This window comes from Lagopus leucura, unplaced genomic scaffold (genome assembly GCF_019238085.1).
Source record: "Lagopus leucura isolate 7727_CA_CO unplaced genomic scaffold, USGS_WTPT01 Super-Scaffold_73, whole genome shotgun sequence".
In the NCBI taxonomy this organism is placed as follows: Eukaryota; Metazoa; Chordata; class Aves; order Galliformes; family Phasianidae; genus Lagopus; species Lagopus leucura.
The window spans coordinates 61,599,538-61,887,895 of NW_024962252.1; the positions used below are offsets into that span (position 1 = coordinate 61,599,538).

Here is a 288,358-nt window from a genome sequence, read left to right on the forward strand (position 1 = left end):
CAGCAGACGCAGCCATGCCCAGCAGTTGGGAGGAGTGTTTTGACAGCAGAATCTGCCACTATCTGTTGCTGAAATTGCTGGCAAATTGATGAAGGGAGCATTAAGGGCTTGGATAGAATACATGGGTGGCCAAGTTTGCCATCTTTGATTATACCATACCCTCTGCCAAGCATATCCTTGCAGCAGAGCTATCCAAAAGACTGGAAAGACATCATTTCACTTGGGAAATGTTAGGAATGTCTGGGCCTTGGTTCATTACTAGGTTTTGCCATCAGTGTGGGAAACCTACAGCAATAGCCGCTGCAGCTCTGAAGCCCCACGGCACTTTGGTGAGGGGAATGCTCATCTGTTGAAGTTGCTTGTTTCACTACTAGCCATGCAAAAGGACTTCTTTGATACATGTTCCTAGGTTAGACTGTAAAAAAAACCCAAAACCACAGCGCTCACTTTTCAAGGACAAAAATGGCTCCATGAGATATTCTAACCTCAGTGTAGGTCTGCTGGATTATTATCATTTATAATTAGTTTTCTAGATGCTGTGACATGCACTGATTTTTCATTTGTAAGAGTACTGGAGAGTTGCAAGAACTAGGAGGGTTTGCCAAGACATCTGTATCAAGGTTTCCAGTGTAGACAAGGAATACGTCTTCTACCTGGGAGGTTGTTGTGTTTCAGCCAAAAATGTTTTGTCTGCCAGGGCTATGGCAGCCTTAGGAGTTCTGTTTCAGCATAGGCTTTAACTGTTCTTTTTTAATAATAACATAAATTTTGTATATTAATGTATTTTCCAATGTGAGATGGTGACTAATTAATGGGGAAAAAGCACTTAGAATTCACCCCTGCCAGTATTTTTCCTGTTTAATTGTTTGTCTCACTTTGTACTCATCTGAACACCTTGCAGCCTGGAGAAGTTTGGTGCTTCCTGTGTCCCAACACCAGAACATCAGTTACACTGAGCGTTTTGTACCAGTGAGCGTATTAACTGAGGTCTACATCATGCTGAGCCAGCCGAATTTAAATGCTATGATTAACAAGCTGATGTCTAAATGCTGCCACTTACCAAACAGCCCACTAGCCTAGAGAAAAGCTTGCTGGGCTGCAAACGGAGAGCAGAGTCAGAGCTGCTTAAATTCCTGCACTTGCGTCATGAGCTTACGCCACATACCGCACCCAGACGAGAGCTTCAGAAGAGCTGTACTCTTGGAAGAACAGTTTGTTTTGTTGCCCAAGATGGAAATTAAACTAATGTTAGCTACCTTTTTTCTTTTAGTTGAATTAGCAGCCCACCTCCTTGCAGTGCTAAAGGGACTTTTCTCCCTCTGCTGCTCCCTAACGGCAGTGGTGATGTCCCACCAACACGGTTCTGTTGTTTCTGGTTTGAGCATGGACCTGGCGAGGTATCTTTACAGGTTTCTAATGGCACATGTGTGCAATTTGGCACTTTTTAAATCAGACTATGCAGAAAAGCAGTGTTCACTTTTTAAGGGCAGAGCAAATTCTCCAAGGCGTTTTAATGTCAAGGCGGGTCAGCCAGACTAATATTAGCTCTAATTACCACTCTGACTCTTCTTATCTTCCTTACCTGCAGCCCCTTTCTTGCCTGAGACAGCATGCATAACAAAGTGTTTCCTATCTCACCACATCATCTCGTTGAGCAGCATAAGGAGGCATGCTCAGCAGCAGCCTCAATACATGGGTTTGGAGTGAGGAGTCTGACCTGGGTATTGTTCAATGAATCTGTGATTCAACATTCATTAATACTAGCTCTGTATCCACCAGACCATCTGGCAGTATAAGGTTGATACAGCTCAGAAGCAAGCCCTCGAGAACATTTCTATCCTGTTGTTAACTATGTGCTTCAGGGAGTCTGTGCCAGCTTGCACCACAACTGTGTCTTGGCTGTCCTGGTGCAGCAGTTGCCCTCTCTTTTTGGTTGCTTTTGTGTAGCTGAGTAACACTGTCCCAGCTGCACTGCAGGGACCTTCAGAGGTGGCACCTCCAGGGATCAGCCTTACAGTTTTAAGGCCAGCTCACGTGTTTCCATGGATCTCCTGCAAATATTATTTGGGAAAAGTTCAGCACTGTGTCTACCAAGGTATTTCCAAATCATGCCAATTGGCAGGATGAATCTACACCTTTCTGTGTCTCTACACCTTGTAGGGCTGATTCACACAGATCCTGCTGATTAACCCAAATTTCCTGATGCTTTGGCTGTTGAGGAATGGAGTCAGCCAAAGTATTAAGGAAAGAGTCAACCACCTCTCACTGCTACTGACTGCTGCTTTGCTTTACTGTGAAAATTGGACAGCCAGCAAAACAGCTTCAGAGCTGCTTTATGCTATGCAGAAGTTTCTCCATATACGTTGCCTGCAGGGAATGGGCATAAATGGGCAGTGTGCCAGGCCTTGCTCATGTGAGCATCTCCAAGATTGGGCCACTGAGGAAAGCCAGATGACTAACCCTTGCCTTTCTCTCTCTGTGACAGCCAAGTGCACAGACAAAACTCTTGGCTTAGCTGAGGCTGGTAGCTATGCTTGAGACCATCAGGATTTAGTTAAGATGTGTGGAAGATGACTTTTCTCTCTGCAGGTGCAGACGGAGCAGTTGAGCCATGTTGTCAGTACTGTGCATGCATGAGTTCAGGCACAGCCATGACTGGAAACTGAGGCAGCAGATGAGGATAAGTCTGATCTCAGTTTCAATCTGGTGAGCATTCAAACAGAAGAGAGTCAAACGTGCTTACAGAGCAGTCATGGCAATATCCAGAGACCATGACCTTGGGGTGTAGCTCAGAACAGACTGTGGGAGATCCTGTCAAAGGCCTACAGACAATAAGCACTTCAGATCTTCTGGGAAAATGTTGTCTGCCATTAGCACAACTGAATCAGCAGACTGACAAATGCACTAATGTTCCATGGCTCTCAGATTTTTGACGTGGTGACCAAATTTTCATTTCTGGACTCAAGGAGCCGTGGCCCACAGGAATCCAAAGTAACTGATTTTGGCCTTTTGCACCTAGGTAAACTTCTGTTTAACAAGAAGTGATTAAATAAACAGAAAAATAAACAAACAAACAAAAAAAAAACCAAAGCAAAATATAGTAATAAAACTGTTTACTGTGAAATAGATGATCAATCTAAATGCTAAGAGTAGAGGATTTAATATTAATAGGGGAACTTAGGAAAGGCTGGAAGATAAAAATCAGCTACAGCTGATTAGTAGGAAGAGACGAGTGCCTTCTCACCATCTTTTTTATTTTGGGTATGGTTCAGAAATAACTCATCAGCTCATGTATTTAAATGTCAGGAAAAGGCTTCACATCATTCCTCCCACCTCATAACCAGAAAGACGGACAAGGAGGGGAGGTGCTGGTAGGATTTGCAGGTTTGGCCCTGAGCTGCCCCTGTACAGTGTCACTATTGTGCTGATTACTGAAGGCTGAATCACCGATAAGTGAATGGTCCCTGCCAAGAATTGCAAACATTGAGCCTCTGCGAGCACAAAAGTATGCAACAAAAGTTCACTTCCAACTCTTTGGGTAATAGCATGCTTTGAAAGGGGGAAGGGGGCTTAAGAAGTGATTTTTCTTCCATGGATTTTCCACAGAGGGCTATTAAATGCAAACACACCTCATCTTTCTCACAGAAACCCTAAGCCAGAAATTGCTGGAAGCTGGAAAATTGTTCCAGGGAAATACCACTACATGCAGGCCCTCCTCTTGTATTCTCCCTGGGCACCTGCCCCTGATTCCTGTCCAAGGCAATGCATTGGGCTGTAGACACTGGTTTGATCCAATGTGTGGCTTCTCTTGCCTTCTTGAAGAAAGAAAATCTAATTAATTTCAATTTGAGGCCTTCTTCATGACCTTTATCCTATTAAAGGGCTGGGGTCTCATTTATCAACTCTGAAACAAGGGAAACACTTTGCACTTCTGCCTTGCAGGTAGCCCAAAGTGTGGCTGAAATCAGGAACGTTTGTGCTTGGCGCTGTTACTGAATTTCAATTTGACGTTCAACCATGTATTACTGAATATTCTTTCCTGACTTGATTATTCTAAAAAAAAAATAGGGGAGCTGTACTGTAATTGCTATTCACTTTTTGTTGATCACCACCCTTCTGTTTCATTCCTCTCCTTAATCCATGAGTACAAAAGGTGGAGGCAGGCTGTTGCCATGAGGCTGCAACTCTCCCAGCTTCAGAAAGCATCAGGAAATCAGTAGGCACACCTGCCATAAACTTAACGGGAATGAACGCAGTTTAAAATAAAATGGAAGGACTAGATGTGCGCCCTTATAAAAATAAAAGGAAAATAGACTATCTGGTATTGAATAGGCATCCTCCTGAAAAAGAAATGTTTAGAAGTCTATTTTTGTTCCATGTGGACGTCTGAATCAATGTAGCCAGCTAACTTTCAAGCTAATAAAAGAGGTAGGAAGGAATTCAAAAAACAAACCAAAATAGAAAGGGAGGAGAGGGTCAGTTTGCTAGCATCCAGCTAGGCTAGCCTGCATTGCTAGTTACCTGAGAAAATCCAACTGGAGTAAAAGGTAGTACTTGCATTTTTTGAGTGCTGGGGATTGGCACTCTTATTCTACATACATCAAATGGGCTTTTGTTGGATATATAGATATGTAAATACACCTCTCCTTACAGTTTTCTCAGAAGTAGCTTCACTATGTATCCTCATCATCACTCAACACATAGATAGATAATACTTTCCTTGCCTTCCTTAGGATGTGTAAATGGGAAAGATGTTAGCACACCAAGTCTTCGTGATCATCTCCATTCACTCTGACAGTTGTTAAAGCTATCTTATCCAAAATAACAACAAAACAGCACCCCATGGATCAAATCATAAGCAAGATTCAGTATACCAGGAACTCATTTGGGTTTTAACATCTGGAAAAGAGACATTCTAGAGCCAACTGCCTCTCTGTAAAATGCTGAAGGATGGTTGGTTCTACCTGGCATTCTTTCATGGTCACACCTTGGGATGGAGTGTGCCTGTTGGGAGTTTTACTGGAAACAACTTTATTTTTGGACAAGGTGTAAGAGAGAAAATTGGCCGAAAAATTAACTACCAAGCAACCTCTGCTGCTCTAGAACTTTGCAGTCATTTATCCCAGAGCAAGCAATAAAGCAGCTGCTGGAAGCAAACAACAAAACAAATCAATTAAATTAGTTATAGTCGCTTTCTTTTGCAGAATGTTTCTTCCGCTTTTCTTCCATATCCAGCTGTCTGAGAATTAATTCAGAAATCCCCAAATTTGTTCTAGAAAAGATTCCCATATCTGCATAAGAAATACTTTTCAGAAGAAATATTTTTTTCAGTGACCACCTCAAACTGCACCACAATGTCCCCTGCAGTGTCGTTCATCTTTCCATACAAAGCTTGGTTCTGAAGTCACTTTTATGTGTGTTCATATGTGTGTATGTATATGTACATGTACATATTCCCAAAAGATTTTCTATTTTAGAACTTCTGGTCCGCCTTAAGCATTTCACCACAGCACATTTCGCAGCATGGCCATGCCTTCTGGTCCTGCCAAGCATGTGCTTCTCCAGGGAGGGCAGGGGATGTGATTGCTAAGAAATGCTGAATGTCCCCGGGGTCTGGCTTCCATCCATAATTCATGCAGTTTGCTGCAAGCAGAGATGTGACTAACACTTCCCATCTTGGCTCCACCCCAGAGAATAATGACTTTCAGTTTTCATTTTGTCCTGACCTGTGTTTCAGACACTGGGAGAGCTCAAGAGGCTTTCATTTAACTTGTTCCCAGCTCATCTGATGGTTTTGGAAAACAGACTCTTCACTTTTTTTTTTTCCCCCTGAGGTGACTAGGCCAAATTCAGGATACAACCCAAAATTCGGATAATGTCAAATTCTTTCTTAGTGCATAGAGTCATAGAATCCTTAGGGTTGGATGGGACCTTTAAAGGTTGTCTAGTTCAACTGCCCTGCAATGAATACCACAGCAAGATCAGTTTGACCACGGCCTTGAAATTCTCCAGGGACATTCGCCACACCTCTGGGCAACCTGTTCCAGTGCCTCACCACCCTCACTGTAAAAGGCTTTTTCCTTATATCTAACCAAAAAAGGATTTTCTGTGATAATTTAAGAATTTTCTAAGTCAATACATTGAGAAAGAGTAGATGACCCTTCTATATCCAGTTCATCAACTGTATATACACATGTACATACATGTGCACCATATATATACATATAAAGCTAAGACTACATATAAAACTAAAACTAAGTAGGACAGTGTACAAGAAACCACATAAAATCCCAACTTTCACATCAGAAACATGAAGTTAATGCACCACATTTGCACATAAATCCATATCAGAGTGCAATTAAAAATTACGTTTGTTTCCCATTTCTTATAAAAGACTTTTGACTTTTGTTTGTGAAAGGGCTTTAAAAAGTACTACTTCACTGTACAGACCTGAATATTTGCCTATTTGTTAGTCATAAAGCAGTATCGACTAAAAAACAAACAAACAAACAAACAAACAACACAAAAATTAAGTATCTTCTGAAGACTTAAAGATGGACAAAATTCTGCAGTCAAGCAAAATTGTCTGTGCAAAATTCTCCTTTGTTCCCCAAATAAGCGAGGTGTCAGTTAAAATCCAGTTCACACAAGGTCATAATGATCTCTCCTTCCACAAATTACACTGCAACTTTAAAGGAAGAAAAATAATCCAAGCCCTCCTCTTGGCTGTGCTGGCAGTAATAACGCAGCACTGTGGAGGATGGTCATTCAGAAGACAGATAATCAAAATCAGTAAGCGGGTTTTCACTGGCTCAGTGAGACAGACAGAATTCATAGCACAGAGAGTCGAATGGAGGATTATGTGGAGACCCAAGGAAAATCACCAGCTTGCTGGTCTGAACTTGATCCTTGCAGCTTGGATAATTTAGCGTTATAAAAAAGTAGGTTGCTTCATTTTCTCATCTGGACTTTGCACCCATTGCAAGCTTTGTTGAGCTTTCCATCATCACAAACTTCAGATTCAAAAATCAGTGCCTGTATTTCACTTTGAGATCTCGTATCCCACTGGCCCCCATTTGCTTTATCCCTTTGTATGAGCAGTCTCTGCAGCAAACTGCTGGTAAAAATATTAATAAACTGACTGTGGAAAGCATGCAATAAGCAAATAGGTGCAGGTGAGAAAATCCTGATAATTGCTTAGCATTGTAAATACCCAACGTATTTCAATTTAATGTTATAAGTACAGAAGTCTCAATATTCCTGACAATTGCTTATCCACTGCTTCCTTTTTTCTTTTCTTCTTTTATTATTCTTATAGGTTAAAAAGTTTTTCTTCTATCAGACCCACAGTGAGTGGATGAGATCCATAAAATATGCATACCATTCACAAAAGTTCCAGACTTTCCTCTTATTGAAAAATGTAGTAGAGATGAGTAATAGAAGGATTCCTCCCTTTGTGGAGGTGGAGAGCAGCTCGTAACATTCCAGGCTTTTTTTTCAGTACCACTCCTGTATTTTAAGACATCACATTTATTCTTGCTTGCTTTTCTCTTTTGATTGAAGCCAACAGACACAGGCAAGAATTCAAACCTGCATAAATCTCTTTCTGCAAGGTTTTGTAGGTCCTCAGCTTCTCACTGAGACATGGGAGCTTGACCTGAATAAGAATTTGGTCTTCTAAGTAGTCAGTGTCAACATAGCTGCTTTGCAAGTGTTCATTGCATTTTATTTACTAGACTCTCTTTATTATTTGTTTGTTTTTTAATACTATAAAATCCGTTAGTTATATAGCATTGGCACACAAGAAATCCTGAAACGATCTTACCATTTGGAAGTTCTTAATGTTACAGTACCGGCCGCATTACTTTAGCACTCATCTCTTCACCATTTCTTTCCATTTTTTCTGAACCATCAGCTGCCCCCTTTCCCTGAAGTCTCTGCATCCCTGGCAAGCAGATTTTCATGCCTATTAGCCAAGCTGCAGCTAAATATGAATCTCCTTCATGTGCTTTGAGTACTGGGGTGAGTGATGCTCTGATGTTTGACCCACAGTGCATCCCTTCCAGCTGCACCCCCACCAGGCTGCAGCTTCCACAGACTGTGCATCTGCAGGTTTCAAGCAATTGCTCCAGCCCAAATCTCACCCATTAGGCAGATTCCTTAAAGACACATTAAATATAAGCCAGGAAGCACTGATGAAGCAAGGAAATTAAGAAGAAAGCAGAGTGAAATGCATGGCCTGTCAGTGTGGCCGCTCTTGGCTCTTGCCCTTCCTTAGCTCAACTCAGGCGAAGCCTCTTCATTTTATTTGTGCAACAATGAAAAGTGCGCCTGTGCCAAGGGTCAGCACAAGGCCTGTAGATCATTTCAGACCTTGGACTGGCCTTCTGAGCAGGGGTGAATTTTGCTGATCCAATATCTTTATTATCTTGAAGCAATTTCCCACCTCTTGTGTTCGGTACCATGTGGAAAAATACCTCTGCATAAAAAATAATAATAATAATAAAGCCACAAAATATCTCCCTGTTTACTTGAAAGGTCCAGACAGAATGGAATTTTCCTTTTCCCTAAAATTACCCACATGATCTATGTAGCATTGTAATTGTGATCTATGTCTCTTAAGGATATACTCCTGCTCCCACCAGCCTCTGTGCCTAACAGTCCCTTGACTGCAATGAAAGAAAAGCCCTCGAGCCAGAGGGAGCAAGACCTCCATGGAAAGAAAAGCATTTAGAAGAAAATTCTAGCTTCGTATTTGTGGTAATAAAAGAGAACAGCTCAGGTAAAAATGAATCAAGGAAACATGAAAGTTTGAGGTCTCCAGGCAGAGTTCATGGTGAGGAATTAAGTTGTTTCTTTAACGTTCTCTTGCTTAAATGTTAGACTAAGAAATCAAGATTTGATTCAGTAATAAATTAGCTGGCTTGCATGAAATCTGATGCATTTAAAATCTAGAATTATAAACGTCATTCACTGATGCTGAATGGAGGAATTGCAGAGTCTATCAAACACCTTCAAGTAGGTCATCTTTTACGGATTAGTCTAAGTTGTTATCTGTTGACATTTCACATGTGACATCATAAGCTTCTTAAAATGAATGAAATTCCATTTCTTTCTTTTTCTGTTCTTTTTTTTTTTTTTTTTTTTGGTTTGGTTTGGTTTTTGGCTAAGGGCAAATGATAGCTAAAATCTTGCAAGGCAGAAAGATTTACTAAACTGGCCACTGATATGAGCCGTCTCCTGTTTTGGGTTCCTACTTCTACAGAGCCTGTTGGTCACAAGTTCTTCTTGTTTTTTGTTTTGTTTTGTTTTCTGAGAATTGGATATTTTCTCTCAAAACATGAGACATGTTAAGATTGAGCAGAATACTCTTAAAACCCTTATCTGTCATCTTCCAATTGATTATATATTGATCTATTATTTGTCAGAAGTTGTCCAGTTAGGAACACAGATGTGAGCTTGATCCTGCAACTTTCAATATCAGTCCTACTACTGATTTCACATGTGATCTTGAGCAAGCCACCTGTGCTTGATGCTACAGGTGCTCATATAGCTGGCCTCATCCTCTGGACACCATTGTCCCCATTGAAATGATCCCTGAAGTGTTCTGTGCTTTGGTGCTACTGCCTGCACACTGGATTCTCCTAAGGCAGAGGAGCACTGTCAGTGCAGCGGTCGTGAGTATGGTATCATCTACATGCAGAGTAGACCAGTGAGACCTGCTCAGGTCACTATAGCAAACAGATATTTGCCTTCCAGTTTGTAGTTCATTATCAGCCAACATGACTCTCTGAGCAGATTGTTGTAATGGGGCAGCATAGAGGGGCTGCAGCTTCTCCTTCCTTTCTTCTTCACCCTACACGACAAATGCAGGCTCTGGTGTTCAGGACAGCAAGAGACACATGCCTACACTTCAACCTGATATGGCTCTCTGCTACTAGTCAGGGGAAAACAGGATTAAAAAAATCACTGGATTATCATGAATGAGACTAATAACTCAACTGAGCATAGTAAATTAAACAGAGAGATGTTATACAATAATATTTACTGTGATGAAGCAGCAGCATTTTATTGTGTTCTGAATACTTAAGAGCCAATGCACTGGCCATCTTCAGCTGCATTCAAGCAGTTTAGGAAAACACCCTCATGAAACAGTTTTCTTTTAAACCTTAACTGGAGAAAAAAGAGCTAGTATGAGTAAGAGTATGCCAAGTCTACTATTTATAAATTTATTTATACATCCTTTGTATATTTGTGTATTCATTGAGACCTTAATTTCTCAAGAAATTTATCTCTGTATATTATTTACTTGTCTGTAGTGGCTTCCCCTTTTGGACCAGTAAACTAAACATGTAATTGTTTAGAAACTCTGTGAACTTGCCAAAATATGAACTCATGCGCATGGAAGGGGCAGGAGTTCAGATTTCAATCTGGCCACTGAGGGCGGCACGTGCTGTCCTAAGCCGCTCTAGTCAAGTTGTTCATCTAAGTTGCTCTCCAGAGGCTGTTTTATTGGGAGAGAAAAGGGATCTGACTGCCAAGAGGGGGAATACTGTCTGTTGAGATGTATCAAGGCTTTAATAGGGAAAACAGACTATTCTTTTTTTTTATTTTTCCTCCCCCTATTTTGAGGGCCTCTAGAAGAGAATATAATCTGAGAAGTGGTAAGTCCCTGTGGGGCCAAACTTTCCCCCTCTGGGTCATGCTCTGCTGGTCTTTCGACCCACTGTGCTGGACCACCAGCACTCCTTTTTATTTTCTGTCTTTGATATGGTAAACTATTTCCTAATTCCTAGGCCTTTTCCTTGTCTTCTGTCCTCCTGCTGTCCGCCATGCCAGGCAGCCCAGTGCAGCCCTTTTCCACCTCCATTCTTCATGCAGTCCCTTTAGCAGCACGTGATTTGTTAAACCAGAGCCTCTGGTTTTCCTCCATCTCTAGCGGCAACGTGGTACATCCTACAGTGCATGCAGCTAATGCTTTGCCTCAATCCACTCCTTTCTTACTGAGGTCTGCCAGCACCAAGAAGCTTGGGGCCACGACTTCAGCCTGCCCATGTTTCACAGGGGATAAGATATTTCAGTCTCCCCACATCTCTGGGCTCTTTCTGTTTTAATGCAAAGGGAAGAGAAAAGAAAGTGCCCAACACAAAATATTGTTTGACTTCAAAAGAAAAAAAAAACAACAAAACAGCGTATTTAAATGACAGGCCAGATACATTGAGATATTTACCATAATACGTATTACTTGTAATACAATTGTATACATTTTTAAAGTGTATTTAGTTCAGATTAAGTTAGAAAAAGTGCAGTTATAGCTCCTTACCTGGTTTGCCAAAGGAAATCTTCAGTATGGTGCACAATACCTGGGTTTTCACTCTTTAGGGTGCCCAGAGAATAAAAGGAACAGTTTTCCAGGGAGGAGAAAGAGGAGAAGCAGAGGGAGGAACTGAAGTCCTTGTCCTAGACTTGCACTACCCCTCCCAACTTTGTGTGGCACAACCTGAAAAGAGGCATCCACCGGGCAGCTGTAACCAGAATCTCAGTCTGTTTAACTGACACCAGAAGTGGAGACCACTTTTTCTCCCAGGATTTCTCTCTTAGTGTGATGAATCTGGTAGGTCTTGGCTCTGCCTTCTAACATAGGCCTGATGTCCCTTCAAATGAACTTACACCTGTGGCACAGTGGCAAATAAAATGTAGCTTCATTTTCCTACCAGGTAAGCCTTGCACCATCCCAGCTGTAGCTCATGGCTACCAGCAGCTATGTGGTGTCAGGATTTCTGTTTCGATCAAGTTTCTGGCTGCAAAATGCTGAAGTATGATGCTGACTTGGAGTTAGTCAGAGCAGGCAGTGAAGCAGAAACTGTGACATTTTTGAGCTGGGACCTGGAGAAGCTATATTTTTTGGCTTTTTTTGACGTTTCAAGGGCAGGCCATAATACAGAGCATTACAGCATCTTAGAGCCTGACAGTGCAGCTTCTTTGCCATAGACAATCCGGCACTCAGACAGTATTTCTCAGCATTCCCAAAGTCAGCAAATAAAATAAAAGCTGTTCTGTGAGCATGTGGAAGATGCAAGGGAGAAATGCAATGTGAACAGCACAGAAGAAAAGCTAAAGCTTTCCTCCACTCACCACATAATTTGGATGAGCAGGAGCAGTTACTGCAAGGAAACCACACTATGAGGAGACCACTGCAGCTCCCTTCTGAAGGACACAGCAAGTTGTTCATCAGGTTGTTTTCTTCTTGTTTCTTGGATAATTACCAAAGGAAGCTGCACCCTATCTCCAACACTGCACAAACCTCTGTCACAGCTCAGTGCATGGTGTGGGTAAAGGCTGGTAGGCTGGCAAGCTTCATACAACAAAAGGGCTGGCTGGGGGAGGACAGTATGTCACAGGATGCTAGGGTGTCATTGCCATGTTCTTTGAAATGCCTTTTTGACACATTTTGGGAGGTAGCACAGCAGACACATATGGCACCTAGCACACTTCTGGTAGTGTGGCAGGAATCCAGAGGAGTTACTACAGAGGAGAACTACAGCTGAAGTGGGAGAGGTTCCCATTGCTTGTCTCAGAGACATGCATTAATGCGCTCAGGTCAAACCCTCTGGGTAAAATTTATGACTAAAAAGAATCTCTGCAGGTGATTTTGTAATTCTTATATTAGTGATGTGCTATGTTTCATCTTGAACAACAGGTATTTCTTCTCAGACTAATTATGTCCTTCCCATGTGTCATAAGTCAGTCTTAGATTCAAACCCAGGAGTCCTGGCGAATGCATGGCAGCACTTTTAGGGAAGCAGTAGGGGAATGATTCAATAGCACTTTCTTGGCTGGTGTCAGTTCCATTGATTTCATATGAAATATCTGAACATATTCTACTCACAAGAGTAGCAAAAAAGGTAGTTGCTATTCCCTGCAGATGTACTGGGATGGTGGTGGAGGGCAGTCTAAATTGGAACCACAACCCAACTGTTTATCGAGCTACCAGTCTGTTACAAAGCACTCCAGCCTCTCCCCTGACAATATCTTCTGAAAGGAGACAGCTTTATGGGCACCTCTATCTTCCTCCTTAAGGTGTGGCATGAATTCAAAGAGCATCTGAAATCTGATACAGGACTTCTACTGGGACTCTGACAACCAGCCTGCTTTTACACCTCTTTGATGTACAGAAATGCCCTGTTGGCACACTTCCTCTCCTTCTGCATCCCTGGCTTACAAACATATACAGGTCTGTGGTCTTCCAAGGAGCATCGTACCAAGATGTCAGTGCATGTGTTATCTGCCTGCTATTAGTATTAATTCCCATCTTCCAATTCTGCATTGCTGTTGATTGATTGTGTGCTGGCTGGCTGACTCTAACAGATAGCTTGTTCACTGTCTTTAATTGATTGCATCATGATTTGCCCAGTATCCTAAGCTACTAGCAGGTTGCTGTTAATTGCCATTTGCTCATTTCACATCACTATTTATTGCCATCTTTCAGGTTTTAACAACTTCAAGTCTTGTACTCCTGTGTATCTTAGAAGGAGTCTACTGCTCTTCAGTCTAAGCCCTCAAAAACAGTCGGTGTTTTGAAATTATCACAGTACAGACAATCCTTTACAGGAGCACAGATAGCAAGGTGTGAAAAAAATGATGATCTGGAATCAAAGGCAGGGAAGCTCTTTGAGATGTGTCGATAAGAAGTGTGATATAGAAGCTGCATTAAAACGATTGGCAGATTTCTATCTAAGCTGTTCCTCCTCCTGGATGTATTCCTCTTTCAGTGTGAGTATTTCCTCATCCACACAGTCCCTGTGACTGTGATGGAGCATTCCAAGGCCACGTTTTGACCAGAGGTACGCAGGTATGGTTGACTTCCTGTTCACATTCCCTTCTCTGAAGCCAGCAAGGTCCAGGCGGTAGTCCCTGCCTTGTGTAGCATGGCAGCTGGGCAGACCCCACACACAGTGTCAGTGAGACAGGTTCAAACACATTTTGCTCCTCCTTTAGGTCTGAGATGAAAACAGAGCAGATCGAGATCTACTTCCACTGATCCAAATGTTGATGCTGATGTGGGTGGCTCATGGCCCTGCAGAGTCAACCCAGCTGGCAGGCTGGCACATTGCTGGTGAATCTGGCGGTCATCTCGCTGTGAGCAGCAGGCAAAGAGTAATGAGGGAACCAAAAGTCCGTCTTTAAAGCTGAGCTCAGAAGACACTAAGACTCAAATTTTGGTTTTGGACTCTTCATTCTGACACAGCTTGATCAAAACACAAGTCTTCACTCTTATTATTTGACATTAGGGAGGAGACACAAAGTTCTGCAGCAAGGACAGGTGCAATAGAAAGGTGCTTTAAAGTAAGTTTCCTTTATCTCCATTTTTATATTCCTTTAACTGAAGATCTTCCCTTCCCTTCCCTTCCCTTCCCTTCCCTTCCCTTCCCTTCCCTTCCCTTCCCTTCCCTTCCCTTTCATTTGCAAGCAAACAGTCAGAAATCAAGTTTTGATCAAAAGAGAAGACCTATCCACTTATAAACAAATAATAGTTTGTGGATGCTGATATTTGACAGTTGTCTTTCAGTAGGTGCTCAGATAAAGTAAGTGCCATGCCAGCTACCCGCTATAAAACAGTTGCACATAGGAAGATGTGACACAGTTGGTTTTGATGGTTTCCCCTGTGGTTTTCACTTCCCTTTCTGGTTTCTGGTGAAAGTGATGCAACTGTGATTTCTCTCATTTCCCCCTCTTCAGAATTTGTGAAAGTATCCTGTCTGTGCTTCTTTTTATATCAGCATCTTCATTTTCCTGTCAATTCTGAAGCAAATCCAGTTGCTTGAAAGGATTAAGGCTAAAATAAAACATTCCTCTCAATCGGCATTTTACACATAAAATCACAGAGTTACAGAGCAGTTGAGGATAGAAGGGAACTCTGGGAACCTTCTGTTTCACCCCTCCTGCCCAAAGCAGCTAACATATGGGGGCAAAAAGTAGCAGTGTGCTCTGCCTGTCACTTCAGTGAAATGCATGCAGCGATCTCTGTAAAATGCTAACACATTTCCAGTAGATCTAATGAACAGTCCTTGCTTAGATATTTTGGAATGCAGATGGCATTTGGAATTCATAAAACAAGCCAGAAGCCCTCTCCTTGTGTTCATCCCAGAGATTAGCAATAAAGATATAAAATCAAATGAATGATCATATACTCACTCAAAATTACAAGGTATTGATATAATAGCATGCCAGTGCTAAAATACTGAGCAATTTTTGTAAGCAGAGTGCAGTGAGTTACTTGTGTGCTCTCAAGCCTTTGGCTACATGAAGAATTCCCTCTTTTCATAGTTTCCTGAACAGCTTATTTATTATACACACAGGAGATGCACACACACTGTCAACTTTTTGACAGGAGTAAGCACAGTGACGTTTTCTAGAGAATGTGCAAAGCTGCATCCAGTGTTTCTCTGTTGGGATACGTGGCAGAAGCACACTGACATCGAGCACTGCCTTATTCAGCATGTGCTCTGTTTGCATCCTAGTTTGAGTCACTCACCTTTTCCATGCTCTCTGTAGGCAACCAAGTCCATAAGCTTAGCATGCAGGGGAACAGGCATTGCAGCAGCCCAGTTTTAGGCACCTGAACTCTCTGTTGGATGCTGGACAGCTAAAAGCAAATCCTTACTAATTTTGGTTTTCTCAAGGCATCCCATTGTGAGTGGCAGCAGCAGAGGGACAGTTTCATGAGCAACTTGGGCATTGGCATGAGAACAGGACAGCAGAGGCAGTGAGGAAGAGACTCGACGAGGCACATCATGCTAAGCAGCACAGCTAAACCCATCCATCTCTGCCTGTCCCCAGTGATTTCAGTGCCACATCATAGAACACATGGATGGGCAGCTGAGATCTTAGCTTCAGCCACTCGTGATGTTGGCACATCCTGACTCTCTGCAGCTTAGCTTCAGTTTCAGTCTGTTTCCAAGTGTTTTGTGCTAAACAAAACCAATCTTCAGCTTAATGTAGAACATTTTATGGGAGCATACTAAGTTAGAGCTTTTTGTTGCACTTGATCAGCTTTAAAACACTAACTAAACTCAACCAGCACAGTTCAGTAGGTGGTTAAGGCAGAAGAAATTGGACAGTGATCAGGAAGAAGCATTAGGGAAATGTGGTCAGGTGTTTAGGTTGACCAGTTGATAGTCTCATAGGGCTTGAGTGTTGCAAGATGTGAAATTCAGTATCTACTTCAATAATTAATTCAAAAGCTTAAAAGATAAAAATAAAATACTTTTAATATCCAACTATTACTTATTTAGAATTAAACACAACTGTTATACCAAAGTCAGATGAGTCTCAGAATTATGTGGGAATTTAGTCAAATTACTTCAAAAATAATCTGTCCCTCTGCATTTTCAAAGAATCTAAGAGGAGAGATGTCCTTTGCTTAGAAAGCACAACTGAGGAATTTAACTAAAGTCTGTCAAATTGTTATTGAAAATGCTAACCTTCTTTGTTCTGTCATAAAACTGTCATCATCAATCTCACTGATTCAGGGATGATTATTAAGGTTTTCTTCTTAGAAGTATGTTCTTAAACAGGTGAGCACTTAATCAGACAGCTTGCTATTGAAAATATTGGCAAACTCGACAATCTGTTACCTTTCCCTGCCTCTATCCTCAGCAATGTTTATTGATTTGATAAGTTTCAAAACTATATTTACCTTTACAATTTAGGATTGTAGATTATAACTTGGTTCTTGTCAGACTTATAAACACACAATATAGTCTGGAAAACAATCTTATAGAACAATGTTTGAACAGTAAAGCCTTGTCCAGATTGACTCTACATATGCATATGTGTTCATATGCATGCATTTGAGTGCGGGCTTTCATGCCTCAAATTAAGGAACATAAAAAGAATGAGTTGTTTCACAGCATTAAAGAATAGAAAAGAAAAAAAAAAAAAAAAGAACAATAAATTTCTGAAGATAGCTGGAGTCTGAAAACACTGCAGCTCTTTTGGGCTTCTGGGTCCTAACACAAAGTGAGACGTAGGATTGCAGCCAATAAACCAGATGGAGATCTGCTGGACATCACATCTCTTGAACAGACTTTTTTTCAGTTCAAGATGACTAGTCACATGCTGCTGGGGTGTGCTTTTTAGTGCCGTGACTTTTCTCTGCCCAAGGTGGATGTTCACAGAGATTTTGGAACACCAGTTTTCCATGTCTTTTTTTAGGGCTGGTTATTTTTATCTTCCAGAGCATCTCTTCAAAATCTTTGGACAAATCTTTCCATCTGAAAGTTAGGCAAGTTATCATAAACTTTCAGCCTTACTCCCTAACCAGCATCAGCTTCTAAGAATCCTATTTTGAAAAATACTTCAATATAGTTTGTGTTTTGCTTCTCACAGTGCCTCCCCACTCCAAATTTATACAAAATCCATAGAAAGAAACCCATTTTTGAGGAAACTGGCATGGTCTTATCCAGATGAATGGACTTGAGATAACATTGTGTCACCAATTTAGAGAAAGTTCAGCATAAAAATAGAAGTCACTACTTTAAAAGAAACCATTATAAATGTTAGTTACTAAGCATTTACTGATCAGCACTATTTTGCATGGTTATTCTAGAAGACAAATTTCATTATGGTGAGTTTTTTTTCTCAGAAACAGCTGATTCATAGTATTTTCCTAGCACACAAATGGACTCCAAGTCAAGTTGTTTGTCAACTGGAAATATCATCTTGCAAGGGAAAAGCTGTTTTAAAATCAATCAGGAGTGAAATTCATATAAAGCAATAAATGGTATATCAAGTTTGCATTTCTTAAATTGCTCTTCCCTTGCAGGAAATCTGGGTTTTACAGATCCCTATTGTTGATGACCAGGAATTGCTGCCATATGTAGTGAATGCTGCCAAGAACTACAGTCCAGAGATGGTTTCAAAGCTGTAATACCAGTGTTTTGAAGGAAGCATTCCCTTGTAATCACTTAGAAAATTGCTTCATTATTTTTCTACATGTTTTACCCTGCATTTCTTTTCTGCATAAATTCTCATCCTTCCGTTTCTTTTAATTTTCTGTTCATTACATTCACATTTATTCTTTCTCTGATCTTTTCCGGTTCCAGTAGCCCTTCATACTCTGCTCTACACAGGAAGGCTTGGGGAGCATATATTTGATACTGAGATTTCTGGTACCCCAGGACCTGTGACCACAGTCACAACGGAGAGAAGTTTGGGCTGATGGGCCGCTGCTGTAGCTGGTCATCACAGCTCTGTGTGCGGCCACAGCTGGCTGCATTCCCATAACCGTATGGCTTGTTGCCATAACAGTACAGAGGGAACACGAGTATTGTACAAGGACCCACCTTGATTTATAGTTGCAGTGGCACTGTGACTGGCATTCATAAGGAATGAGCACACTTACGGTCATTCAGTTGCATCCACTTACATTAATCTCACGACAAATGCTGGAGAGTGAAATGTGTACTCATGCATTTTAGTTATATAGCTACATGCATCTGAGCTATAGCTAGATGTCAAAATTCTTACGTATTCATGTTTTCACACTGGCTTTGCACTGTGGCTACAAAAGAGCCTTTAAAAACTTACCAGAACTCCAGCTGGTGTAAATCAACATAGCTCCACTGAAATATTTTGCCTTGACATTGGTGTGAATATATTTCAGACCTGAATGACATAAGCTACACTTACCTCTGAATGCAAAAACATCATAAAAAAAACTAATGTATTTCTGTACCAAAACAAGCTTAGGTGAAAGCAAAACAATGGGTCTATCTTCCATGGGACTGCCAATTTTTTTTGTTTAAGAGACATGAGTGACATCTGACATTTGCCATGGAAATCAAACATACAATTATTAAAATTGACACTCTCTTGCTAAAGATTTTTTTCCAGTTCTCATCCATACAACTTAGGTTTTGCTTATCTGATTGCTAGAATCAGGGTATTATGTACTGGTAGAGTAATAATTTTTATTGAATTTAGTAAAATAATAGGCTGATTTTTTCCAGTCTAGAGGATAGGTCAATTTGTATTGAATCTGCATGGTTTCTCTTTAAAGCCCTTTGAAGAAAACACATGCTTTTTGTAGGGAACCATAAAGTAGATTTAAGCTGATACTGCCACTATGTAGAAGGCAAATTGCCAGCACTGCTGACATCCGTGAGTACATAATCTGAGTAACCCTTAAAATTCCCTCAGAGTTCTGCAATCTATTCCTTCTGCATTCCTTGGCTGCTAACTCCTCTTCCAGACATCCTTCAGCACTTATCTATCAGGCACAGCCTGAACTTTCAGGATCTCATCTTTGCCTGGTGCCTAAATAGGAACTTTTTCCTTTAGCTTGAACACAACTTGTGCCAGGCTGTTACTGAGTAAGTCACAACAGAGAGGTGGAGTCCTGTCTGTAGGTGGTTGATCCAAGAATGGTGCAAATGGAGACGCTGCCGTTCAGATCCAAGCTCTTCCTTGTCAACCTCCTGCTCTAACAGATCTGTCTATAATGAGACTCTTCACCTAGAGTACTATGCCTCAGAAACAGATTGTAAATGTGGAGACCCTCATGCACAGTGCTTTTAAGGAGAATCTGGCAGCAGACAAGCAGGTGGCATGCAGAGGCTGGTGCTGCTGCTGGGTACAGAAGATGTACTTGCACCTTCCCTCCCTTTCACTTGTTCTAAAGTTCCTCAGACACGGTGAGCCATTTGGAGCAGCTCTTGCCTGAGTCTGTGGACAGATCTAGGGTACGTGACGGCTTCAGCCCAGGGTGGCAACCACAGGTTCTGCACAGTGACAGCTCAAAATAGCAGCGTTTACAAATACCTCTTACTAGTCAGAATCAAAAGCTGCATGACAGGTACCTACCAGAGATGCAGTGGTGAGTAGGTAAGGAGGAGAATGAGGAACCAGCAGCCTGCTTTCTCTTCCTGCTTCATTGATTCACTCCATTTCTGCATCCTCCTGCGTCTGTACAATGGGAGTTCCTATGCTCACTCGCAGTTATGATTAATTTTCATGCCCTAATTTTCATAAGCAACTATTAGGTTTGTTCATGATTTTGAAAAGCTTTGGAAAGGAGAAAGACTGAAATCATGGTCTGACTTCTTCCTTGGCTCAGGAGAGACTCAACAGTCAGTGGATACTGAGTCTTCCCATCTGGCAGGCTTACACCTCACTCTTTGAGGTACAGTAGTTTCAAAAAATGAGGCAAACCCACAGGTTTGGCATGTCAGAGAAGAGGAGCATTCCCACAAGGGAACTTGTCTGCCCAAGTAGGATATTCAAATTTTGTCAGACAGGATCTCTCTGCAAGATAGAGCAGTTTCCTTCTGTCCTGTCTTAGGAACAGTGCAGGCATTCATTTAGTTTAGGAAAATCGCTTCATTAAATACTTAAGCATAGGAATAAGCCAGGTGCCAAAGCTTGGTGGATTAAAACACCCCTGTGAAAACATCAAGTGATTGAGGAGGGACCACAGCACGGCTCTTAGGACAAAGAGTTGTGTTTTCTCCTTTTTCTGACTTCATATGCATGTTTCCTGGGTTGACTAAGAACAAGTTCATCAGAACCCCAAGCTGAAATGCCCCTCTATAAGGGCCCTCTCTTTCTTTTTCAACAGAGAAACCACAGTGAGTGCAGATTGTCTGTGCTAAAGGCAACCTTGGCAAACATCTCCTTATCAGCTAGAGAAATCCTTGAACAACCAAATTACAGCCTGACTTCACATAATAACATCAGGAAAGATATGTAAGCATATGTGTAACTTAGCACGAACTGTTTTACTTTCTTACTTAAGCAGGAGCTTAACAATAATTTAAGTGCTTTCCAGAATGAGAAGAAAAAAAGAGAGAAGGAAAAAAAAAAAAAAAAAGGGCAAGGAAAGAAGAAGAAAAGAGAAAGAAACAGAAGGAGGAGAAAGGAAGACCAGAAAAATGGAAAAGAAAGAATGGGAAGAGAGATTTCTAAAACTGACAACCTTTCTTTTTTGTTCTGCTCTTGTTCCTTCTCTGCATCTATCACATGTTCAATGCTGCTTTTGTTTTATCAGTATTCAGAAAGTATACCAAATCCCTTTGCAAAAAGTCTTGAAGCACAGATGTGCTCCAGTTTTGCTCTTGTCATAGTCAATAACAAATCCATTTACATCAGGGACTAAGGATCTTGGCTTTGCTTAGGAAACACCAAATCAGCAGTGAGAAGGTCATTTTAACACGTTAGCCTGGGCTCTTTGTTTCTTAATTCATTTTAGGTCTGGTATAATTTTGTTTTTTCTAGCACTGGTGTGAAACTTGGAATAACCCTTTTCAGTCTTCTGTGCTGTTAACCCAGAAGGTTGTTGAACAGGTAGCACAGCCAAGCTGGGCAGCTGCAGTCTCCCTAAGATGCTATTTAAGGAAAATAATTATATTAAAAAGGAATAAGAGTTTCTTAAGACCTTTTTTTTTCTCTCTGCTTTGTCTAATGGAGCTCTCTGAGCTCATTTGCCTATGACAGTATTAAATTATTATTTTCTTTAAAGCTGTCTCAATGTATTATTCTTGCTGAAAGGATGAGGGCTACAACACTGGTGTTTCTGCTTTCCAGGGACAAATGCAAATAAGTAGGAGTTTGAAAGATCTTGTAAATATTTTTGAATGCATCTTTTAATATCACTGGATGGTTTTTTACCTTTCATAAAGTGTACGTAATGTAATTTGTTTGGAGTCAGAAATCACAGATCTGACCAGTGAGCAAAGATACGTACTGCAGGAATTATTAACACTGACAGTATTCTCTGCCCTTCAGTAGCACTTGCATTGTTTTTAACAAGAACATATAATCCTTAACAAATGAAGAGTTATCATGTATGTCTACAGTCTCAAGAGTCATTGCAAGCAATTTATGATCCACTGAAAAACACCACCACTGCATTCCTTAAGGATGTATTAGCACCTTCCCCAAAGCAATCCATCAGATTATTAGGACTGAGCTTTATATCATCCTTAATGTGACATCACTTCTTGGCCTAAGAACATGACATAGAAAAAAAAGTAGTATTAAGTAGACGTATTTATTTATGTATAGAGAGATTTGTGTTCAGAAGCTCCATTTGCTTCCAGACTTCAAAAAGCCCTATTGTAAGGAACTGAATTAGCTGTACTACTGCAGATAGAATTAAAATAGTTCCTCCTTAAACTATTTTACCTTTGTTATCAAGATGTTTGTCTAGAAAGACAGCTACTGTGTGCATGAGAGAACGTTCCCTTAGTTATTTACTTTTTAATAAGTCCAATAATGCAGTGTACTCTGAGTTGAAACAACACAGTACAGCCAAGCATTTTTACTGGATGCTAGAATCTCCTTTAGAAAACTTAGGATACATTTGCAAGTGCAGTAAAGGGCCTTGGTATTTCCTTCTATGCCAGAAAAACCATGTTACACAGAAAGAAGGAGTTATCTGTTTAGCTAACTAAAACAAGGAAGATAAAGTGGCATCGTCATAAAACAGCAGGTAAGCTACGAATGTATTAGAAAGGAGAAAATATTAAATTCCAAAGGGCTAGTGAATGGAACAGTAAAAGCGTGACAAGAGCTAGTGTGTGGAAGGTGAATTTAAACACATGCAACACGACACACATTTAGCAGCAAGGATGATGAACTGTCAGGATAACCCCTGCAAGGCCCTTTATCCTCGGTCTCATCACCTGCAGTTCAAGCCTTTTTGAAAGATGAGATTTCACCTAGTGCAGATCCCTGAATTAATTCAAAGAACAGCTGAATACTATGGTTTCTGTTAGACCAGCCAGTAGAGATCTCCTGTACATTTTGCCTCACAGTCTATTAGTGTATAGATGAGTCTCTCCATTACTCCTTCCATACCAGGGCCTTTGGATCACCGCTCATATCTGGAGTAGGGCATTTTCTGTACTGTCTCCTTAGCAGGTGATATTTCTTTTGACTATTGCCAATTGAAAGCTATAATAGGAAGGAACTGTAATCTCACCATGCCATTGTATCCTGTGATGGTAACTGATAGTCAGATTAGTGTCAGTAACTGCAAAGAAATCCAGAGCAGGGTGAACATTTCAAAGCACTCTACTCAAGCAGAGATGCCTGGGCCTTGGGAAGCCCACCGTAGGTTTAAGGTGCTGCTGGTGGTGTAACTGGAGGCCTAGAATGCTTACTTCTTGACTCTGTAATGTGCATTGTAACACTTGCTCACTCAAAGCGTCTGCAAACAAACAGCATAAAGTGCATACAGGTGGGCCCAGGATGGCTGATCTCCATCATGTCTTAGAAGCAGGGCTTAGAAAGTAGAATGCAAGAGCCATGAACGTACTGTAAAGAGTCCAATGGAGGGCCACCAAGATTATAAAAGGACTGGAGTACCTATCCTATGAGAAGATGGAGCTGAGAGTTTTCAGTCTGAAGAAGAGGAGGCTCTGAGGGGATTGCATCAATGTGTATAAATATGAGGCAAGGGGTGAAAAGAGGATAGAGCCAGGCTCTTTATAGTGGTGCCCTTTGCCAGGACAAGAGCCAATGGGCACAAACTGGAACACAGGAGGCTCTGTCTAAATATCAGGAAGCACTTCTGCGCTGGTGCAGGCTGCCCACAGAGGCTGTGGAGTCTCCTTCCTTGGATCTTCAGAAGCTGCCCCTGGACATGGTCCTGCACACCCTGCTCTGGGTGTCCTGCCTTGAGCAGAGCTGGACCCAATGGCCCCAGAAGCCCCTTCCAATCTCTGCCACTCTGTGCACCTATAATTATGTGAGGCAGAGAGTACCTGCAGTCTCACAGCATCACTCAGTGTGGAAGCAGCACCTACCAACTCCAGGAATGTGTCACACAGAGTAGTTAATATCCACCCACTGTGATCCCTTCAGATAGGGTGATTTTTTTTTGCACAGCTTTCCTATTGAATTCTCATATTCAGAGAAGTACTGCTGGGAGACAAAGGACACATTTTCATGCCTTGTGGTCTACATTTGTAAGTGAGGACTTAAAGGTGCCTTTGATGACTGGGAGTTTACAGCACTTTGGAAAACAGGTCACTAATCTAGGTGCCTATTTCTGTGCATATGTTTCTAACTTTAGTCAGAAAAAGGGAAAGTGGTGATACTCCTGTTTTGAAATGTAGAAGTAATGTGATTCAGGAGATCCTTTGCCCAGAGAGCTGCCCTCCATAATCTTCATCTTAATGACTTCTAATTCTTCCCTTCTCATTTGCTTGACCTGCAAATGTGCTGGATCCAGTGCTGGATCTGGAAAATCTTCTGTATTTATATGCCTTGGAAACAGTACTTTGCTCAAGACAAATCTGCTTCTGGTTTGTTTGTTTTTTTGTTTGGCAACCACTAAGTACTCTTCTACAATGTGAGCACAACAGTTTGTAAGCAGAAATTTTACATTTAGAAGAACTGCATACAGGAGTGTTTGTCTAAGAGGTGCTGACCCTGAAGGTGCTTGTAAGGTAGAACACACCATGTTTGAGATTTGCTTAACTAGATCCCACAGTCTTGTTGGGTAACAGTAAGGAAGAGCACATATTTCTTAAATTACCTGTGAGGCTGTATATTGTGCATGACAGGTTAATTAACAGGTTCTAGCTGCCATTGTGTCAGCCTTCCTGTACTGCCACGAGATGGTCTGATTTTTCTATTCACTGTTGTACTAAATTGCTCTCCTGGGAGAAAATGATCCAGCCAAGGATACAAAATGCTGATGATTATTGTACCAGGTAGTCACATTTGCTTTCCAGTAGGTTTTAATATTTATCATGTGGTGATGGCTCGAGTGTTTGAAGAATGCTAAATGCTGCACACGCACACGATGAGAAGACAGCCCCTGCCTCAAAGCAACACACATATTGCAACGTGATAAGGAGGAAAGACAATAATGACCAGACAGAAAGTGGAAAGGTATGAAAAACAAGGCTTCTGGTTAGAGCAACAGGCAGAGGCTGCAGAATGCAAGGTACCTTACCATAGGGCTAGTAGGTCACAAGCTTTATGACCAGTGAGTTTAGAAGGATCCAAAGGAATTACCTCTGTGATTTTGGCTTGGTCCCCTCCCACAGTCAAGGAGTGGCACGGGATGAAAGGTGAGGGTGTTAGAGGAAAAATGCACAGCTTCCTTTTAAAGGTTGGTCTCACAGAGAAGAGTCAGGGCTCAGTTATTTCAGAGTGTAATTACCCAGTACTCCTGTGCTGGCAGATGCAGTGCTAAGAGCAGACACCCAAGCTAGGAGGTGAGACAGCAGAGAATTTGATACGTGCGAATTTAGCCAACTAAAAAGGAAGTGCTTTCAGATGTAGCCTAAGAATCTCTATGTCATGTTCTGGAATGTAAAATAAGCTTTCTAATGTGCTTCCCCCCTACCCCCCAGCTACTCCCTTCTACACCCTGTTGGGCTGGGCTGAGCTGTGACCTCTCGGAAGTGAAGAGCAAGTGCTTCATTGAGCTTATTGCAGTGGGTTTAATGGAAATGGAGGGACTCCCTGTATAAATGTGATATATAACATCTTATACAAAATGCCATCATCGGCTAAAGCAAGGTATGGGCTTTGAAGTGAAGCCCATGACACAATCAGAACATGGAAGATTTGAAGAAGCTGGGGAATGGTGGCTGTGTTCTCAAGGACGGATTGACTTCAGCTCTTCACAGCCATCTGGAAAAGAGAAGGCTCCAGGGGGACCTTGCAGCGGCCTCCAATACCTGAAGGCGGCCTACAGGAAAGCTGGGAAGGGACCTTTTTTATACGAACAGGTAGCAACAGGATGAGGGAAAATGGCTTTAAACTGGAAGAAGGTAGGTTTAGACTAGATAATAGGAAGATATTCTTTACTGTGAGGGTGGTGAGACACTGGAACAGGTTGCCCAGAGAGACTGGATGCCCCCTCCCTGGAGGCATTCAAAGCCAGCTGGATGGCACTTTGAATAACCTGGTCTCCCTATAGCAGGGAGGTTGGAACTAGATGATCTTAAAGGTCCCTTCCAACCCACATCAGTCTCTGATTCTGCAATCTAAAAGGTAGCATAAGGACATGAATAATAAGCTGATTAACCCTGTCACAAGGCAGCAATCTGAATCCTTCTGGAAATATTTGCTACTCTCCACTACCCTTAGAGGCAGTCTACACTAACACGCATTTTTTGATTTTTAAACAATTCAGGTTAGATAAAAGAAATCTCACTGCAGGTTTCTACAGAAGGCCTTCTGGATGCTTTCTATTGTTTTTTACTCTTACGTACAAGCCTGTACCTATTCCATGCTTGTTCTGGCCAAAGACCTCGAGAATGAGAAAGCATTACTAAGGAAAACTTGCTGAGAGAAGATTGCTGTGTTTTTGTTTGTTTGTTTGTTTTTTGTTTGCTTTGTTTTGTTGTTGTTTTTTTTTTGCTGAGCGGGCATTTTCTTTTCACAGGCTTACACCAAAGTTTTCACTTATAAGCTTCCTGAAGTATTTTCTTTTGAGGCTGCAGTTCTCTACTTACAGGACTTATGCATGTTCTGCAACCAAGAAGAACAGCAATTTGCTGGAGCCAATGATTATCCATTACATTCTTAGCTCAGTGGCAAGGTATATTTAAGTGAAAACCCACTCAGTACTTTTAGATTAGTTCCAAAAGAGTTAAATAAATATAAAAAGCCAGTGATTCCATACATGCTAACAAATTGTTTCCAAATTAACCTTTCTGATTGAAAAAAAAAAAAGCTTATATTTGGCCAAATTACTTCTGCTCCTGAAATGTATGGGTGCATTATAAACATTGCGTGAGTGTAAAAACATTAAAATTTTAATGTTCTATGCAATGTATGCTTTGAATGGTGCTGTTTTTTAAGTCAAGTAATTACAGGGTGGAGAGAATGCATGGCCAGTGGTGGTGGGTTAATTACAAGACCAAACACCCACTATATCTTGCTGAAAGAGCCTTGCAACGATAATACATTGTTGTAACTAATAGCCTAGTTTGGGCTATTGATTGGAGAGCTATCCTCAATTTAAAAGAAATGTGCAACTTGTACCTCAGCCATTTACCATTTATATAAATAATGCTGTATATCACAGGGAGGGGAGCTTAGTTTCCAGAAATAGGGTTTATTTACGTGCTCCACATTTACATGGTCCACTTGACAACTTTACATAGACTTTTCTATTTCTTTCCCCTGTTATGGTCAGACAGTTTCCAGTCCTTTTTCAGGACACAGCAGTTCGGTTGAAAATACTTCAAAATAGAGATCTCTTATTAAAACAAACAAAACAAGAAAACCCCACAAAACCAACAACAACAATAAAACCTAGTAAAAAAACTTCTGTTGTACCTACATCTTCTCCAAATGTTAACAGATTGCATTTAAAATTGTATGAGACAAGGTCAGGAGAGATCATCTCCTAATCTAATGTGTACACCAGCCACTAAATTTGTCCTAATCACTTCTGTGTTGAGAACATCACTCTGTGGGTAAAAAGCATTTTCCAGGAAAGTTTTCAGTATCAATCTGAAGGTACCAGGAGGATTCCAGTACTGGATGACACTGATAGCAAACATCTCACTGGGGCCTGATCCTCTGTGTGTGAGAGACTCGCATGTGCTTCTCATTTCCAAGACTGGTTCAGCTGAATACAGACAGACATCTTGCTGAAATCAGTGTGAATATTCACATGCTCCAAGGCAGTCTAACTCCTGTCCATCTTGTTGAACATGGATCAAAGAGTGTGCTTCAATACAGACAGACCTGAACCTAGTCTGTGCTCTGAACCTACATGCTCAGGTAGGCCTGAATATGAGTGCTATGAAGTCTTAAGTGTAGAAATGTTCACCACCAAATTACTTGAAAAGGTCTTGTTTATAATAAAAATTAAGTATCTTCCTTTCCAAGGAATTGTTTCAGCAGTCTTTTGCTATTCATCCACATATAAAACAAAGGATAAATTTACCAAGATAAGTGATTGGCTGCCATTTATACTGTCTAGTGCTTTCCTTTCCCTGAAAATAGAGCAAGGATAGTTGAACTGAAAACCCAAAGACTTCCAATTATATAACTTGCCCTGTTTTCCCCTCCACTCCCCTCCCCTTACTTAATTTGTTTTAAAGAGGCCAAGGTTATGAAAATCTTACACTCATACAGTAAGAAAAATGGGATCTAAATGCAAAGATTTTTCATGCAGCATGAATTTGCCCACGTAGACTTTAAGTACTATGTTTGTTTACCAATTAAGCTATGAAACAGATACTTTGATGTATACAGTGTGTGCAATTCACACAGGTGAGATAATGGTGCAACAAAAAATTCTTCCCTCCCTGACTCATGTGTGTTTATAGCGACCATAGCTGCAATCTTTATTCAGGCTCATTTATTTACCTCTGTGGGTGTGCCATCCATGTAAGGACTACAGTTTGATGACCCAGGTTTGCAGTGTTCCTGCTGCTCTCCTGTAAGCTTTTGCATTACGCTATGCAAAATTACAGCTCTGATACTTCTTCTCTAGAAACACATGCACGCTCAGGAAGCTACGGTAGGGGTTACTTTAACAATTTCCATCTTATCTGTGAATTTATAACTTCCAAGAGCGTGCTGATTTATATGGTGTGGCACTGTATTTCGGACACACGCTGCCTCAGAAAATTAATGCTGCATTCTGGCAACCATACGGGCAGTTGGCTGGCAGCCATCAGAGCACGACCCTACTTCCACGCAAACCTTCCCTACACAAGAGAACCTTGAGCACCCACTGCACAGATTGCAATGGCCCAGGAAGAGAAATACAGAGATTCTGTACACTCCTGTTACTTACAACCACCAGCTCCCCCAGGGATAGATACACATCTATATGATTAACGAGTAAAGTTGCACAGCAGTGATCCCCTTGCAGCAGGTAGCCACACAGGCACCAAGCTTCCTGGTGTCTCAGAGAATGGAGAGGATTGCAGAAGCCTACCCACATTCCTGCGTTTCTTATGTATTCTCTTTTCTAGTTGTTGCTCTCACTTCTGAGAACATAGTTTGCAAGTTCTATGGTAAAGGGCATTTATCTTATTTGTTCTGTGAAATACCTATTATTCTCTGAGGGCTGAACTAATAATCACAGTAATGGCTTACGGTAGCTCAGGTGTCTTAAGTGCCTTAGAAGAGAATGGAACATTTACACTCTTCAGTAAGGAAAGAAGTAAAAAACATTTTTCCTTACCACTCACAAATAGAGCAGTTTTTGTCCTCTGTTTTCTTGTTTCTCCCACACTATTATTTCTTACTGAATATATGATTATCAGTAGAGCTAAATCTAACTCAGTGGGACTACCTAAAGGGAAACTGAGCTGGACTGGAAACTCCTCAAAGAGGATTTTGATTTTGTCATCTCACTATGCAGAAATCTCAGAAAGAATAGACAAGACAAATTTCACCTAATGGTTTCAAGTAACTTTATGCAATGCTTTGAAGATGCCTTAAAGGTAGCTCAAACATACAAACTGTTTACATTTTATTTGTATAATGCTTTCCATTCATAGATCTAATTTTTTTTTTTCACAACTGTTCACAAGCATCACGTCTCTTGCATGGCTTTACAGCAGCTGTTCTACTTCCTTTTCCAATACTCCTGTGAAAAGAATAGAGATTGAAAGTGAAGCAGCACACATTCTCACAGTAAACTAGCTGGCACATGGTAATGTTATGCAGTTCTCTGCACACTAATTTTTTCCAAGAAGGCCAGGGCTTACACTCTGTTGCCAGCAGTTCACTCTCCATACACATAGCATCCTGCTGGTTCTCTCACACAGCTCATTTCATGGCTACGTTATGATTTTTCTTAAACCCTGATGTTGCATTAAAGCTGCTGCAGTTCCACTGTGGATGGCAACAACCTGTCTGGCAGGATAAGTGGGCCTGATTTCTTTTAACACTGTTTCCACACTGTCCAGCACAGAAAAGCATTTATCAGCAGAGGGGCTGCTCCTATCATTTGATCATTAAGTAGCATTTCCAGTGCTCCTGCCCCTACTGAAATATTTTGTAGTGCTGTGCAATATCTGGGAACTGACAATGAAATGCCATGAGTGTGCTCAGTGTGCTCAGTCTGAGGGATTTGTGTGGATCCAGACCAGAGTCTCGCTATGGTCCAGAAATGCTGACTAGCTGCAGTTAAAATAGAAATAAATAATTCACAGCTGATTATACACATCACATGGGTACAGCACAGTGATAAGTTTATTTCTGGTGCTTCTCAGCATTTGAAAACCCAGGCACGCCAGTGCTGCTAATTGTACTACTCCAAGCAGCCAGTTTTCCCAGTGCAACCACCTCTTTTCCTTGGGAAAAACAATTCTACCTGTGTAGCGAGTAATAGCAAAATGGCTATCTATGCACAGCCTATACCTAAAAGTCTCCTTCCTAATCCTGAAGTAATGCACCCAATGTCGTTTATCTTGTGCCACCAATACCAGGACACAGCCAAGCATCCACTTCCATGCACTGCTCTGCAAACATCCTTTGCCAAGAGAGTACGCAGCTCTCCACCTGGGCTGCTGACTGTCGCATCACAAATTTTATTCTGCTCCTTCATCTTTGTGGGCATTGCCAGAACACCCAAAGTTATCTGGATATGCAGAAAAGCCACTCAGTGCAATTTCTTTCCTTTGGTATAAAGGATCGTGGCTTTTTGTTCCTGCAGAAAGAAATAAAGGCTACATTTAGGATTATGACATTACAAGGACTTGAAAGTGCCCTCCCCACCACCTCCAATTCTCCCAGGGCTCTCAAAAGGCCTTTGAATGTCTCCCAGGGTTTGGGACCCAAGGAACAGCATCCCCTGCGTACTCGGTGCTCTGACATGGCGCAGTTATGGATATAGGGCAGAAATATAACTGACCTTCACTGTAAAACCAGAGCTGCCGGCGCTTGCACAGGAGCTGTACTGCTGGGTAAAAACAATAATGTAATTGCTTAGTGGAGACAAGGCCTCTGAGGAATCCCTTCTGCAAATAACCCAATCTATCGCAACTCCAGCAAAACCCACTCTGCTGAATTCTCTCGGCAAAGAGGAACTTGAAATACTGCGCTGGGAGCACCGAAAAGGAACAGCGGTTCCCCCTTTTTTAACCACCTGAAGAAACCAAACCAAACAAAGGCACGCGCTCAGGAAGCCCAGCCCAGAGCTGGCAGTTCAAGGACCACTCCTCACGCCCAGGGGACACCCGGCGCACACCAACCACAGCTGACTACGGATTGGGGCGCATCACTTACGTCGGCAGGGCAGAAAACAAAGCCGAGCCCCTACAGCCACGCTGCCCATCAAGCGATGCCCCTGACACCTCTTGCGAGAAACCGCAAGGAAATTCTCTTCCTACAAAACACTAAACCGCGTCTGATGCTTTATCTCACGCTGCGGAGATTTATGTCCGCACATTCTTTCCAGACAGCTTCTTCCCCGCAGCGCCCCGAAGGCCCCGCACGGCCGTGCCGGGCGGCACCGCGCTCAGGGCACAGCTCCGCGCTCCGCTCCGAGCCGCCCTGGCGAGCCAAGGCCGGCGCTGAGCGGGCGGGAGGGCGGCTTCGCCAAAGCGCTGGAAAACAGGAAAATATACCGCGCCCCGGCGGATCTTTGTTCCCGCGGGCGAGCTCTCAGGAGCCCCTCGCTGCCGCCCTGCGCAGCTCCGAGGGGCCGCGGCCACCGCCACCGCACCTGGCCGCGCCCCCGCTCCCACCCCGCGCCCCGGGGAAGGCAGGGGAAAGGAAGAGAAGGGAGGGGGCGCGCCGCCATCCGCCGGGCGCGGGGAGGTGACGGCCACAGGAGCGCGCGTGCACCGCGGGAGGGCGGGCGGGAGTGCGGCCGGGCGGGGGCGCGCACGGGACGGTGTGCGAGGCGGCGAGCGAGGGGAGGGCGATAGTGGGGCGGAGAAAGGCGGCGGCGGTGGCTTCGCTGGGCTCGGGGCAGGCGAAGGGGACGGGCGCCGCCGAGCCAGGAGACACCGCGGCGGCTGCCGGCGCGGGGCATCCTTCCTCCTCCCCGCCCCCCGCCCTTCCCTCTTTTTCTTTCTCTCCTCCGTCGCCGTCCGCCGGGACCGAGCGCGAGCGGAGCGGCGATCCCGGGGCGTTTCCGCGGCTCCCGTGCCGGCCGCCACCGAGAGGAGCGCCGGCCCCTCCCCGGCGGGCTGCCTCCCCCCCCCCGCTCCGCGCCCGGGGCTCGGCGGAGAGGGCCCGGCCGCGGCCCCGGCTCGGCTCCCGGCGGCGGCGGCGGCGGGCTCGGCGAGGATGTCGGGCGGCGGCAGCCGGGAGGAGGAGCGGCGTAAACTCGCCGACATCATCAACCACTGGAACGCGAACCGGCTGGACCTGTTCGAGATCAGCGCCCCCACCGAGGTGAGCGACCCCGGCGCGGCCGCACGGCCCGGGCCGCCCGGAGGTGAGGCACCGCGCCCAGCGCAGGCCGCGGCCCCCGCTCCGCCACCGCGCGGCCGCCGGGCAGGGAGCCGGTGCGCGGCCCGTGCCCGGGGTTAGGTTGTGGCGGTGGGAGCACGGGGGAGAGAGAGAACGAGAGAGAATGAAGGAGGGAGGCCCGGCGGTGGGCTTCGCTTTGTGTGAGCGCCTGGCAGCGCCCGGCTTTGTGCGGCACAAAGCAACCTGCCGGCCGCGGGCGGGAGACGGGGCTGCGCCGCCGGGGCGTGACGGGCGGCGCTCGGCCGGGAGTGCGCAGCAGGAGCAGGTTCCTGGTGCCTTGTTCACATGTTGTACCGGAAAAACACAGCGGGCAGTTTCTTCCTAACGAAATGGGTGTTGCTCGCGGCTGAGAGGCTGCGTTTACTTTTCAAAAAAAAAAGAGGCCACACCCTGCCCCTGCCCCTGGTCGCGCTGCCCGGGGCCGTGCCTCGTTCTGGAGCCCCCCCTCCCCACGTCGTGGGCCCGGGGAGAACGGGAGGAAATTCATTCTTGCTCTTGGCCTGGCCCTGCTCCTGGCTGATCATTAACTGAGGGCTCGGAGAGCTGCGCTGTCCTGGCCGTGCAGCCGGGCACTGGCTGCTGGTGTAGCCGCGAGAAGTTCCGAGTGCCATTCTCAGGTTTTCCCATTGTGCTTTGGGTATTTTCGGTGCTGCTTGTTGTAGGCTGCCGAGCAGAGGGCTCTGCTATTCTGTGCACCTTGCGGTATCTATCATAATGCTAGCTCCTTGCGTTGCATAGGTCTCGCCCATATTCCTGCTGGCTGACAGTCACTTGCTTCATAACTGGGCTGATGCTGGCATAAAGTCTCTGTCGATCGTGTTTGAGAACTCAGCACCCTGGGACTGCAGGGTGACTGCTGTCTCATAAGTGCATCTGTTCATTCCCTGTGTGTTCTAACTCCAGCCCTTTTTCTGTGTGTCTGGGGGACGTTGGACTCCTGCTGTGTTGCAATAACTGGTTTAACAACTCCTATGTTTTTTGGGTCCGCCTTACGTGTTTGTCATACTGAGCTGGGCTTTGCACAAAGCTTCCTTACAGCTGCTATAGAAGGAAACATCGATTTCACTTGCATTAGCTCCATGCTTCTGCCATTCTATAGTCTTTGAACCAGTGTAGGAACATGCTCAGCACTGTCAGCAATGAGATTTATTCCAGTTGAACTGCTGATGGTTAAAATGAAGCGTATGGATATCTCTGAACATCTAAGCTTCTTAAAGTACTGGTTCTAATGATGTTTGGTAAGACTGCAGCTGTGTCTGCAGCAAACTGACGATAGGTGAAGTGCATTTTCCTTCCATCTGGAAGGAAAATTGCAAACACAAAAGCTCACGTTCTTCCTAGGTCAGTGAGTATGGCCTCAAGCTGTTGGAGTTCAAGAAGTGTTTGGGCAATGCTTTCAGACTCAGGGTTTGGATTTGGGTGGTGCTGTGTGGAGCCAGAGCTTGGTCTCTGATCCTTGGGAGTTTCTTCCAGCTTGGGATATTCTATGGTTACCCTGAGCTGATCCAAATGTGCATTATTTTCAACTCCAGTGGTGATGTGATTGTTGTGCGTGCTATTTGTCAGCACAGACGGGGCCTTTGCCAGACTATTTTAGCCCCAGCAATCCCAAGTGGTTTCCACGCTGTTCCTAGGTCAGAGGGAACATAGGAACCTTGCACTCACAGTACAGGCTGCAGCGGGTGCAGCATTTGTACAGGTGCAGTAAGGTGGATGTATGGCTTTTTGTACAGGTGGGATTGCTGTAAGCAATTGAGATGTGGCAGTTGGCTGGCTGCATTAGTGTTGCAGCAAGCACGTGCCAGCACTGTGCGCTGTCACCCAGAGCTCCCATTGTGTGTATGTTTGGGGTTTTGAGAGCTGCTACCTTGCAGTGATTCTCCAGGCTTTGCTTCCATGTAAACAGTCTCTTAAGTGACTCATCTTCTGTGTGTCCTATGTAGCAAGAATAGGCATTTCCAGAGGAATGAAACCCTTGCTTAATAGTAGGGTTTAATTTATGCCTTAGAAGAAGGGGGAGAGAAAGAAAAAAGAGAGAAATTAGTGGAAAATGACAGAAGCTTTGGCACTGTCAGTACCTAAACCCTACTGATACACCTCAGCATTAGCTTGGAAGGACCCACTCCCTGGTGTGCAGTTGCTCCTGATCCACCAGGTCCTTTACCCCTCAGTGCAAAGTGTCCCATGTGCTTTGGCCTTGGACGTACAGAGCGGGATTTTGAAGCAACTTTAAATGTGTGGTTATTTTCCAGGGAAGTGCCTCATGAAATGAATCGGTTTGAGTTCCTGTTAATATTTCAGTGTCCTCAGGGATTAGGTATCCACTTCTCTGTGTGCCTCTCTTAAGTGCTAGGCACAAGTTGTTTCTAAAAGCACATTGCTGGTGAGATGGAGAGAAGCAACAGCCTTGGGTAGGGCACAGCACTGAGTCCTGTTCCTAATTTTCTCCTGTTATGTGATATGAGTGGCTACATCATTCAGTACTGCTTTTCCTCAGCAAGACAGGGAGCGGTTCAGCTTCTGTGCCGACAGTGAAGTATTTCTCTCTGTGTATTCTATGTGAGGAAGACTGGGAACTTCTTTGCAGTAAGGATTTCCCATCTTTACCTGCTGATGCTGTCACTGAAGTCACATGTGGGGAGCAAGGTTTAACATTGTGGTTTTTTGTTTTTTTTTTAAACCTATTTTGACGCTTGGTGTCTTGTGAAACCAGATAATAGTTTGCATTCTGTTTGCTCTGAACAAATTGGTTAAGAGCACTTCTGTGACTTCAGGGGCTTATAATGAACAAAATAAAAGTTCTGTTTTTCAAGTTTTAGCAGCAAATGCAAGCTAACCTCCAGTGCCATCAAGAGCAGTGCTGACTGCAGATCCTTCCTTGAGAGCTCTGCAGCACTGAGGCGAATCTGAATTTGATTCATGTAAGCATCACTGTCTTTGTCTTAAGTGATGATACAGCTATGCATTTTAGGAAGTCCAAGAAAGATAGAGCAGGTTTTTTGGGAAACGTGGGCTGAATCATAGTTTGTTTTGCGGATAAATCAACAATCAAATTGAAAATGAAACATAATGTTTATGCTTTTTTTTTAAATGTTTTTCTGTTCCACTTTCCTTTTCCCTGTTTCCCTGGTATTACCAGGGTTTTGAATGTTTCTCCTATCTGGCTGGCTTCTCCTCCACCCCTTTTTTCCTCTTAGTTTTTTTCTTTAGCTATGAATGGAAACCCAGTAAGAAGCCTACAGACCTACAGTAGGAAACAAACTGAGCTTTTGACCTTGTTTTGAGTCTTAGGTCTTGTTTTGAGAGTTCTCAAATACGAGAAACTTTGCTAATAACTTGATAACAAGTGTGTTGTATTGAAGTTTGCAGATTAAAAACAAACAGAAAAGCAGAAGTGCGTAAGTGCAAATCATCTCTTTTCTTTTTAGGTTTTTTCCCCCTTTATTATATGAAATAACTGTCAATGGAAACTTTGGAAAAGAGCAAGAAAAGCAAAAGCATTATGGACTGATGCATTTATCACTGTCAGATAAAATAAATATCAGTCCTCCTGAAAGCATTTAATGTGTGGTTTAAGGCACCATAGGTGAACTAGGCGTTATAATTATTGTTGATCTTGATGGCAAGGTACGGTTTCATCTTTAATGTATGCTTTGATAACTGTATGTGGGAGGAATGGAAGAGCTTTGTTGTTCTGAGCAGGATTTATGGATTAGGAAAGAGAGTAGCATTTAAATTTTACTTTTTTTTTGGGAAAAGCCCCACCTGTTCTAAAAAGTGGCTTTTTTGGTAACTGCCCAAGGCCTTGGAGGTGGATATCAGAAGTATTGTTCTGTTGTACTTTTGCTTTATGATGGAGATAGCTTTTCTGATCTAGTGAGCGAAAGTAGAAGCTTGCTTTAAAAAAAAAATAAATAAAAGCTCAGAGAAGTAAAATGCTTTGTACTGAGAGTGTGTGTAACTTCTGACTGGCCATGGCTTGAAATAAAACAAGCCCCTGAATGGGGATTTTTATTTTTTTGGTCTGAAAGCACCTTGTGTAAGCTTAGCAGTGAGGTGCAGGACTAACTGCAGCCTTTCTGCACAAGCGTGTTTCTGAACTGGTTGGTGTGTTTGTGTGTTGTCATTTTTTGATACAAACTTCCCTCATATTCTGATACTGTTTGTGTATTTGGTCAAGTCAGTATATTTTACATTGTTGGGTGTTTTGTTTTGTTTTTGTTTTGGTTTGTTTTGTTTTTCAGACTTTAAATGCAAATAACCTATTTAGGGGAGATGTTGCACAGTGGGTTTTAAAGTTGATTCAATTTTTGCGTTTATTCTTTGGTTTCAGATCTGATTCTGCTTCACAAAGTGTTGTAAATAATTATTGTGGCCATGCCTGGTATAAGCCAGGAGTTTGTGATTCTTTTCAGAGAAACTGTACAAGTTTAAATCCAATGAAAGCAATAAGAATTAGGAATCTTTTAAGTTTTAAAACCCCTGCAGATTCCTATCTGCATGGTTGCTCACCCATTTGCTTTGAAAAATTGCCTCTGTGACTCTGAAAAGACTCATCATTTGAGACTGGGACTACATATGGCTGCCTATTGCATTATGGACAGTCTTGTCCGTAACAGTGGAAGTCTGAAGCTAGGCAGCTGTCTAAATGGTAGGAGTTGCTTGTGCTTTCTTCAGGCACTACATTCATTGTGACAATATGGTAATTCCTAAGCAGTCTGGAAAGGTATATTGGAAACCTTGAGGACTGTTGCCTACACTTTTCAGTGGGTAGCTATCACTAAACAGGCATAGTTAAAGAGGAGGTTGCTAACCTATAATCAGTGCTTCAGAGTTTTAATTTCTAATTGCAACTTACTGAGTGTTGACTTCTGCATCAGAATGTCTGGAGGAAAGAAATCATGAGCAGAGGTCTTCTCATTTGCATTAAAAGGACTGCTTGGAGATCAGTTCTGCTTTAACTGAGTAGAAGTGAGTAGTCTGCCTTCACAAATGAATTGCTGCTATCTGGAGAGTGATAACAGGTTTGAATTAAAATCTTGATCACAATCTACAGGCAACATAATAGCACAAAGATATTCCTCTTCTAGGAGGAAGTTTTGTGCTATGCCTTCTGTATTCCTTAAGTTGTTCCTTGACTGGTGGCTAAATAGGTTCATACAACTGAGACATACTGGCTTTGAAAATTCCCTCCCAGTGTGTGAATCTGTTGCCTGACAAAAGTGCCATTGACAGGTATTATTTTTCAGTTGAAAAAAGCCTAGACCTCTGGAAATGTTACAGATTTACTTGGTTAGCCCAAATGTGCCCATATTTGAGATATATCAGAAATGTTAAAATAAATGGAATACACTTGAATGATGTTCATGGATAAACTTGCTTTGTAATTGATCTTATGGACAAAGTGTTGCCTTTGTCCATAAGAAATGTTCATCTAAATGGGATAAGGAGAACTGAAATTTAGCTGAAAGATGTTATTAGCTAAAATGAGCTGGTGTTTGATAAGGTTGTAGATCATGAGAAGGCACTCTGAATTTATCTTTGTGTCAATATTTGAAAAGCTGCTTTGTTACAAATACAGGGAAATAGATTGTGGCTATCCGTAATTGAGAGCATTACATTAAAGAATAACTTCTGGCTTTGGCCAGCGCTTCTGGTGAAAGTGGAATTCAAAATCACCATGTGAAGTGATACACTGATAAACTTCTGTTATGATAAGTGAAGTCAAATGTAGCAGATGTTACAGATAAGTAACCAAAGTGCTTGATCTCTCAGACTGTAGAACTTCATGCTAACGGAAGCCTATTCTGAGGTATGTTTGAGTAAAGTACTGCTTACATAATCTTGGATTTTTGGTGTATTTTGGCTAGGAAAAAGTATTTTTGTGTAAAATGCCTTTTGAGTGATGCTTATCTTAGTGCCTAGAGATTTATGAGATTATTACTTAGGCCTGTTTATTTCTGCTGTTAATATTGTTGCACTGATTTTGGAAATGTTTTCCTCTTGCTAAACAATTCTTAAATCAGTTACTAGCATCCTGATATCCTAACATTTTAGTAGGATGCTTTTCTGACTGGCTGTAAAATACCAACACGAGAATTATTTCAGTAACTGATAAATAGAATCATAGAATGGCCTGGGTTGAAAAGGACCTCAAAGATCATTGAGTTTCAACCCCCCTGCTGTGAACAGTGTCACCAACCAGCAGATCAGGCTGCCCAGAGCCACATCCAGACTGGCCTTGAATTCCTTCAGGCATGGGGCATCCACAGCCTCCTTGGGCAACCTGTTCCAGTGCCTCACCATCCTCATTCTGATAATGTATTTTTTTAAGTAGTTGAGATGGAGACAGGTGAGCAACACATCTTGTGCTTATGTGTAGCTCAGAGTTAAGAAAAGCAAAATAACTGACCAGATGTTCCATGCTCATTTTCTTTTCTTCTTCATTGTAAACTTTCCTGAGTTGCATCAAGATGCTCCTTTTATTATTTGCCAAGCAAACCAGCGTTAGTAATTTTTAGTATTTTCTTGCAGTTCAGTGGCCTCTGTAAAGGAGGTGTTCTTATGCAAGTTGTTCCTCATTATTTTGTTGTTGGTGGTGGTGGTGGTGGTGGTTTTTTCTTTTTTTTTTAGGCTGCAGAGATTTTTGTCCCTTAATCTTTAATTGTGGATAAAAAACAGTACTTTTTTTTTTTTTTTTTTTTTTTTTTTTTTTTTTTTTGTGACTGTGTCTGTCCAGAAATTCAGAAATCCAAGATGAAAACAGAATGCAAATGAGATTCAAAAGTATTAATGAAAAATAGTTCCAATTCAGCAGAAGCACTCGAGCCGTCTTTGTGGAACGTAGTGTGCCTGGTGAACTTCTGTATAATGAACAAATTTATGGGTACATAACATGAGTTTTTGCAGTGGGAGGGTTATTTTTCCATGTGATTGGTTGCCCTCAGTCACCAAGTTGCAACTGCCTTTTGTTGTTGTCTAGTTTGGTTCTCTAGGCGAGCTAAAAGATCTGCTTTGACATGAAGTCCACGCTTGTTTCTGTACGCACCTGGATTATGTGCTTGTTTCAGTACGCAGCTGGATTGCTGACACCTCATGGTGCTCGGTGATTTCTGTTCTTTGTTAGGGGTATATAACTTAGTAAAACCATTCCATGTAGTACTTAGGGATTGTGGTCGTCTGTGTCTGTTGCAGGTTTTGGCCTCAAGGTTCTCAAATTTGAAATGCTTGATCAGTATTGTCATGTGATTATATCTTTAACTTCTACAGAGCTGCTTTCTTTCATTTTGTGCTCGCCTGTAAGCTACGCCATCAGCTCAGCTCCTCTTCAGATCATCTTCTAGCCTAGATATTCTTTCCAGGGAACTGTACCTCTGAGATTACCTCCATCCCAGTCCCCTTATGAAGGTGCCACTCTGTCTAAATCTGCTTTCTTCTTTTCTCTCCACACTGTCAAGGACAGAATTCCTCACTGTTGTGGTCTGTCTGGAACAGTGTTAGTATATAGATTAATGATTGCTTCTCAAAATGCATTCACAGTTGGTTCTGAGAGGCTTGGAAAAGAGTCCTAAGACCATGGATGCCATCTAGAAGACCAGTGTACCATGTTAGTTGTAAATGCAAGTGTGACATTAGGAAATGTAATACTGCAGTATGTTTTTCTTACTGGGTTTTGAATCTCTACATATAAATGGAAAGAATCTAGTGATAGAATATATGATTGTGCTTATGAAGGTTGCATGTAGTCGCAGAATCATAGAATGGTTTGGGTTGGAAGGGACCTCAAGGATCACCAAGCTCCAACCCCCCTGCTGCAGGCAGAGCCGCCAACCTCCCCATTTAATACTAGACCAGGCTGCCCAGGGCCCCATCCAACCTGGCCTTGAACACCTCCAGGGACGGAGCACCCACAACCTCTCTGGGCAGCCTGTTCCAGCACCTCACCACTCTCTCTGTAAAGAACTTCCTCCTGACATCCAATTTAAACCTTCCCTCCTTCTGCTTTAAGGCATTCCCCGTTGTCCTATCACTGTTGACCCCTTTAAAAAGTTGATTCCTCTCTCTTTTTTTTGTTTTTTTTGTTTGTTTGTTTAAATTGTTTTTCTTAAGAGTAATCATCAATAGATTTCTGGTTTTACTCATGTACTTCAAAGGTAGAAGATACAGTAGACTTCAAAAATAGTGAAGAGTTACTATAGTAATTCTTTTCAAGGATGTTAGAAAACAGCTTGTTTTGGAATGTATTTGGAAATTGAGTGCATGTTTGAATGCGTGATTCTTATTCACATACTGGGTAAATATTTTGTAATAGATTTTGTTGAATACAGCTTTGGTTGCTATACAGTGCTGGCAGACTCAGTCAAAAATGATGATATATGTTAATGGCTTCAAGGTTGGATTGTTTGTTTTAATTGTTCATTGTTTTTATTGCCAATGTGGTACATTGCAGTCTTTTGTAACTAGAACTGAGGAATATGGAAGGTCTTGCAACACCTTACTACTTAGTACAAAATGTACAGGTTTGTGGTAAACTCTCCTAGGACTTGCCCTCAGTCTGTTATGTTTCAGGGCACAGCTGAATTTCTGGGCTGCTCTGTACCAAAAGCACCTCTATGTATATTTCTCTGTAACGGGGGAATCTCTAAGTGAAGGAATGAGTTGTCTGTTGGACAAATAAATACTGTTGCCAAAGTATGTTGCCCGTAGCAGTAACTAGAAACTACAGTTTCAGTGCCTATATTTTTCAAGCCTCCTCTGAGCTGTTTAGCAATAGATTTCTCTTTGTCTGATTGTCAGTCCACCTTACAGGCAGAGACACAACTTAATTGGAGTGTCATGCTTTTCCATATATAATCACTGTACCGCTCACAAAGCCCAGAGGAAGATCATATCTCCCTTCCCAATGCATATTAGTGGCTGCTGCATGGCTTATGGTCGGGCAGGAGGCTTCAGACAACAAAGAAACCCTCTCCTTCCCCAGTGCCTGCAGCAACAAAAGGTCTCCTTTTCCCTCTGCCCTCCTAGTAGCTCTTCTTTGAACAGTACAGTGGTTAGAAATAAATAGGAGCCTTTGACCATCTTGTTGTGATTCTCAGTTTTAGAAAAAGCTGTTATTCTAGGATCTTAGGATCTTCACTTGGAAAGCATCAACAGAGTGCTGACTGTGACGCAGCATCCTCGTGGACAGGAAGATGTTTGTGGAAAGATGCCTAATCCTACCAGATTTTCTTCTGTAAAGCTTTGTATTGATAAAATATTCTTTATAAAAACAATTTATTTTATGTTGAGAAACATATCTGGAGAAATCTGGCTTTTATCTACCTTTCGTATATATATATTGGTAGTATTTACCGCATTCGGATTATATTCATAGAATGCTGGGGCTTGTATTAGAAAACCTGAATTGTTTCTATTTAAAGTGATAGTCTTTCTGAACATGAATACGATTTGTTTCCAATGTGAACAGATGGACATGTTAAGATTTCTTTACACACTGGAACAGGTTGCCCCAGGAGGCTGTGGATGCCCCATCCCTGGAGGCATTCAAGGCCAGGCTGGATGTGGCTCTGGGCAGCCTGGTCTGCTGGTTGGCAATCCTTCACATAGTAGGGGGGTTGAACCTAGACCACTGTGGTCCTTTTCAACCCAGGCCATTCTATGGTTCTATGATTTAACACTTGCTGTATGTTTTCTGGCAATTGAAAGACTGAGATAAATTTTTCACATCTGGAAAAAGAAAGGAATTTAGAATTTTTGATGGAAAGACAATGCTAATAAAGGCATTGCTCAAATTTGCTAATTAAGTTGGGTGGATTGCCTATTGTATCTAGTATTTGCTGTCCAGTGAGGTATCTCAAATGCATTTACTTAAGGTTGTTGCATTTTTTTTTTTTTGGTGTAAATTTTGCTTTGTTGATTGATTTATTTAAAAAAAAAACACCTGTTTTCTTTTTTTTTTTTTTTTTTTTTAGTATTTTTTTTTTTTTTTTGCATTTTTTAAAATGTTCTAACAGAGCTATTCTCTATTTTGTAAAAGTTACGGGAATTCTTTGGATCGAGTTTCAAGAAATGCTGAAATTTAATCTAATATTAAAGTGTGTTTTTGTTGTTATCATAGTGCAACAAGGGCTATTTCAATAAATTCAGTGGCAGTGCCTGTCACAAACTGTTTTGAAGCAGGTAGGAACTGATGTGTAGGCAGTCTGTAGTTTTTATTAAAGTTAGAGCGTACAGTGGGATCTGTGGTGACTTTAGTGTTCACATTTTGTAGCACTCAAAATTCTGGTAGAACTTGTGACTACTTCTTGATTACTTTTGTTTGCATGTTTTGCATTCTCACCTGCATTAAGGTTAAGTGTCAGCTCAGAAAATCAGTGCAGCAAATGTATGAGGTTAGCCAAACTTGAAAACTTTGGCTGCCTCCTCAAAGAAAGGCTCCTTTATCGTGAGTGATGAATGTCAGGTGGAAGCACAAAAGTTGGACAGCATTGCACCAACATGGTTGAGTGCTGAAGCAAAGTATTGTTCAAGCACTCTGATGATGGAGGCTGAGATAATAACTTACTAAAACTCAGCACTTAGCTGAGCTCTTGGGTTCCAGTGTTTGTTTCCAGCTGTTTGAACATCCTTGCGTTCAGGGCTACTTGTAAATATCTGCTCATGTTGCTATGAATGCACTGATCATCTCTCAATGCCCACTCCTTTCAGAACCCCTCTCTTCCGTGCCACCCTCCTCAAAAATCCCACACCTAACCCAGCTACCGCAGTCTTCTGCTTAGTGTGAAAAATACCAATTCTGGCAGCCCTCCTTGCAGTGTAGAAGCCTTGCCAAGAATGTGACCTAGGATTGTGCAGCTCTGGCATGGGTGAGCTGCACCTCCAGCACCTGCTGACTGCACTTTGGAGTCTGGAATGGCTCGGCTGATGCAACCAGGCCTCACACAGCCACAGCGTTGGTCCCAATGCTGCTGGTGACACTGTGACAACACATTTTCTTCTAATGGAGGGGAAGAAGGAGTGTTTTTTTCTTGCTTGTACTTTGATTCAAAAACCATAGACATGCTCTCATTATGTTTTGGAGAGCTCCTCCTCCTAATATACTTAGAAACCGACGTGTGTTCTCTGTCCTGAGTTCCTGCTGGGCTGTGACAGGATGAGTTTTTGGGATTAACCTCAGGTTACTGACACGTCTATCTTCTGCAGCTGTTAGAAAAGATGAGTAGTTTCTTATGTACACACACATCCTGTCCACAGCCCCTTCTTCACCCACCTCGTACTTTCTGAGGCACAGAAAGAAGGAAGCTGGTAGCACTGACCACCTTCTTACTGTTTCTGCTATCCAATTGCCATCGTGCGGGTTGTTTTCTGCAGCTTGAAATTGTCCATCCTTCCAGGTTGTGTTGGTGATGATGGTGGAAGGCACAGGAGTTGTTTTGCTGTTGCTGTCCAGCAGTGGCTTTGAACTGATTTTTACTGCTTTTATAACAATCAGAGTTACTGTATAGTAGCAGTTGATGTTTGCTATGGCTTTTGGAAACTTGGCAAGACCTTTTGCTTCCTCATCTTCCACCTCTGAAGTCCAGCTGGTTTAAATGATGGTATTCTAATTTGTGCTTAATTTGTTTCAAAAGTTTCTTTTTGTATTTACCTATGTGAGATCTGATTGAAATAAAGCATTTGGCATCCCGCTGAAATTTAACCCTTTTGTTGGGAAAAGATGCCTATTTGATGTATACAAGCAGAAGCTTTTTTTTTTTCTTTTTTTTTTCTATTACTGAGCTTCCCTATTCATGCAGCACAAAGTAGCACGCTGTGGTCTTCCTTTTTTTACGTGTTGACTAATGACTTAAAATATTGCTGGTTGTTTTGCCCAGAATGCTTTTGAAAGATGCTGGTATGTGAGATTGTTTAGATCATCCTTGACTTCTGTCTGTGTGTAGCTGTGGACTCCAAATCAGCTGTGTGTTCATTTAAGTCATCCAGTATTCTCACTTCATTTTAATGGCTACAGGACAGTGGGGTGGGAGAACAGCAATGCGTATACATGACATAACATGTTGAAAATTGTGTAGTAAATTTGGCACAGAAATAGAAGCCAGATTTTATGCATGTATGCAGTTGCTATTCAGTAGGTCGTGCTACTTTTAGATTTCACCTTATAAGATATGGCCAAAAAAGTTAGCATCATCATTTGCCCTGCCATATTCCAGTTTGGTGTTATGTTGACTTGAACAGTATAGCTGAGAATGATCATCTTCTCTGTTTGATACCTGCGTACAATGTAAAATAGGTTAAGTACCTTATAGAAAGCATGAATCATCTCTATCTTTGTTTTTATTTCTTTGTTTCTGAAGTACTTAAATATCAAATTTCCACAAAGCTGTCTTATTTTGTTAAATAGGTGGCTGTTAATTTTTGAACTTGACAGGTAATTTATTTTCTTCAGATATGTAACTTTCTAGTATTCAAATTGGTAGAAAGCCTATGAACTGTTCATTATGCCTATCATGTTCTTAAAGGGATAACCAAATTCAGAAGAAATGCAAAATCCCTGAATGTTTTGTGATTGAAAAGCAGACCAATAAGGCAGAAAAAACCTGGCCATCACACACTTTGCTGAGCTAGATACTCAAAGTACCTAATGTAAAGAAAACATGCTTCTCTCTGTGCAAGATAGTTAAATGAAACATAACAGCTTACATGTTCTTAGTTAAAACAATGTTATATGAATTTTTTATTTAATTTTTGCTTCTGTGTACAGTATTAGTGCAAAATACAATATTCATATGACTCAGCCTGAAGAAGTTTACAGTCTACAGAAGCATGGAAAGAAAAGAGTAACTGTCACACTGTGAGTGATTATTTATTGCTAATTAAATAAGACAAAAAGAGCTTGGAGATGCCTCCTGTTTTAAATACCTTTCCTATTCTGTGTGCTGCAATCTTTGCTTCTTGGCAGATTCTTTTTTACAGGTCAGCTTTTCATATTCTCATGACACACTCCGTCACTAATGAGAGGATAGACCTGTCTTTTGCACAGCTTTACAGCTGTATCAATTCTGATTTGCTGCTAGGATTCTTTGGGTAAATCATCAGTTAAATCCCAAATTGTTTCATGGTGAGTCAGAAGATACTTGAAATCTTACAAGGTAGTATCGCCTACATTAACTGTGTTTTATTATCTGAGTAAGCTGAAGCAAGTTACTGAATGCTTTTGTAATCTGAGCCTGTTTAAACTCGAAGTACTCCTGTACGCAGTTAATCATCTGCATTAATGTTTGTATTGTAACTTGTCCTTGGTTCATGTGCCACTGAAACGACAGCCCTTTGATAAGAATAAAATTAAGGTTATTTAATAGAACTGCACTTTAGAGCAAGAAAATGCTTGAAAGTAATCGACCATTTGTTCTGTACTTTTCAGTGCAGGAGGAAGTTTCGTAGGTGGAGTTAACTTCTTGTAAGAGTACAGGTCACCTAACTGACTGCAAAAATACCAGCTGGGCAGGATTGCACTGCTGAGAACAGGAGGTCATGCATCGCGACATTGGCAAAAACTTTTTTCTGGTGACTCTTGTTTAACATGGCTGCAGAGTCTGGTTTTGGCTAACCCTGTGATAAAAACAATAATTTTTCATCTTTGAGAAGAAATCTTTAAAATAGAACTTTTTTTTCTAGAACTAGAACTTTTTTTTTACTAGAACTGGTAGTGCTTTTTTAATGTGGCTCCTTTGGGTAATGAAATGTGCCCTATGAAGAGAGAAATGCAAAGTGTGAATTTCCAGTAGAAAGTTATTTTCCTAACTGGGAAAGTGCTTTGTGCTTAGTTGCACAATTTGGGTGGTTGGTTTTTTTTGTTTTTTTTTTTTGTTTTTTTTTAATGTAGATGATTTTTTCTGTGTATTTGGGACAGGGTATAGAGAACTTAAATAATGCACATTACAAATCAAAACTGAATACAATTTGTTGGAAGATATAAATTTCATTTTCAAATTTCTTTCTAACATTGAAGTGTATTCTAGAGCATTTGAATTGTTTAATTAATCTTTTACATATACTTGAGTTTTTACCTTGCTTTAATAGAGAGAAATGATTTGATCTGGACCTTTATTGTCAAAACCTGCTTTTTTGAGGTCATTTTATTCTTGAAGCAACCATGAAAATGTGCCTTGCTTTGTAATGTAAGCCTTACAGATGATGTAGGATGGGCCCTCCGTGATATGGGTAGAAGCTGTGTATCCAAGCTCAATATTTCTTGATCACAGCTTAAATAAATAGATGTTGGAATTACTATTTCTGACTCTGATGTTGTAAATTAATCTGACTTTTCACTTTGGCCCAATCCAAATGATAGAGCTTGCAAAATTGACAACTGTGCCCTCAGAGGGAAATTGAGCTTCCTCTTTTGCTGTTCAAGAGAGTATTGGGGGGGGGGAACATCTGGACCATAACTTTTGGCAACTGAAACACGTGTTGACTCTTCAATATGAATTTGGAAGGTATGAATCAAAAAGACAAACAAAACAGCTGCTCTCTTTTCTTGACATCAATAACAATCCAAGCTAGTCTTCCTAGTTTTTCACTGCTCTGTTAGCGTAATTGCTTCACATCAAGAAAAACTTTAATTTTAACATTAAAAAACACTTGCAAAGAAACTGACACATTTCTTTATTTCTCTGGTTAGCCACCTGCCTTCTGAGTTTCCATACTTGTGACAATCAAGGCTGCATTTTTGTATTACTTGTGTGCTTTAGCTATCTTTGAAACATATAGTGATTAGACAGTGACAACTACTGAAAGACGAGAAGGTGATTGCAATGTGAAAAGTAGTGTCAGTGATGTGATTTACCCTTGTCCTCTGTACGTGAGGTGTCTTGTTGATTGCTCTGTTATCCACATCACCGTTTGGAAACAATTCATTACTGGCAGGTGGAGAAATACTGTACAGGTTTTACAATGAATTACTGGTCTACTGCTAAGTGTAAAGATGAGTAGTTACTAGAGAACTTTCTATCATGAAGTTGTTTACAGTGACTGCAGAAATCTTCATTTTTAGTGTAGCTGTTTTCTAGAAGTAGTGCTGTGACAGATTCACATGGTGCAGAACCTAGACCTGCATCTTTTGAACACTGTCTACATTGCCATGCAGTTGTGATTTTACAGTGGCCTGTAGAAAATAAGTGCGTGACACTTTTGATTATTACACATAACTTATTAGCTACTTACTGGTGTGCCAGCTAACTTCACTTTGAGAAAGAGAGATGAATATAATTTAAGGAGAAATTTAAAACTGAGTTGGGTACATACTATTTTGAGATCAGTATGGTCAACCACAATTGTACTGTGTATTTTTCTCCATAGGGTAAGGCTATTATCTTCTTCCTAATTATTTTTGCCTTTCTTCAATGTTTTCTTTTTTAAGAATGTGCACTAGGAAGGCTACTCCTCTAGCCCACGTGAACCTGGGCTTTTTTGTTTCATTTTGCTTTTTTGTTTGTGAGAATCTTGACATAAATATCATTCTTTTAGCATCTGAAGTTCAGATACATTTTGGGCCTTTTTCCCTCCTCCCATCCCCAGTGTGTACTCGTGTGGATGACTGAGAAGTCTGCAACTGGACTGTTAGCATAAGCAGATTTGTTTCTTCTCATTGTGTCTTTTGTGTTGCTCTACTCCACTTTTTTTGTTCCCACTTTCTTAGTTTTTCTTGTGAAGATCTGTTACTTTCTGTGATTCGGCCCCAGAAGTTGTATGACTGTGTTTAGCATGTGTTTTGGGTGTTTTTTTTTTTAATTCTTTTTCTTTTTTTTTTTATAAATTCTTCCTGTACCACTGATAGTCCGCTTATGCTATAGTAACTAGAGGAAAGAAGCAGACTGTAGTAATGGTGGTAAATCACTTTCTCAGATGCACTAGGACATCTGTCTGGAATTCTCTGGTAAACAACCATCAGAGTAACATATACAACATAAGGAAATCTCACTACTTTGAGGATATGGAGCAAAATACCTTTTCCTTTTTTGTTCGTTTTTGAGCACTTCTCCTCCTGAGCCTTTGCATTAAGTTTCTGGGTGTGTCTTGCTTTTTCTAATTTTTCATTGTTTTTTGGTTGTATAATCTTTCTTGAAGGATGAACCAGCCTGGCGTGTTAAGAAAATCATCTTGACATCCCCTGACAAGTTGCTTACAGTATAAAGTATGGCTTTATATTTTTAAAGGAAAAATGAATTAGGGGCTAGTTTTAGTATGTTGGACTGCTGAATAGAGTAAGCAAGCTTATCTTAGTCTTACCATGCAATAATTCTCATGATTATCTTGGAGAAATGTTTTCGGGCTTGTGTTTCCCTTTATCTGTATTAAAATGACTTCATTACACAATTCATTACCTATAAATGTGTTTTACACAATAAAACTTTTCAGATTTTAGTAAACAGTCAACCAGTGAAACAGGTTGCGCAGGGAGGTTGCATAGCTTTTGTCAGGAGGTTTTTGAGAGCAGACTGAATAAAGCTGCAAACAACTTGATCTGACCTCAGAGGTGACCTTTCTTTCAGCAGGAGGTTGAACTGGAAACCTCCTGAGGTCCTTTTTTCCATTGGAATTATCCTGTGATCTTAGATACATGTCTGCCCATTCCAATTCACTTCCAACTGGGACGGACTGCATTGCGTTAGTTGGATAAATGACTTGAGATGTGCGTTAGAATCACTTATGTAGGTTTTAGTGTCTCTATCTGTTGGACTCTTACCAGAAGAGAAATTGAAAAACATTATGCTGCTACTTAAACTACTGTATTTAGCTTTTTTCATCTCTTTTCATTTTATAGCCCTTCCTGGGACTTATGTGTTGGCATGTCTTAGTATCAGCACTATCCAATTGGTCTTGTCATATATTATTTTGTGTTTTTAGCTCAGCTTGCAAAACAAATGATACCTGCCTGACTGGTGTAATGATCAATGTTTTCTGTAAAATAGTAGCTTTGGAAGATCAATTAACCTGTCCTCAGTGGATGTTTAAATAAAATCATAAAATACTTTGGGTTGGAAGATAACTTGGAACTATAGATTGGACCTATATAGGCTTCCTAGGGCTTTATCCAGTAAGGACTTCAAAGTCCCTGAAGATCATGCTCTGTATGACTTCTCTGGGTAACCTTCTCCACTACTTGACAGACTTCATCGTGAAAAAAGTACCTTATATTCAGTCTAGAATCTTCTTCTTTCATCTTAGTGCCCGTTATCTTTTGTGCTTCCACCATGCACTACTATGAAGATCCTTGTTGCATCTTTAAGATGGCTTCCCTGTAGCTATTAGGATCTCTTTTGTGCGTTTCCCTAAAGCCATTGCTTTACCAGGTGAAACAAACCCTGTTCTGCCCATCCCTGCTCATAAGATAGTTTTCCAACCTTCTGACCATCCTGTGGCCCACTGAACTTGCTCCAGTTTCTGTCTTTCCTGTATCGTGTGTCACAAAACTGGATTGATGAAGATAATCATTTTACTTGATCTACAGCCTGTACTTCTACTAACACAGCTTAGAATGCTGTTATCCACCTTTGTTGGAGGGCACTTCTGACTCATGTTCAGCTTGATGTCCTCCAGGATCACCAGGTCCTTCTTAGCAGAGCTGTTCTCCAGCCAGTCATTCCTGAGCCTATATTCTTGAGTGGCAGGATTTTTCATTTGTCCTTGTTGAATTTCATGGAATTGAAAAACAAACATTCAAAAGCCAAAAACCAAACAAATAAAACAAAATGTATTAAAAACATCCTTCCAGAACATCTTTTTGTGAAACATTTGGGTATGCTGGGGGCAGAGATTGAACAAGATTCTGATATTGCAGAAAATACATGATTACAAGTTGTCTGGATTCCACTCTGTCCTGTTTCCATTTCTTACTCCTGTGCCTTTCCTCCTGCTCACGATTGGAAGCCTGCATCATCATTATTTGATGGAATAAATGCTTGCAGTGAATGAGTTACAGCCAGCTGTGGGGAACCTGCTTTAGCAGAAGGCTGGACTTGATGTAGGTCCCTTCCAACCCCTACAATTCTGTGATCCTAAGAATTAGGTTAGATTTTTAATTTTTGTTGTTGCTAATATATCCTTACTGTAATGTTTATTTCTGAATACTTTTGGATTTATAGTACTGTCTTCTGTGCAGTACCGTGTTAACAGTTTTTCGTATCAAATCTCCTATTTTGTTGTATTTTGAATTATGCTGTATCTGTGTTACAGATCTCTGCATGATGTCTAGAAGAATCTTCACAAAATGGTGCATATTGCTTGAGGCAAGCCATAGTTTCTGAACGTATCTTGCTTTTGTGATCTTTAAAAACAGAAAGCTCTATCTATGAAACGTTAATTTTAGCTACAGACAGATCTTTTTTCATGGCATCAGAACTTCAAAACATCTGGTATAGTTGGTTAGACAGAGAAATTAGGTTAATTGCATGGAAATAGAGCCACGCTGATAGTGTAATATTTTCTCATTGAAACCAGTACTTTAGCATTTTTTCTAAGTAGACTGTAATCTCAACTGGGTAGGAATGTTTAATATTGCTAATTTTTGCTTCAATGGAGTATTTTTACCATTAAAATTTAAAATGCTACTTTAGAACTTTGATAGTGTGAATCTGTTAGTTCTGTAAATGTTCCAGAGGCCAGAATTAACGTACAAGGAACATAACATGGAATAAGCCAAGCATGCAAAATCCTCAGAACTCAATATTAAATTTTGTATTATGATACTGAATTTAAATGAAGTTTAAAATTACCTTTTCCTGCATGTCATATTGGAACCTAAGTTAATACAAACTTGTTAATACTAAGTTAATACAATCTGCATTTCTACCTGTAAACATGGTTAGAAGGTGTTGTAGGTTGTTTTTCTTTTTTGGGGGCACTTTAACAACTAAATCAATCACATACTGATCCTTCAAATCTTCATTAAGACTAAAAGTAGAGCCAGATTCTTACCTTACATTGTGTCATAACGAAGTAATGATTTAAGATGCTTAATGTGTTAAAGAATTATCAGCGTTTGTAAGGAGGAGAGGCACTACCTTGCTGCTGTTGAGAAATTAAAACTTTTCATAAAGAATAGTCTTGCACAGAACACTTAGGGTAGTTAGAGGTTCCCCTCCCAGGTATGTTGGAATTAAGATCAACAATTCTAAAACAGTAACTGAAAAAATTGTGAACTTGGATGTATATGTTTCAGCTATACTATTCAAATAGTTAAAGGTGATTTATGATCATGTTTCTTTTTGCAAAATGTCACTAAAATCAACCTTTTTGTACCATATTATATCATTTTCTTATTTATGCTATTATGCTATTATGAAGAGAACTGCACAGGAAGTGAGGAGCTTCCTATGTAATCAAGTGGTCAACTGTTGTTAACTCTATCAGGAATGGAGTTGGCTATTGCTCACAATCACCAAACTTTCATTATTGTCCTGAGCGTAGAGCAGAGACTCTAAAGCAATAGGAGTCAGAGAGGAATCAGTGGCCATGATTGAATTACTGCAATTCTAGGAAGAGCAGTTTTTGACTTGTCTATCTTCAAGTTGCTTTCAAGTGGTTCTTCCTTTTAATGACTGACTTGGTGGCACAACTAAGGATTACTTTCAGCAACTTTAATTGATATATTTTTTTTAATTTATGTTTTTAAAATATGTTCAATCTATTGTATCTCTGCACTGTCTTTCTCATTTTCATTTTCTATCAATTCTCATTCTGTCAGTGCACTGTCAATTCTCGTTTTCTTCTCATAATTTTGATTACTTTCCTCTTCTGGCCTGTTTGGTTGTAAAGATGCTGTTGTCACATTTGCCAGCAGTCAGAGACTCAGGACTGTAAAGTGAGTTTTTGTATGGACAGTATCTGATGCAGCGTTTTGTAGAAGGGCACTTGGTGTCGCGTAATTCCTCCACCATTTGTGATATTTCTACATGGACTGAGTCCATGTCAGTATCCTCTTCTTACATCCAGGACATGAAAAATATTTCCGAAGCTAGTATTAGCAGTAGAGATTGTAACTCTAATGAATTCTGCACTTGGTGGTTTCTAAGATTCTGGGTGTAAGTTATTTCCAGTAGAATATACCAACTTGGTATTTGATAAATTTAGTTGAACTTGGAAATAATAGAAAGCTATCTTTATCTTATACAACTTACTCTTAGACATTAGATGCTATGTCTTTCACTATTACAATAAAAACGTTTCTATTCTGAAACTGTAAACTGTACTGAAAAGTTAAATGATTTACTAATTGAAATATGGTCAAATTATACTTCAGTAGCCTTTGTCAGGCCTCTTATATTGGGTTTCAAAAGCAGTGTTGTGTTTGCTGAGGTTTGGACTATTTAAATAGATGTTTCAGTGAGAGGGATGAAATGTCTTTAATTCCCATATATATTCAAGTTATTACCATTAGATACTGCTAGCTAACTTTTGATACGCTTCCCAATCTGCCAGGATCTGATTCTGCAGAGATGTTCCTTGCTTCTGTAAATTACTATTATTGACTTTATTTTGAATATCAGTTGCTGCACAGGGGAAAAATACAAGCATGTGATTTCATATTCATTTCTCCAGCTACTGATATGGCTTTCTAGCAATCAAAGATTTCTTCGCTCATTTCTAGTTCAGTTGGGGGTTTTGTAATCCCGCCTTTGTGCTGGCCTTGCATCCTCGATGGCTTCGTGGGGGGGGGTTCTTAAGGAAGCTGAGGGACAGATGTTGGTTGTTTCAGAGCTAGTCCAGAGAGAAACACCCATCAGAGTTCACAGAAGTGCTTGTGTTGGAAAAGATGGCAGTGACAAACATGGAGCTGGAGTCAGGTAGGTGGGGAAGGGGAAGCAAAATTAGAAACAAAAGAAATATTTTTGTTGAATAGGTATGTAGGTTGCTCCAAAAGCAATCTCTCCTATTTATTTCCATGGAAAATACAGCAGATACAAAGAGCACAATAGCACTACTTAATACAGGCAATTCACAGCTACAAAACACTATTTTTCAGCATACTCACTACCATTAGCTATGCATTTTCACCAATGATGAACATGAGCCTGCATGCCACACTCAAAAATCTACACAGTGAAGGTGACTCACTGTAACCACTACCGAAATGCACCACCCACCACCTCACTGTCGTAATATCTACTGTTTGGTCTCCATGAATGTTCAGCAAGCATCGGTGAATGTCATTGGGGGCCATTTTTTCCACCTGGAGGATATGAGTGACACAGCTTTGCTTCAAATGCATTCCCGTGTCAGACTTCATTCTGCCAGACTGCCCCTCTGCTGCCATCTGTCACATGGCAGCAATATGTAATGGAATGTTAGTGGAAAGGTTCAACCCCTACTGCCCTACCACCACTGTGTGCCTCTGATTCTGTTAGCCATCATAATAAAATAGGAGGCATTACTTTTGGAACAGTCCTGACATGTAAGTGTGAAGTACATTGAAGTGTTTAGGACTATTTTGAACTAACTAGCTTTTGTGTTGGAATAGAGTAATTTATTTTTAGCACGAGAAGTCAAAGGGAAACAAAAGAGTGAATGCAGTGAAGTCTGAAGATATTGTGGGTGGCATTACTGCAGAGAAAGCCCTTGTTTAACTTGTCAGCAAGTGGCATTGTGTTCAAATGCAACTAACTGAAACTGAATGTCATTCACCAAGCACTGTATTTGGTAAATTTGTTGCCAAAGATTATATAACAGGATTAAGTAGGATCTGCCGGGGGAAAGCTATCAGCAGCTAAACTTTATCAAACTGTTAGAGCTATTGTAAAGATTTTTGAGGTCGTCTGTGTCCTTGGGTAGTCTTCTCATTCTCCATTAAGATAACCAATGACAGTGATGAGCTATTTTATAGGTTTTAAGAAATGGCATGATTCCTGTAATTAAAAAAGAAAAGAGAAGAAAACTGAATTCAAAGTGATAATACCTGCAGGGTTTTTTGAGCAACAGGATTAAAAAGAAAAGCGAACTTGTCTGGACTCTTTCTCTCATGTTTGGGAGTTTCAATATGGACCAAGTATTTCATTTAGATGTTCAGAAAGTTTGCTGTTAATGCTTCTAGTCATGTCTAAAACTGAGGTGTTTTCGTTTTCACTCATGTCTGTTTTTATCTGTGATAAATGAATATCTCTTCTTTTGGATGTGTGGCAAAAGTGACTAAGAAAAACTGTCTTGGCTCTTGAGTTTGTGCTCAGACTGAAGGTGCTTACAAGCACTGGGGCTGTGCATCATGGAGTGAGATCAGTAAATGGTGTCATAGTCACTTTAATTCAACAGTGCTGATTTTGGGTTTTGTTTTCTTGTGCACGTGGGTTGTTTGGTTGGGTTGTTTTATTTGTGGGCTTGTGTTTTTTTTGTTTTTTTGTTTTTTTCAGAACTAATGTTGTCAATGATTTTCTTTTCAAAGAAACAGAGGAAGTGAGGAAGTTAAGTATTTTGGTTAGAAAGGAACAACAGTATTTGTTCAAGGAGATTCCTCCATCTATTTCTATCCAGAGCATTAGTTAGGACAAAGATTGTGTTGTAGGTTACATTTTGAAATGGTATTATTCCTTCTGTCCTGCTTGACTGAACTAATATACTTGGAAAATAACTTTTTGAAATCCAGTCAAGTTTTGGATTTGAACCAATCCTATCTGGAATGTATGAACTTAATGATTGCAGACCAAATTCCAAGACGGTACAACAATAATTGTACAACTGGAACAAATTTAAATGTTGCACATTAATGTCTCTTGAGGTAGTTGAACTGGTAATAAGGTTAATGAAGCTGGCAACAGTCCTGTGCAGTTCTGTGCTATCACATTGCTTTTTGGCAAGATCTTGACCTGCTATAAAACCTTCAGCAATGTCAATTTGGCAGTGAGCTCTTAACAGTGCTGTAAACAAGAGAATACAGATTGGGAGTTCTTTCTGCTTAGAACCCGTTTTTCCTCAAGTTTATGTACTCAGTAATCCCTTGTAGGTATTGTGTATTGTCTTGTGTTTTGTTTGGTTGTTTGATTCTTCACGTTCGTAGGTGCACTGAGATCCCTCAGAAAAAAAATAAATAAATACGTAAATACTTTCATCTTTTTTACATTGCTTTCAAAGTGGGCCTGCCTAATCTTGGTAAGCTGGGAAATGTGGGTCTTGTTAAGAATACGTTCTGTATTAGAGGTTTGATACCTTTTTGAGTTGCACTATGTCTTAGTTTTGTCTGTTTGCCTTCTGTTGTTTTTTTTTTTTTTCTAGTAGATTCCTCAGGGCCTTTTTTTTTTTTTTTTTTTTTTTTTTCTCTTTTTGTCTACTCTGGGAGAATCAGGTGCTTGTTTCCTATTAGGCTTGTTAGCATTCCTACCATAAACTCCTGACTAATTAGCCTGGTTGCCAGAGCACTTGCATGCAGAGTATCGGATAGCATCTGCGTTTTTCTAGTTCAGTCAGTGTAGCTGTATGTCTTAACCCTCTGCAGTACAGGTCCTAGCACATCTGATGGGAATGAGGAACTAATGAGACATGACCAAGTCTATCAGAGCAGGGAAGAAGTTGTGGCAATCTGTCTTCACTGGCTCTGTCAGCTGAATATGACACTGCCCTTGGTTGTATTATGCAAATGGGACCCAATTTTTATGTTTTCTCTTGATGCTCTGTTGCATCATACAGAAGTTTGATGCTAATATAGTAAAAATGCACTGTTGATTAAAAGAAATTGAGGTGCCCATCTAAATGACTGTTAGTGCATTTTTTATAACGCAGTACATGTTTTTCTCATATTTCCAGTAGCAAGTAAAAATGAATATTACCTGTCTGAGTGGTAAGTTAGAGACAAGATTTCATTTCCACGATGAAGAGAGACTGCAGTGTCTGTACTTCTGGACACTGGAGAATCCAGATAGGAATGAAACGTTGGGAATAATTGTATTGATGCTGTCTCTAATAGAACAACACAATCAGGTTTAGGGAGGATGGCCACAAGAAATGGCTGCACGATTGTGGTTGCTGGTGGAAATGCATATTTCAGGGATGCAGATTTCTGTTTTAGCTAACAGAAGTGCTGATCTGCCTGTAGCTATTGCTGTTTGGGTTGCTGTAACTGCAAGACTCAAAACTTTACCTCAAAATTCTGTTTTCAGTTTCTGCTAGTTTCACTTAGTAACTTAAAAGCTAGCTTTACTGACATCTTGTTATGGTTTTAAGGTTGCTGTTAATGATGTTTGTCTACCAAAATTTATGTAGGAAACAATTGTATTTTTTAAAACTATATAGAAAATATGGCATAACTACCATCTAAGAGCTCCTTCAGTATTTCAATTCCAGAAGTGCTGTTAGTAGTAGACTTCTAAAATTTAGTTTATGTCTTTTTGAAAGTTGTTTATTTTCTTGAGTTTCATGCATTCAGAGAATGGGCCTGTATGAGAGAGCTGTGCCATTTCAGTAGCAGGCCACAAGTTCCACTCAGCTCATGAGGGATGTCAGTCTTTTCTGATACAGTTCTGCCATATCAGTGTCAGCATGCATAGGAGAAGTATTTATGTGCTGGTGCCACTGTATGTATATAAGCTAAGCCTACTTTCTCTTTAAAAACCTCCATTCAAATCTTTACTTCTTATTTACAAGTTGAAAAGATTCCTTTTGAAAGCCAGTTTGCCTCTAGCTTTAGAAATAGCACTTTGAGTTGAATTGCAACCCCACACAGTAACACCTTATTGCTGTGTTCTTAGCCTCTTTACTGCTGTATAAACGTGCATGAGGAAGCAGGAGGACAATGGAGGGTTGCCTGACTGCTGGCAAGGTGAGCAGATGACTAAGGTGATGCTGCACCTTTGAGCAGGTGTGAAATGCAGAGCAGATCGGGCTGGATGGATCATCTATTGGCTGCTAGCTTCTCCCCCTCTCTTTGTTCTGGCGCTTATCTGACCTGCACACAGGCCTTAGGGCACACAGAGCCAGCAGAGCCCAAAACAAAGAAGTCCCTATTGGTTTACGGGACTGTAAAGGCTCTGTGCAGGGTCAGGAGTGTGCTGATGCTAGTGGAAAAGTAGAAAAGAATTTCTAGCTTGGCTGAGGTTGCTGCTCTGTGGTTCACAGAAGCAAAAGGAATAGTCTTTAACAAAATAAATAGGTGAGGCCATTGCTTTATTTTATTTTTTTAACATAAGCTGAAAGGTGCTACAGTGGATAGTTTGCACTACTTGTTTTTCTTCTCGTAAGTGTTGTAGAGTTACTGACAAGTGTTCTGTTTTTAGGTCTGCAACAATGACATGTTGCAGGCAGGGAGTGGAAAGGTAAGGGATGTATCCTCAAGACCTATTGCTGTTTGTTGTGGTTTTGTTGTGTTGGTTTTTTTTTTTTTTTGTTTGTTTTGCTCCTGCTCTTAAATGTGTCATGATTAATTCAGCATAGACTTTGTCCAGGTTTTGACTTCGTAGCTCTTTTCAAATATGATGAGACTGCATGAATCTGTGATTTTTGGCAGAGATTGTTTCAGAGTATTTTGATATATCAAACATGTATGTCAGTTACTTTTTTTTTTCTGTCACACTACCTTCTTCCAACAAGGGTGCTTTGGTTTGTTGTTTTTCTTTTTGAAAATTTTATTTATTTTGTGTTTTCAAAGTATCTGTTCACAGAGACTGCCAGATCTTCATTATTATGTTATCAGGAGAGTCACAGAACAGCTCTTGTGTGAGCATTAGTATAGTTTATAACAGTATATATGACTTAATCTGGGAGTGTGATTTAATCTCCTTTAGCTTTATTTGTTATGTTCTTGTGTTTAAGTGGTCTAATGTAATGAATTATTGAAGTTTGAATAATTACATAACCATTAGCACTCCCTGTTAAAAATATTTTGGTATTTTTCAATAAATAGACTCAAATTTTATTTTGTTGGAAGAGGGATCTGCGTTTCCTTCTGCTTAATTGTGAAAACGTAAATGATGCTGTACACGTAACAAAAAATATCCTGCAGGTGGCAGACAGTTGCTGTGTGTTGCATGTGCCAGTAAGATGTTTGTAATTGTTTTCTGTGGGTTTGAAAATTAGAGAGCAGAGCCTGTAGTTCTTTTGGGAGCACCCTTGGTGTATTTTTGTTTTATTTCTCATGGTAACTGCTTCTGGAGCTGTAAGCCTTGCTTGAAGTCACTTCGTGATGCTTACACAACAAAGCGCTTTCAGGGTGAAGTGTGGTTGGTTGCTGCGTGGGGTCTGGTGGCCTTGGCAAGATACAATTCTGGCATTAACTCTTTGCTTTGAAGGAGGTAGGAGTTACCCTGTTTACTTAGTGTTGATGAGTCAACTAAAAAGTTGGATTTTGAAATGTGAGATTACATTTCAAAAAATTAAAAAAAAAAAAAAAGATTACAAAGTGCTTTTCTTTTAAGTCCAGTAGTCATTGGATTGATTGTTCTTGTTGTGAAGGCAGTTTGAGAACGAGGGAGGAATGTGCACAAGATATATTAGAATATTTGCTTCAGCTACAATGTAAGGTTCACTTGGACATTCCAGCTGCATTTACGGTTAGCAAATTCTCTTTCATAATGTATTTTATTTATATTTATAGAAGTGAGTTTTAGTATTTGTTTACGATTTTCTTTCTGTAGCATTTGTGATACACGGCAGTGGGTTTTGCATTAACTTAATTGCATTACGTTTATACTACAAAAATGTTTGTAGTATTCATGTTTTTTTGATTTTGACTTCTCATTTTATTTTGTAGTGAGGCTGATTCCTCAGGTGTAGTTTTCTTCAGGAAAATAAATTGATGATTTCTCCTAGTTATCCACCCTGTGCTGTGTGTTACTGATAATTCTCTGATAGAAGACTCTTGTTGGCCCTGCTTCTGTGAACAGAGCTGTGGCAGAACGAGTCAATCTGCAGTTGAATTTATCATTGACCCGCATGTCAAAAGTTTGGAAGAAGAAATAAAGCTGATGAAATTGTTGTTGTTTCAATAGGAGCTGTCTATTTATCTTCATTCTTTCTTCTCTTGAAACCCTCTGCCGTCACTTGTGAAACTGCACTTGTTGAGGCGCTTGAAAAGCTGTAGGTCAGCAAAAGCTTTGCTTTCTCCAGAAAATGGAAAATGTTTTGAGATATTTAATAGGAATTATGGCAGATTCTGCTGGTGTTGCTAGATGATTTTTTTAAAATCCTTTTTAATAGTTTATCATAGGGTTTGTGTGTGTTCCTGTTTGACATAACTAGGAATGCATGCTGCAAAGCTTCATGTAATTTTAATGCTTACTTTAATGCTTTTTGGTGATGTAACGTGTTTGTTTTTTTTTTTTATTTTGTTTTTAATCTTGTAGGAATTCCTTAAGATATTTGTTAGTATTCCATAGATAATGTTGCATGTTATGGATGCAGAAGCAATTCCGTTTTTTACTCTGTAGATTGACCAGGGGTCAGGTACTAAGGAACTGCACAAATGTTTCAGACTATCATACAGCATGTGACCTATTGGATCTGTATTGTGACCTGAATGCATTTAAAAGCAACATGTATTTGCTTTAATTCTAGCTGTTGCCCTCTGCATTGGTTTTATTGTGATTTATATTCTTTTTGGAAAAACTCTTGAGCAACAAGTATGTGTATCTGAATAATAATTGCAGCTTAGTTAGAAGTTAGTCCTCTGCAGATTTTTGCCTGCAAAATGTGAATGGAGCACAAAGATGTGATGTTCTCAATGCCAGCTTTTGATATTTTCTAGAACCTGTCACAGTGAATGCAAGATAAAGAGTAGTATTAATACAGCTTAAAAAAAACCCCACAACCTTACTCGAAGATATACTTTGGAGATGTTAGAGATAAGGATTTCTGACCTGAAGTTTAGATATTCTCTACTACTCAAGAGATTAAATAGTTTATCAAGTGCTACCCATGTAATATACTCACTTATGCTAAAATATTGAAGTACGTATTGATTTGTGGTTGATACTGGTGGGATGGGAGTGTAAAAGCCTGCCAGTGTTCTTCGCCTGTGGGAATAGCGTCCTGACCTTTCTTTGTTGCTTCGTCCCGCGTAGCTGAATAATAATCTCTCAGTACCTCCTCTGACACTATAGAGGAGGGGTTTCCTTTCTCATGCAGGAGCAGTGCTGCGGATTACTGTGGCTGGCTATTTACTGCTTTGTTTGCAGAAGCCTCTGTTTAATTCTTCAGGAAGTCCAGGATTCCCTGCTACAAATCCCATTGTATCAGATTGAAGACTTTTCTGGAACTTCACTTGCTTTTAAGCAAGCACACTCTTTTCCACTATTTTTTTTCATATGCCTTCTTGTTGTGTTCTCCTTGTGTAAAAAGACAGGAACAGTTGGGAAAAAGAAAAAAAGAATTGGTTTTTACAGAAATTTTTGAGAAACGGAAGTATTTATATTTCAGTCTTCCATTGCTTAATACTTTCAGTGTTCTTTAACCAGTTCTCGGTAATCACAGACCAAACCTCTTATTTATTTGCACTTCTATGTCATTTAACATTGAATGAATGACCATCTTCAGTATTCCTTAATACTGCTAAAAGCAGAAATGCCTATGTGATAGTAAGTAACTGGGAGCTAGATGTAAAGAGTAAAAGAGCATTTCAAGAAACAGAAGTTATTTTGCTGAAGCTTCCTGGAAGACTTAAGTGATAATGTTTGATTTAAAAACTTATATGCCTTGCTTTCAGTTTCAAATGTTACTTAAGTGGTTTGTTAGGTTGGTTTCCTGCATTTGTAGTGCTCTTTTTCAACTGGTGATGATCTGAGGTCAATGAGACTGTCAGAGGAGACCCATAGAATTGGGAATGCCAATGTTCTCAAATAACATTTTGTCAAAGATTTTTGCAAGATTTTGGGGAATTTCAAAGCCTTGTTGTTGAAATTGTTTCAAGTTTGCCACTCTGGGGCTTTTGTATGTGTAGCTGCTTTATCTGAAGACAGACTTTTGCCGTACTTGGCCTCTTGAAGCTGTTCTTGCATAAAGTCAATGACAATCTTAACAAAGTAGTGGAAGCACTGTTAAGATGTATTGGTGGGCATTTTCATTGGCTGTTGTAGTACAGATCCACCATTTTATTTATTGCCATTTGCTGCACATTGTAGCTACATATCATCTGTTTTGTGACTAATTAAGGTGTGGTACCACCTTGCTTTTTGTTGTTGTTGTTGTTTGTTTGATTGCTTAAAAGCACACACACACAAAAAAACAAATAACAATTAAAAAAAATACCAGTTAACTATCCTAGCCATCTGTTATTGTCTTTCTAGATGATATACTTACGGAAATTACTGCAAGTTCTGCTAGTGATGGAAAAAAGCGTAAGAAGGCTCTGTATTTAAGGGAAGTGTTCTTTATGATTTGAAAGGCTTAAAAGAAGCTGACTTGTCAGCTATATGCTTCAAAGATATTCATTTTGCAGTCTAGATAATGAGAATCTAACTCTTGTAAAAATTGACTCTGTTGGCATGGTAGAAGACTGTACATTCCTATGTAAGGAGAAGTGGACTTGAACAGCACACACATAAAATATTTAAAACATGTTTAGATGAGAAACAGAGATCGCATATGATGCGTGTAAATTCCTAAGAGAAACTTAAGAGCTTTTATAGCCTCATAATTGCTCACTTTTGAAATCCAGAGAACGATTTGATTTCTTTCTTTTTGGTAATTGGAAATTGGCAGTTCCTCATCTTCAGAGAAAGATTAATTTGAGATATGTAAACATTCTGGGGAGATTGTCTACTTACAAGTTTATGTTAGTAATGCTTGGATATCTATGCATCTATTTACTTTTTCACAAGAGATTTTTATTTATTAGCCTCTCTCCTTGACACAAGTCCACATTATAAATCACAGTGAACCTAGCTTGCAGTCTTGCCAAAGAAATGCAGGACTGAGTGCGTTTAGAGGCTCAAGGCAGATTTTAGAGTGAAGAGTAGAAATTTAAGACTTTGTTTTCTTCTTGAGGCTGGGGGCACTTTGTGAGTCTGTGTGGATGTTTGTTACATGTTACTCAGAGCACCTGGCCAGTACGCTAAATGTGCCTTAAGCTAGAAATAAGTACATAAAGGATGTGTAAATATAATAATGAAGACTGTTTTGTAGTCTCCTGCCTCCCTAATTTTTCAAAATGTGAAACCAGTGGCTTCTGTACTACTGAACATTTGTATTTAAATTCTCTAATACTCCAATAATGAAAGTTTGCAACTTACTGCAAATGAAACGTTAAACTAAGTGGAGCTTTATACTGGGAAAATATATTCATATTATGAAGTTTTGTGATGCAGTTGTGCAGTTTATATTTTAAAGGAAAACTTTGGAGAAGTGTGTTGAGATGCATGGGCTGCAGGGGGACAGCACAACAAGCTGAGGTGGAAGAACATGGGGAAAATGGGCAGCCAGTGTCAGTGCATTTGGTTGTTTTCATGCCCTGATTGTCAAAGCAAGAAACTAAAACTCTGGTGACAGTTTTTCATTTGCTTCTTTTCTGAAATGAATAATGCTAACGTTGTATCTCAGTGGTCACGGTGCAGTTTTGTCACTTCTCTGTTCTGCTAATGCCCAGAAGTAGGAGCAAGTTTTAGAAACAAAATTTTAAAACATAATAATAGAGAAACCCATGAGATTGAAGAGATCCTTGAACTGTTCTCTAGATCCCTTCTGAATGTAAATTTGTTGCATTCCTTTGCATTGAATCTCTGCTAGTTACTGCTGTGTTATTGCAGAGAATGAATACAGTCTATGGCATTAAAATGTGACTCATGCAGTGGACATTTTCAGAAAAATAATCTTCTTTCCTTTGCAAGGAAGGGGAAGTCAATGTACTTGTTGAGCATTAGGCAAAACCAGTTACTAGAAAGCTGAAGTAGTATACACAAGAAAGATTGTAAGGCTATAAAATCTGGCAAAGACAGTATGGAAGTGTAAGATAGGAAAAAAATAATTTACTGAATAATATATCAGAAGTCTTTAATAATAACTTTATTTGAACACATTACCATGAACTTAGCATAAGCCATACGGCTATGCCATGATCATTTTTATGAAAGAAAACTTATCAAGGAAAGGTAACAGCAGAGAAACTTTGCTTCTTATGGACTATTGAAAATCTTGGAAAGGCTGTCACAATGAAGACCTTCTTATGGATAGCTTATCAGAGGAGCTCTTCTTGCACTCTTGTTAAAAGTGCAAATAGACAACATAAAAGCAAGTTGCTAGAATCAGAGAATATTCATCACATAACTATAAAAAAAAATGAGAGATGAAGTAACTTTACTGCTATTTAATGATCCTTCTTGCTAGCCACCCCTAGGCGCTTGGGTATAAATGCAGTGTGAAGCCATAATTAAAAGGATGATTACTAAGAGTTTCATCTGTGCTGATTAGAATCTGTAGTAACAAAAATGTCATGGATGCATTATAATTTTAATAGCTCCATAAGCTATGTGAAAAGGTGTTTCTCAAACTGTTTAGAGCTCACTGAGGGAATTATCAAGAATATTGAACAGTGTGAAGAATTTATTCACAGATATTCAAGAAAGAAATGTTGTAGTGGGCTGCTCAGGGGAGTGATGAAGTCCCCACCCCCAGAGGTATTTAAAAGATGTTGTACTAACGGGCATGATTTAGTGATAGGATGTTGCATGTCAGGTTGGACTTGATCTTAAAGATCTTACCCAGTGTAGGTGACTCTATATGTAAAGAAGATCCAATTGGCTCTGGTATGTAGGATTTCCAGAAATCTTGTGCATGAGATCATCAAGGAGATTAAAAAAAAAAAAAAAAAAAAAAAAAGGCAGGATGTTTTTCAGAAGTGAGTGGCAGCAGCACTTCCATTACGAAAACGAAAACGTGTGTGGTAGGAAAGTCAAGACCCAACTTTATCTAATTGCAGAAGGCCCTCTACGTTCAAAGCGGGAAGAAGAAAGTGGTGGAGGCCATACGTTAGGGAGGCATACAGAATTTGTAACTTCTTGCAGGAAGGAACAATTGTCTGGGATTACAATAGACAGTTGTGTGAGAAAGCCAGTTTAGGATCAATTGATAGAATGAATCTATCAATTGTTGGGATAACACGGAACAAAAGAAAATGGGTAATTGTCTAGGTCTGTGGTGCATTTGCATTCAATTGCCATGTGCGGATCTTCCTTCTATAAGATGGAGCTTTGGAAGGTTCAGAAATGGGTTCAGTGGTTCAGATTGTCAAAAGTACAGAATTAATTCCTTGGGAAGTTTAAGACAGGATGGATTGGCCTGAAGAAAATGTGCAGGGAGAAAAGTCCTGTGAAATCATGAGTGAAGTCATGAGTGACCTGGAGGAGAAGAGGATAAGAAATGGTTCTTCATCATCTTTACCAAAGCAAAAATGTCGCATCAGTTGCGGGTCGTTTTTTCAAAGCAAACAAACAAAAAAATAAATAAATAAATGCTTTTTCACAGCATAGGAAAGTAGCTGCAGAAGTTCTTGTTGTGGGACACTGTGGGTGGTAAACATTTAGGGACTCGTAATACAGTGAAAGAAATCAGTTGAAGAAAAAAAAAGGCTGGTTCTAAAGCAATACTTCAGTGTACTTGCATGTTTTTCTCCTGAGTTTTGTTGTGGTTGTTAATACCGCAGTGTCATGTCTTCACAAACTCAGGATACAATACAAATAAAAAGCCCGTTTGTTTCTTTGTTTGGTTTTAATTAAGTGTATTTACATTATTCTTTAGGACTGTACAGTGCCAGTGAGAAGTGAAGTGTGGGCCTTGTCTGATTTCAAATCATTTGGATGGTTGGTGCAGAGTGGAGAGCACAATGATAAAAACACTGTTTACAGTTGTGAAATGTGTCTTTTCTGTGTATCTAGGTTTATCCTACTGTGCAGGTTATAATACTTTTTTCCTGGAGTGATAGAAAAGCTTCAGTAAATGTTTCTGGGTTTTGCTGTAAAAGATAATGTTGTGATATCTTTTCTGTGAGCGGTTGCAGCACTGGAAAGAACTGTGCTTAGCATGGAACCTGCCACTGCACCCAGCACCAGAGGATATTTCTACTAGAAAGCCTCTGGAAAGTGAAGGCACGAACAGTGTTTATTAAACAGCAAACTTTGCAACATCAGAGTGGTTAGGGAGCTATAGTGAAAGTAACCTATCTGAAAATATCAAATAAAACCCATTTTGGTTGATTTAGCTTCCTCATTAGGCTGTTTCTATGAATGCCAACCTAAGGCAGAGGAGCATGAGGTAAAGTAAAGTAGAGAGAAAAGATGATGCTCAGGACTGCCGTGATAGAAAGTTGTTCTCTTTGAGACACATTGCACTCAATTATATTTAACTTCTGTTATTACATACGTATGATGTGAGGGCAAGGTTTGGGCAACAAAATAGCTTGGGACTGATCTCAAGATATGTTTTTGTGTGAGGGGAGAAGTGTGCATTTTTTTTTTTATTTTTTTTTTTTTCAGGTAAACCTGAAAGTAACTTGAAATTTGAAATCTCGAAGATCAAAGTTTCAAATATTTGCAGTAATGTGGGGTACTTGATTTCTTTAAATGGAAAATCCTGTTTTTTTCCATGTCCTTGTCAGTAATCCCTGGTGTCCTCAGACTTTGGAAAACCAATGCAATATTTGAACGTCTTAGGATTTCATAAAATGTTTCTAACAAACTGAGCTATGAACTGCTAGCCATTAACCAAACTTGTGGGTTTTTAAAAAATTTTTTTATATTTTTTGCAGGATTTGGAATTTCATGGTGTGATGAGATTTTACTTTCAAGACAAAGCAGCTGGAAACTTTGCAACAAAATGTATCCGTGTCTCAAGTACTGCCACAACTCAAGATGTGATAGAGACTCTTGCAGAGAAGTTCCGGCCAGACATGCGCATGTTGTCATCCCCGAAATACTCGCTCTATGAGGTGCATGTCAGTGGAGGTTAGTACTTATTTGTCCTCTTTCCTGCATCCGTGCTACTTTTCTGCCCACCTTTAGCCAAAATACCTCTAAGTTTTGCTGTCTGTTTCTGAGCTGTATAACAGAGTTTGATTTCTTTTGTTGCTTTATGTATGTCACTACTAATTGTTACACTAGGAAGTGGTATTTCAGAATGTAAGCGTGTCTATTAGGCCTGCAGTTCATGTAAGTTTTAATTATGATTATTAAGTGCCGTACTTGACATCCTCTCACTTGTTAACATTTGTGAGAGTGTTGCTATTTTTAGGACCGGTCGATTAAGGCTGGATTTATAGTGGGAGGATGGAGGTGTTAAATTGGAGCACTTGAGAGTGCATCTCAGTTCTCTGATGTTGTGGGTCTTGTAGGTAGCCCTATGTTGTATATACCTTTACTGTTAAACTGGAGGAAGTTCAATATACTGTTGTCTGAAGCTGCTGTGTTTCCTAAGCAGAACCTTTAGTGTTGTCTGGGAAGAGCTTAGATTTCTAAGCAGTCTTTTGTTGTTGCTAGTATTTGTCTTCCCCAGTAATGCCTCTCTTCAATAAAACGCTATAGGTTGGAAGCAGTGTAGGGTGCAGAGGGTCACTACCAAACTATGGGAAACTAGTGTCTTTAATTCTTCTTTTGAATGACTGAAACTAATATAATGTGAGATAAAGAAGGGACGTTTACTGGAGTGTATATCACTTTCCATGGTATATGAGTGATGACTCGATGCGAGTCATAAGGGATTAAAAAAAAGAGTTCATGTGTCATCACTGATTAAAGTGATGAATACTATATGGTTTCTCTGCTTCAAGTTGTTTGTGTTTGTTTTAAATCCCTTAGCACTGTATCTGTAGCCAAAATAAAATAGTTTCCTTTGCAGGGAAAGTTCCTGGTGTTTAAAGTGTGGCTCGTAAGAGAAGCACTTCACTCAATATGAGTTTTTCACATTAAGTAAAATGCAAATGCAAAGACATCAGTGCTATGTGTATATACTACCTCCTGCTTCTAAATGGAGGTAAAATAACAGAAGCTGCTTAATTTTCTTAAACACTCTCAGATTTTTTTCATGTAAAATGGATTCAGCACACTAAATGAAGTCTGTTGTAGTATATGTAATGAAGTTTGTGTAGTGTATGTACATAATGGATTTTTGTTTTATAGTCTGATTTAATTTTTTACAGTCTTTAAAGAGCAGTAGTTACTGGGCCAAGGTCACACTGGTTAAATTTTAAATGAGGAAGATAAGTATTTCAGAGCTTCATTAAATTATGAAGTTTCAAGGACTTTAGCTGCAGAAACAAGTTCTGATTGTTAATCTTATATTCTTGAGCTTTAGTTCTGATAAAGAAAATGCACAAATGTGTTATGGACTTTTGTCTTACATAGATAAACTTGGGTTGGGTATTGGAAAGGAGCCATTTATCTCTGCATCCTTACACCACTAGGCTCTATACCTTTAGAAAGGCATCAACTGATTACTGGAGCAAGCTGCCTAGACAGATTGTGAAGTCATCTTCTCTGGTGATATTCAGAATCCACCTGGATTCTTTCCTGTACAGCCCACTCTAAGGAACCTGCTTTAGCTGGGGCATTGGACTGGACTGTCTCCAGAATTTCCTTCCCACTCCTACCATTTTGTGGTTGTGTTATTGTGTGCTGTTCAGTGAAAGTGCAGCTTTGTTTCTAGATCTCTTTGCTCTTGAGATGCCACGTAATTGTTAACGCTTTTCATTTTTTTGAAGAAGAAAGAAGATTAGATGTGGATGAGAAGCCTCTTGTTGTACAATTAAACTGGAACAAAGATGATCGAGAGGGAAGATTTGTTCTCAAGAATGAAAATGATACAGTTCCTCCAAAGGTGAGGCTTTAAGCAGTATGCTAGTGGCAACAGCAGTCTTGCAATTTATGGGACTTGCTCCTATAGCAAAACTTTTTTTGAAATCTGTTTTTCTAATTCCTGAAAAAAACTGCTGGATGATGATCTTGGATATCTGCAGCAAGTCTGCTTAAATCCTTTAAGTGCATCTTCACCACCCTCATCATGCAGCATTATTATAATCTTTCTAATTAATTGTGAAACTTGGATCCCTGTAGCCGTCTGGTATTGTAGCATGCAATACCCAGAAAAGTTTGTTCTAATAAGATGAAGTGAAAATATCTTCCATCAGTATATGATGCTAAATGCCTAAGAGATAATCCCAAGAGGGATCTTTGCAAAGCCTTTAAAGGAGGATGCCAGAGAGGGTTATTTAACTAAAAAATTGTTACCTGCTTCAGTAACATTGGGTTTCTTAAAGAAACTGGTGGAAGACTGTTTCTTTGTGAGAAATTAGTTTCCATCTCACAGCAAGGGAAGGATGGGAAGTTTTAGTGTACTTGATGTTCTTTTCTTTTTCCTTCTCATTTCTTTTGTATTAGTTATGAAACATTTAATTAGTAACATGAACTTAAATCAGGCTTTGGCTCCTGAAGTCAGCTAATTGTATACATTATATATTATATCTAACTTTTTTTTCTTATTCTAAGTTTATAGTTATGGTAAATGTGCTGTTTAGAATGGGCTGTAATCAGACAAACTTGTCTTGGGCTGAGCACTAAATTCTATTTACTATTGGATTTAGAGCTTTCTAATTTCAAAGATGCTTTAGGTATAAGTTCATGAGCTTTTTGGTGTTTATGCTACTTTTGACTACAGGATACACCCCTATTGGACACAAGGAAAGAAAATTAATGATGCCTTGTTCTACTTTTGCCAGTCATGCTGTTCATTTTTCATTGAATTAACAGAGAAGAAGGATTGAAGATTGACTTTTTTGCTTCCTGGTAGAAGCAAAAGACTCTGCATCAGTTTTCTCTCATCTTTCATGACTTTTTCCACAGAAGGCAAATGACCAGAGTATTATAGGTATCTTGAGTATACAAGGAGCAGGAATTGGAGAAGAGAGCAATGGAAGGGCATTTCGAAAAAATGCATTTTAGGAGAATTGTCCTCGCTCATGTTTGTCATTTTACAGTTTGTTCTTATTTGATGTTCTAACACAGTGGTATTGGAAAACAAAGGTATAACATTGTCTGGTGAAATAGATTTTACTGGTAGGTGGAAGTTTCGGTTATCTTTGAGGCCAAGTAGACAGTAGGTAGTATTCAAGTAAAATTCTGTTGCTTGGGTATGCTTCCTTTGTACAAGGTATTTAATCAGTTCATACTTGCTTTGGAATGTGAGATTATTTTGGCCTTTTATGTTATCCCTGTGGGTATTAGTCCCAGAATACTTGCCTGGGGTATTTTTTTTCATATTAGTAATACTATATCTTAATCAGACTTACTTGGGAAATTAAAATCAATAATAACACTTAATTAGACTAAAAATGATGGAAGTTGTTTTAAACTGATTTATTTCAGAAGGCTCAGAGTAATGGCCCTGAAAAACAAGAAAAAGAAGGAGTAATACAGAATTTCAAACGAACTCTCTCAAAAAAAGAAAAGAAAGAAAAGAAGAGGCGTGAAAAAGAGGCACTGCGGCAAGCATCAGATAAAGATGATCGACTTCTTCATGGGGATGATATGTAAGTGTTGTAAACATTACATATGTCAGTTCATACAACCTGCATAATTCTTTAAAGGATTTATTATCTCTACCAAATAAATCCATTTTATTCATTTAGCAGTGGTTGACATAGGTATTTTACTATCATAAACAAAATAAACAATGGCAATTTTTGTGGCTTGTATGTTCATTTTTGGCATTAAAGCTTACTTTTTTATAGGAACCTTAATGCTTGTGCAAAAATTGACACATACTTGTTGACTTGGACTTTTTTTGTTTTTGAGCATTTACTCTAGTTTGCTTCTGTTCCCTTCTCTGTTCTGTCTTTTGATAGGAAAGTAGTTCTTGTAGGTACTGCATTTGACTTATCACCTGGCTACAGGCCAGTTTGTTTTGGCTTTTTTTGTTTGTTTTTGAGGTCAGGATTGTTTTTCTTTTGTGTAGTACTGCTCTGTATGGACATCTTTGCACCGTTCTTCACATGTCAGTATTGGGCTTTCCAATTCTGTACAGTTACTTAGCTTAATCTTATTTTTAAAAAATTAATGTACTATTATATTTAAGTACATGAGCAGAAGTAAAATCATGAGCTACAAGCATGTACTAATTCTTCTTCAACATGACTTGCGAGATTTGTAACTCACAATTAAGTTAAGGGTGTTACGTAAAGTTCCTTTTCTCCATCTTTTTTTTTTTTTGGTAAGAGGTAGAAGACCCCTTTTCTTTCTTGAAAGGTAGCATTCATCAGTACTTACATTGGTTGCTGATTATCTCATGTTCTTAAACAATCCTAGTCCTAGAAGAAGTGCTGTTAGAATACAAACCATCTAATAACTCAAATAATCTCTTATACGTATGGATTCCACTTGCCTTTTATGAAGTGATGGGGTTATCTATATACATAGATTGCTCTGAAAGTAACGCTTCCTACTTGCTTCCAGAGAAACTAGAATAGATACAAAGAGAACAGTAGCACTATTTGATAGTGTTTTGTAGCTGAGAATGTGTTCCATTTTCTAATGTGACCCACATTCTCTTCATACATCCTTCCATGTCAGACACCTTTTTGTCGGACTGCCCTTCTGCTGCCATCTGTTGCACGGCAACAAAATGTAGCAGAATATTGGTGAGAAGGTTCAACCTCTACTATGATACCAGCAACCATCCACCTCTGATGTCATGGGGCAACATAATGAAATAGGAGACATTATTTCAGAGCAACCCTCATGTATATATTTTCAGGTACTAATGACAATTTTTCTCTCTTCATTTCAATTAATTTGGCAGTGAGAATTCTCGCCTTGCAGCTGAGGTTTACAAAGATATGCCTGAGACCAGCTTCACCCGCACAATATCTAATCCTGAGGTGGTTATGAAACGACGGCGGCAACAAAAACTAGAGAAGAGAATGCAGGAATTTCGCAGTTCTGATGGCAGACCAGACTCAGGTGTGTAGACTACTTTTAGTTAAATTTGTGTTAATCTGTTAATTGAGTGAATATTTTTAAGGCCAGCAGCTCCTGTGAGTTTGACTTTAATTAACCTTAAAGTACAAATAGATACTGGAGATAGTAATAGTTAAGTATGGTGTAATGGAACAGATGATTCATAGAGGTAAAACTCCATAGGAGTGTACTCTATGACTAGTGTGAGTTAGGGGCAAGTTGTTGGGAGAGAGTATGCTTATTGATCTTACTAACAGTACTGAACAAGGACAGAATTAGATTTATGAATGTTGCAAATCAGAGAAGCATTCTGAAATGAATATGATTCATTTTGCTATGAACAATTTCAGTAATCAGCAGTGCAATCAGTGGCACAAATACAAGATGACAACGAATATTTGTTCGGATCTGCCCAAAGAGTTCTCTGTTAGATCTTTTGGATCACAGTGATCAAATATTTCCTGTTGTTAATGTGAATATAAAGAAAACAGTAGTTGTATAGATACCATCATTACATGCAAGACAAATGGAGCAATTTTAGTAGTATTCTATCCACAGAAGAGTAGTGAAGAGTGAGTAGAGGTATAGAAAACACTACTTACAAGAGGAGTCTGAAATCGGCTTTTCAAAGAGAGGAGAGAGTCTCAGAGATCAGTGCAATCTGGCTGTTAAAGTGGGAGAGGATAGTTTGTCATCCAGTTGTTTTCACTATTTCATTTTGATGTCGCTAAGAGTGGTAACGATGGTGAAGTGTAGGGTGAAAAGCTTTCTTGGAGAATACAACATCACTGGAGGCTTTTACCTGTGGTCAAAATGCATTTTGAGATTTTGTGTAACCTGCCTTGTATTAGTGTGTTGTCCGAATGATTTCTGAAGAAGTTCTTTCTTAGATTCTGTTAGAAATACAGTAAATTACCATCTTTTATTTTTGTTCTTATTTTTCTATTCTGTGGTAGCAGTGTTAATTGAATTTTGTTTCCAAGGTGGGACGCTGAGAATTTATGCGGACAGTTTAAAACCAAATATCCCATACAAGACAATCCTGTTGTCAACTACAGATACTGCAGACTTTGCAGTTATTGAAGCACTGGAGAAATATGGCTTGGAGAAGGAAAATCCCAAGGATTATTGTATTGCTCGTGTAAGTAAAGTTACTATGTCATAATTCTTCTCATGTTTCATATTTTACAGTTGTCTTTATGAGTGGCTTAAAATTGAATGGAAAGACCTTGGTAGTTCAACAGCTATCAAAAAAAAAAAAAAGTTTAACAGCACTAAGAGTTCTTTTTTAAAGATTGTTTTTCAGATAAAATCTCATTTTAAAATATTGCTTGATACACAGGTAAACATTAATAATGAAAGTAACATGTTTTTGTATTTGATACTGTTGCCTGATACCACAAAATGTACTTATATTTCACAGTTGTATAAAATAATAGTTGATCCTGCAAAGACCGAAATTCACGCTGTTTGTGCATAAGCTATCTTGGAATAATAGAATGGCTTGGGACCTCAAGGATTGTTAAGTTCCAACCTCCCTGCCACAGGCAAGGCTGCCAGCCACTGGATCAAGCACTAAACTAAATTGCTCAGGGCCCCCTGCAAACTGGCCTTAAACACCTCCAGGGACGGGGCATCGGCAGTCTCTCTGGACAACCTGTTCCTGCACCTCACCTCTCTCAATAAAAAACTTCTCCCTGACATCTAATCTAAATCTTCCCTGCTTTAGTTTAAAACCATTCCACTTGTGTCCTATCACTATCTACCCCTGTAAAAAATTAATTCCCCTCATATTTATAAACTTTCTATGAGGTCTTCCTACATCCTTCTGTTCATCCTTCAGGCTGAACAAGCCCTATTCCCTTGAATAAGGAAGTCTGCTTAGAGTCAGAACTGCTTAGTCCAAACTCCATTATTAAAGGTTCTTTATGCCTTTCATTGTTGGCTTACCCTCATTATATATCAGAAAAGATGAAACGTTTAACTAAAATTTGCACTTACTTTCAGAATGTAATTATTTTAGGAGTTCTAAATGGATTTTATAGAATCACTCTTTCTGATAGGTACAGCTGTATAAAAAGGGCTCATGGACCAGTACAGATTAAAAATTATAAACTTCTGTCCACATTAACTTCTGAAAGAGAATGGCGTGATATGAAAATGTTCATTAACCTGTAACTGTGATCTCAACTATTAGAGTTAATTTACATTAAGATTTTAAATACTCATTTTATTATTGTAAGGGTTTTTTTTTTTTAAAGTAATAGTTACAGCACTTTTTTTAATGACACATCACATTTTAAAAGCGATTCTCAGTTTTGTCTCTGAAGTATTTTCTATGTGTAGTCCTATGTATGCTTATTATCTTAATACTGTCTATCTATTAATAAAATTAATGATTCTCAGTCATCAGTGCTGTAAAATAGGCTTCTGAATTGACATTCTAGTTTTTCTGGTGTTTTGAGAGGATTGTAGCTTGCAGCAGAAACATTTTAACTTTCTTCAGAATTTGAAAAATGTTTTGCATTGAACTGTTTTGTTCAGAACCAGAGGGTGTTATGATGTATTAAGAAATATTTATGCTTCAGAGAATTTATTGAGGTGATTACATGCTTCTATACCAGGGAAATATTTGCAAGTTACTGCTGTAATAATGACATTCCCCTCTTATACCTCCCCTTGTTCTTCAGTCTTGTGTGTGGTTGTTTAATGTAGAAAATAGTCCATGCAATGTTGCACTGATGCTGAGAAACATTAACCAAGTCTTTGCTCTGAAGTAAGTTGCTTTAACTTAATTTTCAGGAAAGCACATTTGTAGAATACTTCTGCCTTTTGAGGGATGCCTCTTCTTTATACTGTAAATTTCTATAATTAAGTAACTTCTCTGTTCACATTTTAAATATGAGTGGTATTCGTTGACTAACAGCCAATCTTTTTAAATGCCTTTCAAGTGCAGAAAGCCTTACTGTTTTGCTCATCAGAAGTCATTGGCTAAAACCTGTTCGGCCTTTCTGAGTGCCTCTGTTGATTAAGGTTTTTCAAATACGATTCTTGCTTTTTACTGAAGTTGAGTATTTTTAGATTAACTTAACTTAAAAATCTATCTTTTTTTTCCTCCCACATACTCTATGAATTTGCTTTCCTTGCTGGAAATATAAAAACATCCTACATTCAGCCTGATAATTCTTTCAACATTGCTTCTGTTTTTTGGAAACCTACAATACATCAGTAAATAGGTTTCATGGCAGCTTAGCATAACTTCACTGACGAACCAGTGGCAGGGCTTCTTCCCTTACTTAGTATTTCAAATACTTCATTGTATTTTGGGGAAAACAGATCTTTCTTGTACATGGTACTTTTTTTTTAACTTTATAAGTTTAAAGCAGTGTGCAGTAGAACTGGATAACTTCATTTTCCTATTGGGAAATGTTGGGATTGTAAATGCTTTGTTTGGGCGGCAGGTGACAAGTCTTACAAGAAGATTGAAGCAGTTCACATTTATTTAACTATTAAAATAGATGTTAAATTACATCACAAGACCTTTGTAAGGCTGCATAATTACTAGTAATCAAGTGCAATCACTTGTGAAGTTTCAGTTGAAACATGAAAATTGTAAGGTTTGTTTCTGTTAGTGCCTACCATTGACAACTTCTGTTGTAAACAGTTATTTCCTGTTAGTTGCTTTCTTTCATATTCCACTTTGTTGTATTTCATGCTGTATCTCTATGCCCAATTCTGAAGTTTTTCCATGTAATCAAGTAAATGCAAGTCTGTTCTGGTATATATTGTTTGTTTCAGTACACTTGGTTTGTGTTTCCCTGCATAATATGAGGTTCACCGCACATGTCTCAAGATGTCAAATTAATTAGACAGTCTTCCATGCTACCTGTGTATATTCACTTAGGGCATAAGGCATGAGGCATGCAGCAAACCAGTTAACTCCTGGAATCTTGATTAGACCTTTGTTTTAGCATGCTGCGATTCATAATTACTTGAGGATAAGATGTAAACTTCTTGTAATGTCAAACAAAAACATGCAGTTTATGGTAAATAGGACTTTCGTTTGTTTTTGTTTTTTTCTTTTTACAGAAACAGACATGAAATACTTGAGGTTTTTTGTTTTGTTTCTAACAAGCTCCGTTGTGTTTTTGGTTTTGTTTTTTTGAGGGACACAGGCAGAACCTCTGTTCCTAACTTGCAAGGAGAATTTTAAATGAATTAAAATTCACAGTAGATATAAGGGGTTTGTTTGCTTAATTATTTATTCACTCAAAGCAGAAATGGTCGAGGAACTTACAGAAGAGCTGTCCCAGTACTGTTTGGTTGGTTTGTTTTATTTGATACTTTTGATAAGGCTAGATTTAATAACTTTTTCTGTAGCTAAATTTGACCCTTACTTATCACAGGGATTTAAGTGTTCAAGTTTTACCTTCTGTTATTGGTTGATCACAGAAAGTGCCTTGCAAGGATAAGTTTTAAGATGCTGTATTTAGAATTTTTAGCCTGAATTTTCTGTGTGGTTCATTGCTTTTTTGAATCAATAAATGTAGGTTGGAGTGAATTTCTGATATGCATGCCTATGAATGCCATTATAAGGAAACAGAGTATATTCTTCCTGATCTACTATGTTGTTTTTTGTTGTTGTTGTTTCAGTTTGTGGTTTGTTAGTTGCTAAGACATGATCTCAGCTAGTTTTTACCCATCTCGAGTTCCTACTATATTACAGAAAGCAGGGGAATGTGCAAACCTGATTCATTAAAGGGTGTTTAACAGCACCTTCTGTTTTTCAGGATGAAAGCAAAGGCAAAAAAACCAAAATCATAGTGTAAACCTATTCTGTGTGTTTCCATTATTCTAAAATGTGGGAAACTCAGCCTTGTGGGAGATGGAGGCAGTATTCAAATAAAGCATGGGTGAGATGGTTTCTAAAATTACTTTGTGATTAGGAGCTTCCTGTCCTGTTAAGGTCAGTTGTAGTGTTGTGTGTCTTTGCTGTAGGTTAGGTCACACACCTTTTTTTAGGCAAGGAATGTCTGAGTTTATCAGCTCACGCTTCTCATGAGATGGAAGTAATAGTAACTGACTGGAAAGACGAGGAGATTGCTGCCTTTGTGACCATTTCTCTTCAACTTCTCTGTTTTACTATTGCTGCTGTTAGTTAAGCCAGGAATGCCAGAGTATATGTTAATACAAGTTCCAAGGCAGAATAAACATCAGGGTCATGTTGTAGCCCTTGTGTTTTTATCTCTCACCTTTCCTCTAATTTCAGAGCATTTGGATTTTCTTTGGTTTCCTCTCCAATCTGTATTGTTCAGCCCTTGAGTAAGCAAAATTTTGGTGTGTGGTTTCTATTTAATGCTTGATCTGGAGGGGTTTGTGCTTTTAAAATAGTTGTTGTACAAAGCTTGAAATAGAGTCTTTCTTGAATAGCTAATTCAAATTATCCTGTAAGTATAATCAGTTTTGAAATCTGGGATGTGAAGTAGAAGAGAGTGGTTTGGCAAGATAAGATTTGAGTTTAGATGTATTTCTGTTTCCTTTTGGTTTATAAATTATAATATTTTCCTGAATTCATAGTATCTTGTCTATTTGAAAATCTAATTAAAGATAATGTAATTAGATCTATGTTTAGTCAGGTTTTACATAGAAAAGCTTTTAGGGAAAAACCAATGACTCAATTAAATACTTGTGATCTTAAACATACTTATTTCCTGCTTGGAAGAAGATGAAAGGAAGTTTGAGGTGTGTCTGTGGGAACTTTGTTAACACTGCAGTGGGTGTGGAGAGGAGGTGACAAATAAGAGTTAGAAGCCTATGGAGGGCTGCAGCATGGTTTTGTGCACCAGTCAGTATGTACCTTAATTTTGGAAGGCGTTGCCTAGGTCATAGTTCAGAGATAGAAACAATGTGGAGTAGTTCATTTGAAATAAACTTCCTATGGATTTAAATAACGTTAGGATCACAAATGAGGTAGTAAAAGCTTTGTGACTTTTAAAATGTTATTATTTATTATTTAAATTCAGACATGAGTGATTTATATTTGATTTAGAGGCTAGTCACGCTGTAATCCTGGCTGTTGCTGTTTTTATGCTTTACTGCTTTGGGAAGCAGTAATGTGAACGTGTATGAAAATGTCTCCTTTCGAGTCAAAACAAATTAATCAAGGTTTTCCCCTTTCTCAGCCTCATAAGAGTATAGCTATAAAAAGTGTGAGTGCTTTGAGGTTGGTTCCCAAAGTATGCTTATTTTAGGTTCCTCCTCAAAGCTAGACAGCATGAAGCCTCAGCCAGATGCTCTAGTTTTGCACTTACTCTCCTGGTATAGACAAGGTGGAGGTTAAGTGTGACAGGGATGCAAAAGGTATTACAGTGTTTGCTTTGCCAACTTGTCTTGCTGTTTCTAAAGATACTTACATATTGCTTTAACAGAATGGCTTTAGCAAAATGAAAGGCTGATTCCAGTGTGTAAGATGGTGAAAGAAACTGCAGTTCTTTTTTTTCAACTATCCTTTCACTGATGTTTCACTTTCACTTTCTTGATTGTTGGAAATTGAAATAATTTTGTTTGCTGGAGGTTGACCTTATCTAGTTTAAGTGTAACTAGCTTTCCCTTGTTTTTAAATTTGTCTGGTATTCTGGGAAGTGTGGTTAACCACAAGTTAGAAGAAACCTTGGAAAGCAGAATGCATTTCAAGTTCTTAATTCACTTGTTTTATCTGTTGTTTTATATATATATATAGAGAGAGAGAGAGAGAGAGAGAGAGGTGTCCAATAACACCTCTGAAAACTTGCATTTGTTCTTTTCTAGGTCATTCTGCCTCCTGGTGCTCAGCACTCTGATGATAAAGGTGCTAAAGAAACTATTCTGGATGATGATGAGTGTCCACTTCAGATATTCAGGGAATGGCCTAGTGATAAAGGTATGTTGGAAAAGCTTTAGGAGGTTTTTTGTGCATTGAGTATTGTAAGCTATGTTTGTGAATGCCTGTAAAGCAGGAAATTGGAACATCTGTTTTTGAAGTGTTTTGTTTTCAGGCACTTTTAAAACTAGGTGCCTTTAGCTATTTACCAGTTCATTCAGTATTGATTATAATACTGCATCCTTAGGCGGTAGAAGTATTATACATTTCATCCTGAAGTTTTCAAATTATCCACCATGGAGAGGTATTAATCTTTGGAACAGTCTTAACTTACAAATAACTACATAAATGTCAGGAACACAGTAACCTGAAAGTAATCCTATAGAAAACTTATAAAGTGATATATATTAGAAGTGTGCTTTTTCACTGATAGTGAGACTCAATGGGTGTATAATGCTGTGTTTTAGGAATACTAGTCTTTCAGTTGAAAAGACGGCCTCCTGATTATGTCCCAAAGAAATCCAAGAAAATAGCTGATGGAAAGCCATTAAAGGGGAAGGAGAGAGTTGACGGGTCTGGCTACGGCTCTTGCCTTCCTCCTGAGAAACTACCATACCTGGTAGAACTAAGTCCAGGTAAGAATTCTGCTTATCTAGTAATTTAGATTATATTTAGATGATATTTAGCCATATAAATTTTTTTTCTACAAATAAGACTTCCATTGAAAACACAAGTCTGATGTTGAGAGTATAAGCGAGCATCACTTCAGTTGTCTTCTCCTGTCAGATTCTGAATATAAAATATCTAGAGGTAGCTGCTTCATGTTGCTATTATATTGGGATAAAAGAATACAATAAGAGAGAAATGTTTGACTAAAACTTCATTAGCTTGGTTTCAAATGCATATCCCCATTCCTTCAGTTGTCACCTTCCTTTGGATTTGGGGGTTTAAAACTTGGTAATTAGTAGAACAGTTTAATACAATGCCCTTTGATTTTAAAATGAGTAGGACTCTTTACCTCATGATGTACTGTATTCACTGGTTCTTCTTGAGGACTAAGTACACTGAGGCCTTTCAAACTAAGTGTAGATATTCTTGGTAGATTAAAAATATACATATGTATACCATTTTCAAAACACTTAATATCTATCTAAATCCTACTTCTTATTGCAAAATATAGCTGTTTGGAGGAAGGAGGAAAAGAAAAAACAGGAAAGCTTTTCTTAACTCTATCTTCAGAAGTATATTGCAGCATACCTTAGAAGTTGTATTTGACAGTGCCATATATTAAATTTTGATTTAAAAAATCATGTTCTTGTCCTAAAACTCATTCAGTAAATGTTTTTCAGGCTGTGTGTAAACTTCAGATCACTAGCAAGGCTGTGCTTTAGTTTAGACTTCATTGCAACTCTTTTGGCTTCTTTGTCATTGACAATTTTATGACATAGGAATATCTGAGGGAGCTTGTTTGTTTATAACACACCAAATTTTAAAACACATGCAATTTCTTATTCTCATTTCTGTCATTTTCATGTTTAAAGATCAGGATGTAGAATTTAAATATTTACGTGGTGTAGCTATCTGCCACTCCTTTTATTAACACCTCTAACTAGGATGTGTTCTGATATCTAAACCAGGTGATGTACAGATTGAGGTCTGGTTGCTTACCTTTCAAGTAGCAAGGTTGAAATCCTTTCTTTAAAAAGAGATACTCTAACGCTTTGTATGTGTTCTGATTATAGTCAAACAGTGTTGGTTCTTTTGTTTGTTTTATAGAAAGGTGAATTTAACAGTATGCAGTTAAATATGTTGAATATATTTTGTCTTGCGTTCTATGGGCTGAAGTTAGATTAACCTATGTTTTGGAGGTGTTTTTTTTGTTTGTTTTTTTTTTTTTTTTTTACACCTTTTGTGTTTTTTTTTTTTTTTTTTTAAATGGTACTTCTACTGTTATTGTTCTCTGAACTGTTACTCGTCATTGAGCATAGTTGCTTTTGTATTAAAATGCTGCCTTGGCAGTGGAGTGAAACATCTGTTTACTGAGAAAGGAAAAGCAATCTGAAATGACACAGGTGGCAAGGCTACCCACTGAGCCTTTGCACAGTGCCTGTGGGACTGACCTATTGTTCAGTTTTTCTTCTAACAGCTTGTTGTTGCTTTCCTAAACAATAATAGGAGTTGTTTTATTCAGTAGCTTTGTAGAACTGATGTCTTTATATACTATGCAGTTTCTAAAGTTGAATGAGTTAAATGCACTTCATCCTTATAAAGTGGTAAGCGTTGTCTGGCTACAGTTTTCATCCTTTCCTGTCTTTTCTTTTCCTGCCCTCTTCCGCATGTTCTGCATGGTATCTGTCTGCTGCTGCTGCCTTCACCTGGGTCCTCTGCATGTGTTTCTAACCCCAGGGAGAAGGAATCACTTTGCCTACTACAACTATCACGCTTATGAAGGTAACGCTATATTTAATACTGTTCTCTCATTAGTCACTAAAAACATCGTTCGCTGTGAAACTTTTGTTTCTTTTGGACATATGAAAGGCTGTCTTGATTCTTACTTTTTTTTTTTTTCCCCAAGGGACCATTTCTGTGAAGTAGCTATCTTGCTTGTCAGCTACAATTTAATTGTTCTTGGTGAATAGATATCAAATAGGTCATGAATGTGCTGCTATCTGAAGAGCTCAACCTTCTAGCTAAGATTAACAAGTTTTGTAGGATGATCTACAAACAGTATTGTGGTAGGAAGAAATCATTCTTTGATTCATCTGCTTGCAGAATTCACAGTTAATTGTGTTTGGTAAATGTCAAGAAACTTAACTGTGCTACTCAATGTTTGATGCATTGAAGATGTCATCGCAAATGATTTTTGTTATAGGAAATAGCATTTGGCCGCTAGAAAATGATCTCAATTTCTGCTTTGTAGTCTTCCATAACATCCCTTTGTATTTCTAATTGCAGTCTTACATTGTTGTCTAACAGTAACAGCGTACATCAAAGAGATTTGGGCATACTTAACAGAAGTCTGAAGTTTTATCCTTAGTATTTGATAATCTAATCTACCAATCGTTATGGCATTTGATTCTACTTTGATTCTCTCTCCGTTTAAGTGTAATGTGTGGATGTGTTCTTGTCTATTTGGCTAAAACAGGACATAAAACCACTTGCTTCTTACATTAGGAGTCAAGGTACTGAAATTTCTAGCAAAGTGTGATTTCCTTTAATATCATTTTTTAACATCCATTTCCTCATTTTATTTTGTAGACTCCTACAAAACTAGTATATAGGTTGTGAAAAAGAGTTCTTAGTATTCTAGAGCCTCTCTCTGCAGAACAATGTATTTCACAATGTATATATATGATATACTTGTGTATATTACAGAAGTAACTCGATGAAGCTATGATGGAAATGTACTTCCATCAGAGCATTGGTTCCATTCTTACAGAACAATCTGGTAGACTTCAGTTCCACATCCGGTGCAATTACACTAATTCGTTATGTTTGCTACTGGAAGCATATCTTATTTTTCCATTTCTGCACAGCTGCTTATGTTGCTGATTGGTTTCTATGACTTTCATAGGCTGAAGATCAGATTCAGCACCATGAGATAGATGCAGTTCAGTAGCTTGTGACTGTAAATGTGGTAGTCAGCAGTTGTCTCCGTATTCTCAGTCTTGCAAGTGAACCAGTAAGCTGAGATGAGTCTGATAGTAACAGAAATAGGCTGAAGTGAGATATGACAGTATTGCAAATAGGTGTTACTCTCTAGGTGATCATATAATCATGAAATAGTTTTAGTTGGAAAGGGCATTAGGATCATTAGTGATTATGACTGCTGATGAGTTCAAAGTTATCTTCAGTTGTTCAATCAATCCTTAAAGTTTGAGGAAAAATGACAAAAATATATCTTCGTGATAGTCTGTAAGATTTATCCTGCTAGTCTAAAATAAAAATCATAAAGGGTTAAAAATAAAAATAAAAACCAGACATCTGAAACCTTTCTTCCTGCCTCATTACATAAAAGCAACCATGAATTGTAGAGTTGAGAGTAATGGGAGAGTAATGGGAGATATAACAATTAAGAAAGATGATTTACTAAAAGTTGGTGAAGATTAAAAGCCTTGGCCAAAGCAATTTCCCCAGCCAAACTTCTTTCCAAGAACAGAACTGCAGTATCATGGTAACACTTTTCCACGTTAGTTTGAAGAAGCTTATTTGTCTGCCACATTCCTCACTGAATCTTTCTTTACCACAGATGTCTGCTATTGGCTCTTTCTGTTAGCAGTGCATATCTTGTCTGAAATTCAGTAGGAGACTTTATCTTTTGACTTTGATATTTCAAATCAGTCAATCCCATTTTTTTTTCTTTTTCAATTGTCTTAAGTGCTAACTTAGATTTCTATAGTAACCCAAGAAGGAAATCTCCTACTATCTAAACTATAGTAGGAGATTTCCTTCTTGGGTTACTATAGAAATGCAAGCTTAAACTGCATTTTAAGTAAATAGGCACAATGCCTGCGGAGGCGTTTTTGTTCAACTTGGGACTCATTTAAATATTTCCTATTTTCTGATTTACATTGTTTTGTTTAGTCAGATTTCAAGTAGATACTTTTTATTTCACTGAATAATTTCAACTGCTGGATTAGCAAAATCAAATTGAAACCATCTCCAAAGTTGTGTAAGATTCACCCTCTAGTTGTGAATTACTACAGTATAAAGCAATATCTATGAAGGGAGGCCTTTTCTGTCTTTCTATTGCATAAAAGTGTGTATTTATGTTAAGAATTCCTGAGTTAATTTACTACAAGTGATTGTTCAGTTCTGCTCACTGCACATTTTTATGGTGCTATTTGAAGTGCAGTATTGAATATTAACTGCATAAAGCAAACCATGAAAACTGTATTAGAGAGTGATAGCACCACAGTTTGAACAGATTTTGTATAAACAATTTCACTAGTGAGTATAAGTGAAGAGTAGTTCATGATGCATCTTATTGTACAGTGTACTTTGAAGTATTTTTTAATAACCCTTTTCTGTAAGTCACTGATTTGTGCATTGTCTTTGGAATTGAGATCTCCTTTCCAATTGAGGATTAACTTCTGAAATAAAAGTTTTCAACCTGTGATAGGCAATATACACAGATGTGTATATTTCTATGCATGTGTACTTCCATATGGGGGAGAAAACAACTTCTGAAACACACTTCAAATGCCAACTGCACTAAATGGATTTGAAGCCTAGTAGTGTTACTGGGTAAAACTTTGTTAGGCAGATAAGTTTAACGTATGGTTAACTCAGTGCTTCATTTCTCATCCTCAGTTCTTCAGCTTGTGTCTGGGAGGCAGATGTTACTATTCAATTTTTTAAACTTAAAACCAAAATAATAAAAAACAACCAACTAAGACCACTAAATGTTTCCTGCACCTAGTTAGCTCTGCTTGTGTTGTTTAGTCATGGATGTCATAAGTAGGATACTGGCCATCCAGGCCACGTGTTTCCTTATGCATACATATAACACGAACAGGTTTTGGATAGGATTCATACGTTTTCTTTATACCTTTTGTTTCTTTTCTAGTATTGTTTATTAATGCCCATCTTCCCGAGAACTTTGACCAAAGAACTTGACAGTATTAAAAGGAAATAATTATTCTGTTAGATACAAAACCTTGTACTATTATTTTTACTGCACAACTTCTGTATCTTAAGACATATGATTTAAATCATGTGCATCTCCTTTTCAAATGAGCAGAAGTGTTGAAGTTTGAACCTTAGAGGCTAACAACAGCCTTCTTGGACTTTGGTCATTTGGGCTTTGCCACAGATAGGGCAGAAATGCAGCCTGCTATATTGTGTTCTGAGGAATGCATTCCGCTCAACATTTAGATGAGCATCTAGCTGTCAAAAATCAGGAAATACAGGACTTTGCGTGACTGCATACAGCAATTTTCCTTCCTTCTACATGCCTCCCCTGCCCCAGAGCAAAATGGTCTTTTTTTTTTAGAGACATTTCTTCATTTATAGAACTTGCGATAATTCTCTTCAAAGTTTATTCTAAGCTGAGTCTTCTGGATGACAGTTCTTTAAAACTGGAATGTGGGTAGAGGGAGAAAATGTGAGTTTTGGATTATGTAATAAATAAATGAAAGAGACTCTAGGTTTTGATATGTGGGTTTTGGGGAGACACAGTAACAAGACTTGGGGCTAAGCAGCCAAATGAATTCAGTTGTGTATTATAAGACTGCATTTGATGATGTTGAAGGTGCAGATGTATAATCTCTGAGTAGCATTGTTAAGTAATTTTAAAATGCTCACCGTTTGAATTGCTGAAGATAGTGTTAGTATTACCATGTTTAGTGTACAGTCTTACTGGATGCATGTTTGTAGATTTAAATATTGGGTATAAAAAGAGTTTTATCCCTGTACCTTTTTTTAAAAAAAAAAAAGTTTAGAGGGCTGACCGCTCTCAGTGTTCAATATTATTTTCTTGATAGATGATGACATGCTACTATTTTATGGCAGTGATTCTAAATTTGTTCAGTAATGGGAGGCTACTGTTGTGTCAGCATGTAATTTTGATATTTAGAATGCTACTCTGTGAACTGCCTGTTGTCTTTATGTCCCACTAACATCACAACACCCAGAAGTATATTGCTAGGAGCACCTATTACACTTTCACCTGTATCCATACAATTTAAAGCCACATTGATGACTCATTCCCCTCCTGTTCACTTCAGGTGTTCTGTTTTTGTTTGGTATTTTCATCCTGTTGCTTTACTTTCTTTGTATCTTCTGCTTTTATCAATGTTCTTAACTGTTACGTTTTAACTGTTGTTGACTGTTACTGGTTTAAATGTTTTTCGTTGAAGGATGATTCAGTTGCTTCATCGAATAAGTGAAATCTTACGGTTAAATTGCATATGTTCTTTTTGTAATAAACAATGCTAAAAATCAGATTTATGGAGGTTCTGTTTATATTGATTTTCATTTAGAATTTGAAAATGGCTGGCATCCTTCAGAAAGCAGTATTGCTGTGTGGGCCATAGCTTTAATAATACTCTCTGATATTTTGGAGGGATTACTGTAAACCATTCTTTATGTCCACGGTTAAGTAAGTCTTTCCTGCAGCCTTCTTTTTGCATCCTCCGCTTGGAGGAAACCAGTATGACTGAAGTCAGAAGTAACAGTATTGGTTTAGTATCTGAAGTATTTTCTGAGAAGTGGGAAGGATTTACTTATATGCCAAAATCCATCTGTGTTAGCCTGTGAAGACAACAACTAAATCCTATGCAGCATCTTGTGTATCCCGCTATGTTTTGATTTATTTGGTGAATGTATACTTGGGGAGAATGTGAGGAGGAAGACGAACTTTATCTTTGACCACATTTTCTTTTGAGGTGAAAATATGGATCAATAGGACAAGGCTCAGGAGTGCTACAGACTAGTATATCAAGACTAAAGCTGTCGTAGACTTAAAAACAAATGAAAAGTTTAAGATTTTCATTTCACATTACCCTATTTTAATATTTTGTGAATAGGAAACAATTCAGCATGTCACTTCTTGGTAGTAGATGTTGCTGATAGTCTGTGCTCTTACTGAAAACTGTAAATATTCTTACTACAGTAATATACAGATTTTTTTCCAGTTATTTTCAAAGTACTTTTAAGCCATATTTGTATACATGAAATCTTAAGAGGTTAACAAAAATTGTATTACTTCAACTATCAAGGAAATATACAAGGCTTTTGAAAGTATGTTCAGAACAGTAATTTCTGATTACTTTGCTCTTTGTACTTGCAGATAACAGCACTTTGTTGCCAGTGCCCTGTTTACTTTTCCTGTTTTTAGGCTCTGATGAACAACTTAAAATTACACAACAAATCTTGAATGAATATCACTCATGTGAATAACACATTTTTGTTGTTCTTTTTCTTTTTTTTTTATTCATGAATACTGTTACTCTTAAGTTTCTGGAAGACAATTATTGTGCATTTGAGCTTAAATAACTTGCAAATTAATATTTGTCATTTGTTCCACAGATGGTTCTGACTCCAGAGATAAACCAAAGCTTTATCGTCTACAATTAAGTGTCACTGAAGTTGGAACTGAAAAATTTGATGACAATTCCATTCAGGTATGGAGAAAAAGCAGACACAGATGTCCGACTGAGAGTTGGAGCACCTCTCCTATGAGGAAAAGCTGAGGGTGTTGGGTTTGTTTAGCAAGCACAGTTATGTTACTAGTCTACAAATAGGCTGCGCTGTAGCTCCATCCTACTATTTTAATTCTGGAAGCTGTATATGTAATTTATTTCATGTTAATGGTTTCTGTTTGTAGTTATTTGGTCCAGGAATTCAGCCTCATCATTGTGATCTCACTAATATGGATGGAGTTGTTACTGTAACCCCAAGAAACATTGATGCGGAAACATACGTAGAAGGTCAGCGTATTTCAGAAACCACTATGCTGCAAAGTGGAATGAAGGTTCAGTTTGGGTCATCTCACGTGTTTAAGTTTGTGGATCCCACTCAGGACCATATTATCCCTAAAAGACCTATTGATGCAAGCCTTATGGTCAAAGGTCCAAGGCACAAAGCTGGGTGAGTAAGTACAGTAATGAGCCCTGGAAAAACAAAGGATGAGAGTGTTATAAATGGCAGTTGATTAGAGCATGAGTTTAAATGAGTTCCAAGTAACTGCTTTTAAATATTAACCATGTAACTGCTATTTCAATACTTGAGCTCCACCTTGTGATTTTTTTTAGGATTAGCAGGCATCTGTCTCAATATGAAAATGATTGAGGAGGCAAATGTTTCAAAATGCCAACCATTTTTACAGTGTGATTACTTGTCTCCCAGTTTCTGTGTTGCAAGGACTAACAGTACAGAAGGGCATCTTACTGTTTCTCTACATTCATCTTTTTAATAAGTGCATAATGAAAATATTGGTTATGATTTTAGTGACTTGTGTTCACTTCATTGGCTATAGTAATGGTTAGTAGAAACAATCTTAATATCAAACTGTATAGCATGAAATAAATATGTCATATTCTTCATCCTGTCAAGATCAAAATGAAACTACTATGATAGTGTGCAGCCATTTAGAAATAAAAATAATAATAATAAAAACAAAACAAACAAAAAAAAAAAAAAAAAAACCGTTGGAGGTGTTTTTCCTGTTCTTTATAAGGAGTGAAACATAAGCCATTCATCCATTCTGAAGTCCAAGAAAATTACAGTGAGTTTTTGGAAGTTAATGCATGGAATGAAATGCATGGAACATTACGTGGAATGTACCAAGCATTCTGGAATTTGGAAATAAAATCAATTTCCTTAAAAAGAGAGTGCCAGGATGTCCAGTGATTTGCTTCCTCCTGGCTATGGGAAGGCAGTCCTTTGCCTAAGATGTTCTAAAATTTTCCTGATTGTAAATGAAAGAAGTCTATATATATCTTCAGTCATGCCATTTGTTAGAACAGGTTGGACTGCAAGGTACCCTCAGGCACACCCAAATCTTAGCTCCTTCTGTGGGCAGGGTTGCTCTCCAATTAGATCTGGCTGCACAGGGCCCCATCCAATCTGGCCTTGAACACTTTGAGGGATGGTGTATGGACAACTTCTCTGGGCAGCCTCACCTTCCTCTGAATAAAGAATTTCCTCCTAATATTTAATTTAAATCTCTTCTTGTTTAAAACCGTTCCCGTTTGTGCTGTCACTGTCTGCTTGTGTAAAAAGCCAGTCTTCCTCTTTTTTAAATGCTTCCAGTAAGTACTGAAAGCTTGTGAAATAAAGCTCAGTTCAGGGCAGGATATAGGAGACGACTCCAGACAGACTTCCAGGCATTTAACAGTAATGTGATACTTCTGCTAAAATCTTAAATTTCCTCTGCATCTAGCCTGCAGATCAATAAACAAAGCACTGTATTACTCCAGTCTACTTTGTGTGGACTGTGAAATCTCTGCCTAAGGGATATTGCAGCTTGAAGAATCAAATATTTTTACAATCTTTGTTCTTTAGCATAAGCAGGTAATGAAATGTACTACTGTGGTTTTATGAATGGCGTACAGTATTAGTTTTTAATAGATATGATGCTGAGCATCCAGGTAAAAACATGCAGCAAATCTACTGCAGTGAATATATAACACACAGAAAATATTTCAGTGGCTTTTCTTTTTCTCACTTAATCAGGAAGAAATGTAACTAAAAATCTGTTTTGTCAGATAAAATGATCTGTGTAAGTTCTTGTAATGTTCTTACATAAAGAATTGATACAGTGTTTTTAAAAGTGATGTTAACAAGTATCACAATATACCTCTTTGAATTCTAATTTATCAATTTTAGCTACTCTATCTCTTGCTATTTCCTTACTCATATAATTTCTAAGAAGTGCTTCAAATGTTGTCTTTTAGAGCCGTTCAGGAAACTACCTTTGATCTGGAGGGAGATGTTCACAGCGGAACGGCATTACCAGCAAGCAAGGTATCATATTATAAATCAATAATAAATAATGAAACTTCATGTTAGGTCAAAATTATATTATCAGTAGTATTTGAGAAAGTGCTGCCTGTCATTCTCCCTCAGCCATTTACTCTTTTGATTGGATTAATTATCATGCACACTTATTTATTTATTTCTTCTCCACAGTACCATTTTGTTTTTCAAATAGGGATTTGGCATGCATTCTGTGCCAAGAATAGTAACTTTTTTTTCTTTTAGAAAGGGAAACTGCTCAAGCCTGGAATAATCTGATTAACCAGAGGACATGTGGGTAGAGATAAATCCATGTTAGAAATGTTTTATTAACATCTCATATATGTAACCTGTGACTGTAGCATTTGTTACAGGGCAAATAAGTGTTCTGTATGAAACGTGAAAGTGTTCAATGTTACATTTAACTGGGCTTTTAAAATTTAATGGATATGACTGTTGATTTCAATAGAGCTCTTATACACACTGATCAAAGAAACAGTCTCTGCAGTCATAGTTATAAACATTTTATGAGGTGATCATCTCTTTTTTCTTTCTTTTTACATTGTCTTTCTGTTAATACATGCTGTGCCAAAGTTGCGTTTTCCAGGAGTAAACAAACCGAGTAAAATGACACAATAGTTTATGTCTGCTCCAGTTGCATTGACACAGATGAAAGGAAAGATTATTTCAGCAGTATGGAATATAGCAGTCCTCACAGAAAGGACTTTTTTTTGTTTGTTTTATTACTGCCATTATCAGATTGAAATACTTGTAAAGAAACTTAGTGGTATGACAGTGCAGGTATTAATAATACTCTGATAGCTTTTACATATACTTGTTTGTCACAGATTTTTTTTTTCTGTCACAGCTTTCCAATTCAGTTTTTCTCCTTTGTAGCTTTGTAGCTTTGACTGTGGTGGTACTTTCTTGCATCTCAGATGCTTTTGGGGAAAGAAGGGGGGAAAAAAAAACAAACAAACAAACAAAAAAAAAAAAACAATGTGAAATACTAAAATATCTCAAAATTGCTCAGAATTGGGGTTTCTGACATGCACAATATTAAATAACAGGTCTCATATTCTTTTTAAGTTCACAGGAGAAATACCTTAGCGAACCTATAGAGCCTGGGGAGATTGAATGGTTTTGAACTGTCAGGCAGATTTTCAAACTGTACCTCTTTTTAATTGCTGGAGTATCGCTGGTTTTCCAACAGTTGCTCTTATGACTGTTTTTATTTGGAATTGGAGCAGTGATCAATGTCGTTGTAGTTCTTTGAGACTTAGTTATGAAAAGTCTTTTACAGTTCGACATGGCAGTACTGAAGAAAATAATATTCAAACTCTTGTTTAAATCCTCACGGTTTTGATCAGTTTTTTCTTGATTCCAATTATGTAGTTGTGGGAATTTCTTAGAAAATGCAGAAGCATTTTGTTGATACTTGTTTTTAATTGTTTATATTGAAAGATAATTGCTAAAACTTTCACTGCTTAAAGCAGTGTTTTTATTCCTCTTCCTGATAGGATTTGACATGTAATTGGAAAGCATAAATTAAAATCTTTCTCAGCACTGAATAAAATCAGCTTATATGTAAAACTCACATGATTTGAGTTGTCCCTTCTTATCCTGGAAAATTATATGCTGTCTGCCAGATCAGATTTTTCTGTAAGGAAAGGACAATCTATGTCATGGATCAGTAGTGTAAATACCTGGAGCTATAGTCAAAACAGAGATAGGGGAACATAACTAGTTTTAAATCTGTAAATACGTTTAATTTTGTTGATGAGAACTATCTTTGTATTGATAGCTGTGAAACTTTTAATTAAAGATATTCAAAGTTTATTTATATTGTGACAATACATTAACAAAACGCTGCTTCTAGCTGGCCATCAGGATCTTTTGATTTGCAGGTGTGCTTATCTGTGTTTTTGACAAAAATACCTTACTGAGTTACTGTACTGTGTGCTGCATTCTGCTTCTCTGTTTTGCCATCACTTCTCAAAGCCTTGTAGTGGCACTTTGTTTCAATAGTGCCAAGCATGAATACTGACTAATCCTATGTCCACATGCTAAACACCTGTCCCACTGTTCTGAATTAGAGCACCAGCAGGCTTGATGGTGACAGAACATCATCAGCATCCAGCACAGCCGAGCGAGGAATGGTGAAGCCCATGATAAGAATAGAGCAGCAGCAAGATTATCGCAGACAGGAAAGCAGGTAGGAAATGTATAATGTGTTACTTCTCATAATGGGTAATACTGCATCAGCAGTGTTAAAGAGTAATATTACCTCATACCATGCTTATTAGAGGAAGCAGACCCTAAGTAATATTCTGTACTCTTCTGAGGCATACCCTAACTAGACTTTCAGGCCATTTTAGCTCAGTGAAATTCATTTCCATACAGTCTGTAGAGTGTTCTATAAAAGAAGTAGGTACCTCAAGGGTACCTCAAATGTATCTGGTAGCAAAGTAGCGAAGCAAGTTGGTTTACATTGTGTCACAGAGTTGTTGTAACTTAAATTTCTTATTGCAAAACTTGGTGTTTCTCTTGTATGTGTTTAGGAAACACAGAAAATGATAGCTTAATTGAAGGAAAACCTTAATGGAGGTAAAGTAAATAGATTATTGTATCTATTTCTAGTAGAAAGCTGCCCATGGTGTTATATGTGGTTAAAATGATTATTACATGCCAAAATTCTTAAGCTTCTATGTTCTTTCCTAAAAATATGCCTAACTTCAGAAAATAGCCCAAATTTTTTTTTTTTTTTTTTTTTTTGTGTGTGTGTGAGGAATGAATCATATGCTTAACCTTCCTAGACACCAGAAAGACAGATTTTGTTTGTTTGTTTATCCTCAACGAATTCTTTAACAGATATTGGTTAGAAAGAAAACTTCAGTCATCTTAACTGAAGAAATAGTTCTGGGGCTGTCAGAAGGACTTCTGTGTCTTTGTTGCATAGCAACAGCTGTATGCAGTTAGAGGTTCAATTTTTACTTGTTACCTTGCCAGAAGAAAGAGGACAAATAAGTTGACTAAGTTCATGTCCGTGTTGGATGGTATTAAAGGTAGCAAAGTACATTATTTTTGTAATAGGGCTGGTTCTCCAGGTGAAGCCTCATTCACTTTCTTTCATGTGTCAGTGAATAATCTGTTATTTGAATCCTGTCAACAGCAGATAGCAAACTGATCCTATCAGTTGGCCATACAGTGCAAAACAGGACATTCATCAATAATGCAAACTCCACAGTTCAGTTCTGTATAGTGATCTGTTGTGGGCAGAAATAGCTGCAATGATTCTAGAGGATAGGTAAAGAAAAGGAATGCTTTGGGGAAAGACGTTGTATCAGCATCAGTACCATTGTTGGGGAAATCTATTACAGTGGATTTAATATCACCCATGTGGATTGTTATATCAGTTTTTGTCTTCCTTCTGTAGATCTCAGGATACCCATGGACCAGAACTGATCCTACCTGCCAGTATTGAATTCAGGGAAAGCTGTGAGTAAACTGTGATACTATAAACACCTAGTTGTTGACGCTTTTTTTTTTTTTTTTTTTTTTTGTAGTGTAATATTTCAGACAGTTTGAAAACTCAGATGTCATTTGAATAAACTTAAATACATTAAAAACTATTGAACAAATGATGGTTTATTCACTAATGAAATTGATTTATTCGGGGAGGGTGAGGAGGTATTGATATTGAGGTGAGTTTGATACAACCGTAATTTCTAGTTGCGTTTGCTATCTTTATATATTCACATTTCTTTGGGGTGTGGTGAGGGGAAATTCTACCTCCTAAACTGTACATTGAGTTAATTCATTAATATGGAGTGCTCCATGTCATGGATACTCAATTACATCATGGTCAAAATCCATGTTATATAAAATGTGGTGAAAGATCAAATTTTCATTTAGTACTGACACTTGTGTTGTCTTAATCTGCTCCCATTTCTGAGGTTTCAGATTTGGTAAAAAAAAAAACAACGCTGTATCAGAGACTGTCCAGACTTCACATATTTGAAACTAAGTAGACTTGTAAACAAAAAAGGAGAAATTTTAAGTGGAACCTTGAGTTTTCCTGCTTCCTTGAAGATATACATTTTCAACAAAGTAGAAAATAGTATTAAAATGTTTCCCAATGATCAGGCTTTCTAGCTTTGTGTCTATTATTGTGCTTAAGTAACTGCAGCATATAGTAGATGCTTAATTTAGAATTTCTATATTTTGTTCTCCTCTCCTTATTTTTTTCCTCAGAAACAAGAATACGCTCCAATACGAGTTATGATATTATTTAATTTTATCCCTGTCATTTGCCTTTATTAGCATGTTGTTCTTTTCCTCCTTCTCCACAGCTGAAGATGCCTTCTTATCTGCCATTATAAATTATACAAATAGCTCGACAGTTCATTTCAAACTGTCACCCACGTATGTTTTGTATATGACATGTCGGTATGTATTGTCAAGCCAGTACAGACCTGACATCACTCCCACTGAGCGTACTCACAAAGTTATTGCAATAGTCAACAAGATGGTGAATATGATGGAAGGAGTCATACAGGTGAGTTTCTTTGCAAAAATGTGTCAAGGGATTTAAATATGTTGCAGATTATTTGCTAACCTTAGTCTTTTTCTTAGGGTTTAACTGATCAGTGCAGTCAGACTGTACTGATTTCCCATGTGAACACTTGTTTTGTGTCAATGACTAATATGAGTTGTAAGAAACTCCTGGGCAGTGCGGGAGGCTAGGGAGGGACTGTTACTCTGAAGATATGTTCTGTGGCAAGAAGTTGTTCTTCTGTTCTTTAGAAGATAAAAACTCTCGCTGTGAGCTCTTTTGAAATAAGTTGGATATACTTAGTGAAGAGTCGCGGGGTGTTTGCAGTGGTTGACATGTGAAATTAATGTATTAAAAAGAAGTGTAACTATTGAATTTTGATCTTGCTTTTACAACTTCTGTAACCACAAAAATGGTAATAAAGCTGGACTTCCTGAACCAATTGCCCTATAAAGAGAAATATAAGTTCTCAAATGTTCCAGTATCTTATTCATGGTATGTTGTTATTGCTATTCTGTAGAAGAGTTTTATAAGGTCCAGAGGAAGTTCTGTTTTGTGTAGGAATACAGGATAAGATCCACTGGCTTGTAAAGAAATTAGATGATAACCTGCATCATTGACATGTTGATAAAGTGTAGTAGTCATTTCCCAAAACAGCAATGTTATTTTCAGGTATCCTTTCTAATTAATTATTTGGATGTCTTTTTCTGCAGGCTTTCCTCATAGGAAAAATTGAAATACATTTTTGTATTACTAAAACACATGTATTTGTGACAAAAAAACAAAAACAAAAACAAAACTGCCATAGTCACTAATAGAAAACAAGAACTCTACTGTGCTAGCCCCTGTACAAGCATGACAAATGCATTAATCCTGCTGTAAGGAATTCACGAGGCAAATGTTAGACAAGAAGTTGATTTAAGGGAGAAGAGGAAAGTAAACATCAAAATAGTGGCCTGAAGGTCATAACAAAGCAGAACTGTTCAGCTTTTGTTCAGATTTTGGAAAGATTTAGTGGAGTTCTCAGGAGGGAGGATGTTGTAATTAGATAGTTTTGTAAACAGTTACAACTGGCACTCACATTTCACAAGTAAGGGTGGGAGAAAATGCCAGTGCTAAAGACAATTTATAGTAAGGAAAAAAAATAGCCTTTCATATACATTTTGAAGTTGATAAGAGGTTGAAAGGTGGTTGGAATATGAAATGAAGAACTAGTTGACTGCTTTGAGTTTTGATGCAATCATAAAATGATATTGTATAAAATTGAGATGGAATCAAGAGTTAATATTAGAATAACTCTCTGCTGTAGAAATTATCTAGTTATGGAAGAGTGAATGTGTTATGTCAGAGGGTAGATTGTGGCTGTAGTTGAGAACATGAAATGCAAAGAGCTTGAACATAAGCAGTTTACTTGGAAGGATGGAAGGAAAACACTGAGGAGGTAGACTTCAAATATAATCTGGAAGTTACAGGACTGAATCAAAGAAAATGACTCAGTTTATGCAACTGGTATAAACTAGTAGCAGTGGCTCAAAAGATAAAGAGTGAAAGGGATATGGGGGTAGTGGGAAAATAAAGATGAAGTTCTTTGTTTTCTTTGTCTTCAACTAAAAATGGACAACTGCATAGCTGCTAGAAGATACTAGAGAGGCAAGCATCGGTTTTCAAAAAAGAAAATAAAGCTAGAAAATGGAATAACTGTGAAAACAGTAATTTACAGTATTGAAAATGACTTCCCAAATCAAGTTGAGCCTTGTTGTTGCAAATGTTTTCTGTGTAATCCTGCTGATAGCATCCTGGAATTATTAAATGCAAGTGCCTGTCTGGTCTATCCATTCTGAAAAGCCATTTCTTCAGCCTTTCATCTCTGTAGCTGTAGTGTAATCTCCAACATGAAGTTTAGGGAAGACATCAATAAGGAAGGTGGCAGTGGAATTTGTGTTTTGTGAAAGTGGCTCTCTAGTTTAGAGAAATAAACTAAAGAGAGTTCTAGTTTGAAATGGAAGAAAATAGGATAAGTTCCTTCCAAATCCCACACTGAAGAAGCTGGTGACAGAGTGGAGGTGGGAAATGGGAAAGGACAAATGCACTGAAAGAGCAGAACATGAGTTCCTTAGCCTTCGTATTCACTGGAGACAATAAAATAAAATAAAAAGTTTAATTGATTCTGATGCTTAAGCTGGGTGATCTTGAAGGTCTTTTCTGACATAGATGATTTTATCCTGTGACTGTAAAATTGGCTAGGAAGAAGTTAGCATTTTGGACCTACCTTGTAGGATTATAAACAACACTAGCTAAGTTCTGTCATATTACTTCATCCAGGCTGTGGAATAAGTGTTTACATTGACTGGTTGTCACAGTTTAATAACTGTGTGATAACTTTCTATACCACAAATGTTTTTTTAATTTATCTTTGCTGTAAAGCATGCCTACACTGAAAGAGATCTGAGGGTGTAAAATATGGAGAAGACAGATATGGGGCAAGGGTACAGAGGCACCCAAAACAAAGCAGAAATAAAGGAAGAGTGCATAAAACCTTGTACTGTACTAGAAATATAAAAGTTTTGATGTTTAATGTTGTCTACCTTAGATCATAAGGAGACTTGGCAGCTTTCTGAAATAACTCAAGAAATCATCTGCAAACAAACTGATTTTGTGGCTTTCTGTAGTCTTGCATTAGCATATGTAAATAATATAGAAGACTTCACATGGCATAGGGTTAAAATTGGAAAGAGCTATGAAAAGACTCAGTGTTTCCAATAAAAATCATGGAATAGAAAATTCAAAGAAGCAGTCCAATGCTGTGTATTCTGATTTTCAGATCGTTCTGTAGCATTTCTGATCCTCTGCAAATTTTAACATCTTTTTTCAGAAGGAGCATATGCTTTCATTTGTTCTGAACCAGCCCATCGTCAGTCAGCTGAGAGCTCCTTGGTTTTATTGGAAAGAGGGAAGAAATAGAAAGGCAGTGGCTTTGTATTTATTTATTTACCTTAACTCATACTAAACTTGAAACAGTAACAGCAAATGACACCTCAGATATTTTACATCTAAGTTTGCTGTGATGCAGGTGGAGGAAGAGTGATAAAAGAAAGACAAAAGAATGAAGAGCTTAGTTTTAAATAATCAGATGGACATATCTGTTGTGGGTGTGTGGAGGGTTTTTTAAAAATTGTTTTGTTTACTCAGCTGAATGTAGCTTTCATACAAGTATTTAAGCAGCTTAGTGTGGTATTTAATTTGATTCTTTCTTTTGTTATTTAAAACACTGTTTTTGTTCCTTAATTGACAAGCCATGTTTTAATCTGTGTTTAGATGTTTTATGTTAAATGTGTTTTGTGTTTTTGCTTTTTATTTGTTCGTAGGTTTTTTTGTATTTTCTGTTGTGTTTGTTTTTTTTTTTTCTAGCGGGGATGTTCTGTCCCCATTTGTGTGTGTACGTTGTCTTCATTGTGGCAGTGTGGGCAAGTAGCTCCCTGGCTCACTTACTTTTATAGCTAGTTACCCTGCTGCCTGTGGTGCTCTGAGTGTGGAATAGCCAACCAACTAGTCTGGGATGTCAACTAGTACAGGGCATTCCTTAAGTTAATTATGATGTACAGGCACTGCAGCTCTTAGCTGTTGTGCTGCTAGTCCCACTGAAGTAATTTCTTTTTTCAAAAGGGGCTCAGTTGCATCATAGCTATTGATTAATGTGTCTGTGTGTAACTGTGAGCATAAGTGTTGTACCTTCATATTTAGTGTTTGATTTCTAAAGCTACCATGATTGTTCACAAGTTTCTTTCTTCTATTCTGTTTGATTTCCTTCGTCCGTTTTTCTCCAGGAGGTAGACCAGGTTGATCAGGTAGGATATATTGCTGGGAACTGATCCTAGCTATGTTGGCTTAGCTCAGTTTCTCATGCTGCTTCCATATCAAAATACAATACTCAAACAGCTGGACTTGAACGGTTCATAACACTCATTCAGCAACTGGAACATGCAGTACTAAAATCCTTTTTTGACTTTGCAACTTTTACGGCATTCCATAATTTCTGCTTAATGCACTTCAATGTGGATATGAAATGACAAAAGTTCTTTTTTCTTCCCTTTATTTTCCTTTTTTGTTGTTTGTGGTTCCTATTCTTTGGATTTCATCTGAGGTTGCCTGGCCTGGCATTTGTGGTCGGGAGATGGTGAGATAGATCAGTACTTGATACTGTACCATCTGGTATCAAAACCAGTGAGTGCAGCATCAGGGTGGCAGGGGGCAATAGGGAATACGTGCTTCAAAGCACACAGATTACCAGATACTGCACTGACTTAAGCTCTTCAGCACAATGTATGTAACTAGATGCTTATTTCATGGCTTCATTGATACTGCTATTGGCAACTTAACAGTTCTGTGTGTTCAGAGAACATGTTAAAATTAAACTTAACACTTACAACAATTGCAGTTCTGTATATAAACATTTTGCAAATATCTGGTATCTGAGGTATGTTTGGTGAAATGGGAAAAGGTACTGGTCTATCTTTTGGAGCCTTCTTAAATTGCTATGTTTCAGAAAAAAGCTATTTCTCTGTATTATTTCTTGCTTCTTTCTCCTTACAGAAACAGAAGAATATTGCTGGGGCACTTGCCTTTTGGATGGCAAATGCGTCTGAATTACTGAATTTTGTAAAGCAAGACCGTGATCTTAGCCGAATCACTGTGGATGCTCAAGATGTTTTGGCACACTTGGTTCAAATGGCATTCAAGTAAGGCTGTTGTACTTCTGTTTCACTTAACAGTCTGTGTGTTAACATGACAGCTTTATTCCTTTGTTTTTTAGAAGGACACCACATTTTCCTCAAATTTTAGTTGTAGCAATAGCATATTTTCTGTGCTGTTAAAATATCTGAGAACTTAGAGACCAGGCTTCAGTGTACAGTTATATTATCTTGTCGATCACTGGACTGTGCAAGGAGTTCCATCTGCATTACTTTCATGTGTTTCTTCATTAAAAGAATAAAAATCTGTTCGGATTTCCCGTTTTGGAAGGGGAATTTTGGTGGGTTTTGATTCTCATAACTGGCCCAAATAAGATGTTGAGAGGACAATCAATTTTAGTGCTAGGTTTCTGCAGATTCATATAGTACATGCTTTGTTTTTTTGTTAACATAACTTTAATCTCAGGGCATTTAGAGAACTGCTTAGTAATTTGTAGCTTTCTTTTTTTTGTTTTTGTGCTAGTTAAAGAAATGTTGTTTAAATTTTTTTCATTTTTGCATAATTTAAGGTTTTTAGAGTGGTACAGGGAAAGATTAGTTATGCTGATTATAGCTAACCTATCTAGACCAAAATATGGGCCTGTAATATAATGAACCTTACGCTCTTCAGAGCTTCTAATTATATTAAAAATCTACTCCCTTCATAATTTTCATAAATACCAATTTGGACAATGTTTTTCATAAAAACAGCATAGAGAGAGGTGTAGGCTTGGGATAAAATCAGCCTAGGCTAGTCAGCTTAAGTAATTACAGTGCTGAAATTAATGTTTAGAGAATTGTAGAATCACAGAGTTTGACAAGGACCTGTGGAGGTGATCTGGTTCAACTCCCTGCTCAAGCAGAGCCAACTGGAGCTCTGGACAAAATCCAGAAGGCTTAGTGTACCATGGATGGCTTATACACATCCTTTTGCTCTTATAGGACGTCTGTTTTAGATGCAGTCTTTTAATGAAAGTGATGCAATTGCTGCAAGCTCCAGATTGTTGAGCAGTCTGTTTCATTCGTGATGTTTTATGCTGTTCCTTAGTACCTTTTGGAAGAATAAGTAGAAGTTGTCAGTGTGTTTTACAATGGATTATGTATTGTTAGTAATATTGCAATCTGAATATGTATGTTTTCTTGGAAAAACAGAATTCTTATTAATTAGTACCTTGTTTAATTCCTATTGTTTATCATTATTGTTACTCTTAGAAATATATCTAAATACTTCAGATATTTTGACTGGTCTTTCTATGCCCTTTTATCATTGCTTGGATCATTATTGTCACATAAAACCGATCTCAGAAATCTTGTAATTTTCCTGAGCTCTCTTGAGAAGCATTCATAATAAAAATGTAGAAGATTTTAATTTTTTTTCTTTTTTTGTTTTCCCCTCCCTTCCAGGTACCTAGTTCACTGTCTGCAGTCAGAGCTTAATAACTACATGCCAGCATTTCTTGATGATCCAGAGGAAAATAATCCACAGAGGCCTAAAATAGGTTAGACCACTTAATCTCTTATGTATTCTAAACCATACAATTAATGAGTAATAAATAGAATGCTTCTTACGATGATAAGATATATACATGTTGCCCTAACCCTTGAGAGTTACTTGAATCAATTTGTTATGGATGTGGATGATAAGAAAGGACAGTAGTGGCATATGAGTGGTCTGTACTGGTTTTTAAAATCACAGAGTAATTTAGGTTATAGGGAAACTTCTGGATGTCATTTAATCCTCATTTAATCCAACCTCTCTTGCTCAAGACAGATTCAAATGGATCATGTTTTTCATAGTATTGTGCAGTTTAGTTTTTTTAATCTACACTCAAGGATAGAGATTTCACAGCATTTCTGAGCAATCTCTTCTGACATTTGTCCTCCTTCGTAGTGAAAATACTTTTCCCTCATGTAGTTGGCATTTCTAGAGTTCCAATTTTTGTTTGTCATATGTCGTTCTGTGTTATCACTGTGCATCTTTAACAGGTACCTGTTTCTGAACCCTCCCATTAGACAAATGAAGACAGCAGTAAGCTCTGTTCTTTACCTGCTCTTTCCTCAGAACGAACCAAATCTAATTCTTTCTTCCTCATATATGCCTATTCCTCCAGCCCTGTAATTATCTTGGTGTCTCTGCTGAGTTTGCTCCATTAAATCAGTATAGAGAGTCTTAAACTGGATGCTCTCCTCCAGTGCAGATGCTGAATGGATAGAAAAGATCACTTCCCTCTCTTCTGATGGCTGTGCTGCTAACTTAACAGATTAGTATGTAACTGGTCACCTTTTAGGTGGTTTCATGCAGTTCTGATTTCTATACAGGCACACCCAGCCTATATTATTGCACAGTTGTACTTTTGCAGAAACACAACTTAGAGTTGCCCTTGAATTCCATGAAGTTCCTGTCAGCCCATTACTCCAGGCTGTTGAGGTTCTTCTGAAAAATAACCTTCATTAATGACTTGGGGATTCTAATACACTGAAGTCATTAAAAAGTATCAGTCCCAGCATCAGTCCATGAGGGAAGTTACTTAATATTTGGTTACAAATTGTACTTTATATCCACAAATCCACCATGTCATCTGCTGCTTATCTGGTCTTATCTCAATGATTTAACTATTAGGATGATGTGGAAGAATCTGGCAAATGGTTGGCTGAGGTACAAGAGAGCATACACTGCTGTTACCTTTCTAGTACTCTTACTGTAGAAGGCAGTGAGGCTGGTTACACACAAATTGCCTTTGGTAAATCGGTGCTACCTCTTCCCAAACCTTACATGTTTTCAAAGTGGCTTGTGGAAAAATTTACCCTATAACCTTCCCAGGGAGGGTTAAGCTGACTGGCCTTGTAGATCACCAATCTTATTCTTGCCCTTCTTGAAAATGGCAAGTCAGTGCCTCTTGTGATCAGAATCCTCCACTGTTGTAACAGTACTTTGAAAATTATAGTTTTGTGATAATATCAGCCAGATTCCCTAACCATTTAAGATGTGACTTGTAGATTACTGTTAAGTCCAGCAGGTAAAGATGTCCCTTGTTTGGTCATCTTCTACTGTTATGTCCACTGCCTCTGCTGCAAATCACAGGGACCTTACTAGTGAGAACTAAACAGCAACAACAAAATAAATTGCGTGCTCAGCATTTTTTGTTGTTTTAGAATAAAAAAAAGAAATCCTCTGTACTAGATACTTGGCTCCACTTAGCAGTAAACTCATGTTTTTGTTAACTTTCCATAGCTAGTGGACTAAACAGCAGCATCCTTTGCTGTTAGTTTCAATATTGGCAGGTATTTGGCTTTTTAAATGCCATACTTGCAGTGCCTCTATACTGCTGTCAAGCAGCCCATCCCCATTTCCACCTTTCTATACCTTTCAGTTGGGAATTCCTTGTTTTCTGCAGTGTTTGTTTGACTTCTCCACACCAGAATTGGCTGTTCTTGTGCTTTGTATCTAAAATGTCAGCCAGCTATCTTGGGCACTTTTGCCCTCTAGGGCAGACTCTCATACCCGAACAAGCCAGGCTGAATAAATGAGTCAAAGTATGCTTCCTGAGGTCCAGGACTGTAATTCTACCAGTTATATTGCTTCTCTCTAGATGTACATCTTAGGGACACTGCTTCAAAGTCAAAGCTGCCTTCACCTTTCACATTTCCAGCCTCTTTCCACTTTGTGAGTAAGAGGTCCAGCAGAGCACTATGTAGCTAGTGTATTGTTCACTTGCCTTACTTATTTTTGTTCCAGAAGTATATAATCTATATAATAGATGTATTCCAACTTTGAGTTGAATGTTGCTCTATCTTGTAAAACGTTTAAGATATATTTGAAGCAATAAATTTATTTCTGAAAGCGTTTATGACTTAAATTCACACAGATTCTACTTAGCATTCACTGACCTGAACAGAGTATCCATATGTGTTAGTATTTACAGCCTGGGTAGCATTTACCTCGCAGTATGTGAATGTGATTTGCTTTGTTCTGTCTCTGTAGATGATGTGCTGCACACATTGACTGGAGCTATGTCCTTGTTGCGACGATGTAGAGTGAATGCTGCACTGACTATACAGCTCTTCTCCCAGTTGTTTCATTTTATCAACATGTGGCTTTTTAACAGACTAGTTACGGCCCCAGATTCAGGGTTATGTTCCCATTATTGGGGAGCTATTGTTCGCCAGCAGTTGGGTCATATTGAGGCCTGGGCAGAAAAACAGGGTTTAGAATTGGCTGCTGATTGCCACTTAAGCAGAATAGTGCAGGTAAGTGTATTTTTTTTTTATTAATACTTCCTACTTAATTCTATTTTTGGAGAGCATGTTTATATTCCTGGTGAAGAGCACGTGGGCGAATGTAGTTTGTAGGAATTTATTCTCTATATCTGTAAAGATATAAACATGTTTTCAGTACCATTGGTATTAAAATGTTAAAGTGAACTTTATATAATTCTTATTTAAATGAAAGTCATTATTTTAGCCAACATGCTGTTCAATTTCTGTATATAACACTGAGCTTATGACCATGCTAAAAAGAGATAAGAATAGTACCAGAATAATAACCTAATTTGTGATAGGTTTAGTGTTCATATGTCTCACAGATGCAGGTGCTTTGTTTTTGTTATTGATTTATTGTTTGGTACGGGTATATTTATACTGCTTTTGTAGCATATCTGTCTTCTCACTTTGTTTTCTCACTTTAGTAAAGAAATTTCACAAGCAAGACTTAAGGTTTCATTCTAATTTAAATTTGGCTTTATTTTTCCTCTCAGGCAACCACATTGCTCACCATGGACAAGTACTCACATGCTGATGTTCCAAATATTAACAGCACTTGCTTTAAGTTGAATTCTCTACAGCTACAAGCTTTGTTGCAGAATTACCACTGTGCTCCAGATGAACCACTTATACCAACAGTAAGTCTTGTCTGTCAGTTGCTGTGCTGTTTGACATAGCTCAGGAACATAGACTTAAAATGAAAACTGCAGCTAAAAATAAGTATCTTATTGTAAATTGATTTGCAGTAGTTACCTGAAGAACCAGAGTAGTTTTCTCTTCATACAATAAGCAGTATTGGTGGTAGCAGCTCCTTGTTGACACCAACATTGTATGTACTTCACTTAAATCTAAGTAGGATATTACCAAAGCTTCTCATACACCAAATTGGAAGGTAAGGTAACATGGTACATCTTGAGCAAATTCAGAAAGGTATCACTGTACTTTACAGAAGGTAAGGTAGTAGAGAAGAGGTGCATTGAAGCTCTAAGCTGAATTCTTTCTCTATGTAGATTATTTTTCCATAACTATGAATACATCTATTTATTAAATCAAAGGTACTAAAATGTACTCTAAAGGTCTTAAGTTTACTTACAACCTGAGTGCAGTTGATTTTTTTTTTTTTTTTTTTTTTTTTGAAAATATTGGTTATCAGTCAAGAAAATCTTTAGCTGAAGAGTATATCATGTATTTCCAGTTTACAGATAGGTAGAATTCCACATTTTACTATTATTTTTCTGTAGGGACCTCCAAAAAATTATAGTGCTAAATATTACAGATTTTCTTTGTGTCAGAAGGAGGATTTACAGTATGGCTAGTTTTTCCTGTTGTGATCAAGTGCTATGTGGGACTCCTTGCTATGAAAGAGACATGTACATTCGAACTCTAACTTGCTTCTGTCAAATCTGAAAAGTTTCAAGACTTTGAATTTTTCAGAGGAATACAAATGTATTTACATTTACATAGTTTTCAGTTTGATGTAATTATTTTAGAAGTTAGTACCTTTTATGCTTCTTAAAGAGCACTTCCTAAAGACCTACTGGATTTATTTGACTTACTCCTTGAAGCTTGCTGAAACTGAACTTTTGAATGAGAACGCTTGCATGAGTTTGTCTTGAGTGTGTGCTACATTGTGCCCAAGTCATAAAATTGTTATACTGGACTTACAGGTTCAGAGTGGCACTTCAGTGTAACAGGGTTGAGGTTAGGACCAAATTGTTCAGATGGTCTTGGGAGCCAAACAAGCTGAAGAAAGAAACTGAAAGTCACACCCGACTCTTTGATAAAGCTATTAGTTTGGTAATTTATGTGTATTACCTGTAGCAGATTTCAGATAAATGAATTGTAGTAGTTACATCTTGGTGCTAGGAAAATCACACGTCTGTGGGAGTTCTGTTCCAGAAGGAATGCTGCTAGTTAGAGGTTAAGATGCTTTTAGGTACTGATTCTTCCAGCTCAGTCAGCTATGGGTAATTTCTTGGTTCCTAAGGCAGATTGTGCAACTTTGAAGACACTGAATGTTGAGAATAATGAGTAAGATCTTTTCTACAGTTTCCCATAATATTTTTTTTTTTTCACAAACTCGTAGCACAAATTTAACGAGTGAAAACTTTCACATTAGAACTTTTCTTTACCAGCATATGATGGTTCAAGTAGCAGAAAAAAAAAATGGAGGAGCTGCTTAGAGAGAGAGATGAAAAGGCTTCTAGCTCTCGTGCACTCTTCTGGATGAATAGAAGAATATAGAAACACAGCATGTTGCTTGGACTTCTGCTTCTTGGGAACTTGTTAGGAGTTTGATTTTTGTTAACCTGTGAATTAATTGTATCTATGCGTGTAATCTAGTAATAGATACCCTGTTGAAATCTTATGGACCTTTTGAAAATGTGGAAGGGAGCACACTGTGCACTATATGCTGCCATAGTAGCTACATTTTGAAAAGCATACCAGTTGCACAGACATTTCTGTGATAGTAAGCAGAGTAGCTGAGCATGAAATGTAAAGCCTGCAGTTCTTTGCTGCACTGTGAGTGAGTCTGCTTTGTTTGTGATAGTTTAAAACCAGATAACTATCTTACAGGGTCCTTTATGTTGCACTGAGCGTACAGTAAATATAAAATTAAAGACTTTTTTTTTTTATAAGTTTTCCAAACTAGGGAACTTTACATGCCATTGGTCCTTTGTGTGTATCTGTGTCCTAATGGAGCTGTAAATCTTGGTATACAAGAGTTGTATGTTTTTTATTTAGTTTTACAGTGCATACTCAAAAAATTCTCAAAAATTTAAGGTTGCCTGTGATTTCAGCTTACCATCTGCACATGCATATTCTGTACTACATGCTTTTCAAATGCACTTCTCATATCAAGTAAAAACATCTATCATGTGATTTGAAAGAGTTGGAGTAAAAACAGACGCTGTTGAGTTTTACTCTCTAACTGCACTTAACAAATAATGCAGTGCAGCATGCATTGTGTACAAAATGGAACCAAAGAACTTCTATATCTCGTAATCAATTTCTCAAAATATCTTCTTGAAATCCCAGTATTTTTTACCTGTTAATTTTTTTCCTTAATGAAAATTATTGTTTTATAGTAACAGTGTCTTTCTACCTCCTATCTAGGAACTGATAGAGAATGTAGTAACTGTTGCAGAAAATACGGCTGATGAACTCGCTCGCAGTGATGGCAGAGAAGTCCAATTGGAAGAGGATCCTGACTTACAACTCCCTTTTCTTTTACCAGAAGATGGCTATTCCTGTGATGTTGTCAGAAATGTTCCAAGTGGTTTACAAGAATTTTTGGATCCCCTCTGTCAGAGAGGTTAGTTCTGTTGCTTTACAGTAAGTTCTAGAAATTGTTCAGTAAACAAACCCCACTTTTAATGACAGAATTGCACTGAGGTTAAGTTTAATCTTTGCCAAATATAGCCTGGCACAAGTTAGCTAGACTCCACAAAGCAGATTTCCATGGTGCTGTCATAGATTCTGAGTGCTGGTTGCTTGTATTCTGGAATGTGAAATTCTTGATGTTTCACATCTCTTGAGTTTGGATGATACATGCAGTTCTTTCTGGGAGCTCTTAGTGTTTTCAGATAAGTTCACGTTCCTAAGAAGCAGCAGCTATGGAAGTATAGGATTTTGTAGATATAGTAAAATTGCAGTGGAGCACATAATTGTATTTAAGTTGCAAGATTAAACATACTTAGAAAAAGATAAATACTTCCATTAATTATTTCCTGGTGTCAGGCTATTTGATCTGAATTAATCTGTTGACCAAATACCATGGCTATGCTGACGTTACTTTCTCCTTTAGGTTTTTGTAGGTTGATACCTCATACACGGTCACCAGGCACATGGACAATATACTTTGAAGGTGCAGACTATGAAAGTCACCTGTCACATGAGAATGCTGAGCTAGTAAGTATTAATTAAGGGAATAATGATGAAAACTGAATAGTGATTTCTTGGCACGCCATTGTGTTATGCATAAAGAGTTTTAATCCTTATTAGGAGGATCAGGCTTCATTATTAACATGTAGTTCATGAGCGATCTGGTGAATTTAAGGAACTATTTGCAGCTGTTTGTAGCTCAGTGTTTTCCTAGGCTTTTGCATTATGAAATTCTTATATAATAATCTGTTCGTAATGTCCCCTCACCCTGACAGTAAACAGTGAAGAAAATACTTTTAAACAATGGCAAAACTGTATATGGACATGTATGTGTAAATAATTGATAATGTAAGCAAATTTGCAGGCTGCTTTATTTTATGCAGACAGTTAGCAAATAAATTCTTAATAATCGGCAATCTAGAACTTGCTTCTCCTATGTTTTCAGTGGAAAAAAGAATTCCTTAGTTTTCCTTTTCATTATAGTTGCTAAAAAAAAAGACTTCAAAGCTTCATTTCCTCTGTCCAGAACACATTTGTTAGATGACTATGCAATATTGAGTTTTATTTCACTTTGAGCTTTCAGAAATGAAAATTTTTGAAACCTGCAAGTCTCTACCTCTACCTTTTGAAATTAATACTCTTTACCTTTGGAAATTAACCATTTAATGTATTTGTAAAATTATCTTCCAGATGTAGTATTAAAAACTGACCGTCCTTCTCTGCTGAGTCTGAACTTCAGTTTTCATTAGAAGTTGCTATGGTTTCATAGATGTTACATTTTTATGTGTTTACATATAAAATTGTGAATCCTAACTGAATTAGAGAAGGCGATGCAATGCGCAGATTGTGTAACTGTGGCAGTACTCGTAACACAGGTCTAATGTTTGATAAGAACACAAGTGTAATGTTTGAATACTTTATGGTGTGAATTTGTATTAAACATGAAGAGACTTTACCTCGAAAGTGAAATTGTAGGAATATTTATCTCCGGTGAGCTTTAGAGATCTTCTGTTGCTCTAACAGCTTCAATTTTGATGGTAGATTAGCTGTTTTGCAAAATAATTTACTTAGCCTGACATGAACTCTCTTGTTTCATCTTTTCTTGTTTGATAGGCTCAGCCTTTGAGGAAAGAACCTGAGATTATAACTGTAACACTAAAAAAACAAAATGGAATGGGCCTCAGCATTGTTGCTGCCAAGGTATGGAAGTTGGTTTGCTTAAGTGTTATGGAAAGAACACTTTTTAATAAACCCAAATATTAATGGAAAATATTAATGGAAAAATCTGTTTTCCTTGAGTTTGTCATGTACATCATATTGATCGTAATTTTATTCTGGCTGGGGAATGTTTCTGTAAATCAAACAGACATAACGATAGAAGAGAAAGCATTATGTGGATGCAGTTATTATAACATTTAAAGCTCTACTACAAGTTTTTTGCAGCGTTTTTCAGAACTAGAAATTGGCAGAGATATTGAAGGGAATGAGTAAGTAAGCTTATCAAGCACTTCTGCTGAAAATAGCTGAAGTATCAAGGGACGAAAACAAGTAAATAGTGTGTGGCAGTTTTTGTATTAGATAAATGGATAAAAATGTTTATATACATTAAGGTTCACGTACTTTCTGCTTATCTTTTGCACAGTATGCGGCTGCGTGTATGACATAAGTTTTGCTCCTTTGTAGTAGTGTCTGCTGCTCCTGCTGTTGGTGATGTATGGAATGTACATGCAGCTCTAGCCACCAGGTGGAGGACTCCACCAGTTGGCTGACTTTTCTTTATTAAATGGGACATACAGCAAGCATAATCATAAAGTTTTGAATTTGTTATGAATTATGTAACTGTGATATCCAAAAGTCCCTGTTGTAATTATGTGTTGTGCAACAGATAGAACAAGTTTTTCATAACGTCTCTGTGCAATCTAGTACAAGAAACTTTTCAGAATGATCTGTTCTTCCTTGTCATAGAGTGTATGGGTTGAATATATAATTCTTTACTGCTTTGAAGTTATTTCACATAGTTATTCACTTGTGCGCAGCGCTTTTTTTTCTTTTTTTGAGCAACTTTGCTCATTTCATGGTCTGTTCTTGAGACTGTAATCTTGTGTGGTATCAGCTTTTAAAGACTTACTCCTGACATCTGTGGAGAACTGCCATGTGCTGTTGGTATATTCTGCAAACTATTGGCAGTTATTGAGGAAGCTGCTCAGGACCTGATGAATGCAATTCAGTAGTCTGCTCCTGTTTTTGTGGTGTGGGTTAATGAAACATGAAGAAGATTCTGGATCTCAAGATATGTGAACTTAATCTCCATCAGACTTCTGTCTGTTATTTGCATTGCTGTTAAATGGTATAAAATATGCAGTGGAATTTTTTCCTTTTACATTGTGGTACATATCTTCTGATACAGAGAGAAGCAGGATGTAAAAGGTGTGGAAAATTTTCCATTTTCTCTGGCACAGTCTGTCTTATCCCATACATTGCTATAACAACTGATGCCTCCATTAACAGTATGTAATGGTGCTACTGGTCAGTATTTAAGCTGTTTTGAAATGTAGGTGGTGGATTTTTTTTGTTTTTTGTTTTTTTTTTTTACAAGTTATTTAACAGATTTCACATTACTCCATGTCCTCATGGGTGATGAAAGCAGTACTTTCTGTCTTCACCATGTACAGCTGCAGAAACATCTGGTGGTTCAGTCAGTGATTGCATGTCATCTTGCTGCAGTATGCATGCCACACTAATGGAATTTTGATTTTAGAAAGGTCTAAAATAAATAAGCAGGAGGCAGATCTTGAATAGAATAGAAATTTTCATTTAATTTTAATACATCAGGACATTGGTAGAAAAAATTGTTTTGTACTGTGTTTGAAATAAGTTGCACTGGTAATTAAGTAAGTTAATTTTCAAGAGGGTGTACAGTACTTATTATTATAAGTAATAGAATGTTTTTCCTATACTAGACTTAATACAGCACAGTAGAGAAGAATAAACAGGCGTCAGTTATTTTCAACCTTGAATGAATGATGCTGAGAAGATGGTAATAATGAGGGGATATTTTTTTTTCTAGCGTTATGTTGTTGACATTTACTAATAATTATTCTGACACATCTCAAGGGATGTGTCTCTTACTAGCATAAAAATGAAAATTTTCATTTTCTCCTTTGCTGAGGCAAGAAGTCCAATGTATTATTTGTTGAAATGTTCTAAACTTCAAAAGAGTGCAATACATGAAAAGGGAGGGAGAGGGAAATGAGGATGGAGTTGGGTTTATGTAATAGTAAAAGGTTGGCTGTCAGGTGTTCATATGAAGAAATGAAAACTCGTACTCAATTTTAGAAATACTCAGTTACTGCTGCTATGCACAGGATCCCAGTTTGTCTGTGGACCCAATTACACTTGTTTAAATCCCGGTTTCCAGACTGCTTCAGAACTGCTGTAATAAAAGAGAATGCAGTGGTTGGTCAATAGGTGGCACTGCCCCAAAGAGTGAAGTTCAACTCTGAAGCTTGCTTAATAAAACAGTTGTTTTTCTCCTGGGATGTGACAAAATAGTTGCTGTCAGTACCACGCTGTGAGAAAGCTTTATGTGTCGTTGCTGACCTGCCGGTGGTGCCTTAATGGACTCCGGGTACATGTCTCTGGCTTTGTACAGAGCTGGTTGAAATGTGGGTGGCTGGTATTATAGAAATGGATGAAAAATTCTCAGGTATAAAGGAAAATAATTTCTACCAGCTGTTGTCCCTGTGGACAACAGGACTTTGTGTGGTAATCTGCTCACCTTTGCAGAAACATCTGATTCATGATTTGATATTTTTGGGGGATTTTTTTATTAGTTTGCAGAGGTTACTGAGTCTGTACTAATTCAGAGTTTTTAAAAGAGGAAGTTGCATGCTATACCTTATATATTCTATATAATATACCCCTATACCCCTCTCACACTGAATGTTTTTAATTACCAAGTGACCGTCACTGCTTTTTGGCAGCAATCTGAAAAGGTCATTTACATTTAAGCAGAGAAGGGACACAAGGTGCACTGGAATGCATATTCTTAGGATAGAAGGTTTCAGTTTGTGATACCAGCAGATTGCAAGCACATTAGTATTAATGTGAATACAAGAACAAGGAAGGTTAGTCAAGGAATACAGAGTGTTCGGAACCCCGTTTTTGATCCTTCTTCTGCCTAGTGACAGGTAGAATAGTGAGGTGCTTTACTTCTCCTTCACAGCTGTCTTTATTTTATTCAATGAGAAGTTTCACAGCCTGCCAGGAATGCCAGAAAGAGCATGATTGCTGTGCATCAGCTTGTTCACTGTGCTGTAAGGGTGTTTTCTGAGGCAGGACAGCCCTTTTGAGCAACCACACAGCAAGCATATATGCTGTATGCATACGTACCAGATAAAACAAGTCTAGTTATGAAACAAATGTTAAGTGCCAGAGCACTGTAAACAGCGTTGTGTGCGGTTGCCTTTTTGTTTAAGTTGGAAAAATACTTTACAACATTTCTTACACTGAATGCTTTATACGCCGTTTTTTAGTGTGCGTGTGAAGTTGTATAACCTCACATGTTAAGCGACCTGAAATGTTAACTTCTCTTTCTGCCCTTTGGTAGGTGTTGCATGTTTTCTTATAGTAATGCTCCTGTAGGATTATTAACAGTAGCTTTCGTAATCAGAATATGGAAATCTAGTTGGTAGGAGGGGTCGGGCATGGGGAAAAGTACTGCTTTTTTGAGGTTGTGTGCACAATTCGGTTGCTCTAACCCTGAAAGATGTTTTGATGTTAAAAGCTGCCTGACTCCCGACCACACTGCGGTTAACCTTTTATGAAATCCAGATGATTTGGAAGCAGAGTGTGCATGCAGTTTACTTTAAAAATATATCGCTTTTTGGAGGCTTTTGCATGTGACTTCTTAGCCATCTGTGGGCCAGCACATTGCTTCCTGTTTAATTTGGAGATTTTTTTTGTCTTTTCTACAAAAGGGCTGCCTTTTTGTTTTTCTAGCAGTTTTCAAAGTTTAATAAAGCTTCTAAAGTAAATGAAAGTCAGAACAGCATAACTGATTACGTAAGAGTCTGAATATTGTATTGGTTATAGCTGGTGTTGATAAATGCTGTACTGTGTCATAGCATCCAGCGCGGAGTTATCTTGATGGGTATCTTGGAAAATCCAGCAGACTAGAGCGGTGTTTGCTGTAGAGGGCTGAAAGAGAAGTGGAGAATTGTTTTTCTTTTCTTTCAAGGATCTGTAGTCCCCGAGATCAAAATGTGGTTTTCTGTTGTTGGAAGAACAGAATCCGTGGTAAGTCTGTTCAGGTTTCTGTTGGGACTGTCTTTCTCTCAAGTTTTAAATGCTGTCCTTGTACTTCTTCCTGCTCTCTTGCTTGTTTAAACCTGCCAGTAGTTATTTGCTCGTGTAGCAACAATGTAATGTAGCATGCCGTTAAATAGTCAGATGTTAATACCTAATTTTCCAAAATGTGGAAGAAAAAGGCTTAACTAATCTTAAGCTTTTTCTTGATATACACTTCTCAAATGTGTGGACGTGACTATTAATATTTAAAGTTTCAGGTGTGTTAATTACTGTTTTACTGTAGAGGAGCATGAATAGCATGACTTTTGTGATATGTTTACTTGTCATATTAGTTGGCTTTAATCCAGATTCCTCTAAAAGCCTCTTTTCCACTTAAAAGTCTTACCTGGAAAAACTGAAATTGACATCCTAAACGGTACATGTAAGATTTGAATACTTTGTAGACCCTTCGGAAAAGACCAGAACATGCAAAGGCATTCACAGAGTAGAGGCATGTAGATTCTGTTCAGACTGCGACTGTATAAGAGGATTCCAGCATTCTGCAAGTGATACAGCAGATTTTGGTGATGAATCTTCTCATGCTGGTTATATTCATTAACAGTTTTTAAAAATATACAGCATATTACTACCTCTTAGTCCAATAATTCATTAGTAGAGTAGAAAAAGTTACCTTAAAAATGTGTATGCACCTTAAGGTATGTATGCATGTGTATGTCCTTAGGGATACAGATCAGAGCGTATTTTCTAGATATTTTTAAAAGATAGTAAGATAAGATATTTTAATAGCGCCTACTGAAATAGGATAAGAGAGAGCTTCTTTTTATTAGAAGCATTTTGAACACAGAATGGAACAGTTCATCAATAGACTGGGGAAGGAGTTTACTTTTTCTTTTTCCTAAGCAGTTGTGTGGCCTCCTAATTGTAAATAATTGGTATTATTTGGCAATCTTCTTTGTTCGTCACAGTTAATAAAGTCACTGTAAGTTGCCTTATTTTCTAAAGAGCTGCTCATCATTTTAGATTTAGCGATCTGAAACATTAATTTTAAGGAGGGTTTCAAACTACCAGGAATATCAACATCCGTATGAAATTGTCCTGAAAGTTTGTTCTACATATGTTTAGGAAGTGATATATGTAGGAATAACAGAAGTTTAAAATCTTATTTTAGCTATATATAATAGTGATAACATAGTACGTACATTTGATTCCCTTCACTGAGTTTGCAAGTACAGCCAGCTGACTTTTTTTTGTTTCCCCAGCTGTTTCTTAGCTCTTTACTCTTGTTTCAGATCTTAAGACACAATTTCAGACACTTCAGTATTTCCTTGTAATGGCCTTCTCATGTCTGTACATTCTAAATGCTTCAGGAAAATCTTCAACTTCTTCTTCCAGTGTGAATTAATTGAAATGCTTGAGTAGGAAGTTTTTTTTTAATGTTAGATACTAATTCACACCAGCAGTCTGAATGATTGATGTTGCCTTAACAGACTTCTTAAGAAGATCTTAAAGTAAAAATGTATTATTTAATTGACATTCCCACCACAGATTTCTTGGTCCCATGGGAGTAAGAAAGTATATTAGCTGCCAATTTAGTCTTTATAATGAACGAATAAGCAGCTAGGTATTAGTAAGTTACATCTTTCTTCTCGATTCATATCTTCAAGAAGGATTTTTTGGTTCAATTTTTGACATATTATAGGAGTTCCATAAAATATTGCTGATGTTTTCATATGCTGTGTACAAACTAAAGCTTTTGCTGGCACTACAGGACTTTTCTTCTCACTAGCTAAGGCCACAGCTCAGCTCAAGTACTTTTGTTTACTTGCATATATTTATATTAATATTGCAAATAGATAACCTAGCTATTTACACTTCATGTCTTTTGGAACAAGGTGTTTGTGTGTGTTGGTGTTTTTATTCTGTTCTTGCTGTTTTCTTCTGTTTTTAATTTAAATGGATGTGCCAATTTCTCCTTGTATTAATACCTTCTATATATAGACACTTGATAGCAAAATGTGGAAGTTTCAGTGTACATGGTCTTTACTCAGAATTACTCTAGCAGACTTCGTTCAATTATGGCTTTCTAATAACTTAGAAAATATACTTTAAATACATGTTATTACAGTATTTACTTTTAAATGTCATACTTCTGTCAGTGAAAAAGACTCTTAAGAAGCTAAATTCTATGCTGAAATTTTCCTATGCAAACAATGCTCTAACTTGGGGTAGAAATTTAGAACGTTAACAATACTTGACAGTATATCTACTGATATTGAATTAAGCTTTATCCACCTGAAAATGCAGTACAAATTTATATGAAAGACTGTATTGTATTTTTCCTGTTGTAAATTTTCCTTATCTGTAGACCTAAGAGCTATCACTTGGAAAAAGTGTACACGTGCATACGTATCTCTGTGCACGTGTGTGTGTACATGTATACACCTTCATTTTTTTCCTCCCCAAAAAATGGATCACACATTATGTGCTGCCCTAATTTTATCCACAGACCTAATTAAGCTGAGGCATTTGTTCAGAGTTGCCTCAACAGGGAAGAGTGTCACGGAATGTGCAATACAACTTCTCAGTTGGCAGAAGACTCTAAACAGCCCTTAGTGTGTCACTGTTCAGTGTGTTTAGAGCGAGCATGCTGTAAAAAGTTAACCCTTAATTTGGGCACTGAAGCTCAAGCGAAATAAAAATGTTTTCATGAGTTTTAAGTTGCAGCATTCATTAAAGAAAAACACTGTTAAGATGGTCTATTTTGTAAAACTTTCATAGGCTGTTAGGAATGTAGTGTATAAAGCGTTTTCTGTTTACCTACTGCTTACTGTCTCTGTTTCATTTAGAGCTATGAGAAAAGAATAGTTAGGATTAACTGTTGCGTACTTTAATTCAGTCTCAGAACATGACTTTAGGCCAATTGCTTTTGCTTAGTTGCTTTGGTTTTTGGAAGCCCTCAATTTCCAGAGATGTCACGTGTTGAAAATTAATTATCTTCTGTGCTAGACAGAAATATATACAGCTGTTTGTGCCTGCGTGCCTTTATCTGTTTGCCTTATTAGGGATTCTGAGTGCTGTAATTTGATTTAAAGAAAAAAAAAGTCTGCATCTATGCAAGACTACAGTCATGTATATTCTAGTACTGCTGTCTCAGGAAGTCCATTACACAGCATCTGTGGTTCTTTGTCGTTTTGTATCCTAGAAGAAGCAAGCTTTAGGAAGATAAAAGGTATTTTCACTTACTGGCTTTGTACCTGAGTCAAACTTCATTGCAAATGTTCTTTAATGTAACAACAACAAAAATGAGCCCTTGACTAGAAGCCCTTATTCCAGTAAAGAAAATAACAAAACTCTTCAGTCCTTTCTCTTTAATCCTTTGAGGCTATTTGTAAATAGAGCATGTAGGTATGTGGGATGTAAAGTTTCTAGGCTATGTTGAATGCCTCAGAGTCCAGTTTATACAGGTTGCAAGCTAGCTTTTCTCTGAATTACAGGTCATTTCTTTTGTCTGTTTTCCTTCCTTGTGCTTTTTAAAGCTGCAACTGGCTTGTTCTTAGACGTTAAATGCATGATATTTCTTTGCCTGCAAATAATGTTGATTGTCCCTGTCTGAATCTCTGCTGCCTGTTTTGTTTAATTGGAGATATTTTCTCTGCTTCTGACTGTACTTTGTCAAACACTGAAAATGTTTGGTATTTTCCCCCCACCACAGAGGAGAATTTAAGAGGAGAAAAGAGACGTTTACATATGTGGAGCATGGGTCAATTCTAAGATTCTTTCTAAGCCAGAGTACTCATAGCAGCTGTGGCCACAACTAGCTTTACATAGAGCAAGCTGTTTCACCTCATTTTTCTACAGCAGTCTATGAAGTGTTTTGCCTAATGATGACAGATATCCAAAGTCTCTAAATAGTTTGGGTTTTTTTTTTTCCCAATCTTCATGTCCAAAGAAGCTTGCAAATGCTGCAGGCAAGCCAGTAGCTACAGAGCTTGATCTCTGGACTGACAGCAGTGAACTCTGGACTGACAGTTCAGTGAATCGTAGGCATGCTGCAGGTAAATATACTTGTTCTCATCCAGATGCAAATTACAAAATGCATACAGCTTTAGGGAAAATGAATGCTTGGGGTGGAGAAGCATTCAGAAACTTTTGCTTTTTGCCTCTTAGAGAGCACATTTGTTAATTTGCTGCAGAGTTTAGTAAATTTATATTCTTCATTAATGCTTCTAAACTTGGATATTTCATTGCTTCTGGACTAGTTACTTGCCAGGGAGGTTAGACTGAGCCTTGATTCTGTTGCATAAACTTAAGTGCAAGTTTACATAGAAGATCTTCGTAAGTTTTTGTAAACATCCTTAGAGTCTGGAATCAGAAAATTAGCCCTGATAAAAATCAGTACAATCTGCTCTGGGTGTAGGCAGATAAAAGATTTTGGGGCCGATAGCTGATAGCAGGCCTGATAGCTAGATTACAGTCATGGGGCAGATCTTTATGGTTTTCTCTAAGATACACCTTATCTACATTATTAAATAATTAAATTTAATGATCAGAGGGCTGAAGCACCTCTGCTATGGAGACAGGCTGAGAGGGTTGGTGCTCTTCAGCCTGGGGAAGGAAAGGCCCCAGGGAGACCTTACAGCAGCCTTCCAGTACCTGAAGGGGGACTACAGGAAAGCTAAGGGGACTGGAGTGGAGCTTTTTATAAGGGCAGGTAGCAGCAGGACAAGGGAAAATGGTTTTAAACTGGAAGAGGGTAGATTTAGACTAGATATTAGGAAGACATTTTTTACTGTGAGGGTGGTGAGACACTGGAACAGGTTGCCCAGAGAGACTGTGGATGCCGCCTCCCTGGAAGGATTCAAGGCCAGTTGGATGGGACTGTGAGCAACCTGGTCTAGAGGGAGGTGTCCCTGCCTGTAGAAGGAGGGGTAGAGCTAGATGATCTTAAAAGATCCTTCCAGCCCAAAGCATTCTATGATTCTATGAAATAAGATCTTTTAATATTTGCATATTTATGCAAAATTCAGTCAGGTCTCAGGAATTATTTTAAAAATAAGAAAAAAAAATGTTTCCATGAGCAGAAAGAAAATGTGTTTTTATGTAGTCTTGATATTTGAAGCCACTTGCTTTGATTCTTTCTTTAAAAATGGTCAAACTTTATTTTTTTTTTTTTTTAATGGAGTCAGTCAAACTATAATTGGAGAATAAAGATTCTTCCACTTCCGGATTCCTATTCATATTACAAACTATGTGAAGTTTGCAATCATTTAAATATTCATGTATTTAAGACAAATCAGTATTGAAAGGAAGACTTCATTGCAATTCTTGTAAAGAAAATTATATTCTAATACACATAACATTAAAAAAAAAAAAACCACAAAAAACAAAAAACACCTGTTGTTGAAATGTATTTTTGTCTTTAATGAAATTCAACTCTGCCAATTTTTATGGGAAACAGTTCATAATATTGGAGTGTGATAAACAAGGCACGTGAAGCTAAACAGGTCAGGGCAAATGGTAGTTTAGAACAAGTAATGACAAGACCCTACTGTCAACTGTTTGAAGAATTACCGGTTTGGTTAGGCATAGTACCTGTAAGTGTGCTTTACAGATGCATAATTTTTCCTTAGTTATTTAATATTGCAATTTTCCTGTCCTTTTAGCAACTGAATAAGTATTTTTGTCATAGATTACATGTTTTTACTTTAATTGCATGTATTAAAATAACTGAGTTACCGACAAATCTACAGCATGAACATTCCTAACTTACTGGAATGTGCAGCTCATTCTGGTGTTCCACCGGGTTCCATAGTGCTTCCTTGTGGAGCACTGTGAAGATGGCAGCAGCTTAACTGCTGAGGGGTTATCACCAGTCAGCAGACAGGCCTTCATTCCCACTCTAGTACCTTTAGCCTGGGGTATCAGTGGGACAGCTTAGTGACTATGGGCCCTAGGTCCCTGCATGGCATGGGTACTTGGCTTTGGACCTAGCCATGTGTTGATGCTCAGTCGAAGGAGCTGTCTGTTGTCTCCACTGTCAAATTGCAGCTGCTTATCCTGGCAAATGCAACATGAGGAGGAGGTGGGGGTGGAAAATTTTGTCTGCTTTCAATGCTTCCGTGGTGACTGAATAACCAGTTTGGGGACTGGGTACGGTGTTGCCATTAGGAAGGCCTTATCTGATCTTACTGTTCTTTCAGCTCCTACTTCATATGCTAGTTGTGCTGTCTGGCATGTTCCAGTTGTACGGCTGTTGATGTGGCCAGTTAAATGAATTTAAATGTTGCAGGAGTTGTTTAGGGATTATTCTTCTTCTACATTAATATAGAAGAAAAACCAATAAACATACATTTGTCGTATATGTAACAACATGCATTTTACATACCTTTGTAATTAAACAGAAATAGATGTTTCTCAAATAAGATTTTTTTTTTAACTGACCATACTGACCTGGTCCCACTCAGCAGAAAGTCTCTCTGAATTCACAGGACCCAGATGCTGGGATGTCTGAATTTTAATATTTGCTGAGATAGTTCAAGTTGCAGCTGATTAGCTCTGCTCTGGTTGTATGATAGCTATTACTATTTTTTCTCTCATACTAGTAAGCAAAATAACCTGTAGGTACTGGCTCACCACGTGCTTTTCTGATCTAATTTAATGCTTTGGTGTTGAATTACAGTATTTATGTATTTTATACCGTTCAGAAATTAAATTATATTTAAGTGTCTATTTCATATGTCAATTTGTATGTAGGATCTACCTAGTGATTTAAGAATGTCCTTTGTCAAGTCAACTAAAAATCAGTAGAAAGAAAAGTCTCTCTTGTTGGAAGTAACTTTTTCTTCTGTACATTTTACACATCTGAATGTGGTTGAGCATTCAGAGAGCATTAACCATGCTTACACTAAAGTAAGCCTCATTAGTACTAGTTCCATAATTTGAAGTTTTCATTTAATTTCATATGAAGAGCTAGACTTGCATAAACTGTGCAACCTATGACCAGTTCTGATATGAAATGCCCAGCAATCTGTTGGCCAGTTTGGAGCTAAACATAAAACTTTGTTTTATTTCCTTGCTCTTATTTAACTCTGTATCTTCAGGTTGTAATTTCTAGGTCTATATTGTAGAATGTTTCTAAATGTGCTTTTGTTCTGTGATAAGAACTTTTTGAAACTGCACAGCTACAGCAAGTTAGTCTCTTCTAGAAGCTTGTCTGTCTTTTTTTCTTCTGTCCCACCGTACAGATGCAATATGAACAGCCATTAGGGAAACAGAACTTCTGGTGACTTTTAATTGCAGAATTTACTGATAGCATTTAATACCTCGGCTTCTTTCTTATGGCTTCTTTCTTATTCTCTTGATTTCTACTTCTTGTATTCCTGCTCTGTTTTTTGGAGGTGGATGTGTTATTTATTTACTTTTTACATTTTAGTCTGGTCACTTAAACAAATATTTTCCCATACATTCTTTTCTTCATTTATATTTAGGATTAAGACCTCTACCATTCTGAGCAGACTTCTGCTTGCAGATGTATCCTGTGTTTGCCTTTACCTCCCAAGCAGGATTAGAAGATCTATTAAAATGCTTTCTAAATGCAAGAGGATGTTCATTATTGTCATGGAATTCCCGCTGCAATACTCTTAGTAGATTTAAGCACATGCCAAACTTGCAAGTGCAGTATGTTAACATCCTTCAACTCATGCTGCTTTAAAGCATTACATTGCTTCTTAAGATAATGTAAGATGATTTAAAAACAAACACATGAAGCACCTAAATATAGGTGATAAGTCTGTTGCAAATACATTGGCTTCAGGTTGCTGGACCTAATTGTTTTTCTGTTTCTGACTTCAGCTGGCTGTGCATACCTGGCTTAATGATGTGTAAACCCAGGCATGGATAAGATTATCTTCCAGGAGTCTTCTGAGGTTTTTGTCCAGAGCTAATTAAGCTTCATGAAATAAATAAAATGGGGACATTTTTATCCCATTGTGTAATTACATCAGTGAGGGTGTATTGATTATTTTTTTAACATGATACATTTTCTTCCATTCTAGATACTCTGTTCATCTTCATCACTTGCTAAAATCAGGATAGTTTGTTTGGATGTGTTGGGTTATTTTTGTTTGTTGTTGTTGTTGAGGAGCAGAATCTATGTGCTGTGGCAAAATTGGGAAGTGTCTTTTGTACGCACTTACCATGTGGGCTTTGAAAACTTAAAATTAGGATGATTTCAAACATTTGTAACATGTTTTTTCTTCTGTTTTGTTTGCTTCTCTCTGTGGGAACCTGCATAACTACATGCATATGTGTTGGGTTTTGTTCTTGGTGTAACCCCCTTTGTTTTGGAAGTCCATTTTCACTTTTGCTTCTAGAATTTACTGAATTAGTAAAACCATGAGGAAAAAACTTTATGCTCATTATGTTTGTACTTTCCACAATCATTTAACTTCTCTAACATTGTGTTCTACTGTTCAAACTTACAGTTCTGTAGGTACACATGAATTTGATATTCAGGATAGGAGAAAATAAAGAGAGCTGGAAATGACATATACTCTATCACTGTTACTGGTATCTGTCATAGTTTTGTTTGTGGGGGCATAATTTTAATTGTGCTGACCTTCATGTTCCTTTAAAAGCAAAACAGATTTATAAGCAGTCTACAAAGAAACCTGTTCATTTGCAATGTCAGTAAGTGATAGGAGAGAAATTCATATGGTGCAGGTGAAAATTTCACTTTGGCATTCATGTCTAACTACATCTTAACATCATTTTTGTGTCCTCAGTAACTGTACATTTCCTTCTAACAGTCTCCTGAAAGGAGCACAAATAAGTCTATCTCAACAAAAATGAAAAATGTTTACTTAAGTTGCTTCAAAGCGTAGGGTAAAAGGCACAGGAAGGTAGGTTAAATTTAATGATACTCAGTAAGAGGTCTTTACAAGTGCAAGGGAAGATCATGAGCATCATGTTAGAAACATGCTAAATGTGTGTAATGTACACAGGAAAGAGAGTTATCCTAGTATGTGAATAGATGTGGTAGTTGATAAAAGATGTTTTACATAATCTGAATTGAGATGTATGATCATGTTGTATGCTTTTAAATTTCATTAGCTTTGTGTTAAGAAAAATGACTTGGAGCTAACACATCTGCACATAACTTCTCTTAAAAGAACACAAAAAAGATTGACAAACTGTGTAGGCTCCATAAAACTACCTCCAAAAAGAAAGAATATTGAACAAAATGTCAGCTCTTCTGGATTGTCATGAAGAATCACTGCAAAGTTTAGAGTGCAAGAACAGTTAGAGCAGAAATCCATCTAATCTGGTATGTTCCAGCTGTGGCTAATGGGAATTTAGCCAAAATGCATAACAACATGTAAGACAGTTCCTCCTATTTTCTAGCTTTCTGTGATTCCAGAATTTCTCAAGTATGTCTTACATCTGTATCACTTTTCTAATAGCTCCTGGAAGACCTTACCCTGAATCCTTGGTGTCTACAGCAGTCTATTTCTTTGCGGTTTCCCAACTGAATTATGAAATCCTGTGGCAAAAAGTCAATGGCATGAATAAGGAAGCTTTGTATTTTGTCTGAACAGAGAAATGATATCCCATCTGTGCCATTCATAATTCCATAGACCTTCCCTTCCTCTCACGTTTGTTCCTCAAGAGGAGGAGTCCGTGTCTATTGTTTGGTTCTCTCAAGGAAGTTGCTCCGTGTTTCTGATCACCCTTGTTTTCCTCTGAGCTTCAGTTCTGTTGCCTTTTTGTAAGAGATTATATGGACTTCCAAATGTAAGCCCTCTAGCTTTGAGGTGACCATGGTATTTTCTGGTTTGTTCTTTTCTAATAGTTCTGTTGGCTCCCAGGTGTTTGAACTGGTAAATGAAGAACACTGTGAAAACAGTAATTAAGGAGATTGATCTTGAGCAGCAGTTGAAGCCTGTGTAAAAACTACAATATGGGTATTTGTTCAATTGTAAAAAAAAAAAAAAAATGTTTATTACTGTTTGCAATCCAGTACAGATATCATGGGCTTAAACAGGTTTCTACTTCATTTAAGGTGCGCACTCATAATCGAGGATAAGAAGGGTGGCAAATACAGATACAGTACGTCTGATATAATTAATGATTAGCAAAGTCACAATCCCAACTTGTTTGGATTAACCTGTATGCTGCTTCAAGTAGCAAATGCTTACTTTTCTCACTTAATTTGACTGCATTATGCGGTTTTTTGTCTGATTCATTAAACCTTATGAGGTGAGATTCTCACTAACAGCTTTTGAAGTTAGAGCTGAATAAAGCAGCACCACTCCTGGGTCCCAAGACTTCTGATTAGTCTTGGTTAGTCTGGCCTCCAAGGAAATGTTGCTTCATCTCTGAAATTACACACAGTGCATGGGAGTAAAGGAGTAGGCGGGTGACTCTTGCTGGTGACTCCTTAACCTGTTTGGATCTAAGAGAGCTTACCTTGAGATATCTTAGTGGTTGGTGGCATAGGAAAGAGACAGTCATCTTAATCTGCAGTTCCCAACTAAGAGAAGTGGTAACTCTTCTGGGCTGCTTCTGACAAAGATCAAAGCATTACTTCACATTTTGACTAGTAAAAGTATGTTTTTCCCTATTCCTGCTCCAGTTCTTAATCACTTCACTGTTCTCCAACTCTTAGCTTTACTTACCTGGTTTCTGTTTCTATATGACAAATTTAGTTACATTATTGGTTGCCCCAGTGAGCAGTATATTATTCATTTAGGTCTTCTCTAATTATTTCCATGTAAAAAGCAAAAGCTTCCTATCCTTTGTTAAACTAGCTATTAATATACCAGGACAACTTGTTTCTTATCTCATGAAAATTTAAATTTAAGAATTCCTAGTAAAAGATCTTGTTGCATACTTTTTGGAAGTCTAGGTGTGCTGTCACCTGAATCATCTTGCCTCATCTGCTTCACGGTTGTCTTGGGGAAGAAGATTTTTGGTTTTCATTGAATTTATCTATCTTCTGACTCGTACATCTGATTCTTTGGGTATAAGTTAAATATATATATATATATTCTGCTGTTATTTAAATGTTTCTATAGTGTCCTTTTTTAGTAAGTAAATTTCTTAAAAAAAAATTACCTTCATATTCCTCCCAGACTCAGAAAGTATCCTTTCTTTAGTTATTTACTACAGGTTTATTTATTTTTTTTTCTTTTCTTTTTTTCTTTTAAAGCAATTGTTATGAGAAATGAGGACATGCTGAATGCCAGTCTTTAATCACAGAGCTCAGAGTAATTCCTATTTAATTCCTATTCTGTGGCTGTTGAGTAAATATTTGGAGTTAACTCAAGGTTTAATAAAAAAATTAGATCATTCATCTCTCAGGCAACTTTAATATTTGTTTCTCAAAAAATCTGCACTTTTTGTTCTACTTGATCATAATGATGATGGAAGTGATGAATCCTTTTGCTCATGAAAGGGAAGCTGGAAAAGTAGGAGAGCGGGGAAGTTGCATTTTCAGTATGAAAACAGTTTGGGGTGTTATTCCAGAAAACAATGTTACATTAGAAATTGTTCAGTTGAAAACCTCATGATTAGTTCTAGTGTGTCTCGAGTGATGTGCAAATGAATTTAATTGGCATGCTTTGCTATCGTATGTAATGAAATGATTGCGGTACATTGTAAGTGACAGTTTAAGGGTTTGTGATACTAATGTAGACTTCTCTGTGGTGTCTCATAAATTTGAGTACGTGGTGATGCAACAGCATGGTTTGAATAGATGCTCGTGTTCTCATGCCTCGGACCCATTGGTTGTCTAGCAACATGTTTAGTGTTAATAGTCCTTTTAAAATTTAGTGGCATACTTCTAGGCAGCTGTTTTATGAACAAAATTGCATGGTTCTGCAGTGGGCTTAAATGTTGACTTGAATAGTTCTAAAATTCTTACTAGTTACAATGTCTACTTGTTTATCCTAAAAGCAAAAGCACTGTTTGCTCTTTTTCCTGGGTCATTTACAGTCCTAATAAACGTAAGAAGTGTTTCTGTTCCTTTTTGTCACATATGCTCGAAGCAGAATAGGCAATCTGCACTTAAACTTGTGTGGTTTGGGCATCAGCAAGGGTAACAGTGCAGTCTTTTGGAACAGAGTATACAGGTATACTTAAAAAATTGTGTTGAAAAGTATGTCTCATCAGAAGATGATTAAAACAAACTCCTAAGATAAAAGGTTTAACACTTTCTTTTTTATTTTTGAAGCTTGTATTAAGATCAAATACTTTTTACTTCATGCAGTGTTTTCAGGTTCAAGAAGCCTAATTTTAAAGCTTACTTTTGATTTTAAGTGAGCTTAACTTTCTTCCATGTTACTGTTTTTTGGTTCGTTTTTTTTTTTTTTTTCCAGGCTGGGGAAATAAAAAATGAGAATTCAGAGGTTTATCTAGAGATGTAAAATTTTGAATAAAATTGGAGGAATGCAAAACTGAAATAAAATGATGTTTCTTTCTTTGTAGGGTGCTGGTCAAGACAAACTTGGAATATATGTCAAGTCTGTTGTGAAAGGCGGTGCTGCAGATGTGGTTAGTAATATTTTTAAATATAAGAAGTTCAAGAATGGAAAGGTCATTTGGAAATACTTTTAAATCCTTTGTTTACTGATTTGTATGAGTAATTGTTAGCATTTACATTAAGTTAGCATTGGTGAATTAATTTTTTTTTTTTCTGGATATGTAATTAGGATGGTCGTCTGGCAGCAGGGGATCAGCTGCTCAGTGTGGATGGTCGAAGCTTGGTGGGGCTGTCCCAGGAAAGGTATGGAATGCTCTCTCTTGCTGTCTTCATGTGGAAAAAAAAAATACTAGACTAATATGAGGGGTGCTCCAAAAGTAATGCTTCTTATTTTATTGCATTGGCCCAGAGCATCCAACAGTTGTATGTTGGTGGTATGACAGTAGTATCACCAATGTTCCGTTATATGTTGTTGCTGTGCAACAGATGGCAGCTGAGGAGAAGTCTGACCAAATGACATCTGAAGCGTGTATGAAGCAAAGGGGTGTCATTAAGTTTCTCTGTGCAGAAAAAAATTTCTTCCATTGACATTCATTAATGCTTGCTGAATGTTTCTGGAGATTGAAAAGTGGATGTGAGCACAGTGAGGCATCACAGCAGCTGTGAAACAGTAGATCACCTCTGCTAGTGCAGATTTTTACAAGTACATCATACAGGCTCTTCATCACTGGCAAGCATTCATAGTTAATGGTGGTGCCTGTGTTGAAAAATAGTGTTTTATAGCTGTGAATGTGCTCTGTCTAATGGTGATGTTGTGATCTTTGTATCTGTTGTAACTTCCATGGAAATAAATAGGAGGCATTACTTTCAGAGCAATCTACTGCACAAAGTCTTAGACTCATTTTTTTGCACATTGGGTTTTTACTTTCTCTGTAGGAGATACGGTGCTGCATATTGGGGCTCCCATTTTTAGCAAACTGTTCTTACTCTAATTCTTAAATATTTTGGCTTCCAACTTATACTTGCAGAAACCCTTGCATGCATTTGTCTATTCAGTAAATTTATCATCTGGGTTTTTTAAATATTTTTTTCATAATGATTCTAAGTATTAGTCAGAAACAGTGTTTTGTCATACAAAGGTTACTAGAAAAATATGAGAAAGGTCACTAGAAAATGAGTCATACAAAAGTATAATAAGGAGAACTAAGAAGTATTGGGCTTGATTTTATTTAATTTGCTTTGATATCTGTTGCAGGGCAGCAGAACTTATGACAAGGACAGGTTCTGTAGTAACACTGGAAGTAGCAAAACAAGGAGCAATATACCATGGTCTGGCAACCCTGCTAAATCAGCCATCTCCAATGATGCAAAGAGGTAAAAAAAAAAAAAAAAAAAAAAAAAAGAGCTAGCATTGATGACAGTAACGTTTTTGTAGGATTTAGAATACAGAAAATACAATAATTAATAGTAATTTGCCAAATTTTACCAAAACATTAAATCAAAAAATAAAACTAATTGCATAGAAAGGAAACATTTCTTTTATTGTGAAAAGACAAACTGACTTTTAAATAGTACTTAAAATTATATTTGTCTAATGTATAATAAATGTTTTGCATTTGTTCTTTTTTTTAAAAAAAAAAAGTATTAAAGTACAGTCGTCGTTTTGAAATAATTTTTAATTATGAAATATGAATGCAAACACTATTACAATTTCAATAGCTTTTCCATCCCTTTCATAAAGGCTTCTCTCTTCATGGGATTTGTAAGCAGAGAGCGTAATGTAATTACTAAGAGAGAAAAATAAAACCAGAAACCCCTGGAACATGTTTTGCAATACGTTTTTATTGTGCTTTTAAACTAGAAATAGCAGAATGTTTATCTCGTAATTTCTAGTCAGATCTTAAGAAGTTCTTCAATACTTTTATCATTGAACTTCATAGAGCCAAAATACAAGTCTTACACAGAATAATTTTATAAAGGAAGACCTTTTCTATATATAGGATATAGAAAAGAAGGGGTTAAAAGAATAAATCCCTATTATCACGATTTACAACACCATTCCAGATGCCATATGCCTCTGAGTCTCCAAGAGACTTTTTAGTAAGGCACATTTGGCTTTTCCAAACGTCGTATCTTTTCAAAAGCTATTTTGAAGCAAGGATTCTTTTTTGAATTAAACGAATCCTCTGCAGTTGATAAGAAAGAGGAAGTGTGTTTCCAAAGAAGTAACAGTTTTAAAATTTATCAGTTGCTATGCCAGAAACTCAATTTTTGTTCTAAATGCAAACTAACTCCTGTTCAAAAAAGAACACTCTAGACAGCAGTTAATATAAGTGAAGGGGGAAAATATATATCGACTGTTACAGTTTCTGACCGCCGTGGCTCAGGTAAACCCCGACCAAAGAGTGAAGGTTTTGAGCTGTATAACAACTCCACGCAAAATGGGTCACCCGAGAGCCCCCAGCTGCCATGGACGGAGTACAGTGAACCAAAGAAGCTGCCAGGAGATGACAGATTAATGAAGAACAGAGCCGATCATCGCTCCAGCCCCAACGTAGCAAGTAAGTCAGATTATTCTTCTCGTAGAGGTAGATGTCTCTTTCATTGACTTCAAGGGCTGTTCAATTCCAAAGGGGAGGGGAAGGGTTATTTGATTAAGAAGAAAACAGAATTAAAAAGAAAAAAAAAAAGCAGGATTAAGTTTAAGTTTGAATAATGATGTAGTTGTAACGTTTGGAGCAAGCCTCTTGTTAGAATTATTCAAAGCAAAAATCATACTTATGTTGTGAATACTATTATTATATTAAGTTATGTAAATTAATATTAACAGGCATGTAAACGCTTCCTTTAACTTTCCAACAGATCAGCCTCCAAGCCCTGGGGGAAAGAATGCTTATGCATCTGGAACTACCACCAAAATAACCTCAGTCTCGACTGGAAATCTTTGTACAGAGGTCAGAAGTGGCAAAAAAATGCTGGCTAGTAAATTTTCCTTAGCTATCAATGGATCAGTGTGCTCGAATCAAAGCAGTATCTCAAGTATTTGTACATAATGCTGGTGCTAGTGACTGAGTGGTGTTTTTACTTCCAATGGTTTAATGAAAGATTAAGACAACTCTGTGTGATTTTATTACTTTTTGTTCATAAGCTGCAATTTCTTTGGCTTGTACAATATTGCATACTTGTTTTCAGACCGTAAAGATATTAGTCCTAACCACAGCTTATATTTGAAAACCTCTATTCCAGACAAATAATATTCTCACAAGGCAAAACAAAACATTTAAGAAACACATGGTTGGAAAAACATTCTTTACAGATCTGTGTGATTAGAAAATTCTATCTTACGTTCATTCTATTTTTTTCAGGAACAAACTCTGCCTCCACGACCTGAAGCTTATCCTATCCCAACTCAGACCTATACCAGAGAATATTTCACATTCCCAGCTTCAAAATCCCAGGATCGAATGGGTCCAACTCAGAGTCAGTGGCCAAATTATGAAGAGAAACCACAGATCCAGGCAGAGAGTAATCATTCAATCAATACTACAATGCAGGTCAAAAACTTTTTTTTTTTTTTTTTTCCTAAGTATAAGAGGGAGATGGGGGGGGAAAGTAGATGAAACTTTCACTCACAGTTTGCTGGAGGTGTTTTTGTGGAACAGTCAGTCCTCTATGATCTCTGAACTGCTGAATATTGGTTAAACCATAGCACAGATGGGGATAACTGTACTTCTGGCTTGCAATCAGGAACCCTACTTTTTTTGTTTTGTTTTGTTTTTGGCTATAGAATTTTTGTTAGCAAGTTATGCAGACCTGGGATGTTTTATGTCCTCTTTTCTCAGAACAATGGGGAATAGATGGTAATAGGGTTTATCTTGTAAAATGTTTTGTAGTTTTCTGTAAGTAAACTAAATGATTCACTCCTCTAAGAGGGTTTATGTGGAAAAAATCTCTTTGCCTGCAGGGTGCATCATTTAAGTGACAGTGAAGTATTAAAAATGAAATAACACAGTATTTTGAAAACTATCCAAGGCCTTTGAAGAAACACATTCCTTTCTCTCATTTAAAAAAATAAAAAAAGGAAAAGAAAAAAGAAAAAAAAAAAAACAAACCAAAAACACACGCCCCTAAAACTGCTTTTTTTTTTTTTTTTTTTTTTTTTTTTTACTTCCATTGGTAACTTCCCTGCTATCAGAATGCAAATTCTTCTTGATCTGAAATGAATTTGCCTTCATAAAGTAGAAAGATAGTGTTGTTCCACTAAATGAGGACTTTTCATTTCCTATGTGGATTTTAGTAATCTTGGGAGTCGAAATCCAGTCACTGCATCTTTTTTTTTTCTATTTTTTTCTCTAATCCACCAGATACAGCTTCGTCACTCAAAAACTAAGAGAGGAAAAACTTTTTTCTTTTGTTGTTTGGTTGGGGGTTTTTTTGTTAGTTTCATTAAGGCTCAGTATGCTTTACTTTCTGAAAAGCATTGTCATCTAAGTTACTTTATACCATGTCATAGAAAATAACTAGGGATTGATACATTGAGTAATCCCACATATATTAGCGAATAGGGAGAAAAGTTACTTGAATAACAGCTTAGTTCACTGAGTGTATGTATTTATTTCAGTACCAGAGGTATCAGATTATAATTATTCCTCCAGTAAAGAAAATAGATGCTATACCCAAAGTAGGATTTTGAAAGGTAATTTTGAAGGAGCAGATTATGAGTTAATGTAAATTTGTCATGTAACTATGGAAATATTTTGCTGAATTCCTTTGCTTAACTTCTTCATATTTCATTAATTCATCTCACCTAATCTGAGCTGTGTAGTTAATGTTTGGCTGTCTGTGTAGCTGCTGTGGTAGGGGGAGGCTAGTATTTCCGTTTCTCCTAATGGGATGAACTGCCATCTGGATGTGCACCTCTCCCCTGCTTAGGGCAAGCTTAAGTGAGTAGCTTAGACAGGGCAGTTAAAACTGGTAAGATGAACCCCATCTGTTAAAGTTGTTGACGATACAGAATTTGAGTTACAGTCTTAAGGATTAAAATGTTGGAGCATTTTCATAAAACCAACAACTAGAAGCTTTAGCACCCTACAAGCACTGAAAGCGTAGACATACTTTTCCCCACCATGCAGTACTTCACGTTGAAAAGGGAGGAAAATAGAGTTCAATAAATAAAGATATAAATAAGTCTTTACAGCTTTTCACTTATGTGAAATGCCTGTTTTCTGCTCCAAATGTATTAGCAAACTGTTTGGTTAGGTGCATCTTTACAGCAAATCTAACACAAATAACTGTGTGTTCAGATCTGCTGGACTAATAGAGCATAAAAAATACACTTGTTCATCTCAAAGAAGGCATTCTTTTGAGGTTACAGCTAAGGTCATTGATGGAGGAAGAAGAAAAGGACTTTGCTTTGTTAGTCTTTCAGTTGTTGATAATTGGTACATTATGTGTTCAGTGCTTACTATTTCCTATCATTCAAAGCATGAATTTTTGCTGCTAGAAAACAATTAACAGATTAGATAACCCTAATTTAGGGCCTAGTATTCCTTTCCTGAAGATTGTATATCACAGTGGTACCTCACGCTTGAATACAAAGTGACCTGGTGTTTGACACGTTAAGTCCGTGCTCCAAAAACAGGTGGAACTAGATAGGACTTTCCATATTCCATACCCATGAATGACTGTCATAATGAGAGCTTCCAGCTGAGTCATCTCTCTTATTAACAGGGGAGGATGGGCAGAGGCTCCCGCATCTTTTCCTCAGCAGTCTTTCTGTTTGCCTTCCTAATAGGAAAACCCTTTGTCAAGCCAGCTGAAGCCTGAATGGCAGAGCTGGTGTGCTTGTGCTGCTGGTCCAAGCTACCGGCCGGGGCTCTTGCGCTCCTATGGTAGGAGCTCTGTGAGCTGGGGAGGCTCAGCTTAAGCTCTATTTCATCGTCTTCCTTTCTCCCAGTCCAGGTTTCCAGGCATTTCAGAGGTTGTAAAATCTCCTATTGCTTGAATGATTTAAAATGACTGGGAAGAATATTTTTTTTTTGATTTTAAGAAACTTACTTGTCATGGAAATGCTGAACTTCTCTAAAAGTGATTACCTTCAGTAATAAGAATGTGGTCTGTGAGCCATTTAGGCTTTTAATATTTCAAATATGTTTTAATGGAGATGGACTATGAAATAGATGCTTTGTTTTATTTTTTCCAGCGTGTGGCTCGATCCCAGGAAGAACTCCGAGATAAAGTTTTCCAGCCAGAGAGGAATCGCTTGGAGGTTGTTATCCGGAAGGATATAGAGTTCATTGATCGGAAGTCAGACAGCGATCAGTGGATGAATTCATCTGTGGATTCTAGCACATCTAGCCAAGAGCACCTGAACCATACATCCAAACCAGTTTCACCTGGTTCTTGCTTAACTAAAAGTGGACCTGGCCGTTGGAAGACTCCAGCTACAAGCCAGCCGACTCCAGTGGCGATTTCCCAGCCCATCAGAACAGATCTTCCTCCTCCGCCGCCACCTCCTCCAGTTCATTATGCAGCTGAATTTGAAGAACCACAAATGGATTTGCCTCTGCCTCCCCCTCCTCCACCAAACCAAGTAGGAGCACAAGCATCTTCTCAGGTGGCTGCTGCTGAGCGTAAAAAACGAGAAGAGCACCAGAGGTGGTATGAAAAGGAAAAGGCACGTTTGGAAGAAGAACGAGAAAGGAAACGCCGTGAGCAAGAGAGAAAACTGGGCCAAATGCGTTCGCAGCCACTAATTCCTCCCCAGCCTGTCGTTCCTCCTGTTTCCCTTCAACAAGTGAAATCAGAAAAAACTGCAACTTTCCAGAGGTCTCAAGAAACAGTCATTCGAGAGTTGCAGCCACAACAGCAGCCTCGGACTATTGAGCGGAGAGATCTGCAGTACATTACTATCAGCAAGGAAGAATTGTCCTCTAGTGACAGCCTCTCTCCAGACCCCTGGAAGCGAGATGCCAAGGAGAAACTGGAGAAGCAGCAGCAGATGCACATTGTGGACATGCTGAGTAAAGAGATTCAGGATCTTCAGAACAAGCCTGATCGTACAGCTGAAGAGAATGACCGCCTCCGCAAACTCATGCTAGAGTGGCAGTTCCAAAAACGACTTCAGGAATCAAAGCAAAAGGATGAAGATGATGATGAAGAAGAGGATGATGATGTGGATACTATGCTTATCATGCAGCGACTGGAGGCAGAAAGAAGAGCAAGGGTAAAATGGGATAATCCTTTCTAGACAAAAGCGTAGTTATTGTGTGTCTTGGATTTGTCTGAGTATTTTGATCTCCTAATAGGGTAAAGAAGAACGGAGCTGTCTTGACTGTCTTTAATTTTTAAAATTGCTGTAGGAGCTTTTGCTTGCTTACAGTGGCTTCAGCAGTTAAACAGTGAATTATGAAGGTGTTATAGCTACCTATTAAAGAATGTAAGTTGGCAGTCAAATTCACTTTTCTTGTTGTGGCTGCAGAAATTCCCTGTATACAAAGGGATTTAGCCACATAGCTGGACCAGGATTAGAAAGTTAAACACTGGAGAGAATTTGCTTACAGGAACTCAAGCAAAAATATTTGAAATCATGAAAATTTGTAGCAGAATCAGAAACAAAAAAATGTTTTTTCCTTTTTTTCAAATATTTTTACCTATACGAGTTCTCACTTACAGTCTTGGAACTGAAATGGACACTGAATACATGATGTTACCAGGGAACAGAGTTTCCACCATGTTGGTCCACTCCAATCAGAGTCGGGGGCGTGAGGTAGATGTTACCTCTGCACTTACCATCACCTCTATGATGACACTAACAGTGCTGGGTGGAAGCATTAGGCTGAGCCATGTCATTTTGTGTGTTGTAGTAACTCAAGTACCCCGCCCAGGGCTCCGGCTTGCAGATTTTGCATGGTGTACAGTTATATCAGCATCGGACAGAGTTTGCTTACCTTAGCTTCACTACTGTAAAAGATCATAATATATGTACTAAGATAATGTAGCTGGATAGTCTGATAAAGGTTTTATCACTCCACTGCTAGTTGCTGTCTCTCAGAGTCTCTTGAATCTCTTGTTGCTGGGAAACAATTCACGTAGGAGAATTTTTCTTCTCTGAATAGCACTGATACCAAAGTTACATACCAATAACTATGCTTTCACAGGCTTAAAAACTATCTCTGTAATTCGCTGTCTTCTGTTTATCTTGAAAAGCTGACTTAATTCTGTGATAAGCAGTTTCTACTTGTTGATAAATGTTTGCACGTGTATTTTGGCATTCAGAAATTGCTATCCACTTGACTAATATTTGAGTTCAGGATTGTTTCGGCTGCTTGATTCTCTAAACTTGCTCTCCTCGTGTTTGCTGCAGTCTGCATTGCTTTCCTTTTTTCTTGTGGCTAACTTTATTACTGTTTAAAACAATAGATACCTCAAGCTTGGAAACTGAAGAAAGGAAAGGATAAATATATCTTTGGCAGAATGGTTGTGTTAAAGCTCAGCACAGCTAACATGTAATTTGTAGCACTAAGGCAGTTACCTCTAGGCATAAAAATCCATATAAAACTGCCATTTTCACAGAAGTCTTTAACATTTTACTGTAGCAAAACTAAAAAAGCCATGTGTCATTAATGAAAAGCCAATTGCATTGCATAGCGTTTTATCAGTCGTCTTTGCAAGTGCTGGATTTCTAATACTGTTTGTGCATGAAGTTCTTCCAGCATAACAGCTGTTTTGAGCAGAATTGATGTTTGCATTTGAGTTGCATTTCACTGTCTGTACTATGAGAGATGCAATAAACAGCATCTGTAGAGAAAAACTGAGCTTTTGAATGAGTTTAAACAGTACTGATTAAAAAAAAAAAAAAAAAAAAAGGATGATCTGCTTGTTTCCTTGTCTGTATTTCAGGAGTTTGTGGAGTTCAGTTTGTCTTTCTAAAACATCTGACTTAACAAATAAAAGAAAATGCTTTTGAAATAGAACAAGTCTAACCTATCTTTGTTTTCACTGTGCATCTTTCTTTTTTTCCCCTTTCTTACTACCTGCAGCAGACTGCTGTGCCAGCAATCTCTGTTCTAGACTTGGTATGTTTGTTTCTTTCTCCTTAATACCTTTCACGTTTCAATTTCTGATGTTAATAATAATTGTCTCCTGTGCTTTGGATGATGATTTGCCATCTTTGGGTGTTCAAAAATCATTTTGATACAATAAACAGTAAGTTAACTATAAGCATGTATTTGAATGTTTCCAGATGTGGTGACTCCTTCCCCTGTGTTTCTCTCCTTTTAGATGTTGTGTTCTGCCTGCAGGCTTGATTTGTTTGTTGTAGCAGCAGTCTGATATAAAATAGTGTACTTGGTGTTTTGTCACTGTGTTTATGACGTCTTACAAAGCAGTTTGAGTGATCAAACTGTGATGTAAGATTTCTTCCTTTCTCCCCCCCCTTCTCCCCTTCTTGTTTTAGAAGAGTTCTAGCAGTGCCATTCCCTTCTGACTTGAAGTAAATTGTTCTGAGAGCCTAATAATACAGAATATTTAAATTCTGTTGATAACTAACATGCATAGCTTTCTAGGATTTAACACAGTATTTAGCCACATGCTGAAATCTGCTCTTACACATGTAGAGTTTTCCCATTGAAATAAAAATGGACTATAAACTCAGGAAATAATTCTGAAGTAATGTTTCCAAGTAGGTCACATAAATTTGTGATTACTAAGTTACTATATTTTATTTTCCTAAATTTTGAGTTTCAGATGGTTAATGCTATTGTCTGTTGTCCAAAACATGGCAGGCTTTCAACATGAGGCATTAACTGCTAAGACTTCAGTTAATTCTGTATTTTATTGCTCTCATTGGGAATGAGTACATGGGGTGGGGGGAGAAATAGTTTTCTGTCACCTTCAAAGTATTCTGTGTCATTAGTATGCTAGTTTGAAAGAAGGTTAATGCTTGCAAGTCCTGTGAGTATCATGAATTTGTGTTGCTGGAAAAGAACAGCTTCGCTGTTCAAAATATGGATTTGGATATTTCTTCACTTCTTGATTTAAAAAACAAAACACAGGCTTTTAAAATTCATATTCAAGTAACGTATACTTATAAGTGCATCTGAAATACTCAGTTATGTGTGTGGTCCATCGGGTCTGAGCAGTTGACAGCAGAGAAAGAAGTGAAGCGTGTAAGCTTATTGAAGTAATTGACAAGTGGAGTTTTCAGATGCAGCATCTAGCAATATTTTTACTTATTACTACTTCTGTTTATTTAGTTGTTTTGCCAGTGCCTTGATCTGTGGAGCTGTGATTAGGTAGATAAGGTTCTTGAGCAGGCAGGCTATAAGCTCCTGGACCGTTCTGCTATAGAAGGCTGTGAATTCAGACAGTATCAGCAACCTTAAAAATGAGTTAGGCAGATTCACGGATCTTGCATCTGTGAGTAGCTAATGAAAGAATTACACAAAAAGATGCATCCCTCGTGCAGTGCTGAATGCTGGGGAAATACTGGAGGAATGGCCCACAGAAATGGCAGCCCTCCTTGCCATTGTCAGGCACAGAACACTGCACTGGATGGGTTGATGGCCTGAACCAACAGAGGGTTTATTTGTCAGAAGTAAGTAGGTATAAATGTAAGGCTCGTCAGGAACTTTATTTAAAGCATTCTAAGCAGTGCTTGGAGGAATGAGTTTTATCTGGGATCTGAGGCTTCCTTCAAGCATGCCAATCCCACACCTATCTTCGCATTTCTGATACTGCAGAATTCTCTCTACTTCTCTCTCCCTATTATCTTCCTCTGACTGTTAGCTGAGGGCCGTGTAAGGATCTTGAAAATCTGGTAGTTCCATGTGAATTGCATAATGTTGTATGCAACCACAAACACATGTCTTCACGTGCTCTGGCATGCCTTGCCATCCTGGTGCTCCCTGCCATCCTCTGAAAGCCCCAGAGTAGAAACTAGTTTCTACTGCATTCAAGAAATGAAGTATCCCTTGGTAATAGCTACTGTATTCCTGTTTGTGCTTCTTTTATTATTTCTAGCCTTTGTCCTAGGTGTTATGTTAGAATAGGCTTTGATTTGAATGGGTTGTCTTCCACAGTTATTATGGTTTGTATGTTGACATAAATCCCCATATGGCACCTAGTTTTCCCTTAGTTATGATCTCAAACAAATATAACAAAACAATACTAGCTTCCCTTTGTTACTGAGCACAAAGGTATTCATGCAGTCATCTGGAATCACTAATTACTGTGTTTAGACCCTTACCCTAAACGTGACTGGGACAAAGTCAAAGAATTCCATATTTTTTTCTTCGCAGTTTTTTGCCTTTTTTTTTTTTTTTAAAGAGGAAATTACTTCCATTAACTCTTCTGAATTAGTAGTTGTCTTTCATTTTGACAACTGTCTCCTCTGCTAAAACAATGTCTTCTTAATAAACAAGACAGACAAGGTCGTGATGGAAGTGGGTGGTAGATTAATTACTTTCTTCCTTACTCTACAGTGTATACTGAGCTTCATCTTTTTGTAACAGTGAGTTAGGAATTACAGAGCTTACAAATAAGGCAAATTTACTCAGAGGTAGCATCGCCAAGTACACGTTTACCAAACTCCTCCCCAGATGAAATTAATTACTGTGCTCTCTAGCTTTTGTGTTTAAATACAGAGATTTGTAATGCTTCAGATTAGAGGTGGTTTTGCTGCAGTCATTTCTGTAGCTGTTGTATGATGTAGAAGGTGAGTGTTCATGAAGTGCTGTTGCATAAGGGCATAAGAGAGAAATGTTACATGAACCATGGAGGGAAGTAAATATTAGAAAATTTGTAAAATAAGAAAGAACAGAGTTTTGTAGAGTTGATCAAAAAACTGGTTAGAAAACCTTGGGCCAGTATCTGATAGACTGCATATATATACAGTCTGTATAAAACACATTTCCTCTAAAATAGCAGACTGCAGGAGACAAACTACACACATTTATGTGGAAGTTGTTCTTGAAAAATCTTGTTAGAACTAAATTTTGCTTACTTTCATCATTGCTTTGCTCTTTAAGAGACATTCTATACAAGTGAAGCTGGGTTGAGGAACAAATCCAGAAGTAGAGAAACACCAGTGTTAAGTACAGCTTGTAGTGAAGTATGCCAGTCAGAGACAGGATCTTATGGAAAAGCATCGCTTTCAAACATGTCACAGTAAAAAGCAAAGCAGGATGTAAGTCTAAGTACTTTCTATTTATGAATGTTGTTATGTCAATGAATACTCCTATCCAACAAGAGCACATCATCCTCTTAGCTTCAGAAAACTGGGCAAAGTTTGGGATTTTGCTCATTTTTCTTACAGTAAGTTCAGTGTTTATCACAAACACGTATGAAGCAGTGTTGTCTCTTGGACATTAGTTGTTCTTGTGAGCAAAGATTTCTTTGCCTCACTCTGTTGGTTTTTTTTTCAAAACACATCTGTTGCAGATACAGTGGGAGGTTTTAATTATCTCCTGAGACTATTTGCAGACTTGCTGAATGAGCCTGTTACTTTAAATGGATTGACCCTTTGACTAATGAGTCGTGATTTTCCGGTGCTTAAATACTAATCCCAAATGAAAAACCCATTGGCTGCTAGGGCTGTGGACTGTTGGTTCCAAGTATTTAATTTCACTTTGTTTGGCCTGTGAGACTTCAGATATCGCTGAAGCAGTCTGGAGCATGTGTCACCTCAGCCTTCTGCTAGGGGTTCGTTATGACTGCTAAGAATGTCTCTCTGCTTGTTTATAAGTGTGTAGTTCTGTGTATCTCTTGTTTTTCCAGTTTTTATTCTTAACAGGGACTTTAGGGAAAACAATATCAGAGTGCACTCTTCACTGGTGAAAGCAGTGTTGTTAATCTGTACAGCACTTTCTAAGGAATTGTTTTTAGATACAAATGATCAGTTTATAGTTGTTGTTTTTTTTTAACCCCTACCTATGTGAGTGATGAAAAATTAAAGGTGTGTCTCTGTTAGTTACAGGATGAAGAACGCAGACGGCAGCAACAGTTGGAAGAAATGCGCAAGCGAGAAGCAGAAGACAGGGCCAGGCAGGAGGAGGAACGCCGACAGCAAGAGGAGGAGCGGACCAGAAGAGAGGCGGAAGAAAAGGTTATGGTCTTCTGAGGGCAGCAGGAGTTCTTAGTTCTTACAGGCCTCTCCTCTTTAGTAGCAGCTCAGTTTTAGGTCATCAAGGGTTAAATGCACCAAATTTAAGATAAAGGTCATGGCCTATGGCTTAATTTTACCAATATTTAAAAAAAAGAAAAAGAAAAGCAAATTTGCCATTTGTGATGGCTAGAAGCCGGTGGTATTGCAGAAGTAATAGAGTAGGCATTCCAGCTGAGGGTTTTTAGCAGTGACAAGGGCTTGTTTGCAGAGCCTTCTAGAAGAGTTAAGGCTAAAACCCATTGCATCTCCTGGTTTTCTCAACAATAGGTTATTCTGGTTTCTGACAGTGATGCGGTGCTACCAAATTATGTGTATCATGCACTTGAAAGATTTTCACTGACAGAACTGGACAGATGGGCTTTTGCATCTACCAACTAGGAGGTCGTTACCATCTGACCAGCATGATAGCTTTAGAAACAAGTATAAGGAAATGAATATCTTGTCTTTGTTCTAGATAAATAAGATCAGATTTATTTGTTTATTTAGAGTATCAGACTCGGTGCTGAGCAGCTTAAGTGGATATTTTTAAACATAAATGAAGAACAAAAGGAATGTTCAAAATGTCACATAGTCCCAGCACAAGTTACAGTGTGTTTAGACAAAATATTTTTTTGTAATGTGTAGTTTCCAAATACACATCTTCATGTGTTACCAAGCTACAGAGTAAATTATGAAAAAAAGAAATGCATTAATTTACAGTGTGGCTTAGACAAGAGCTGAACAAAATTAAATGCTATCAAGTTTAAAAACAATACAAACCTTTAAAACTGGAAAATACAGGCATGTTTCATGTTTTTTTCATTGGTAAATAGCCTTGTGTGTCATAGGCACAATTTTTTAGAAAGGTGCTTTTTATAAATGCTTTTATAAAAAGCATCATTTGATGTTAGTTTTTAAAAGGTTCTTTGTAATTGGATTTTTATGTGAAAGTAGTTTTCCTGCTGTTCATACTTGAAGCTTTGTTAGGAGTCGTGTATTCCAAGGCTCTGTTGTTCAATAAGCCTGCAGTAGGATTATAAAGTTCCATTTTTAAGACGGTAGTTAATTTTAGTTATTTTCTCTCCCACAGATTCTTTACAGCTTTAGTGAATATACCCATTATTAACTGTAGTTACATTTTCAGCAATAAATACAGGAGTTGCCCTTACTTCACATAGGAAGTTAGTTGCTTTGTGATTTACACTGCCTCTAGTAAACATGGAAATAACAGCAATGCTGTGTTACAGGGAGAAGGCCTTTTTTTCATAGTCGTAAATAATCTTAGTATGAGTTCATGTAGAAGCGTTGCTTGTTGCCAAAAAAGGAGACAAAAAAAAAAAAAGACATTTGTAGCTCTGATGGAAACTCAAAGCTCCTAGATTGAAATGTCTGTCATACTGACCACTGCGTTTTTTTTCCTCTGGACTTACAGAGGCGACAGGAAGAGGAGTATTATAATCGCTTAGAGGCTGAAAGGCGCAGGCAGCACGATGAAGCAGAACGAAGATTGCTGGAACCAGACGAGCCTGGTCTGTACAGACCTCCACTTCCACGGGAATATGAACTCCCATCCCCAACCCCTTCATCTAACGCTCCTCCTCCCCCACCTCAGCGAAACACCTCTTACCTCAAAACACAGGTCCTCTCCCCTGACACGATTTATACTGCCAAGTTTGTTGCATACAATGATGATGAGGAGGAGGAGGATTCCAATCTAGCAGGTCAGGATAAGTACTCCAGCACAAGAAAATCTTATGGTGACTTTCCTCCTGCCACCCTTAAACCACAGCAGCCCTCCCGCCAACCTCGCCCAGTTTCAGATGGCCTCTTTCTTTCCAACTCATTCCAGTCATCTCCAGTCAATGCCAACAGTACTGCTGCCAAAAAAAGCCAGCCCCCGCCCCCACCAAACAAACCGAGTTTCATCCATGCCAGCAGCTCTAAAGGTAGACAACGTGAAATCGATCTTCTCCACGGATCTGTCCTTGTGTTTTCAACTCTGATGCTGTAGATCAAATCACTTCCTTTGTGATTTTTTTTTCACTTAATCACTATTTTCACTATGGTGATCTAACTTAAATCCTAATATTAATGTGAATCTTCCCATTTTTAATTGTTTTGATCTCTCAAATTTCTTTATTCCTTACCCCAACTCTTCAAAAGTAAAAATTCATCTTTCACACAATGAATTCAAATTTATTTTAACTGTTACTCAACCAATTCAAAGTACTGTTGGTTTTGGCTCTCACTCTGTATCTTTCAGTGATTAGTTTTGTATGACCATTAGTTATTCAGGGCATCTGGAAGTGTGTCTTTCTTGAACACAGGAATCTTCTCTTATTGGGTTCATGAAAAGAGCTATTGTCTGCTTTTGGTTTTGGTACCAGGGTTCTCTCTCTTCATAACATGTGCAAATGGCTTTAAAATGACTTTTCTAGGTATAGCTCTTAAATTTAAGAGCACCAACAGCTATACAGAACGTGTAGTAAGTTGAATTGGTTCAGCACCATTTTTTTGTACTTCTGCTTTGTACGGTGCAGTTTTCTTGTAAACAGGGACAAAATATCTAAATTTCATCTGTGCACCCTGTGCCTTGCTCTTCCCCTGCTCCTTTCCACACCCTTCTATTTTTGTGCCTCCTCATCTTGTTTCTCTTATAACTCCAAGTGGACAACCATAATGGAGTTAAATTTCAAGTAGAGTTCTAGTTGCTAGTAACTTCAGAGCCATATTTTATCTGCAGAGTACTAGTTTAGTTACACTCATGAATTTAACAGTGATTCAGTATGAAGTTTCATGCTGATTTTTTTGAACCTGCTTCAAAGGAAAAATCTTACTTTACTCTTTGAATATGCAAGTATGCATGAATCCTACTCTGTGTGCAGTTTATGAATGTGGGAGTTTCATCTTTAAATAGCAGCATCTGACAGCATCTCCCCTACATTTGTACTCTTGTGTATTCTTCTGAAGGGAGTGGTAGCCATGACGTTCTCCTAGTTTGATCTTTTTCCTACTGTTAGAATTCAGTGGATGTCTTGATAACCAATTCAGCATATGAAATCATACTTCCAGAATGGAAAGCAATAAGTCACCTGAGAAAACAAGGGAAGGTGTCTATGCTGGCTTCTACCTGAGCAGACAGCTTGTTGACTAGATTGAAGTCTCAGTCTCAGTGAAATGTGAAAGTCTGGCATATCTTTGTTCCCCTTCCTGGTCACCTAATCACTATGGAAAAATACTAAATTTCTTTAAACAGAGGTATGATGTTTTCTGGTCATAATGAGCGTAGTAGCCACAGATCAGGTACCATTTATCAGAAGCACTTCTATCTCAGTTACAGTCATGTAGTAATACAATTTAGAGAATGTAGGAAACTGTACAGATGCACAATACTCAGTGCTTCTTGCCTGTATCCTTTTCAGCTGAGGCTCAAATAGTTTTCCAGCAAAAAATCCTGTTCTTTGCAGAGCATACTTGCTTCTCATGCAGACAGCTTCCAGGATCACAGAGAAGCTCTGCACAACATTGTGTAGTTTTGATCTTCCTGAAGGGTCAGAGTTTAGTTCCATTACAATTGCTGCCCAACTAATACTGTTGCTGCTTGGCAGTTTCACTGTTGGGGGTCAGTACAGCATCCTACTTGCATAAAAGATGTCCTCACAATTAATCGTTTTAAAGAGAGAAAAATAAGTTTATTTAACCAAGTATTGCCTATGAGACCTCTTGATGTATCAGCCTCTGTGGATTCTGCATCATCAGTCACTCCTCTCTTGCTCTATCATTGGTTCCAGATCTTAAAAGAAAGTGAGAAAAGGCTTTTGCTTTTCACTGCTCAGTCATTAGATGGGAGTATAAGTAGGCACACTATGGTATCTACATGCTACATTATGAAGGCAGATATTTCAGTTACATGCCTACCATACAATACAAGCAGGTCCACTGATAAACCCGCCAAAACTGTTCTCAAATCTCAGTTCTCTATCAGAAGTAGTCTAGTTTTCAAACTCATTATATTGCAAAGAATTAAAGAATGACAAGAAGTACACATAAAAGGTTTTCTTTGAACACTTAGACTACATCGCCATCTGCCCCATACTACTGACATGAAACTTTTGTGCTGCATGTATGCACTAAATTTTTGTTCTTTCAAAGTACTTTCTAGAAACTCTTATTTGACATCGACTCAAGTATAAATATGCCCTCCATCACACATACAATTCCAAAGGCTGTTTCTTCCTTTCCTTATTTGGCGTTTTGAAAGCTGAATGCGTAATGAATTAACTCTAGAACTATCCATTACTAGTTGTCACCACCACTCTTGCTGCCTCCCATCATCCAAAACCCAGAATGCCATTTCATATTTAACTGCATCTCCCAATCCTCCTGCTTTCTGTTAACTTCTGTGGAAATATGAATCTCAGGAAAATGAAATGTTCAGTGATACTTTGTGTGTGTATGTGTCCGTTTTCCGGAAAACATTCAGAAGGACAACCTACAAAGACTTGGTTAGGTTTTTGGTAACAGTTAAGGATGTACAGAAGTATGATGCTCCGCCTTTAATAACCTAATTCATAAACCATACAACTAATTCTGAATACTCTTATTTCATGATTTTTAAATTAGCCATGAGAACAGGTTAACCTCACCTGATTGCTCAAGCTTCTATGAAGACTGCCTGCGTAACGTACAAAGCCGTTTGCACAAAATGCAGAATTCACTGTGCAGTTTACCATCTCCCATCTCGCTGACTCTTGTTACATTACTGTCCTTTACAGTTTCTTTCTGTTCTGAATGCTAACTCTAGTAAACCACGCTTCTGCAAATTTTGCTCTCGTAACCTTCTTCCACTGGGCTGCTTAAAACCATTGGCTCCATCAACTAGCCAAGAAAAAAACCAACACTGATATCAAAACTTCTGTTAGAAAGTAGGTGGAACACATGGAAACCATATGTTCCAAGTAAGGAAGGGTGGTACCAAATGATGTAAGACTCATGTCTGAAAGGAAAAAAATTCTTAATTCAGCTGGCACATTAGTATGATTTGACCCGCTACAAATTTGGGGTGAACAATATTTAGCCAATAATGTGCTTGCTAATGTGTCTTCCAGCCTTGTACCATCTCTTTTATTGAGTACTTGTGAGAAGTTATGTATACCAGTGGAAGAAGCAAACATTTCCTTCTGTACAGAATAAGGTTCACAAGACATAACGTGCAATATTTGAGACTAGAACTGTCTGGAGACAAATCTGACCCTTTATTTTTCACTTATCCAGACAGTCATTAGGAGAAATATGGTCTTGAATGGAGTATAAATTTAGTAAACTTTTCGATTGGAAAGAAGAGGTTTTGTCTTGTGGCCTTTAGAAAGAATTAATGTGATTTGTAAAACTTGTGTGTTATATCAACTTAAACTAAAGGTGCAGTGCTGCAAGATGCTTGCTTGAAATTTAAAACAAAGGCCAGGGCTGGGAGGCATCTTCTAATGCTGCATACATCTTGTGTGATCAGACAAAACAGTGAATAAAGCTCTGATTGCTGAATTAAAAAGATGTTGTATAGTAATCATAGGTTACTTTTAGCTCTCTAAAGAGAGCAGTTGCAGCTAACTAATTTCCTGTAGAGTTTGTTATGGGATAGTGAAGCATGTTGCTCTTTCCATCAGTCTTCTCGAACTTTTAATGTCTGTCTTGCAGTATACTATAATAAGATAAAGACCACGATTTACTGTGTGCAGAGTAATCTAAAAAAATGTGTTTCAACTTATAATTAGGAATAAAAAATTACAGCTGTTCTGAGAGGGGATGAAATTCAGTAGTATTGTTCTTAAATATTGCACAAGTCAGATGATCCTCTACATTTAATTTCCGATTCTGGTTTGAGGTGATTTCTTGAAAGGAGCACTGCACCTTTTTGAAGAAATACAATATAAAACTTCTGCCTTGCAACTGCTGTCCTTCAACTTACTTTTTCTTTTGCACAAGGAATAAATTCATACACTGGATCTTCGGGAGCAACGGTTGGGGCCCATGAAGTTTATCGGGATCCGAGAGACAAACGATCTAAAAGGTGACACGCAGGAGTCCCTGAAGCGTTAACTTTGAGTCATGTGATGTAGCTAACTTCTGCAGCACTTTCTGCTGCAACATCTCTGGGGGCCACTGAAGAGTTCTGCAGTTGTCTGTGACATATCTTGGGTTATGACGAAGTGCAAATTCCACACAAGTCTTTAGGTGATCTAAAGTACTACTTTACAACAGCAGATTTCAGTGCTACAACAAAACAAACAGAATATTCTAAACGAAAAGATTGAACTCTTTTAGGTGTATTTAAAAATCTGACCAGCACCTCTCAAGCGGAACTCTTCCCAGATTTATAGTAAGCACAAATAATATCGACTGTATCTTGTAAGTTGCAAGGGTAACTGTGCCACCTACTGAAGGCGCAGCTGGGCTTTGGATAGGCTTCTGTAGAAGCTGCTAGCCCTTTTTTCTTGCATTTTAAAACAGTGTTACTGTTTCCGTAGAGTGTGAAGAGCAGAGAGCTCTTGGAGCTTTCTGATCATGAAATAGAAATACGTGTTAGTTTTATTATATGAGAGGTAATCACATACGTAAAGTGTTGTTACAGCTATGACTAACAGTGATTTGAGATCTTCATTGTGGTGGCCAGAAACACTTCAATTTTTCGTTTGCTTCAAGGGTAAAGAACTGTTTAATACCTTGGGCAACAATTGCACTTAAACTTGGCCAGTATAGAATAAAATACAGGGGTGCTGGATTGCAGCCCCTACTACGTACTTCAGTACTAGTAGCTTTGTTTACCAAGGCATATGTACCAGCTTTGTATTCAGTGCTTTTCCTAGGCACTTGCTGCTGTAGGAAGCTGTAACAGCAGCGTGCTGTGGTGTTGTAGATACAGCCTGAGTTACATCTGAGCTTCACTTTGAAAGGCAAAGTAATATAATTTGTATTTACGTGCCAGAGATGGTTGTGATCTGCTTCTGCTAATCTAACTGACAGCACAATATCAGAATTGAAGGTACGTGTGGGGAACAGAACCGTGCAGAAGACTAAACCAAGACTTTTGCTGTAGTAAAAACTCTGCCAGTTAATGCACTTCACTAAGAATTTGATTATATTTAAGAATATTGTAGATGAGAGTGTTAACAAAGACTTTCTTTTCCCTTTCCAGTCAAGATACAGATTTACCTGGAGCACCAGAAAATTTGACGTTCAGGGAACGCCAGCGACTTTTTTCACAGGGTCAAGATGTATCCAATAAAGTAAAAGCTTCTAGGAAACTAATGGAACTGGAAAATGAGTTGAACACAAAATAAGATTAAAGCACCTTATCAGATGTAACTGAAGACCTCTAAATTGAGGGATTGAGATGAGGGGCACTACTAGTGAACAGAAAATGAATATTTTCCAAAATGAGTGACTTTGATTCCTCTATATCTAAGACTGTTAATTAAGATTTAGAGATGTTGCAATAGCAAGAAAACTGATTACTTTGCCAGGAGCTTGTGGTTTATACAATGAAAGCACTGTAAAATTTTAAAGATATGAATCACGTGAAGGTAACTCTTTTCTTCCTGTTTCGGGGGTTAAGTTCTTGTGCACCAGACCAAGTAGCACTTGTCAAAGATAAGTTCTGTTTCCTGGTGTTTCACAGACACGCTTTTTTTTTTTTTTTTTTTTTTTTTTTTAGCTGCTGAGCAGAGAGAGTGAGAATAGCTTGAACTGCCTAAACTAAACTGTGCACTAGAAATTAGTACTTTAGGTTGTTTAGGTAAGATGATGATATCTGGGCCACTATCTTGAGTAGACTCTATATGCAAGTCTGCCGTACTTTGTGGTGTTCATGATCAATGATCAACCTATCAATACCATGATTTAGTATTGGGACAACTCCCATTCTGTAGGTAAAACCTGGGATAAAACATTTCTATTCCTACATACTTGTTGGGTCTAAAAGTGGAATTTATTTGTAATGATGGAAAAGTCTGTGTTGATGCACCGCTGTTATTTGTGCATCAGGCTTTCAGAAATGTGAAGATGAAAAGCCTAGGGCTGTTTGTTTCATTAAAAATTACATAAGCAATAGATAGGAGGCTACACTAGTTGCCATTTATCAGCTAGGACCAAAATGTTTGTCATGTGTTAAAGACAAAGATTTCCATTTCCAAAGTTAGTAGAAAAGATAGGTAAGTTTTCCCGGAGCAGTAGATGAGAAGTTACTAGGCAAATAGACATGGAATGGTATTGATAAGTCTGCTATTAGCAGTCCAGCAATATCTTTGTTTTGGGGTTGTTTTTTTTGTTGTTGTTGTTGTCCTGTTTTGTTGTTGTTTTTTCCTATGGAGAAGTGAACTGGCATATTAAAGTGTGGTGTGAAGCATTGAATACACTACTGCTGGCTGGGAGTGGGAATGTTAGTAAGACCTGGTCTGCTGGCAGCAATCCATTTCTACTCGTGCTGAAGAAGCAGTGCTAGTAAGCTCTTCTTTAGTCTAGCTAGCTTTACTAACATTCTGTCACTGTTGTACTGAAAATATTTTTGGCAGTTCAAGCTATTTTTTCACACTGTAATAGCCTTATTTAATTTTAAATTGTTAATCTTTTTCCTCCCACCGTTTCCTCAGCTACGCTTATGTAGCTGATGATGCTGGGAATAAGGACCTCATCAGAGTTTTTCTCATTGTGTGATGTTAAGACAATATATATTGTGATTCCAAACAAATTTTCTATTTGACAAAGCCCTTTGCTGGCTTTAGATGATTTTTTCCTGTATCATATTGTTCTCTTATAAATATATATTTAGGGAATTGTGCACACTTCCAAATACAAAGGGGTAGACTTTCACTGCCTTAGGAAAGAAATCACTTTTAATAAGAGTTGTATGATAAATAAATGCAAGTTGATGAAAATTGGAGTGTAAATATTTTTTACGTACTTCAGGTTTCTTATTTGAAAGTGTGCTTTTACCGTTTCACCTGTTAAATATGAAGTAGAAGATTAAACTGGTTCAAAGTGTTAATGAAGGATCTGCATGCTTGCTATGTCTGTTAATCAGGAAAAGCAAGCCTCTCCCAACTTATCTTGAGAACACTAGCAGCCTTACAGTGACACATTTTTCTTAAGGAAAAAAAAACTTATGCTGTGGCTGAATTACTGTTGCTGCTAGAATCTGAAAAAGGCTTAGCAAAAAAAAAAAAAAGTATCCATAACCTTCAGTTGAGTGGATTTGGCCGCTATTGGGCATTCGGGTCAAGTGTGAATATGTGTAAAAGTGCTTTTCATATTTGTCTGTGCATTATTATGAAAAACATCAAAACTGCTGTAGTTTCCCATTTCTACTGTATTTCACTTGCAACCTATTTTTAATAAAGTTTGTATTGTATTTAACTTTGCATTAAATGGTTTTTTTGTACTCTTTGTTTTTTGACTCTGCGTTCACAGCAGTGTTACTATAAACACAAGTGGCTATTTTTAATGTTTCCCTTACTTTTTAAAACACAAGCCAAGTCGATGCATCTCATAATGATGGGAACCTGAAATGAATTTCACGTAGGGAACCAACCAAAGAGGCTCATCCTCACGGATCAGCGGGAAGAATTTAATGTTCAGTACCTGAACAAGTGATTTTTACAGCTTATCCAGCCACTTACGAAATAGTAAGTATTGATGGGATCAAATATGCAGGCTAGCTCATGGATTCTGGTGAATGGTGCTGTATTTGTATTCTCCTCCAGTGCAAAGTGTGTTCCTGAGAATGAAAGTGAACCTGGAATACAACTTCTTTTTGGAAAAGGCGATTGTGAGTAATACTGGAACCAAAGACTCCATTGTGATTGCCGTGGTTAAGAAGGCATTTGAATGATGTTTCTCCTGTTGCTGCATTAATAACACCACATGACTTGCAGTTGAAGTTCTGTTTGAGGAGAGCAGAGGTGGGAATTTTGTCACAGTGAAGTGCTGTAGATTCCAGCTGCTGTAGCTGAGTGTCTGCTGCAGATGGGATCGAGAGCCGTGTGCACCTCTTTCCAGGCAAGTACCTTCATCACACCCAGAGGGTGGTGACACACCGGAACAGGTTGCCCGAGGAGGCTGTGGATGCCCCATCCCTGGAGGCATTCCAGGCCAGGCTGGATGTGGCTCTGGGCAGCCTGGTCTGGTGGTTGGCGACCCTGCACATAGCAGGGGGGTTGAAACTAGATGAGCATTGTGGTTCTTTTGAACCCAGGCCATTCTATGACTATGATCTCTCCAGTTGCAAGGTCTACTCTCCAGAATTTTCAAAATCACTAGTGAGGACATTCTGAAGGTGTGGGTGAGTGGGACCTTGTGTCTCAGTGCTTTTGAGTCGGTGGACTGTGACCATAAGAATAAAGCTAAAGGAAAAAAGGTGTTTTAATATCGAATGCGTAGTCTAGAAGAAAAAGGAAACAACCCATTGTCGGCATCCCCTTTGCTTTATGGGTATGAACAAGCATCCTTAGCAACTTTGGGTAAATGATATTTGCATATGCAGCCAGGTCTGCCACCTCCAAAAAGACTCTGATTATCTTAAATTTCTTCCACATTCTCCCTTTTGCACCTATCATTCCCATACCACACTTCTTCACTGCTTTTACATGCCGTTTGTGCCTTGGTAGCTGAGAAAAGGAGAGGGGAACTAAGAATCTGAGAAAGTCCATAAGATAGATCCTGTTTACTGAAATAATATTTTCTTGATCATAACGATTGTTTGTAGATCAAGCAGTGAGTTCAGCAGCAGAATAAACAAATGAGACCTTTATCCTTTACCTCCCAATTCAAAAAGTTAATTGAGTTACGACAAATTACAACAAAAACAGTAATAGCAATAACCTTCACTAAGAACAGTCTGGGAAAAAAAAATACTGTAAAGCACAAGAGTTTGCTAATGAGAACAGGAAAACATGTGGCTCTTCCTCCTGTTGTGTCAGATAGTTCTGTCACAGTCACCTGGGGGCTGTGTGGCTGAGAAGGCAAAGCCTGACAGCTTAAGCAGTCTGTCAATTTGTTTCCTAGCTGTAATGACAGATAAACTGCTTAGGAAGACCAGTAATATGCAATTAACCTGCTTGGACAATACTCGTGTATTCTTAGTAACAGATGAACATTCAGGATTGCCTTACAGTTGTTGATGCAAATGTTTTTCTTAAGTTGAGTAATTAAATATTTATAGCTTCACTGAATATCATGTTTGCAATGGATGGGTTAATTTCGCTCGTGCTTTGATTGTAAACATGTTAATGTGTGAGGAATGTTAAATCCTCTAAAGGTACACTTTTTGCTGTGGATGTGTACCAGAGCTGCTGCTTTCAGAACGAAGCAAACTCATTCTCTTGCAAAAATCTCTTTGGTAGGCAGACGGTATCAAGTGGCTTTTCCTCTCAGGAGGTCAGGCTTGTAATTATCTTCCAGTAGGCAAGATGATGCCAGGGAAGATTCAGGCTGGATGTTAGGAAATACTACTTCTCCAAGAGTGGTCAAACACTGGAATTGGCTGCCCAGGGAGATGGTGGAATCACTTTCCTGGGAGGTGTTGAAGGAACATCTGGATTTTGTGGTGAGGGACATGGTGTAGTGAGAACTATTGGTGATGCGTGGAAAGTTGGACTGAATGGTCTCGTAAGTCTTTTCCAACCTTCGTGATTCTATGATAGCAGGGGGAGACTCTATGTACTATTCTACAGCAGATAACATTAGCAGGCATGGTTAGCTATCAAAGCTCAGGGAAAATCTGTTCAGGCAACCACTGTGAGTTCCCTTCACCTCATGGCTGCAAGTTTATCTGCTTGGGACAATGAAAGGCATTTAAATAAAATTAGGTTGAGAAATGAAGCGGACAATGTTTTAAGGAGCTTCAAAGACCACGTGCAAAACACCAGTCTGAAAGTTCTGTCTGCTTGACATGACGTATGTGCTGTCACCTGGGGAGCAGAAAATTGGAAGGCATGCAGCAGTGAGCCTCTTGGTGTTTGGCATAATGGACAATTCCTATCAGAATACTGAAGCTGAGACCTCAGTCTTTTGTTTTCACTATGAGGGTCAGCATGAAATGCATCAGCAGTAGCTGACGCAACATTTACATTGAGTAAATTTACAACATCTACATTTAGTAACGTTTAGTACCTCCAGTTTTCATAATTCATCATCGTGTTTCACTGATGTTAATGGAGTAAAATGTGCAGTAAATTTAGTCATTGTCATGAAACTTCCAGCCTTCTTGTTTCCCTGGAATAATCTGTAACAAGGCCGGATTCTTCTTTTGCAGACAGGAGGCAGACAGGATCAGGTTGGTAGACGTTTGGGGAAAAGAGGAGATTCTTCAGAGCAGAGGATCCCATTAGAAAAGTATGCTGTAATACAGCCTTGCAGCATTTCTAGATGACAGATTTTTGGTTCCTTGCCTAGACCTCACTGATACTGCGTATAAAAATCAGAGCTCAGTGTCAAAAATTGTAAGCTACACCCCTGAGCTACTAAAATACTTCCCCAGACTGGCTGACGGTGATAAAATCCTGACTCAATCAGTGCCAACATCCTTTAAGGTCAGCAGGAGAACAGTGCAGTGGAACTTTCTTTTCTTTTTCTTTTTCTTTTTTTTTTTTTGGCCTGAATCCATTCTCAGTTTTCATTTATCCCATCAATACAGAGCAGGGGATGAATGCCTGAGAGGCTTCCGGCCAGCATGATTTTGTGCTGTTTCTTTTAAGAAATAAAAATAAAAGCTGTGGCTGCAGGGCGTTGTTGATGTGGAAGGAGGCTGCAGTACCATAGGAGCCAGTGGGCCGAGGGGGCTGCACAGAGACGTTTGGTGTGGTCTGAGCCAGACGACGGGCAGCAGCACGAGTGAATTCCCCCGTAATTACCCTGTAAGTACGGTTGGGCACTAAGCTCAATTACAAACAGCACGAGCCGTCCAGCCCGAGCAGGAACGAACAGCTGAGAGAAGAAGGCCGTCTCGGGCAGCCTCTTCCTCCTCCCCGCCGAGCCCAGCGCCCTCCCCCAGCAGCAGCGTACACCCGAGTGCACGACCTCCCGCACCCTGCCCTTCTCCAGGCCCGGCAGGCGCTGTGCGGGTGCCCACCCCGACCCCCGCCAGCCCCGGCCGGAGGCAGCCGCTATCACGGTCGCCGCCCAGGCTGTCGGGAGGCGGTGCCGTCAGAACGGCAGCACCGCCGGGGCCGCGCCCTCCTTCCCAGCCGCGCCTCGTAAGCCCTCAGGGATTTAACCCCCAGCTCGGCGCCGCGCGGGCAGCCGAGCTCCGATCCGAGCGGCGCGATGCGGCCGCGGGGAGGGCTCGGCCCGGGCCCGGTGTGGGCGCAGAGGGCGCGGCAGCTGGAGCAGAGAGCGCGAGTGAGCCCGGCACGGGGCGAGGCGGAGGGGGGACGGGCAGAGGGCGGGGCCGGAGGGAGGGGCAGGGCGGCCAGTGGGGCTGACGGCAGCAGAGCCGCTGTCTGTTAGAAGTGGGGTCTGAGGCTTAGCAGTGAGAATCCTCAAGGCAGCGAGTGCTGTAGCGGTACGGCTCCTAAATGCCGTTCCTACCTGATGAACCTGCTCTCTTTTATGACGAGGTTACTCATCTGGTAGACCAGTTGATGAAATCCTTTTGGATTTCAGCAAAGCTTTTGGCACTAGTTCAAAGCAAAGCTGGATCAGACCCTAGGCGACCCGGCATAGCTGTGGTGTCCTTGTTCACTGCAGGGTAGTTGGACGGAATGACTTCAGAGATCCCTTCCAACTCTAAGGATTCTATGATTCCATTTCTCACAGCATCCTTCTGAATAAGATGCCCAGCACAGAGCTGGACAAAAATGCAGTGCAATGACTTAACCCTTGGCTTGATGTTGGGCTTAGAGGGTAACACCGATGGAGTGATGTCAGGCTGATGCCCAGTCACTGCTGGGGTGCCACAGGGCTCCGTTTTGAGCACAGCTCACTTCAGTGCTCCTGTGGCACACCTCTCCTTCCAGCACAGACTGAGAGCTGAGGGTGGGCAGCCATGGGCAGAGAAGGCTGCTGGGTGAAGTGGGAGCAGCCTGTCAGTATTTAAAGGGAGGCTGTAAGAAAGAAGGGGACAGAGTCTTTAGCAGGGTCTGCTGTGACAGAATAAGACAAAATGGTTTCAAATGGAAAGATTTAGGTTTGAGGCTGGTAGTCCTTTGATTCTGGGAGACCGAGAAACAATGGTGTGCAGCAATGAAAAGTATTAATGAAGCGATGTTCATCAGACTCATGTCATTTTTACTTCTGTTTTCTTTTTTCTTAGGCCCAAGAAGAAAGAATAATTGCCTTGGAAACTGAAAATGCTGCCCTTCATCTGAAACTTGCAGCGGTAATTATTGTTTCCTTTTCCAATTAGGACTTTCATAGACTGCAGGAACCACATTTAGTTGTGCCTAGACAAAGATGCTCAGCTATGTGCCTTAATAGTGCAAGTACAAAGCTTATCCAGAAAAGGCAGCACTGTGGCAGGAATCAGCTACAGAGCGCACAGCAGTGATGGATGCCCTCATTTCCTTATATCCTTTTTCAGAGGGGTCTGTTACTTCTAGAGCATTATTGAAACGAGCAGCAGGCTGCAATAACATTTGGTGTCTTCAAAGGTAAGGCTTCAAACGTTTAGAGAACTGTGATATTTATCCACGCCTCTAGACCAGAGCCAGCTGTGACAACTGGTTGCAACAGAGTCTGCTGGCCAAGAGTTTCTAATCTGCTCTGCAGTGTTAAATGGTTGGGTGACCTCAGGAAAGCCACTTGCCCTCTCTTAGGGTCTGTTAATACCTGTGGATAAAAGTGGGTTTAACGTTTTCCAAAGCCTGATTGCGAGCCAGATAGTACATCTGAAGTGAGTTTTGCCGGGTATGCGGGAGAATGCTGTAATTATTCTGAAGAAAATGTTTGTTGTTTTTTTCTGTTTCATCATATTTACCAAAAATCTTAAATATTTCACCTTTTTTTTTCTCACTCTCTCAAACACAAGGAACTATTATTCTAGTCACTACAGTGCATCAGATGTAAAACATTGTTATCTGCGTATTAGATGATAGAAGCTTGTTTTCCATGGATTTGGGGATTGTGGTTACTTATTTTTTAACTGCATTGTCAAGAGTCCCTGTTATACACAAGGAAATATGCTCAAAATACCTGACAGAGAGGGGAAAGGTTTTGTGTAGGTATCGAAGTGCATTTGGGATTTACCATCTGGCCTACGAACAAGCTTTGAAAATCATTTAATCCACTTTACCCTCAAGAGTTTTCTATTGGCTGTCTATTATCGCAGCATCTGCAACTCTAGTTTGTGCCACCTCTCCCTTTGCTACCTGCACCCTCATAGCCACCCTCTGCACCCACTGAGTTGTCTCTGTCTACTGTGTCTCTCAGTAGTTCGTATGTTGCCCACCTCAGTACCACCCACCTCTGTCACTTCCCTTTGTTCTGCCAGGCCAGAAGCAGTGGATGGTGCCTCTAACAAGGTCTGGAGCCACATGTTTTGGTTGCCTGGTGAACCAGTTCCATTTACCTGCCAGCTGGTGAAACGCAGCTTTGGAGGGACATGTTTCGTGGGGGCGTGTTTCAGTAATGCAGCATTTTGAGACCTCTGTTTATTCTGATGAATGCAAAAACTATTCTAATGGAGAAAACCTCAAACCCAGGGCAGCATTTGCAATGAAGTAGTGGACGTGATGAGAAGTGGACTCAATGAAGGAAGATCTGACCATTTGCACCTTCCATGTTGAGAAAAAGAAAAAAGGAGGTCTGGGGGAACTTATGCAGATGGTAGAGAATGCATTAGATGTTTAAAAAAAATAATAATTTGGTTTTAGCTAGCTTGAACTTATAACAAGGCTTCAGTACTTCAGCTGCTTATATTAACTTTTTACACGTGATTAGAGCTATTAATTCTGGTGCACTTCTGTGCATTTCTGTCAAGCATGTTTATAAATACAAATGTTTTCATGAAAATCTCCAGGGTAAAACACACAAATACCCATATAGGAGCTGTCTCAATTACTAAAGCTTCTAATAAAAGAGTTATTTTAAAATAATCTCCTCCTGCTATTCATTTTTCTATGTAAGCACTTTATATATTAGCACTGAGGTGTTTTACAGCTATGCAGGACCTCTGGTTCCATTTGTAAATAAAAAGACCAAATTTTGTTTTAAAAGACTAAACTTTGTTTAGACAGGTGAAATATTTCTCTTGGACAACATATATTTTCTTTATTCTGACATCTCCCAAATATCTTACTGTTGTTTTCAAAGATGTCATCTGTAATTAACTGCAATTAAGTCCATTTGGTTTTTACCTACTGTTATCAGAGGATTGGAATTAAGCTCCATTATGTGAGGAGTGAATGCCACTGCATTTTTCTATCTTCTGCTAAGTGAAATAGCAGGGAACTGCAGTCACCAAATTTCTGATCTGAATAAACTAGGAAATAATTATGTGCTAGAGACAGCTACATTCCCAAAATAAGGGGAGAGGCTGTAAGTATTAAAAGGTTAAAGAATGGTGGATGTCAATATGCTGCTGAGAAGAGCAGGTGAAAAAGTTACAGCTAACTTAAGTACCAGGATTGTCAGTAACATGCAAACATGCATGCTTCTAACATAGCACAAATTCTGTCAAATTACAGAATTTCACAAGTACTCTGTGTAGATTTAATTCCTGTGTTCTTGCCTGTAAATACGTAAAGTTACACTATTCCTATTCTTCTTTTGACTTCAGCATCTCAAAAAGTTTGTCTGTAACATTACTAGAAAGCATTCTTCTCCACATCCCTTAGGAAACTGCTTTTCTTGCTTTGATCTCTGAAGACCCAGCTTAGTGCTTGACTGGTACAGCTTTGCACTGTTGCAACTTTACTGAATGCAATGGAGTCAATATTGGCCGGAAGCTAAAGCAATGAACACAACGCTGTGGGCTGTGTATAACCACTCCTTCAGCACTTCAGCCATTAGCTGGTGTGCCCTCTTGTTCTGCCAAATCTTTTGTGAGAGCTTACCAATTAAATATAGTCACTAGAAGATGCTGATCTGATGCCAGTCGTGTAACTGGCCCTGTGCAAAGGCACAGTTTTAACTTAGATCTCAAGCACAGGTATGGGGCTATAGGCACTGCAGGCACATTTTCGTGTTCTGATGTTGAGGTTTGCGACCCAAAGGAAGTAGAATATTGTGGTGTTACTCAGCTTAATTAGAAACAATCCTTCACATGACTCAGAAAAATATGAAAAGAAAGAAATCATATGTTTGCAACATCACGTATAGTCAGTTGATTCACTTCCAGAAATGCTTTCAGGGACAGAGGAGATAGAATGCATCAAAAATCAGGAACAATTTGAAGTGATTTTTAGGTGATCTTTTCTTTTTTCAAACAGTATCAAGGGTGGGCTGGAAGAAGTGTTAATGAGATATTACAGCTCTACTCCGCTCATGGCCAGCAGCAGAAATTGCAGAGTTCTGTTGTAACTCACCTACATGAAGCAATGAAGGTAAAGATATTTAGTAGTAATGTTGGCATAACCTATGACATAGACATATGCATGCTTATGAAATACAGTAAAATCCAGAAATGGCCAGATTTGAACCCTGATCTATACCTTTTCTTTATTTACAGCAGTACTTGCAGTAAAGTGTAGCCATGGCTGAGTTAGCTTAAAACTGCTTTACAAGGGTAGATAATGGCAGAACAAGGAGAAATGGTTTTAAGTTGAAGGAGGGGAGATTTAGGTTGGATATCAGAGGGAAATTCTTCACAGCGAGAGTGGTGAGGTGCTGGAACAGGCTGCCCAGAGAGGTTGTGGATGCCCCATCCCTGGAGGTGTTCAAGGCCAGGTTGGATGGGGCCCTGGGCAGCCTGATCTAGTATTAAATGGGGAGGTTTGGATGGTCAGTCCTACCTGCAGCGGGGTGATTGGAGCTTGGTGATCCTTGAGGTCCCTTCCAACCCAAGCCATTCTATGATTCTGTGATTCTAAAACCTGTGGTGGTTATGCTACAATAGGCTGCAAAAGTTACCTGGGAAGCTGGGCAAGTGGCTGCTTCTGCACTCCAGTATCTCCTGTATAGGCTGCTATCAGAGCCTGGAATAGGAATGTATGTAGACAAAACCTTGAATCCTTGACAGGACAAGGTGTCTACCAGGTAGACATTTCCTAAGACACAATACTTGTTAGATACTTTAACTAGATAGCCACATGCTAACAAGATCACTGGTGAGCTCCGTTGATTTCACTGGGAGCTCTCTGTTTTGGAGGACCTCAGAAGCAGGAGCAGTAATCTGTATGCTCAGTCATCTTGTCTGAATTTGTAACAAAGATACCAGACCGTTCTCTCAGTAATAGTACAATAGTATTTCCTTTTGTTGGTGTACTTGTTTCTTCAGTTACGTCGTAGAATAAGGAATTCCTTTAAGGGACACTGAGAAATGTCAACTTTTCTCAGAGTAGCACTGAATAGCTTCGGGTGGCAAAAATATCCTAAAAAAAAATAAATCAGTTGCTTTTGGTCAAAAAGATTTAGCTTAATTACAGTGATTCTTCTTGGTAAGTCTTGCAGTAGCATTTTATAATTTAGGTTAGCTAGAATGGCAGAACTGCTCATGATGAGTTATCAGTGGACTGAAATGTTTTCCTATCACAGTTCAATCAAGACTAGAACAGGAAAAACCTCTCCAAATGAAAGTCTAAATTAACGCTAATCCTATACCTGTAATTTAAAAAATAACAATAATAATGATTTTAAAAAATAATCCTTCATACTTATGTTCTGAGAGTGAAAGCTACAGCGATTTTCTCACCTTAGTTTATATTGTTGTATCATTGAAATGAGTTAATTAATTCAAGGTTACTAGCACAACTGAAAAAATAAAACGTTGCAGAATAATTTGACTGTCTAAAGAAGCATCATGATGCTTCTATGAGAAGAAGTTTCATTAAGTTCATCTTATAGATGGCTTTACATATCCTTTCCAAAACTTAGATGCCAAGAAGTCTCCTAGTCCAAAGGTCAAGTGAATTTATTTTTAATTTACTTGGACTTCTAAATGAATGTAAGCTGATCTTGTAAACATTTAAAAGTCACATCATGTATGTTATGCTGTGTTACATTAACAAGAGAAATATTTTTATGGGTTGTAAAGGTTCCTGACCTTTTCAAAATACATCGTTCTCATAGAAAAGCATAGAACTGGCTTACCTGAGAAATGACCTTAACAAATACCTCCTGATCAGATTGGGCATGGATACATGGATCACAGTTTTATATTGCTAATTCTGGATATGCCTTATAATGTACAGAACACACGCACTTATTTTTGTTAGATGGAACAACCTGAGGCTTGTGTTATGGTCCAAATCTATAGAGTAAGGTGATAAGGATCCTTAAAGTCTTGGTGAAATCTTTAATTGTCATTGGTTAATATCTATCTTGATAATCCTTCTTTAAACATGCTGAAAGATGCACTCTTGAAGTGTTCCTTTCATCAAGTAGAGGGTTCTTCCTGACTGTGATATCTCACCATAATTATTTGCACTGTGGTTATATTAATTCTCTTCCTTGACTGCTGGTTTTGTGTTTTTATAACATATTTTTTCTTCTTGCTGACAAGAGGCTTAAGGAAGACATGAAGAGCCTCCATTCATTTGCTCTCGAGCTTTCAAAAGACTTTCAGCGTCAATACAAGGCTTGTCTTTACCAAGTTTTGACAGCAGTCCAAGGGATACAGCTGCAAAATGAAGCAATGCAAAGTAAGGCTCTTACACGTACATTCCTGTCAATTAATACCAACAATTGTTATTTATCAGTAACACTGATAGATTGAGTTCAGTTCCAAGATACAAGCACTTCTTTCTGTTGGGTGTTAGATCATCTAGGAGTCCTGAGGTGTCAGAAAGAGTCAACCTGGATTTTCTCAGGGCTGATAATTTGATTTTAGCTCTTGTGTTGATTGCGGCTGATGCCAGACTGCTGAGCTGGCTTAGCTGTAACATCTTTATTCTGTAAGTCTCAGGCTTTTTGTTGTGACAGTTTTAGAACAGCCCAATAAAGAACGTGTCACCTTAGCTGAAATTTGCCTAATTTGGGGTATACCAGAAGAGGACTCAGGTGATTTCAGAGATTTCTGAAGCACAAGGAATGCTGCTCCAGAATCCAGATCCTCATTCGTGTGTATGTATAAACACACCCTGCAGGGCAGTGATTCTCACTGCTGTTGTCACTGAGGACCAAGTGCATTGGTCCTATATCTGGGTCTTTTGGTATGTACTTTTGCTCTGCCTTCCAATGTTATTGATTCTGATGGTGCTCCTACCAGATGTGAGAAGAACATGACAAGTACCAACCTGATTGTGAAATAGGGCTTAAGTTGATGTTTTGTGGCTGAAGAACTATAGGCAAGTACACAAATTTATAATCAGAGTCCCTGCGTGACTGATACCTATATATTGCCACATAAAAATAGGTTATACAGCTGCTGTACTTTTTGTTTGAAATGATTTTGAGACAGGTTTGATTCTGCTGGGGCTACTCTTGTCAGTAACAATAAATAGCATGATCATTGACGGATGTCTGCAGAACTTGTCTCTGTATGTTATGCATAAACTTATGATTAAAATGGTAATTTATTACTGTGTTATCTGTGTAGAGAAAATACTTCAGAAAGTTTAAAATTGGAAAAAAATAAAGTAGAAAGTTAACTGAGGGTGAATGTTCCAATGTTCCCCTTATCAAAATTGGGGCCTAAAGGAGCAGATAAGAAGTCAGATTTGGCACTTGTGCTGATGTGGTGTACATAATTACTAAATATTCCTTATGAGGCCTTGCAAATTCCTGTTGGCTGAACCAACTTCGTACCTTGTGAGGTATTTTTCTATGAATTCAGAACCAAGAGAATCTTCATTGCGTGTAGCAAAAGTGTGTGTTGGTACTTAGGTGGGTGATGTTTTAAATGTGGCTGGTGTTCTGTTGTTTCTCAGTTGTTTTAGATGAAGATTCCATTGCTAAGATTAAATACTGTGGTCAGAATTGCCAATCTGAAATTACATGTAATATTTCCTAAGCAGAAAGCCCAAAGTGTTTAGTTCAGAGACAGCATCTGTTACCAGTTTAATCCTAAAATAGAGATTGAAAGTGAGAGAATTATAGAAGAAACACTCAAGCAGGCTAATTTTGAAGTTGTAATGGGCATGCAGCAAACTGTAAATCTTCTGTGTAATAGCTGAGTAGTGCCCTGCTTAGAAATATTTAGTCATATCTGAAAATAAGGCTATTGCCATCTTTCCCTGTGAAATACATATAGAAGTAATTTGAAAAAGAGAGAAATGTCCTTTATTCTTTTGTTATACGTAGGCCTTTTGCATGAGCTGCAATTGTAAAGCTTTTTTTGAAAAGTCACAGTTTTCAGTTAGTTCTGTAAAACAACTTCCTTCCAGTGCTTCAGATGAAGGCTTTTGATCTTGAGCAGTCCCTGCAAGAAGTGACAGAGAGATATGAGAGAGAAAAGCAGAAGAGGAGAGCTCTACATAACAGCTTAGTTGTAAGTACCTTGAAAGACAAAGCATCTTCTTATTTTGATTAAATTATATCCACAACTTCTTCACCAATGAAACTAATTAACATACTTCTCCTGGACGTATCACTCCCAGCCAGCATCTGTCTACATGTGGTACATTTCTACACGTGTACATTACAATAACCCCAGGCCATTCTATATACGTAAGCATCCACGTGCGTTCCTGGAGTATTTTGTCCTAAGGAGTGTCATCCATCTTGAATAGTGTGCAAAATTTGAGTTTCTTCATCCCATCTCTAATTGGAAAAAAACATTTCTCGTCTGGCAATTCCTCTACAATATGAAATTCCAGGTAAATCAATTCATGTTTGAGTACAAATGCTCCTTTGAAACTGTTTTGGAATCCTTAAAACGATCAACATGAAACTGCAGGATTATCTTCATTTTATTTTTCCAAGCGTAACTTGCTGCTCAGGCATTGGTGATGGTTCATTTGGGATTGACTGTTTTGTTTTTTGTTCTTCAACTTCACTGCCTCTTCATCTCCCCAAAGGACTAATTAGGGGTTCAGGACCTCACTTTTAGAAAGACAGGCAACAATTCAAACAAAGTTCTTCTGATTTTTTTTCTGCCTGGGAAGAAGAAGCTCTTCATTGGAAAGCACTCACCTCCCAAAATCTTTCTTGTGCTGCAGTTTGCTGAGAGGATATTCCCCAAGGCAGTGTGGGGAGTGTTCACTGCTCATCACAGGCTACTTGCTTTCAGCAATACAAAATGAGAAGAAATGATCACGAATGAAAAGGAAAGAAAAGCACCAGGTTAGATGAGGAAAAGTCTAAAGCAGCCTGGAGAGAAAAATCGGTACTGGCTTTTCAGTCATATGTGAACACAGAGTGAAGAGAAAAAAGAACAAAATGTTTTATATCCTATATCTCCCTTAGGGCTGCTGGAGGAGACGTGCAGTGTTTAATCTTGGCTGCTGTGTTAATGTAAGTTAAGAAGTTCATGTGAAGAGGAAGGAGGCTAAAGAGGAGAAAATGGCTTTAACTGAATGCATCTTTTGTTTTTTGTACAGACTGAAGAGGGCTACACCATTTCAGAGTTCTGAACAGATTATGCTTCCTCAAATAAAGTTATGAAAAAGCAAATGATACTATTTTATCTCCGCAGAATCTAAGGCTGTGATGTTGCATTCAGTTGACTGCTTTCTTAAAAATACATAAGTTTTGGTATATGAGTGTGTTCGTCCCCTCCAGTATTTGATATTTTAAATCACATTAATGTTCTAATTCTAGGAGCTGAGAGGGAATATCAGAGTCCATTGCAGGATCCGACCAGCGCTGCCTTTTGATCATGCTGCTGGACATTCAATATCACAAGACAGGTAATTTGTTATGGCTACATTGTGTCTGCTCTGACTCACAGTAAACGTGAAGAGAAAACAATAGCCAAACATATATGAGAACAATGATGTCCTGTTTTGTTTTGTTTTGTTTTGTTTTTCTGTTTTCATATGTGTGGGAATACTGTGACAGAATCATTAAAAAAAAATACATATTCTTTCTTCTTTCTTCTGCTAACTTGGGATTAGCCAATCTTATCCCTTTGTCTAAAACTATCTCTACCTGAATAGGAAGACATAACAGTTGAACAATCCATGATTATCTGTGGTTTGGCAGAAGTAACACAGCTGTAGTCAATGTGGAGTACATTCACCATGCTGTACGAAGACTGGGATACAGTGATGTAATAGCAACTGTCAGAAATCGTCGGTAGAGATATGCTCTCAGCATTGCTGGGTTTTCTTGTTTGTTTGTTTGTTTTTTATAATGCTACAGAATGGATTTGCTGTCAGCACAAACACTGGTGGTTCTATTTCAGTATAATTTGGCTCTGCATCCCTAATTTATAATACACTTAGTGTAACTGAATTGTCAACACCACTCAAGATCCAAAGAGAAAAGAGGGATTAAGTGCAAGTATGTGTCATAACAAGCTGAATTCTCCATAGATGACTAACACGAAAGAAGGTAGGGACTGAAACATACACAAACAGAGAAAGAAGGGGAAAACTAGGTGGGTGGCTAAAAAACAGAAATATTATCATCTGACCTATCAGAACATGACTAATTTGGGAGTTTATTTTACTTTTTACTGACTTCTTTTTCTAAAAGAGTACGTACAGGGTTTTAATGTTTGTTCATATTTGGCAAATGTTTAGAAAAAATATTCAATTATTTTAATTAAAATAATGTAAAAATACCCAACAAGAAATTTCAAGGAGCCTAAAGGAGAAACCTGCATTAACCTGTACTCGATACACATGGGGAAGAACCAATGCTCTGTTTTTATTGCCGTGTGGAATAGAGTAGTTAGGTGCCAGCTCACAATGTAAAGCAGGGACAAACACAGAATTGTTAAGATGAACTTTTCTTAATATATAAAAAAAGAGATTTAATTAACACTTACTTGTAAAACTAGGGACTGATTCTGAAAACACGAGCATGCACGAGTGCATCTACACACCTCACATTCCCAGCCATTAGTTTTTGACTAGTAATGGATACAGAATTGCTTCTGACTGCATTCGCAGGGTCAGGACCAATTACCTACAAAGAAGCTGTTCTTCAGTTTAATGGACTAAAAAGGGAAAACCTCTTCCTACTATCTCACATTACCATCGCAAAACAATACAATGGTTTGCATGTGAAATATTCTTAATTGCTTTTTTTAAGGAGATTATTTTGGTTGATTGAACTATCATGATTTACAATTAAGTGTAGTTCTAGCCTGTTCATGGGTTACAGTAGTAATGGAATTATGAAAGGTGCTCTTTAGATAGATAACATGCCATTCATAGACATTTTGAGCCTTGACTTTCCTGAGCTAAATGTAACATTTAGGTTTGCAAGGTTTTTTGTTGTTGTTATTTTTACCCCTATTGATTTTTTTATTTTTTTCCTTGCAGGCACAGAAACTCTCTAGAAAATGTGGCATATGCCATTGATGATGTGAGTATATTTCATGGTGAAATTCAATAATGCCCTTACTGATGCTTGTAAAGAGATACAAAAAGGATATGTAAACCAGAGGTATAAAAATTAATAGGGCAGGGTGGCTTTTGTTTCCCAGTTGGTGCCCAGCTTTGTTCTCACATGGTGCAAAAGCAGGTGATCTGTGCTGTTTCCATCCTGACTCTTTGTAGTAATAATAGCTTGGAGTTTCTGCTGCTGCAAGAACCTGGGGCTTTGGTGTTTGCAGCAGTCAAACTGTTGCAGAATCCCCACAGTCAGTCCCTTTGAGCCACTTGCATTTATTCTAATCATTTCTAAATTATGGTAGGTCTTTCTCATTTTACTATGAGAGAACAACTAATGCATTTGCATGGAAATACGATATCTCAGCAACCACAGCAGCCTATGTGGTTCTGCAGTCAGGCATATGAAAGTCTTGGCTCGGATCCATCAGAGGAAGGAGAATGAGCATTGAGGTTGCAAATCCAGATGGTGTTACAGCATTAATTGTGGTCATTACCAAGATATAAAATTGGAGAAGACACAGTAGCATGAGCGAAGGTCAAAGTATTAAATCAGGTTTTAATTTTCATAGGCACCATAGTTCTTACACTGTTGCTGTATGGTGATTAGCCAAATTCTCTTAGTAGAGAGCTTAAAATATTGCTGAAGTGACCTAAGGTGTGTTATGCATTTAAATCTCCCAAATTAGAGCTTCATTAAGCAGATCTTGGTTGTATAAAGTGAACAATTAGAGAGATATATATGCAATTAGGGACTAATGGAGCATATGAAAAGTCAGCTAAGAATGAATAAATATGTCAGGAGATAACCAACAGGGATCTGCAATATCAGATGTAGTATTTCTGGATGCCACGATCCATTTATTGCACTATAAAATTACTCACCCGTTTCCAACCTGTGATTGTATGAAGATGAAATTAAGTTATATTTGGATTGTTTTTATATAGATATAGATATCTCATATTTACTGCATTTGTATTTTGATAGACAAAGCAGTGTGTGTTTGCCTATGCCAACAGGCATACAGTTTTAGTTTGTATGAAACAGTGATCAGGTACCCTTCAGTATGCTAACCTGTTGTCATGTTTGAAAGTCTGTATGAGATATTCTAGGAAAATAAGCATATGCATGGATGTAACTGTGAAATGAAATTTCCAAAACTATAGAATCTTTTAGGTTGAAAAAACCCTCTTTAAGATTTTCAAGTGTAAAGATACCATCTTCCTGACTTTGGAAAACGTAATACTGACTTGCAGTGCTTTATTGCTTTGCCTTGTCATTGATTTATTTATATTATTAAGATGCTTTCTAGTTCTGACTGAGCACCTTATGTATTTGTATTAATTTCTTCATATATATATGTGTGTATATATATATACGTATATATATATACATATATTAGAACTTTTTTAGCGTAAACTTGTGTGTGAGAATAAAGTACAATGGGTTTTTTACAAAAAAAAGCCAAACCAACCAACCAACCAAAAAAACCCAGCCACTTTAGGCTAATCTAACAGCAGTAAAGGAAAACAATATGCGTTGCCAATTTAATTTGCTTTTAACTGCTCTAGGTGCTGTGCTTGTGGCTAAGTTAAAGATGCAATTTTCAGATAAAATCATGAGGTTTCATTCATTCTAAATCTTCCAGCTGCAAAACACTCAAAGCTCGCATTTGTGGAAACGAGTTACCCATTTTCCAGAAGAGTATTTCTGATGTAGAGGAAGTTTTAGATGTATGTGAAGGAAGAGCCTTTGTAAGAAAGGTGCTGAGTTTATTCATTTTTCTATTTAAATTATGGCTGTTTTCCCCTCCACCTTTTTGGGGACAATGTTGTAATAGATCAGGTAGATACAGCATTAGTAGTTGGTTATATTATCACTCCCCAAGTGCTTGTCACCATCCTTATCTACAGGTTTCTTCCCCGTTACTTTCCCTGTACAGGAAGCCCTTTAGGCTGTCCTTGTCTACCTCAGTGCTGTGTCTGCCTTGCAGTGGCTCTGCTGTAGAGTGATGTCCTTCGGAAGGAGGGCAATAGCCTCCAACAGATATTCAATAACATGTGATGGGCAGTGATAATTATCACAGCTTGGTTTTGTGGCTATATGTCTATATCCGCTCATTTAGATTTGCCTCATTTAAAATTGTTTCTGTGCCTCACTGGTTTTCACTTACTGAAGAGCTCCCCAGGCTTGGGTGTCAGGACAACCTGCGAATGTTAATGAAATATTCATCTGTCATTTCAGTGATTCATGTTGCCCTTAAAAAACTCGGGGCAGGAGTATTCTGTGGCTCTAAGATGGAAAGAATTGTTCTTCAGTGTTTGTGTGATAGAGCTGTGGATTTCATGCTCTACTGACAGGGAAAGCTGATGAGGTTCCACAGCAGCTGCAGTGGATATGTAATGTAATGGATATGTAGGAAGGGAATCACAAATGCTTATGTGAAACTTCTGCCACTTAACAATGCTTTTGTTTCTGTATAGTGCAAAAAAAAAAAAAAAAAAAAATTTCTATCCCATTTCTAACATTTGTAGCAAAACCTTGTACTCATACCTGCCCTGTTGCTAAATTTGCCTACTGGAATGGATACATTAGTTCATGCTATAGCAAGTGTTGCCATCATTAGATTGATAATGATACACTTCTCCACAGAGAAGGAAACACTTGTAACTTAGAAGAGAAGCAAATTGATTTTTGTTAGCCCCCTGCATGCAGGAGGTACTGTTATTCAGTCGTTATTGGCTCAGTTCTTTACTACTTCACTCAGTGCCAATACTATGTGGGTCACTCCAAAAGTAATGCCTCCTATTAATTTCCACCAAAAGTGCAACAGATACAAAGAGCACAATAACACTAGTTGCTAGAGCAAATTCTCTATGAAGCTACAAAGATTGTTGTTCAACGTAGTCACCACCATTAACTGTGTGTTTTTGTTAGTGATGAACAAGAGCCTCCATAAAAATCTGCACCAGTGGAGATGACCCACTGTTTCTATGACCCACTGTTGTTCTGATGGCATTGTTGCTGAAATGCACCCCCCTCCACCTCACTGTGCTCACATCCACTGTTTGGTCTCCAGAAACACTCAGCAAGTGCCAGTGAATGTCAATGGGTGCCATTTTTTCTGCATGGAGGAATTTAGTGTCACACCTTTGCTTCATACGTGCTTCCATGTCAGACACCATTTTGTCAGACTGCCCCTCTTCTGCCATCTGTCACAGAGCAACAACATGTAATGGAGTATTGATGGGAAGCTTCAACCTCTACTGCCATACCACCAACATCCACCTCCGATGTCATGGACTGACAAAATAAAATAGGAGACATTACTTTCAGAGCATCCATCCTGGTTTGAGGGATGAAAGTTTAACAGCCTGCTTGTTGGAAGAACAGTAAAAATTTCAGCACTTCCATCAAATGCTGTAACATAAGCACAAGTTAGTAAGCTAGGAAACCTCACTGAAAGAGATGAAGTATTTTATGTGCTGAAGAGATTCCAACTGAGCTGTTGTAAGCACTCACACTTAATTCTTTACTTTTATCTACAGTTAAGCAAGATATGCCATGAGGAATTTGAAGGTCACACAACTTACTACTTAGGGCATTCCAGACTTCTGTAATTTCTTTGCTCATCATTCAAAGAGCTGCTGACACATTTGTCCAGGTTACAAAACTGGTATGTAATCCATTTGGAAAGTGGATTCTACTAAAAAAAAACATGGAAATCTGGCAATTGTGTGACTTCAGTTCTTTCTCACGGTTGCGGAATAACATGATATGCCAAGAAATTTGCATCTTCTGCCTCAATTCTAGGCACAAATATTTATGAAGACAATCTGAAAAGACAGCATGAAAACATGTCCTTACAATGGAAAAAAAAAAAAAAAAGAAGAAGAAATCTTTTTGCTGTTTATTTACCTGTAGTGGTGATTAGAGAGGTTGGATTTCTAGGTGTCTGAGTTTTCTGGGCACGTAAGAAGCTTAGGTAATTGTTTGGATCTTTCTTATGAAACGTGCATATTTCGTGTTGGTTGTTCGTTAATAATCTGAATGTGTTCTAAGATCCTTACTTGTGGTCTTGCTAATTCACCGCAGTGCAGCAAATGTTTCTGTTTTATACACACGTTTGTGACATTAACTGTAAGTATTTTGTTCTTCTTGTAGGAAACTGTCCTTGTAAAGTGTAGCCGTCCCGGTCATGCACCAATAAACAAGACTTTTCAATTTGAAAGGTGAGTAGACCCATGTAGCTGGAGCATTTGTGTAGTGAAGGACAATTTTTGTAGTCACTAGTTGAAAGGAAATATTCTTTAAAAAATAAAAATAAAATATAGGGAGAGAAAGAGAGAGGATAGTGGCATATTGAAGAAAGCTCCTCTGAGAGAATATCTGTGATGTGAGCACTTTCCTTGCAAGATGGCTGAAAACCCACATAAACAAACATGAGAGATTTTGAATGCAGGAGTAGGAGAGAAGGGTTTTAGTTGGTCTTTGTGCCTTATTAGACTTATTAAACTTGATTGAAAGTCAAATGCATCCAACATGTATTGTATGGTCTAAATTAATGCTCAGAGCCAGTTTCAGCTCAAGCTGCTGTAGGTTGGCCTAACGTTGCCAGTAACTTGCTTTCTTTGAGGTGTCCTTCCAAGAAGCTGCCTTTTTTCTGCTCGTGAAGCCTGAGGACTGCTGTTGTGTAGACTGCCAAATGACTGAAAATTCTTAAGATAACGCAAATCTTGGGGAAGCTTTACTCACCTCAAAGGTTACAGGACTCCCTTGCCACAAGGCACGTGCAACCTCTCACATGTTTGTGAAGTAATTCCTTTCACCCTCTCGCTGTGCCTAATGCAGACATACCAGTTGAAGTAAATGCAGAATAATGCTGGAATTCAGTTCCACAGAGCAACACAGTTAATGGTGTTGACACTGGACTCCAGAGCTGCTGTGACTCTGTACATGTGGTGCAGATCCTGATCATCAGGAAGCGAGTTAAAAAAAAAAATGTAAATCCCCTGAAGAATGCTGTTCTTGGGGAATGTTTTTTCAGTGTCCCAGAACAGCTCTTTTTTATAAACAGAAGAGCATATGGTTCTTATGAACTCAAAAATGTTTATTTTTTTAGCAACATTTTATGGAACTAATAAATGTCAAAATATTTGATTTCAGCTCAGGAAGAAAATTCCAGCTTTCAGCATGTTATGCTTTTATAATTTTATTGGTGAATCAGTTAGCAAAATAAAAAGAAGCCTGGAATTTTCAAGGTGAAATTAACATCAATCATTACACAGGGGCAAATCTGTCATCATTCTGATAAAAATAAATGGGCTTATGGAAATAGATTCACTGGATTTGCTGCATCTTTCATGGTCTCAGATAGCTAATTGTCTTCCATGCCTTTAGCCACTCTGATTACAGTGTAGCATAAACCAGTTGAAGCCAAACTGAAAATACTTCATTTCAGCGTTGGTAGAATTTGAAGCACGGGAGTTAAGGAGAGGCAGTAAAAAAACCTTTAGGAAGTTGAGTAAATATTTGGAGTAATTATTGTAACGTTGAACCCCATGCCTTTCCTCTGAACCGCTACACCTACCTGAACCTGGCATAGTGAGCTACAGCTATGCTGATTTGTGGTGAAAGCACAGCCCTCTAAAACTGGCTGAGTTTAGCTTTAGCTGTGGCTGGTGACAGCACTTGCAAAGAGCCAAAGCCCTAAGTTGCAACTGAAGACAAATTTTTAATGTTCTTATCTCATAAATACCTTTTAAGTTTGGTGGCTTGGTTGTTGTTGTTTTTGTTTTTTAATGCAGTAGCTCTGAGGGAGATGTTTTGCTGTGTTAAGAAAAAGGTATCATTCCAACACAAATTGAATTATAGCCTGGGTTGGTTAAAATACAGGATTTGTGCTAATGAATATTTCATTGATTGCAGATGATAAGTGAAGCAGAGAAAAGTGTCTGGAAGCGCTTTTGCTCTTGTACTGACCTTGAAGATGTTATGTGCAAAGCTTATAGAAGCATTTCCTTGTATGCATGCAAAGCAAGGATGGAGTATTGCTATTAGGTGCCTGTGTCCTCCCAGTAAGAACTGTGCCACATCTCTGCGTATTTGTTGGTTTCTCAGTTTAGCATGACAGCATGTCAGTGGAATGGCAAAACAAGCAGCATTTGTCCATCAAGCCAGAAAAGTGCTCATATCCTGATTAAAGAGAGTACATTTTCATACAGCTTACAATTAGACTGTGGAACACATTGCCACAGGATGTTACTCCAGGCCAAGAATTCAGAAACATGAAAAAGAAACTGAATGCTAATGCTAATCATTTTATATATTTTTTTTTTTTTTTTTTTGAAGCAAAGATTCAACTCATGTTTCAGCTTTGAGATCAGTTTGCAGCTCTATTATTAGGCAGAGATGAGTTACTCTGTGTCCCACCACCATAGTGTTTTTTACTTCTTCTTGCCATTGTCAGAAGCAAAATATTGAAGTGATTTGTGTTTAATTCTGCATCTGTTCATCAGCGATCCCTTGTACAGTCATATTTATGGAGAACACAAATACAAAATCTATGTTTGTGCAGTCTACGGACTGTAGTGATCAGATCCTGGTCTACATACAAAGAGCACTTTTGAATAAATGCTAAAGAGCCAACCATGTTCACCATTCAGTTAAACTTCTAGCATCATGTATTAAAGCCAAGGGTACCAGTATACTATATACACAGGAAAGTAACTACACTTTGTAATCTTTGCTGCTACCAAAATTCCTGTTATTTATTTGGCTATAAAAAAAAAAAAAGCACACACCACTGACTGGAAAACAGAGCTTAACAGAAAACAACAAGAAAAACATGGCAACAGAAAGACAGCAGAAGAGGAAGCTTTTTCCAAAGAAAAAGATTCATACCTCAAAATTTGTAAGTGTTGGCTATGATACTCATGTTGCAGATTTGCACCATCTTCTATAAGCCGCATTTGTTGGTGACTGTATTCTTGTGGAGGATACTTTTTTTGTATGCTAGAGAAGCAATGAATGAATTAGGATGCCTACGTTTTATAATCATAATTTCTTCCTTTTAATGATTTCTTATCTTCAGGTATTGAGGTTTATGTCTGAGAAAGTTGGAGGAAAACTTTCTTTTAAGAGCCCTGTGTTGCCTTCTTTGTTTTTTGAATGTGAAAAAATTTTTGCAGTGGTTTTACACGTAATTGTTTTGGCCCACAACTTATATTGGCATTGCACTTTTTCTAATAACTTAATCCATTTAATTGTCTTTCTTTCACTTTAAAACTTACTTGGAAGTATGCATCATGACTCCAAAAAAGCAGGAGCGATCCTTGGAGTTCTAATTTACAGTCTGCTGGACTGCAACACAAAAGGAAAACAACCAAAAAACTTCTTTGGTGAATTCTGACCTCTCTCCTGCTTCAAGATTCTTTTCTGTAACGTGCCAGAGGTACATCACACATTCCTAATCAACCTCTGGGACATGTTAATGCATCACTTTATTTTTCCCTCTAGCCAATTGAACAAAGTGGTGGCTCCCAAGGATGCTCAACTCTTCCTCATCACCTTTTGATTTCTTGCCGTAGGAAGTCAGGTTTAGAGCAGCAGTGAGAAGTGCTGGTCTGCCAGCTTCATATTGCCAAGCTAAATAGTTTTGGGTTTTTTTTAACTCAATCTGTAAGTGCTTTTGTCATAGAAATGTCAGCAGGGCACAAGCTTTATATCATAGGCCTACATTTTCCTTTGTTTGTGCTCCTCAATTATGCCAACGTACATACCTACATCTTTTCTTCACTGCACTTTGCTCCTCAGGGTTTACAGTGTTACTGAGACTCAAGACACAGTGTTTGCAGACGTGGCCCCTTTGCTAACATCTCTCCTGGACGGGTAAGTTAAAAGGTGGGAGTAAAAAAGCTAAATGGCAATTCTCTACTGAAATTCATTCCTCAAGAAGGGTTACTTAACAGAGGCTGTCCTGCTGTGTTCTAAAGCTTTTCAGCTCAGTTTTCTTGTTTTCTTTCTAATGAACACTGAGTGAAAATTGTTTCCCCATATAAAAAGAGAAAAAAGTGTTTACAAAAAGTAGCATGACAGACAAATTTGGGGGAAAAAAAAAAAATTAGTTTTTTTCCTCTCCTTTCTGGCAAATTTAAGCATTGCTTCTGATGGAGGATGCCATCTTTTTTTCTTTGCTGTGATCTGGTAGAACACTGAAGTTTCCAAGTAACTTTTTCATCCTGGTAGTTAAAAGCAGCCCAGAAGAGACATATCAGGGTGCTTTAAATACTGTGAAACTCCAGGCAACCATTCACACATGCCACAATAGGACCTAAGGGCTGTTTGGGGGCAAGAAGACACCTATTTGGCCCATAAGGCACTATTCTATTTTATCTATTTTATCTATTTTATTCATATATATTTTATAGTGTGAATGACCACAGTTGAGCAACCTTGGTATCACTAGGTTGGAGGAGTTTGGAAAAGTCCATATAACCACTGTTTTATCTCTCTAACTTTTCCTTTTGCAGTGAATGTAAGTTTGTTTTGGCTCAGTGCATTGCCTACATGTATTTGGACATATCTAAAAATACCTTGATCTGCTCTACTTGCCACTTTCTAATTTGCACAATGAAAGGATTCTATCCTAAAGTTGGGAATTTTATATTCATTTAGGAAATGTTCTGTTATTGAGAACAAAAAACTATCTTGTTCTTCTAAAAGTGGCATTTAAACAGAAGCAGATTTTCAGAGGACAGACTGCATACTAGCCATGTTTCTGAGCAGCATTCCCATTGTAAATGTGAAACAGACTCACTTGGTTGGAACCTTGAACCTTTTTTGCTGTTCCTGATTGTTTTGATCAGATCTCCAAAGTGGACTGGAACAACTTTAAGCTTAAGTAGGAAGGCGCGCTCCACTCCTTTTCTTTATTTTTCTTTTCTTTTTATTTTTTTAATGACTTGTTTCTTTTTCTTTTTCTTTTTTTTTTAGTATAAATATCCAGGGAGAAGAGATCATTCCATATGCAAAGCAGATAAAGTACATCAAGCTTCTGAGTTTTCAGTTAGCAATGCAGGGCCAGCAAGGAACTAAGATAACATTTTCTCTTTTTTCATAACATTGAAGATTCAACCTTATTTATTTTAAGGAAGGATAAATTTCTCCTTTAATTTCCATTAATAGTGATAACTTTCCTCCTAGGGATAACTTTCCAGTTTTGAACAGCCCTACTCTTTTCAGGAGAGCAGTATTGTGAAAGTGTTGGTAATCTAATTTGACAAGAAGATCTTTTCTAAACAATAATATAACTAATGAAGTAGTGTGGAAAAAGAGAAATGTTGGGGATACATAGGAGAATCATAAATAGAAAATTAGAAGCCTGAGGTTAGAAGTGGCTTCATGCTCTGTTTGAAATGGTTATGTTGGGAACAGAACATCAACAAAGTGAACTAAATAAATGTAAATTAGTCTTCTTTTGCTGCTTGTCCTCATGTTGAATCACCCAACAATGCATTCTCTCTTGTGTCTTCTTCAGATATAATACAGATCTGGATAGTTTCAGTTCCTTTGGACTTACCAAAATACCATTTTGACTTTGGCAGAGACACTGTCACTGGCTTTATTAATTATTTGTATCTTTACAATTACTAGCACCTGACTACTTAGCTTTTGATCATATCACCTGTATCTCGTCAGAACCATTTCGACTAATAGAAACTGTGAAGGGGAATTTAAGTATCTGCACTATATGGAAGTTGAAAGACTTCTGAGAAGACTTCCATTTTCTTTTTCCTATGGACAAAAGCCACTTGCAGACTTCTGGCTCCCTTTTTGGTTTCAGAGATCTCTCTCTGATTTTGAAGAGGCACTGGAAGGCTCAGGGAGCTAAGACTTGGCCAGGCAGTGTGCACTAGGGAGCTGAACTATGAAAATCACTCATTCTTAGCCTAGCTGAAGACTATCAAAATTATTGGAAGCTTTTCCATTGTCATAAATGCAAGCAGAATTATGTCTAAAGTGAGTACTTAGGGATATCCGTTCTTTCAGATTTACAGTTCCAATTTGTAACACATTTTGCTCTTTATTTTCAGTTACAATTCTCTCCTTTACTTTGTCATATCTATGTCTAGACTTCCAGTTTATACTCTTCGCATCCTAAAGATTAGGGGAAACTTTATCATAGGTTCACTGACTGCAGCTTTGACTCCACATTCCCAGCAGGGATATGAAGGAATTTGTTGCGTTGCCTACATTGCTTTCTAACAAAATAAAGCTTTATTAGTAATCCTCTAAAAGAATTGCTTCTAGATATGTTTAATACGCAAAAAAAAAAAAAAGAAAAAAAAAAAAAAAAAAAAAAAAAAAAAAAAAAAAAAAAAAGAAAGCACAACAGCCAAACAAAAAAAAAACCCTGCAAATATATTTCTCTGCAGTGGTAATATAAGGATTTGATGACCAAAAACCATACATCTAAAACAATTAGATGAGGGGTATTCATTGAAATTTGCTGGCATGTACTTGAAACAATATTTTTTGATATGAGGAAAAGCATCAGATAACCAAAAGCAGCTGTTCAGGTCTGCCACAGAGGAGCTAGAGCTTAAGCAGTACAATTTTGTTCTTTTCCAAGGAAGGAGCAAGCCTATTTTTTCAGCTCTGGCAGAGGAGAAAATCCAGCATACTGCAGAGCACTTCCAGTGCATGGAGTCTTCTGAAGTTATGTCTCTGAACTAATAAGAAAGATAAATAGATGTCCATTTTCACCTTCTATAGGTCCATAATGTAGCAGTTCCTCTCACCATTACTCCAGAGTAGCCTCCACATTTATGCTTCTATGGAAACTTATCCAATGCCTTTGGCTTAAGATTTGTGCCTTTTATTGCTAGAGCTGTCTAACCTTTTCCAGTGGTTGAGGGCTCTGACTGAGGACTTCATCTGAAAAGACTGTGAGAGCTGAAGAGTTTACTGCTCCCAGCTGTTAAGATGTTTGTGCTGCAGTCTGCAGCATAGCACTGTCAGACAAATCAAATGCAGCAGTGGTTTACTTTAAAATGCTGCACTGTAAACAGGAGTGGTTCAGGAGCTGATTAACAAGCAGCTCACCAGTGCATGAACTGGAAGTTGGACAGACAGGAGGTTTAACCTCATCAATCACTCCCAGCTAAGCATCCCTGTTTTTGTCAGTTACTTGCCCTTCAAATTTGCTTAAAAAATAAAACCTGTTTAGGGGATGTTATGAGCAGTACTTTAATTTGTCAGATTCTGAGAGCTCCAGAAGGAAAGCTACTGGTGTGGCATATATTTATCCTTTCAATTAGTGTTCCCAAGTTGTTAGACTCTAAACTTGGTACCTTTCCCAGTTTTGATAATGGTAAAATTAATGAAGGCCCTTTTGAATTTCAGGTACAATGTGTGTATTATGGCTTATGGGCAGACTGGAAGTGGGAAAACATACACAATGTTGGGACCACAGTTAGAAAAGAACCTTACGTTTGTGGATGAAGATGAATCGGAGCTTGGAATTATTCCTCGTGCTACCCAGGAACTGTTCAGGTAATATTGATCTGATAATATCAACCTAAGCAATGGATGCTTACAGACTTTTCACCTTAAACTTTACAGAAAGGATGAAATGTTTGTAATGTATTTATTGTTAGAGCTTTTAGCTTCACAGTTACTGTTTCTAGCATTTCTGGCTGCCATTTTGTATTTGAGATCTGACACTGATTTCTAACCTCTAGCTTAGCCTGTTTTAAGATTATGCAATTTCACTGTGTACATATGTCAGGCTTTCAGATTCCTATGACTTTTCAATATATTTCAGTTACAGTAGCACAAACTGAAAAGAAATTAAAAGAAGTCCTTACCAGTTTTGTGAAATGCACAGTTGAAATAGGTGAAAAAGATCCAGACTAGAACTCAGTCCCAAACAAATGGTAATTACATTTTAAACCATGATCTGTTTTCACTTTGAGAATGCTTCTCACCTAGATTTTTTTAGATGAACCTCATGTGTGAAATGAACTGATGTTGTATAATAGAAGAGCCCTTTGGTTTTTAGTCAGCTACGCTGATTTCTTTTGGAAAAAGGTGTAAGCTAAATTGAAAGAGCCAGTTTTGTATCAGAATAATGGTGTTTAGCTGATCATATGGAATCTCTTATCTGTTAATTGCTTGCACTCTGGCAGAATTATCATATCTTGAGCTCTGAATGCAGTCACCTTCAGCAGAGAAATAGCATGAAAAAACCTTGAGGGGGGAGTGGGATTAGAGGAGAAAAAAAATTGAAGCTGGCATTGCTGTTTGGAAAATGAATGTTTTGATTCTTCAGCTTAACATTAGCATCTGGGTGAGGCAAAGCTCTGATTGTTGATAATTAATAAGCAGTTTTATCAGAACGTTGATTAGATTACAATTAAAGAACAATTCTATTTTTACAGATTGTTCACTTGAGGTTTGATTTCAGCCTTTTCTGGTTTCATTCATTCGCTTTATTCTACTTTTATTCTCCAGACTTATTTCAGAAAAGCCACCAGAAAGTTACTGGGTTGAGGTTTCTGTTGTAGAAGTGTATAATAATGAAATTTTTGATCTTCTGGCCAAAGACAGTTGTGGAAAAGTATTTGGCATCAAACGTCACGTTGTCACAACCAGAGAAGGAAAGAGTGATGTTCCATTGCTTACATATGAGTGAGTACACAATTTCATCCTTATCATCCAGTCATGATTGAATGTTAACGTGATGCCTAGCTGTCCATAATGCCACTATAGACGTCAGAATTTGCTTCGAAACTGTGAGTCCTTAGCACATGCAAAAGAAAATATTGGATGCTTCCTTCTGCTTCCATTACCTCAGTCAATTATGCTGCAAATGTCAAAATACTTTCAGCATTAATAGTACAATTATTTTTGGTTAAAATTCTGCATTAGCAACTTTGATTCTTATTTACTCATCGTGATGGCAAAGGGAGACCTAAAGAAATTAAGGCTAAAGTTGTACTTACTTTGATTTTTTCTTGCATGTATGTCCTGAGTATTACAAAACTTTGTTCTAGTGCACACGGGAATAATTTTGGATGTTACATACATGTAGTGTTCAAAGAAATTCTTCTTAAATATAAAACCCCTTGGCTAATTAGATGACAAAAATATGGTGCTTATATCAATTTCTGCATTAACAAGAGTGAGTCTGTTTCAGATATTTTAGTAACAGATGTTTTGCTTATGTTGGTATTAAGTCAACATTAATGCTGCAGCATTAATTAATGCATTAATTAAGTCAGCACTTGTGACACTTGAGGGGAGAGACTGCCCAGTGGAATTAAGCTATTGGCCCGCTCTCTGTGAGTATCTAGAGTGTGAACAGATCCCAAAAGTGCACATTTCTGCTTGTGCACAACAGGGAGACATAGAAACTTAGAAAAAAATATTCTATTCTTTGGATAAATAAATAAATTTGTGAAAAGAAAAAAACTCACCCTAGTGACATGTTAAGTGCACTATGAGAGTGTTTTGTGTTTCCGGGGGAAGAATGATGTTTTTCTGCACTTCTCTATCAAGATGCTTGCCTCCTAGAAAACTATACTTCTCTAGGAGGAGTTGGAAGTCAGTTATGAAAAACATTTTCCTTGTCTCTGTGTTAAAACAAAATGCATCTTCAGTAGGAAGGCAGCACTTTTATCTTGTGGGACACAATCACGTAAGCAGTGATTGTTCACGTGAGTTCACACTGTTCTCTAAAAGCCTTGATAAAAATACAACAATGTTCTGGTGGGTCACGCAGACATACTTCTGTCCTACCTAGTGATATACACTGCATTTTCTGGCCATTGAGCTGCTCATAGAAAATGGAATGCCAGAGAAGTCAAAATGCCTTTCTTCACCCTGGGAACTATATAAATCTCCTTTCTTTCTATGAAATAATAATCACTGTAATACTGTTGGAGAGTTTAACATTTTTCTCTGGGGTATGTCTGCTCTTCTTGAGGTTAAATATGATTTCCAGACAAATTCTGCACCCTTGACTACACTCTGTACGCTTCGTAAGAGCATGGTATGAATTAAAAATGAACGGAGCTTGAAGTGATGAATCCTCTTGCCATCTCTGTTTGTATTATGCTGCATGGTGGGTTTCTCTCAGTTTGTGTTCTTGGATTTCCCCAGCTGTGGCTCTCCTCCAACTCTTAGCATCTGGTTAAGTCTCTGTCAGTAAAAAGAAAAACTCCTTCAGAAATGAGTGGTATGGAGCCTAACCTGTTTGTGCTGAATCTTTCTTGAAGAAGCTGATCTCCTTCTTTTGTCTAGAGAAGGAAAGAACAGTGTGACTCAGAAAAAAAAAAAACAACAAGTTAACATACTGTGGTATTGTAGAAATTAACTTTTTAATAATTCTTAATTATTGTATTTCAGCAATTAAGATGAAGTTCTGGATTAATTCCTAAAGAAAGCCTACGCGCTTTCCCCATGGAGATTTTTATAGTGTGCAAGTGACCCTTTTCTTTTCCTGGGCTTTGGGGAAGGGAGAGGTGAGGCATAGCTGGACTTGTGCCACAGAGAAAGAAGTTAGAATCTGCAGTAAGATTTCGTTTGTATTTCTAGTTCATAAAATTGATGCAGTATTTATCTCTCTCCATTTTAATTTATGGTAACAGAACCAGATGCCTGTAGCTAACCACCTCTTAAAAACATAATCAATAAATACTCTGTTAGAAAGCAAATATAAATTAGAATATGGGCTTGCATCTCAATTACAATGCAAGCAGCAAAGAAGTCCAATTCATAAACAAGCTATATTAATAATTACACAGAAAGGTTAATAAGAAAGAGCAAATCCAAACAAAAGGAACCACTGTATGAAGCCACCCAGCTGCCTGAAATCTAAAATAAACAGCTGATGCTTTGAATAAAAACACATCCTCATTTGTGATATTTCATCTAGAATATAGTGGCCTGCTGGATCTCACTGACTTACCATTAAAAAACAGTAGTTTCTTTCCTGCTAACATGTACATCCCCCTGCATCACAAAAACCTCAGTCTTTTTCTTCTTTTATGGCTTAGTTGACTTTGGAGAATGCTCAGCACCAAATTTTAACCTAACCATACTGGGGTTTCTCTTTGTAGAACGTGGTTCTGGCACGCATGGTACATACAGCCCAGTAAGGCAGGAGAGGCTATTACCCTCAGTCCTGCTGAGAAGCTACCACCACTGCAAGCATGCAGCACTGTGCTGGGGATGTTCTTTACCTCCAAAGTCAACTGCAGCTGCCTCGTGGGTGACCAGCACTAACTGCATGCCCTGAGGCTTATCTTTTGCAAACTCCAGTTAAAGCACAGCAGTCTATTGCCTGAAGTCTGTTGCAGTCATTTAGCTCCCGCAGCCATGTTTTGGAGTGTAACTGAGCTACACAGGGAACTGCTTTTAAGTGGCTGCTTCTCTTTAAGCGTGTATAGGTACAGGGAAGCCAGGTGTTTTTCTCTTCTTCAGATGCCTTTGGTATAGCTCTTTGCTTTCTCTGTACTTTTCCAGTATGGCTCTTCATAGCATGAACTGTATTTGTGCCTAGTATGTTTTTTGCTGAAATCAGACAAATCTAAGGCAAGATGGCCTTGTCTTTTATCATATGCTTGCTTTTGCTGACTGCAGTGATACGGGACCAAGGCTGTAGTGGGCAGTCTGTCACAAAGGGATTTAGGGATTCTGCTTTATTACAAGACTTTCAGTAACCAGGCTGGTATATGCAGCCATAATAATTTATATCCCCATTAAGAAACTAATGCTTAGGTGACGAAACTGGAGTGATTATTAAAGAAGGCAGTGACATGAAAGGAGAATAAAGGCAAATCTTGCATCATTTGTTTTTAACACTGCAAGCCTAGGAAAAATCATGGTGTTTTACTTAACCAGTTGATTTCTTTGTCAGATTTTCTCCCCTCCAATAGGTTATATAAGCAGTATATCTTTCAACTGGAAAAGAAAACTGATAGCATAAGATAAAATTGTTTATAAAAACTTACACTTGACCGTTCTGACACTACTGAGTTCTACTGTTTGGCAAATAGCAACTCCAGCATTTTATCAAGGATTCTGGATTTAATTCCAAGCATGAGCTGCAGTTTCCAAAGGTTCATAATTATTTTTTTCCCACTTAATGCTCTGCCTCCAAAAAGAAGCAGAAGCTACCTTAACATCAATTCCACATCTGTAAAACCAGAGATGTCAGAAATATGTAAATCTGTCTTTCCGTTTTTTTTCCCCCAGAGTGTGAAGAAGTAGAAATTTCAGTCACCCCCTAAAGCTGAGATACTGTATTTAAAGACCTACAAGGTTGGCAGGATGCTTCCTTCTTCCTCAGCACTTCCGTTGCTACATAACTCCTTATGAAAAAAGCCTATACAACAGCTCAAAACTGAGATTAGTTTTCAGAGGTAGAGTTAAGAATAGCACAGGGAGTTAGAAGACCAAGGAAGTGTAAAAGCTGAAATTCACATCTGAGCTGCCCGCTTTCTCATGTAATTTTTACTGTGAATCAGTTAAACCTTCTGCTTGTTTGTTTACTTCCTAGGACTGTTGCAGATGCATCTGAATTTTTGCACCTAGTTCTCAAAGGCCTACAGCTAAGAGTCAGGCACCCAACACTGGTGCATGCTCATTCCTCTCGTTCCCATCTGGTGGTTACATTGACCATAACCACAATTGTCTCTGGAGATAATTTTGGTAAGTAATACTAAAATACACCAGTTGTTTCTGAAAAACATTCTCTGGCCTGTGAGGCTTTCATATTGGTCTTTCTTCCTTTTCTCAGTGCTTAATACTTTCCCTCAGTTATTTTTCTTTACCTTCTAAATGCTGTCTTAAAAAACTGACTGGTTTGATTTCTCACTGCTAAGGATTTTCTTAGAGGCTTTCATAGAAAGCTCTCACTTCACATCTCTCGACTTACAGAGTCTTTGACATTTTATAGCATGAAATGGCTAATAAAGTAAATTTTATCAGTAAGATAAATACTCAAATAGAGTAGTTAAATCAGTTTATATGATGTATCATTTAATTATTCATCATAAATTTAAGGTAAATCTAACCATATCTTTTAGGGGTCAGCGTAAACTGTCAGTGGGAAATTTTCTTATTATTATTTTTTTTTTACCTGCTGCCTTGCAAAAAAGTCCCTTCCATTCAGAATGTCTTAAACTGTTAACAATAGGCCACTGTAGGAATAGAGAACATAGTCATCTTAGTATGGCTAATCCTGTACTTCTACTTTTCATTACCACACCAAGACTTACCAGTTTGTTGCTTTAGGAATAACTTTGGCTTTTGAGGGTTAACTTTGCTTTCTTTTGCTTATGTTGTAATTAGACTCTGTTTCCAGTGCCGTGGTCTGTCTCCTTCATACTCTCAAACAACAGTATGGTTCAAGAAAATGGAAAATATTTAACATTTTTTCCCCTAGATTGCTATCGGAAATTAAACCGACAATATTAGCAAAACAGAACAAACAGTGCCCTCACTTACCTGCTGCCCTTGCCAAAAGACACAATTGCTTCACAAGTTGCAGTTTTAACATTCCAGATGTTAGCTCTAGCCAGTTCCAGATTCTTGTCAATCAGGCAGATGTTACTTCTCAAACCACAGTGTTTGCACTGTAGCACAACAGCCGTCTTGTCTAGTCCAGGCTTCCCTTTGCCATTTCCACATTCAACACTATGACACCATATTGTCTGGCAACAGAAGACTACAGATATGTCTTAATTTATGGTGAATGCAGATGGAGGTGAGAAATAGAGAAAAAAGCAGCACTGCAAATGGGATCTCACTTGTAGCAGTGTGTAATATTTACAGTGACCAATTGTGGATCTAGGTGTAACTGTCATATCTCAAAAGTGGAGATCTAAAATCACTAAATATCGTGTTTTAAAGCCTGTGACTAGTTGTGCACAGAAAACTACAGAAGATTGATAGTTTTGTTGCAAATCTTCTAGCACTATGTTTCAGAAATGTCTGTTGTTTGAGGAGAGCAGTTACTTTGCTTCTTCATCTCAGACTAAGGATAAAGAACATCTATTTTTTAATTACACTGTCTGTCTCTGCAACCCAGTTCAGTCTGCTCTTTACTGAAGTTTTGCAGCTGTAAACTTTGTGTTATTGCAACTAGACTCTTAAGTCCTCTGAATAGATTATCCTGTCTCTGTTACTTTTAACAGACTGTGTGCCAGAAGGCCCTAAGCCCTGTCTTTACATCCTGCTAAGGACAAAACCGAAGAGGCAGGATGAACCTTTTCCCTTTTTCTTCTTTTACTTCAGAACACCATCAGAGAGTGTATTAAATGCTTAGAAACAAGGCTTTAGAGCTTATTGCTCCCAAATATCAAATAAGACATGAAAAAGCACCTCTTAATGTCTTTAGTGTATTCCTGTGTCTCGTCTCCCACACTGAAGTGTGAATGATGGGGATGTTACATACAGTACAATCTATAACAAGCCTTCTTACCAAAAGGTGTGATGGTTTTGATAACGAAAGCCTTAAACAAGACTGAAAAAGTCATACAGCCAGCCCATGCCATTGGTTCTGGATCATACAACATTTCAGTTAGAACAGCCCGAAAAAGCAAATATTGTACTCCCCATTGATAACCAATTTCCAGTGCCAGTGAAAAGCTGGAGATTTGGTGGTGTTTTTTTTAGCTTTTTAGGTTTGTTTTTATTTTTATTTTTTGTCCTCCAATCAAACAGGTACTTCATGTGAAGATGAACAAATCAATCAAAGACTGAATAAAGAGGTTTCCTGCACCTATCCACAAAAAAGAGACAGTAAATCTACCTCTTCTTCCAGAGCCTCTTCACCAGCACAACTTGAAGCAGCTGAGAAACTGAAGCAAGTCAAAACTAGGCTGCAGCTGGTAGATCTGGCTGGCAGTGAATGTGTAGGTAAGCAAACATGTCTGTTTATGACAAAGCTGTTAGAAATGGTGGGCATGGATCCTCCCAGATCTGAATTAAAACATTTCTCTTTAGCATTTTATGTATGTAGGGATACGTGCTACCCTGCTTTCACACAACAGATCCTGGCATAAAAGAAACACTGATGGCTGATTGTTCCAGTTTGAGGCTGGTATGGTTTTAACTGAAAAAGCCAATTGTATGCCTGAAAGAAACCCAGGGCATTTACCCCATCATGGGTGTATTATTGGTTCAGACTAGTTTTATTAGGCCCACTTTTCTATGCTGAAAATTACCAGGCCTTTGTACAGAAATGTTTAAAGTGCATAAATTATTTAAATACTACATTTCCGTAATAATTGATATCACTATTTTTCTGACTTACTGCGGAGAAAGTCTTGAAGGAAGTTAGTACTGAAAAGAAAACATTGTTTTTGTTGTTTCTTTAAAACGTTTTCTTCCTCCTCCCCTCTTCTACACACACAATAATTTCAGAAACTTGATTATTTCCTAAAGGGCAAGATTGCTTACCAAGAAAAGCCATGCAGCCAAATGTACCATTCCAGAAATAATGTTTTGATAACTGAACCAGTATTATGAAAGAGTCCTTTACATTACTGCCAAGAATTCTTGCTGTTCTTCACTGTTAAACTTTTGTTCTACAGAAAAGCCTAATATAATACAATATTTTTTTCATCTGCTCTGAGCACTGGAAATTGTTTGGTAAACATGTAATTGAGCAATACTGAGTGGGTTTGCTCTCTCAGTTCAACCAGGACAAACATTTACTTGGTTTAGGGCTCTGCAGGCTCACTTACACATCAGTATTAGATGTGGCCCAGCACATGTGGTAGACTAACCTCTGCATTGGTGGAGACTTGAAAATGCTGGACTTACTCTGATGAAAGGGAGGGACAGCTAACAATTCATAATTGTTTCAAAATGTAGACAAATAAGTGAGCAGAAGTACAGCAAACATCACACACACTGAAGCAACTGACCTTGATAGCTCTATAGCCATCCTGGGTCATTTACCTGAGTTACAAGACAAATGATCCATTTTTTAGCAAGCTCAGGTTCAGTTTGAGAACAGATACATACTTCATGGATGTTCAGCTGACCAAACACAGATCTTAGTAGTTTAAACTCTAGCCTCTTAGCAGTTCCCTATTTCAGAGTAATATCTACTGATTTAAGAGTCCCTCTTTAGCTTAGGAATTGCTGTAGAAACAGACCCAGTTAAAGCAGGTCTGAAACATTCTTTCTTTCATTGTCTACCCATGGCAGGGTTTTCCAAGCGGTTTTGCTCTGTTGAGGTTGCAGCACTTTCTAAAATTAATGCAACATGGCGTGTAGACAGCCTCCTTGCTTGAGGTCCATATAGTTAGTTACATACCAGCACGGTATAAGAGCATCAACCTGCTACAACAAATCTTACCATAAAGAACAGCATCTTACAGACCTACATAACCTCTCGAGCTACTACTCAACTCTGTTTCTGCAGCTCATGCTATCTGTGTCACTCTTGTTCCTCACAAGCAATACAGACTGGGCAGCTGTTACAAAAATGGTGGAACACAAAAGTCTTCTCTCCCAAGACACCGTGGACTGGTGTTTTGAAAGCCGGTGTTGTCTCATCTGATCTTTTGTTCTTCCTACTTCCTCAGTTTCCTATTCATGAAATATGTGGAGCCAAGGTGCATTGTACAACCGAAGAGACCAACTTCAACAGGAGATGCTATGGAGGTTCAGGCATTAAACCTTCTTTGACCATTCTCCAAAAGAATACAAATGCTGACCAATGTGTTGGCAGTCTGGGGTAAACAACCACTGCATCTTGCTTTTGGCATAGGTGGACTGAAAGGCAGAGTTTGCATTTTGAAAGCATTGTGTCAGAAGCAGACGTTACGACAACAGAATTTCTCACACGTTACATTTGAAGCATGTTTACTTACTTTTACCATTGCCTTTTCTGCACTGTATTAGGTATGTCTGGAGTGACAGGTGCAGCACTGAGAGAAACATCCTTCATCAACCGCAGCTTGTCTGCCCTAGCAGATGTCCTCGCAGCAATAGCAGAACAGCGATCTCACGTACCGTACCGAAACAGCAAACTTACGCATCTCCTCCAGGATTCTGTAGGTGAGGGACTATTCTGACATTTGTTTAATAATGGAGATTTCATCTCCCAATATTTTCCCTCCTTTGCCATGGAGAACTGGAGGATGATCCCATGCTGACACTCCTCTGTACCCCTGGTTTACAAGCTCTGGCGTCAGAGCAGCTTGAGTGCACTGCCGCTTTCCAGGGTTAAGAAGTATACTTGGAATAGTCACATCTCTAATAGGATAGCAAAGGGTAATGATTGCATCTCACTGGCATTTCATGCCACATACACTCTCAAGATAACTAATCTTCTACAGCGTTATCATGCAATTGCACATTCTGCACTGTAGCAGAAAGATCAAAGAGGAAGACTCCAGAAGATATGCCTGGTGCTATACTACAACTTCTTTTATACTTAACTCACCTCTTCTTTTCTAGCTTCTCATCTGTGCAGAAATGGTTTTAGGGCAAATGTAATTTCTGCAGTACAGTCAGAATAGTATCAATCCACGCAGTAGTCCATTTTTCTTCAGCCAGAAAGCATCAGCCCATATGCTTTCAGTCTCCAGCTTACGGTGACTGAAGTGACAGTTTTTTGGAGCTGCTGAAAGACTATCTACTTTTGCATGAACCTCTGTTTTTCCCTTATTGCTGTGGTCTATGCTGTGAAATGGGAAAGCCAAAGAAACAAGTCTAGGAGCTAAGCAGCTGTATGGGCACTGAGCCTGGTTTTAACTATGTCTTGCGTATGGCCTGGTGACACTGTTTAAATGAAATCCTGAAAGTGGGGCTTTCCTTGTTTGTTTACTCAGTCTCTGAACTTTTAATAAATGTGTTTTGCATTACTGTCATGAATGAGGCAAGCAAACGTCACATAAAGGAGACTGTGAATTTTCTAGAATTTGACAAAGTGTCGAGATCCATAACTACATGCAGGCTAACTGGTGATGTTATAAGGGAGAAGAAATATACATTACAAATTAGGAAATGTTTATTCTACTGGAACAAACATCATATCGTTAGATACAGGCTTCCTTTTAAGGACTTGCCTGTTTCCAACAGCCCTCTTCATGTCTTCTGTCTTGTGCAAGTGCAGTACATGCCAGTTGCTGTGTAGATTAGTACACAGCAGTGCTTAATTTACTGAAAGAAAATAATGAAAGTAATGACCACATTCTGTCTTTTTCTTGCTTCTAGGAGGTGATGCTAAACTGCTGGTGATGCTGTGCATCTCTCCCAGTCAGAAGTACTTAACAGAATCAATGCAGTCTTTGGGATTTGGAACTCGTGCTCGGCAAGTTCAGAGAGGACAAATCAAGAAAAGAAATCTCCCTGTGTTGAGTAAAACAAAATAAAACTTAAGATTCCTGTGGATTAAAGTGTTATTAATGAGTTCCTCAGACTGAAATATATATTGTTATCCTAAAGCTATTCTCTTAGATATCAACTGCCAGATAAAATAAGCAATCCTTGACATAGCATTAGTAAGCCATAAACCTGCTGATAATATTCTTGCTCCAAAGATAATAACAAGTATTGACAACAGCTACCAGCTGCGGTGGAATCGCATAGAAATAGATCAGGCTTTTTAAGAAAAGCTACTTCAGGGCATAGTTTTGGTGATGCATTTCCTTTAGACGAGTAGAAGTCAGTCAACAGACCTCCCCATTTAAGATGGCTCACTTCTGAAAGGCCAAAACTGCCCTCTGTTTTCTCAGTAGAAGACAGGAATCTGAATTACATTCCAGCGCTTCAAAGCAGCAAATGAAATACTTCCTCACAGCTTAGATTAAAATGAGACACATCATCATGGCTTTACATAATATCTGACTTGGTTGGGGCATACCTGTCAATGGGTGGGAATGTAAAGGAGTCCATCAGCTATACTGAACACAGTGCTGCTGTCAGATTTTAGGTAATGAAAAAATGGCACTAGTGAGACGGAGAAAAAGCATTAAGGCTCCAGCTGGTATCCCTCTGGAATGTAGCTTAGGAAGCAAATGAGGGGTTACACAGCTCTTTGAAAACACACTTATGTCAAATGGTTAGAGAAAATACCAGCTCTGTTGAGTTCACTGATGGGTACAAAATAAAAACAAAATAACATTAAGAAAAACCCCACAACTCTGACTGCTGAAGGACCCTGAGCTACAAATCTTAATGGCTCATAAGAATTAACTTGTACAACCATTTTAGTAGCAGCCTTCCTTGTTGTTTCATTTTCATTTCTGAAGTTAACCACATCACAACATTGAAGTTATTTGCATATTATAAATGCTTCCCATCCATCAAATGAATAAAACACCAAAAACTCAGTGCATGATAACTGTCATCCTCAAGAGGCTTTTACATTCATTCGCCAATACTGAAACAACAGGGTCTGTGAATGAATTTACACTGACAGAAGTTTCAAGGAAATTTAAGCAAGATGAGAAGTGGTTCTGAGATGAAAGCTGGGTTCATGTAACATCTGATGTGTAGAGGTCTCAGGATTCACTCTGAATTTTTACCTCCAGCCAGGACTCTCCTCTAGACTGAGAGAGGTCAGTGGTAGGTCACCACCAGAAAGCTTGAATTGCAGTGGCCTGCCCAAAAGGCTGAAGTTTATAGTACTCCTAGTCATTTAACCTTCATAAGCACAAATATTTACCCAGAGATTATATAGCATACTATTATTGGAATTTCACCCTTGAATATATAACAGCTGCTGCTGTGTTGCATGCAGTACTCTACTGCTCACAGCACTGGCATTACAGCTTGCAGAGCTGTAACACATTTTCCTAAAAAAAATACCATGATGGTAAACATCTCAACTTTAGCCAATTCCAGCAGTACAGAAGGACACAGGACCACGTAAAGTTCAATAGTCAATAAAGGAATCTCAGATAAGAAGGTGTCAGACTGAGGAATGTTGGCCTGTTAAATGAAATTTGGGAGCAGACAGCATCAAGCCTGCCTTAGTCTCATGACAACAACTACTAAATCAGCCAGGATTAGAGCTCTATAAGAGGTTAAGTGATGAGAGGAGGTTAGCTGAATCTATCACCACCCTGAAGTTCCTCAAATATTTTTGGGAATTTGGCACTAAAAGTTACTTGCAATGAACTGTGCTTTGTTTTCTGGAGCTGCTCTTCAAAACTTGGCATTTATTTACTATCTTGGTGATGGGGAAAGAAGAAAAAAACACAAAGCCATCAATCCTTGTTGTTAAAGCTGAGAACTAAAACCTTCAAATATCAGCAAATAACAAAAGTTTAAGTTTCTATACTAACACAAGCTCTGCCAAGCTGTGCATAGGCAGCATTCCCTATTCCCGTGTTCCTTGTCAGTGTAGTGTAGTACTCTGAGCTACACAATGAAGCATACAGGATATACAGGGCAGTGATGCTAATATTTTGATATAACAACTTGCAGTTTAGGAATTTTATAGGTTACAGAGAGTTGATCTCTCAATCCCACTATCAGCTTCAAGGCACTGAAGGAAAGAAGGGTAGAAGGTGCAAGGCTTCGCCCCAGCACCTGGAGTTTTGTTCTCTCACACCTCAGGCTGTCCCCTTGCTCACTGCAGCACACAGTGAGACAAGGCACTGCACAGCCCACCTATCTGTCCAACTGGGCATCAGATGCTCCTCTAGAATTCCTTCTGCCAGACCAAGTTCCAAGTCCTAATATCAACAAGTGTTTGTCTAGGTAGGGCGTACAAATATGCATATGCACAGACCTACACAGAGCCAGCAGAAGACTAGGCATAGAATCAGACAAAAGCCTTTACGATACAAGTCCAAAATAGGGCCCCAGAGTACATTTTCAGTAAGTTTACCATCACAGATGGGACTTACTTTCTCAGTTGTCACCCCCCTTGCAATCAGAGGAAACGGAGCGTTAGGACAGAGCCACTTCTGACAGTCTCCCCAGTGCAGCCAGGGAGTCCAAGCAATGCGTTCCAAGCCCTGACTCCCAGCTCACCACATCCGGCTACTCAAGGACCTGATTTCAAAAGGTATGCAACCACTGGGACATCTCGTTTATGTCAACCTCAGTTCCTACCTCCGTATCCAGTTCTGACATTACACTCTGCAGCTCTTGTCCAACACCCTTTCCCTCACCCCTTGCCCTGTCCCCAGTCACCTGCAAGGCCCAGCTCTATGCACAGCATGTCACATGGCAGCTGCTCCCCATTCATCCCACACAAGGATATTGTGCGGTGCCTACAGGGAATGCAGGGCAGCTCAAAGGATTCTGTGTCTGCAGACAAGCCACTGAACTTCCTTGTGGCCTAGGAATGCATTTGGACAAGTCTGAAACAAAACCTCAACCTATGCTGAAGTCAGAATATGATTAATTGATTTCATTTCCACTCGTAGCTTCATGCCTTGGCAGCAGCCACACCACAAAGAAAGGCTGCTCTTGGTTATAGCCAGGCTAGAGAAGCCATGACTAGCATTGGAAGGCTCACAAAAACGTTTAATTTGTTATTAAATAGTCATCACTGCCAAGTCCATTTGATGAAGCAGTTTTCCAAGCCTCTGCAGAAGGCACAGGCAGGACAAAGTGGTAATCAGAAAAGGCTCCCAGCTCCTGCTGAGGAGAACTAAGGACTTGTAGCCCCTTTTCCCCCTGTGGGAAGCAGCAATGTCTGCTGACAAAGAGCAGACAGCCCTGAGCACTGAATGTATCGCAGCCTGTCCCAAACTCAGTTCAGCTTTTGGGCAGTCTATAAAGACAGCCCTGGCCAGCCAAAAACAAAAGCCACGTACTACAGACAGGAGGGCAGAGGATGAGCTAATTGAAGGGCATGACCGAGGGAAATCATTGCACAGAAACTTATTATTTTCTTACTTTTTATAAAGTGAGGTTTTGTCTTGCAATACATTTACCTTTTTATTTAGTTTATATAAGAGATACAATAAAATTTGAGCTGATAACTCATCTTTGAGCTTCACTGCAAATCCCTCCTTGAGTTCTTGGATGGTGAGTTTCTGACAGGTTGTTGGAACAGCCTCCTTGCTTCATGGTACAACTCCTTTCTGCCTGTTTTTACCAAGATTCTGTGAGAAGGGATGATCACTTTTCCCCCACAACCAAGAGTTTGAGATGGATCAGACACAGCATTTGGAAGAGCAATCCCAAACTCAACACTTGACTAACTTGATGTGATGCTCCAAACCCACACTGTGGATTTAGCAGGACATTTCTAAAATGCTTATACGATGAAGTGACTAAAGGCATTCAAACATCAGCACTAACAGCTCAAAAACCACAACCTACATTTGGCAACAAAAAGAGAACTGCAGAACTATAAAGGCAAGTATTTAGCATCAGCCTCAATAGAAAGGAGAGAAGAAAACCCAGGCCACTGTTAGGTACCAGACCCCAGACACAGGAGTTCTGCCCATCCACAGATGTAGGCTTAAGACACCACCTTGTCATTTCCCTGGGGACCCAGGCTGAGCTGCCAGCCCCATGCTCTTCCAGCTCCTCCAGCCTCTTGCTTACAGGCACCTCCTCCAACACTCTCACCCTTTTTCTGTAACACGGAATTACTGTCCTGGCAGGGCTGAGTCAGTGCCAAACTTCACTTAAAGGCAGACCCCAGAAGGAGAACTATTCCCTCTCATTTTCCTCTGGTCTTCACCAATCTTGTTCCCTCTTCTAAACAGTGACCAAAAGCAAAACAAAAAAGCCAAACCACTGCTATAAAAAGCTTTGGAAACCACAACAGAGGCTTTGAAGATCTAAAAGATAGAAGATGGTGCTTCCTGCCTCACTTCAGGGGGTAGGAAGAAATTGCAGTGCCTGACCACAGCAGGCTGTATCCACACCTGCACCAGCTTGGCCTCCTGAACAAGGAGAGAAGATTTGGGGCAGATACCCTTAGAACTCAAAAAAGCAGGTACAAGCAGCATGCAGGATGCCCACAGCCAGTCATGCCCTGGCTCACGCATGGTGCCACTGTTACAAGACAAGGAAAGGCCTCACTGCAGGCCTGCCATCCATGTCCCAAGCTTCACCTTCACCTGGCTGCTGGCCTACAGCTCTCCCATGGGAGCCCCATGCACAGCAAGACAAGAGCCACAAAGAAATGATAAAATGAGGACATTAAGAGGTACAATAAACTGCAGTCTAACAGCACAGCTCCTCCTGATGAGGCACAGACTATCATCAAGGCATTACCACATTACTGCCACTCTCATCCACACCACTACTATCTGCACATTACTTCTTCAGCAGCATGTCTGAATTCCAGGAAGGAGCCAGTAGCTCTATCAGTAGGCCACTCCAGGCAAGGCAAAAGAAAGAAACAGCTTCCATGCCCCACCACAGTAACTGCTCTCTATAGAAAAGAGCACTTCAGAGAAACTGAAACACAAAAAAATCCCCTTCCACCACCCCCAGGTGGCCTCTCCATACCTCTTTTCCAAGCAGCTCACACCAGAACCTACTGGTAACTCCTCTCCCTGCAAATCTGCAGAAAACTTCTCCTCTCTTCAAAGAGTAACTGATTTCCTCTGCCTTAATTGCACTGATTGCAACTCTCCACCTGGCCCTGCTACCATCTGCATCAAAGAGCTCACCTGGGCTTCGGGCTGCAAGGATCCTGATCTGTGAGTGGAGAACTGCTCAGGGATGACACCAGGAAACCTACTGGCTTGGGATCAGGGAATCATAGCATGCCTTGTTTTGGAAGGGACTTCAAGGATTATGAAGTTCCAGCCCCATTGCCGCAGGCAGGGTTGGATGTGACCTGGGTGCTAGACCTGTCTTAAAGCTTCTTAGCCTTAAAGGCATTGAGTTGTCCAAATGCTCAGACAGTACCTTGACAATGCCCTTGGAAAGTCACCAACATGAGCTCCAGTCCTGCTCTGTTGTGCTGCAGGAAAAGAAGACGGGATAAAACCAGTAAAATGGCTCTAGGGCTCTCCTTTCACATGTTAGCCCTCACCCTGTATTTTTCAGCAGTAATTCAGCTTTGGCTCTCAAAGTGGTTTGCACTGAAGCAAACTGAAAAGGAAAGTTTTGTGCCCTCTCTATTATTTGCAAACATTAAGCAAAATTGCATCCAGCTGTTCCCAAGCAAATCCTGCTGCTCATCTACTGCCGCAGGACATGGCCAACTGAATGCATGTGCTTGTAGACAGCCAGGCTGACTGCAGCTCTGCTGAGGTCCTACTGTTCCTGAGGAAGACCAAGCATCTGCACACTTGTCCTTGAAGTATTCATTCCTTAAATGTGAATTTGGTTCTACATGTTCAAATGTTGGAACAGGCTGCTCAGGGAGGTGGTGGATTCACCTGGAGTCCCTGGAAGTTCAAGAAAAGGGTAGATGTGGCACTGAGTGACATGGTCTAAGAGGCATGGGTTATTGCTTGGACTATAGGGTCTTAGTGGTCTTTCCAACCTTAAAGATTCTATGAAAAATATGCCCATATTTGGTTGCCTGTCTGGATAGCCTTACTCTACTTTTTCTTTCAGCCAGATAGGCTGGAAAAGGATTTTTGTTTTCCTGATTGCAAGCAAGAGAGTCTTATGCAAGAATATGAGCCGGGGACCTGGAGCTTTAAAGAAAAAACATCATGTACTACAACACCCATGGTAAATGTGGTCAAAGCTGACAACGTTAATATTGTCTGTACAGCCCCAGGTGCTTCAGCTGCCTTAACGTATGAAATCCCTCTGATCACGTCTGGCTGGAAAGAACACAAGCAGAAAGTTTGTTTTCAGAAAGGATGAGAATGGCAGCTGTGGGAGTCCACTGCTGTTGCCACAATCATCAAAGAATTCAAGGTGTCTGAGCTGGTCGTAGCAGTGGGGCTGAGTGCTTTCTGTGGCCCACACCGAAGTGATTTCTCCTTTGCCAAATGGTTTGCTGCCTCTGAACAGGCCAATGTGGCTCTGGGCAGGCTGGTCTAGTGGCTGGCAACCCTGCCTGTGGCAGCGGGGTTGAATGTAGGTGATTTTTGAGGTTCTTTCCAGCCCAGGCTATTCTATGATTCTATTAAACATTCAGTGGTATTTTCTGTGCAGTGGGTTGAGACTTAGACATCTAGCACATGCCGTGTCCAATTATCTCGTGGCATATCTAGTGCAGCAATAGTTGGAGGAAGAAAAACAAGGATTGGTATAACTGTATTCCTGAGATTTAAAATAAAAAAAGCCAGGCAGATATTTCCAGGAATAAAAATAAAGCAGAATTTTTAAATACCACAGCTATGCTCTTCAATAGCCCGCATTCAGCTGCCCCTGCAGTCTACCAGAAAGGATAAATATCGTTATTTGGTCATTACGCCTCCGTGATAGAACAAGAAGCTTCCAGTAAAAGGTTTCTATGGGGACCTTACTCCGAGCCGCGGGGCGGAGCGGCGGGGCCCGGCTCGGAGAGCAGCGGCCACCGCGCTCCTCGGGCGCCTCCCCGCGGCCCGGCCCGGCACTGCCGCCACTCGCCTCGCCTGGCCCCGCGCTGGCCGAGAGGGGGCGGCCCGGCCTCGTGCTCAGGTCGCCGCGGATGGGAGTCGCGAAGGGGGCCGCTCGCTTTCCTCTCCTCACGGCTCCAGCAGTACGAGTAGGATCTCAGAACGCCAACAGTGAGAGCACAGGGACAGGGGCAAGAAAGAAGAGCTGCCAGGAAGAACCTGGTTAAAGGAAGCAAGACACCATCACACCTGTCCTAGGGGAGCAACGCTGCTGGGAGGCAATCAGCTGCAGCAGATCTTGTGAACCTACGTGAGATTTTACGGCCAATTCTTGCTTGAAAGTGTTCAGGCTCCTGAAATGCCTCACCAACTTTTAGTTTCTCAGACCTCACCACTCTTACTCCACCTGCAATACGCAGACTTTTATAAACTGTCTCCTCAGCCAGCTTTAGCAAAACACACTTGGCTTAAACACTATCAGACTGCAGAGCCCCATGGCGCTCCTGCACTTGGCATGCCTCTGTGCCAAACAGGTGCCACAGCAACACTTCCTCCGTCCTGCCCTCGGTCACTTTGTTGAACCTGCACGGAACTCAGTGCTACCACAAGAAAGCATTCTCAGAATCAGGCCCATCCTATAACATCCACATAAGTAGTCAAGAAAGTGCTAATGCTTGCTATGACTTGTCAAGCAAAGCAAAAGAGAGATGTCAAAGACAGCCTAAATTAGATTATTGAATATTTGCCTTATCTGATTATTTAATTTGACCTCCATACATAGCTCCATCTGTAACCAAACCTGAGAAAAGAATCATAGCTCGCCGTGGTTGGAAAAGACTTCTAAGACCATCCAGTCCACCCATCCACCCATCACCAATATTTCCCACTAAACCATGTCTCTCAGTACCGCATCGAAACATTTCTTGAACACCTCCAGTACAGCAACTCCACCACTTCCCTGGGCAGCCTGTTCCAGTGCCTGACCACTCTCCTTCCTGCATCCCCCACCCAAAGCTGTATGAGCCTCTGCCTCTTGAGAACATAAGAAGCAGATGCTCAGCAGTTGCTGGTCTGAAGAGTGAAGCACAAAAATTATAAGCACAGTGGTAATTCTATATTATCAAAATACATTAAAAAATAAGTTTCTGTTGCTTGGGTTTTTTTTTTTTTTTCTTCTTTTTTTTTAGGATTTCTTTGAACACTAGCATTAGTAGCCCTTAACATAACCACAGAAAAGGAGTAGAAAAAAGGATTTACACAGAACTGCAGCCAGCAAGCTCCTTTGAAAAGAAATGTGAAGTTATGCTATTACATTCCTTCAGAGATTTTTACGTCCCAAGAAAAGCATAACTTTCCTCTCTCCATGCCAGACACCAGGCCAGCAGGTTAGGTGACTTAGGGCAGAGAGCTCTTCAGCAGCACATCCCTGTGTGCTGTCCTCAGAAGCAGCCCCAGGGCTCGCTGACAGGATCTCTCTACACCCCTGGGAGTTGTCCACACGCTCTGTTTTCACAACTAACCACCACGAGCAGCTTAATATGTCTTTTGTCTGGTTACTTACATTCAGCTCCCATTACTGCTCCTGCTGACTCCAGCTGGCTGGGCTGGGTCCCCAGCATGTGAGCGGCCCCTTTGGCAGCCTGCTGCTGGGACTGGCAGGGAAGAAAAGGAATTATTCTAGCGCCTGCAGTGTTAATGGTTTTCCAGATGAAGCTGAGCTCACATGGGTTAAAATCTAGCAGCAAATTTGCTTCCACAACCTAACCAGCTCAAATGGAAGATGTTGCTGACATGCATCTATAAGGGGAAGTAAAATTACACAATGACTTTTTTTCTGTCCATACTTTATTGCAGGTATACATATAATTACTTATATTTTATTTTGAACAAGAAATTCCTTTCATGGAAAGGAGAAACTTTTACCATTAAAATAGAGTGATTATACCATGAGTATATTACAAATATATACAAATATTGGCAGCCAGTTTCTAACATCCGCTGATAAATGCTTACATGTTACCCTCTACCAAACTAATCAAACCAAAATAATAAAAGACATTCTAAATACAAAGACAAAAAAGATCTATTACTACCAGGAACATTTTTTCATATGAATACAAAAACTTGCATAACAGATATTCACAGTGCTTGTAAGGTATTATTTCATTCTCAATCTACATATTAAAAAAAAAAAAAAAAAGTCCACTCTCCCCTTCACACATATATTTAACTTACAGTACTGGAGGGAGTTGTGTAGACCACTGAACAATGGTCAGACTTGGAGATCTTGCCTTCCCCACCAGCTGTGAATAAATACAAGGAACATGTACATACAAGGCAAAAAATACTCATTTAAGATCCAACTGCACTGCTGTCAGGCACTGGTACATTTTGGGAATCAGCAATGCCTGGACTGTAGCATTTCACTAGTACTGAAAAACACCAAGAAGATACCGAGCTGCTTAATGGTAGTACATGCTTCAGTAAGCTTGTAAGGTTGAGGCAGCTACTACTGCCATCATCTTTGAGACACGTGCATGGATGTGAGCACATGGCACACGTGTGTGTTTCATGACACCAAACAATGATATCTTTTGAATTTTGAACTTTTTTCCAGTTACGCCTTGCCAGAACCACATGCTGTTGTATGACAGTACGTGTGGAAGAGCCATCGCTCTAGACCTCTCCACCTTTCTCATTGGAAGAGCTGTCCCTCCAGCTCTGTGGTAGGTGCAGGAACAAGGCTGCCACCAGCCTTCTGGACTTTTGGGGTGCCCATCTCCCACGGCTTACGGCCAGACAGGCCCCAGGTATCAGAGAAGGCAGCCAGATAAACTCATCTAAATGGTGAAAGGACCTTTTGAATATAATAAATACACCCCAAGTACTCAAGTACAAAGCATTTTGGCTTTGCTTAGAAGGATGGAAAAAAGGCCATGGTGAACATACAGACTAGAATTGCTCATTACAGGAAAAAAGTAGTGTGATGGAAGAGGGCACAGTCAGCCAACTTGTGGTTACAGAGAGCTTGTGTCCATCACTCATTCATCAAACATAGGTAGGGTTTGTGCTGGATTCATCTATGAGAATGTACTGCCACTGCTGTCTCTTCAGTAATGCAGGCACATCTGATGGCCTGATGTTACATCTCTACACCATATACACTTACACAGAAACAGTGAGATTAAAGATGTCATGGATTTGCAATTTTAACAGTATGCAGGAATGTAATGTCGCCAAGCCAGCAAGATCACTGTGAAAGCAGCTTGAACTCTCCTCATGTTCTAGCTTTCCTTTCCTAACTGCAGCCATCTTCCTCTTTTGATTGATTAACACCATACAACACTCACTTCCTAAATCAGCACAACAGCATCATTCTGGTTCTGAATTTTGCCATAAAAAATAATTAGTTTTTGCCTGCAAGGTTGTAAAAGGTTGGGCACAGGTTACGCGTGGCCTGGCTCTAAGTACAAGCTTCCTAAACATTGGGAATCCATGGAGAAGAGGTACTAAACAGTGGGGGAAGACAGAGAAGAAAAACAAACAAATATACATTTATTTGGATTCAAAAAGGTAGCAAGGTGTTTCCCACACCAGACAATGCCTTAGTCAAACAGCATAGCTGTAACTACTTTTCTGGTAAAGGCCAGCACAGCCAGCTCCACGGGACTGAAGATCACTAAACATGTACCCTTGGTTCCACCCCACCATGCTTCTGTTATCACGGGCCCTACACTCACTACCATGACCTATCCAGCACTAGGGACTTCATCCATTCAAAGCAACTTTCTTCAGTCTATAGTTGCCTCTAAAGCAGAGTAAAAATTTCTAAGGAAGAAATGTATTAAAAATAAAGAACAACATAAAAGTATGATTCAATATAGGGGGCCATCATGCCTTGTGAAATTTTCCAGTCACAACTCCTGACTTCAAGAACCAGTTATTTACTGCTCTTAAGTTGTCCTCTATATGCTCAAAAGTGGCCAGATCACTTGTCCCATCTTTTCCCCCTAATCTCCCTCAAGGATATAACTATTCATTTACAATCACATTTATCATACACAGAACTCCAAATATGCTCAGAGTATATCCCGGCCTGACAGCTGTTGGCAGTGTTGCAGCAGCACAAGCTCTAAACAACCCAACTATTTGCATACTAGCATCAACATGCAGACCAGACGAGAAAGGCAGTAAACTAAACTGACATGGACCTTTTATATTTATTTTTGATAAATCATTTATACACAGTGTTTGTTTCGCCAGCTAAGTATCAATTTTGGCCTGCTGTTTTGTGGGGCTTTTCTGGTCACTGCTAATGGTGCAGGCCACTTCCACTTTCTGCTCAACAGATACTTCAATGCCAACACTAAGTGCTACACTCCAGTTGATTTGCCCTGTAGACAGGTCTGCAGAAGCGATGCCACTTACTGATTAGGGAGTTGAGTAACAAAGCTGCTCAATCTCCTGCAAGAACCAGTGACATCACATGTGTTAATGAGGTATATATTTCCACAATGAGCTGTTTCCCTGGGTATGGAAGAGCTCCAGTCTCCTTACACCACAAACTCCTCTGGCAGCTGGTCCTCTCCCAGAAGATCCAAGGAGAGGCAGTTCATGGATCGCTTCCCATAAAGGGCAGACTTGGTTTTGCAGTCTGCTGTGGAATAAACACAGCCATAGACAGCCAGTTTATCTTCCAGACTGCAGCCAAACGTGTAGCTGTGGGACGTGTCCGATGACAGCGTGGCACTTAGTGGTGGATGCCGGTGTTTGTAGAGGCGAATGTCATCCAAACTCTGGCTGTGCTGGTCTGTGCAGCTCCTGCCCTTGGGTGACTTGACCTGCCAGTTCAGTGAGATGGACATGAATAAAAAAGATTAGCTCAGACTGCTCAAGGATGCATGCTTCAGATTTTCCAAATTGTTCTTCCATTCCGTCAAAGAGCCCCACCAGCCTTCTGATGAAGCTGTGAAGCACTAAGAAATTAAAAGAACATTCAGCTGCCTTGCCACATTGCACCAGATCCTGATCTCTTTGCACTGTGTCCTCAGTGTCCCGTACATCAGACAAAAAACTGGCCAGGTATTAGCATCTGAACAATCTGACACTTCTTAGCACAACTGTGCAGTTAGCCTGGCCAATATATACATTGAAAAATTATCCTAACTGCTTGAATGCACCAAGATGGAATTAATGAAGTCTCATGAGCTGAAAGGAAATTCAGACAGCAGTCATGCAAACTAAGGGGTTATGGCATCCAAAATTTGCTAAATGCAATGTATACTTTCTTCTACATAATGTTTTTCAGAAATGAAAACAGAAGCAACAAAATAGCAGTAACTTCCAGACACAGCTGTCAAACTGAGCAGTAGTGATGTGGCCTCTACGGAGGAAATACCAATCACCTAAGACATTTCCAACTTTTCCACAGGATTTTTCTTGCTCTATCTTTAAAACCAGCTTCTAAATGCTAAGTTGAATACTTAATTTTAAACGAAGACACTTCTGTTACCAACCCAGAAAAAAGTGCCTCCTAGTAGCACTTCTCTCACCTATTGGATGGAAACCAAAAAACCACTCTGTCGGAAGTATCCACTCACTAAAGAAACCCAGAATTTGATATGTAAAAGTAGCAGCCAGGAGGATGAGATGCATCCTCAATTGCTTAAACAGTCCTTATGAACTCTTATAAAACAGATGCCTCCCAATCAATTAGCACCACAAGTGTACGTTGGTAAAAGCATTAATGTAAAAATGTTACTTAAATAAGATACATGCTCCTCCTTGCCTTGCTCTTAAGTCATTCAACGCAAATAAGCTCATTATGATTTGCACTGTAGCGTTCAGCTTTGGAAAAATAACTAAGATTTTAACTTAACCTCCTATAGCACTTAACAGAGTACTTTCCTGATAAGTGGAAATTCCTTATCACTTCTGACTGGGTATAGTTAGAAGCATGAAAAAGAAAATAAATCTTAAGTGACTGGAGTCATAGTTCAGAGAGAAGCTGAGAGCAAAAGGGAGAAGGAAGAACAGATTTTTAAAATTCTTTTAGCAGATAAAAGGCTAATTTGGACACAGAAAGAAAAGGCAAAGCCTTCTTTTTTTCTTTTTTTTTTTAAAAAGTAAAATACAGCTGTGCTTCAAAAAGAGATATTGCTTCGCCTTACAAAGACATCTTAAGATTTTTGCTTTTTCCACAGTGCAACTTCTGATACAACATATTTTACCATATATAGTTGCCTTTTCTCAAGAGCTTGATGAAAAGAAAATGTTGACAACAAAGACTTTAGCACACACATACTATAATCACACAAATGATAATCACACAAATTAGAGCTTAAACATCTGGTTTTGCTCTGATGTGAGCTCCTCCTGGCTTCAGGAGGAGGAAGATGATCAAGTTTGCAACCCACATCCAATCTGCATGGATGGTCTTGGCTCTAACATTACACTGAAAATTTGCAAGTGGTTTTTTTCCATTTCCCGTCCGGAAGCCTAAGGCAGATAATGGCTGACTTGCAAGATTCCCATGTTGGTCACTCCAAACCTCTCTATACTTTCCTGGATTCAAACATTGTTCTCATCCTATTCATGACAGCGGCTGCCATCCAACAGCTGTTCTTGGTTACACCATTTAAATCAGTCAAATACAGACTTATCAATTTCACCTGATTTACAGCTGTATTCATTACCCTAGACTTTGGTTCAAGGCCCACACACACCCTTTCATGCCACACACCCACCTGCTGAAGGGACTCCACACTCTGACCTCTCATTTTTATTAGCGTGACTTGCACCACAGGCAGTGATTCTTGATTTATAGCTGCAAAGGAAAAGGAGGAAATAAGAAGCATTACAGGTTTGATTTTTACTGGCTGAAGAAAGTGGAAATAGTTCTCACAGGCCACATTTAAAAAGTGCTACTCAATAATATAAGCATACATCACTAAGCACCCTCAGTGCTCTGTGAGTTTTGCTCCCAAGAACATCTTTTTTGCCCTTATATGTTTAAAAACAAGAAAATAGCTTTTCACCGTGTCCCATATTCACCAGCCTTGCTTTGCTATGAAGGCTATATGTCTTAAAGCCAGACTGCTCCTGCATTAACCTACTGTCTATCCTTCTGCTGTAGCAGGTAAAGTTTTGTGGCTTACATTAATTCCTGTGACTAGCTCACTAATCTATTCTTGAATCCCTTGATTGTCTTGTTCATACAACCTTTTAAAATAAATTCCTTCACCACAAAAGGTTTACATCAGTTATCTTTTTGTTATTAATGGAATAAAAATACAGTAACTTGTTAAATTTGGAAAGGGGAGATCTTGAGGAGCACAGAGGAGAGCAACACTGCACTGTTGGCCTTCAATCTCTAGAGGAGCAGACTTCAAATACAGTTGAAGTAGGACAGTAATTAGCGCTGGTACTTTATATGGAGGAAGACACAGCTTTCTTACATCTATCTGATTACATTTGGATTCTCAAACGTCTCCCTGATGCTACAGCCTAAAGAAAAGCACTGTGCAGTAGCGGAAAGCCATCTCACCTTGGCAGCTAGCAGCATCTAGAGGAAGAGATTCAACAGATTCTCCCACAGTGGCCTCCTCTAACTGGTCTCCCTCTAAAGGCTCATCTACAGGCACCTCCTCTGGCTCATCTACTGCCAGCTCAATATCTAGGAGGAAAAGAGTAGCAGGAGAAGTGTTAGCTTTACACTTCTGCTCCAAGCTGCTTCACATTTTCTCCCTATTCTGCTGCAGAAAGCAGAGGCAGGCTTAGAAGTCATTCCAAATCTCTAATTCTTTACCATCATCCTGAGAGTCATCTTCAGCCCTTCCTTTGCTGCCACTGTCAATGCCAGAGCTACCGTAGCTGATAGTTGAGCTGCAGGATTTCTCTTTCCTGTGCACCCGGTCAATACCAAAGGGCTCATCCACTGACATTTCTACTGACACACGGTGCCTTGAGTCAGCCTCAATGCCTGATGTGTGAGAGCTGCCATGACTCCCCGTAGACTGGCGCGAGAGACGATTATCTCTCCTGCTGCCTCCACTGCTCCCACTGCCACGTGAGTTCTTATCACATGGGTCCAGGTCCATGTCCAAAGTGTCACTGATATAGGACTCCCGGTAGCGCTTCTTCTCTAAGGAAGACAGAAAGAAAGGTGGCAAAAATATCAGTAAGTTCTGGGACTGGCACAACCTGATGGTGAGACAACAATTACTGCAGCTACTGAACAAATAAAGGCACAAACAGCTTTGTATTCTGCTTGCTCAACATACAGTGGCATGCCTGCCAGTTGTAATAGAATTACAGTCATACTTACAGTAAAACTAGCATCTCCTGAGTTAGGAAGCAGCTAGAGCCAGTTACAATACAGAAAATACTGGCTTCCAGAATGAAGAAAATGTGAGAAAGCAGGAATTGCTTACCTAACCTAAGTGCTCAGTCTTTAAAACAAAGCACATTGGTGACTGTTTTGAGGAACAATATCATAGAATCGGGGAATAGTCCAGGTTGGAAGGAACCTGTTAAAGACCATCTACTTCTAATTCTCTGCCATGGGCAGTGACACCTTCCATTAGATCAAGTTGCCCAAAGCCACATCCTGTCTGGCCTTGAAGGCTTCCAGAGAGAAAGGCCTTCTTTCTTAAAACAAAGACATTCTCCCTTTGCTGTTCTCACACTCGTGCTTTCTGATCAGAGTCTAGCAAGGCAGAGACCATAAACATTTTCCACTAACTGACTTGAAACAAATCCAACATGTCTACTTCCTCACTGTCCACCCAATAAAACAGAAACACCATTAATTAGACAGGGAGCAGCCACTATGAAGCAACAGCAGAGTCTAACATACTGTACTCTTGCCTTACCAAAGCCACCTGCTCTTTTCTCACATACCTTCAGCCTCCTCCAGCTTTTGGATTTGCTTCAACACTGGCTGGATATTTAGAAAGAGCCGATGGCTGTTGCTGAGGAGCTGCAGCAGGTGCCGTGACCTGAAGGGGCAGCCTGTGTAGTAAACCAGTTTCCGTGCAGAGGGCAAACCATCAGGCTGGATCTCAAATTTTTTCCCCTGCATAAAGAGATGTCAGTGAGCAAGAACATGTTTTCAGCCACATGGCTGAGGTAATTACAGCCCTGTGTGTATGAGTAAGGAGACTTGATATGGCAATTTGGGCAGGACAATGGCTTTGCCAGGTCCCAGGTTGACAGCCCACTGCCAGATGGACGCTGTTCTGTCATACTCACCAAAAATGCTAGCTTCCCGATGTGTGACCAGGGAAAGTCATAGAGTAGCTGACGAACATGGTTCACCTCCTGCAACACATCAAACTCTCAGTCACGCAGGGACTGGCAGGTACTGGGTGGAGTCAGTGATGTGCAAAGAATTTGCAAACAAGCAAGAACGCCAGATATGCGGAGCCTGGCTCTCACAGGGGAGGCAGAAGAGCTGGGGTGGGGGGAGGACAGGGGAGCTGGACAGAGTTAATGCTACACCAGAAGTCTTTCATGGCAGTCTGTTACCTGATAGATGTGCATTCCTCTAAGGGTCAGGCCCAGGATAACCGTTGGGCGATCCTCCTTCTTATCCTGAAAGAACAGAAGAGCCTGGAGTCAAAGGTTAATCTACAAAGACCATGCTCTTGTTCTGGCACCTAGGGCAAGAGAGGTAGCAGGACTGCTCAACAGGCAGATGCCATCAGCTCATTTGCTTTTTATTGTTTCCAAAAAACACCTTGTCTTGTTGATCCCTGAAAAATTCTGAGATCAGAAACACCTACAAATCCCCTCGTGCTGAGGCTTCCAGGTTTTCAACAGCAGCAGATACCCTAAACTGCTCTGGAGAGGGAATCTTACAGCTTAAGTGATTTGAGTGCATGGACAATTACTATTCTAAGAAGCAATTGGTAAAAGACTCTCTTACTACCATACTCTGTCTGCTGTATGCATGAACATTTCAGACTGGATATTAGGAGGTATTTCTTCTCAGAAAGAGCAGTTAGATATTAGCAGTTAGGAACAGGCTGCCCAGGGGAGTAATGGAGTTACCATCCCAGGAGGTGTTTTAGGAAAGGGTAGAATGTAGTCCTAAGGATATGGTTTAGTGGGAAATATTGGTGGTAACTGGACAGCTGGACTACGTGATCTTAGAGGTCATATCCAACCCTAATGACTCTATGATTCTCTGTGATTCTATGCACAGCTCACACTCTCCAGGTGACAGAGAGCCCAAACCAGAAGTGACACCTGTCTCCTCTTTTTGTCACTACACAGCTATTCCCACCTGGGACTTACCAGACTTCAGGCATACATTTGCCAGAAGGGAACTAATTATTTCCCAAAGTTACAGGGACTTTCTCTCCCAACCTTTTTAATCTCAACAGCAGATGCTTTTAGGTGTTTAAGTCTGAGCTGGAAAACTGCCTTGTTTTTCCACATGCCGTACTTTCATACAAATGCTTTCTTGGTAATTAGGTGATTCCTTTGCTTATTTGCTTAAGGACCAAAACAAAAAAAATTATCCAGAACCAGTTAACTCAGTCTCTCTCTTGGCATGGCAGATTTAAATAGAAACACCTATATTTCTTACTAGCAGGAAAGGGAGGAATAAAACTATCGGGTAAAAATTTCTGGTGTCACAGAGCTCAAACTTTACACCAATACTTCCTCGCCTGGCTTGTCAAGATAAAAATTTCACACCAACACATTTACCTCACCCTCTACCCCTCTGCTACTACACGTGTCCAGCAGAATCAGAACTCCAGTTTAAAGTCAGTAAGAAACGCTTTCTGCCTCCTAAGGACAAAGAGCATTAATAAATCACTGTTGGTCTAGAGATGGATATGGGGCTCAGCACTGCCTCTGCTTTCTTTCAGAGTCTCCATCTTCTATAGCAGCCACAAGGAGATGGTAAGACAGAAGTGACTGCTTCTGAAATCCCAGGGTAGCCGGTGCACCAACACCTTCACCCAGCACCCTTGAGTGTTCAGTCAGGAGCATCATGGATTACAGATCAAACAGGAATTTATTTCCTGCAGAAAATAAGAACCTCTGTGTTTCTGCACCTTCCAGACAGAATTCTGAGCACAAATAACCAAGAAATTTAATTATGAGTCTGGCAAAGTAGAGCAACTCCATTTGAAAAAAGAAGTCCCTGCAATTCCAAACTGCATGACCAGGTTTCACTCACTGAGGAGGAATACAAAACTGTTCTTCAGTCCTATTTCTAGACCTACATTCTTAGCATATCAAAATGAAGCAAATCCTGTTTAAGCAAAATGAAGCAAATCCTGTTCAAGCAGGCTTGGGTAGAAAGGCAAAGACTCAGGAACAAGCAACAGTAAAGGAATCCAAGAATTACATAGAGATGAAAAAATATCAGACACTCCAACAAGCTTGGAGTAAGGTAAGAAAGCTGGGATGATTCAGTGTCACCTCCAATTATTACTTGGCATTTGCATGAAAGCTGACTGTCATAATTTCAATGAACTACAACAAAATAAGTTACTCAGTGACTTCTTTGGCATTGACTTCATCCACTGACAGGAAGAGACTAAGCAAAAATTAAGCTTTGCCGTTCCTGTGGCCAGTTTCTTGGATTTGGAACAAAATATGGTTCCAAATACATTGGTTTGTTTGTGGGGATGCCCTTGCAGCCTGGAAATTTGTTTGGCCTCCCCAAATCAGAGGCAGCAGTCCCTCAATTAGACAGAAAGTAAAAAATGAAACAGTGCACCCAATTAAAGAGGGGAGAGATGTTTGAAATAAGCTCTTTGTTTAACCTTCTGCAGCCTGTAGAAGTGGACAGGCACATCTTCCAACAAGCAGGACTCCTTAATGAACTTCAGCACAGCCTCCTTTGCACTCAAGCCTTGCTGTTCTCGGTGCATCTCTGGGGCATGTTTCAAGATGTAATCACTCCCCCTCTTCGCAATTATCTGAAGGAAAACAAACAAGTCAGCAACTCTTCAGTGAAGCCCACAAGAAGCAGCTGTGATCAACAGGAAAGCCAAGACTGAAGGAGGAGAAGGTTTGTACATTCTCTCAAGAAGTTTGTTCGTGTTTACCTCTATCCTCCTAGAGGATATGCATTTAAAGCAGCCCAGATGTTACTGATGTCTCCAAACAGGTCCAAGATGGCAAAATCATAACAGTCTGAGACTACAGAGCTTGTGTCAGCCCTTTTCATTCTTAAGTGTTGGAATTAGTTTTCCTAACTGCTTTCCCTAAACGCTTATGGGCAGATAACAAATACAGCTCTGCATGCCAACATAATCAGCAGCAACATCTCCAAACACTGCAGAAATGCTTTATGGTCAGGGTGGGGTTTACTTTTTTTTGTTGTTGTTGATCTCTTTTTTTAAATTAAAAAAAAAAAAACAACAAAAAAAACAGAAACTACACATTAGGCTTATTTAGCATTTCCATCCTCAAAGGGGAGGATAACACTATCTCAAGCTATTCTGTGTCTGGAGTGGTTTTCAGGCACACAGCTTTGCTAAGCAGTATAGAAATGTGTACTGGACCTTTTATTCTTGCCCTGCAAGTGCCCAGTTCTAGTGCTTAGACACATGCTCTCTCCATGGAAAGCAGGGCACAAAATCCCTCTCTACTCAGGGCATTTAAAACCAGATCCGACCAGTTACCTGTGAACATATTTCAGAAGCCAGCTGTCCGTACGTCAAACAATCAGACCCCATCACTCAATTCCCATTTCCATTTTAAATTAAGTCCCTTGTTTACTAACACCTCTTCTCTCTCTTTGCATGCCGTGTCAGATCAGTCATCCTACCATGAAGAAGACTGGGCTCCATGAAGAACAACACTGATGCCATCACTGTGCAGCGTCAGCAGAAAGAAGTACCAGCTCCACAGTTCAAAGCTGGGCTGCTCACCCCAGGGGCATCTGCCTTTTCTCAACAGTAGGAGAGCAAAGGCAGCTATCGACCAAATGATCTTCCACAGTGATCTCCAGCACGTGTTGGAAGAGAACACACTGGAGGAGTACCTCCGCATAGCAGCCCAGGGGCAGGGAGAGAAGCGTCCCCATGACTGCCAGATTTTGCTCTTTGTAATGATAAATCACCCACATACTTGCTTGGGGCTGTAGCTCAGCATAGGCGAACCAAGCTTTGACTTGGCCTTTGCAATGTTTGCCGAATGAAAAATAGCCTGTGATAAGACTTAAATGCCCCATAAACTGGGTGCACCAGACTCAATTTTTCCAGCCCTTTGTCAACTGCCCTGTGCCAGGTGCCCTGCTGCAAGATGAAGGCTGCTGTTGAGAAGAAAAGAGCACACCAAGGCAGGCTAGGACTCATGCATAAAGGAGATTCTACTAGCTTGCCTCCCTCCCACAACCCCTCCTCCAAATCTCCCTGAAGCAGGGGACAAATCTAAATCAAGTTGCAGAGGTGGGGATGTGCAAGTCCTTGGAAATATCCTGCTTGTGCGGATACCAACAACAGAGGTGTCCACAACAAAGCTAACTTCTTTTTCTATTTTGACAAAAGCCTGCATGACCATTTCATCACAAGAGCAGAACTTCCTGCAGGAAATCAACTCTGACAGATCTTTTTTTTTTCTCAAATCTTTCATTCTCAACTCATTTGCCTTTGCTCAACAATCAAACCAAGTCTGGGTCTTTTAAGCTTTTAGTAGATCTTGTAAGGCATAAGCCAAGGTACACTTGCTTACCAATCAACATGTAAAACCATTTCCAGGCCCTTTCCTTTTCTCTTAATGCAATTCAGACCCAAATGAACAACAAAGTAGGCACCAGAGGCAATGCATAGCAGTACTACCCCTAGGGTCTGGGTCTATACATCTCAGAGGTAAGCATTACAGAGTAGTTTTCTGCAGGGCTTTGCTTGTGCAGATTTTTCTGACATAATATTGGAGGCACACTAGCCTCTAAGCCATAGAAGACTTGAAAAAAAGGCACACTGCTGGAGTCATTCATTTGACACCAAGACATTCCCTCACTAAGGAAGAGTACAACTGCCACCTCACATAGCCCAAGAGGAGCTGTCACCTACAGCCAGCAGAGACACAGAGGGCAATTAACTCCTGAGGGAAATTCAGGGTGACACTGTCACTCTGCCTGATCATCATGGTGTAAGCTGGGGAAGCTGTATGGCTGCAATTAGGTACCAGCGTAACATGGCTCCTGCTGCATGCACAGTATTGAGAGAAAGATTCCCTCAGACTTACCCATTGTGGAAAATATGCTTGAGGTTCAAAATATTTCCCAGTATGGACCTCTTCCCTGTAGTTTCCCAAGTCTGCCTGTAAACTGTAGGCAGCCAGCAGGAAGTAGATTTCTTCTTTGTGGTTGCACCGAGATATAAGTACTTGCTCTTTGAGATGGCAGTAGTAGAGCTGCCTTGCCACCTTATCACTGAAAGACACAAAGGCAGGTTTGTGTGAGGAAGAAATGTCAGGCTCATATAGGGCCTCTCAAATGCATCTTCCTTGTGAGAAAAGGGATCCCTGATCGTGTGTGATGCCACCATGATACAGTTAAGTGCATGTGGGAAACCCCAAGCCAAGATGAAGGTCTTCTCTCACATGTGCTGTATAAACATGGAAAAGAATGGCCTCTGTCTTGAGGAGCATGAGATCTAAGAAGACAGGGCAGAAGGTAGATGAAAGAAAAATCGTATCACACCTGTTTGGAGATTGACAACATCAAGCATTTCTCTTACTCTGGAAAGCCTATAGCAGTCAAGAGAATCAACTTCCTTGAATTCCAGTCTTGTTTCTTGCACACCTGTCCTCCTTTCCCCTCTAAACCTGGCACTGCTTTTTCATTTCACCTTGCCTTAGGCTCAAGGTGCTTTTCAACAGCTAATTCCCTGCAAGGTAGATCAAAAGATGGAAGAGCCCTGGGCTTGTTTTGGTCTTCTTCCTGAGACTGCTGAACAGGAATAGTCTGATAAGGCATGTAGACCACTGATAATGTATACACATTTTGTAAGAGCTCAAGGGAAGCATGCTGCTGACATGTATGTATAGATAAAGTGCTGGACACTACAGTCTGCATGTAAAAGCATTTGTGTATAAGTACCTCTGCACTGTTCCACAAATTCTTCCAATTAAATGACTAGTACAAGAGAAATTAGCTTGTGATACTAAGGGATGCATACACAGGGTGGGAAAGTGCTATTGAATCCCTTTAGTTTAGTAAAACTAAACAAAGAACACCTAACAGCCAAACAGACTCCAGAAGAAAGACTCTCCTGCATCCAAAAAAAGAGAACCGGGGGGTGGGGGGGGGGCCCCACGGCAGAAGAAAAAAAAAGTCTTTGTTCAAGATGAGAACAAATGCCAAAAATTAAGTAAAGATTTTAATCTACTGGAATGATCCCAGCTCTTGGCTTGCCCTGGGGTCACAGCCACGCCAGCAGTGCTGATGCAAATCAACTCTGTCAGTTGTTCATTTCCAACTACCTCATCCTTTGTTCTGTACCATGCAGAGAGGGTGGCTGTGTTTTGAGGGCAGCCCATATTCCACGTGAATGGATCGCACTCAAATGCAAAACTCTCTAACTTATGAAGTCATTTCTTTTGTCTATTTATGAAAGTCCACTTCCAGGAGTAAACTGCACAGAGCACTGCACAGATACAAAAACCTGAACTAAAATTATTAGCATGCACTTTGGAATCTAAATAGCTGGCTTTGGTATATTCGTCTGACGCCTTTCATGTAACCAAAAGATGCAAGCAAAAGACTGTTAAACATATTTCAATACTGTCGTAATTCAACCTGCTCTCTAAACACAGATGGGAAAGCAGTCACCATCTTCCTAGGAGCCTAAGGATAAGAAGTGTGAGACCGGGAAAATATTCACGGTTGCGTGAGGAAATCTGCTAAGTTCTTTTTAAAAAAATATAACAAAAAAAAGACATCAAGAGAAAAACCTCCACAAGATGATTTTTTAAAGAATTGTTAATAAAGAATCACAAAACACAATTAAAAAAAAAAATACCACAGAAAAGAACTTACCTTATTACCCTTCCATTTTCTACATAGTATTGTACTCTAAAGAATGCAACAAAAGGAGGGATGAATTTCTCTGTTCCCTAGAGCGGAGACAGAAGACATGTTAAATAACATTCAGCATCCAAAATTTCTCTTACCAGCTTTTAATATTCCCTCCTCCTCAAGCTTGCACCCCATACTGCTTTCCATTTGCCAAACTTAGCCCTTCAGCAATTTTGGGGAGGATTTGACTATCACCAAGGCTCACACAGATGAGGCATAATAAAAAATTTGGACAGGCAGAATGGCAAAATACTCTATGGACTGTAGAAGAGTTTGGCTGAGAGGGGATGAGCTTGGTAGAATAGCCACAGTATAGTTTGGGGATGCCCAGCCTGGCTGAAAGTTACCTAGCTCAGCACCTGGCAGCATCCTGTACACAATAGTGCTGAACACAGCAAGTCTAATAAAACCTTCCCAACACATCAGGCACGCAGCAGGCAGCATGCCATGCTTGCAGTGCTGCAGTCTTTCCAGCTCGCACCTAGAATTAACCATTTATCTCTGCTCCACGCCACATCATACAGCAGGGACACACGCACTGCTGCAGGAGCTGCTCAGCCAGGCTATAGTGCCTGAGGCTGAGGTGCACCAGCCTGATATTAACTCCTTGCCTCCTGTTTGGCAGGGCTAGTGGTTAGTTATTCATCGCTCCCTACAGCCACAGACCAAAGGGAGACATCGATGTCTGCTTCACATTTGAGATGTCTGTTAGAAGAAAGCCAGCAAGATATCTGTTGTTTTCACTACAGCTTTCCCTTCAGACTTACAGTCTTGTTTAAACAGGAGGGGGAGGAAAAGAACATCTTGTCCTATTAGCTCATTCTCTCATCTTTCCTTCTTTGGCACTCGTTTCTAATGTTTATACAGGTAAATTTTTTCACACGGGGAGCTCAAACTCTTTGCTGGTTCATCTCACTTTGCATAGCATTCCATGCACATCTGATGTTTACTTTTTTTTTTTTTTTAAACTGGAACTCATCCATAGTCACCCTATTTTAATCAACAGGACCAGGCTTTCCAGAACAGTAGTCTCCAAAATTAAACACCTGTCTTACTTTGCTGGTTTCTTTCTTCCATTCCTTTGAGAAGTATTTGCTAAGCTTCTGCTCCAGGTCTATGAAAACATATTCATTATCTGGAAGGCAAGACAGAAAAGCATTCAGTGTTAAAGAAGTAGAAATTCTTGTTCATGAAGTACTAAGATGACCCTACCGGCTGTTTCCAACAATACACTTGAAAACAAAAGCTGACCAGGGAATAGACAGAGGCAGGGAAAAGAATGGGCAGTGGGACTCAATGCACATGGTGCTTCTGACAGTATGAAGGAAGCTTGGGTATGCCTCAGATGCTGAGCTGGAATTTCCTAAACTGTCACAAACGCTGAATCCTTCCTTTATGAGTCACGGAGTCACTTACAGAAAGAAAATATCACCTTACCAAGATGACCGTGCTATCAGTGTAATCAAATCCAAATGTTCTCTTCAGAAAGTTTGGTGTCTCCTGCTGAGACCTAACCTCTTTCATAGAGCGAAAAGATGGATGAAAGGAAGGAAAACCTACTTCGAAGAACTGAAGTTTGTTCTCCATCTGCGTGAGAGGGAGCAAGAAGAGCCAGTCTGAGCAGCACATCATCTTGAAAGAGCTTTGTGCTGCTTTCAAAGCCAGTATTTTGTAGGGCTACTTACCAGTTATCAAATATAAACAACTCAGCCAGTGATTTTTTTCTTAAGCCTTCTCAAGTCTCACAAAAAGAGATGTGATGGGTCCTTCAGTAGCAACGCCAGCTGAGCACATTCACCTGATTAGTCAATCTACTCTGCATTCTTGCCCAGAAAAGTGTTACTACAAGTGACATAAGTCTCAAATTGAAGACTTTGTTCATAAGAAACATGAAAGTTGGGGGAAAAAAATGGAAGAAAAAACTTCACGACCACTCCTCTGACCCAAAGACCCACCCAGACTTCCAGGCTTTGGCTTTTTCTTTCTGATGTCAAACAAAAAAGGACAAAGAAAAGAGGAGAACTGTTTCCAATAGAAGTTTACAGCCAAATGAAAACCTGCACCACCATCAATACTGCTGATGAAGAAATGACACATTATGACATTATAGCAGGTATTCAAAGAGTAATGAGCTACTCCACAGCCATCTGTAGAGCACTGGCGACAGGGAGCTGGGAGAGGTATGTTGACCCAAATCACCCATGCTTCTAAGTCCATAAAGATAAGTAACACTGCCTTAGAAAGACTGACAGAAGTCCTAGCCAGCTTCACTATAGTACAGCTATTTGTTACCCATACCCCACAGTCCCTGCTTATCTATCTTATTAATTAGATTAGAGACAGAACCCCAGGAGGCTCCAGACACTAAGCATGCGAACTTCAGGTCACTAGTACAGTTTACACGCAAACCCCAAGAAGAGACCAGGCTGAAGGAGGAAGACACCCTAAGCTCTCCCTGGTGGTCCTGCTCCTCCCCAACCCAGCATCCTCCCGCTTCTCCCTCCCTGCAAGAATGCTGCACTGCATTCCTGCTTTAATGAAGTTAATATTGCTGGAATGTCAACCTGTGGTGTAAGCCTCCCTCTACAAAAACAAAGAGGCATTTCCCTCCCCAGCACTACATGGACTGTGGGCTTTTTCCTTAAACTGGATTAGTGGTGAAACTTAAGAGATCTCTGTCTGATGCTGAAACTGTTTCTGGCTTGAAAACAAGCCTCTCTCTAACAGAAATGAGGACGTGGCATTGCGGTGCCTCACAGCAGTGCTGTAAGGTACCATACAGAAATGCACAGATGGTCACCTTTCCAGGAAAGAGCTTGTCTGACTCATGGATCCAACCAGGGCTGGATAATCAGCATGTATGAAGTGTCCTTGGTTTGCTGGCCTCACATGAAGTGGAACAACCAAAGAAGCTGGCTTGGAAGCATGCATGCATGCCAACACACAAATATCCACTAGCAGTCACTGACACTGCATTCATATTCTCTCAGTACTGGTGGTGAGCTTGAAGATACATCACATTAGCTTCCCTTAAAAGCTTCTGTTCAGTCAATGAGTTTGCAGCAGTGCAACTTACATCTTTCCCTCAGCTACAGCTTTCAAGAACCCTCAAATTAAAGGAAAAATCTGTGCTGTAACAATCTCACTTCAAATTAATAGTCACCAGAAATGCAAACACGCAAGTGCACCAACTGCAAAACTAGCTTAGCACATTTAATGTACTTCAGCAAATATAAGACTTGAACTGTTGCAAGCAAAAAATATGGGACAACAAAAAAAAAAATTACAATTCTAATGAGTTATGTGGATTTACAACATGCATTATTCACACTACATGAAAAATAGGAGTGGACAATTCTGACTGTAATGTACAGTCAAATGAACTGTGATTCACTGTTACTCTAAAAGCCTTTGCTTCACTAGTGCCTCTCCATTTTGATTTTTGTTTTTAGGGGAAGGCTGTGTTCCTTGCAGTATAACTAAGTAATGATGAATGCCAATAACCTGTTCTCCTCATGGGCCCATTTTGGTCTGAGAGCACTGACAAATGCCAAAGGCAGGTCATATACTAATCATACGAAGAAAGAGGGAGAGCTGAGACCCACTTGGCAGACAAGAATGTCCTGCTAAGTCCCTTGGTTGAGTCAAGTATATTTTAGTACTATAACTATTTAGACAGTCCAGGGGATTAGGATTGAAATTAAAGCGCAAAGCCAAATTTCCCCATAGCAGGCATTTTCTGCTGTAAAAGAAGGGAAAACACTATTGTCCTTGGATATAGAAGCCTCACTGCAACACCACTGCTCTCTTGAGAGTCAACAGAAAAGAGACCAGGAGCAGAACAGAGGAATGGCAGGGAGATCTGGTATTAGGAGAGATAGTCAGGAAAGTTGAAAGACAAAGACAGAGAGAAAGAAAGAAAAAACAAAGCAGAGACCTCACAACAAACATGTGCTACAGATCTCATATAACGTGTTTAAACTCCCCAAACACCAGCAGTTTTTGTTTTTTGTTTTTTTTTTTGAAGAGGGCTACATGCTCCTTTTGTGAGTTCCCCTGGCTTCTAAGTGGTGGTGGCTTGGGAACATCAATGCCTGTATGGCATCTGCTGCAATCAGCCCCACAGAACATCTGGATGCCCCTGGTGTTATCTTTCAAGCCAACAGGAAGAAACCTTCTCAATCCCTGGTTGATTAGTAGAAGAACTTAGTTCAGGATAACCTTACATTTTCAGCTTTAGCTGTTAAGTATATGCATGCAAAGCACAGAAAGGAGAAGCTGTAACAGAGGCTGGGAATACAGCAAGGGGTGGCAGCGGTCCCTTAGCTGAGATGGACAGGAAAATAAAAGGAGGCAACATTAAGAAGCACAAAATAGTTTGGCTGTCGGGAACTGCTGAGATAATGGCCCAATCATTCCTGAAAATGAGCACATAGTACTGCAGGTATTCTGTGTTAGCATCTTAAAGCTAGCAACAAGACATGCCCAGGCAAAACTCTCTAGACTTTTGGCAGAGGATTCTTCTGCACAAGAAGAGCTGCAGAACCATTCCCAGCATTCCTCATCCAGGAGAAAACATACTGTTTGCAGTCATCAGACAGAAGAGCACCTTACTGGATGGCGTACTGATGGTGAAGTGGAAAAACTGACAACAGGTGTAGGCCAAAGAATGCTGTCCTGGGTAAAGACCATGCAAGTACTTCCAGAAAGCATTACATAAATTTATGAAGACCCGACCACCTGCAAGTTTGCCTAGGCGGCATGTTTCTGCGCGTATTTTCCCTGCTTAGTAAGCAACTCCTGATGGAGGTACTGAAGTCACTATAATGAACTGTGTCTCCTTTGTTTAGGACATGGGAGCAACTCACAGATGGAATGCAATTGGAATACAAATGGAATACAATTTCCCTGCAGATATCTGAGGGAAAAGCGGTAGAAGCATTGGGTAGCAGGGAAGGACCAGGGTGTAGAAATCACCTGAGAGTATTTTGGAAAAATTCTGTTATCACTTGCCTTCTTAAGAGACAGTTTGGTATAACAGACACCTACATAATACAATGTACAATGCTGTACATTCTTCTGCCTACGAACTTCAGTTCTGAAGGATACACAGGCGCAGAAGAGTTACCTGTAGACACAGAAGTCCTGACAGAATTAACCACCAAGTTCCCTGCTAAGCACACAAGGAGGACTGGGAGCTATTCTTCCCTGGGTCTGTCAAAGTAAGCAGCTAGAGCTGTAATAACTGAAGGATGACCCTCGAGGCAAGGGAGCTGAAGCGGAGGGATTTGGTTTTGTAAGAAAGCCAACTTGACAAACTGGTATGAGCACACCAGTGGCAGAGTCCAAGAGCTGAACACTTGCTTCTTCCCAGTCAGAGGTTTCTATCTGCTTGGGTTGAGCAAGGTTTGATCCTAGGAGAAGCCCAAGACTTAAGACTGCGGGGATTTGGGTTACAACAACAAAGGAGACCTGGCTGCTCTTTGTCTGCTGACAAACAGTTTTGCTTTAGAAGATTGAACTGTGTTGCTGCATACACATTCTGATAACAGTAGGGAAAACTCTTGCAGGGCACCAGATAAGACTGACCCTGCATGAGGAGCTGCAATATAAGACCCAGCTGCTGAAACCTATGGAGCCAGCATGAACCTGAAAGGACTACAGGGTCATCACAGAGCAAATTACAGGAAAAAAAATGCACTTAAGGAGCAGCTGAACACAAGGTATAGCCTGCTTGATGACCTGTGACAAAACTTGAAGAGCAACATATCCCAAGCTCCACGGTGGTGTTGCTTTGCATTAACATACTTTCCTGAATATAATTTTCAAAGGGATAAAATTCTTCCTACACATGCAAAGGTCTTTCCTTCCCTTTATAGTTGTCTGAAGTGCTTTCAATATTGAAGGGAAAAAAAAAAAGGCAAAAGAGCAACAGCAGTGAAAAATCATGTCCCCTCATCATTACTGTTGCCTTAAATGCTGAAGCTTGTCCTCAGGACTTCTAACAGTTAGAAATTAAGGAGAGCCCCAAATTCTCTTATCCTTTAAGCAAGGAACACTGGAAGACATGCTCCAAGACCTAGAGCTTAGATCTCACAGCAATTATTGTTTGCACAATGCTTAATGGTGCTATTTTCATTTTTGCCACACATGGGGATTAAATTTCTGTTCATGATTAAGGAGCCCAACTTCTCTCCCTCACACACATACTTACTATGAACCAACTAAGCATTAGCGTATCTGTTCAATGTCTGCAGGTCAAACGGGCTCCTAATCCAGATAATCCATCCAGTGTGATTGGTTACAGTTCTGCAGAAATGCCATGATTTTCATTTTCTTGCCCCTGCTGACAGTCAGGGTTTTGTTGGCAAATTAACAGCAAGGTGATGGATTCAGGTGGATTAGAATATCATGTTTTGCATGTGGCAGTATCAGATTGTCAAAAATAAATACACACTAAATCTGTGAAACATGTCCTTATTGGAATACAGTGGTTCTTTCTTAAAGATGACATTTTAGAGCTGCAGCACCAGGAGGTGAAAATGTAATATAGAAGAGGAACATGCTCTGTTATGAAACACAAAGGCTTCCTCTCTAGTTTTTGGATACCCTGTCCACCTAGACCAGCACCAAACCTTCCACATACTAATTGCAGTAAGCACACTGAATCCCTGCCTGGCAAAGGCACTGGACTTTACTCACATGACAACTCTGGACAATGCAAAATTTACCCAGGCTTCCCACAACCAAAACAGGCTACTTCCCTTTCTGGAGATGAAACCAAAACTCCCTGGAAAACTGACCAAGGGTGACTCAAAGGTTACTTCCCAAAGCCCAAAGATGGAGAGCACTACATCTGCAATAGAAGCAAGATCTTAGTTACCACCGTCAGCAAGAGATTTATTTGTTAGCCAGGACAGGTAAGGAGATAGAAATCAAGTCTGGGAACAGAAAATGAAAGACTTATTTTGCTACAGCTTCAAGTAAGGACTGAAAGCAGGTAACAGAAGAGAGCAGCAGCACACAGGGCCAAGTTTGCCCCCTGTCTCAAGAGTCAGCTGCAGCTTTCCTGGTGGCTGTGGACATTCATGCTAAGAAAATGACACCTGATGCTTCCCTCCCTCCTGTTGTCTGGCACCCAAAATCCAGACAATTTCTTAAGCAAAGTAACAAAAAAAATTCTCTTCCTCATCCAGAATCTCTATATTTGCCAGAGGTGCCAAAATAAGCACACAGACAGCCTTCATCCAAGCAGCTTTAGAAACTGAGCTACAGCAAGCAAGAGTGAACAACAGTGAGGAAACAGAACAAAAGGAGAGGTCCCATTCAGGCTACTTGTCATTTTTCTAAGAGCACTGCAAAGAATTAGCTTATCTAAAAAGGATGAGCATTTCGTGAAGTGAGCTTCACGTCGTGAAGAGACTGTTTATGTTTAAAGCTATAGGCAATATACTTTTGAGTTGTAAGCAGCACTGCTTTATTAACCTAGTTGAATTGGGATATTCAGGTCTTCCTCACTGGAAGGGGAATAAAGAACAGTGCTGGTTTAAATCCACAGATATATGTTTGTCAGCTACTGGTTTAGTTATGTCGATGGAACCTCCTGGAGACTCTCCAAACGTTAGGGTGATAAACAGCTTACTCCCATCTTAGCTTCAATGCTCAGAAAAATGAAAAAGTTTTTAGAGAAAGAACAGAAAGGACAACGAGATGAGAAAACTTAAACAACCTTCTCCTGCATACTCATAAGCAGGCAAAATAAACCTCACTTACAATTCATAAAGTTATTTTTATTTCACTGATAACATCCAGAGATACTGCAGTAAATAGTGAAACATTTGTGAAAAATTTTAGAGGGAGAAGTCAACAGATTCATTACTGTTTTGTAAGAGGCTGGGAGGTGTTGATGCACACTGTCCTAGATATGTAATATCTCCTATCGGTTTGCTCCTTTAAGTTTAATGCATCATCTTACACTGTCACCTGGTCAACACCAAGATAAAGGACCAGCAGTTCAATTCACGTACTAAGACACTTTAAATTTCCCAGATGATATTTCAAAACACAATTTTCCTACCCCTCATGTATTCAGTCCCCTCAAACCATTTAAGTTTCCTCTCCCCATTCTTCAGCATTCCTTGCATGTGACTTCAGAACATAAATAACATTTCCAGCCCCAAATTCCTTTTAAAATTCATCTCCTGTCCAACTACTGACAGTTCTGAACTCATACAGTGACAAATATGTTAGCTAGCAAGTTAGCTATAGGGGAGAAAGAAAATTCCACAAAGAGGTAGAACATAAGAACAAAGGAAGAGAAGAAAAGGGCCCCCTTCTCCCAATTTGTCTGCCCACATACCAAAGATCAAAAGAGCTCTGAGAGGCCTGTGCATAATCTACATACTTTGTGACCTTATTACAATTGAATTCCCCCACAGGCATGGCCAGTGTGTATATATGCACACACTGTAAATACACACAAGCAGATCTGTGGAAGTTTGCCAAGTCATTTGTTCTATGCATTGAGTTTGCTTACTTTTAACAATGCTGAGGCCAAAGAAGTGAGGCTCTTTAATCTTCACCAAATCACAAACTTGCTGGAAGAGCTCCTGTCCTGTGGCTTTGACCTGAAAGAAACAACCAATCCAACATTACAGATGGCTCACACACCTGAATAGGCCAATTCTCCTTCCTTACACTGGCCAATATGTTTTTGGATACCAAAACTGAAGAACTCCCAAAGAACAAGATATGTTTTCAGTATTATCATCATAGAAAAATTATCAAGGCGTTCCTTTTGTACCTTTACACTGCAAAAGTGGCTCATCTCAGTAAGATATGAATTCAGATCTCCTATTTATTGGCATTGCTGCATAAGGAGAATTCTGGAGTGCTAGTTTTGTGCAGTGCTACTGACAGGTGCTCTCATGGAAAAAGTTTGTAAACAAAAATCAAAACACTGGTCTCTTGTATAAATGTTTTTTCAGAGATTATGAGAAACAACAAAACTTTCATTCAAGAGAACTAAGAACAAAAGTACACAAAGAAAGCCAAGACTGCATTCCTTCATTTACCTGAAATGCCTGGTGGGGTACAAACTGGGTTGCTCTCCACTCCACACAGAACAGCTTATTCTGTCTGCCACTGATTTCTGGTCACACAACAATTAAACATCTGCATTTTCAGAAGCTGTCACCAATTGCCTATGAGGTTTTTCCTATTTCCTTGCCAAATGGAGACTGGTCCAGCACAAGCTCCTCAGCAAAGTGGTGTTATGGGCTACTCACATACGGCAAGGATGTGTACAGTGACTGGAAAGCTTCTCTATTACGTGTCCTCTCGGTTATAGCCTTGTCTATCACACTACCTCAGGAGTACAACTCATCAGACTAGCAAAATCCCACAAAATCCCCAACCCTCAAGAGACATGGGAAGAGTTCTGAGCCAGAACAGCTGCAGAGAGCCAAACAATACTGAGACAGACAACCAAAGCGCTGCCTGGGGTGCAGCCAGCTGCTGTGAAACCAGCCACAATCTCTCAGCTGCTCTGTGCCACTGCTGGGCAATGCCAAGCAGCAGCACCAGAAGCTGCCATCCCAAGGTAGGAAGCAAAGAAAACAGGGCAGAAGTCTATCTCTGAACTTGCCTGCAGTGTAATCATCACCAAAATAACTGCCACCATAATTCCTCAAGCCCTTTTAGAGTTGGCATGCCATGCTGCCCAGAAGCAGGTTCCACTCTCCTCCCTGCCCCAGGATGTACCATGTCACTAGATACGGACAATGGGAAATGAGGTCACTGACGTCTTTTGTTTGCTTGCTTTGTTTTTTCTTGACAGTACACCACCAACCAGCCACTCACTACTGTTTCACCCAAAGCTTTGAAAGCTGCACTACACCAACATGTGTGCAACACAAACTTTAGGAGGAGAGGTGATAACATTCTGTAAGACCCCCAAACAGCACGCAGTTGTAGCTGGTCTCTGTGTGTGTTCTCCTTTCTGGGAAGGACTGGGTGACCTACCTGTAGCTGGAATGATTATGCACATACATCAGTCACTGGGAGCACATGACTATGTAAAAGCTATATAACTAGGTATATTTTGTGACATGCTTTCACACCTAAGGGAAGAAAAACTTGCTGGAAGATACTTCTGTGAACTGAACATTTTGCGACGCTCATCTCAAAAGCAGAAATTCAATAAGTTTTCTTGCACAGCAGGTATGTGATCTGCTACCTTGTCCATTCTCCTTTTGGTATTTTCTTACTGTATCCAGTTTTACTCCCAGACTTCATAGCTATGCAATACTGATAACACCTGTAATCTCTGTTTCCTCCTCTTACATTCCCCTGTTAGAACAATCAATATTTCCTTTTGAATTTTCCACTTTTTGTGGTTCTGCTTGGCCTTTTCTCCCTTTGCACATGGTTTGTATGCCAGATTCCATTCCAAACACACTATGCATCATTCCTTCCTCTGATGAGGCCTGATACTCAGCTTTGTTCCACATCAGACTGGACTAAATTTCATAGTGTGAAGAAACCCCAAAATAAAATCATGTGCCAGATCATAAATCATGTGCTACTCCAGAGTCATTCTACATGCAAGCATTAATACATGCTGGTCAGCCATCTCTATTTTAGCATGCTATTTTAGTATGCTTCAAAGCACCAGCTCTGCTGCTCACAGAATAACTGGAAGACTTCAGATCTATGCCTGCTGCTTCTAAACACACAGGACTACACCAGACTTTCTCCCCACGTTTGGAGTAGCTAGCTGTTCTGCTTCTCTCAGGAAGCAGTCCGACCCTCACTAGTCTAGGTCTCTGTCATTTTTTTCAGCTGCTATCACCAAAGAAACTTCTCAGAAATTTTATTGAGACAGTCACAAAATCTAGTTGGTATTGACCAGTGGGTTCAAAATGAGGTAAGCCAGCACACTGGGAGGTAAAGAAAACTGAACGAACTGGATGCTGCTCCAGATCTTTGATGTAAGTGATAGACAAGACATAGAGAAGTGTTCTTTCTCACCACTCTCAAATCAGCCAATACAACCCCCATGGTGGGCACTTAAATTAATACAGATCTGACGAGGTCTGAAGAAACTTTAAAATGGCTCCAACTTTTTTCCCTTCAATGTCAATATCTAAGAAGGGCACAAAATGAAACCATCTTAAAGAACAGGCTTCCATCTACATGCAACCACACAAAACACATATAGGAAAACTCTTATCTGGAAGGATGGAATTTGTATGAGAGGAGGAGAAAGGAATTATGTGCATAAACCCTTTTCTTATCGGGGAAAGGATCTATAATTTATTCTGCTGGAAGGATAATGATTCCTACCTACCTCACTGAGCTCCAACCTTATTTAGTATTTGCATTCCACACTGAGGAGGTTAAAAGGCTTTGGAAACATTAAGTAGTGGCATTATTATTCCAATAAATGCACAAGCTATCATCTGTGGTTGTGCTAATTAAATTTGTGTTCTACTAATATTACTGGAAAATTGCCTTGATGTTCCTTTTAGAAGATGTCTCCAGCTGCAAAATACTGATTTTTGTTGTTGTTTTGAAGGGGTGTTGTGGTAAAGAATGAAGCCAAATGAAAAGCTGGGTTTGGTGACTTGCCCAGTTGTAAGAGGTTATATTTCACTCTCTATGCAATTAGGACACAACTGTGTTTTGAGAACTCCTGTTTTGACCCAAGCAGATATTCTCTTTCACAACCAGGTATCTCCGCATATATATTTTTGCAACTTTATGGCCACTGAAGCATGAAGCAGCAGAAGTGAGGAGGGAAAATGTCTTAAAAGGTCTACAGATGGATATGGTGCCACAGATCCTGCCAGCGAAAGGGATATTCAAAGACCCTTAGTTCTTTGCAGGAGCTGCAGGAAGGCAGGTGCGAAAAGGGACATGCTGCCTTCCCTCCATCCCCACAGCACTAAATATGAACGGACATTCACTATGCTTTATTAAGCTGCTGCAGCACAGGGCAATTCACAGTCACATTTTAAATACAGACTATAGCTCTTGCTGCCCTGCCCAAGACTGGGCATGGAACATCCTGCTGCAGTGGGACACTGCCTGAAGACCCTGGAGCTTGGGCAGCCCCACAGCTGTCATATGCTCTTAGGAACAACACTACTCAGCCAGATGTGTGATACCACAGTTAAAATGCCAGACAGGGAGCAGAGATGGAGCAATGAGACGAGAAAGGGCTTTGGGCATCTCTGGTTGACCCTCTGCTCATTTAATGCTGAACCAAACCAAATGGCAATGCCTTCTGCATGCGAGTCTGCACCTCAAGAGATTTAGGGCAGGCTCTACTATCTCACATCTTTAGCCTTGCTGATAAAAGCTATAAAAAGGTGAGATTTAGGGTCAGTCTCAACAGACCATTATCACTGGCCTTTGCACCTGCCTCTAGGAGCTTAATTAAATTCTCATGTTGTGGCTTGCACAAAACCAATAGACTGCAGAAGGTCGGGAGGTAGCTGGGCTGAATTTGAACAGATGACCTGCAAGCAGAGAGCCCCATATTTTGCTACTGAAGTCTCGTTCTGACCAGCCCTTGTGGAACTTTCCGTTAGCGATGCCACATTTAGGCATAACAGACAGGAGAATTCCTATGTGGATTTTGAAGATTAGCACACGTGCCATGTTTTCAGCTTTGTGCTTAGAATAGCTCACCTCACCTCACCTCCCCATCTGAGGGGAAAGCAAATAAATTCAAAAGGAAAAATCTCATCAGCACACATGCGAACTGCACACAGTCATAGGGGAGCGTTCAGCTTTGTCACCCAAGCTGAAGTGGTGCTGCCAGTTTGGTTTCTTGCAAGCTGAGAAGCGAGCAGCATTATGCAAGGAGCCCATGTGCACTGCAGTGGGCATGGGGTTGCGCCAAGCAGGCAGCCAGCAGGGTTCTGCCAGCACTCCTGCACAAGCACTCCAGTATTTGAAAAGCTGATCAAAGAAATGAAGCGACTTAGCTGCGGTCAGTGTGTGTATAAATACTCGAAGGAGAGGAAAAAAAGCCTTAGATGTTGTTTGCTCTGCCTTGGAGTCTTTGAAAGACACTGACAAGCTCTCAAAGCTGAAACAGCTGAAACACCAGTGTAAATGGTCATTATTAGTAATAATGCTAATAATGCATCAGGGCATTTCAGGTTCAATATGAAAACATCTCTGGTTTATTAACTGTGGAAAAAACACTGTGGGCGCTTAAAATAACCCCAACAAAATAACAGCAGAAAAAGAACAGAGGTTACTTATACCCCAGAAGTTTTGAGTAACTCCACCAATGTTTTGAAACCACCCAATTAGAAAATAGAGTGCCAATTACACTAAGGCTAATAGCCTTTGGGTCAGCAGACCAGGCTTTGAGAGAAAAACAGCAGCTAACAAAGCCAGCCTTGGCCCGGAGCGAGGCCTCCTGGCATCCCTCGAGAGCCACTCACCCCCACCGTCAGGCTGAGCTGCTCCCGGTCAGGCAGGAAGACGCAGACGCTGCGGCCCTCGGGGTGCATCCTGCTGGACAGCAGTGCCCGGCTCATGGCAGGCAGCTCCGTGTGGCCCCGCCAGCAGCACCCGGTGTATCCTCTCCGGTGTGGATGGGCGTCAGGTTCCCTTCATCCCATGCACCTGCTGGGAAGGGGAGAGTGTCAGTGAGGCTGTGGTGAGGCCCTGCAGTTGCAGCTCTGCCCCTCTGCTGGCTGAGGTTGGCTGCGCTGTGCTGAGAGGGCAAGTCTCAGTGGCACCTGACTCACCCATTTTACAAGGTCTCTGTCAATGTTTCTGATGGCATTGTGGCACAAACTGGGCAAAGATAACCTCTACATAGCCTGAAAGGCAGAGCAGAGTGCCACAAAGCAATCAGATCTATGAAACCAAAAAAAGACTGAGATGTATATAAGCAATGAGACACATGATGCCACAGGCCACTGCCTGAAAAAGCCCATGAGCAAGAGTGAGTGCCACCTTCTTCATCTGGGACATCTCCTTCATGCCACCTGAAGTGGAGGATTTTAACAAGCTGTCAGCACAGAGCACTTTATCTGAACCAGGTTCCCTTCTGCCCAGCCCTGATATCTGGGAAATCTCTGCCCTCATACCCAAGTGAACTCATCAGCTCCCAAGGCTGAGCCACCATTCCACATTTTTTGCCTCCTCCCAAGGGCTGAACCCATGCAGCACAGTTGGGAGGTCTTCACTTTTGGGAAAAGCTGCTGGAACAGCATCAAAAACACAGCTGCCTGGGAGCTGCACAAGCAACTCAGAGCTGAAGCTACAATAACCACACAAACACCAGAGGGAAACTGAATTCGTGCACAGAAGCACAACGGCACATGTCTTCTTCCCACTGCTATGGGAGGCTACACAGCACTCCCCACAGCTACCTGTTGCCACCTTTTTGGTGTTGATCACTGCACAGCCTGCATCGGAATGCTACATGCTTTCTGCTTTGTTTTTGAATCAAGTAGCAGTACGTGTCCTCCTACAGCTGCAAAAGCTGCTCCATGCACCTCCTCCCTTGCTTGAGCTGGCATATAAAACATTGCTTTATTAAGAAGCGTTGTATACGTTTTCTATAGAAATCCTCCTATGAGAGCAAAGCATACAAAACTTATTAATAAAGGAGGGAGTGCCATTAAAGGACCAAGTTATTATTAATTCAGACTTTGAAGAAAAGTAATAAACGGGAACTAGGATCTTTAAAATGAAGTTTGCTCTAAATTATAAGCACACAGGAAAGACACATTTGACTTCCTGGATGAGAAGAGGTCAAAGCTTCCAGGCAATGAAATACTTGGAGAAAATCTCTCATTCATCCTCCTCCATCAATATAATTATACCAATGAGCTCTCCTGGGTTCCAGGCTACACACTGTGAACAGCTGTATATAAATACCAGACGTCTATAGAATGACTTGAAGGTGATAGGTCACTTTTTATTGTCATCTGATGTCATACGCTCCATAAACTTTATGGATAGTATAAGGACCTCAGAGTTATGAGCTCAAGCATTCCACTGTAAGTAGGTTTGTTCCAATTGTTAAACTACTTCACTATGGCCCATGTCCTCTCTCACAAGGGGACAAACATTCACACAGCCGGTAATACAAGTCAGAAAAGGCAAAGAAGTAACAATAAGAATAAACTGACTTTTTTTCCCCCGTGGATAATTCAAGAAACTGAACTCTATTTCTTCATACCCTCTGTTAATCAAGGCTCACAGAAGGCTCATCCTATTCACACTTGCTTTGTTCTCTTAAAATTTCAAATGGACAACTGTAGATTGTGGGAGATGGGAAGAAAGGGAACCTGCATTAGCAGGGTGCATTAGGACGGGGTTAGGCTAGATGGTCTCCAGAGTTCCCTTTCAACCCCTGCAATTCTGTGATGCCGTGAATGGACAGGGAGATATTTTTTTCAATATTTTACAACAAATGAGCTCTTCAACACTGCAGCAGGTAAGAGGTTAAAGAAGCGATGTCCTTAATCTGAAAGGGGAGGTCAAACACAAGCCCAGATCAGCTTTCTCTTCTTCAGAAGTATGCTAGAATGTGATAAAACTTAATGAATCATTAACTTGCTAGCAGTGCACGCTTATACTGGGGAAAAAAAAAAAAAAAAAAAAAGCGCCAAGAATAACTGCCCAACCAAAACAAGTAGCCAGAAGGAATGCTCTTACTTAAACATACACAATTTCAGACTGCCCATATGCCATTCTTTTGTTTACCACAGATTCCAACCTCTTAACCTCAATTAAACCCTAAAAGCTCTGGCAAATGCACTGCAGATGAATTAATAAAAGCTGAAGTCAATCATCGGCCTCTGGGACACTCTACAGTTTGTTTGGGTTGGCGTTTTTTTGTTTGTTTGGGTTTGTTTTTTTGTTTATTTGTTTTAAATAACATCATTCCATCATTTTGCTCCCAGAGAAGTCCATTTTGAGATGTAATTGCTTAGTCAAAGGCCTATCAGTAAAACAGTCAAAGATGCTTCAGATTCCTACTCGTCTGGTATCAGTCAGGCATCTTTTTAGTACCTAGAGTTTATTTAGCACTGTTTATTTTATTCTACCTAAATACACGTGCACCAGAGCTTTGGACAATAAGCCTGCCATTAATTTCAACACTACTCCGATTAAACAGGTCAAACACGGCTGTAAAAACTAACTAGTAAGAACCCTAATCTTCTGCTCCTCTACCCGCAGCCCCACAAGCTGCCTCCCAGCAGCAGAGCAGGGCTACAGTGTTTAGTAAAAACAGGAATTGGTGGAGTTAGCAACAGCGCTAGGAGAGCAGCAAGAGAGTCCTTTGGAGATGAGATTGGTTGTTGCATTTCCATAGGCAAGTTTGAAATTCACCTTTCTCTCTGGTCTAAGGTGGCAAGGGAAAAAAAAAGTTAATAGTAGTTCCTGCTTCTTTCTGCACTTTGTAACTTCAGATCCCCAAATGGCACCTATACAAACCAGCCCATGCACTAAAACTGGGCTTCAGCATGAACTGCACAACACTATGTTATATACCACAGCCCTCTTGGAATTAGGCCCTAATCCTGATTTCAGTCTCCCCGGACTGCCACAGGCACACCTCAAGGGAATAAAAACAAATGCGGGAAAGAATCGCCCGCCAACTCTAAGCAGCAAAGCAGAACAAAATTCAATCATCAAGAAGAAAGAGCGCAGATAATTATGTGCTTCTCTCAAAAACATCCAGGAATACAACCTGAAAGCACGCTTTTGAAGGCTTATTATAGTAAAGTATCTTGGGAAAGCTTGTTTTGCTGCCACTGACAGAGATGAACACTAAGCACATTCCCAATGAAACCACAGCAGACTGGCCCTACAGAGTTCTGTCAAGGACTGCTCAGAAATGCTAAGACTCTTCTTAATGTTTTCCACAGATGTCTTATGCTTCTAAGACAACCAGACTTCTGGACTGCCGTTCCACAATCAGCTTAGGTAGCACTAATCAAGCCAGCTGTGCAGCAGGGCAGAGAGGCAGCTGCCTGGAAAGAAGCCTACCTTTGTGCAGCAACCCATGCTCACGTTGCCTCAATCTGATGATAAAATACAGCCTTAAAACTCAGAACCTCCCTCACCTATGCCTTTTTTTCCCTTCAAATATGCACTGTAAGACAGAGTAATAAAAACAGAATAAAAAAGAAAAGCCTGAACAAGTAAAGAATCATAGAATTGGTTGGAAGGGACCTCAAGGTCATCACGCTCCAACCTCCCTGCTGCAGGCAGGGCTGCCAACCTCCAGGTTTAATACTAGACCAGGCTGCCCAGGACCCCATCCAACCTGGCCTTGAACACCTCCAGGGATGTGGCACCCACAGCCTCTCTGGGTAGCCTGCTCCAGCACTTCACCAGTCTTGGTGAAGAACTTCACTCTGATATCCAACCTAAATCTTCCCTCTTTCAACTTAAAACCATTTCTCCTTGTCCTGCCATTACCTATCCTTGTAAAGAGTTGACTCCCCTCCTGTTTGTAGGCTCCCTTTAAGTACTGGAAGGCTGCATTGAGGTCACCCTGCAGCCCTCTCTTTTCCAGGCTGAACAAGGATGTAACAATGGCATGTATTAGCCCTTCTCAACAATCTGAGTCCCCATACAACTTCCTTGACTAGTCCATGAGATGACAGAATTTTCCCTGGGTGCTCCAAAAGACAAGATCCCAGAACAGATGCAGTGTGGCCACAAGAAAGATGCAGCACTGTCAGCAGAAATGATTGGCATTCAGTTCATAGACTAGGCAGATGCAACTGCAGCAGGTCTTTTGCATCTGCTACATCTGAGCACAGCACCCTTGCATGGATGGGATGTGGGCCCAGCTCTCACTTCTGGGATTTTCAAAAGGAGAAATAGGAAATGTCCTCAAGAATTCCAGGGCTGTGGAGCCCTTGGTAGAGTTCATTCTCACCACATATCTTTGGGGACAGATGGGGAAGTTGCTGAATACTGGTCTTAGATGCCAACTAACATCCTTTTTCTTCCCCTTCTTGTACAAACAGCACTCTCCAATGACATTGAGCTTTAACAATAGAGAGGAAAACACTTTGTTTGTAGACCTATTGCAGGATTAGACACAGCTCTTAGTCAGGCATGACTGCCCACAGTCCACCTGCATGCTGTGATGTTTTCCCACCTCATGTCAAGCATCAAAAGAGCAAGAAGTGCTCTCTTGGGTTTGTAACTCTTCTGCTTTACTCTGCCTCTCCCAGAACATGGCCAGTGTGCTCAGGAAGAAGGGTTCCCTCAGAATTCCCATGACACCTATTCCTAACCTGCGATTGTGGTTGTATGCCATTTTATGGGCAGCCCTACTCCTGCACAGAGGCAGGGGACAACTCTCCTCAGTGGTGATGCAGCACTCTTTGGAAGCCAAGAGACATGTGTTTTTGTACACATATTGAGACCTGCAAAACAGCCTTCAAGGAAGGGAAAAAGTGAAGCTGAAGGCAAAGCAGCAAAGGACACGCATGCTCCTGTAGTATGGAGGTGAGGAGGCTGTTAGGGCAGGACCATGTGGGTGGCTGCCATGTTTTTATCTAGCTGCTCCTGGGATGAGAAAAGCACTTCAGCACTTTACTTCCCATGAAGAGAGCTCAGCATGAATCACCTGGGCTTAATCTTTCCCCAAAAACAGAACTGAATTCAGAAGCCTTTGAGAGAAACAATGAGCATTACAGCCTCAAGCAAAAGGGACAAATTAAGATCTCATGAGGGAGTAAGCTTTTCCATCACTTTCAAGTCCGTGTGTGCCTCTGAATTTCTGTGCACAAAGGTACACAGCCTTTTAAAGTGCATTAATAGAAACGTGAAAAACTCTGAACATTAAATGTCTGCAGTGAGCGCATGCATCTCCTTTTCAGCGTGCCATGTTCCTGGGAAGACTTTCTGCTGTCAACATCAGAAACAGCAATGGTTGAACTGACCCTGCCTGCTCATTGATTGGTAATGCAAATACAGCATTTCCTCATCATGTCTGACTACCAGTGTGAAGTTTCTCATTACAATGAATTTGTTTATTTCCTCACTATCTACAACTGGGATCTTTTTACTGATTAACAGTCCCAGGACTTCCTCAGGCTTCAAAAAATTACATATGTGAATTAGTGTTTATGATTACATACTGCGTGAAGGAATCAACTGGCTTAGGCAAATGCAGAAGCGTAAGAACAAACTAGTGAAATACGGCACAGCATGTGAAACACTTCAGTGTCCAGGACACAACACATGAAGCTGCTGCAAAGAAAGCTTACATGGAAGTGCAGAGCTCTATTCTTTCAGCTGAGTGACCAAGGCAGCATCACATGAATCCTTCCAAGATTAAGCAAAGCAAATTGCTTCAGCAACTGTTCAGTCTCACCAAAAGCTTACCCACACCCAAACACAAGTACACATCCCTTTGGAAAAAGATCAGTACAGAAAACTAACTCACAGGTACGCATACACAGGCAGTCCAGAGTGCAGTACAGACAGTACCAGGCAGAGTCTGCTGCCTCAGAGTGAAGAGGAGCAACAGACAGTACTTCTCTTTGGCGCTCTTGCTATGCACCTCTGCCAAGTAATGCAACCTTTATTTATGAGAGACTGCTCACCTTTTGTATGTAGGTGAAACAGGAGAAGCAAAGCACAGGTGGAGAGCTGCACCAAGGTCTTTATAATAAGGGAGAGCGAGGCTTGTTCCCTGCTCCTGCAGCTGTTGGGATGTTTAGGTAGCTCAGTGAGAGCACAGGAAAGCAAGACCTGATCTCTCTTCCAGAGACTCAAGAGAAAAGTGTGTTTCTCTGTCATGCTAATTGAAAACAGTTGAGGTCTCATAACCGAAAAGCCTATCAGCTAATTATCTAACTGGGAACATATTTCTCCTTCGAGTTTATCAAGGCTAATAAACAGTGATTCTCACAAGTAAGTTTATTAAATACTTGCTTAATCTATTGTTTGAACTCTCATGTAATCAAACTCAAACAGCTGAGAAGATTCTTCTGCAAAACTGTCTTTGCAGAAATAGTTCCACTGTGGTGGAATTTCTATATTTCAGCTGGGCTGACCTGGAACCAGGCCACCCAAAATGTTCTGTAGAGCTGTCAAAAACAAACAAACCAAGATCTTATGTCAGTTTTACAAGTAAACACATTATGAGCTATTTAAGAGAAATAAAGGCATTGTTATAACTTCAGAGGTAATACCCAGAACTGCAAGAAGGATAAGAACAAACATGCTCTTACCACTATATTACATAAGTAACCCTTTGAGCCAGTAAGAACTGAGTCAAAAAACTGGTTTACTTCTCTGAAGGAGTGAGAAAGTCCACTCTCATGGCACTCGAATCCAAATCTGAACACCCACACCAACCACTCAGCTTCTGCATCCACCTGCTTCTAACTTTTTCCCTCCCCAAAAAGTGCAGCTTATCTTAAACCAATACTCCTCTCTGCTCTGAGTATGTAAAACAGTGGAAATTCCAGAATAGAGAGAGAAAGCTCTGACTAGAACACAGCCTGCTTCTGTTACAAATGTGAAATCACCTATCTGCCCATACTTTGACAGAACTAACACCAACATCGCAAACAGAGCCTGTCGGAGCAAATGCAGCTTCAGGGATGACACATGCTGCTGCCAGCAGCTACCTTCAGCAAAAAGATGGGGAAACGGGAAGGCACAGTCCAAAAAAAGAAACAGAACGAGGACAAACAGCCTTACAAAAAATGGTTCCTTTTTGCGGCGATGCTGAGTTTTGCAAAAAGAGGAAAGACAGCAAAAAAAGAAAAGAAGAAAAGCAAGCATAAGGAGTTCCTTAAAGAAAAGCTCTCCCTCCTAAAGTTCTCCAAGAAGCAGCTCCTCCTAAGGACTTCAGGGTCTAGCCCACACCTTCTCCATGCTCAGTTTCTAAGAATTAAGGTACCACTCCTAAACACCCTCAAGAGCATTGAGGAGCAGCAAGAGAATTCTTGTAGGAGAAGAAGCAGCGTAACCCCAGAGCGTGGCAGGCACGCAAGTCATTTACATTGTCTTGAACCAGACTAACAGTAGGGCAACCGTAGAACTCCATCACATGGTGTCTGATGGAGACCTGTTCTGCATTTGCTCATCTTCGCTTTTAAAAGGAAAGGGAAGGGGGTATGAGTAAAACACCTTTTCTCCCTGCTGGGTTCCCCTGATCTGCTGTCCATGGACCCAGGCAAAGCCCCGGCATCACGAGTACAGCAGGCAGCGTGCCTGAGAGCATATTGCAGTTAGAGCAAAAAATAACCAGCACAATGAGGCCAATGCATTCTGCGGCCACTCCGAGCTTCCCAGGAACTAGACAGAAAATATTTTAAAACACCTGAACAAACGAACAGAGGCACCAGCATTTAAAAGCCGTGTTTTGGACATCATAGCAAAGGTGACCGCTAGCAGAGATAAACACGTGTTACTTTCTCTCATAGTAAATAACCCCTGTGATTTTTAGACGCTCACTGTCAGGGCCCGGCACCTCTGCAGCTCAGCATGGACAACGCGGGACAGCCGGAGCCGAGCAGCTCGAGCCCAGCCGGGTGCACCCCGAACTCCCGCCGCGCAGTCACCGGGACGGGCTGACACCAGCAGCGCCGGATCCGCTCTCGGGGCAGCCTGCGGGACTCCCTGCCTGCCCTCAACACGCACCGAGGCCGCCCCGCTCCAGGGCTCCGTCCTTTGTCCCTTGTGTCGCGAGAAGAATCCCAAGCGGTGGGGGCGCGGGACCCCCACACTCACCGCGGGACGCCCCCGGGACTCCGCCGTTCCGTCTGGGGCTGCATCCAACGCGTGCCAAGCCGAGAGCTACAGCACCCCGACCGGCAGCGCTCAGCGCCGGGCTCCCCCCGTACCCCGCCGGGGGAGCAGAGGTAGGGGCGGAGCCCTGCGGAGGGGCGGGGCCATGGGTCCCGTCCCGTCCCGCCCCGCCCAGCCCGTCCCCGGCGGGGGCGCCCACGTGGAGTGGCGGCATGCGGGCACCTCGCGCGGCGCTCCCCTATCTTCACTCACGTCCGCCGCTCCGCCGCGTGAGCAGATTGGCGGAGCCGGGCAAGCAGTGGGCGGGACTTGCTCGCGGAGCGGTCTCTGATTGATTAGCGACGCCGTCGATCCGCACCCTGCCACTAAGGGAGGTGTTGGGGGCCGGCTCGGTCGGTAACGCGTGGTGACGCCTGCTGGGGTGTGGTGGGGATGGAGAAACAGCGCTCTGCCCGCCTGCAGCCGGGGATGGCCTGCGGCCGTGTCGGTGGCTTTTGGTCGCCTTGCCTCGGGCTGTCCGGTGTTTGCCGGGGGGTGTTTTGTCTGCGTGCGGCCGTGGTTTTATTCCTAGGTGTGGCGGTGCAATCTGCGGACGTTATCGGCTGTCATAGAGCACGTGGAGATAGGATTTAAACGGAGAGAGAACCCAGTAAGGCATGAGAAGCAGTTCCGGGCCACTCTCCCATGGCCAGGGCGGCAGTGCATTGGCTATGGGGTTATGATAAAATGGTTTTGAAAGTGCAGTTGAAAAGGCAGTATCAGATCTGGAAACACTTCACGTTGTGCACAGCCCCTGCACCTGATTGGGTAAGAAACAACCCAGGAGGTTGGGAGGAAGGTGCTCTGCTACATCTGTGTTAAAAACCCCATCCTTCTTGTGTGTTTGCTTTTTAGCACAGTTTCTGAAAGAGGGCCAATATCATCTCTGGTTCTTTCACATTGATTCATACAGCTGCCCATGGAAAGATGCCTGGCTGTCCTTTTACTCCTTCCCACCTCCAGTCCTCTGTCTCCTTTGCTCCCTTTGCCACAGCACAGCTGTGAGGCACTTGAGAGTACTAAGCTGATGCAGCTCATCCAAAGGACAGAAAGCTCAAGCTTTTTTTACTGGAAGAGCTGTCTGTTTTGTTGCTGATTAGATGGTCTCAGGGCACGATCCATTGTTAGAGTCAGCACTGTGTAATATCATCACCTAGGTCTCCTCCCTTTCCAGAATGGACTGAGAATCCAGTGCCTGCATTTAAGCTCTGTTGTTGAACTTCTTACTTATCTTGCCCGACACTATGCATGCAGTCTGCAGCAAAGCTAGTAAAGTGCTCGTGGTAGGACTTTCTGTCATGCCCTGACAGCTAGCATAGAACTAGAAACGGGAATAAACAGCTCTGGATGGTTGTTGCATGCTTCTGGGCTTTAGTCTGTTGAAAAAGAAAACATTACACTTGCTTACAAAATCATAGCATGGCTTTCTGTGACAGAATCCTTCAGCTATGGCAGGAGCAAAGAGCTTTGTGTGGGCTGTTGAGGCAGTTATGTATGTCCTGGCACATCACCTTGTCCTGCTGTCCTCCTTGTTCCCATCAGCAACCTTAATGCTCTCACACCTGAGTTTCCTTCCTGTGGAATCTAAGTGGAAGGGCTTGTAGCGTGGGTCACCTGCAGCTCCCAGGCTAGCTATGACCATAATGGAAGATAGTACAGTATGTCAGGTATGGTACTGTAATTACAAATCTAGTAATTATCCTGCGTATCTGGTCTCCTATGATCAGCAGCCCATGTGTCACCCCAGAGAAAACAAGCTGCATTTTGAGAAACAGCAGAACTGCAGGAAAATGCAGATAGCATTAGCTTGTTTGTTTTTAAAGGGGACATCAAAGCATTGGAGTCTGAAGATATCTATGATCCAAGGAAACACTGCTTTGCCTGTTGAACATGTCAACTCCAGCTCTCCTACCTGCAGTGCAGATAAGCAAGTTTGTCCAGCTTTCTCTGTAAAGGAGAAGCTGGGAGGGGGGCAGGATTTCTGGAAGAGTTCTTATAAAGCAGAGTCTTGATTGAGAAAATAGAGCTCCTTTTGTAAGCATGTGTCTCATGCAGAGTTTTGCTGAAGTCAGAGGGACTTCAAGCAAAAGTTTGCATAAACAGATGTCTTTGCTCATGGTGTTGTCTGCACTGCATGTAGATGAAAGGATTTCACAGTGTGAAAAGGAAAGCTGGAGTTTGCCTTCACAATCGCGGAAAAGAATCCATTTCCTTTTCTTATGATAATCTAAAAAATGCATGTAGGAAATAGTTTTGTTAGTACGATTTATTTTCTAGTTCACGAGCAGAGCTGAAGCTCTGAAGCTCGGGAGAAGCGTCTTTGTAGTGTCTGGAAACAAAAGGAGTTTTCACTAATGATCTCGGGGAGCTGAAGCTGGCTTCAAGCTGTTCAAGTCATGAGAGGATGACTCAGAAGTCAGAAATTTGAGGCATTCTTATGTCTAGCATTTAATCAACAGGCAAAGCATTGGCAAGTAAGGAGAAGAAATCAATGGCAAATCAAAGGATAATAGGTCGGCTATTCATTAGAGAAAGGGTTGATCGCCAGGATATTAACAGAAAAGGGGGCATGAAATTAATCTTAAAATTTGAACTAGTGGTGGCTGCAATGAGCTGACGGTCAGAGAGCTTTTTAAAAAAATACACAACTTTCCTGTGTGAAAGGCTATTCTCAGTGCTCTGCATTCTGCATTTACATCAGTCAGATCCCCACTGTATATGTTATTCAGAGTTTCCAAACACAGTGCAACTCTTGCAGGGGTTTGTTTGTAATATTTGTCATTGTATATACAGTCATTTTAGGCATTACACATGAGATGATAATAATCTGCTCTCTATTAGCATTCACGCTGAAGCAAAATCTTACTTTGTTGTGTTTTCAGTGCATGCTGGAGCTTGATTTTGCTGGCGTTCCCTATTCCTAGAAAATTATCAATGGCTTCATTGTAAGTATTCATCAAACCAAGGCTTTCATGATTAACATTGCAAAATCAGGTTTAATTTTGAGCTCTGGGACAGAGAATGAATTTTTTCCAACTTTAAAATACCATGTTTATCTATAACAGTATGCAAACAACAAACACCAAGAAAATTGCGTGCAGGGTAGCTTATATGCTAATAACAGTATTTGTTATTAATTATAAGCAGTCGTTAGACCAAAAGCTGTGTAGAATCTGTAGTTATAATTAGTGAATTTTGAGACATCAGTTTACATTAAATGAAAAACAAATGCTTTGTGTAGTGAGCACCAACCACATGATGCTGCAGGCAAGGCCAAGGCTTGGCACTGGAGCAAAAAAATGGTTGCAGGCAGTTCAGGTATGGCTCATGTGCCATGTGACTGGAAGGAAATATGAAACATTGCTTTTGTACCCTATTGTGTCTTGTGTTTTACAAGCAGTATGTATTGTATCTTTAATCTTCAAGAGTCCTGGTGTCCTTCCTTCAGAGAGTGTTTCTTTCGTTCGCTGTTGAAACAGATACACCCTCATGTATTTGAGAACAGCTGCTTAATGGTGCTCCATAGTGCTGCAAAGCTTTGGAAAACATATAAGGAATCTGGATAGGAGGATGGGCTCGTAAGTCAAATCTGGCTTAGCTCATAGCCTAGACAGTGTCTCTGTGGGACTGCATTTACTGAAGTGATCATACGCTTCATATGAGTTCTAAAACAGAACAGAGAAGCTGAGTCTTTCAGTAACCCTAAGTCATTAATATCATTATAAGCTCATGATTTTATTTGAACTCTGACCACATTCCCAGAGCCCTTTCTCGCTACCTTTTGTGCTTCAAGATTTCCTAACCCCAGCTCTGTGCACGCCCAAACCTGTATTCATTACGCAGCCTTCTGAGATCACAGCTGGTGGTGACATGGCTGCTGGCCACGGGGAGTTTAAATTGCCTACTCTCTGATGGGACCTGTTCAATAGATATTTGTCTGTACAGGTGCTCTGGCAAGATATTATCTGTAGTTAAATACACACAAAGTGCATAAGGTGTTGATATGAGTTCGCTTTAGGGGTCACATTAATGCCACTTCGATGACCTTACATAAAATGTAATAATCTCTAACAGTTCTTCCTCAGTGGTCATAGTTAATTTTTGCTACGGTAATGACACAGAAGGAGTTGACTTATCCAACCATGCTCTATGGTTTGAACTGTGAATTTTGGTTATGTTAACTTTGAAACCTTATCAGTGCTGTTAATTCCCTGCCTGGGGTTTCTTAGCGCTCACTGTGTTTATGTTTCAGTCACAGCATTAATAACCTGCATGGCAAACATATGCTTCACACTGTCCATTCACTGCTTAAGGAAAAAATATTTCCTGCTGTCAATTCCATGCAAGTTTTCTTCTCTTGGTCCCTAGGGGCAACAATCCTGCCAAAGCACTACTCCCCAACAGTCATGGCCTCTGCTGTATCTGATGTGTTTTCACACAGATGGTGCATTTCACACAGGCTTTGCTCTCCATTTTGTTTTCTGCTAGCTGGGTACTTCTTTTTGCTGTTGTTTTGGAATTACTTTCTGTAGTATTCTTTCCTTTTTTTTCTTTTTTTTTTCTTTTTTTTTTTTTTCTCTCTGGCTTAAGTATTTCTAATGGAAAAGTGAAAAATAACACCACTGTCTAATAGGAACAACTAGGTTTGGATTATAAAAACTAAATGACTTTTAAAATACTTTGGAAATATATTCCCTTGTTAAGTTTTTTCTTTTTCTTTTTAATGCCAATTATAGGTTTTATCTTTCATCTGATTTTCTGTTTTCCATTTTTGTATTTTTCATTTGCGTTTCTGTATTCTTTCCTAGATCAAATGATGGGGCTGCCCGAAGTTACAAAGTGTTAGAGTATTGTTAAAGAGGCAGCTGAACCAGGAGATTGTTCTGCAAAATCACTGGGGCCTTCCATGGCAAAAGCATTATCCTTTCCTGGTCTTTTTTTTTTTTTTTTTTTTTTAATATGTGTTTATGTGCTCCCTCGGATTCACCCCTCAGCAAATTGGGATGTGAAAGAAGTTCAGTCTTGGCTGATGCAATCTTGTGTCCTCATGCGAAGGAGAGCTGGTGTTTCTGGTGGGGGGATTAAGGGAGGAGTCTGCAATACATCAGGAGGTAAACGTGCCTGGTAGCAGCTCCACCAGCTCCAGAATCCTACGTGCAGGAAACAATTGTCTGAACAGAGGCCACCACCTGCAAATGTGCTGGCCTTTCTCTACCTTGTGCCACCAGGCAGAATTTCAGATTCCCCAACCTTGGGAAATCTTGAGCCTGGATGAGAAAATTCTGGCAAAAGCAGAGAGAAAGACAGAAATTAAAATACACTGCTGTAAGCTGAAGGGACAAGAATAAATAACCTTATGTGCTGTGTCATCCTGCTTCTTACATAAGAAATTGTCTATAGAAGAGGGGGGAAAAAAAAGGGCTACATTTACATTGAATATTTCCATGAAGTAATGGCACAAGGATAATTTGAATTGCCCACAGGATGAATTTAGCCTGACGTGTAAAATCTATTTCTGCCATTATCGCTGCTAACCTAAGCCTATTCAGAGGTAATTATAGTCAAGTGCTTACTCTGTTCTTGCTCATCTGTTTTTCCCTCCTGCCCATTTAGTAAATGCATGAGTTATGCATTAACACTGGTATGCTGTGTCAAAGCAGCAAGAGCTTTGAAATTAGACAGCAGGAGTGGAATATAATAAGGCAGGAAATAACCAGTGAAATCTGTAAACAAAGGGTTGTAAAAATAATAATTAGAAGTCAGCTATGTTCTAGACAGTGAATATTTTGGAGTGAAATAATTTGAATTTACAGCAGTGTCAGTGCAAATGTAGGTCAACTTTAGTAATTTTGACTAAAAATGTGTTTCTAATTTTTGCATTACTCAAGGCAAAACAGTTCCAAACATGAAGAAAAGGTATTGCCTCTACCTGACTTAAAACCCTATTGGATTTCACAAGAAACTGTCTTCTGCTGTACAGATACATTCCTTAAATGTTCTTGTTCTTCCCAGCATGTTCAGGATAAAATTACTAAGGTGTATATGTCCCACTGCCTTCCTCATCACATTACCTGTGTGGTGAACAAGGGATTTGGGTGAAATCCCAGCTCCTGTGCAAAGCCAGGAAGGACCACAGGGAAGAGTTGTGACAGAGCAAGCGATGTTAGGAAAAGTGCCCTAGATTTGGGGTTTATTCCACCCAGAGTTCATATTTTGAAGTAAATGAATGAAAGATGCAATTATGCCTCACCTCATCGCATTTCATCATGTTATAAAAACAACTGAGGTATCTTATGAAAGGTCTCGAGCACTGAAAACTCCTTGTAAATAAAGAATGTGGCTGTGAAATACAATCCTTGGTGGAGTTCATTTCTGTCCTTTAGGAAAGACAGCAGTTCAAGAAAAGGTAGAAACTGGAGATGAAGGGAGGGAAGTGAAGAAAAGCCTAAGGTAATAAAAAATATGCACATAGGAGTTCTTAATCTGCAAAAGTTGCAAACATGTCTTACTCTTTTAATAAATCATGCAATTTATACCGACGTTATCTCCTTTTGTCATCATACATCAAGTAAAGATGAGAAACAGAAGTCAGCCTGGTACTCTTACAGTTGTTTCCAAAATGTATTTAGAATCTTGCGGTTTTAGGGTTTTTTCTTTCACTGGGCTCTGGACGGTGCCTTGGACGTAGTGCTGGGTCAAAGCAAACACGAGCAGGAAAGAAAACTGCTGGAAGAAGTTGATTGAGCAACTACCAAAGCATGTTCTGACAGGTGTCTTAGTCTGTGGGCTCCCCTTTTCTAAGACATTGAGAAATGCCATAGTAAGGTCCTTAGCATATTATAATGCCCACCACATGGTTTGTTGTTTTGGTTGGATTTTTTTTTTTTCAGTTGTTTGACTGGCTTTTAGGTGAGAAATGCTTTTTCCCATCACTTTTGTTGTTGTAGAGAGTTACAAGAAAAGTAGAAATATGCAACAGGATTAATCTTGCGGTAAAATTAACCAGTTTCCTCACTATGTGCCAGCTGAATTCAAGCACCATGCTAGAATAGCTCCCGGTACCTAGCAGGATACCAGGAGGGGTGGTAGGGACTCCAGAGATGGAAATGTCGTGGGGCAGGCAACCTTTCAGCAGAAGCCACCGTTAATTAAGTTTAGTAACATGTTTTAGTGATGCCTAACCCACAGAAATAAAAGGCTGAAATCTCTGGCAATTGTATGTTTTCTGGATCTGGTGTGAAGCAAGACACAGGAGTAGATAACCAGGGTAACTGCAGATAGAGATCAGTCTGTCTGTGTTTCTAATGCAGCCAACACAGATGCTGCTGAGGAGGGAGAGTGCCGAATCTTAAGTGCCACATCATTTCTCTTTTGGAAGAATTTTGGGGCTCCATCTACACCCTCCTTTCCCCAGCTTACATTCTCTTTTCCTTCCTCTGGATGGGTCAGAGCAGCCAGTTTTACTAGGAAACTGAAAATACCACCTCTAACTGGCCTTTCTCCCTTCTGTGACCCTACAGGTTGCCTCACCTAAAATCAAGCAGCATAAATAGATCTCAATAATCCAGGTATGCATTACTGTGTAGACACTGGACCTCAGTGATTTAAAAGAGTTTAGGTATGTAAATAAGACTTCACTGTCTGTGGATCTGTACCATAGCTATTTGGTCTGCATTGCTAGCAATTAAACTTTGGAATTTCTTGGTTAATTGTAGGTCACATGAGAGAAGGGCTTGGATTTGATACCCTGGACATGATGCCTTCAGATTCCTAACTGGAATCTAGGGGCCAGGAAGAAGCTTGCTCAAATGCAAGTAGATATGATAAGACTCATGTACATTTGGATAAGACTTGGGGCTGTAGATAGCACTTGTTGTCTGAATACTTTTGGTTTATATAGTTTCAGTGGCACAGGACACAAGTCTTAATGAGGACAGGCAGATTCCTTAGTAAAATTGTCAGTATCTGTGTGTTGATGCTAATTTACCAAAGGTACAGTCACTGTAGGTGCTCAAGCAAATTGTAATCCCTTCTTTGTTGGGACATAAGTTAAATGACGTCATCCATCCTTTATTAACTTATGTGAGGATAAACTGATGAATGAAGCCAAATACGGTCAGATAGTGAACAAAAACATGGTGTCAAGATTTATTTGCATTTACTTGGTAGCTGGGAAAAAGAGCTGTGATGGCTGCAGTGATGAGCCTGAGGAATGTTGCTAGCATTGAGAGCTCTCCGCTGTGTCACACATTCCTAATGTTTTGCAGTCACATTAGGATCTGAAGGAATTAGCCCCAGGAAAGCTCGGAGTTTATTTCAGGTGGATAAACTCTGTTTTCTGGTTTTTTGGTCAGCGGTGGGAAACATTCATAGCAATTTAAGAAAAGATCAATGGGCTAGATAAGAATTTGTTATCTTCCAGATGGCAGGTTCCAAAAGCAGAGAGCAGCTTCTGTCAGGTGTGGACCAGGAGTGACAAAGAAATTTAACTCCGTTCCAAAAATGTTAACCATATTGTTCACGCTCAGGAGTGAGGGGGGCTGTAGCTGCTGCAAGATTAACCTTGTGACCCCAACAAGAGTTTAGACCAGCCTGTCAAAAGCATTATGCTTGAAGGCAGTAATCATTCTTTATTAGAACAACAGTGGCTCTGCCTTGGTTTCTGCTGCCTACCTATGGATCGCATTTCAGCTGCAGGTCCACCTTTAGGAAATGGCATCTAGTTTAATTATTAACAACTGTGGATTCCTAAAGGCTATGCGCAGACACTGCTCCAGGCTGGTCTAATTCACTCTTAAAAAGCAGCCCATTGTGAAAATGTAATGATCTGGTCTAATAGTGATTTTCCCTAAGGTTGCTGAGGAGATGATGGTAGCCTATTTCAGAGCAGGTAAATATTTTCAATAATGGATTTGGGAAAAGTTTTGGTTTATATTTTCAAGCAAACTTAAGAGCTGAGGTTTTAGAATGGCTGCACATCTCTACATGGCCACTGCTTTTGGATCAGGCTATTGATGTGAAAGTTGCTGCTCTTAGGAAAGCAGCACTGAAATTATTGCAGCCTTGGTGGTCCAGAGAAGTGCTTTAAGAGAACAGTAACAGCCCCTACAGCTGTAAAATGGGAGTAAACTTTTAGGCCTGTGGACACTTCAATAGGATTGCACAGAGCCATCAACTGATCCCAGGACTCAGCTTCCACAGCTTGGTTGATCTCTTCTTTTTTTTTTTCTTTTTTTTTTTTTCCATCTTTGTTGACAAATTTGTTGACAAGATAAAGCAACTTAGTGTCTCATTCAGTAGGCTGATTCAGTACATCAGGCTCTGTAGTGGTTCAGATATTCCCTCATGATGGTATCACTGCATGTATTTGTTATAAACAAACTGAACGCTTGGGAACAATAAAATAACAAATATAGGCAATAGGATTGTAGTCTTAAAAGCTGATATCAAAATAGATGAAAGGCATTTTTAAAACAAACAAAAAACCCCACTCATTTAATAATATCATTTTATAGTGAACCCCCTGCAGAAACTTTATAGCCATAGCAGACTACTTACATAGATTCTGCAAACTTCTGGATCCTTCCTGCATCCACTTGCTGTTCCTGCATCCACTTGCCCAACTTATTTTTCTGTTCCCACATGATGCCTAGGTGCTGAGAGTTACATTTGAGAATGCTGTGGTTGAACCCACCCACCTCATATTTCTTTTTTTCACTTTTACAACGTGAAGGAGGAAGACAAGGGGTGTCATTTCTACTTCTCAGGAGCTCTGTGGCTGTTCATATTAGTAAAGCAATCTGAAAAGAGTTTGCTGACTACTCACACCTTAGGAGAAGCTAAGCTGAGGTATTCCTCTACATTCCCCTCATCCTTGTGTTTATTTTGGTGAGGATGCTATCACTTGCTTTTTGCAATCAGTATGTGCTGCCAGCATGGTCATAATAGGCCACGTTCAGCTGCAGCCTCCCTTGGGGCTGGTGAGCATCTCTGTTCTAGGCTTTCAGGACAATAAGCTGTAGCGAAGCCATTCATCTCAGGCACAGGCATTACACCACAGGGGGAGGTGCCGAGTTTTTAATGCATGAAGTCACTGCCATTCACAGTGAACTAATGAAAACACTGTCTTTAGCTATGTTTAAAATCCCTTGGATGCCTCTGTGTGTGTGTGTGTGCACAGTGAGGGACAGATGAATGATACTGTGAGGTCTTTGATACCTTTTTCAATGAGGCTAATTGTCTCTGCATAATTTTTGGACAAGCCTGCAATAATGATGTTTGGTTGCTGCACAGGATTAGCATGTTTAGCAATAGGAGAAGGAGAAAAAGGGAGAGATGGCATCCAGTACCTAGGTGATGAGCCCAGCTTGGTGACATGCATCTGAATGAGATATGCCTATTTAGCCCTAGCATCACTTTTCTAGCTAATCATGGAATGTGCATGACGTTTGTTATTACTGTCATTATAACCCATCCATTCATGCTACTAGATCTGCTAAGCTCTTCCCACAGAAAGTGACGGAGCTTTGTGTAACCTCAAGGGAAGCAGGACTGAGTCTCACTAGAGCAGGTTAGAAAATTTCTCAACGTCTTCATTTTTGGGAGCTGGATAACTGAAGCAGAAGTCTTCCTGTTTCCATTTTGACACATGGGCATACTTAAGGTTATATGCCTTATATTCACTTTCTATTTTCACATCATAAGGTTGTGTGAAGAGTATATTTGAATTTCTTGGCTTTCCAGCTTGTATGAGTTGTTTCATTTGATTCCTTTTTACAAAGAACACTAAGTAATTCAGTTTTCATTCCCATCAGAAGAACTGTGTGATCATGAAATCACCTTCCTTAAGGCAGGTGAACTAGGAGACTGAGGGGGGCCCTTGGCCTGAAATTAAAACGAGTTCTTCCTGTCTGCATGCACTGGATTATTGTCCCAGTTCTGTCACTGACAGTGATGTATGACCAAAATACTTGTCCTTTTATGTATTTACTTTGCCCTGGTTAAAAACATCATAATTATACTTGACTTGTGTGCCTCAAGATGTGCTAGAGGAAATGTCCAAGATCATTTGACAAAGTCCTGGTACCAGAAACTGTGTATACTAAGGAACATGAAACAAAACATTAGACACTTAACTCAGTGATGTCTATATACATGTTCCATCACCCTATATATCTGTGAACAACGGGGCCAAAATGTACTAGAACAGGATGTCACTACTGAAGTACTGTGCAGTCTGAAAATAGATATGAAATTAGGATGGTTTTGTTTCTCAGTCAGAACTTCTCCATCCTAATTGGAGTTTTATATTGGTTTGCTATTGCACAACAGAAGTGCACTGTAAATAATGTTTTGAACACAGCAAGTTTTCCTTTGTTTTGTTTTGTATCCTTCAAAATGCTTCTACCAATCCCTTGTTCAGAACAGAAAGTACGCTTGCAGACCAGGCACATTTCCATTGTTTCTCAATCAATCTGGGATGCTGTTGTGAGTTGTCTGATGCTGAGATTTTCCATAAACCCAAGGTGTTGGTAAGGATTTGGTTAGTCCCTGCAGTCCCTGATATGCTCTGATATTTTATGTAACTGAATTTAGACAGCCATTTAGACAGTAATAAATGGATTTTAGATGTAACAGCAGCATTGCTTTGTTTTTGAAGCTAGTGGCAAACCTCCAGTTACCCACCCAGTATTCAATCCCTGCAGAACTCAGCAAAGCCTCGGGGATGGAAAAAATGTATTTTTATTATTTACGCAGCATTAGGTCTACATCAAGTCATGGTTCTTGGGAACTGAAGCCTCTAAATCAATATGAAAGCCAAATCTCTTGAGGGCACAGTGCTCAGAGGCACAGAGGCCCTAGTGGGAACATATGGGTGAACAAGGCAGGTGCAGCTTTTGCCAGGGCCATCGCAGGGCAATAATGGCAGGTGGGACTGTGCTGGAAATATGGCTGGGATGGTGCAGGCTGGAATCAGCCATAGTGGGAGTCATGCAGTCCATCCTTTGAAGTCAGGGAACAGTTTCCAAGTGCCATTTGTGCCCCTGGCTTAGTTTGCATACATGGCATTACATCACCCAACAAAGCGGCCTTCAGTCAGGCCCCGCACAATGGCGAGGGGTTGGCGGTGCTCCATGGGGGGTTAATAGTTGCCCTGGGAACGCCACATTCCAGCATCAGCTGCTAATGTGCAAAGCATGCTGTTCAGGGCTGGCCAGGAGCAGAGCATGGGAAAATTCTTGCATACTTTATGAGACAGAAACAAACCTACTTTCAACAGAACAACAGCAACGCGTAATCCCCCCCACCTCACCCACCCCTCTGCTACTGAAATGCTGCGGACCTTTGTGTGAGGGCTAGGAGGTTTGTGCTTCAGGGTGTTTTGCCAATAAAAACACAACCAAACAACAACAACAAAAAAACAGGTTCCAATCCAAGGCTGAATTTTCCATGTCCTGGGAGAGGAATGAGCTTAGTGTGGAGTGCCTTAAGCATAATTTCACAGTGTATTCATACAGCCTTGGTCAGGCCAATGTATGGGAGGTTAACACCTGAACAAGAGGAACACCAGCTGACCTGGCATCATGAAGCAACTATATCTCTCTTTCAGTCCTTCTTTCTCTCTTCTGCACTGCCAGCTTACTGCTCTGAAAAGCAGCACTACAACATTGTATAATTGCCCCCAGAACCCCTGTTCATGCCGGAGATGCCTTGCTTATTGATAGCAAAGTGCTATCTCTGGATGCAACCACAAGTCTTTTGTGGGAAAAAAGCAAGACCAAAGAAGGCAAAATGGCATTGAAGACAGCTTCTGACCGCAAAGTTTAGTAAGTGTGCGTGCATCTGTGTGTACATGCATAGGATTCTCAGTCTGTCCCCTCATACGGGCAGAGCTGGCTTCAGCGCAGGCAAATCTGGAGCAGTGAAGTACTACAACTCTCTCTATTTTGTCTCAGATAGCATCTTTAGGAAAAGATAATGGGCAGAGTTTGTGCACCTGGTTTGCAGTTGGGGCTGCAAATGGAGCCTGATGCTGGCAGTGATGCATCTCCGTGCCCCTGGATGCAACTGCTGGAAATGAATTTGGTGACAGGCCTGCTGGTAATCCAGTGGATACTGTTTGTTCCTACAATTGGCGCCCATGGCAAACTCTTAAAAGGAATATTGGTTTCAAATCTCCCAATCCCATCTGTGCAACGCTGGTGCTACAGCTGCATGCTATAAAAGCTGCATGCTGTAAAAAAGACACTTTTAACTAAAGACTTGAGAGAAGATTTGCTTTTGTCTCCCCAGCTTGTTTACTCTGTAAACTTGATGTTATGCATTGTCAGTTTAGCTATTTCCCCCCCTGCAGTCTTGTTCTGGAGATGCTTTATATCTTGCTTTCACACAGCATCTGAGGAGAAAAACTGCTGTGCCATATGCCTGTGAAACTCCTACAGTAAATTAACAGGCTGGTTAGTAGATAGAGCACTCAGTGCTACTTTAAACTTACTTTTTTTAATTCCTGTAGCATAAGGATGTATTACAAGAGCTCTGAAGCTGGATTACAACATTACCAAACTGTGGCCTGGATTCTTCCTGGGTCCCTGGATAACCTGAGACACAACTCTCATAAATCCCTTTAACCTGTAGTTTGGTACCTTTAGACCACACTGGCTGTGACTGAGTACCACTACTGTTCCTCTCCTGACTACTCTCTTCATCCAGTTGCTCCTCAGTTTAGTGGTATTCGCAGGCTGCCTTCCCCAGGAAGCGTTCCTGAGCTGCAAGAGCCCAATCCTGGCCATATGCACACAGATGTTCTACAACATGTCTGGAAGCATTACAGCAATATTTGCACATCACTGGATTTAACAGTTTCAGATGTCTCCACATCATGTTCTCCATCATGTCTGAATCCTTTCCCATGAGAAGGCAGACATCCCAGATGAAAAGGCCAGGCAGGATGGAAGGACAGCCTGTCTTCTGGATCCTTCCTCCCCCAAGCACCTGCAGTGCTCAAGGACAAGGTCTCGAGGACTATTCCTGTTCAAGCATAGGCAGACAGCATTCTCTAGCTGCCAGTCCTGCTCTCCATCTCGTTCAGGTATCTCCACACCACCAGCTAGGCCACAGTCAGCAAAAATATGGTGTCTGTCAAGCAATCAACATATGTTTGTCTGGGGATATCTGTGTGAATGTGACAAAATCTGCTCCTAAACAAAGAGGGAAACATACTGAAGAACATGTTTTCTTCACAAAAGTGCTTTCTGATGAGCACTGTTCCCCAGTGACTGTGATAGCACACAAGGATTCTCAGCTGGTGGTCCTTCAGGACACCATGGGCTTTATGTCTGTTTGTGGCTGCAAGAACAGCTCTTGCTATCCAGAATTGACCAACCTGTACAGCCTACGCCAGGGCTGAACTGCTGGCTGCAGCAGAGGATGGGTTTGTGCTGCAAGGTGCAGTGCTCAGCGTAAACCCATCTGGTGCAAGGTTTTCAAGCTGTTTTGCTCAGCCACTTGACTGTGCCACTCCATTCCCAGCACTTCTCTGCATGGAGAGACTGAGCTTGGCATTGCGGAGATGTTTTCTTCATGAGAAGGACTTTGCTGAGAGACTCTGCAGCTGGTGGAAGGGTGGAAGGTAAAGGTGGCAGTGCCACTAGTTCTGGGAGACATATTGCTTCACTCTGTCAGTGAGTGCTGTGAACATTGCACAGGCACATCCCTTCTTGGAAAATAAAAGTCTGTTTTTATCCGTCTCAGGAATTTTTTAGTATTTAAATCTCCAGTTTGCATACCAGGCTCTCTGATACCCCTGTGCCACTCAATAAAGTAAATCCAAAGCAGATTTTGTTTGGTTTTCCCATGCCTCAGTAGTCCCCAAAAAGTGTTTTTATATTATTATAAGTATTAGGCATGTGCATGGGAAAGAATTTTGTTAGTTCAGCTCGACCACTCCCTAGGAGCTTTCTTGGCTCTCCCAGAGTCTTTTCTCCCTCCGGCTGCTCATGTCTTTCAGCAGGTCACACTGCTGGACTCAGCAGCTCTCTACTGCCAGCATGTGCCCTGAAGTGCCTCGAAGTGGCTGGGAGCACCTGCAAAGTCTGCAGGAGTAGGTAGAGGCCTGGAAACCCTTGGCTCTGTGTAAGGTTTGTACCTTGTACCATGAGGTTTATGCACTGCATAGATCCCCAGCAGACCTCAAACTAGATTTATGTAGTATGTGGTTAACAGATAGGACTTGGTGTGGTCTTCTGAATATGAGCAAAATCCATCACTTGCCCTTTTTTTCAAATGCACTATGCTTGCTAGTGAATAGCAGCAGCACAGAGTAATGCATCTCTCTGGCTGAACAGTTATAAGACCACTGTGCACTTTGCACTGTATTGTTTTTTTCAGCTCCTGAATACTTAGTGGTAGGCAAAGGGGCAAACAAATACATTCAAATGGGAAATAAAGAACAGGTTTGAAAAAGCAAATTCAAGGTAAAGCTACCAAGTAATTTTTGGAACAGGAGGACCAAGAGATTGTTCAGTAGTTTCTTAAGGTCTGTATGAGTCTACTGTACTTGCTTATGATTCATGCAAGGAAAGATACTGTAAGTGAACAGAATATTGCCAACCACTTCCTTCCTATTTGTACTTAACACCATTCTTCCTTCTTCAGTGATGTGAACTGAGTTCAGCAAGAAGCGTCATGCAGAGATTTCTCCTGGACTCCATTAGCTCATTTGCCACAAAGCAGGAAGCCACAACCTACCCTCAGTCATGGCTACGTTTTGTCCCAGCCAGCCAGGTTCACAATTCAGATGCAAAGATCCTTTGCTCACCTGTCATGATGACTGCTTTTCCTTGCTCCTTGGTTTGTATGATGCCACAATCCCTGCCCCAGCACTGATCACCCACAGCCTTAGTCCCACAGAAATGTCCCTGATCCATGTGGGTCACCCCAGGCCGCAGGGTGTCTCATTTGGCATGGCGGTTTTCTTTCCAAGAATGCTTCTCCAGCTCCATGTCTCCACAGCTGCATCTCTCTCTACATATCTCCTTTAGAGTGTCATCTGTGCAGGAATGGCTGCTGCTGCCTTTGAGATACATCTGTGCTGGGGTGCAGTGGGATCCATGGCTTGGCTGCAGCTCTGGTGTGTGATGGTCACCCACATTGATTTCAGAGGTGGTGAGGCCTGGCTGTGAACCTCATGGGGCAGCTCATGGCCCTTCTCCACATACAGCCCCTGCTGCTGAGTCCCTGCTGTGTATGCCCCACACTTGGGACAAGTATTTCAAGTGAGACTAAGAGATAAGGAAGATACTTATTTCAGGGGGTGGGCAGACAGTCAAAAGTGATGCAGCATGCAAAGAACAGATGTAAGTGAGTGAAAGGTATGGCTGAAATTCATCTGTGTGTATAGAGATAAACTTCTCCTTGTGTAATACAAGAACATTCATTGAAACAGAATAGTAGCAACAATGCAAAAGCATGGAAAAGTAGCACTTAAAAACTTTGCTATAAAGTAAAAGGCTTTTCTGGTATTAGGGAACAGTGAAAACCAGTGATAGTCCCTCTTCTCCTCCCAACTTTTATTTCCTTGTATTTACTGTAACAATCTGAGCACCAGTGAACCTACTTCAAATGAACCTCAGCTACTGCCATATCCTGGTTATGTTTGCCTCCTCTAAGGGAAGAAAAGTTAACAAGCATTCCAGCCCTTTGCCCTGCAAAGTTACAACTCATAGACCCAAGCTACTGTTGTGTGGAAGCAAAGAATGAAGAGCAGCAGAGTGCCTGGAAGAAATCTGGGGATAAGCTTTCAACCAACTCTGCGCTCTGATGTAAAGATCAGAACTCGCCCAGGAGGCTGGGTGCTTAGCTTGGTCTAGAAATTACACTGAAAGCTGAGCCTTTAGCAAATGTACCCATGAAAGCCTAGGCTGCTCTTTCTTCATTCTCATCTCAGAAAGGACATCATCTCAAAAATCTTTTTTTTTGTAAATGTCTCTCTTCATAGAGTTCTTCTCAGCTTTTTCCATCAAGTAAACAAATATCTGATCAGGAGCTTCTGGCTATGGTAGCACTTTAAACAGGTTATGTAATCTAATATAAAATATTTCCTTCATGTTTTATGTTTAGTATTCATCCAAACTATTTCAGCTTGTGAAGTTTAAGAAGCCAGTGTTACTCAGTTCCTTTTTAAAGACTTTTGTCTAGAAGTTTAGATTTTGCAAAGCTGGAAGAAAATGTTTATTTTTGTAGTCTCAGGCCTCAAAGACAGCCAAGGAGGCTCCTCTTGCAGCTTCACTGTGAGTCACCTTTTATCAGTGGTGCTGAGGAGACACCCAGCTGCTTGAAGCCTGAAGTATGAGCTGTATATTGTTTATATGTTCACAGACTTCAGTAGAGTTGTAGCTAAACTCTAATGACTTGAAGAAATACCTATGGTGTGACTACAGCCAGTGTACACATGCAATGTCCACACACAGCGCTTCTCACCCTTCCTCACTGCACATTCAACTTAAAAGTTAGTCAACCTCTTCTTGTCTCACACTCAGAGATAAGTATTAAGCTACGGATCCTGCTTAATTGAGAAATTTCAAGGCCTTTTTTTTCTTGTCTTTTGTTCTTCAAAGGCTGAGATGAAAGCCTCCAGCACTAGCTGCCTGCTGTGCTCGGTCCCAGTACCTATGTGGTGATGACAGGACTATTGAGACCCAGAGCTGTAGTGCTCATGCTGACATCCTACCAGCAGAAATGGCAAAGTGAGGTGAGAGCTGGCACCTTCAGCACAGCTGTGAAACTACTTTTGGGTGAAATCCTGGCTCATTTGGGCTGGAAAAAGTCTCTCTGTTGTCGGAGAGGCCACCATGATATGAAAATCAGTGAAGAGGTGAGGGCCGTAGCTGTGTGAGCAAGTTACAGACCAGGTCTACCTTCTGCACCCACACTGCTCAACTCTTTTCCTCCAAAACACTGGTGCTGATGGAGCTTGGATGAGGAACTGTGCTTTTAAGATGATAACAAAGCAGGGAAGGCAACGTGAAAGCACCACAGCAGCTTTCAAGTTTTCTTCTAGTCTGGGAGACTAACGTGGGATTCCAAAACATTGCCCAGAACTGAGTTCTGTTGTTACCTGTGATGCTTCAAAATAGTGTACGCAGTTTGTCAATTCCTCTGATTTCAAGCCTACAAGTATTTAAATACTAAGTCCTTGGAACAGTCCTGATTTTATGCATTTGTTAAAACTAAGGTTATTTGGGTGAGACTTACCTGTGCTGTTTGTTACCTGGGATGTATGAAAGCTTAACCTCCTGTTATCCACAATGGAGTAGTTTTTCAGATCCCAAGAAGCATAAAAACTGGAGTCTGAACAGTTGCTACATTTGGCTTACATTATACACTCAGTATTCCTGCATATTACCAAAACATGTGGGAAAAAAGCAGAAAATCTTATATTCATTTTGGGTCACCCATCATTTGCAGTGGGCCTACAGCCCACTGAAAGAACAGAAAGTCTGTCGTTTGCTTTCTGACAACACGTGAGACCCAGGAGCCTCTCACTCCTTGTCCCATTTGTCAGGCAAACTCAGATGTTTCTTACGTTTGAGGTGGATATAGCACTCAGGTTACCCAACCTGATTTTCCAGAAGATAGCAAGCATGTCTGTTTGATACACAGTTTGTAGCAGGTATTTAACCCAGCTCACTAATATAACTGGCATTCTCATTTCCATAGAAACAAATTTCTGAGCAAGTTATGTTCAAGGGGTTGCGCATAATGTGCTGTGGATCCAATTTGGAGATGCTTTAGGTGTTCAATCAGAAGCAGGAGGATGATAACCCAGTCTCAGTTTTCTTATCAGGAGGAGCCAAGTGGGATGCGCAGCTCAGCTCTGAGTTTTGATTGTCTTGTTACATGGTTTAGAGATTAAGATGGTTTATTTCTCTTGGGAGAACCTGTCAGGGTGCTGCAGGGACTGGGGTCTCCCCCTGGGCAGCCAAGGCCAGAAACTCTCCCTGTGTATTCAGACCATGCCTAATGTATGCCCAGTTTTGTCAAGAACTCTGAGATTAAAGTTTGAGGGAGAAAGTGAGGGTTTGGTGGTATACCTATGCTAATGTAGGAGTGATCGGCTATCATGGATGTATCTGCCAAACTGTTCTTCACACCTTTGGCAGATATCTCTGTGCCAGGAGAAGTCTGTTCTGCAGACCTGGCCCTGCTCCTTCCTCCATGTTTGAAATGTACTTTGAGAACCACAGGTATTTTTCACACAAGATAAGAAAGCAGAGGAGGAGGCTGCAACAATGGCCAGTTGTTTTTGGCTCCGGATGGTATTGTTCAGCTGGTTTATCTTATTTGTATTTTTATCATATCAGTTCTCAAATGTATCTGTAGCACTTGCAATATCTCAGGGAAAAAGAGAACAGGAGTAACTTACTTAACCCATTCCAGTATGGATCCAGACAGACCAGCTCCTGAGCTAGCAGCCCTGTTCTCACCAAGACACTTCTAATCTTTAGAAACATTTTTTGAGGAGTAGGCAGACAAGCCTTGCTGCAGTGCTGTTGTAGGCAGAGCACATCATGCAGCTCTGCTCTGGTCTTTGCAGTGGGCAATGCACAAGTGGTGTTTGCTAGGATGAGTGCTGAAACACACACCTCTCAGTGGCACACTGAGTGCTGCTCCATGTTTAAATAGCTGGCAAACCTGCAAGAGGAGATAGAAATCCCAACTGCTGTGCCCTGCCTTTTCTCTCAGTAATACATCCCTGGTATCCATTTCGGCTATTAGAGGTGGAGGAAGAAAGAAGATGATAGCAAGGAAGAAAGAAGTGTGGTAAAACTCCAAACAGGCTCTTTACTGGAAGAGAACAGGTAAAGCATAGCCATCTTGGATACAATACATCTTTGAATACTTTCAGCAGCTTTCTCACAATTATTGGAGCCCTTGGAGAGACAAACTAGAATAGCTAGTTAGGGGAGCTAAAGTCCTCATTTGAAGTCAGCTTTCATAAACACATCTAAATCTCTAAGTTTCTGTCTATATTAAAATTCAAACTGAACCTGGCTTAGCAATAACATGCATTTCCAGGGTGATCTTGTGGCCATCTATTCTTAACAGTACTACATAGAGAAGGTCTGGAATGAAGAGCCACTGACAGTGTTAGAATGCTGATACAGATGGAATTATAGGCAATCAGGAGCCAACATTTGGCAGCCTTTGAGAATAAAACATTTGTATTTACTTTTAAGGACAAAAAAAAAGGGCCTACCTGATTTGAATTCTGACATAGAATATTTTCCCTAACTTATATATACAGTTGCAAACTTAAAGAACAGTAGAGAAAGTTAAGACGATGGATCCAGCACACCTCCATGCCAGGAGGAGCACTTCTCCACTGCAATCACATACAGCCAATAGTTCCATTTGTGGGGTTTGGGCTGAGTCTGACCTCTTGAGTCTGAATTCTTGACTCCCATCAATACAGCAATGGCACTTGATGAAGATATTCCTAGTTCCAGCTGTCTGCCTCTACTCTCATCAGGGAGAATCCCTCTTTCCAGGTGGGATGGATGCTATAATTTCTCCTCATCTGGCATGGCTTAGTCTGTTTTAATAATGATTGTTTGAATTAATGTGTTAAAATAATGCTTCGAGTGATGATCTAGGGCAGTTCAGCAGAGCATGGGCTTCCTATTCTGCCATCTATTCTTCTATGGGATCATTAATATCTACAAGACTAGGACAAGAATCTAGGTGCAAAAAGGTTATATCTTTGTACCTGAGAGGGATTCTCTGAATCAAAGCACTGAGATCAAGCTGCTAGGAACAGTGTCAGTGTTTACATGTGAACGTGGCAGTGTTCAGGGTAGCAGCTACAGGTGGTTACATCCTGAACTATAGCACATAATCTGATATGGCAGATACCTGCAAGTTCCACTACAGTCAATGCATAAAACCAGTACTTCAAATGGAAGATGGAGAAGAGATACAGCTTTTAAATGTTTCAGAAGACTTTCTTAAAATATCTTAAAAAAATAAGGAAAACCATGTCTGCTTAATAACTTTTTTTCCAAGAGTGAATCTCTCTGTAGACATCTGTTTCAAGCATCTAGTTCTTTTTTTGCATGGGGCCTTTAGTTGATTTCCAGGTCCAAGAAAAATAGTACTTTTTTTTTACAACCACTGTAAGTCTGTGAAATTTATGTCTGGGACTCAGGATAAGCTATTACCACAGTATGGAATTTCATGAAAACATGATATGGTTACTTTCTGGTTATGTTTCTACTATTCTTCCCCTCACACCTTCCTAAGCATTGCCAATACAACTGTTCTATGCCCAGGATATGCAAGGAAATTTCTCTCATCAAATTCAGTGAGTTCAGAATTTAATGAACTACAGCAGCACATAATCTGAGGCACAAAACACTTGCTTAAGTGATATTTGTGCTTTTATGTCTAAGGCAAGAGTCTGGTAATCATGATCATCACAGGACAACTGGCTTGTTCAAGACAAAACAGGCATCTTTTCTAGTTTTTGTACATACTGTCTATGTGGCAAATATATTTCCAGTTACTGTATGAGCAGGTTATGAAAATGATGTCTGGCTTGGTGAAACATAGAATCTCTTTTCTGTGTTTTAGTATAGTAATATTTTACTACTATCACTTTGTATGGCTTAACATAGATGTGTCTGATTAAGGCCTGGAGTTGGATAAGAGGAACCTTAAAACATCACCTTCCAGCCCCACAGAACAAGCTGCTGAATTTAGGTGTGCTGAATGTTTTGTAGGAGGCAAAGAGAGTTGATATTAACCTCAATAAATGGAAAGCAAGCACTCTGCATTTTGCTGCAAACGTGACGTCTGTGTGGTTGTGCTGCCTGGCTACCACTCAGAGGGCTCTGCTCACGGTTCTAGCTGCTTGGTGTGAAAGTAGTTCACCCAGACTTAAAAGCAGCAGATTTGAGATTTGTCCTAAGATTGCGTATTTGCACGTAGAGTGGTGTGAAGTTTTTTTCCCAAGGAGAGGTGGAACTCAAAGGGTTGGAGCAATAACATGTAAGGGCGGTATGGTTCAAGTGTGTTTGATCTGTTTTTTGCCCTTCCTTAGGCAAGATGAGTTATTTCAATAACAAACTTCATTATCATCACAAGTTGGCAGCCAAATGCGCTAGAGGTGTACTTATTTGTTAAATAAATACAGGGAGTATGCTTCACTGATTTACCACACCCACACCAACCTGAATAATTACAGGTTTGCTGCCAGGTAAGCAAGCATTTTTTTTTATTTTGGCAAACAGAGGTCTTATTCATAAATCATAAATAACTGGCTTTGGTGAACGTGATAAGTTCTCACACAGATGCTAAATCATTGTGCTGAGTGGCCTTTTGCAAGCAGAAGGTGAGTTTGTACAGAATTTTTGCCAATATTAATTCACTGCTAAACCTGAAAAGAGAAGTTTTCAAACAGATATGAACAAAACTGAGAAAGCAGAACATTCTTTAGTGTGTGGGTGCTCTCTCTAACCACCACCACATGTTTAGAAAATTTGGCTTCAATCATTTAAAAATGCCTCCTGCAGTTATGGTCCCTTCCAACTTAAGCCATTCTGCAACACCAAGCACTTCAATGTGTCTCAAGAAACACTGAGAACTGTGTTGTGGGAAGAACATCTTGGCATCTAGCAATGTATCAGTCCAAAATGGTGATGTCTTGGTTCTGAGCCTCTTCATGTTCTGGGGGCTCTCAATAGGCAGTGAAATTGCAATGTGAATGCAGCACTTCCCCACTGACTGTATCTATTTCTTAGAAAAATCTCAGTGGATAAGTGCAAGTCACTGCTTTTTAGACCTGGTCACTTCCTGTCATGGGGAGGGAACAGTTTGAGTAGTCAAATCTCCACAGCTGACATATTTCACCAAATTTACACAAACATAAGGAAGAATTGCTTGCTCCGAATGTCTTTTGCAGGTGAATGTTTTCAGTCATGTCTTAAACTGCTCATATTGGCTAGTCAGCAGAAAGAGCCTGAACTGCCAACAGATTGCCAAACATCACATGGCCACACTGTTATCAACATTCCAACATGACTAGTGGCCAGCAAAGTGACAAAAGGATGTCACATACATTCAGGCTGTACCTTAGTAGCCATCTTTAGCTTGCTTACCTCTTGTTTCTAATCTGCAGGATTTAGGCTGTTGTGGCCAATGACAAGAGAAGAAACGTTCTACACTGCTTGGGAGGACACACAGTGGGAACCCATGGCTGATCACATACCCTCTATGCTGTAGGATGGCAATTTGGAACCATAGCAATATCTATCTCTAAAAGAGACAGTTTTGCTGTCTCTTTTACTGTTTTTTACCTCTTCATTACTCTTGTTTAGAAGACTCCAGCCTAATTACAGAATTCTGTCATTACCGTATCATCTGTGCAGCTCTGCTAAGGCTAACAGGCCCTGATTCTAAAAGCAGCTAATTAGCAGAGTGATGCACAATATTCCCCTCTCAGCTTTTGGAATCAAAGGGGATCATTCACTATTTCTTTTTCTTCTTCCATACCATTTTACTTATTTTCCTATTCTTTTTCTTTTTCCTTTTTAATTAAAAAGGCACTTGAAATTCATCATATTTCAACATATTAATACTTTTTTGACACAAATTGTTGTGTTTTCCTACAACTCTGTCAAGGATGAAAAGACAGTGCAATCAGTCAGAATCTTTTACACATTATCTTTTGCTTCTGTGTCTGGATTCCCTCTTGTTAGAAGCTCTCTGGGTTTCCAACTCCCCATTATTCTTGGTCTATTCTCACCGACATTTCATTATTATAAGAAAAGGCTATAACTACTGTACAGCAACTATTGTTTCATGCACTCTTTATCTCTAACTGATTTATATTTCTAAAACTCAAGACAAGGAAGAATGATTGCAACACTGGGTGGGGAACAATGGCATTCTATGTGTTACAGTGAGTCTAGATCACAGTCAAGTGACTTGGAGGTAAGCCACTCACTAGATTAGAGTTAGATTAGTCTACAGTAAGTTGAATGGGAGAGGTGGAGGGGGAGTTGTGAAGAAATCTTTTTCAAAACCTTTAATGCATGGCATTTCTGTGCATTCTGTCTCCAGGAGCTGATATTGCTAATCCCTTTGTAAATGATGTTTGAACACCACTTCCTCAGGGGTCCACTCATCTCTCATCTCCATCTCCTTATTCCCTGCTACTTTGTTTGTGCATCCCAGTCTAAATCCTTATAGGAATTATAATAAGAATAACTGGCTTGGCACTGCACACTGTGGCACCAGAACAGCTGCCAAAGTTGATTAACTCTGGTCAAAAAATATTTTATACTGCCTATACTGCCTATCTGCCAAGATCTGGAAGTTATGGAGAGGAAGCTTGCATTAGAAAAGTAGGTGAAATTTGAATGAAACTGATCCCAAGAAGATTTTTAGAGGGAGACGCTGGAAAGGACTAGAAAGTATGGTGCTTTACAGAGCAATGTCGTTAACTATTCCCAGGATGGTGAGGGCCCTTCTTTTCAAAAGAATGGTCAAGGAAGGCTGTTCATAGCTCATGGTAATATCCATCTGCTGAAGATAAAAGAGGTTTGCATACTGCTGTATATTATTCTGTTGGCTGAAAGTAACCTTGAGTTGAAAGTGACCAGAGTTGAAAGACATTAACAAAATAGGCATTGTTCACCTTCAGTAGAGAATAAGCATGAAAAAACTAAATGGATTACCAATTATTTGCTTAATAATCAGCATTTTATTGCTCTTAACGAGTTTTGCTTACTAAACAGAAACATACAAAGCATGTGAAGATACTGCTGTGTTATGGAAATTAGAAGTCAGATAATAAATATGTTTGCTTTGTGATAGTCAGTGGAAGCATATTGTGTAGGTGAGAAGAGTGGTCTTCAAGACAGGAAATGGGGATCTGGGAGATTTCCTGAAGCAGTGGGCAGAGACTGAACCACTCTTAGCTGTAAACATGGTTAAGACCTGCATTCCTCATAGTTTCTTTTTGTTTTATAACCTCACTCAACCAAGTGATAAGGCAGCAAACAGTGCGATGTGACTTCATCACACTGGCAAACAATGTTGGTAAGGTCAGTCAATAAAGCTAATTGTACTGAGACAATCACATTAAAAGCACCATTATCCTGTTGTCAGGACTACTCCTACTTCAGTCAACAGGCACAACCACTAGATATACCCCACTTGGATGTTTCCAAGTTTGGGATGAGATCTGGCTCTTCAAACCAAAGCTGGGCCTCTCTTTCAAACATATGAAAACAGGTAAGCTTATTGCTGGCAGTACATGCATGTTCTACAAGGACAGGCACCCTTGTCCAAGCTAATGACAGTAACAACACTAATGATATTACTAGTAATAACATATTGAAATCTGAAATAACAGACTCTTAAGTAAACAGTTATTCCAAGCAGGTAAGTTTTTACTGGATGAGTGATGGTTTTCAATGGGTAGCCAGGTGCAAAGCCACTGCTAGCCACTTTTGAAATAGTCCCCACTGAAGGTGCTATCTTTTTCTCTTTTTAAGGCCTGTGTGAAAATGGAAGGACTTATCATGGGTAAGGAGGCTAATTAGGGTTGTGTTGGTAAGGAGGGAAGAGACAATGACTGGTGCTTGAGGGGACACCAGTTCTTAAGGCAGAAATCAGATGGGGAAGGGAGCATGTCAGCCTTCTCTGAGATCTCGCACAGACTCCTCTGGAAGGCTCTCTGGGGCAAGGTGCAGCATCTCCATCTAGGATGGTCTGACTCGCTCAGCAGCTCCTACATGCCTGGGCTTTATGTATAGTGCATTGCTGAAGATGTTCCTTTGGCTTTGACCCCATAATCTAAAGAACTGAAGAAAAGGGAGAAGAGGGAGACAAAAAGAGCAGCATTAATCTAGAGATGCCCTCAGGAGCATCAGAAGATGTCTCCTTCTGCAGTGGGAGGAGGAAAAATGGCTTTGTTTCAGCAGGGGAGTGTTTGTGGATTTGGGCCGGTCCAAGGACTGGTAGCTGTCTTCTTTCCCTCATGAAGAAGTCCTGTCCTCTTTTTCTTCTGAGATCTGCAGAAGTGCACCAGAAAGGTGCAGCTGTGCTAGTGTACAGCCAGGGCTGTGCTCCTGCCTGTCACCTCCTGAGGCTGGGGACACAGCAGCAAGATGATGTGGGCTGGAGCTTGACCATGCAGCCGGGGTTGTGATAGGGCATGGAGCTGCCAGTGGATTTGCTTTGGAGGCTGGAGGAAATTTTAAATAAATATTGTGTTCAAGAGGCAAATGCTGATCTTGTAATTTAAAGGAAATATTGCTCCCAAGGGGGTAAGTGTGTCATGCAGGGCTCTCACAATGAGATTCAGATTCCTGAAGATGTTTTCTTAACAGCATTATTTATGTTTATTTTTCAGTGCTGTGGTAAGTCTCAGAAGCTATGAGCCAAGTGCCTCTTAACCCAGAGACTCTATAAAAACAGGCTGGGAGGAGGGATCCTGCTCTGGAAAGATTTCTCTCTTTGACAAGCTGACATTTGAGCTGATCTGTTTTACTTAAATCAGACTATTAAAATATACAGCTTGTGCCTGTTTTTCTGGCTGTGTTTTTGCCTATCTCTGCTCGTACTTCACTTGGCCACATTTCTTTCACCTTTACGCACTGCTTCATTCCCTGTGCAACTTCATCATTTCCATTATCAAGTATGTTCTGTTTCAGTCATGCCTGAATCACTTGGGATAGCGTAAGTTATTTCTCCTTCTGGCTGGACACATCTTGCTTTATATGGTGGGCATCTGGCAGGTTCTGATCTGTTTTCCACATTGCTTAGCGCTCATTTTCCTTGCTACACACAGTAAAATACATGAAGACTCTTAAGAGGCAACTTCTGCTCTGCTCAAAATTATAGCCAAGTGTAACTCAATATTCCTTTGGGATATGTTTTGATGCAATTAGGTTTCTTGTCTATATAATTTATGTCCAAACTACTTTTCAGAGTAGCTAGAAGTAACACTATCACTAATAAAAACAGCTGGTGGCACAAAGCTATGTACTTTCTTCCAAAGCTTGTTCTGTGCACAATTGCCATAGTCTTGAGCTGGCTGAAGTTAACCTGGAATTAGTGCCTGATGTGCTGGGCTCTAAATTAGTGGCTTGGCAGCTGCTCCACAAAAGCCTGAGCAGTGCTTGTGGCCAGGCTGATTCTTGTGGAAGCATGGCTGGGGCCGGGTGCTGAAAACAGGCACTTTTCCAGCAGCCCCCTGGCGAGCAGCCCTGTGGGGAGCACTGCGGTCCTGTGTGCCATGGTGGAACTCAAATGTCTGGAGTCTCAGGGAGGTGCTTCATGAACTACTCTGAACTGTTCAAGCCTGGAGGATACTCACTATTATGAAATGCTTCGTTAAATAAGTGATTTGATTTATTACATATGTGGAAGAAAACATATGGCCTGGGGCAAAAACTATAGGAAAACTTGTATAGATCATTGCATACTTTAGCTTGGAGAGGGTTTTTGAGGTCATCTGGTCCAACCCCTACCCAAAGCAGGGTCAGCTGTGATGCTAGAGTAGATTCTTAAGTGATTAAGTAATTTTGGTATTCAAGTGATATGGACAAGGAGGCTGGTATAGGCGAGCACAGAATGCTTCAGTTCTTGTTCTTCACAGCTTTTTAGTGCTTGGCTTGGCCAGTACTTGACTCCTTAAGTACTAACTTGTTGGCAACATTATTCCAATCCACTAGTGGATCATTTCCCAGCGCTAGCCTTGTAGAGATAGTTCGGTAGTTTGATGTGTAAGAGTTGCAACTTGTCCTAGCAATTATAAACCCCACCTGCAATTATTTTTAGGCATAAGAAAGCAGGCTAGCTTTGAAAAGCATGTCTTAAGAGCTGTGCAAATCTAGCAAACTTGCAACTTTACCACGAAGAAATGTGCTGAGGCATGTGTAGCTTGGGCAGACTTAGTCTGCTGACAGGCTGATTCTTCAATGGCACCACCTTAATGAACCAATTAAATAACGGGTGCTAGTTTCCTAAGGCTATGACCCAAAGGAATATTGCATTGTTCAGCTGAATGTTGGAATTAGTGAGTCAAAGTTTTCCCTGAATTACTCTAGTTAAACAGTGACATCAGCCTTGTTACCCCAGATTTCCATTCAACAAACACATGGCCTTATTCTGCAGACCTAATGTAGAAGGTGCTTGCTTTCCATTCATTTTTGAGATGAAATCTTTCTCATTTTCTCTGCAATGGTGGTTGATACCTTCGGAGACATATGGCAGGTAGACTACATTCACTGGAAACTCTGTAAGCAGCAGAGCTGTTCTGTGTAGACTGTCTGTATGGGCAGTGGGATTTGAAGTTTTCATAAGGAAAGAACACATTAGTGAAGGCCTGCAATGAGCACAGTCTAGTGATGCAGAACAAATAAAAGGCATTGAAACAAAAGAAATGAGACAGAATGGAGATGGGTCAACCCAAATGGGCTGTGCATGTGCTGATGAAAACAATATGAGAGCTCTGCAGAGAAGTGCAGTAATTATGTACAAGCAGCAAAAGGAAACTTCACACCTTCACAGGCCAGAATAAATCTCAGCTCTCTTAGTAATCAGAGCAGTGTAGTCATAGTTTGGTCACTAGGAAGAGGATTCTCTGGTGAGCATCCTCCAAAAAACTGTCATCAGGAGGTAGAAGGTCTATGTTGCAGTATCTGGAAGAATTTGTGCTGTACTGAGGCCACAAAGCACCAATGCAGGATTTGTATGGATCAACAGTAAATCACATGAAGGATAGATGCTTTCCCACGAGGACTCACAAAGCAATGACAAATAGGAGTGCAAACAAGGAAGGGATTTGTGGCAGAGGAGGAATATTTTCCTGACAGTATCACTCCATTGCTGTGGGCTATATGTAGTCCACAATCTCCCTGTGATATGCTTGTTGGGCTGGTTTACCTAGATGCTGCTTTCCCCTGTTGAGCTTGCCTTCTGCAGCTCCCAGGGAATGACATCCCACAAGATGCAGGATCCAAGGGACTCTGGCAAAGCAGCAAAAAAGCCAAAGAATGGAGTCTGATACCCAGTGAAACGCACATCATGGGAGACAGTGATGCAGGAGGAACAGTGGCAATGAGAACAGCAGTGCTGTGGCGGCTACTAGCCAGAAACTTGGAAAGGAGCCTTAGAAACTTAGAAAAGAACACTGTATTATCCGCTGACAAAGAAGAGCCGTATGCCACTTGAGTTTCACTGTCTGAAAACCATATGGATGGCTATTGCTCAGCAGGTGAACCAGCAGCACCCTGCCATCAAAGCTGGTGTTGGCTTTGAGGCTAGTGCTGACTCCCAGGTCTGTGCTGTGCTGGATTCCCGCTTTTTCACATCTGGAGTAGAGAAAAAAAGCTCTTGACATGTCTAAACTCTTCTCCCAAAGCTTTTATTTTTCATCTCTGTTCCTCTGTTGGAAAATAAATAAATAAATAAATAAATAAAAAGTAATATTTGGGAAGTGTTTGTTACCATTTGTGTGCCCAGGGAGTGCTGACCCGGCCGGCTCCGTGCTGCAGAGCCGCAGTGCCATCTCCTGGCCTTTGCTTTCCTGCTGAATACCAGAATTACAGGATTGCCTGCAATCCTCACATGCCAATTATTTATTTTCTTGAACTGCCGCTGTTACTGTACTTGCACTAACACATCTCCTTGGAGAAAATGTGTTTAGGTTTATATAAAAGAGTTCACAGAAATACTGTTTGAATAAGAGAATATGATATGTGTGATGAATTTCTTCAAGACCTGCTCTTCTTATTGCTGAATTTTCCCCAGCTGCAGCAGTTTCCTGCTAATCCTGGACTAGACACAGCTGTTTCTCTAGATTTCTTTTCCAATGAGATCCCAGAAAAACGAAAGGAAGATCACCTCCCATAACTTAGGGGATCACAATCCCAACAATCCAAAGTGCTTAATACATTTTCTGAGTGTGATGAGGCTGGGAAAACTCTTACAGACTGCATGCTCTGAGTAGTTTTCCCATTTCTTCTGTTACTTACGAAGCAAAGTCAGTGCACCTAGGAAAGAACTCGGGGGCAGTGACTGACTCTGTTCACACTCATTAATTCCAGCCTCGCTTGTCACTGCGAAGGACCTTGTGTGTTTACAGGTCTGCTCTCCTGCAACTGCAGGCAACCGTGACCATGTAATTACTTTCCTTCACCCAAGTGTTCAGAGAGGTCTGGAAAATCAGTGGTTAGGGTAAATGCCCCTGGGAAAGCAATATTTCAAAGCTGAGTAAACTGGCGGGCTAGGGAATTTATTTGTCCAAAAGTGTGAGTTTTGATTTATTTCCCTCAACTGAACCCCACTGACTGATTTTTTGTCAAATTCTTTCAATAGTGCTGAGTAATGGTTGAACATAATACCCCCCTTCCCTCACAGCGGATTTTAGAAATACGTGACTTGAAGCCTCATCCTTCTTCACATGTTGTTCTGCATTTTTCTGTTTTACCACACCAGGTGCTATGAAGAGCATCATGATCCGGAGTCACGTAAATTCACACATCCTCTCCTCTCTTTCATTTAAAATGTATCCCAGATAGAAGTGTACTGAATACTTGTTCTGGGCACTTGTTTATCTCATTGTTGGATCTTCCAAGGAAGAAGAAGCTCTGCAGGGAGATTCCATTGGAAATAGGGTCCTACCAGTATGCATATCTGCAGCAATGCCTCCTGCAGGACACTTTGAGCTCTCTGTTCAAACAATCAGAATTCAAAACCAAATCTCTCATGTTTCTGGAAAAAAAAAAGCAAGGTGTTTAATACTGATTCAACTTTGGCAATAACCGTTTGGAATAGCACAGAGTTTGAATTAGGTTTTCAGATGTTTGAATTTCTGTAAGCATCGTGAAGGAATCCATACCAGTCTCTGCATTTTTCTATGAGTTTTATGAGACAATATCTTTTTAAAGTCACTTTTATACATACCATAGTGGCCTTGGCACAGTGCACTTTTACAGAAACCAAATAAAAATGAACAGTCAAGTGCTACATACTTTGCAACATTTGTAGCTAGACTGCTGTGATATTTTTTTTTTTCTGAGTGAGGTTTACAATATCATTGCAAAGTATGTTTACTATATTAATACATAACTGTGTCCAAGCTCTATCTCTGAGTGCGTTTGTGGAGGTGTGTGTATGCATAAAGAAAAACTGGATCACTTTCACAGAAATCACAGCATGGCTGAGGCTGGCAAGGCCCTCTGAGTGCATCTGGCCCAAGCCCTGCAGTTTGTGCCCATTTCTTTCTGTCCTGTCATTGAGCACCAATGAAAAGAGCCAATTTCTTCCTTCTTTGCACCCTCCGTACAGGTACCTATGTACATTTATACATCCCTCCTAAGCCTTCTCTTCTCCAGCCTGAACAGTCCCAGGTCTCAGTCTTTCCTCAAATAAGAGATACTCCTGTCCCTTCAATCATCTTTGTGTCCCATCACTAGACTCTTTTAAATATGTCTGCATCTCTCTCGTACTGAGGTATCCAGAGCTGGACACAGCACTCCAGGTGCAGCCTCATCAGTACGGAGAAGGTAATGGTTTTGCAAACGTAGTTAAATGAACTTCAGCAGTAGAAACTGATAGTGCTCAGGTCAAAACACATTCCTGCCAAAATGGTGCATTCAGATTTCATAACTCTTGCAAAGCAAATAGGAAACAAAAGTCAATACTGTGACAGAAATTTGTGATGCCTCTGGATGCTTTTGTTGGATAATCACCCCCATTAATTTCTTAATATGTTAGGCTTGCTCTGAAAAGTGGAGCAAGCGGTTGGAGATCTGTTGCCACTTCCTTCACATGGTGACTGTAGGCAGTGGGATGGAAAAGCTGGTGTTCTTCGCAGTGGAAGTTGCCAAAAATTGACAAGTTGACATGGAATTGTTGGTGAAGCCCCCTCTCAGTCCCTTATGGTTTCTTCTGGGTGTTTGAGATACTCATTGATAAGGGAGATCTCAGAAATGAATTGATGATAATAAGTAACATAAAGTACTCTGAAATACTCTTAGTATTACTCTGCCACTTTTTGGCATCAGTGTGTACAGATCAAACATGACAAGTTGTGATAAAAGATGTACATTTTATTGATGTTCATTTATAGTGACTTGCTGCTCATCTGAGACTTTTGTGCTTGTGGGTCACATAGACCTCTGGAGCAATTATTTCTAAAGCTGTGACAATTCACAGTGATATTGCTAATCTTAGGATGATCTAGAACAACAGATTGAAGAAAGAAAAGGAATAGCTTAGAGTAAAGGGGAATAGATACAAAGGATCTAGTTTCAAAAGGAAGAACGCATAAGGTGGGCAGGCTTTGACAGAGGTGGGGAGAAATGAAAGAATCAATATAAAAATTCAAATTAGGAAAGTATAGCTAGAAACCTCATAGCAAATTGTTGATGTTGATTTAATACCATGTGACACATTGATCCATGTATTCGTGTACTTCTATAATACAGTCATATACTGAAACAAAGTAAACCTGTGGAGCTTAAGTGCTGTGCTTCTGGTAATGAACTGCTCTATCATCTGACTCATTTAGGCAAACATACTAAAGTTATTTTAATGCCAAATTTATAACGTCAGTTAACTGGCTACTCTGCAGACTTCAGAACAGTAACTGCTTGGCTGAGCTCACCACTCAAAACCTATAAAGCTCAGAGTGGTAATCTGCACTAATCAGAGTCATGGCTCCAAGTTGCCATCACTCATCAAAATTATCCAGGTTTCTTCAGGTCATGTGGCATAAGTGCTTCTATACACTGGGGAAGATTTATAAAGGTTCCTACAGGAAAAGGGAGTTTAAATCATCCTGTGTTCACTAGTTTCCCTTCTTTGCTCAGAATGAAAGTTACTCCTTCCTACCAAGATTTAGCTTCATCTCTTAGTTAGCTCCTAGGAAAATGTTGCTGCCCAAGTAAAGCGTGGGCAAGAATCTGGGCTGAGACCACAAACAGAAGAAGGCTGACACAGTATGTGATTACCCTTGCTCAAGGGACATGGTGGATTAAAGTTACATTTTTGCCTAATTAAGTTTTCCCCTGACATATCTTGCAGGAGAACAGCAGAGGATACTAGAAAGATGCAAAGGAAAAAGAATTTTGCCTCCTACAAATCCAAATTACATGACTAGTCTTTAATTTAGGAATGCCTTCAGGTGTAGATAATGCTGAGAAGGTACTAGTTCTTTAACTGAATGCTCAGTGCTGAGGACAGACATGCAAATGACATGGAAGTTCAGAGAATATGCACATGTTGAATAAAGGCTGCAGCTGTTCTATTGTACACTAAGCCACTGATCTTATGTCATATGTGTACTGCATCACAAATGAAATGAAGACAGTAAGCAACTCTGCCATAGGGTTATGCCCATTGTTGGGAGGAAATGTTGACAGAACGGAAAACAGATGTTCCAGTTGGCCCATTTGAAGACATTTCCAGTCTCCCTTTTGGGACTCGCAGGGACTGAACTGGTTCAACAGGAAAGATTTTATCAGAGTTCAGAGAATGTAATGAAAGAAATCATAGCGGTCAAGGCCTTTTGTTGGAAACAAATGGCTGCTCTGAATCAATACTCTGAAGATAACAGCTTTGAAGAAGACTATCAGGAGCAAAGATTATTTTTATTGTTAAGAACTCAGATCTCAGGCTCACAAACATCCACACTCCAGCCATATTTTGATTCAATGTTGAAACATTCTCAGTGACTGGAACTGTAGATGGTAGCAATGGGGAAGGGTGAAGGGAATCATGACGGGAAGAATAGAAGGAGCAAAAGGCCATGCTTCATAGGAGTGCCCAACACCAGCAGGATTAAATTTCCTTAGACTTGTTGTAGGTCAGGATTACTTTCCTTGATCATACAGAATCCTTTTGGGATCACAAGGCAGAGCACAGATGTTATTTTTGTCATGTTCAAACAAATCCCAACTGTCTGTCCCTACCAGAAAGGGCCAGTTCATTGTTTTTTCAGCTGTTCTTCTGCTCCCTTTAATGTATATTATAGACTGGGAAGAGCTACTGAGAACACAGCTGAATGTAGGTATGAAGAAATCATTAGAAGAGAAGAATGATTATTTTCTAAGTATAGTAAGTAGATAACAAAACTTGTCTTCAAATTATCACGTCTTGACACGTCTTCCTTGTCAGCTATCCAACTTGTTACTCAGAAAGAGTAACTCAGAAAGCTATTTTTAACTAAGAAAAACTTCACTACATTGAGAACTGTGCATAACAAGTTGTCAAGACCTTAGTGGCTGACATGAAAGATAAATGGCTGGATAACTTTTCTCCCTGAGGTTGCTGATTCCAACCCATTTGATGGCACAAAACACAGCTGAGCCTTCTAAGTGTAGACCAGTATATATTCCTGGTGACATGATTTCATTTACCTCTGTTAAATGATGATAATTTTACTTCACTTTCTGGATACTCCAGACATTCTGTAGAACTTCGTTTGTTTTTGTTTTTGTTTTTGTTTTTTTCCATGATAGAGGCAGCAGAGAAAATGGCAGCTGTGATAATCAGCCATTATACAGTTCCCAAAAATTAGCATAGCAGCTGAGGCAGAAGTTACCACTACCATTTCCATGTGATTTGGAATGTTACTCACTTACTTGTTTGAAACCTTCTGCAAGCCCTAAAGAAGAAAAAAGGAAAGGAAAAATGATGAGGAAGTTGGTGCTTATATCAAAGCTCAAGTACAGGCATTCTCTGCTCTAATGTAGATTTGGGTAGAGCAGGTTCTTCAGACTGACAAGAGGAAAGGGAAGAATGTACTTGCAATTGATAGCTCACTCTTGCTGAAGTAGCTACACTGAGCCAATCCTTGGAGTGCTTGCCAACGTCTTTGTTTTCACTGCAACATTTTCTCCAAGCAGAAGGAAAAATGTGATAAACAGCATAAAAACTGTTCAAAACATACAAGACCATTTCATGTAGCAGGATATCAGACTAGTTTTTCTTTCCTTTAAAAGTCTTCTGGAAAATATCCAGCAACCTTTTATTCCAACATTAGAGATCTGCACTTTCAGGCATTTGTATCCTAATGGTTCCCTATCTTATGTTTTGGGTTAAACTAATAATATTGCTGGATATATATTTAATTGACCCTGCAGGGTATTAAAATTAAACTAACTGTCTGAACACTTAGGAAAGGCAGCCAAGTCTGACATTCTGTCATAAAATAAGGGAGTTTGCCACAGCCTGGACACAGAAGCTTTGTGCATTAGAGCTTGACCAAAGAACAAGCAGAAATCTGATAGCTGGAGAAATACCCTGCAGTTAACGGGCATGTAAACCAAGGAACCATTGCAAGATTAAGTATCAGGTACTATTACACTCTGCTGCACCAGGAAGTGGTTTTGGTTCAAAGACCTATTTATGCCAGAGTCCTTCACCAGACCTGAGCCGAGCATATAATGCAGACGCTCACTACACATAAGGAGGCCTTTATTTTCTTGTACTGAAACAGTGGTTCAGCTGTGACCTTTGCTGGCCCTGGATCCCACCTCTTTCCAGGGATCTCTTCAAGCATCCAACTGACTGTTTGAAGTTGGGGAGAGCAGCAACAAGAGGAATTTGTATTTGATTCCACTGAGGATTAATGAGACCTTTATTATCACTTGTCTCTGCCTCAACTGATGTTGGAGCATAGAGACTATTTTAAACAGATCAAGGCACATTTTAAACTCTTGCCCTAAGGCAAATTGGCCACTTTGTCTGATCACAGCCTCTGTACTGATATAAAGGTCCATCTGTGAGATTGCACAGACAGCTCTTGTAAAAGCCCTCATGACCTCAGTATGTGCTTCAGATGTTATATACTTAGTCAATAGCTTCTAAGCTGCTAAGTTTTCTTAGGGCTCTGTGCATGTGTCTCTCTTAATTACTGTAGAGGCAATATGCATTCTTTGAAACAGCTAAGTAGCTTTTAGTGAGATATTGGAAAGGCAAGGTGGTAATGATAGCTGTAGAGTGGCCTTCCTCGTTAGCCAAAGTGCTACTGAAAACATCTTGTCATTTTACATCATCCATCTGCTGTGTTTGGAAGAGGAGAGCTTAGAAACCTTGTGGTGCTACGTCTGCAGTAAAACCATACAAATAAATGATTTGTCATTTACTGGTTGTGCTAAAAATAAACACAAATCAGGAAAACAAACAAATCACATTCAGATTACTTGAAAAAAAATGAATGCAACAAATACTTTTGAGGAATATTCAAGATTATTTTTATCTGTATCAATCAAAAAAGCAGGTTAGATAAATAGTGTAACAAAGTCGTTTTGAAATAAAAACTAAAATAATGGTTTTGAAAACTCAGTTCACAATTATGGAAGAGAAAACTATTGGGCTTTTGTACCACATGCTTTTATATCACTTCTCATCTTCCATTGGATGGATCAGTATTTTCTTGCATTTTGTTTAATGTCACTAAAAAAATACCCTGGTCATGGTATATTACTTTGAGTGAAATGGTTTTGATTATCCATTTTAAGTTCTGTTTCCTTCAGATGTGTTTAGAACTCCATAGTACACTGGAGATTCCCATTTTTGCAGAGCTAGGTGATCCACTTGCCTTTGTATCAGCACCAACCACTGTAATGTATAATTTTTGGTGCATAAAGGAGTTTTGAAACACTTTCCAAACATACCACCTAGGACCTTATATTTTGAATATGGTTACATTTCCAGAAGCTTTGATTTTATTTTTTTTCAACACACCTGTTTACAAAAGGAAAATAAAATTGTAACATAATTTTCACACATCAGCAACTGAAGTACAAACATTAAAGTCACGCAAAATACAAAAACCATTCATGGAAGCGCTACAAATCAGAAAGTTAGTAGAGAGTATCCCTGATACACATCTGCTATGTATTTTGATATTTTCTCTTGACGTTTCAAGTGTGTTTTTGCTAATAATTACCCATATTTCTAAAATGCTTTGAGCTCTAGTTCCAGACATATGAACTATGGTAGTAACATCTTTTTACCATTACAAATGATGTTACTACAAGCGATATGTACTTTTGCTGTTTTCAGAGCCCAGACACCTTCTATCACCTTCCTTCAAGGAGTACAGGAAGTCACTTCTTCTTCCTGCAAAGACCTTAATGTAAGGGCAGTTAATTACCAGATGAAGTTCTGGCATGTTCTAGCATGGAGTTACCCTTCAGAGTAAGGTACAAACATACATAAAGAAAACTGGGCAGCTGCTTGCTCTCCTTAGCCCGAATTTTTAAAAAGCTCCTATAGCACTTTAAGGTTGTGAATGAAAGCAAATGACATTCCAAATTTCTGCTTTTTGGAACTCTAACCTGTAGTGGGCTTTTTTTCATTAGAGTGCTCCCACTGCAATACCACAGCAATCCAGTTAGAGAGTTCTGGTGCCTTTAACAGCTGTAAACATTTTAGGGTTTGGACCTTTACAGTTGAGACAAATTAAAATTGATTTGTGGAGAAAAAGCAGTTCTTGTATTGCCATGGGGTCTTGGTGACCCTTCTGGGGAACTTACGCCATCCTTGCCTGGCACTTGGTGTAGTTGTGTGTGATTTGTACAAAGGAGTCTGATTTCTTCTATTTTTTTGCAGTCTTAGAAGTACTGTGCACGTGTACCACAAGGTACAGTAGCACAGCAGCTGTTGTGAGCAGGAAGCGTTTTCCTCTCAGATTATGAGGCCAGGGTTCCCTTTCAACCTCCTGGAGCAATTGTGGGGGAAAAGAGTGAATGGTACCCTTTTTTCCCTCAAAAGGTCACAGGAATCCTGGGTAAGGAGTAGCCAAAATTTCAGCTGTTGTTCTTCATGGGCATGGGGTACACATGTGGGGATACATTGGGCGAGATCTTCAGCGGTGCATGAATTTGGAAGATGGATATAAAATGAGCTTGTAAGTAGACTTGTTTCCCAACATTTATTGCCTGCGTTAGGAGATTTTGACAAGAAATATTTGAAGGTCTCTCAAGTTATTAGCAACCCAGAGGAGTTAGGCTGGGTAATGGGAACAGGGAAAGGACATTTTTTTTTCCAGTGAGAAGTGCTGTGATGCTGTATCATGATGGTGGCTCAGTTCTTAGATGGGGTGGGAGCTGCTGTGTCTGCTGTGGGAGAATGTGTCATCTTCTCAAGGCAAAGTGCTGCAGTGGAAACTCTGAGGCCCTGAAGGAGTTGGTCAGCTGCACTGGCTCACAAGTGCAGGCACTAGTGCCAATCCACAAAGTCCAGGAGAGCTACCCTGTGGGGTGTCCATGGGGAGGAAAAGAAACTGACCAAGGGTCTTGCTCTCATAGCAGACTTGATGGATGTGGAGCTGGACTTTTCCCATGAAAAGCTACTGAAATCTCAGCAGCTCAGGAGTGGTGCTGGCACACCTTCTCATTAGGCTTGCCAGCCACAGCTGGTAATATGTGAGAGTGATGGATCCATTTCCCTTTTATAGTGCAGCTCCTGGTAAGAAGATATCTGAAGTCCTGGTTGAAATGGCATTTTGCTTAACAGCAGTAGATTTATGAGCATTTTCAACACAGGCACATAGGTGGCTAGTGTGGACTGACTGAGAGTTGAAAGAGCCGTGAAGTTATTGCTTTATTTCAGCTCATGGTGAGATGACGAATGGATCTGCAATTCTTCCAGCATATTTTGATTCAGAATCATTCAATGAATTTCTTCAAGTCATCAATTTTGCGAATCTTTTCACAATCACAGTAGCACATCACAATTCATGCTGTGATATTTAATAGATATAAAGCTCTGATCCTAAGGAATATGAAATCTTGACACTAGCAAAATCGAACAGGAGTTTTATATTAATTTAATTGAGACAAGTACTGAATGTTGATGCAGATCTACCAGAGCCTTCTGAACACTCCTGTATTCATAGCAGAGATGAAGCTCAAATGTGTGCATTCACTGGGAAATACATGTAGCCAGGGCTGTCTGAAAGAGGCATCATACATCTATGGCATACAGGTTGACTGGTGAGTTTGAAGAACTAGTACATAAACCAGGAAATTAGAAGATTGAGCCTCCTTCAGTGCTAGCAGAATGCTGCAGATATTTGCTTTGAACTGCACCTCACTGAAAGGTTTGGCAGCTGGTAAGTGATCTTGCTCTTCTTGAATGTTTTTGAATGGCTGATTGACAGCTGCCACGTGCTTTGCTTTAGACAGCCATAAATAGTTTTAGCCATTGCTGTAGTTATGATGGCATTGATACCCTTATTTCCAACTGTGATGCAAGCTTTTAAGGTCTGAACCCTCCCCCAGAAGCGCAGTACGGCAAACTCAGGTTGATACAATTACTCGTGAGACTTCACAGCACTGGGGCACCAAGTTCAGCAACTTGGGCTGTGGCTGTGGCTGCCAGGAATGGCCGCGACACAAACAACTGGCAATGAAAGCACAGAATGCAGGCAGTTTCCGTACTCAGTCAGCAGCAGGCGGTTGTTATTGCGCTTTGCACCAGGAGGTGGCAGGGCCGGGCTGCTCATGCCTCCTTACCGGCCTTCTGCTGATGCTCTGCCTCTCTTTGCACGGGATTTTAAAGCTCTTCCAGGAGATGCAGCATCTTGCAACAGACATCAAGCTTGTGAGGCATTCATGGAAAACAGATTGCAGGTGCTCAGCAGTTTATTAAAGAGCTATCACTCGTGGCTTGAGATTGAACTGTGTTAAATTCCTCAGGTTCAGACAACCCCAGTCTTCACAGAAGTGTTGGTGAAGGTCAGAATTTCAGTTTAGGCTTTTCTGAAGATCCCCCGTTTCACCAATTGTTCCCGAGACAGTTGGAGAACTGTGAAATAGGTGATGCCAACCCAGCTCTTTTAGCTGACTGTTCTGCCCTCTCTCTCCTCCCTGGGGATTTTCTTTTTAGTTCGCTTTGAAAATGACTTTTTTTCTTTTTCTTTTTTCCCCTTTTTTCTTTTGTGCTCATCTTCAGCACAGTTCTTTCAGTCTTTCAAGCTCAGAAAGACTGTGGGATGATGTCTCATGCATAGCGCAGAGAAGGAATTTATAACTTGTTCTACCTACTAAGCCCACAATGTCATTCAGCTGTCACAAAATCAAACATATACAGAAAATGTCACTGCCTGTTGCTATTAAGGGAAAAGCCTATTTTGGTATTTTGGCTCGAAGGAAAAAAAACAACAACACAATAAAACAAAAAATCAAAACAATAACAACAACAACAGCAAAATCAGAAAATTTGTGATGACCTTTTCTTAAAGGTAATAGCTTTTCACTGCCAAATTTTCTGCCCCTACTCCAGAGATGAACTATGCAATGCAGTGATTTTCCAACTGCAGAGTAAGCGTAAGATTTCTGGCAGGGGATTTTTGGATCTGTTTTGTGTGGTGGCCGAGGCCATCCAAACTACCTGGAATTCTGGATTTTTGTTGTTCTTTTACATATGCGAAGGGGGACTGCTATAAAAATGGAATTGCGTTTTGACTTTCAAGTAATTTATTAGCCACAGTAGTAACAGTGGCAGTAATTAATTGATCAGAGAGGAAGCATGTACCTGATTCATGACAGTCACTGGCAATAGGATGCTTTTCAATCAAGCACATCTCAGTGCTTTAAGGCTGGGAGACCACAGTCTCTGCCACTTCTGTGAATAGTGCCCAAGCCAGCACAAGCCTGCAGAGCTCACCTCCCTTTCAGCTCTATCTCCTTTCTCCATGCCCCATGGTGCTTCAGTGTGAGAAAAATCCAGCTGACCAGCTGACCCAGCCCATGGCCAGCCCAGATTCTACTGCTCTAAGTACACCCACTGACGGCACTGGGTTTTGTGGCCTCTAAGGAATGGCCTGTGGCTTGTGCTGGCCCTCACTGTGCCTTGCTATCGCACGAAGGCTGCCTATTGCCCAGAGCAAAAGCCAGGCCAGGGACTGGGTTAGTTCTTTGACATCGCCGAGGAACAAGGCGAGTCTATAGACCATGCTCCCATGTGTGGGTGAGACAAGTGGGCTCATGCCAGGCTTGGTCCCTCATGAAACCCACCACGAAGCAGAACTGCAGGGCACGCAGCAGATGCTGAGCACAGGCAGAGGCAACCTGAAGGGCCTTCATCCCTTGGAGGCAGCTAGCACATATGCCTTTCATGCAAGATGCATAGCAAGGTGTATAGCAAGGCTGCAGGGAGTGAGGAACACCCTCAGGCTTCCCTAGAGCTGGCGTGCAGCTCCTCCCCACCATTGGCTGTGCAGCTAGGGCAGGCTTCTTCCCGTCTTCCTTCTCCTTGATGATTTAAGGCTCTAGTGTGAAAGGCTCTAACTCTTCCTCTCCCTCAAAGTTTGGCCATACAGCAGCCTCCTGGACGGTACGGCACCAGCAGGGCGTTAAGTCATGCTTTGATCAGGGCTGTGGGCTGTTGATAGCATGTACTCTCTAACTCTTGCATGGCTTTTCAGGTACTAGCAGCACTTCAGTCCTGAGCAGCATGTGTGATTTATAGCTATCACCTTTATGTTGTCCTTCCAGAGCCTCAGCTCCCAGAGCAGCCCCAGGCTGCATGGTATTGTGGTGGTTGTATCAGAGTAAAAAGTGGGCACTGCTGAGCTGCTCTGCAGTGTGACAGGGACCAGGTCAGAGATCTGTGTCAATGTCAAATGCAAATGGGTTCACTGTCCTGAGGATGGTTTTGTTACAACCTGCCATGCCACAAAGATTTAGCCTGCTGCTACCAAAGGTATCACCCTCCCAGTGAAAACTCTCAAGGTAACCAATTTACAACATGGAGAGAGAGCTGACTTTCAAGCAGGTTTTCCCATCCCGAAGGTCCTCTCTGAAAGCTACAGTAGAAAAAAAAGTGCTTCTGTACTACGAGACTCAAATGAAGTGGCCATAGCTATGACTATCATATTTCCACATTACTGCCCGAAGTGTTCTGAGGAACTCCTAACTCACCATTTTTTTGCGCATAGACCATTTGGGGAAGGTTAAAGCCAGGGTCCATGAATGGAATTGTTTGTGATGATGCAGAAAGAAGAGAACCATATTCCAATACCAGACCTGGAAATCATTAGTATTATCTCTGACTTCTGTTTTCTCAGCTGACATTTCATTTAGTTTAGTGTAGATCCCTTTTTGTCAGCTTGTTCCCAACAGATTCAGAGGGCCAGCTGGTCTCTGCATTTCTGAAAAAGGCCTTGCCCCCATTAAAGATGTTGGACACCTAAACACTATAAAAAGTCTGGACCTAATCACCTTCCAAAACATGAAGCCCTTTCTCATCAAATTTCCTTGTATATAAGCCTGGCCTACAGGCTGCTGTGAATTGAATTAGGTACCTTCACTGTCTATGAGCTTAAACCCAGACTTACTGCCTGGTTTCCCACTTGCATCCCATAATTTTCCCCAATCTGGTGTCAGCATTGCCACTTTGGTAGAAGGCGGATGGTTGGACTAGATGATCTTGGAGGTCTTTTCCAACCTTGGTGATTCTATGATTCAAGGTTCTAGGTTCAGGCTCTGTATTCCTTTTGGAAGCTGCTCAAGGTATATGAGGCCCCTTGGGTGTGGGGATGAAGCCCTAGGCACGGGGTCAGAGCCCTGACCCTGGGCCGGTGTGCTGTCCCTTCATAGTGCATCCTAACAGAGCAAAAAGATATCATTTTTGACTGCGTCTGCAAAGCTGGTCCAGAAAACTGCTAAAATCCTTCTAGTTGTCTAAGGAAATTTTAGCATTAATTTTACAATATATAATTTGTAGGGGCTCCTCTCTCACAAACAGCTGTCCCCCCGTGTTCTCCTTGGTTATTTCCCTCCATTCTCCACTGCAGCCAAACCATTTTGAAGGCTCAGGAGCTGCTCCTTTCAAGCAGCGCCTGGAAAAAATTACTTCAGCGGTGAAAGATTCTCTCACACAGATCCTTCAAACATTATCTCCTAGCAACCTCAGAAATAACTCCAAGAAGCAGAAGTGCCCATGGTGTAGCCTAGAGCCAGACTGTAACCCATAATGTTCTGCAGTGTGGCCTGGAGCTGCCTGCCTGGTGCTTGAAGCCTGGGAACACAGGCAGGACAGTGCTGCAGGGTTTCCATAGCGGGTGGTGGTAAGCATGACTGATTCCTGCTTTCTGGGGAAGAGGAGATACTGTGCCTTCTTGTATTTGAAGGCAATAATTTTTTAAAGCTATTTAGGGAATTATTGCTGCCTTTGAATACTCTCTGTATGTAGTAAAGAAACAGGTAGCAGCACAGATAAGGTTATGCCACATTTCCCAGTTTTTTTACTTTGCTTTTTTTTTTTACCACATAACCAGCCCTTCAGAAATTGATCTTAAATCTCTTGAAGTGCACCTGCAGTGTCACCCATTAACTTGGCATCATAGTGTAAGACTAGCTACTTCCCTGTGATGCTATATGGATTTCAGCTTTGGAAACCCCACTGTTCATGTAAGTATTTGAATGTGTAGGACGAGATTTATCTGAGCACCTATGTGACTCAGGACCTCAGTTAGCAATTCCTTGCATTTCACAGTGATCATGTGCTTGTCCCATCTGCACGATGGCAGCAGAGAACTCATTGGTATGACTAATCTCTACCAGATTCAGAAGAAGATACTGGGCCTCTTTCTGCCCCAGTTGCTAAACCAAGAATCCCAAAATGAAGCATCAAATAAAAGTCAATGGGTGCGAAGGATCAAGGATAGCAAGGAAATTTTCTTGATAAGTGCTGTTCCCACACAAACAGATGGAGGCATCAGGAAGTGACAGAGGAGTGGAAAGGAGAAGCATCAAAGTTATATTGGAAAAAGTGATGTTGAAGTCCCACTCAACACACGCTGTACTGCTTGGATTGGGTCCCAAAAGCCTCACAACAGGCAGCTAACGTAGAATAGTCAGTATCTGTTCTGCTTATGTGTTGGTATGTCATGTTTAAATTACTGTGCTACTTCGCATCAAGTACACTTGCTTTATAATTAAATTTTGAAATTACATTTTCTCTCCTGAGAAATATATATATATTAAATAAATTGCTTATTCTTCAGAAACTGAATGTTGTAGACAAAGATGGTTTCTGTTAATGAAAGACTAAACTGGAATCATTAAGAATGAAGGGAATATAAACCATATGTTGCTAAGTTTGGTGCACTGAAAACGGTTCTTCTCTCTATTGCATTCCCTGGGGCTGTTTTCGGGCTGGAGGCAATATATTTATTTCATTTTGTGGTTTAGCACTAGATAACTCAATTAGCTGCAAGTTGGAAGAACTGAATGTTTCTGGTCCACTTAAAAGAGTCTTTCTACTGAGAGACGGAGAGAACTAAGTCTGAATGCCTCGTTCTTCACAAGTCAAATCATAAAGCTTGAGTAGTTGCTTTTCAAGGTGAAAACTTTCTCTGTTTTGCTGTTTTTACGTATTTTTGCTTTTTTTTCCCCTTTTCTTCCTGAAATTTAAGGAACGTGTCAATCCTGGAGTGCATCCTTTTACACAAAGAGTATTTTATACTGGAGATTTCAATATTCTTTTCACAGAAGGCTGAAAGCCACTCTTTGGAAGGAGAGTTTTTATCATTTTCAGAAGTGCCCATTTGTGAAAAACTGAAGACATTAAAAAAACTGCATGAACACAACTCTCACAAGCAATTTAAGTGCCTTCATTTTAGGTTTTTTAGTTTAAAAGTGAATGTTGGCCTTGGCTTCTAGAACAACTGTCCTTTGTTGGTGGTTTGATTAGAAGATGCATGTGGTGACAATAAAAAGAAACATTCACAAAGATAATTACAAGTAAAAGCACACCATGCAGGGTGATGTTACTCATTCTATTTGTATTGTTGATATTTATGAGTTTGGACAATTGATGCTAGCTGTGAATATATTTATGAATACCAAATAGCTCTTTTATTTTAGTGGGAAAAAAACCCTTTTTGTATTATTTGTATTCCAAGTACATTTTATGTCCTCCAGCTCTAGAAAGGCCTTAAGCAATTGCACTGGGAAAATTGCTGTCTCCAGTACATCTTCTTGATTGACTCCATTAAAATCAGCATTATGTTTCTTGTAAAACATGTAATAAGTGCTGTCCTGTATCCTGGCACTCACTAGACTTTTTAACAGCCCTCATAATACCAAATGAGCACTTCTTGTACTGCTCCTGCTGTGGTGTCCATGCATCCACTTTCTATGCTGATTTGACCAGTACTTCGTAGATACGCAGTGACTGCCAACAGCTGCACACTGTACTTGTAATTACACCACCAAAATCTTTATGAAATTCTACAAGAGGGATAGAACACTTTTTTTTCATCCCTTGCCTTCTTGTTTTCTCTCTCCCATGAGAGTGATGTGTATCTAAGGAACTTTAACCCAGGGCTTGTTGCAGGAGCAAAGAACACTCTTTAGAGCTTTTCATAGAAATTAATTAGGTAGATCTGAGTTTAAGACTTAAGTTTCCAAAATACATAAACTTTTTTAAAGTACAGAAAGCGGCATGCTCTGTCCATGATTCCAGCAGCTGAGGCAGGGACAGGCACGTGTCCCTCTGCACACCACAAAGACTTCTCTCTTCTTCAGCTTGCACTTAGCCCAGAAGAGGTTGCTTTTAGAGAGAAAAAGAGAAAAACTGGGAGAACTTTTCATTTTTATCCTCACATCCAAGACAATTTTTAGCATGGGTTAGTCTAAGTAAAATTAGAAGGAAAAAAGCGCTTTTGTTTAGTTGGGTAGTTCACCCAGGTGTTACACGTGCGGTAGTGATATTCCCAACTACCAAAATACACAGTGCAACAGACATGTCTCCAGATGCTGGCAACTCACAGTTTAAGAAGTACATTAGTTTTCTCATCTTTGTAAATGCTGAGCAGCAACTATAGACAAAGGGAGCTTTTTGAGATTGGGCAGTCCTCCAAACAGCACTACCAACTGACCAAAAAACTGACTGTTTTTTCAGCTTTAAGTAGTTGTGTGCTAGCAACCAAGACGGTGTTCAGACATGCTGTTTTGAATAATAAGGCTACTGACAGTTGCATTTGGTATCACCAGAACCAACTTAAGATAACTGTATAATTGAGGAAAAGCATCAAGCTGCCTTACCCTTGAAATTGTGTATTTTTATTTCAGAACAGCTGATTCTTGTCTAAATAACCAGATAAATTAGATCACGCCAGTAGTGCGCCTGATTAGATTTTTATTAAAGGGGCTCGTTCCTGCTCCCCTTTGGCAACATTCCTTTCCCTGTTGGCAGCACTTGGTCTTTGGGCTTAAATAAACTTCTGAGTCACATGATGGTGATTTAGCTTTGATGCACTGATGCACAGATGACAACACAGTTCCTATTATAGAACTGGTATCCCTTGGTGGAAGCTACAGAATTACTTATGCTTTCTTGACTGAATTTTTATGCTTTAAAAGTTAACCACTTTTTCAGCAATTCTGTTTATTGATGTTTGGGATCTTTTTAGCTACATGGGCTTATAAGGGAAAATACAAGATGGTAAATGATGAGTTTTAATTGAACAAAATGAAACTAATCCTGGCATTGACTTTCACTTGTGGCATCCAAACTAACCATCAAGACCAACCTTTGTTAAAGAAGGAGGAGACATATTCTTTTATAATTTCCTGCAGAAAATTCCTATAGTGTTTCTAGTATTTAATATCTGGGAATTGTTTACTTAAATAGGTTTATATAGGGAAACTAGAAAAGTATCATTCTGCTATTTTCAAACATTTGGAATTTTTGTTTAAGATCTTTACTGAAAGATCTGATTTACTGTTTTTGTTCCATTTTATTTCCTACTATAGAACTAAGCCAGAAACAGAAGTTACCCTTTAGCTTGCTACGATATGAAAGGCCACAATCTGTACTTAAACACACATTTTGGGTCCACCTGCCCTCTTCATAAGAAACTGCTGTCAGTGATGTCCCTCATGGCCCCTGCCTTATCCCTGTTTGGGGATGAGAGCTGGTGTGGTACTTGAGGCCATTTGCAGCACAGCCCCATCCTGTCACCACAGCTGTAGGACCGCTGCTTATATGCTATTTCTGGAATGTCTGTGATGGACCAGCAGAGAAAATTGTTTGCTTAGTCATAGATGAAACACTGAATATAGCTCAGATATAACTTTAGTTTAAATACAGATTCTAAACTGTTTTCCCTTTACATAGCTGTGACTAGCTTAAGAAATGACATGTTATGTTAAAAGTGTACACAGGAACATGCTGCCACAGAGAAGCGACAAGGTGAAGAACAGATTGTTTTAAGCAAACCTTATGAGTCTTCTGAAGCCCAGTGGGTTTCCATTGGAAAAAGTTTTGAATAGAAACAAATAACATTCTAAGCATCATTTCCTCAATCATTCTCTGTATTTTTTTCCCTTCCCAGCTAAAAGCATAGCTTATGATTTGAAATGTGGTACGTGCATACATAAGTGGTATGTATGTGTAAACATACCACCCGGACTAGGAATTATAAACATTTAGCTATTAACCATTCAACTACATCATCTTTTCTTGTCGGTGCCTTTTGAGGTTACTCTTTGAAATTCAGAGGATCTGACAAATGTGGGCATTGTGGATCCATTTCAGGAAAAAATGCCTCTGACATATGTGGGCTTGTACACTTCTTAACACAACGTGGGAAGATGAAAGCAAGGGTAACAATAAATAAAGCATCTTTTCTTCTTTAACTGCAGAGTATACGGTCTCATAACAGTTGTTTCTAAATATTGCAGTTGATCCATGGTGGCATGCTAAAAACCTCACAGAGGAGCACACCCCTCCACAGGTTTCTGTAGGTTTCTGAGGGGCAAAGCTGCACTGTATAACACAAGCAGTATTTTCAGGGTTTAAAAAGGCAGGATTTTTCTCCTTGTGGTCACATTTATTTCCCTTGAACTTGTTTTTATTTGCAACACAATGCAGACTTCACTGCACAGTGGAGCTGATTTGTGAGGTGTGCAATAGAAAATAAGTTACTGTTGAAGGACAGGGAACATTTTATGTTTGGAGGCAAGTGTTTGTGCTGTGGCCTGCCACCCTTGGGGTGCTGCTTCTTTTCTGTTATCAGGGCACAGAAATGTGCAGAGATATCACAGTGGAGAATAAACATCAAGGACTTCTGGGCTCTGCTGCAACCTGTGGCAAGTAGGTGGAATCTCTGAGGTTGGGTGAGGAGTTTTGTGTTGGAGCTGAGTCACGTGGATCATAGAATCGCAGAATCGCAGAATCATTAAGGTGGGAAAAGACCTCGAAGATCATCTAGTTCAACTCTCAGCCCATCACCACCATGTCCTCAAAACAATGTTTCTATATGCTGTTCATCATGTGCCAGTGTGTAAAACAATGAGCTGCAGACTATGAGACTATGAGACTACAGACTATAAGCAGATTCAAGCTGGCAGAGGTATGTCTGTGCAGGCTATGCTCTTCCTGGCAGGTGCTGGCCTCTGCATGGGTGCTTCATGCTTGCTTAGGTGCTTCACCCAGGGTAAGAACTGTACCACAGGAAGATGTTAGGAGAAAAATCATGCTTGCTCCTACCCAGGTTCTCCTCCTGCCGCTCTGTTTGGCTGGCACAGAAGTTTGGCTGTTTTCATTTCTGGGTTCGAGACTATCTGGCATGAAGGAACTAACACTCTTGTTTGATATGGGGATCTGGGCTCAGGCCTCCATGTCAATCATGTCCAGTTTGTGGCAGCTCCATGCACACTAGTGAGGTTTGGCTCTGAGCCCTGCATGAGGTGTGAGGCTGATTTTCTCTGCCTTGGATGTTTCTCAGAGTATTAAATTCCTCTGCCTTTCTCTTGCTCTGAAATCACCCTTCCTGAATCAGCTCTTGAATGCCTTCAGGACCTGGCATATTTGCTACCATGCTGTTCTTGCACACCATCTTATTTATCCATGGCAAAGATAGGGGCTGTTTGATTTTGTGGTTGGGGAAGGTTGCTATGGGAGGTGTGCCAAGATGTGTGGAAACATATTTAGGATCTAGCTCTGAGGAAACTAAAGAGGGGAGGAGATAAGCAAAGAGTGTGAAGTGGAGGTCCTGATTAAGTAAAAGTGTTCCCAGAGCCTAGATTAGACATGAGTGATCACAGAGGCAGAATATTTGGAAAATATGAGAAATTATCGTTCTTTATTCTTCTAAAAAAGGATAGAGATTGTACAGCTATAGGACAGGCCCTCCCCTTAAAAGATGTGGAGCTGTTGAGTGGGTCCAGGGGAGACCACAAAGATATCAGACGGCTGCAGCACCCCTCCTATGGAGATAGGCTGAGGGAGCTGGGCTTGTTCAACCTGGAGAAGACTTTGGAGAGACCACATTGCAACATCCAGTGCTTGAATGGAGCTTACATACAGGAGGGAGATATGGTCTGATAGTGATAGGATAAGGGGGAAAGGTTTTAAACTAAAATGGGAATCAAACACAGACTAGGAACAGATATGATGGCATCATGTTTACACTAAAGCAATACTTCACCTGAAGGATTAGTAGCAGGGTTTCTCATTGATATGTTTTAGAGCTGTACATTAATTGACTTGTTTGTTCATCTGACCTAACTGAACAACAACAACAAAAGAAAGTAAAACCAGTTTGTATTTATCAGAAACAATAAGTATTTAGTTTTCTTTGGAAACAGAAAACAGAAGGAAATCACTCATGTAGGATCAAAATATGTCTTTATATCTTTAAACAGCACATTTTGTACAGTGTTTTGAGTTTGGGGTTAGAGGGCAAAAATGAAAATAATTTTCACATTCTATATAAAATATGGCATGGTTTTGCACTTCTGAAATGGAAAGGCTGAGGTAAATTGTTCAGATTTTTTTCCTAGTTCTTGTCAGGCCCTTTTACTGTTTTATTTTGCTCGCATTATATGCAGATATTCCTGAAAAAATATTTTCAGAAAACTAACCATTCTTTGCAAAACAAACTCACCTAACTCCTTCAGTAGAACACTGCAGCTGCCTATCCTCTCCAGCTTATTCTCCTGTTAGACAGCCTGACTCGTGAACAATGCCATATCCTTCACTCTGACCGTGTGCTTGAGAGGGGGCTGCAGATTTAAATCAGGCAATTTAATGTTTCCAATTATAGGAAATGTATTTGGAAGGATGCCAGAATGCTGAATAGCTTGATGAAAAAGAAAGCTTCTTTGTTTCAATTATTTCTTACTGCACTACATGCTTCCCCTTCCACCACTTAATTAGAGATGAGAACTCTGCAGGAGATCCTGTTCTTTATTAATGTATTTTAAAATTATTAACTGTACTTGTAACTGCAGTACTAAAGCTTGAATTCAATGGCAAGACCTGAGTGAGTGAGAAAAGGCAGACCAGTGAATTATGTCACTAACCTGGGACTGGAGTGCTCTTTTGACAAAGCCTTCTTGTGCCATCACTCACTTGGAGCCAGGTGATCGGAGGTGTTTCATTTTACTCCTGTGGAAAATCATGCAAGTTAGCAACCTTGAGCCTCGTCTCTTCCTGTGAAAATTTTTGCTTTAGGCAGTTAATGAGGATAACTATCCAAACAAGTGACTATTTAGAAAGTCCTGCAAGAAATGTAATATGTGTACTTAAGTATTCATCAACACACTTTGTTTCCCTTCGTCATACCTTGTAGGAATGGTCTTTTCTCCCTGTTAGAAAATAAAGCCTATGGCCAAATGTCAATCAAACACCCTCCTCCTCCAGATAGATGGAATAGGATATACTCTTTTCTGTGGCTGCTATGTTCTTCCTGATGTGGGAGTCAATGGGAATGGTAACTGGAAGAGATCAGTCCAGTCAATGTAATTCTAATTAAAAAGAGGCTTTATGAGCTAATGCAGGAGATGATTTTGCTACTCCCTAAAGGATAAAGAAGTTTAACATGCCACAGCTTCTTGTAGCAACTAGTTGATGACATTAGAAGCTTAATGCTTGTTTGGATTTTGACAACAAAATGTAGGTTAGATAAGACAAAGAACCCACAGCAAAACTTAGAAACCAATTAGTCAGCATAATAACAAATCATTCCACAGGTGAAGACATGAGTAAAAATGTTTATGTTGGGGATTTATCTAGCTCTTTAAGCTATCTTGTTTCTGGTTTAAAATACTTGGGTTTACTTGCTGAAGTATTCTGTTTGCAACAGCATTGGTTTAAATACAATAGAACAACATGTTCAGTTGTTTGTTTGTATAATGATTTGTTGGATAGGTCCTCGCTCCTCACTGTGCAATTTGGCAGGGATTATATGAGTTTAAGAGCTGTCTCTACGTAATTAGTTGTCAACTAATTTGTTTTAAGTTGGGGCCATGTGATGAAAATTGTCATTAGTGACAGTCACAGAAAAGTATATTCTACTGCTTGTCCTATCCCACTGCTAGCATTTGCATTTTTCCTTGAGCACATGCTAGTAGTTAGTATAAACCACAGCATTCTTATTATTCTGTGCTCTATATGTGTATTCTGCTGCACAGGATGCCTGTAACACAGCTGCCTCTTGTGCTGCACTGCTTTGCATCGTAACAGACTGATTTCTTCTAGGAGAAAGCAGAGCCTTTATTGGCCATATAACAGCATTGAAAAGAATGGTGAGATGAAAGCTGATAGAGCTGGGCTGAACAAAGCTGTCCATGCCAAAATGCTGGACTATTCCAGAGCTCATGGGCTTAGTTAAGGCTTAGGACATTTCTTTGCCATGCTCCAAAGCTTACTCAGAAAACTTCTACGAAGCACTGTCTCTTAACCATATTTGGCTTTGGAAGAAAGCTAGGAGTTATCTCTACGACATACTGCAGTTTCAGCCTTTTTCAGAGATGCTAGGACACTACAGAGCTCACAGCTCCTGAGGGTGCTCATCATCTTCAACATCGAGCTTATCCAAGTATGCCATTTATGCCAAAGAGCCAAGACTGAGATTCTCAAAGCAAATGGTGTTTTAGGTGTATTCAGTTTGTGTACCTGGGGTTGAATATAACACAGAATTCATTGGGGTGGAAGAAAAATTGAGATTTCACTTTCAAAAGCTAGTGGCTACAAAAGCAATATCAAAAGTCCAGAGAATGTCCCCAAGCACTGGACCTAACTTTCAATTAAATAATCATTATTATAAATTATTATCCTGCTCACTTTTGTTTACATGCAACAATTGTGTTTCATTATTTTTGCTAACTATCCAGTAGTTACAAGGAGTCATTTATGACCACTTAACAGCCAGACCCTGAATATTTGTAGTGTAATTAGCCTGAAACAGTCTTGAATAATGTCCTGTTTACAACTCAAGTAATAAACCAAGAGCACCAGGGGACAGAAAGGCTAATTAAGGGGGACAATTGGAGAAACAATACAGCATTGGATGGCTGGAAACATGCTGTTATTGTTCTTGTATGGGGTAGACTTATACAAAAAGTGATTAAACCTCAAAAGTATTTGGTGTTGGTGGCTGTTTTTTGCTTTTTTTTTTTTTTTTTTTCACTTCTATTTGGACACACTGGGCCTGATTCTCATTTACAGCCAGACTTCTTTACACTTCCAGTGGCTGTACAAAAAGTCTTTAGTAGGATATTTACTGCCAAAGTAGTCTAAAGAGGGCTTAGCATAAAAGAGCAGTAAAATTTAGACTGAACAAAAAGGTTAATAGGAACAGCTTTCCTGCCCCTAAGTGCTCAATATTTTATAAATGCCATGGGATCTCAGGGAATTAATATCACTGTTATATAATGAACACAGACGGACTGTATCCAGATGTGTTGTGCAACTGCTGCTAACATCTAAAACCTCCTGAGTTCTGCCTCAGTTTTCAGTCGTGTTGGAGTGCTTGGTCACCTCTCATAATCTGATCTAGATAGCAGTAACAGAGTGCTCTTACCATGCTTCAAAAATCTGCTTTTTATTGGGAAAACTATTCACTGAGTGTGCGCCAAATGTGTATTCACTAAGAACATTGTTTTGCAGTTCTGTGTGCGGACTCACAATGAGACATGAAGGATAAAATGTTTTAAGACTTCTGCCACCAAGTTCAGAGTCTCGTTTTCAAGTTTTCCTCTAGCAGCTAGAAAACCATAAGTAACTTGTGTCTAATTTTGTACATGAGACCTGAGCTCCCACCTCCTTCATGGCAGTGCACACTGCATGGTGCCATGGCTCCCAGCTCCTCACCTGGGCATTTTAGGAATGTCTGTGCACCATCTTTGTACTCTAGGTAGCAGGCATAGTCAGTGTGGCAACACTCCTGGCTTGACTGCAATCAATAAAGTCACAACAGACATTTTTAACAGGACTGTCCCTATCTATGTGGTCTGGTATTTTGGGTCATGTCTGACAATTCCCTTGCAGCGCAGACCTTAATCGTGATATCTGTTGTTTTCCTTATTTTAACCAGGGTGGAACCATGTGGAAGATGGGCTGCGTAAGTTCCACTCTTCTGCAGGCCAGTTTAAAATCACATATATACCTGGTAGTTTGTTTCTAACATAACTCCATTGAAGCTAGAACAGATAATAGCTAGAGTAAATCCAAATTAAGAACTTTCTGAGATTTGTTTATATCTCTTTCAATTCAGTAAACAACTGAGGTAATAATATGACAAATGTTGCTTTGCTTGAGTTGCAGTGTCGTATTAGACAGCATCATTCAGGATATTCTGAGAGGCTGGAGACGTGTGAGGGAAGGGTCTTTGAAAGTTTTCGAGTGTCCAGGTACCAAAATACTGCATTAAAAGTGAGTTGGGACACATGTAGGAGTATAAAAGTGAGTGCAGATATATAAAGGGCACCAAACCTTCAGTCAGTGTTGTTCAGCACGTTAACTAGAGACTAGGCACTAATATTGTGAAGTTTGGATAGCAAAAAAAAGATGAAAAAATCAGATGAGATTTCTGAAATAGACTGATCATCCAAGCTACTGGAAGCCACAGCTGAACTAATGGGAGATTAGATTTAAAATATCGAGTATTATATAGGAAGCAGTTGTATGAAAAGACATTTGTAAGTAATGATCAGACACAAATTGGCTATAAATTCTCAGTACATTTTTTTCCCCGAATATATCAATTCTCTTTTAAGCAAGTTATATATAGGGAAATTATTTCATAAAGAACAAGAAGAGTCGCATTATTTCTTCGTATTTTAACAGTAGCAATTGTATACTTTTTAAAAGGATGTCAAAATGGTAGAAAGTTAAAATGAGAAAGGGAAGCCGGGAAGTGATTTGTGTTCTGAGGAAAATGGATTGCAGACTTTATACATTGCTTGCGATGGATCTAATTCTCAAAGTCTGTCCTGTCTTTGGATCTAGGGATCATCTTAAAATATTTATTGGTCTCACAGTTTGGATTTCAGACTTGTCAGCAGAACAATTGTGGGCTTTATTCAAACTCACTCATGAGTAAGGTAGCTTGTTAAAAATGATTCCCATCCTACATTCCTCTGTTTGTTTTCAATATCGAAGTGATTAAGAGGCTGATTAAATAGGAGAGATTGTTATGGGAAAAGCATCTCTATAGATGCTGGCAAATTGCCTCTATGTAAGCAGCACTAAATAGCTTTTTTTAAAGAAATCCTGTAGGAGCTGTGCCTTAGGAAGGCTCATGATAAACAGCAGAGGAACAACACTTTAGAATGCATTTAAGATTAGAGTAATCCACAAGAAGTGGGGTGAAATGCTTACAGTACCAAGATTTGATGGATAGCTGGCAAAACTTCACAGGCACTGTATTTTAATCCTATAAATTAGGGGAGGATTTTATTGCAGGTTAGATTTATGAATGTAATATTTATGTCAGATAGAGGGGAAAGAATAAAGACAGATTTCTAAAACTTTATTTAATGTATTTCTTGTAAAAATGTTTTTACCATGTATGAGACAGCTGTCTAAATCAATAGAGCATTTATTTTCAGATTTGGGTCAGGACACTTGTATTTTCTTCACCTTTGTTAATTACATTCATTTTCTTGTTTTTTGTAAACCCATGGGAGAGGGGTTTTTAGAGACTCTTCTGTTCAAACAAACATCTAAGCTTATTCAGGTGAACTTTGCACAGTTCTTTGCAGCTCAGGCTTTCCAGGGTATCAATGTGTGGAACCACTATTGAATCACAGTGTTTATAAAGAGGTATTAGATGTTCAGGAAATAAGAGATAGTCTCCAGATGTTTTCACCTTGAAATCACTCTGGAAAATTCAGATTTTGAGTCACAGAAAAAAGTGATGACATTTGTAACCCCAAATTTCCTGAAATACTGCAATTTTCATCCTGTAATTCCCTTGTGTACTCCAAGACTGGATTTCAACCACAGTGTCTCTGGATCTTGAAACATAAGCATTTGATGACTGCGTTGCAACATCTGTGTGCTTGTTAGATTCCTCTACTCTCTTGAAGAAAATAAGAGAACAAGTCTCTAAAATGTATAAGATGTAGCTATACTGTCTAAATGCTCAGGGAAGACAAAAGTGCTGCACTGTCTTTAGGCCCTTAGTCCAGAGAACTATTCAACTGCTTTGGTCTTTGGGGATGCTAACTGAGGCAGTCTCAGTCTTAGGAGGCCATCCCCACTGGCATTTCTCTTCATGACAGGGACTACAATGTGAGAGGGGAGTGTGGTGGCCTTCCCATTCCTCCTCACATCAAAGGAGATTGAGATCCTTCCCTCTGAAGGTCAGTTCCTCTACCTAACTTTGTTTAGTGGAGGCAGATGCAGGGACTAATGGCACTTATGACCCAGAACTGACAGTTACTGGTTGTGCGCATGGGAAACTGTTGTGTGCTCCACAGTGGCTGTTGAGTTTCCATGAACATCCATTGAGATGCAGCCTCAGGCCTGCTACAGTTGTTTGTCTCATATTCTTCAGGCATCTAAAGACAGTGCTACTCTTCTGCACCCAAAAGAGCTTGTCTTTTCTTTATTCTTAAGGCACCCAGGAGACAAAGAGATTGTGATAGCAGTGCCATTGCCTCTTTGGCATTTCTTGTTGCAGCAGGTTTCCCTGCTTTGTTCCCTTTTCTCTGGTAGCAGCAGGGGATGCCTGCAGATTTCACCAGGGAAAATCTGGCCTTTGAGGGGCTGTGTCATGCAATTATGTAGTACATCACCCATAAAGACATTTATGATTCATGTCAGTACAGCGGATAGCAGTGTAGGTATAATTAGGCCAATAAGAGAAGATCCACCTGGGGTGTGGAGGATTGTCTAATGCTGCCAGTTCCAAGGGGTTGCAGTGACGTACTAATCCAGGTCCAGACATGCCTTAATCAACTCTATCTTTATTACATGGCAAACAAACTCTCACGCTAAAGCAGAGAAAAAACATGTAAGTAAGCAAGCCCTTTGGCCTGCTGCAGAGATCTCTCTATCCCCTCTGGGAAGTAAGCAGAAATACAGGTGAGGACCTAGAAGATACATTTACAGATATTCTCCTGTGTTCCCTTTGCAATGCACATGGAGCCAACTGGAACGGCTCTCCCATTGTCAAACAGACCAGTCAGTATTGGAAAAAGGGCTCTCTTGGAAAGGAAAGGAAAGTCAAGCCCTTTGCTAGAAGCTTCCATGTCCAACCATCCTCCACTTCCTCCCTTCCCTAAAGCCTAGATGCAAGAGAGGTAGCAGCTCTATAGCCATGTCAGGCTGTAGCTCATGACAATATTCACTGGTTAACCAGTTTGGTTCTTATTCTGACTTTTTCTGGAGGCGGCTCTCTAGGCTTGTACATTTGGCTGTGAATGAGGATAGTGGCCATAGAAGAGTTCTGCCATCACAAGCAGGATAGTTGGAGCCAAAAAGTACTTATCTGAGCAGTTGTCACCTCAGCCACAGTTTTCAACATTGACACATGCACAGTCACAGAAGGGAAGCCTGTATAATGGCAGAAGTTGGCAGCAGTGCTGAATCAGCACGTAGCAACCTCTTCCTATGAAGGTCATTCTTAAAGTTGAAATAGCCATGGCTGAATTAAGCCATGGCTGGAGTTGAAGAACTGGAGCCTCTCCAGAGACTGAGTGCTCCTCAGGGTCTGGGAAAGTACCATGTACTGATGACACACTGTGAAGATTTAGTGATTTGGGAAGGCAATGTGTTTGTGGCACGTTTGCATTGGTGGGCAGTGAGGGAGCTCTTAGATGTAGTGACTGCAGGTGTGGAAGAAGTAAAGGGGAGAGGAGGGGAAGGAAAAAAAAAAAAAAAAAAAAAAAAAAAAGGTGTTTTATTAGTTTCAGCTGTGGGCAAAGTGTTCCTGTGCTTTTTTCCTTCTTCTAAATGATCATCAAGTTCCCATGTTTCCTAGCAGTGTTCTTCTTGTAATGTTTTCTTGCACTCTGCTGAACATGAAATATTTCAGATGAGAAAGAGAGTAGTTTACCTAAGAAGGACCTCTTACCACTTTGGACTTATCTCTGCAAGTTACTGACATCGCTTCTTAAGGTGGGATGCTTTGGTGGATACTGCCCTAGAAAGTAATACTATGATACTATTTATTTCTTAGACTTTATTGGTCACTGCCTTTCTCTACAGGTGGAAATGGTGAGGAACTAACAACTTCTGTAGAACTTCTGTTTTTTAACCTGCTTTTCACACAGTGTGATGCTGTGTAATGGTAGACCTCTCCTATAGCTCCTTGTAAACCTAAATGCTTTTCATCTTGAAAAGCTCAAAAATGACTGATCCCTCCTGGAAAACCTGACTGCAATCTCTGAGAGCTTACAGTCTGAACAAACAAACTGTAGATAAGGTGGGAGAACAGGGACATAACACTAAAGAAGTGCCATTTATTATGATAAATGTTTTAGCAGTGATTTAAGGTATTGAAGTATTATCATACAAATAAACGTTTGATGAAAGCAGAAAGAGAAGTGCCAGAGGTAATAAAGATTTATGGATTCCTGGTTGAGCCACAAGAATTAGACTAGGGTGGGGGTGAAAAAACAAGCTTGTTGAAGTGAAGATCACTTTTGAAAAGACCTGAAAGGGAACTAACACCTGCATAAGTGAAGGGAAACACCAGCTGTTGAGGATAGAAAGGTTCTCTTGCTTAAAGCCATTATTTTTCTAATCAGAATAAATTATGTATCAGAAAAAGCCAGCTGTTATCCCATTTGATTTGTTGACATCAAAATTGTACTGATGGTGGGGATACCGACCGTGAAAGAAACACAAAACTGAGAAACAGAACTGTAATGCTAAGAAATCACTAAAGTACTGGAAGCACATAAGAAATTGTAGCTCAGACTAAAGTCTTGTAAGTATTGCAATATTTTCACACAGATAATGAGTCATGGAAAGAGAAGGAAAAATTGAAGGTGTAAATATTATTCTGAAAATGGAAAATAGACACAGAAGAGCCATCATACTAATCAAAGTAGATACAGTTACACTGAAGAGAAAAGGCCAGGAGAAAAAAACATAATTTAGCAATACAAAAAAATCAATTACAAAAATGAGGACTTTTCTGCCGGAGTACATAACTAGCATGGTGAATTGCAAATGTGAAAAAATAAAACTGGTCTTCAAGATAGCTGCTACCTGTCTGCATGCTGATTACCAGATGTTACCAGAGCGTGCTGATTACATATTTAGTATAACAACTAAGTTAAATTGATGCAGTGTATGAAAATTTTTCCAGGTAATTCCTTCAGGGTGAATATTTTTCACTTTGCAACTACACAAATCATCCAAGCTTGGCATCATCCGTGCTCTCCATCATCATCCATTAAAGGTGATATCAACCACTCACAGATGTGACCCTCATCCACACAGGATTATTTGAATTCATACACAGAGACTATGTCAGTAAGTATAAACATTAGACATGTTAATCACATTTGCTTGAGAGGGGTGTAATAAAGTGTAATAAAGTGTAATAATGTATTTAAGGAAGGTGAATATAAGAAAAATCTCTGTGGAAAGGCGTGATACGTATTGTGCACCTCTGCAGAGGAGCCTGTGATTATGACTGATTCTTGCAGGCGTGACTTAAACGATCACATTAGTGCTATGTATAGGCAGAGACATAACAGTTCATTGTCAGTACTGACTGCAAGGGTTGTGCAAACCTGGCTGCAGCTCCAGTGGTGGCATGGAGAACCAGACTGTGCTGTGCCCTCTAGCTAAGATAATGCGTCTCTTCATATTGGAAATTAAAGCTTTTTTTTTGGAGCAGAGGATTAAGTGTCTTACTGTTTTACTCCTTGACTACTGCTCAGATGGATAGTGAGCTATTTCAGATTGTTCCCAAAATGTTATCTACCATTTATCAAAGGTTTTCATCATTTATCATTGAGAAGCAGTTTCAGGGTCACAAGCATACAGCATCTTTATGACAATTCCAAGAACAACCCACCTGTTCAGCTCAGCGATATTAGTTTTAGTACCCGTTTCACTCAGTGACACAGTAAATATGAAGAAACAGATACAAACGGGATGTCATCAAGAATGGAAGGGACTTGACCTCCCCATCTCCCTAATTCCTG

The 288,358-nt window shown here is 39.9% G+C and overlaps 3 protein-coding genes and 1 long non-coding RNA gene across 28 annotated transcripts; 2 read left to right on the forward strand and 2 right to left on the reverse strand.

Moving 5' to 3' along the window:
- Positions 1 to 29,402: 29,402 nt before the first annotated feature.
- Positions 29,403 to 31,656, reverse strand: LOC122190459. Of its 4 annotated transcripts, none has more exons than XR_006182134.1 (4): positions 31,569 to 31,656; positions 30,854 to 30,898; positions 30,361 to 30,649; positions 29,403 to 29,584 (listed from the first exon to the last, which is right to left on the reverse strand). It is a non-coding gene; the product is annotated as an uncharacterized LOC122190459 (long non-coding RNA). The 4 variants fall into 4 exon arrangements; XR_006182137.1 differs by having other exon boundaries at positions 30,854 to 30,901; positions 31,569 to 31,642; XR_006182132.1 differs by lacking the exon at positions 31,569 to 31,656 and adding an exon at positions 31,228 to 31,443.
- Positions 31,657 to 32,224: 568 nt separating this feature from the next.
- Positions 32,225 to 146,414, forward strand: AFDN (afadin, adherens junction formation factor). Of its 20 annotated transcripts, none has more exons than XR_006180268.1 (35): positions 32,225 to 32,343; positions 66,128 to 66,323; positions 68,075 to 68,190; positions 69,735 to 69,898; positions 71,167 to 71,327; positions 72,308 to 72,465; positions 78,132 to 78,243; positions 78,651 to 78,818; positions 80,590 to 80,634; positions 86,215 to 86,309; positions 86,513 to 86,775; positions 88,584 to 88,653; positions 90,741 to 90,859; positions 92,081 to 92,142; positions 92,997 to 93,202; positions 97,024 to 97,044; positions 97,790 to 97,935; positions 99,331 to 99,425; positions 101,909 to 102,174; positions 102,681 to 102,824; positions 105,304 to 105,502; positions 105,995 to 106,098; positions 107,185 to 107,271; positions 123,868 to 123,933; positions 124,092 to 124,165; positions 125,118 to 125,236; positions 126,229 to 126,423; positions 126,725 to 126,816; positions 127,228 to 127,416; positions 130,065 to 131,087; positions 132,904 to 132,939; positions 136,833 to 136,967; positions 138,439 to 138,535; positions 138,646 to 138,727; positions 142,989 to 143,005. XR_006180268.1 is itself a non-coding variant. In XM_042877279.1 (35 exons), exons 1-35 carry the CDS (start codon positions 32,236 to 32,238, stop codon positions 144,341 to 144,343), a joined length of 5,778 nt encoding a protein of 1,925 aa, XP_042733213.1. In that variant the 5' UTR covers positions 32,225 to 32,235; the 3' UTR covers positions 144,344 to 146,414. The 20 variants fall into 20 exon arrangements, 19 of the variants coding, with proteins under 19 accessions (XP_042733213.1, XP_042733271.1, XP_042733324.1 ...); XM_042877279.1 differs by adding an exon at positions 144,199 to 146,414 and having other exon boundaries at positions 138,439 to 138,952; positions 142,989 to 143,073; XM_042877337.1 differs by adding an exon at positions 144,199 to 146,414 and having other exon boundaries at positions 138,439 to 138,727; positions 142,989 to 143,073.
- Positions 146,415 to 150,320: 3,906 nt separating this feature from the next.
- KIF25 (kinesin family member 25) lies at positions 150,321 to 183,997 on the forward strand. The gene is made up of 15 exons (XM_042888722.1): positions 150,321 to 150,395; positions 151,309 to 151,374; positions 154,424 to 154,537; positions 156,655 to 156,793; positions 158,477 to 158,580; positions 159,852 to 159,940; positions 161,525 to 161,567; positions 165,759 to 165,826; positions 169,410 to 169,484; positions 173,001 to 173,150; positions 174,111 to 174,287; positions 178,162 to 178,313; positions 180,330 to 180,524; positions 182,523 to 182,678; positions 183,840 to 183,997. Exons 1-15 carry the CDS (start codon positions 150,321 to 150,323, stop codon positions 183,995 to 183,997), a joined length of 1,761 nt encoding a protein of 586 aa, XP_042744656.1.
- Positions 183,998 to 193,214: 9,217 nt separating this feature from the next.
- FRMD1 (FERM domain containing 1) lies at positions 193,215 to 228,984 on the reverse strand. 3 transcript variants are annotated; one of them, XM_042895219.1, is made up of 14 exons: positions 228,861 to 228,984; positions 220,568 to 220,751; positions 215,641 to 215,731; positions 208,160 to 208,239; positions 207,066 to 207,142; positions 205,271 to 205,457; positions 202,840 to 202,995; positions 200,582 to 200,647; positions 200,306 to 200,374; positions 199,955 to 200,129; positions 198,861 to 199,196; positions 198,600 to 198,728; positions 197,800 to 197,879; positions 193,215 to 195,894 (listed from the first exon to the last, which is right to left on the reverse strand). In XM_042895219.1, exons 2-14 carry the CDS (start codon positions 220,661 to 220,663, stop codon positions 195,607 to 195,609), a joined length of 1,830 nt encoding a protein of 609 aa, XP_042751153.1. In that variant the 5' UTR covers positions 220,664 to 220,751; positions 228,861 to 228,984; the 3' UTR covers positions 193,215 to 195,606. The 3 variants fall into 3 exon arrangements, with proteins under 3 accessions (XP_042751153.1, XP_042751151.1, XP_042751152.1); XM_042895217.1 differs by having other exon boundaries at positions 220,568 to 220,754; XM_042895218.1 differs by lacking the exon at positions 228,861 to 228,984 and adding an exon at positions 228,771 to 228,852 and having other exon boundaries at positions 220,568 to 220,754.
- Between the last annotated feature and the right edge of the window lie 59,374 nt (positions 228,985 to 288,358).

Excerpts from the sequence above, each read along its gene's own strand:
- AFDN (XM_042877279.1), top strand. The coding sequence starts at position 32,236 with ATGTCGGGCGGCGGCAGCCGGGAGGAGGAGCGGCGTAAACTCGCCGAC. Across the intron at positions 69,899-71,166 it reads CTTCTTCATGGGGATGATAT|TGAGAATTCTCGCCTTGCAG; the intron begins GTAAGTGTTGTA and ends TTAATTTGGCAG. Across the intron at positions 106,099-107,184 it reads CACATGAGAATGCTGAGCTA|GCTCAGCCTTTGAGGAAAGA; the intron begins GTAAGTATTAAT and ends CTTGTTTGATAG.
- KIF25 (XM_042888722.1), top strand. The coding sequence starts at position 150,321 with ATGCGGCCGCGGGGAGGGCTCGGCCCGGGCCCGGTGTGGGCGCAGAGG. Across the intron at positions 159,941-161,524 it reads CATTCAATATCACAAGACAG|GCACAGAAACTCTCTAGAAA; the intron begins GTAATTTGTTAT and ends TTTTCCTTGCAG. Across the intron at positions 169,485-173,000 it reads CTAACATCTCTCCTGGACGG|GTACAATGTGTGTATTATGG; the intron begins GTAAGTTAAAAG and ends TTTGAATTTCAG.
- FRMD1 (XM_042895219.1), bottom strand. The coding sequence starts at position 220,663 with ATGAGCCGGGCACTGCTGTCCAGCAGGATGCACCCCGAGGGCCGCAGC. Across the intron at positions 207,143-208,159 it reads GGAAGAAAGAAACCAGCAAA|GGAACAGAGAAATTCATCCC; the intron begins GTAAGACAGGTG and ends TCTCCGCTCTAG. Across the intron at positions 199,197-199,954 it reads AAAGCTGGAGGAGGCTGAAG|AGAAGAAGCGCTACCGGGAG; the intron begins GTATGTGAGAAA and ends TGTCTTCCTTAG.